The following is a 263412-nucleotide window of genomic DNA, read 5'->3' on the forward strand; positions in this document are numbered from 1 at the left end:
AATCGTAGCATGTAGTCATGTTGTTACATAACACGCATCTCTTGTTTATCATGTTTGCACCAGTATCATACATTCTTCATCCATTCACATCCCGTAATACCAAATTTGGTATAAGTGAAGGTAGCGAAATAGTTGCCAGTGCATCCTGAGCGTGGCATGTAGTCATGTTGTTACATGACACGCATTTCATTGTTATCATGTTTGCACCAGTCACATACCTTCGTCATCCATTCATGCAGCATAATACTAAATTCGGTATATGTGACGCTAGCGAAATGGTCGCGAGTGCACCATTAGTGTGGCATGTAGTCATGTTGTTGCGTGACACGCATGTCATAATTTTTATGTTAGGGTCTGTCGCTTGTGTTCGCCATGCAATCATGCCTTACCGTACCAGTTTTGCAACATGCCATGTGAACGAAACCACCGCAAGAGCTGCAGGATCATGAAATGTAAATCATGACATTCGTGACATACATGTCATGATTTTAATGTTATGACTAGCCAAATATGTTCTTCATACAGTCATGTTATGTCATACCAAGTTTGGTATCGATACCGTTATCGATGATTGATTGATATGTGGGGTTTAACGTCCCAAAACCATCATATGATTATGAGGGACGCCGTAGTGAAGGGCTCCGGAAATTTCGACCACCTGGGGTTCTTTAACGTGCACCCAAATCTGAGCACACGGGCCTCGACATTTCCGCCTCCATCGGAAATGTAGCCACTGCCGCTGGGATTTGAACCTGCGACCTGCGGGTCAGCAACCGAGTACCTTAGCCACTAGAGCACTACGGCGGGGCAATACCATTATCGAAACTGCTACGAGAGCTAAAAGTCGAAGGCGGATAGATAGATAGATAGATAGATAGATAGATAGATAGATAGATAAATAGATAGATAGATAGATAGATAGATAGATAGATAGATAGATAGATAGATAGATAGATAGATAGATAGATAGATAGATAGATAGATACGTTCAAAGTCGCCGAAGTTCGCTAAGAAATGCTTCGCATTTAAAATAGTACGCTCTCATCTGTGCGTTTAACCTGTAATTCTGCGCCGCTTCTTTATTTTTTACAGCGGTTCAGGCATATTGAAATTATAAGTTTTTGTTGCTGGCGAACGGGCTTTCACAGTGCTGACTTGCGTACCACACAGTTAAATCCTAGGGTTCCGTTTTATCCGAAAGTCGGAAAGTTTCTGAGGGCAATCAACATGGTTGTGCTGAAATACAACTGTTTCATAGCTGAAAATTAGCTCTGAAGATGTACGCCGTTGGCTCTTATCTTGCCATGAGCATTCCATGATATTTGCTCCTCACGGGACGGCTTTACACTCTCCCATAGTAGAGAACTTAGCACTCTAAATCGCTACCTTCACTTTCTAAACACGCAATCTTGGCGACGTGGCCTCACCGAGTGTGAGGCTCGCGGGACGGCTTTAAGCTCTCCCATAGTGGAGTACTAAATACTCAAAATCGTCAACAACCTTTTCTAAACACACGACGATAGAAATTAGTTGCCTTCTTGCCACTGGCACGGCTTAATGATCACGGGACGGCTTTTTGCTCTCCCATAGTAGACGACCAAGTACTCAAAATAATTAAACACTCTAAACATATGTGCGCGACCTCAAGTGTGATACCCATGGGACAGCTTTATGCTCTCCCATGATAGAGTGCTAAGTACTTTAAATTTTTAACCACTTACTTTAAGCGCTGAATGGTTTCCCATGATAGTACTATGACCTCCGAGATGGCGGGCGCGCGCGCGCGACTGGTTTCTCTCCGGCCGCCCAGATCGACGCGCTCCCCAGATAAACCAACGAGTATCGGTTCGTGCACCCGGCTACCGCGAGAGGGCACATTCAGTGTGGGTTGTGGTGGTGACGTAGACCGCGGCAGAAAGCAAAGCGCACGGGATTACAACGTGCGCGTGTTTTTTTTTTCGCGTACGAGCAAGGATCACCGCCAGAATTTATCGCTGCAGTGAAGACAAGCATTTTTTTGTTCTTACTGAATTTATTTTGCAACTAATGAATTTTCCTGATATACGTCATTTCAAGGAGGTATGAATTCGTGTGTGGCCGTATTAGTTTTTTTCATTACGGCCTCTTTTGTCTCGGTGCTAAATACCTCGATTTGAGATTTATAGATGCACTCTGGCATTCCTCCTTTGGGGAGGTGTGTATAGGTGAAAACTGGGCTCATTATTGTCGCTCAATCACAGTTCTATTCTATCATAGCACATCGTTTTACCATTTTATGACGTACGAATAATTATGTGGCGATCGACCGAAGCACAGTTACAATCTAAATAAAGGAGTGTCCTGGTTATATCAATGAAATAAGGTTATAAGAAATTTTACCGGAGTATTGCGGAAGGCTTCCATTAGCCGACCTTCATTTACTCCCACGTCTTTCACAGAGAAATTTCCTGAGTTGCCATCGTCTCCCTTTTTGTCCTGTGTGTTTTGATTCCGTTTTAGTAGCACAATGACAGTATCAGTATCATGTTCATTCACCGTACTCTCGACTGCATCAAAACATTAAGGATCCCACATGCGGCAGAAGGGTGTCTTTCCGAAGAAAACTAAATATTCGTGCAAGTGGACTACTGAAGAAAGAAAAAAGTGCGCAGTGCCACTGCTATGTAAAGCCGAGTGTTTCATACCAGATACACCAAAGTTTAACAAGCATGTCGATGTTCGTTGTTACTTTGTCCAGCATATCCACTGAACGCTGTAAAACTTACAGCGCAAGTGGGCGACTATTCACAATTTGACCACTGCACCGCCGTGAGAACATCAGTGCATCTGCAAGAATTCTCGAAACGGTATTATGAGAAACGAAGATGGCGACCCGGACCCGATCATCTAGCTGCGCTTAAGTGAAGGGATCAACTGAGCGAGCCAGCACCCCTGACTTATGCCCGTGCCCGCCGCCCCTCTTTTCTTTTTCAGGGGCGAAGCTCCTTAAAGCGGCAGCCATTCGTCTCTCGTAGTCGTAGTAGTAGTCGTAGTGTGTAACTAGTCTTACATTTTGACCTCCAAGGTGGTGCTGGTGAGAGATTTCTTCTGTGCGTTGTTGAACAATAAAAAAATCGCAGCGTGCGCGTTAACTAAAAGCTGAATTCTCCTGTCTCTCATTCCCCCTTAGCCATCGGCATGTACATTGAGCAGTATCTGACAAGAAGGGGTCGCTACGTTATACTCGCTGGGCATAACCTCCTTGGTTTTAGAAAGGTTTAGCGAGCGTTGGACCGCAGTGCCATGAATACAGTGAACTAGTATAAACCATGAAGGTGGTAAGTTGACACTAAGGTGGGAAGTAGACACTAAGCGCAAGCCGTAAGAAAGTGTGTGTGTGCCACCTCTCGTTTAGTCCTTGGAATGTCCGCTGGATGGCGACGCATATGCGGAATATATGATGAAAATATGCGAGATGGTGTTACTTGGAGTGTTGAATAGATGGACGAACGGACACACAGACAGATGCATGAACGGACTCACGGATGGCTGCACCGACGGATGGACTCATGGACGGACGCAGGGGCGGATGCATGGACGAACGCAGGGATGGACGCACAGATGGACGTGCGGACGCACGAACACACGCACGCACGGACGGTCGCACAGACGGACGCATGGACGGACGGAAGCAAGAACGAATGGACGCATGGATGCTTCGCCCCACTCTTCATCATTCACTCCGTGGATATGCTGCCATTTATGTGTAACACACTCCCATGGCCAGCAAAGTTGCGCGGGTTCGAAGAATGTTTTCAGTTAGTCTGCCAGGAGGTGTTACGCAGTGACGGATGGGTTTTGCCAATGACTGAGCTTGGGGAAGCGGTGGCTTGTCTTGCGGAGGAGATCGTTCATGCTCGCTGTAGTGTCTAGATGAATTCCTGTTCACGTTCTTTGCCACGTGCAGTTCATACTGGTGACTTTCGCACTTCTTGCGCCGCTTGTAGTAGGAAGAGTCAGCTTTCGGCCTGCTTTTGTAGACCCTGAAGGAGGCTTCCTAAAAATCACCGTCATCTTTGAGTTGTTGGCGTTTCATGTCAACCTCTGCAGGTGCTGGGGGAATATGCTCCGTTTGAGCACTTCAGGTGTCAGGTGGTCTTGATCATGTGCCAGGCTGGCAGGTGCTTCTGATCTGAATGAAGAATTCAAGGTCGATGACGATTTTTCTTCGTTTGACGAGGACCACGATGATATAAAAGGATTTTGGTTGCGTCGGGCAGTGACGAGGGCGGGAATCTCGGTCGCTTTCGAGGGCAGGAGAGGTTCGTCTACGTGCGCTGTTGCTGGTAGCACATTGTCAGTGTCTGTAACGGCATCGCGGATGATCGCGCGCAATGAGCTGGAGTTTACGAGTACGAGATTCTCAGCCATGGAGGCGTATTTGGTGGCATCACTGCAGGAGTCTCCCAATGGCTTGTCGATCACAGTGTGTCCCGCTTCGCGAGAGTCCTCGTTGCCGCCGGTTTTCTGCGCGATGCACATAACATAGTACTGCAGCTGTGCAGTGCGACAATCACTTATCCAGCGAACGTCTCTGGCGTCAGGTGCCATCTTCTTGTGATGATCGGCGGTGTCGCAAGTGGTACTGGTGTGCACGTACTTCACTGAATGTGGCTCGTAGTAGCACTCCTGCTTACCGTATCGATCGTTAACTTGCTTGGACTTAGAGCAAGATAGACGCGAGACCCTACCACCAGAATCGGGCTTGAGGCGCATGTAGGACGAGATGTGGGGCTCCGCGTGTTGTTCTCCATGAAGCTAGTCCTGGGGGTACATTGTGCCGCATGACGGATAGTACATGTAATTGTCCTTTAGGTCTGGGGAGTAGGAATGCTTTAGCAAGCTGTGGTTCAGGCCGTGAAAAACCATGTCTTTGTAGTCGATGCACTTGGTGCGCCCGGGGTTTCCCTTGGCCATCGAAATCTCCATGGCACACCTTCCGAACGAGTGCTTGCACTCAAGTACCGTGGATCTAGTGGACATTGACAGTTTTTTCCAGCGTGTCCCCGAAACTCTTCAACTGGTGGGGATGGGTTCGAGGTAAGTTGTCTGTAAGTTTGTGCGTGACAAACTGCGTAGCCTAGGTTAGTCCTATGCGAGATACTGGGGTTGCAGTCGGGAAGCTGTGAGAAGTTAATGTCGCGGTCCACTGAGACGACAAGACGAGAGGAGTCGTGAGGCCGTTGAACAGCGAACTTGCGGCCTGCTGCGACGTCAAAGAGAAAGGAGTTGACAGACCGGACGAAGGCGAAGATGCAGTCTGGTATGACGTAGAGACGAGAGGGGTCATGAGGGCGGTTGACTGTGGAGTCTCGGCTTGCTGCGACGTTGAAGTGAGAGGAGTCGGCAGACCAGATGAAGACGAAGTAGCTGCCTGCTTCGATGTCGTGGCGAGGGATGTCGAAGGCTGATCGAAGACGACGTCGCGGCGGGCGGCGATGTGTACGCGAGAGTCTTACCAAGTTGGGTGGATGTGACTGCGACAGATATGGGTTGGGTTGGTGGCCACAGCTTGGTTGCACGGCGAAGTCTTCCTTGAGCACACATGACTTTGTCCTCGAACTCACTGGTGGTGTTCAGGTCTGCTAACAACTCTTCATACTGAAGAGCAGCTTGGATATCCTTGTTCAAGTCCATGAGTTTAGCGTTCATCGCGACGATGAAGTCGAGTACATCTTCTTCTCAAGAGGGGTTGACGAGTCTTCCAGCAAATTATCGAGTGATAAGATGTGTTGCGTAATGGATTTTCGGACGAAGTGGTGCTTGGTGATTAGTTGATCTATGGGCGAGAGTCGAGGACCAGACGACGGTTGAGTTTCCGCACCAGAACGAAGTGAGAGCAGCGAAGACGGGGACCCGGACCCAATAGTCAGGCTGCGTTGAAGGTCAAGTGATCAACTCAGCGAGCCAGCGCTCCCGGCTCATGCCCGTGCCCGCCGCCCCTTCTTTCTCCTTTATTTGTAACAGGCATTAAAATGAAAATCAGTGCTAGTTTCATGCAAGGAAAGAAAAAAAGGACCCCACTTAGTCAAACTAGTGTAACTCGTGAGAGTAGTACACGGCACTCTTTGGACTTCCCTTACGAATCAGGCTGTCATTTTTTTTCTTCTTCTCCAGTGTCCTCAAAACTATACAGCCCGAACTTAGAAGTGTGGGAAGTTTCCAACACACGCGGATGCCTTGTAGAGGCATCGCCTTTATAAGTGCAGTGCAAGCCTACAGCAAGAAAAAGCTCATTTCAGAGTATATACGTCCCAGCATTGACTTGGCCTCTCGTATACCCTGACCCGACATTTCCAAACAAGCACGAGGTGATTTGTAAATGTCAGGTCTAGGTGTACCGAGGCAAAGTCAATGCTGAGACGTATAATCAAAACCGTGAAACCATTTTTTTTTACTCTCGCCACGTACAAACTACGCCAACAGCATGGAAGCCTTTACGATCCTTCTTGAGAGCGCCGTGGTGCGGAGAAAAGAGCGAGCCACGCCACCCTCCGCAAATACGCCTTCTCCCTGCGATTGGGACGGTCAGAGAGAAACACGCCGTGCACCCGCCATCTCAGAGGCCATGGTAGTACTTTGAATACACAGTACTTTATATTGTCAACCCTTTTTTCTAAACACTGCTATGATTTTGTAAGATGGTGGCCGAACGGCCTTCTGCTTTCTTATATTAGAGTAAGCAGTATTCTGCATTGCGTAGCTTGTATCAACTGACCTGTGCAGCTGCTGTTCATGGTTTTAAATGCGAAGCAGCAAACTTCGGTGACCTTGAGCGTATCTATCTATCTATCTATCTATCTATCTATCTATCTATCTATCTATCTATCTATCTATCTATCTATCTATCTATCTATCTATCTATCTATCTATCTATCTATCTATCTATTATCTATCTATCTATCTATCTATCTATCTATCTATCTATCTATCTATCTATCTATCTATCTATCTATCTATCTATCTATCTATCTATCTATCTATCTATCTACGACTTTTAGCTCTCCTGGCCGTTTCGATAATGGTATTGATACCAAACTTGGTATGGCATGACATGGCTGTATGATGCACATATTTGACAAATCATAACACGAAAACCATGACATAGATGTCATGAATGTGATGATTTACATTTCATGGTTCTGCAGCTCTTGCGGTGGTTTCGTTCACAAGGCATGTTGCAAAACTGGTATGGTATGACATGATTGTCTCATGACATGCGTGTCATGTAACAACATGACACACATGTCAGCTCATGATGTGCTCGCGGCCGTTTCGCTAGCGTCACATATACCAAATTAGGTATTACAGTACGTGAATGGATGACGAAGGAATGTGACTGGTGCACAGATAACAATCACGAGATGCGTGACATGTAACGACATGACTACATGCCACGCTCATGATGCGCTGGTGGCCGTTCCGCTAGCTTCGCTTTTACCAAATTTGGTATTACAGGACGTGAATAGACGAATGCATGATACTGGTGCAAACATGATAATCATGAGATGCGTGTCATGTGAGAACATGACTATTTGCCACAGTCAAGGTTCCAATACATTTCGACGTGACGCGGTGCGCGTGCTCGCCAGCGTGATTCCGTCGGGTCACGCCGGCGTTGCCACGCCAGGCACCAGTCCTGCCAAATAATCGCTGGCGTGCGCCGCACTGCTTTGCTGTGACACACGCGTGTTTCAGCGCGTCCGGCGCCCCTCCGTCACGAAACGAGGGAGACGCAGTGTTGTCTGGGTAACGCATGGGAGCGAAATGCAGCATGTCGCTTTCGCGCCGGTTGCCGTCGGGCCGCGCGGACGGACGCTGGTCGCGCTGGTAGCACCTGGCTTCAGACTAGAGAGTGGTCGCGTTTTGCTAACGTAGCGTCGCTGTGCCAATCGTGGTCACGCGTCAAGGCTACATTGGAGTATATTGGGCCCTTCACGATGCGCTCGCGGCCGTTTTGCTAGCTCCACATACACCAAATTTGGTGTTATGTGTCCTCAATGGATGACGAAATTATGGCTGGTGCAACATGATAATTCTGACACGCCTATCATGTAAGAACATGACAACATACCACGGATGACTGCGAGTTGGGCGTGTTGGTAAAGGTTCATGATGAAACAAGCGCTAAATATACACACACTCAGAGAGGACACAGACAGGCGCTTACTGGCAACTGAAAATTTTATTTCGAAGTGAACACTAATAAATACATCACACGCATGTACGTCATTCCCAACTTCCCCTGTCATCATCAACAACGTATATAACAAAATATGTACTCCCATAATCGATGGCATAGAACCGGAAACAAACACGTCTCAAGAACAAAGAAAAGAAAATGTAAAACAGAAAAAGAACAGAAAAAAAACGTAAAACGAAAAAAAAAAGCACAGGTTATGTGACGTCCAAAAAAGCGAATTCCGCTTTTGTTTGTAGAACTGACGCTTGACTGACGCAACTGTCTTCTCCTTTCCTTATTCTGTATGCTTCCATTATTTCCCTTGTCGTCCGCTTGTTGTGCCTGGCAATTATTCGAGTGTCTGGAAATTTCGGTTGGCAGGTGCACTCCTAGAAGGGCATCGCAAAGTGTGAGTAAGGGGCCCCCTTTAGCGAACTCTCATGTTCACGAAGGCGCGCATTTATGCACCGACCCGTCTGACCAACGTATTCGTTTCCACATGTGAAATGAGTTCCGTGAACATCTTTTTTGCACTCAACGTACCTCCTGCCATGTTTTATGCTACATCTGATCAATTCTCCAGTTTCTTTCTTGTTGACTAGCCTTTCTACTGCTGGGCAAATCTTTGATAATTTGTTTTCAGCTGAAAAAACTACCCGCACGCCAAACTTTAATGCAACTTTTTTCAACCGATGTGAAATATTGTGCAGATACGGGATACACGGTCCGCTCTTTTTCACCCTCAACTTGTCTCCTCTCTTCGCGTGTGTCAATCATTGCATTTTTTTCACTTCCCGACAATTCTTCTCACAGGCCAAAAGGATACAATCAACTTGGTAACCAGCTCCCCCCAAGCGCTTGATGTCCGCGGAAACACTCGGGCGCGGCTAACAGTTTACCTTTGAGGTGCCAAAGGAACGACGCATTCAATTTCAGGACCTAAAAATAATTTGTCTCCTTTTCACACGTGTTGAATGTATCACCCTAGATCGGAAAAACCATTGCTGAGCTATCATTCTCAGCACATTCGAAGATGGTAAAGAATGGGATCGCAACTTCTTGCTTCAAAGCTTCCCTCATGAAATCATGGGTACACTCAAGCAATGAGAGTGTTGAGAGACACCGACGATTCACAGACCGTGGCGTCTCGATTTCAGCGTCCTCCAGGACTCTCAGTCTACAGAAAAGTTGTCCGGTGAGTTACGCGCATCAGTAATTGGCACGGATATATAGCTGATAGGGATCGCCTCAAAGAACGGTGGTGTCACCATTGCAATGCGTCGGGCAGGGGACTTCGCGCCCGTGTGTCCAAAGAAGCTTCATTGTTAATCCAAAAAATACGCGTTGCCCACCGTGATCCCAGTCCTTCACCCGTTATGCGGGCATGGCAAGAGGAGCTCGTTGAACGATACCAACGTACTATGCCCACTTCTTCGCTCTCCGCTGCAGTTTGGCGCTGCACACGTGCACCGTTGCCGCACCCATAGGTGCTAAGGTACGCACGCAAAGTTCTGCTTCGTCCACCAGGCTCGCCTGCCAACTAGCTATACTCTACCACACCAGCTTCTGCGGGTACACGTGACTTTAAGGCGTTCACTCAACACTCTCAGACAATGGCTCAGTCTGGTGCTGGTGTCAGTTACCCCGGATCCCTTGCTTCGCATCTCCTGTAGAAAGACTTACCACATGATTCGAATATATACGACGTTCTGCTATCACTACCATCCGACGACGAAATAAAGGGTGCATTGGACACAATGAAAAAGGGATCGGCCCCCGGGCCTGACAGACTCCCTGCACAGTTTTAGTACATTTCTGGCCTATCATTGGTCCGTTCATGTCATGGGTCATTCGCAGGTGTTTCCGAGATATTACCGTTCTAACCTCTTTCCACGGAGGTTGTATAACACTAGTGCCCAAAAAAGACCAAATGTTCACGTGACCACAAGATCTGCGCCATATTACCTTCCCTAATGTAGATTACAAGCTCTTGTCCAACATTCTGGTGCGCCGAATCGTACCGTCTCTTGCACCATTAATCGCTCCCCACAGAGTATGTTCCTTTCCGGGCTGAGAAATGCACACCTATACATGGTTAACGTGAGATATCATTCAGTACACCACTAGCTGATGTGCACAAGGACTGTTCGTTTCCTTATATTAGGAGAAATGTTTTGTTTTCATAGAACATGGCTACTTACTAAATGTTTTACATGCATTGGGTTTTCCGGATAAGTTCATCGACCTAATACACGCGATGTACACTAAATCAGAGAGTAACCTTTACATAGATTTCCGTGAGAGTCACCCCTTTGAAGTAGCGCGTGGGGATTCAATCTGTCATTAGAGCCCTTCTTAGGAGCCGCTAAACGTGACCCTCATATTCGAGGCTTACCTCTTCCTGTAACACTCAGTAAAGGTCACTGCATATGCAGATGATATTACTCTATATGTTCATTATGAACAGTGCAGCATGCTCTTGATACTTTCTATCATTTCGGCATTATCTCCGGTGTTAGGTAAAATTTTTCTAAAAGCCAGTATTTTTTATTGGCAACTCCGACGGTGGTATCAACATCACGTCGTCTTTACAGTTGTCTCCTAACTTTACAGTACTAAGCGTTATTTTCCCTGCATTTCGTGTACAGGACATCATCTGGTCATCCATTGTACGAACTCTTCAAAGTGACGTAAAAGAAGCCAGAAACTTCAACTTCTCCCTCTTGGAAAGCCGGTACTTAGATCAAGTGGTTAACCTCGGATAATTTTGGTACCTTTGCCATTTTGTAAAACCACCAATCCACGTCTCCAAGAAAGTGCAAAGCTGCATAAGTTCAATTTTTGGTCTGGTGGCACTGCATTATTAACTCGTCCGGCGTTAGCTCAACCATGAGAACGAGGTGGTTTTGCATTCCCGTCACGTTTCCGTCACGGCTTCTACCTTGTGCCTCCGAACTTTACTGCGAGTACTGAGAAACGATGGTACGCCCGCTCAGACACAGGCTCACTACCATCTGGGGCCATTACTACGCGCCTTCCTGCTGGCTTGCCAAATTAACCAAGGTACCCAATCAACTGAACTGTCATCTTTGTATTGAGCCCTTCTGGCATTTCACCGATGGTTGGAGGCTACGGGCCCAGAGATAGATGTGGCCGAATCTAAAGTGGTGGACATGATGGCCGCCCTGCTACGGCCCTTGGTTCCCCAGCATCGTCAATCTATGATTACCCACCCTTGGAAACCAATAACTGCATCAGTGTTGCCAGGACATGTTCAGGACTTTATCTGACGGTTGGGCTGGGGCTTGTTACCAACTCGAGATCGACTGCAGCGATGGCGGGTGGTTCGCACTTCCATTTGCCCCAAGTGCGCCATGGTCGAGACCAATCGACATGGGACAATTGAATGTGTGGTCTTCCGCGGTTTTTTTTTTTGGCGTGCGGTCCATGCTGGTTTTCGGGGGCAGAGTGGGCGAATATTCGTGTCCAATGGCTGAATCCAGCGTGGGCGCTTCTCGGCTCTTTGAATAGTTGCGGGGCTGTTCAGCCTTTGGCGAAACCGATGCGAGACCGTGGCTGCGAATAGCCGTTGGCGTGCTTTATGGCCGATACTGAGCCGAATGAGACAGGAGATCCCCGCGTTTTTCTCTGAGGGGCTTTTCTTCCTCGGAGAGCACGAGTTTCTGCGGCATTGGTCGTGCCCTTTCGTCAATGTTGAACACGAGGGGGTAAAACTCCTTTTCCGACTGACACGGGGCTAAGCAGTGCCTGTTGAGTAGTCATTCATAAAATCGTTTGTGACCCATTGTGTTTGATTGCATCTATTGTATTTTTATCCCATTCATTGTATAATGACATTGCATGAGTTATTGTGTACATGTATACGCCAACATTGCCATAATTATTACAGCAATGTTGTCTTCATTGCAACGCAGTGATGTTTGTCGTGGTACATAGATGTGCCGAAGGGTATGTGCCCTATTGCTGGAATTTTATGATTCCATTGTTTTTGTACATAGCGTAAATAAACATTTTCTAAACGAGTGTCGACAGAAGAAGGTCATGAGCGGCCCGGCTACCATTCCCTTTGATACGTCGTGTGGCAGGAGCATGTTCTTACGCCTCACTTGTATTCAAACACTTTGCAGCTGCGACATCGGGAAGCTGTCATTCCACCTGATCGTGTTGGTGACACTGGCGGCCCCACTTTTCCTGGTGTGGAGCGCGTGGCGCCTGCTCACCGGCCTGCTGGCGCTGCCACACCACGTGTACCAGGTGGGAGACGACATGGTCTTCCACTTCTGCCAGAGGCTCATGATCGTGCTCATGGAGGGCGTTGTCGGCGTCAAGGTGCGGATCACATGGCGCGACAGACAGACAGACAGACAGACAGACAGACAGACAGACAGACAGACAGACAGACAGATAGATAGATAGATAGATAGATAGATAGATAGATAGATAGATAGATAGATAGATAGATAGATAGATAGATAGATAGATAGATAGATAGATAGATAGATAGATAGATAGATAGATAGATAGATAGATAGATAGATAGATGACTCATGCAATGTCATTATACAATGAATGTATAAAAATATAATAGATGCGATCAAACACAATGGGTTCCAAACGAATTTATGAATAACTACTCAACAGGCGCTGCTTAGCACCGCGTCGGTCGGAAAAGGAGTTTTACCCTTTCGTGTTCAACATTGACGAAAGGGCACGACCAATGCCGCAGAAACTCGTGCTCCCCGAGGAAGAAAAGCTCCTCAGAAAAAAACGCGAAGATCTCCTGTCTCATTCGGCCCACTATCAGCCATAAAGCACGCCGACGGCAATTCGCAGCCACGGTCTCGCATTGGTAATTCGCAGCCACGGTATCGCATCAACAACCACACTTGCCTGCTATGCTTATTAACAATCCTAAACAATTTTGGAATGTAATAAACAAGAAATACACCACCACATTGTTACTTACATCTACTGATGGTGTTGCAGTCCCGTCACACAAATGTGCTTCTGTTGTCAACAATGTTTTTGCGGCGGCTTTTTCTAAGGATGTTTCTTGCGATAATTTTAACTACCCTGTTTTTGAAGTTCCTCCTGTGGACCCAGTTATATTTGACGTATCCAGCATTCAGAAGATTATAGAAAATCTTAAAATTTCTTCTTCTTGTGGCATTGACAACATTAATTCGAAATTCTTGATTAATACAAAGTTGTATTGTTCTATAATTCTTAATAAGCTGATTGAACAATCCCTTGAAACAGGTTGTATTCCCAATTATTGGAAAGTTGGGAAGGTGATTCCTCTGCACAAGTCTGGAAATACACATTGCCCTGACAACTTTCGTCCCATTTCTCTCACTAGTATACCTTGTAAAATCATGGAGCACGTCATATACTCTCATCTCGTCTCTTTCTTAGAATCGAATTCTTTTTTCACAATAGCGCAGCACGGATTCCGTAAGTCATTTTCATGCGAAGCCTAACTCATATGTTTCACGCATGAACTTCATTGCATCCTCGATCACGGATCTCAGGCAGGCTGTATATATTTGGATTTTTTCGAAAGCCTTTGACAAAGTCTCTTATGAACTTCTATTTCTTAAACTACGTAATTTTAACATTGACCCTAATGTACTGGCATGGTTGATCTGTTTTCTTTCAAACCGCTCACAATTCATAACAGCAAACAACTTTGACTCACATCCTTTACCTGTCCGTTCTGGTGTACCTCAGGGGTCTGTTCTCGGGCCCCTTCTGTTTCTAATTTATATAAATGACTTACCGACTAATATTTCTTCTTCAATTATTCTTTTTGCAGATGGTTGTGTTATTTATCGCGAAAATAACGACAATAACGATGTCTCTTGCCTTCAATTCGGCATTAACAAGGTCATGGACTGGTGCAACACTTGGAACATGAAACTAAACATTAATAAGTGGAAGCACATGTACATTTCTCGAAATTCCAGCCCAGCTTCCACTTACCACATTAACAATGTCTTTCTTGAAACTGTACTCTCTTATAAGTACCTAGGTGTTCACATTTCTTCTAACCTGTCTTGGAAAACTTATATTCATTATGTCATAAATAACCCCGACCGCATGCTTGGGTATATTCGCAGGAACTTCTCTCATTCATACAGTTCAATAAAACTATTACTTTATAAAACACTGGTTCGCTCAAAATTAGAGTATTTTGCATCTGTCTGGAGCCCTGGCATTGAATCACTCATTTCCGATTTAGAAGCTGTGCAGAACCGTGCCTGCCGTTTTATACTCTCCAACTATCACCGAACAAGCAGCGTAACCACCATGAAATTAAATTTGTCCCTCCCTCCTCTTTTTCATCGCAAGTCAGTAGCTTCATTATGTCTTTTTCACAAAATTTATTACAACAGCTATCTGAAACAGAAATTATTAATAAGGCCTCACACATATCAGCTCGAATTTATCACCGCAATAAAGTTGGAGTTCCATCATGTCACACCAAATGTTTTCATGACTCATTCATACCCAGAACTTGAGTCGGTTGGAATGATCTTCCCCATGATATCGCTTATATAACTGATAAAAATATGTTTTGTAGAACTATTAATCTTCTCTAAATGTTTGTATATATATATATATATATATATATATATATATATATATATATATATATATATGTGTGTGTGTGTGTGTGTGTGTGTGTAGTACATATGTGTGTATATATAAGGTTATTATTGTTAGTATACGTTTTTCCTTATCAAATTGTTGTCACTTATGCCTACTTTATTTCACTTTGTTATGTGCTGTGAGCTTTTTTTTCTTGCTGTTTTACATTGTTTCCGTTATGTATATCTCCACTCCCCTCTGTAATGCCCTCGGGCCCTGAGGGTACAATAAATAGATAGATAGATAGATAGATAGATAGATAGATAGATAGATAGATAGATAGATAGATAGATAGATAGATAGATAGATAGATAGACAGACAGACAGACAGACAGACAGACAGACAGACAGACAGACAGACAGACAGACAGACAGACAGACAGACAGACAGACAGACAGACAGATAGATAGATAGATAGATAGATAGATAGATAGATAGATAGATAGATAGATAGATAGATAGATAGATAGATAGATAGATAGATAGATAGATAGATAGATAGATAGATAGATAGATAGATAGATAGATAGATAGATAGATAGATAGATAGATAGATAGATAGATAGATAGATAGATGTTATGACCGGCTGTGATGGAAGAACCATTGGACTGTTGAGTGGATAGATGACGCAGAACTTTTACTGCAAATTCAATCCGCATGTGTAACATTTCTGTGGATGTTTGAGAACAGTGATTTCCACTGTGCTTTGCCCGACTGGTTGCTATCCTCTGGTGGTCCTAATTAGAGGATGATAACATCAGTGTTTCTGATTGTTACCGCTTGTCAGGCTAATTGTCCGTTGTGTAACACTGAGATTTACTGTTCTCCGTCAGCTGTTCGTACGTACTATGCATGCATGCTTTTGCTTTGTTGCGTGTACAGGTCTTGTTCCACGGAGATATCGGCGACATTGTGCAGAAGAAAGAGCGGGCTTTCTACATCGTCAATCTTCAAAGCTCGTGTGAGTGTGCGGAAAGGTGCTACGACCAATGCCGATAGCTGCACAGTGCACCTGTACTGTCTGTGAGACGTAACTGCATAATTGCTATGTGCATGACTATGAGATTGTTGCGTTGCTTTGCTCCCGTTTAGAATGAAAATATCTTTTGAGCCCATCTAGGAAAACATTTTTAATAGTGTTCGCTCGAGGACTCAGAAGTTTCGGATTATACACTCAGAATTTAGGTGTGTCCCCATGGCCCCCAAGGCACGTTTCTATGCCAACATGTGCACTTTCTTTGTATGCCGTGATAATCATCTACAAACGGCATTTCTTTAGAAGTAATTCCAGTAATAATTGAAGAAGTTCAGTGCATAGAAGTGCAAAGAAGCAAGTGCGTAGCAACGAATGTGACAACAAGTAAAGTTATGCGACTTATATACGAAACAGGGTCAGCAGCTAGCATCTTGAGCACGAGACCGTGGGCAGCTCTACGAAACAGTGATGTCAGGGAACGCAGTCGCTGTAGCAAGCGACGCTATACCTTCGCACTTTCTGTCACGTCAATGCAAACTGAGCTGCAAGAATATAGCACGTACAAAAATATGAGTCATCCTTTTTAATTACGGCCAAAATGGGGGCATGCGACTTTGCCCACCCGATCAAAGTACGCAGTCACTGTTATACCCAATTCATGCCCTCTCTCGTTCTAACCAAACAAAGCTGCGAGAACACAGCACATGCAAAGGTATGAGCTGTCCGCTGATCTCTGTCGAAAAAGAGGACGCGATCGCCTAGGATCTGTTAAAGTACGCAGTTCCTGCAGCAGCCACGTAGCCCCTTCTCCTCCACAGGAACTCCCCCTTGGGTTTTCGCGCGATCAAGTTTTCTCGATATATTTATCTGTTGAGAGCCGGTCGCAGCAGCTCTCGCTCGCTTTCACTTGCACATAGTACGTGTGACGCGCGGCATGATGTTATCTCTCTTGGGCTCAATACGAAACCCGGCGGTGGCGGTGACAGTTCTCAACAAAATCGCTATCGCAATCAGAACTTCAGGCCTGCCAGAATCACTCTTTTCAAGCAGTAAACTGATCGTTTTTTTTTGCGTGATGTAGTCGACTGGATTGCCGTGAGCCTGCTGGCCGAACGGACAGGATGCACGGGTAACCTGCGCTTCATAGTCAAGAAGACCATACAGTCGGTTCCACTGCTCGGCTTCTACTTCCACCAGGTGGGACAAACGATGGCGCCAGAACATGAGCCGTCACAAAGAATATGTTACGTTTAGGAAAACAGCATGAAAATAAGGATATTTGGAGGTGACCTAATCATCCGGTTGGGTGTCTTGTTAGTGTCAGTAACACCTCGGCGTTCATGTGCCTCGTATGTTTTTGTAGCGTTAGCTACACTGGCCTCGCTGAGCCAATTTTGCGTGGCACTGGTCTGCGCATGTGCAATGATACTCCGCCGCCGCCGCGCGCGGCTCGCCGCGGGTGTGCGCGCAATTCGATGCGCTGTGCAGGCGATCAGTGGTGTCACGCACCGGAGCCGGCACCTCCCTCGCACTCGGCCGCGGCCGCGCGCGACTCGCCGCCGCCGGTGTGCGCTTTCCAGAGGAGTGCCGTCATAGCCTTGGTAGACATAAGGACGCCGACGCGCGCGCCATCCCTGTGCAGTCGCCATCTGACACTGCGCTGGAGCCGCTTGATAGCGCCTCTGACTGGCGTTTGCCACTGTGGTATAGCCATGTAGAAGGAGAGTGCAAATGCTGCTGAACGGTGCAGTAGAGCGGAGAAGCTTAACTCATCGGATCCCGAAGTAGTTGCCCGGCAAAATAAATATACATGTGCCACATAATACGTATACCGTGTGTGTGTCATTGGAACAGCTGTAAGCATGATATCTGGGAAGCTAAGAATATTCAGCTGAACCTTTGCTTGCGCTACGTATATCCTGGCATAGCTGAGCTAAGGCACTGCCATTTTTGAGGCAACGTTGTGTTTTGTCTCACTTCCAGGTCATGTAGAAAGAAAATAGTGGTAGAGATCTGCTCCATCAGGGGCCGCGACACTCGCAGGTTCTCTGCGGAGCTTCCATGTGCGCACATGAAGGTTCCTTTAGGGGCTTTCAAGAAACCCAGCTACTTTTCTAGTAGATTCATTCAACTAATTTTCTAAAAATAGTCTGACAATGGACTAGTACAAATCTCAATTCAAAGAGATCAACTTTGCACTTGATTTGTTTTTTTAGATGTCTTCTGAATATGTGCAAAACCGGAATGGCTAGAACGGAAATGCTGTGAAGTGAGCAAGAGTGTTACTCGTTTTTCGCGCCAGGAATAACTAGATGACAAAGTGGAAACAAGAAACGAAGAACACAGAATAAGGTAGCAAAATTAAGGCTCTCAGCTTTGCGATGGAAGTAAATATAAAGTTTTAATAAAAAAGTCTACACAAAATTCAAACTTTTAGCCATGCAGCGCCATGAAACGCAGACATATATAGGGACACATAGTTGTGTCTCCATATATCAGTTGTAAGTCAGTTGTAAGTCAGTGCCTGTCCTGTATACTAAGCGCATGTGTCCTTGTATTATAGAGCATTGCGCTCCAAAAAGATTGTTCAATATTCAATTCGCCCAAAATAAAGTTTTGATAGAATAAAATTCAAGCTGCGAACCTATAGTCTGGATCATTGAACCGGTAAAGAAAGACGACCGGGTTGTCTGTTTTGTAGCGACTTATTTGTGTATTAATAGGCTGAGTTTGCTTACAGTGATTCGCTGTTGCTCATCGTGAGGCAGTTACCATGCGCACGTTTCAATGTCGCACAAATCAGGCACGTCCAAGGCAAACAGAATTGGTTAAGCAGGCTTATCTGCACCACAGCCCTTGTTACGGTGAGGTCAGCTTGCAAGAAAAACCACACATTCAGTTTAGGCTGAAAAACTACTGTACAGGAATTTGGCTACTTTAATTTCAACATCACAGTTTCATCATACGCACATGTATGCACAGGATGATCGCAAACTAACTAGTGCCACAGTAGTCACTTTGCTGTGTTTGAAAAGCGCGCTTTTTTTTTCGCAAACGAAGAAGCTGCAGCAAGTGAAGTTCCATTCGTGCACCCGATAAGTACACCAAAATCGTTCTGATGCTCGCAACAGTTTAACAAAATCATACCGCGCACAATTCCGCTGCTCTGACGGGCCTGATTTTGCTGCCTCTACTCACTTAGCTGTCTGTTGTGGCGGTATACGGCCGAACCTCGTAAACTATACATTGCCGCGCGCCTATTGCTATTTTCAGGTGAAAGCTAGGAACGCCTCATGAAACCCTAAACATTATTATCGGTGCCATCGACGTCATACGCAATGTTTAAAAGAAATTGCACGATCGACGATGAATCGGCGATGACGTCATCATACCGTCACCATAACATGACATAGCATGAAGACGTCATGACATGACGTCGCTTTGGTCGAGAGTTGGCCGATTTCGTTGAAAATAAGAGGGTGCAACAAAATATAATGTTCACGGATCTCTAGGAGTGTGGGTGAAATATACAACGCGTTCGACTTAGATAGAAAATATTGCTTTCGGCGTCGAAGGAACCATTTCACCTTTTCTTAATGTCAACGTTGATTGACCACTTCAGTGGGTACTGTAACATATTGTTCTCTTTCGGCCTTTGGTTTTTAAACACATGTCCATAGTAAAGTTTCTGTGTTGTTTTTTATGTGCACCCGGACAGCATGGCTGTATCTACATCAACAGGCAGCAGCTAAACTACTTCAAGATGAAGCAAGGTCTCTACTACCTCCAGAATAAATCCATACAGGTGAGAGCTTTAAGCATGGTACGTACGCAGTGCAGGTTATCGCTACACGAGATAAGCAAGAACCGGCTGAACATTGGCGTAGAACGAACATAAGCCTTTGAACGAATAAACTAAACAGGAGGAACTGTACAAAGGCACCGTTTTCCTGTTGGATGCAACTGAATTACTCCAATAGTTACACAGGGAAAAACATGGGGGTCACCGATTGTTTGCTTTTACTGTTGCGTAATAATTGCGACGTAAAGTGAAATTGAAAAAAAAATCACCCTTTCCAATGATGGAATCTAAGCCTACAACCCTCGAACATTCGAAGGTTACGGGTTGAAATGAAACGCAACCTATGATTTGTTGACTTGAGCAAGGCATCTCGACAGAATTTCCTGTTTTTTCATTAAACCTCTTGAACGGCTCCAGCCAATATACTTTTCCTGGTGTGTAGAAACCAACTCGAGAACATTTTTTTTTAAATTTTATCCCTCAAGTGTCAACACTAGAGCGCTAATGCTAATTAGAAAACATGGCACCGACAGACTAGAGTTATGAGCTTGATTAAGAAATTATGAAATCCCGTCCAGCCTTCTAAGCCCATATTTGAAGCGTTGTTGGTCTCCGTGTTAACCTTTCGGCTTCCCTGCTCACTGTGCTTGTGTTTTTGTAGTTCTTCGTCTCCCAAGCGTTCGTCTTTGAAGGGGTGCGCAATGGTGTAACAATGAACAATGAATGAACTCGTCCAAGCAAATACTCGTATAAGTTGTTAGTTTATCTTACAGAAAGTTAGGCCTGATATTAAGAGCAACAGAAAAGGTTTGGAATTATCAACTGTCGTCTCTAATATTTTTTGTTCATTCGTTCGTAGAAACGTAGTGTTTTTTGTGTGCGACGAGGTTGATTTGACGAATATCACAAACACTAAACCGGTTACTGGATCTTAACACAAATTCTGTTGATTCCATCTTCGTACTTCTTGACCTTGTCTTGTCGTTATTGTTTTTGTTGTGTTTTCTTTCTTGGATGTGGGCAGTTTTCTTCGGTGGTTACGTTTGGTAATAACATCACAACTTACAAGTGATAATTGCTGTTGGGGTTTTAGGTACCGAAATACGGTGGAACTTAGAGTCACGCCGTATAGTGGAAGACTTCGGAAATTCCGTCCACCTGAGGTTCTTTACCTCGCACTTACATCACACAGTACATGACCATCGGGCATATCGCCTGCATAAATGCTACCGCCGTGGCCGGCATTTTATTCCACGACATTTGGGTCAGCAGCAGATTACAATAACCAGAAGACCACCCTGCGGCGGGTGTGGCCCTGCGAATGATCTAAGCGTTCTCTGGCACTGCGCTCTATCGATGTAACGGGGCTCCGATTGCAGCTCCTGCCACTTCATCACCGGCTATACTAGGGCAAAGCTGCAGAAGCGATGAGTCGACATTCGGGTGTACTGGTTCGTGATGCCGATAAGCTAATCGCCTCAGGGAACGAATCCTTAAGTGCTTCCGGCAATTCCGACGTCACGTTAAAGCTCATAGTCCCTATAGAGTGAGTTATGAGTCGATCGATAACGCAATCGGCACCCGGTCTCTACAGTGGAACGACCGCCCTCTTTCAGTCTGTTCGGCTGTTCCTTTAAAGTGCAGAATTAGTATGAAGACATGCCCTTGCTTCGCGTTTTGGAGAACTTCGCTGGTCCCTGCGGGAACAGGGGGAAGATATTCAGTAGAGGGGTGTCCGAGAAGGTATCGCTAGCAAAACCGTTTTAAAAGACGATATCTTTTCTTGTGATGCTTGAACGCAGGTATTTCAGCCTGTCTCTCTGTCCGCCCGTCCATCCGTCCGTCCGTCTGTCTGTTCAGCCTAAAAATGTTCAGCCTAAACAAAACTATTCGGCCACCCTGCCAAAGCTTGAGCACTGCATAATTCTAACGACCCTGCATAGTATTTCCAAGGCCGTGCTGAAAATGCGACGCCATGCACGAAAGAAAGCCGGCGGAAAATCGTCTATCGACGATGTTTGCAGTGAAGCACGCCGATAGGCGGCCAATCTTTTAATGCGAAATCCATAGATGCCTCATCGAATGCGAAAATTGGCCGTCAGCGTCAATGCGACTGATGAAAAGGGGTCATTATTCGACGACGTCATCATATGACATCATCATGACGTCACCACTGACAAAATTTGAGACATCGTCGCGACTCCACACATCGTGGGGTGACGTGATGACGCGATTCCCCGTCATCATCGCTTGGGCAAAACGGGGGGCTGATTTAAGAGTCACAACAAAACCACGTGATCTGAAGAAAACTCCCATATACGTACACGTCCCCGAACCAAGCAATGAACTTGAGGGACGCCGTATGAGTGGTCTTCGAAAATCTTGACGGGACGGTGTTCTTTGAACGTGCACCCAAATCTGATCACACGTACCTCAAGTGTTTCGCCTCCATCGAAATAAGGCCGCCACGGCCGGAGTTTGATTCCGCAGCCTTTGGGGCAGCATTCATGCACCATACACACTATACCACCATGGCAGGTTGCTTTCGCCTTCAGTTCTTCTCAGGCAAATGTTTAAGCATGCGCTTTGTTCTTTCATAATATTTGTCTAAGCATCGATATTATAGTGCAGAGGAACCTCGAACTAACCAAATATCTGCTATAGCGAAGTAAACGAAAAATTCTTGCCATTTCTGCAACGGTATACGAACGGTCGTTTATAACGAGTTTTCGTATATACCGAAACTACTTTACCATCACGGACGACTTCATTATAGCGAGTTTAGAGTATATAAAAAAACTGCTGTGGATTCCCCTGAGAAACTGTAATAGTATGCGAAAGCTTTTGTGTAGTGAGGCAGTGAAATTGTATTACACATGTGTCAATTTGTTCCATTGGTAAGAGTATCGCCGGTGCCCGCCACCACTAGCTAATGATGTCCGGTGCGGATAATATGCGAATATGCATGTCCGCCATCACGCAACACTATGCCCTTTTAGATCCTTACTATTTGTTCAAGGATATAATACAACATAAATATTGTTTTATATCAAGTCGAAAAGTGATGTCTATTAGAGAAATGCTTATGGAACCTACGTTTACTCCCCGTATAACAGTCTGCATTAAAGCTGTGTTATCGTAAGATGAAACCAGACTTTTAACACCGTATAGTGCACCTGCATTTCACTATCTTTTAGTGTAACCTAGTGTTGAACTTGCGAAACCAATATTACCTTTGAAAGATATTGATAGCTGGCAGTATTAACAAGAACTCAATAATATTGTGTCTTACAAAAAAAAACAAGCCCTAAAATTGCAGCTTTCTTCATTGATAGCTTTCAAGTCATAGTAAAGTCTTTTTTTTTCGTTTTTGTTTTTGACGAGATCACGTATTGTGTTACTTTGTCAGAAAGTAAATAAAGCGCTGTCAAACTATTTGATGAAAACTGCAATGCCCAGTTGATTATTTTTCTATGATGTGGGGAGTATCCACTAATACTCCATAATATTTGCATCTAGGTATTTTATAAATGTAGTCAAATTTGTATTTTTGTGGCAACCAGTGTAAATGAATTGCCCTGTCGCCTTTTTATTCCGTACAGTCAAGCGTGGTGCTCTTTCCGGAAGGCAACCGGTTCATTCCCGGCAAAATGGACGTCATCAAAAAAAGCACGGAGTTTGCTGTTAGCCAAGGTGGGTACACCTATCGATTTCCGAGGCGCTTCGGCTAATAGAGAATGCGTAAGTTGCACTTAAAGACACAATAAATGGCCACTTTTATCAAGGGACACTGAAAGGAAAAAACATTTTTAGAACGATATAGTTCAATCCAGTGGTGTACGGTGAGACTACCACCCTTAGTGGACCTGCACAACAGCTGGCCCAAGCAGAGCCTGAACGATCTCACGTGCTAGCGCGTTCCGGCCCGTGTAAGGGCTGGGTAGGACGCGGTGGTATCTCCCCGTTGCACTCCCTCAGCAATCATGCTATGCCATCGGCGAACGAGATTCTGCAGACGCACGATGAACTAACGCGTTGTATCCTAGTGAGAACGCGCTGGCATGCGCTAGCGCGTTCGGACTTCCTTAAGTGGCTGTGGCCTCTCTCCCTTACACTATCTCAGAAATCGCGTGACGGCATCGGGGAACGAGATTCTGCAGACGCGCGATGAATGCACGTGCTGCGGCGTGCTCCAACAAAAGTTCGGGACGAGTAACAACGACAGAAACTACAGCGAATTCGTGATGTGCTCCACTTGCAAGGATGCTTTCATTTCGGGCAAGGGTGCTCGTAATGAACCAAACTTTAAGTCGACCCACGCGCTGCTTCACATGCTACTCATGGTTTTTACTAGTGAAAGATGGTGTAATTTTTAAAGACGACAGTTTTTCTAGGGATTCTTCGACACAAAAATTTTAATCTGTAGACTTGTCTGTTTGTCGATCGAAACAGTTAAACGCCAACCACATTGGAAGCGCCCACCCATATTGATCTGGTTTCGGCGTTCATACTTGTGCGTATTGTCGACTAAAAAGAATATTGCGCGTATATTGCGCGGCACAACATAACACGCCAATATATGTGGCGTGTTAATTATTTTATATTAGGCATTTAAAACTAATTCTGAGGAACGTAGCGTTTAATACGCTGTGCTGGCAGTGCAACGCTATGTACAAAAAAGCAGGTGTTTCTGCAGCGCTTTGCTAAAACGATACGGTAGTAGCACCAACCCGTCGCCTTGCATTCTACAAATGATAGCCTCCGAGATAGCGCGCACATGCGACGCGCTCGCTATATCGGAAGCCATTCGTAAGTTTTACAAGGTTACTGCCAGGTATAAAGATCATGTATCGCGCAGTGCCTCCGTAATTCCATTCACAGATTTTCTCGCGCAGAACATCAAATAAATATTTTATTCACTCCCTCCATACGCAAGACTATCGTCTTTCGATGACATCATCAGCTCCACGGATGATATTTGCAGTGTAACGTGCAGAAATGGGGCCGTTTTTTTATATCTGTATTTCGCAGACGAACTCATCAGGCTTGACGCGATAAGAAGGCTCGTTAAGCAAGAAAGCGCGCGAAAAGAAAATGCGGGTGGTAGACGCCGCATTGAAGTAGCCGCAACGATCTAGCGACGTCGTAGGTTTAGTACCCTACGTAGTTTATGACCAGTCAATCTGAAGTTCGTTGTTCTCTGGGCGCGACAGAGACAGTATACTAAAGTGTAGATAGCTGGGCCCGTTGGTATGAATACTATGAACCCATCGCAGCAAATAGCGCGAAAAAAATAATAACACGGACTCACATGAAGAAGACAGAGACACAGCACTCGTTCTCATCAGTATTCCTTGTGTGTCCGTGTTTTTTTTTTTGGCACTGCTTGCAGCTATCGTTATCGTACCAAGTTTCAGAAAAGTTCCTTCAGCCATGGTGGCCAAATTACGATTAAAATGTAAAATAAACCTAGGCGGGGATATCTGCCCAGATCCCTCAGCAACACACCAGACTTTTTTAGGGGCGAAGCTCCTTAGGGCGTGGGCTGTGCGTCCCCTGTAGCCTGTATGTAGCCACCTCTAGTTTAGTTCTTGCAGTGTTCACTAGATGGCGGTACCGTCCCCAGTATGTAGCCACCTCTAGTTTAGTTCTTGCAGTGTTCACTAGATGGCGGTACCGTCTCCTGTATGTAGCCACCTCTCGTTTAGTTCTTGTAGTGTTTACTAGATGGTGGTACTTGTAGCTGATGATGAAAAGATGCAAGATGTTATAAACTAGAAAGCGGTACTTGTAGTTGATGAAAGACGCGAGATCTTATAAAATAGGAATGATGTCACATATGGCGCGTGTCATTGGTTGAAGGCAATCGTTCGATTTAGTGCGGCGACGTACGCTAGGGGGAGCGTTGTAATAAAATCCGTTCGCTGTTGGCGCGCGCTCGGAGTCGCCGGATGGATAAGGCTGCACAGCGGAGAGAGCGCAAGGCGGCAGCAGCGCGCGCTCGCAGACAGAATCCCGATGTGCGAGCGCGCGAGGCAAGGGACATCGCAAGCCATCCATCGTCTAAGAACAAATAAAAGTTGATTTGTGTATATACACACACAGCGTTTCTCACGTCTTTACATGATGATCGACTGGGCGAATTACACGGAAGATTCACAGTTTACCGATGAATCCTTCCGGAGCTTCGCCCATTCATCATCATTCACCCCGTGAATATGCCGTAATTTTTTTTAATGAATTTGCGTCTCTCTCTTTCTCACGAGCGACAATTTCGTCGCGAAGTTTAAAAATTTATCTTTGAGCTTGATTTTTCTCTTCTATTATTGACTATGATGGTGATATTAACGACTATAGAGCTTTCACAATATTTTTTCACCAGTGTAAACAGACTTAATGTTTCACTTTGGTGTCCCTTTAAGGCAAGAGCATTCTATGCCTCACCGAACGATAAAAATGACCATCGTCGTAGTCGTGCGCGCCCAGGCGAATGGTGCGAAAAATTGCATAACATCATACGAATCGCCGAGACGAGTGATACGAGACGCTAAAGTGTAACGCCGTCATGATGTCACCAATAGCTGATGATTTTTTTCCATGACCATAACTTACGCTAGCGCATTTAGGTTTTAAAAACAATGGCCAGCTGCATTACCCACGTCTTCATCTGAGCAACTCAGGGAGAGAAGTTATGATATAAAAAAATCTATGCAGAAAAGTGTACCCGTAACACTAGCAAGTTTCAAAAATCATACGCCACCTTATGGGTATGGGCAAGGCTACTTAAAAAAAAAAAGCTGATTAGCATTCAGACAAGAACGATCGAGGTTTATGATTCGGGTCACCGTATGTACCGAGTCATGTAGTGTTACCATTTTTTTAATAACAAAGAATTGTTTGTTTGGAACACTTCGAAACAGTTTGTACTGCAACATTTCTGCGCGGTGCACGAAAGGTGCTTGTGCATGAAGCATGGCCCGAGCATAACGGATGAGGCGACAGTCGTATTTGCTTAATTACCGCGGAGGTGACTGTGCGTTCTGAAAGTCTTTGCGATGGGAAGACGCAAGGAAGTAAATCAATCAATAAATCAATCAATCAACCAATCAATACCTTTAAATAATCTTTGCATCCCCACGCCGAGCGTCCCGTTGATTTGTCGTCGGAAAAAGAGTTCAGGGTTCGTGGCACGGGTGCATCGTCAGTTGGGTCACCGCACTAGCACGAAGGCCACTGGATCCGATGCTTTTCCCGTGTTTTCAAGCGGCTTGGTTTTTCAAAGAAAATGTTCATTCAGGATGTAACACACATCGGAAAACAGCCTATTCACTAAGCGCAAATTTCGTGCCACCAATATTCAGACACCACGCAAAGAAGCCAAACGTGACAGCACTTGAGGGGGCGTATACCATGTAGCGGATCCACGTTCTACAAGCTTGCTTTTCAGCAGTGGCCTATAGGCACCTCGCATTCCTTTACTTTTTTTTCAAGGGCGCTAGTAAAAATACAGCTTAATAGCAGTAAACTGAGAAGGCCGATGCATTATCTTCGTTTATCACATGTTTTTAAGACAGCATCGGATTAAGTTTTTACTACAATAAATTACGTCACCACCCTTATATCAAAAGAGATCTTTCTTCATGATAGTGCTTGTATTCTTCCCTCGCCTAGTCGCGCTTCAATCGCTAGTCCTAAAGCCCTTCTTGTGGGTGTCGCTCTCAGTTTGTTCTTTATATTCGGTCCGAATCCTCGCGACTATATCAATAAAACTTGCACGGGGTAAATAAGAAAGGGAAGGCAGGCGAGACAAATGCCACCGAGTGACAATTTTCCTCTTCCACACACCTCCGGTTGAGCATTTACTTCCCATTTTAACAATATGCATAGGAAAAAAACGCTTTATAAGATGTAAAAATTGGTGTGATTTCATGTTTCTGTTTTACCTTTAGATTCGCATTAGATGCGTATATTATTGGAGCATAAGGTTACGGTTAAGGTTAAAAGATATTTATGAACAGGGTGAGGTTGGTGGGCGGGTAATGATTGCGTCAGTATAATGCGTCAGCCCACGTTGTTTTTTTTTTCTTTTTCTTCTTTGCTCGACTCATACCCGTCGCAATATGTTCAGCTTGTTTCTCAAAACTATCCCAGGTGTCCGCTGTCATATCGTGCACTTTTCCGTCATTAAAGTAGAGGCTTGCGGCTATGCTGGTTTTAGACGTTAACAGCGTCCGAAGGCCCCTGATGTTGCACTCGAAAAATTGTTTACTTTTCCCCTTTACACCCAGAAAGCTGAGGACCAGTGACAGGGTTTTTTGAGATGCCAATCATCACTTTATTTTCAGCCCATTTTTTTTGCAACTGTTGTGGGGTTTTTTTTTTTACTCAGCCACTGAGGGTAGGCTCAGAGGTGAAAAGTCGATATCTAATAATAATATTATTATTAACTGAAGCTATACTTCACAAAACCATGATAGGGTTATGAGAGACGCCACAATGGAGGGTTTCGGAAATTTCGACCATCTGTGAAGTGCGCTGACACAGTACATGAGCCTCTGGCATATCACCTCTTTCGAACGCCCCCACCGGGATCAAACCCACGACCTTCTGGTCAGTATCCAAGCACCTTAGCCACTGGTCCAGCATGGCGGTCATCACACTTCGCCTTAATTAACACATGACTCATTCATCTTACTTAGCACAACATGACTCCTTTACCTTAATTAGCACATCATGACTCATCTTAAAACTCCTCGCACGTATTCTATTTAGTTCTTTCCGCATGTGTGAGATTCCAGTTGTTCTGTGGCCGTAATCAAAGAGGTTCAGTATTTTTAAACCTCCTTGGCTGTAATTAATTCAACATATCTGATTGCATTCAGCTTGAACCCACCGAGTTGTCGGCGCAGGTCTCCCGGTGCCCCGACACCAGCTGATGCCCCGTGCGCGGGGTTTCGTGCTCACCGTCGACGAGATGCGCCACAACCTGGACGCCGTGTACTGCGTCACCGTCATCTACGGCGGCACCAAGATGCCCCACGGGGGCCGCAGGGCCGCGCCCAACATTTGCGGTGAGTCACGGGTATACCGTGACAAGTCGGTTACGTGCGGTGCGACTGCGGCGAACACAATATAGACACGTACACACGAACTGCGTTCGATTGTGTCCGCGCGTGTTGAGTGCTACTGGGAAATTTCCCACATGTCGTGCTTTTGTAATTAGGAGTACGATGGTAGCAGCGTCATTAGAAATCACCGAATAATCTAAAAAGAAATCAAATCGACCTTTTTCAGAGTGGACATCATATACAGGCTAGAGCACTCATTCAGCGTGTTGTTTAATTTGCTGCTTCTCCCGTTTCCAGAACGGGCTCTTTATGGCTCCTCCAGACAAATCTTCAGACAGGACCTTTTTTTTTCGGATCCTGGCATTCATTGCTTTTAATGCAATATCTTAGGGTACCACAGTACCCCGAAAGCTATGGATGTTTTGTATGTGTGGGTAGCACGCGACACTCTTCCTTCGCGTCCTCGTGTGTGTGTGTGTGTGCGTGTGTGTGTGTGTACACGTTACCTAAATCACTTTCCCAGGTTAATGACGTTTTCTTAGATTCGCATGGATTATTTTTTTAATTTTTTATCAAGGCGAAGAAGTAAATACATGAGGAAAAAGATGAGGCATGACATGAAGTATGAGACCAGGCGTGTTTAAGAGCACTGAACGTACCTGCTTGCGCTTCCCTTTCGCATTTTGACACGCTTTATTCATTGCATTATTGTCGCATCCACACCTTGCAGTCTAATTTCCTCTTCGCGTACAACGAAAACGACATTGTTGCATTTGTGAAACATGCGCGTTAATGCATGGTGCAGACATGTTCACCGGCAAGTGCGGTGCGGTGCACATGCACATCAAACGGACGCCCATCGATCAGCTTCCCAGCGACGACAACGGACTCAAGAAGTTCCTCTTCGATGCCTTCTACGAGAAAGACAAGTGAGTGCGCCTCTTTCCGTATCACGCAAAACATCGTATCAACCCGCCCTCTGTCGTACTGTATCAACCAGAGTTGGGAGCGAACTTATCAGTGCTCTTTTCTTTGCGATTCGTCACTGGGCACTCTGCGATGTGTTCTATTGACGGTAACAATATTGCGTGGGGTTTAGGTGCCAGAACCACGGTATGGCTTTGAGGGTCGTCGTCTGGGAGGGCTGCAGAAATTTACACTACCTCTAGTTCTTCAACGTGCACCCAAATCTAAGCACTCTGACCTGAAGAATTTTTTCGCCTCCATTGAAAATGTGGCTATGCAGTGATGCAATGCCGACCTCATAGCAATGTATCAATGCAATTCATAAAGGCAGTGCCAAGTGAATTGTACAATGCGTAGTCACCATTGCGATTGAAGTATGTGTGACGTGTCGTGTTCTTGGTCGCGAGCGCACGCGGCATCCTGCGATCACTGTTAGCAGATACATGACATTCCACTCATTTGCTGGTTGCTGTAGGTACGTTCAGAGCCCCAAATTCTCCTACCCACGAATAGGGTAGGAAGAGCACGAAGTGCCGTTAGGCTCCTAACATTATCTTCATCTTCTCTCTCTCTCTCTCTCTCTCTCTCTCTCTCTCTCTCTCGAAGATATGCGATGCCTCAAATTACAAGCGTTCGTTAGTTCCTCATACCATACACGGGAAGAGTGCGAGTTTTAGGTTAGGTTAGGTTAGGTTAGGTTAGAGACATACAAAAATAATATTGTTCATGTATTTATGACTTATGGCACTTATCACAACGCAAACGTGCGATATCGCTTCAGAGCGCTGGCCATATACCTGTATATTCTCTTCGTATGTGATGTTCACGATTGAATTACGTTTACTATCGCAGTGTTATCAGAATTATGAATATTATCAGAACGCTTCCTCCCCTTTCCAACTAGCCCCGTTTACTACTTTAGTAAAAGGCGCAATGCCCTCAATATTTCTTGGTCGCGAAAAAAAAAAGAAGACGTAAGTCAATCTTTTATAACAATCGTAGCATCCTTTATTCTGGCCAAACGATAAACTGAAAAAATTACGCCATCGCCCGTTAAAGGGAACAGTGTGTAGATGCAAAGTAGCGGGCGCTAACGCTTACACTGGCGGTGACGTTGACGCTGGTGCTCATAGCGGCGTTGCGCAGGAGAGAATCTTGGGGAGGCGCAAAGCACGCAGTGATAGACCGGTGTTTCCTACTGAAGCATGCCAATCGCTGCTGATGGGGATTGAGAGACAAAAGAGTTCGATTAGCAGAGTTGTGACGGTTATCTTCCCTTATACTGGGACGGCTTTATGCCCTTCCATAGTAGAGTACGAAGCCCTCTAAGTCGTTGAACACTTTTTCTAAACACGGAGGACATAAATACCCACAGTCCGCTTTTAGTTTACGCGACGATGTGAATTTTTATTTTTCAACAACGCGCAGGAGAGATGTCTCACCGGCACTACCTTGGCCAGTGAACCGTTGCGCAGCACAGCAGTCGTTTTTTTTTTTTCAATGATGAAACTCGCTAGCAGACGCTGCCTGTGTCGGCGTTGAGAGGCAAGGGAGGGGGAGGGGCCGCGCATGCGCAATGGCAGTGTAACGCAGCGGGCAGGAATGCCTAGAGGAGAGGGAGGGAGCGAACCTAGGTTAGCAGACGCTCCATCGTCGGCGTTGCGAGGCGAGAGATGGGAGCGTAGGAGAGAAAAGAAGTTGCGCATGCGTAGTGTCAGTGCGGACGCCGACACCGCGGGATGCAAGCCCGAGCAAGAGATGCTTCGCATCTGAAAGTTGTTCCATCCTCCCCTCACCCAACCTCTAACCATATGCACATAGTACATAATTCATGCAGTATCGCAAAGAAACCACATGAACGGCGAAACAGCCACATGGAATGCAGAGCGGTTTTCCGATTAGTGTGGCTCTTTGCGCTATCGCGTGAATTACGTACGACCAACTAGGCCATCAGTCTGTCCTTCTGAGCATGTCCTACGCTCGCTCAAGCAGTCTTCTGGCGACGCAGGCTGCTCACCGCGTACTACGAATCCGACGAGACTCCGCCCGAGCTCCAGAACCCGGTGTTCGTTCCGTGTGAGCACGTGCACAGCAAGCTCGTGTCCGCGGCCGTGGTGTTCACCGTCAGCTATCTCCTGCTCACGCCTGGAGGCCGCGCCTGCGTCTGGATGACCTGGCTGTACGGCTCCATCTTCGGCTACTCCTGGCTCGGAATGAACTCGGTCGCGTGAGCCGCACGTTTGGCCACGCGCGCCGTCTCCGACTAATGCTCGATATCGGATTGGATTCGAGCCGTAGCTCCGGGACTGCAACTTATACGCGAGCTTCGCTCTGAAAACGTCCTCACCAGGCACAGTTCTTTTTGATGCGAAGCATCGATCTTGTCTCGATGTGCATGCATTTGTATTAGCGGGTGGGCATTTCATTTTATCTACATTGTCCAAAATCTGTAAAACAGGTAGATTTGTACGAGAATGTCAGTGTTCAATCGCAATCCTTCAATCTCTTGTTACTGCTGACTGTATGGCTAAATTAGTGCTAGTTCTACGTTATATTCATTAAAAGGTAACATAAAGTAATCATTTAGACGATGCCACAACGTCATCGATATAATATAGGTTCATTTTGATTGGTTTGATGTGTTTTATGTCTTTCAACTATAAGCCATTACGTACTGTACACAGGACCTCCGTTCTTCACATTTCTATTCAAGAAAGGGTCCTATTTGAGACACCGTAAGAAGAAAGTGAGGTATATATATATGGGTCCAGTGAAAATGGCTGTATTTTATATATATTTTACTCTGTTTGGAGTTGTAGTACTCGCCAGCGGAATATTGTGGCGAGCACAGTAACTTTTTGAAATGAAGTGAAATATGGGACCCTTTTGCTACAACCAAATTAATAATTATTCGTTTACTCCAAGTGAATAAATCAATAAAAAGGAGCCCACTAGGAATCATTTGACTTGAACGGGGCTCATGCAAATCATGTTGAAACATGACTACATTATCACTTGGTATCGATGAAATATATGGGCTTAATTGTGCCATGTTTGACTACTTTTTCATAGTTACTGTACTCACTGGCAGTGTATAATTACGAGCATAGGCAGAGTCGACGGATGCAGTTCTGAAACCGAATAGCTCCATAGAAAGAGTCAGACGTGGCACCATTTCGCTCACTTCAATGAACAGCTTCTCATACCCCGCATATTCTTAGCGGAGTATTCGGCTGACAATGGTGCAATTGCAAACCGTGCTGCAGTACGTTATCACGCCACTTGGCCAAGCACAAGGACACTGATGCACAGAACTATCAATAGTACAAAGTGGTTTTATTGTTCTACTGAGTGATCTTGGCAACGCTCTCTCGCGACGCCAACCTACGGCTCTGCGTAACACTTGCATTATATCCATATATTATACGCTTCCATTTTTTCATACCCTTCGTCACAATGTGTCACAGATGGAATAAAATGAACGGATCTGCACGTGTGTATTGAAATACATGTATCTATATATAAAGAGCTCGAACAAATCGACTAGAAGTAGCGTGAAGTATCATTGTAGTGTTCTCTGGAATGGCTTTGCATATACATCTGGATATACATCTAGATTCGTTTTCCGATACTTTGAAGAAACGAGTGCGGGTATTTGGACAATACGCGATGCGGTAAAAAGCGAGAGAATAAGCGGTCAGGTGAGGCTGTGTCGAATACTGCAATTTTTTGTCGTTACTGTCAGACAATCGCCATGCTGTTCGTTCTGATTGGCTCACCAGGTGGTTACGCTCTGTAAGAGTGGCTGAAGACCTGACAATGGTGGAACACATGGAGGAAAGAAACAGTCAGGGAGGAAGCACTGCGCCACGTGATTGAAGCCTACTGTGTAGGCTCGATGCATTATCAAAACATTAGTACTCCCGGTTTTCTTTCGTTTTGGAGCCCCCTATGGCAAAAAACTGCTGGGCATCGAGCCGTAAAGTCTCGGCAAGTGTAATTTCTCACGTGATCTTGATGCAAGAGCTCGAAGGATCCCTTAGGCAATAGCCTAAGACAGTAAGAAGGCACAACTCATCTTGTGTTTCTTCTCAATCTGTGTATTGATCCTACACCGACACCCTATAATAAAAGCTTTATGCAACTAACGTAGTTTTCCTCTGCCGACCATCTCGCCTGGTTTTGCACTGCCTCCTTCCTTGATCACCCTACCTTTGACCAAGCTACAATGTCATGAGACTACGTCATGACGCGTTACGTCACGTGACATCCCTGTTACATAGCGATGACGTCAATGACACTACCTTTGCCCATACGTGACATCGCCGCGTGGTGATAATTTTCCCGATTCGTAATGATGCCGCTGATGGCGGACGCCGATATGACGGACGCCCGGTTGAGTTTCGCGTTTGGGGAGACAGGTAAGGCTTTCGGTTAAAACGTTGCGTGTTCACTCGACATACCTTAATCACACAGAACGTTCGCATGCCAGGGCTGGTAACAATGCTTCCTCTTAATTCTTTTTTTCTTCCTCCATGGTGAAACGCGGTAGTTTCCGCATTCACTGACCTGTGCTCAACTGCGTCCGAGTGCTCAAGACAGTTTGAACTACACCGGGACCGTTTGGTGTAAGGATTCAGCTTTGGATTTTTCTTTGCGCACATCGTTAATACCGTATGCTGCGTACCTTCTACGCCATCACTACCATCAGCCAACCATCGGTGAATAATGTATGACAAGAAAGGAATGCAATCACGACGAAATAGTCATTACAGTATTCCGGCACAGCCTACCGATATACCCTAGAGTATTCGGGAATGTTCAGGACAGAGTAACTTATCTAAAGTGATCGTATTGATATGCTCAATGTTAAATGCAATGCTACCAGTAGGTCTTTTTTTTCAACAGGCTTCTTACTCTTACATTCCTAGGCGAAGAAATATAGAAACTCCCTTCTCATGAATATTTTCTGTTCTTAAACTCCGTTTCGATAGTCAATGTTTTAGGATAGGGGAAATACACTCCGAGTTGGAAAGATGGGACAAATTCGGTAAGAGCACCATTGCATACTAGCGAATTTCTCAAGTACCTCATTAACTACTTAATTAGACCGTTCTTCCCTTGTATGACAGGTATAGCTCGAGCTTGCAGCCACAAATGTACGCTGTTTTAGACGTTACCAATCTATGCATATCGGAAACTTTGCAACTTTCACCATCTGCACTTGATTAGACCATTGACTTCTTATTAATAATGTTTTTAATATTACTGTCCTTCTGTGGGAATACATTATAAATCTATAATGAATTTATATAAACGGTAAGTGCTTACCCTAGAAAAAGGAGTTTCGCTACACCGTTCTGGCAGGGTAGAAATTCAAGAATATATGTGCAGCTAATCATGATCGTCAGCATACAATAGGGGAGTATCGAAAACGATTGTCATTTCATGCTTTGTGGAAGATCGCTTCCACGAATAGTCCGCGCCATCGTCACTCATTCGTCGTAGCGAAGAAACGATACTAGCGAAATAGCGAAATGCTTACGTGTGTACGAAAGGCTTAGTGGTTTGTAAAGGAATTCATAAATGTCGCAGTTCACGGAGAGGAAATAAATAGTGCTGACTTCAGACCAGACATCACCGGTTTGACTGGAAACTGTAGATTTTTGTTCGAATGCGCTTTCTTTCACTCACTGAAAACGTATGATTTGATTAGCGCTTTTCTGAAGGTGGCAGGGGAGCGCCAGTTTGTCAGAATCACCACTTGTGTCGTCAATACATGGCTGTGGTTGAAGTTTGGACAGCTGACGTGCTCCTCCACGGTGCGCAACTTCTATGAAGCCTCAGAGAACAGAGGATGCTGTGATGACGTGAATATCGCAGCCTGGCTTCTATGATTGACCCGAAACGCTTCCTGACCTCTATGAAGTTCGGCTTCAAACGCGTGATATTGTTCGGGCGTTGACAACATTTAGCGCAAGACAGGCCTTTACAGAAGCTTTTCTCCTACACCTTGTCTTTAGAGGATATATCCCACAAACAACTTGTCTCCGAGAGCTTGATATAGAAGTATGCATAGTTTAAGGATTCACTCCTTGCAGGTTAATCAGATGACGTGACTTTGCACAGACCAGCTTGCAAACGCCAGCCCATAGAGGCCGTTTTCAATGACTTGCCTCCAAATTCTTGTTCATGGAGACGTAACTCTTGCAGGAGATTCTTTTTGTGGACATGGTAGAATATATGTCCTGACTGCAAAGGCTTGTCCTAAAAGGATGCGGACATTCAACGATATGACACCACTGAAGTGTCCTTGAAGGACGCATACCGTTAGCGACGGCTTCTTGCAGACATTTTATATCACTCTAAAAAGACGTGTTTCTCAAAGCAAGCATTCTCTAAATATACACCTCGACTTGTCTCCGAAAATGTGCCTTGAAGGCAAAAATCCTTCAAGGAATTGTTTCTTTTGGAAACCCTAAAAGAGGCTCTTCAAGCGGTCCGCGATCCACTAAACCAGCCTTCAGAGGACGTCTGCAATCAGGCTCGTCTTTGAAAGAAATCGCTCGTCGCCTAATTTTCTAGTAAATTTTTCCCACCCAAGCTAAGAGTCCACGTCCTTCAAGACCTTGTTCCTTCGAAAGCCTTTCTCTTCAGAGATTGCCTCTGCAGCTTCTCGTCTAGCAAAGCGTCTTTCTTGAAGAATGTAGCTCTCAGAGGTCACCATCTTGTAGACCTTCTCCCCTCTGGACATCAACGTAAAATGCATTCGCCTTGAGTACTTCTTCTACGAAGCCGTCGCTCGCGCTGGAATTTCGGCCCTGCTAGAGCCCACCGTCGTTTTGATAACGCTCGTACTCGATGGCGCATTCGCGCCTGCTTGAGTTGCATATCCCGTGGGTTGTCGCCGGGTGCCGGACTCCGCGGTATGCGGCCACAGTGACCGCGGCTCGTCTGGTTCCGTCGATCAGCCGTGCTTCCAGCGCGGCGGTTCGGTCGGCTGCGGCGGCACGAGCAAGGCAATGTCCGGCTGGTGGACAACGCTGGCCAGTCGTCGCCGTCGCTTCCTGCAATCGCAAACAGAAACATTGTAGTTAGCGCACGAAAGACATCATCTAAACGCCACTATCGGGGAGTATAGAGGACTGGGCTAGCAAGCTTCGCGGGGTTCTTACAAATCACCTGCTGCTTTTTTATTCGTAAAATAAAGGTTATAATTACTTGCATAGGTCGGCGAACTCAGTCGTGAGCTGACTCGCTCGGGCTCATTCACACTCATAGTGGGCTTGGGTGAGTAATATTTTGGTGAATTTGAGTCCGAGTGAGTCTGGCTCAGGAAATTCTCGGTGAGTGGGAGTCCGAGTCAGTCGAGAGCGCAAGATTTAATTTTTGGGGGAGTCTAAGTGAGTTCCACCATGTTTTGCCGACATACACTCACTTACAGCATAAACAGAAATGTCAGGTCCACGCACAGCCATCCCTGTCCTACCCACAAAAAATTTCCATAAATGCTTCAACCAAAAGAATCCGCTCATTACCTCATTACTGTGACGTCAAGCACTTCTTAAGAGTTTGATAGGTGACTTTCGCGTACAGGCACAAATTTGTGTCACGGGCTTTAAGGTCGGAAACGTCAGTGTCCTGGTAACTTTCATCAGGGACTCTGGCATCAATGCTCAGTAAAACGTAACATCTAGGTGGCAATGACAAACCACTAAATCTTCACATGCATAGAATTTCCATTATTCGAGAAAAAAGTATATTATGGTTCGAGCGCGAACCAGTTAGCATTTCACGGGTAAAGCTCTTTGGCACGCCATGGTTCTGTGGGCAGAGCTAGCAAATTTTATTGAGCTGTAACCGAATATTGTAGAGTTAGCAATACAGCGCACTTACACACTGCCAAGAGAAAGAGAGAAAGGCGGGAAAAGTAAAGTTGTTACACAGGCGGTAAATGAACGGGAAAAGGGGAAAAAACTCACTATTATAAAGCTGTAGGTATTTATCATCCCAAAACCTTGATATCAGTATGAGAGATGCAGTAGTGGAGGTCTCCGAAAATGTTGACCACTTGGGGTCCTTTAGCGTGCTTCTAAATCGTAGTATACGGGCCTCGAGCATTTTCACCTCCGTGCACCGTTAATGCGGCACCCGCGGCCGGGATTCGATCCCGCGACCTGCGGGTCACCATTTGAGCACCATAACCAGTAGCCCACCGTGGCGGGTCTGAAAGGTAACCATCTACATGCCGAACTGTCGTAAAGCGATCACACGGTTCATATTTCGCATATGGGCGGAAAGTAATCGAACAGGTTGGCATCACTCGAGCCAACGCTTGTTTCTACAGGGGGTCTTCGTCTTCTTCAGTTGCTGCACTGAAGACAAGTTCAAGGATCTTTCATCATTTTAAGCCCCACCTTCTCTCGAGCTTCCGCTTTATACTGGCGGGCACTCTGGAGTTGCAATAAAAAGCGATTAGTTTATAGGACTTCGATGTGTGAAAGCTGCTGAAAAATGAAATTACAAGTTAACTTCAAAGTAAAAATAACAATAAGAAACATACAAACGAGCCCACAACACACAGCACATACACAATAAGAAATTTCGTAGCCACTTGAAGAAGCGGTGTGATGCAATCTCTCTGCACATGCTGAAAAATGCAATGCTACGAAGTACTCAAAATCGTTGAACATGTTTTCTAACCCCCCCCCCCCCCCCGCTTTCCCATGAGGTCCACGGGACGGCTTGATGCTCTCCCATAGTCGAGTATTAAGTACTCAAAATCGTTAACCACTTTTTTCTAAACAAGCTGCGCTAGTCAATGCGTAGTCGGTTTCAAAACTCATGATATGTGAAGCCCACGGGACGGCTCCTTGCTCTTCCATAGTAGAGTAACAAGAACTCTAAATTGTTAACTACTTTTTTTTAATCACAGCTTCTTCAGTTATATAAGTGACAATAGTAGAGTACGTCGTGCTATGAATCATCGAAAGCTTGTTCTAAACAGTTTGCACAATGTCGCGCTGCATGGGGTTACGAGGAAGGGGCCCCTAACAGAGGTACAGAAGAACACAACCAGAGCAAAGAGCATGTTCGCGGAAGGTGTTCCACCAGTGCATAACAGGTTCAACTCTGGTAAAAAAAAATATCCTAGCTTATCCACGCAGTGAATGATGATGAGCGGGGCGAAGCGTCTATCAGTCCGTTGGTTCTTGCTTCCGTCCGTATGTGCGTCCGCCAGTATGCCTGTCTGTCCATTCGTCCGTACATCTAGCGAACACTCCAAGTACCACCATATCGCATCATTTATTCTTCATATACAAGTATCGACATTCAGCAGACATTTCAAGGACTAAACGAGAGGTGGCTGCCTACATACATACATACATACATACATACATACATACATACATACATACATACATACATACATACATACATACATACATACATACATACATACATACATACATACATACATACATACATACATACATACATACATACATACATACATACATACATACATACATACATACATACATACATACATACATACATACATACATACATACATACATACATACATACATACATACATACATACATACATACATACATACATACATTGCGGACGCATGACCCATGGCATAAGGAGCTTCACCCCTAAAACAGACGATACGCGTTCTATTCCTTTTTGCACGTTTGTTTAGGTCGTCTCTTCGGAAATCATGCGTAGGAGAATTATATGAAGTAAAAATGTTGAACGCACACACCTTATAGCGACCATAGGTGTCTCGTAAACAGCCATGGACATCATTTAGGATTACGCTAGCATTACGCGAAAACGCAAGGAGCTGATTTCAAGCACTGCTTTGTTGTTTTGTCTAAACTGCCTTGAGCCATCAGTTAGAAGGTCGAGCGAAAGACAACGGTGTGCGTCTTAATGGCCACCGAAACCTTACCAAGTTCAAAGGCGAGACAGTAGTTTGTTTCTCGCCTTTACCCCCCTTCTTTAAAGCGGTATCTCCTCCTCGCCACTTATTTCGTCATAAAACGCGTGGACAACGTTGATTGACTGTGGGTGCACGTTAAAGAACCCCAGGTGGTTGAAATTCCTGGAGCCCTCCACTACGGCGTTTCTCATAATCATATGGTGGTTGGGACGTTAAACCCCACATATCAATCAATCATTGTTGATTAATTGATATGTGGGTTTTAACGTCCCAAAACCACCATATTATTATGAGAGACGCCGTAGTGAAGGCACATTAATTGTTTGATATGTGGGGTTTAACGTTTCAAAACCACCTTATGATTATCAGAGACGCCGTAGTGGAGGGCTCCGGAAATTTCGACCACCTGGGGTTCTTTAACGTGCACCCAAATCTGAAAACACTGGCCTACAACATTTCCGCCACCATCGGAAATGCAGCCGCCGAAGCCGGGATTCGAACCCGCGACCTGCGAGTCCACAGCCGAGTACCTTAGCCACTAGACCACCGCGGCGGGACGTGGACAATGTCACCACTACGCGCTGCGCTAGTGAGGATTTCGCGATGGGTGACTACGCGCTGGTATCTTCACTTGCGCAGTCGCGAATGAGTGAAATCAGTTTATCGCGCAGGATGGTCATGCGCGACTAGAGAGAACGGGCATGTGACTGCGCGGAAAAACAGGTATAGGCGACTACTCACAACAGATGTCTTTCGTATATCAACCAATCGAGAGTTTATCTGATCCTGACGAAACCTGAACAAACAGCTCGCGTCACGAATTGTGCCGCGAAAAGGAGCAAACGGCGCGAAAGGATAATGTGCCTGTTTTTTTTGGTATTTTCAGAGATTGTTTGGGAACTTTTTCATTACATGTGCCCCAAAAATAAAACTGCACACGCAAGCTGCGCCCAAACGGGATGAAACTAGCGAAGCAGGGCGAAATCGCACGGAAGCGCACTTTATCAGCAGATGCTCTGCTTACAGCGAGAGTGCGTCGGTATACCGCCCCGCCGCGGTGGTCTTGTGGCTAAGGTACTCGGCTGCTGACCCGGAGGTCGCGGGTTCGAATCCCGGCTGCGTCGGCTGCATTTCCGATGGAGGCGGAAATGTTGTATGCCCGTGTACTCAGATTTGGGTGCACGTTAAAGAACCCCAGGTGGTCGAAATTTCCGGAGCCCTCCACTACGGCGTCTCTCATAATCAAATGGTGGTTTTGGGACGTTAAACCCCACATATCAATCGAGTGCATCGGTATATCCGGCTGACCCATCCCGACATTCTAATGATTGCCTTATCAATGGAAGAATCGAATGTCTCACTGCTGCCATTGTTACTCGTCAGGGGAGAAAGTGGTGGCGTCCGTGGCGATTAACATTGATTGATTTCTGGGGTTTAACGTCCTAAAACCACTATTTGATTATGAGAGACGCCGTAGTGGAGGGCTCCAGAAATTTTCGACCACCTGGGGTTCTTTAACGTGCACCCAAATCTGAGTACACGGGCCTACAACATTTCCGCCTCCATCGGAAATGCAGCCGCCACAGCCGGGATTTGATCCAGCGACCTACGGGTCAGCAGCCGAGTACCTTAGCCACTAGACCACCGTGGCGGTGCTTGGCGATTAACAAAACGCATGCCTCCGAACATTTCGTCACAACGCGGGCAAACAAATGCATAAAGCGTTGAAAGCATCCCCTGACGAACAGTCATGGTATAGCAGCAGAGCTGTTTCGCTCAAGCCGGCGATAAGGCGAGCGTCAGAATATCGGAATGGGTTAGCCGGATATACAACAAACTCTCACCATCTGCCGCAGATCTTCTGATAGAGCACGCTGGAATGCAGTTTCGCCCCGTTCGGCCACAGCTCGTGTACTTCGTTTTACTTTTGGGGCACCTGACTCTTCCTTTTCGGGCCTCTGCCAGCATTCTGCGGTGGTGGCTGACGCCCACCACGTGGTATAGGCATGCCAGCCTAATCCTTCTTTACCCTCGAACCCCAATCTAACCAGAAAGGACTGCGAGGCGGCCCTGCTAGGCTGCCAGGACCTGCCGGCCCAACAAGCCATGGTCCGGCGTGCCAGGACAGCGGCCACGAGCCATAGGGTCCCTGACTAGGGACTCCACATTGAACTGTAACGGGGCTGACCCACTAGAGGCTCGTTTTTCTTGCAATCTATCTGTTAGCTTAATAACTGTTTGCCAACACCTCCAACACCACTACGCACTTCCCGCCTTTGATTCATGGGTGCGGTACAGTTAGCGATGTGAACCAATCCTCCGGATAGCGGAAAGCTTTTAGCTCGTTAGCGTTGACATTCAGATGAGTGTTAAGAACGAGTGGGCTGCTTACTTTTTTAGTTTTAAGATGATGACAACGACGATGGCGTTTCCCAGCAGGAGGAACACCATGGCCAAGCAAGGCACCAGGACATCTGCGAAAAGAACAAGCCGTCGTTGAGACTAAGTAAGGTTGATTACGTAAGTCAGAATGCTTGTGAAAATAGGAATACATAATTATCAATTTGTTACATATGTGCGACACAGTGGACGCTATGCACTAAGTTTGTTCGGAAATATGAGTAGGTTCACGAAGTTCGTGACTGACCTTCGTGGTTACCTCTGGGTGCGCGCTGTTAAAGGTAATCGCTGAGGCTAAGCAAGAAAGAATAATAAATAAAAGCTAATCATTCCAAAAAATTCAATTTACGACAGTACAATTAATAGGGTTTACTAACTTATAAATCACAAAACACCAACATCTATTAGCCAAATAACAAAACAATTATAGGTGGTAAGTTTATTTAACTGATTGAACTAATTGAATTTTTTTGTTCGAATGTATCTGCCCCAAGGTCTACGTACCATCCACAGCGTTGCACCAGGGGTAAAAAAACGGAGTATACACAGCCGAAGAACGAGGAAGTACAACCTCCACACATTAAAGAAAAACCGCAAGCCTGCACACAACAAGCATCATGGTCACAGTGTTAGCTGGAGCGGCGACCTTCTAAGAGCCCTGTCTAAACTTGCCTACTTACTGCAAGTACAGCCGTATGGAACCCACTGTGTCATAATTCATAATCTCTTCGCGAAATGTCCATTATGCGCTTGCGGGGAGACACTTGCACTTACGCGGCTGCACATTTTGTTGGTGTTGATGTGGATGACAAGTTATGGCTGAGCTCTGTATAATGAGTCAACATATTTAAACCAATTATTGGTATGGAGGCTACCGGCGATCTCTGATCAAGACACTCCGACGCCCATACCGGAACTTTGGCGGTGAAAACTATGGGTGGAACCACTAACCCGCAACATGAACCCCGAGCTACATCCCGATCGTAGACATTAGCACGTTCTGTGGCCCTTCAGGCGCGACACTCGGACAACCCAGACGTTTTCTACGCAGACGTCTCGGGCCCCTCCCCCTCAGGTCACTTCATGGCCGCCGTGATCACAGAAGGAAAACACGTCGATGGCCTCTCCTTTAGAACGTAAGCGGATAGATAGATATATGACGTTGTAAAATACATACTAACATATACCAAAGAAAAAACGAGGTGGAAGAGTTCCGCAGCGGGACGTCGAACCCGCGACCTCGCGCTCCTCAGCGCGCGACGCTAACCACTAAGCCACAAAGCGACACGCTGCCGGGTTGTTGGCGGCAAACCATTTATATACACCGTGTACCGCTAGCGTTACTCAGAGCTCAGCTATACTTCATCGCGTTTCCGTCAAAGTGCGTGTGATTTTCTCTAGCGTGATTGCTCACTCGCGTATTCACTTGTGTGAGAATTTTCGCGCGTTCACTTCTTCGCTTCCACCGCTAGCTTGTTTTTGAAATTACAGTACTTAAATAGCGCGCGAAAGTCAGTTCGCTCGCTGCCGCGGCCGGGTTTAAGAAAGGAGCGTGCTGCTCAGAGACGAAGTAACAATAGTGACAGTTAAGGCGCGTAGTGTGTGTACCTGTGCATTAATTTATTGCTTCTTTCTGTCTAAGCAGGGCGCTTTAGGCGTCGAGCTGTAACAGTTGGTTGTCCGCGGCCGTCCTGTGTATGCTCATTTCGTTCGGGCTTGCTTCTTCAGGTGTGCGCTGCGTGTTTCCAGCTGCTTGCTATTTCTTCCCGCGGCATTTCAATTTGTTGCTGTAGCATTGATTCCGTCGACCTTGGGGCGAAATAATGCCCAATGAATGCTGAACAACCTCTGCGAGGGCACGGTTCATTTTCTAGTTATACCAACTCCTAAAATGAGAGATCAGTCATGTTTTCAAAGTAAAGGATGTTCTCATTGGACAAAACGAATTTTTTAAAGAATCCTATACAGCCATGTTCCTGTTGTTTTAGCACGCAGACTGTACGTCAAGGCACAAGGAAGGCCTATTTACGGCACATCTGAAGTGATATAGAAACGCATGTTTAACAAGAACTCGTCAATTAACTTTGAACTGATTGGAGGGTGGTTATTTACATGGGAAATTTCATATTTTATGGCATATCACTTTCTTCGACAATCACGAAACGTTCCGTACAGTTTTACATGTCTATATATATCCGATTTTTAACGGTGGTGTTAAATCTGACGGTGCGGGGCGCGGTATCTGATGCCAACCTCTTACGTCCGAAGTAAAGTTCCCGTCACCGGAAAAGTGACGCTCTTTGACTGCATGTGAGGGTGAATGCCAGTTCAGCCATTGTGCTCTTTAGGATGTGTAAACCCGCAATTACAGATGCGGCATTGCTTTTTTCTCGTGCATCTCCGCATACAACAGCCACGTGCTGCCTGTATAGGCTTGAAGGGACGCGCGAACGAACATGGGAACGGCGGCGGATATTAAGAACACCGCGTGACGGCCAAAGACAAAGGAAGTAGTCGTGAGAAAGAGATAGGGGGTCCGATAACAAAGGGGAGTTCTTAAGTTGACCCCTCTCCCATTCGCGGACGCCATGGATGCCGTGAGTCATCAACGGGACCCGTGTCGTCTCCTCGCACTGCTCTCGGCGCACGTAAACAAAGGCGGCCTCGGTTTCACTATAGTGAGCCATGGCTGGGAAATGGGAAACCGCCTCCGGTCTACGCGACTTCCGTTGGCACGGCGCCAAGTGTCTCCGCGCTTGCTCCGACAACTGAGACGACTCAGTCGGTGGCCGAGCCGCATACCTGCGTACCTTTGTCGCCGGTATTCGATGAGAAATGGCTCGTCCGCCACGATGGTGTAGTGGTTAAGGTGGTCGCCTGCTGAACCGAAGGACGCGGGTTCGATCCCCGCGACGGCGGTCGCATTTTGGTGGAGGCGAAATGGTACAGGCCCGCATACTGTGCGATGTCGGTGCCCAAATTGTCGAAATTTCCGGAGCCCTCCTATGCGGCGTTCCTCATAATCACATCGTCATTTCGGGACGCTAAACCCAGATAACGTATTGATGTTATTAAGGACGGCCAGCAGTAACGTCACTGACGCAGTCACGTTGGAGCGCCAATATGTTGGGGCGCGAAGTTTATGATGCCACGTTAGTCTTACCGTACTTCACATGCTGGTTCTTTCGATATTGATCCACAGATGCCCAATAGCGTTCCAGCGGCGTAGTTATCACACAGAAGCAGTTTAATCAGCACTTCATCATAGTGTATTTACGTCATACAATCCGCCACGTTGGGGCCATCACCCAGACCTAACGTCGCACACCTAACGTCGCAGACCTAACGTGGCCTTACAAGCACTATCAGACTTCTTGTAATCTACTAGCCGATCAGAACGACTTTGGGTGGAGCGACCTCATGTGTGTGTGTACGTGTGGCTGTGATTTTATTTCGTATTACTTTTCTTCTTTCTATTTGAACCCCTATTCCCCAACCCCAGTGCAGGGTAACATACCGGATACTACCTTCCGGTTTACCTTCTGCCTTCCCCACTCTCATATATAACTTATATAACTCATATATATATATATATATATATATATTATGATGAACGGCAGACGTGGCCTGGCTCATACGCTATGTTTATTCCATTCTGCACTTCTTCCTTCTCGGCCTCTCCCAACCATCGCTTCATCGCTTCATACGTCACACAATTCCCCCTCCCCCCGAAAGAAGGCATGAATTACGAACAAGAAAAAGTAAACAAGGAGAACTTGAAAAGTCACAAATGTCAAAATTCACAATTGGTTCTTTGCTCGAGATGAGTTCCGTAAACTTTCAAAAACTTCAGGAGAGAGTGCAGCAGTCCGGGTAACGCAGGAGTTCTGGTGGGCGAGGCTGACTGTGGCGTTCAGGAAAAGATAACCGCGTCCTGCACAACTGCACTGACCATGACATGGCTTCAGCAGTTGCAAAGAATGAACGAGGTTGGACGTCTTTGTAGCCTTTGAAGGTCGGACGTCGTAGGCGCCGAATTTTCTGTCGTGGGCGCTGTATTCTGTGTCGTGGCTGAGACAGAAGCATTGCTTCCAGCTTGCGTCTGCGAGAACCGAAGTTGATGAAACGATGTCTGTGTTCTTGCATTTTGCTAATGATAGCGTTCAGTCTGTTTCGTGGTTTTCTGTGGTGGTATCTCCGTCGGTAGGATTGTACATGATGCCTTGATATCTGGTACAGAAGACTTCCTTGACGTTTGCTTCTACGAATATGGCTCAGATGTTGACTTGGTCTTTCCTTTAGTTGTTGTCGTTCCTGATGGCCATCTTTAAGCCGCAAATCTTCTTGTGATCTTATTTTAGTTCGTCGTAGTGCTTGATGTAACTGCCGTGGTTTCTGGAGTTCTTTGAGTTCTTGATGACACCGCTGATGTTGCGGAACCCGACGAGGTGGTACTCCTTTAGTAACACGAGCCTGATTTTCTTTGATAGTTGGTGTGACCAATAAATAGTTGGTAGTCGTTGGGTTGTCGTGATTCTCAAAAAAAAAATGAAGGTGGTGCACTAGAATCGACAAAAAGGTCTTTGGAGGCTTCTTTTGCACTGTTCACTAAGAAGGACTCTTGCGCTTGGCAGCGTGCGATGTTCGATTCGTCTGAACCTTTTACTTTGTTTCGATTGTCTAATGTGTGTTCACCGCACGGTGATGAATGAACCCGTCCGGAAGGTGCATGGCTTGACAAGGTATTTTCGTGAAGCGTCAGGTCGTCTACCGTGGTCGCGGCGTCCTTATGAGGCAAATGGTAAGCGATAGGAGTGCTTGAAGAGCCGGGTGATGGAAAACCGCGTGGTGGACTTCGTATGCGAGGAGAAGAATTAAGAGCATCAGGTCGGTGAGCAACGCCTCGCGTCATATGCTCGAGCGAGGACTTTCGAAATGCTGACTTTCGTGTAGAAGGGAGGCGCGCTTGATGGTTAGGTTTTTCCCAAAACACGCATGGTCTTCTGAAAGTAAACTCCTGTGCAGCTTCGTCTTGTGACAGTTGTCGATTCGCGTTGGGCTTTCGAATGCTTGAGGACTGCTTAGGGAATTGACGATAGTGTGCGGTTTTCTCCAGACGGTCGGCAATAAGTAGGTCTTGTTCATAGTCTTTAAAACGAGTGAACATCTCTTCTTTGATGTTTTGCCATGACTCGTCATTTTCAAAGATGTGGGTGAGGTAAAACTTAAATGCCTCACCGGAGATGTAGTCAGTGAAGTTGATGATCATCTCCAGTTCCGACCAGGATGCAGCGGCGGCGTGCAGCTCGAATAGGTTGAACCAGTCCTGTACGGGTCCGTCGTCCGCTGACCCGGTGTACTTGGGGATGTTGGGGTCAGTCGATGGTTCTGTCATGGTGCTGGTCGTTGTCCTTCTAGGCGATGTTTCGGTAGTCAATGTATGGTCAGGGTGCCTTCTGGGGAACTGCGTCGATGATGAGTGACTGATGAAGGGGCAGGCAGGTCTCCATCCTGTCGACTCGTGTGACGCTATGATGAACGGCAGACGTGGCCTGGCTCATACGCTATGTTTATTCCATTCTGCACTTCTTCCTTCTCAGCCTCTCCCAACCATCGCTTCATCGCCTCATACGTCATATATATATATATATATATATATATATATATGCTCCACCTGTAAGACCTCAGTCTGCTTGTCATTAACTTCTCTAAAATTTCTCTCAAACAAACACATGGCCCGAACTTGTCGGTATATATGAACAAGTTGAAACACCCCTTCCACACACAGACGTGATTAACCTCAAGAATAAGCGAACGTAATTAACTGGAGCACCCAAAGCACGGGACGACGACGCCTGTAGGCCGAGCTTATATTTATTCTCAGGTTGTAATCGACTTATCTTCCATACTAGTGGAACTAGCGCGAATTTCAAGACGCGAACACGAGCAGAAACGAAAACGAGCGCTCCTGTTTTTTTTTTCTGGTTTCCATGCTTTATCACGCTGATTCCATCATTGACTATGTTGGCTCAACTTTTCCCACGACCAGTCACTCCAAGCTTGAAATCATCTCCCTTGTACTACCTGTTTTCAACATGTCCCAGCAGACTTCCTACTTGTTTATTCGCTCCTTCTGATGCCCTGCCATCCTGGAATGCCCAAACACAACACTCTAACCCCAGCCGTATTTGTATTAGTAAGTTACCGTGCGTTTCATGGTTCGTTTCTTTGGTAATGAAGTGTAAGACAAGCCGCACACTTCACCACATAGGTGCGCGTCACGCACTCCGAACGCGACCACATCGATCTACTTTTGTAGCGGAGAAGCTAAAGGGCAAGAGAAGCGCCGGTGGTCTCACCTGCGAGAAACTGTGCGGAGAGAAAACCAGCTCCGTCATCATCGTCACGCTCCTTGCGACCCTGAAGAAGCGGTTCCAACTCTTCCTCTTCCACAACGGTCTCGTTCCACGTCACGGGTAGGCGTGCTGCAGAACGAAGTGACAACCACCGTTCAATAAAATGACCCCAGCAATGGTACAATCCCCACAGCGTTATTTGGGTGTATGAACAGCGATTGTATTACTACCACATAATCTGTACCTACTTCATCTAAAGCTGTGAATACGGTTACCGTCTTGCTCATGAAGTTCTGAAAAATGAATTTGGGAAGTCATGAAAACTTTCGTTTACTGATCCTCGACATACCTTCAGCTGCTACATGCCTGTTTTCCCCTGGTTAATGATTTACGCCAGCAGCAGTGTCATGCCACCAGTCATATACTGTTCCCACAGTCTCCAAACCACTAGAGCGTATTCGTTAGTTAGCTTTGTTAGTTAGTTAGCTTTGTTGTTAGTTAGTTAGTTAGTTAGTTAGTTAGTTAGTTAGTTAGTTAGTTAGTTAGTTAGTTAGTTAGTTAGTTAGTTAGTTAGCGAGGTTTGTGAAGTGAATGGCAGAAGCTCGAGGAACCATCAATCTTCAACAAGCAGCGAGGTCGCTGGAGCTTACGCGTGCAGGTCTCTGGAACGCTGTCGTTCCACGTGTTCCCGCGGAGGCACAACAGAGTCCTGGTGTCCGCCTGCGTGTCGTTGAACATGTGGTCTTTGCAGCACTTGTAGAGCGCCGTCTCCTCGGCACGGTGCACCAGGTACCCCAGTCGGGGAGCCGCCGGCGTTGGGCAACCAATGACTGCGTGTGAACCATTAAAGGAGGAATGTCATTGTAAGCACGTTAATCTATCTATCTATCTATCTATCTATCTATCTATCTATCCATCTATCTACCTATCTATCTATCTAATCTATCTATCTATCTATCTATCTATCTATTCTATGTAATCTATCTATCTATCTATCTATCTGCGCGCTTGGTATGGGTTTGCGCTTATGTTGATTGATTGATATGTCGGGTTTAACGTCCCAAAACCACCATATGAAAGACACCATAGTGAAGGGCCGGCGATGGCGTAGTGATTAGAGCATCCGCCTCGCATGCACGAGGTCCGTGGTTCAAATCCCGGTGCCGCGCAGTTCCCAACCGGATTTAAAAAAAAATCCGCGTGTTGATGAAACTGCACTAAGAGGCCTGGGGTGCGGCCTCACCGGTAACCACCACCGGGAACGCACTCCCTCACCAGAGAAGGATTGGCCACCCTGGTGCAGTATCTGGCCACTACCTCCCACATGCATACTTCAAATAACTCACGGCCCTCAGTCCCCAGCAGCTGCGAAGCAACTGACCACGGCGGCGGTCAGATCTGCAACACAGCAGAGGGTGCTAAGAATCTCTGGATCCGGACAGGCCGCCATTGGAACCTGAACTTGGCAGCGTTTAACGCTAGAACCTTATCTAGTGAGGGAAGTCTAGCTGTACTATTCGAGGAGCTAGAGGGTGTTAAATGGGATATAATAGGGCTCAGTGAGGTTAGGAGGACAGATGAGGCCGATATGGTGCTACAGAATGGGCACGTCCTTTGCTATCGGGGCTTGGCAGACAGAAGAGAACTGGGAGTGGGGTTCCTAATTCACAGAAACATAGCTGGCAACATATAGGAATATTATAGCATTAATAAAGTCGCCGGGTGGTAGGTATCGTAATTAAACTGAATAAAATATACAAGATGAAGGTAGTGCAGGCTTACGCGCCTACATCCAGCCATGATGACGCTTCAGTTGAAAGCTTCTATGAAGACGTGGAATCGGCAATGAGTAAGGTAAAAACACAGTATACTGTAGTGATGGGCGACTTTAATGCAAAGATAGGAAAGAAGCAGGCTGGAGACCAGGCAGTAGGAGATTACGGCATCGGCACTAGAAACGCCAGAGGAGAGCTACTAGTAGAATTCGCAGAACGCAATAGTTTACGGATTTTGAATACCTTCTACCGAAAACGAGAAAACAGCAAGTGGACATGGAGGAGCCCTAATGGTGAAAATAAGAACGAAATAGACTTTATAATGAGTGCCCACCCAGGCATCGTGCAGGATGTGGAAGTGGTTGGCAAGGTACGATGCAGTGACCATAGAATGGTACGGTCTCGAATTCGCCTAGACTTGAAGAAGGAACGACAGAAACTGATACGCAAGAAGCCAATCAATGAGCTAGCACTGAGAGGGAAAGTACAGGAATTCAGAGTGTCGCTGCAGAACAGGTACTCGTCTCTTAGTGAGGAAACCAACCTTAGCGTAGATACAATGAATGATAATCTGACGAGTATCATTAAGGAGTGTGCAGTGGAAGTTGGAGGCAGGGTAGTTAGACAGGACACTGGCAAGCTTTCCCAGGAAACGAAGAACCTAATTAAGAAGCGTCAAATCATGAAAGTGTCAAGTACAACAGACAAAATAGAACTGGCAGAGCTTTCAAAGTTGATTAATAGGCGTAAGGCATGCGATGTAAGAAGGTATAACATGGAGAGAATTGAACACGCTCTGAAAAACGGAGGAAGCGTCAAAGCAGTGAAGAGGAAACTTGGGATAGGCAAAAGTCGGTTGTATGCACTAAGGGACAAAGAGGGCAAAATAACTATCAATATGGATAGGATAGTTAAAATAGCGGAGGAGTTTTACACAGATCTGTACAGTAGCCGAGACAACCACGACCTTAATACTATAAGAACTAGCAGTAACCCAGACGACACACCACCAGTAATGATAGAAGAAGTCAGAAAAGCTTTGGAGAGCATGCAAAGAGGCAAAGCTGCTGGTGAGGATCAGGTAACATCAGATCTGCTGAAAGATGGAGGACAGATTGTGTTAGAAAAACTAGCCACCCTGTTTACGAGGTGTCTCCTGACGGGAACAGTACCAGAGTCTTGGAAGAACGCTAACATCATCTTAATACAATGGTAATACAATACAATACGTAAAACAATGGGCACGGCAGCACCCGAAGCATGCAGAGCGCTAATCCCTTCTTGTATGTCGTACAGATCGGCACTTTCCTGCTGCTGATACCGGCGGGGCATGAAGAAGCGGGCAAACCGACGACAGTGTGAACAGCAAATCCAGGCCGTGATAAAGCCCGCCACGTGCAACACGCGCCGGTTGGTCTGGATGGTCGGCCCTACAAGTTGGACCCGTTGGGTTCAGCGACGTACTGCGCCGACGCCATCTTCAGCGCCCCCTCGGTACCTCATTTAACGTCGACAACCCTGGACATAAATACGGCCCCCCAAGCGACGGCAATTAATGGGCACGGCGGCACCCGAAGCATGCAGAGCGCTAATCCCTTCTTGTATGTCGTACAGATCGGCACTTTCCTGCTGCTGATACCGGCGGGGCATGAAGAAGCGGGCAAACCGACGACAGCGTGAACAGCAAATCCAGGCCGTGATAAAGCCCGCCACGTGCAACACGCGCCGGTTGGTCTGGATGGTCGGCCCTACAAGTTGGACCCGTTGGGTTCAGCGACGTACTGCGCCGACGCCATCTTCAGCGCCCCCTCGGTACCTCATTCAACGTCGACAACCCTGGACATAAATACGGCCCCCCAAGCGACGGCAATTAATGGGCACGGCGGCACCCGAAGCATGCAGAGCGCTAATCCCTTCTTGTATGTCGTACAGATCGGCACTTTCCTGCTGCTGATACCGGCGGGGCATGAAGAAGCGGGCAAACCGACGACAGCGTGAACAGCAAATCCAGGCCGTGATAAAGCCCGCCACGTGCAACACGCGCCGGTTGGTCTGGATGGTCGGCCCTACAAGTTGGACCCGTTGGGTTCAGCGACGTACTGCGCCGACGCCATCTTCAGCGCCCCCTCGGTACCTCATTCAACGTCGACAACCCTGGACATAAATACGGCCCCCCAAGCGACGGCAATTAATGGGCACGGCAGCACCCGAAGCATGCAGAGCGCTAATCCCTTCTTGTATGTCGTACAGATCGGCACTTTCCTGCTGCTGATACCGGCGGGGCATGAAGAAGCGGGCAAACCGACGACAGCGTGGACAGCAAATCCAGGCCGTGATAAAGCCCGCCACGTGCAACACGCGCCGGTTGGTCTGGATGGTCGGCCCTACAAGTTGGACCCGTTGGGTTCAGCGACGTACTGCGCCGACGCCATCTTCAGCGCCCCCTCGGTACCTCATTCAACGTCGACAATCCTGGACATAAATACGGCCCCCCAAGAGACGGCAATTAATGGGCACGGCGGCACCCGAAGCATGCAGAGCGCTAATCCCTTCTTGTATGTCGTACAGATCGGCACTTTCCTGCTGCTGATACCGGCGGGGCATGAAGGAGCGGGCAAACCGACGACAGCGTGAACAGCAAATCCAGGCCGTGATAAAGCCCGCCACGTGCAACACGCGCCGGTTGGTCTGGATGGTCGGCCCTACAAGTTGGACCCGTTGGGTTCAGCGACGTACTGCGCCGACGCCATCTTCAGCGCCCCCTCGGTACCTCATTCAACGTCGACAACCCTGGACATAAATACGGCCCCCCAAGCGACGGCAATTAATGGGCACGGCGGCACCCGAAGCATGCAGAGCGCTAATCCCTTCTTGTATGTCGTACAGATCGGCACTTTCCTGCTGCTGATACCGGCGGGGCATGAAGAAGCGGGCAAACCGACGACAGCGTGAACAGCAAATCCAGGCCGTGATAAAGCCCGCCACGTGCAACACGCGCCGGTTGGTCTGGATGGTCGGCCCTACAAGTTGGACCCGTTGGGTTCAGCGACGTACTGCGCCGACGCCATCTTCAGCGCCCCCTCGGTACCTCATTCAACGTCGACAACCCTGGACATAAATACGGCCCCCCAAGCGACGGCAATTAATGGGCACGGCGGCACCCGAAGCATGCAGAGCGCTAATCCCTTCTTGTATGTCGTACAGGTGAGAAAACGCTACGGCGAATGCATGCGTTCTGACTGCCTCTTCTTGATTGTGCTGCCGTGCCCAAGGTTGCTTTGTGATCCCTTGTGTAACTTGTCCTGCTATTTGAGGGACCTGTTATTACTAGCAGGTGACGTCGAGACAAACCCCGGGCCCGACCAAAAACAAATTTCTCAACAACTAACGCAAATTGCTGGTGATATTAAAGAAATTAAAGAAGAACGACTAACCGCTATTGAGTCCAAATTAGAAAAACTGGCTGCCTTAGATGAAAAAATACTGGACTGCACCACAAAAGTTTCCGCCTTAGAAAAAGTAGTATCAGGCCTAGAATTAAAGCTGGATGATTTAGAAAACCGGTCAAGAAGAAGTAACTTGATAGTGTATGGCATCCCTGAGGATGAAAAAGAAGATGAGGAATCACTAAAGCGAGTAATAAACAATACAGTTGCGAAAGGTGTTCTGAAAATTGAACCTGTTTCAATCGAAAGAATACATCGGCTCGGTAAACCAAGCGCGAACAAAACTAGACCAATAATTTTCAAACTCCTTGATGATCGAGACAAAACAAAGATTTTGAAAAACTGTCATGAACTAAAGGATACCGACATATCAATTAGCGAAGACTTTTCCCAGCGTGTGCGTAATATAAGGAAAAAATTGTGGGACTCGGCGAAACCAAATAAGGAATCCAGGCAAAAGGTACATCTTGTCTACGACAAAATTAGTATAGACCGTATTCTTTATCGCTGGGATGACACCGTAAACGATAAAGTGATGATTGGCGAGGCAAAAAATCCCTTAACTGGAAAACAAAACCTGCCAAGCGACGGGCCGGCGTCTCGCACTCGAAACCGCCCCAGTTGAGGTTTATAAATGTGAATTGCCGAAGCGTCTTAAACAAATTAGAATCCCTTGAATGCCTACTTCTCGACCTTGAGCCAGACTTTGTTGCTTTAACCGAAACCTGGTTAAATAATGACATTTTAGATAGTGAAGTAACGCCCCCAAACTACAATATAATACGGAAGGACAGACCGACACGAGGCGGTGGAGTAGCGTTAATGATAAAACGCGAAATACAATACACTGTGCTGCCAGAGGTTGAAGGCATAGAAGCTGTCTTTTTGAAACTAAAATTTAGCCTTCACACAACAATTGTGGGCTGCTGCTATCGCAGTCCTACTTCTGGCGAAGATAGCATGCAATCGCTCTACAACTACATTGAACAAAACATACAAAGCGCAAGATTCATCTTGTTGGGTGATTTTAACCTTCCTGATATCGACTGGCAATCCATGAAATTTCATTCCGCATGCTCAGATGTCGTTATCGACACAATGCTGCGATTTAATCTTCACCAAGTAGTCAACCAACCAACACGAGTCCAGGGAGAAACTTCAAATATTCTTGACCTTATATTCTTGAGTAACCACTTCCCAGCTGATGAAACGAAGATTGAAGTTATGGATGGCATATCTGATCACAAGCTCACTTTGTGCACTGTCCCCTTTCGTGATAAAATAGAACCAACGAACATAAAAATTACTTACCCGGATTTTAAATATGCTGACGACACCAGCATACTAAATTATCTAATTATAAAGTTTCCGTCCTTCGAAGAATTGTCGAATGATAGTTCCACGACCATCGAAATATTATGGTCTCAGTTAAAAGAAATTATGCACCACTGTATTAATACCTTTGTACCTATTAGAGTGAAAAAAATTAAGAAACACAACCCGTGGATAACACGTGAGTTAATACATGCGAAACGCAAAGTAAAGCGAATACGAAAGAGAATGAAACAAAAACCCGGAGCAGTAACAGTAAATAATTTGACTGCTGCTGTGAGTGACCTAAAAACAAAAATCAAAACAGCGAAGAGCAACTATTTCACTAGTGAGTAACAACTTTATTAATCGAAGGGGTGAGGGGTAAGGGAGGCTAAGCCACGAAGGCTGCCAGGCTGTGCTTCTCGATGACTTCTTCCGCTCGTTTCAGGACCCGTGTCTGGATGTCTATGTCGTTGCTGGAGAGAAGGGCCTCCCATTGTCCCTCGTTGGGGGGTGAGCAAAGGAGGTCGGCGGGCGGGGGATCCTCCGGGCAGCCCCAGAGGATGTGGTTCAACGAGGCAACGTTGCCGCACAGGCAGCAGCGTGGATCGATGGCACCTGGGTGCATGTATGAAAACACGAGGGGGCACGGGAAGGTGCGGGTCTGTAGGCGACGCCAGGCGATCTCGGACCGCTTGGGAAGGCTGCTGTGAGGATGTGAATAGAAATATCGCTCGAGGCGATAGTGCTGAGTGATGTCGTGGTAGGTGACCAGGGGCTCCGGCACCAGGGCGTCCGACTCTGAGTGGCCCACCGCTCGGTCGACGAATCCTCGAGCGCGTTGGTGAGCTGTCTCGTTGCCGGGGTGACCCGAGTGGGCGGGGACCCAGATCAGTTCTATGCGGCACTGCTCATCTTGCTGCAGTAGGGGCCGAAGTAGCCGTAAGGTGGTAGGCGAGACGAGACCTCGCGCGAAATTCGAGATGGCTTGTTTCGAGTCGCTGATTATGACGCTTGCGTCAGCCGAGGTCGCGGCCAAAGCAATGGCCACTTCCTCCGCCTCGACGACGTAAGGCGTTCTGACGGTACCAGCCGTGATGGTCGGCCCCAAAGGAGCTGAGGAGGGCGACACGGAAACGACTACGAAGGCGTCCCTGCGTGCATTGTATCGGGCCGCATCTACGTAGGCGACGGCCGGGTGGTCGGCGTACTTTGCTTGAAGCATGGCGGCACGGGCTTGGCGGCGAGCGTCGTGGTGGCCCGCCAGCATATTCTTAGGTAGCGGCTTGATGTAGAACGCCGCGCGAATAGCATGGGGTAATGAGACCAGATCCGGAGGGTGGGAGGAGGTGTCGTGGCCGATGGAGGAAAGGATGTGGCGACCGGTCGGCGAACGGTAAAGGCGTTGCACTTGAGCGGAGCGGTGAGCCTCAATCAACTCGTCGAGCGTGTTGTGTACACCCAAACGGAGAAGACGATCGGTGGACGTGTTGGGGGGAAGGCCGAGGGCAGTCTTGTATGCCCGGCGGATGAGGACGTCAATTTTATCGCGTTCCGATTTTAGGAGACGTGTATAAGGAAGGCCGTACGTGAGGCGGGAAACGACGAAAGCGTCGACAAGGCGAAGTAGATCGTGTTCTCGCATGCCTTCACGCCGCGCACGGACACGGGCGAGCATACGTGCGGTCTGCTGCACCGAGAGCGAGAGCTTGGCTATGGTGTGTGTATTATGGCGGTTGGACTGTAGGATCAGCCCGAGCACGCGGAGATGCGAAACGACGGGAACAGGAGTAGAGTTGGCATGAACCGTGATGGTGGGGTGGGGAGTTTTGTAGCGACGCCGGTCGGGAGGCCGCATGAGAAGAAGGGCCGATTTGGCCGCTGAGCAAGTAAGACCGGCCGCGTGCACGTGGGACGTGACGACGTCGGTTGCGCGTTGCAACGTCTGCTCGATATGGTCGTCAGAGCCCGACGTGACCCAGAGAGCAATATCGTCCGCGTACAGGGTGTGTTTAAGACCGGGGATACGGTCCAGCTTGCCAGGAAGCGAGCGGAGGACAAGATTGAATAGAAAAGGCGACAAGACGGCGCCCTGAGGGGTGCCACGAGGGCCAAGCTCGTACGTGGGAGACGGGAGGTCCCCTATGATGATTTCGGCCGTGCGGGCGGTGAGGAACGCGCGAATGTAGTTGTAGGTGCGGGTGCCGGGATTGAGGGCTGCGAGTTCGGCAAGGATAGCCGAATGGGAGACGTGGTCGAACGCCTTGTGAAGGTCCAGGCTAAGGAGAGCCTTTGTGTCTGAAAATGTGGGTGGGTCGAGGAGATCATGGTGGAGTTGTAAGAGGACATCTTGCGTGGATAGGTGGGGGCGGAAACCAAGCATGGTGTGGGGAAGGAGATGGTGTGCGTCCGTGTACGTTTGCAAGCGAGCGAGAACGACATGTTCTAGAAGCTTGCCGACGCACGAGGTGAGTGAAATGGGCCTGAGATTCTCGATTGTGAGTTTCTTGCCCGGCTTGGGGATGAAAGCCACGCGAGCGTGTTTCCATGATTGGGGGAGGTTGCCGGAGCGCCAGCACTCGTTGAGGAACGAAGTGAGGGTAGCAGCCGAAGGGGCGTCGAGGTTTCGGAGGAGCTTGTTGGGGATGCGATCTGGGCCGGGGGCGGAAGTGGTGCGGAGCTTCTGTAATGCCGCGTAGACCTCCGCTTCCGTGATATCGGCGTCCAGTACTGGGTTGGGGGCCCCAGAGTAGGACGCGAGAGGGGGAGGAGGTGTGCCAGGAGGCAGAAGCTGAAGGTATTTGGCGGACAGGTCTGCCATCAGCGACGGAGTGTCGCCGGGGTAAGCCCGGACCACTCGTTGTAACTGCTGCCGAGCGACCAACTTGGCAGAAGCAGGGTCGAGGAGGTGGCGGAGGAGATGCCAGGACTGTTTGCAGCCCAACTGACCAGAGAGACCCGAGCAGAGCTGCTCCCACTGTTGGCGGGCGAGCGCGGTGGTGTGTTGCTCGATCGTACGATCGAGGTGCGCAATGCGGCGGCGTAAGCGACGGTTGTGACGTTGCTTCTGCCAACGGTTGCAAAGGCCGGTGCGGGCGGCCCACAGGTGGGCAAGACGGGCGTCAGTTGCCGGATAGTCCTTCGTGGTGGGGATCGAGGCGGTGACTGCGTCGAGGTCCTCTAGCAGCTGGTCGGTCCACGTCGAGAGGTCCTCGATGTTGGAAGTGGCGGAGTGCAACCGGCGTTCTCGGAAAGCGTCCCAGTCTGTATAGCGGGCCGTGTGTGGGCGCGGCTTGCTGGGGGAGGTGAGAACTTGAATGGTGAGGACATAGTGGTCACTGCCGAGGGACTGATGCGTGTTATACCAGCGCGCGTCGGGCACGCTGCGGCAGAAGCTGAGGTCCGGGGTGGTATCGCGGCACACACTGTTGCCGATGCGCGTTGGTTGCGTGGGGTCGGTGAGCAGGGAAAGGTTGAGATCGTGAGCGAGCTGCCACAGCCTCCTTCCGGGGCCATCTGCCTTCGAGTAACCCCAGTCCGGATGCTTGACGTTGAAGTCGCCGAGAATAAGAAGGGGTGATTTGGCTGCTTTCGCTGCAGCGGCACGGAGCAAGGCTAGGAGAGACGCGTCTTCAGTGGAGCGAGGGGGGTTGTACACGTTGAGAATAAACAGAGAGGGCTGTTCACGTTGCTGAGGTAGTGTCTCGAGAAAGACGTGATGGACTGCAGGGAAGGGTAGATCGTGTCGATTGACAGCGAGCGTCCGCCGGGTGAGGACGGCCGTCACGGGATGGGGCAGAGGATGGTGAGTTACTTGGTTGTAGGCGACGTAGCCCGAGAGGGAGACGTCGGCGTGAGTTTCCTGTAGTACGATGATATCAGGCGCGTCCGAGGGGTCTAGTTGTTGTAGGTGGAGAAGGAGGTGGTTACGCTTGGGACGAAAACCACGGCAGTTCCACTGCCAAATGGTGACGATGGATCGGTCAGCCATTTTTAACAGCGGAAGATATTGCCTCGGCCGGTGTTTGCGAGGTTCGGGCGGCGCCGGAGGAGGTGGTGGTGCGGGCATGGAGGGGTAGCTTTGCTCGGATGCTTCCAAGCATGGCAGTTTGTAGGCTATCAACTGTTGACTGTAGAGATTGGAAGGACGCGGCGGGGGGGTAGGCGGCGAAGTCTGTGCGCAGGGAATTTAGAGCTTCGTGCTGTGCAGTGAGAAGCTGGTGGACGGAGTTGAAGCGGCTATCCAACCACTCTTCAAGATCCACCAAGGCCGTCTTGATGGATACCTGGACCTCTTCAGAAAAGTGAAGAGATTCAAGGGAAGTGTTGGGTCGACGGCGCTTGCCAGTGCATCCTTCGGGAGTCTGAACGTCCATGTCGGAGGAGGAGCAAATGGTAGAGGGCAGAGAGGATTTCACTGTGATGGCTGATTCCAGCTTCTCTTCAAGAGCTTGCAGTTTCGCTTGGAGGGAATCAATTTGGGTCTTCTGAGCTGCAATTTGAGCGCTTTGTGCAGTGACCTGCTGTCGGAGGGAGGCGTTTTCTTGCTGCAGTGCAACAACCTGCGGCTCCGAGGGCAAGCCGGGGGCGCCGCGGGGCCATGTCGAATTCATGGGCTGTGATGTGGGTTTAGGCACCGCTGGTACGGGGGGCGGAGAGGCAGTAACCGACTTGGGCGGTGGAGCTGGTGAGGGACCACTTGCTGCTTGCTGGGAAGAGCGCACTACCGCTGCGGGCGGAACAGGCTGTTGTGGCGGGGGGTGTGTGTCAGGTACCGGGGCCTTCTGGCGTTGAGGGCGCTGCACGTAGCGGTGTTTACAGTTGGAACTGTACGTGGAGTGATTCCCATTGCAGACGATGCAGCGGGGGTTGCAAGTGGGTGGCGATCCTTCGGGCGGTGTGGGGTGAGCAGCGCCGCACCGATGGCACCGCTCCTGCCGCGGCTTGGGGCACACGTCGGTCCGGTGGCCGATCGAGCGGCAATTGTAGCAGGCTTCCACCTTGTTGCGGAACGGAAGGAGGCGAAGCTGGACACCGTGGTAGAAGATCCACCGCGGTAGTTTCGGCTCCATGAGGGTGACCAAGATGTGAGGGGCCTTGCCCATGCGGCGGCCGCCCACAACAGAGAGGGTAGGATTGCTTGCCTGAAGGTCTTCAAGGATGGCTTGGTCCGTGAAGTCGTCGAAGGCGTGGTACAGTATGCCCCTGAGGGCATCGTCTGGCGGTGGGGCGTAAAGGTGGACGGTGAAAGTGTTGCCGGAAACCGTGAGGGAGGTGATGCGGAGGTATGCTTGTGCACGAGCCGAGTCCGCGACGCTGAGCGTAAAAGTGTTGTTGACGGGGTGGATCCGCACCGTGTCGCGAGATGCGGGCGGGAGGTCTTGCAGGAACGCTGCTTGCAGCAAGGCGGTGTACAAGTGCCAAGGCTGTAGCTTGGTGAGTTCTACGGGGCTTTTTGGGCGGCCGACGATGTGAATCGTGTCCGCCGGGAGACGAGGGAGCGGAGCGCGGCGGCGGTGCTGCGGAGGCGATGTATTTACCCGCTTCGACGAGGGCAGAGAAGCCGGCGTGGTGGTGGGCTTAGCTGCGGCGGTGGCAAGGCGCAAGGCTGCGCGGCGTTGCTCTTGGGCGCGGAGGCCTGGCGACTGCCAGGATTCGTCCGAGAGTTCCTCGGGGGACACGTCCTGTCCTTCGACAATATACTCCATAGCGGTGGACAGCTAGGAGATGGGCGGCGAGGCAGCGGCGGGCGGCCGGGCGGTCGCTCCGTCTGTCAGCTGATGTGCAGGCGGCCGCACTCGAGCTAGGCCTAAGAGGCCTAGGTCGGTGCACGGCGTGGTCGAAGGCTTTCGAAAGCTCTCCCGGGCCACCCCGGGCGAGTTTCGCAATAAAGTGGGTGTCGAAGAAATCCAGACAATGTGCTCCAGCCACCCGTGAAGAAATTATCCGGATAGGGTCGAAAGGACCGACGCGAGGGCCGAAAATTGGCGGAGCCGAAGTGAGGTGCGACTGCTCTCGACGGTGATCCGCCCCCTTTTTCTCAACTATTTCACTAAAACGTTGCCAAACTTTCTAAAAAATTCCCCTAGCAAGTTTTGGAGCTACCTAAAGCCTGCAAAAAGCAACAAAAGCAACACACCCCCGGAAAAAGATAACCCGATCACTGCAGACAAAATGAACAGCTATTTCAAGTCTGTATTCACTGTCGATGACGGAAACATTCCAGACTTCGACTCTAGTGCGGAAGGTACCCTGGAATCGATTGTTATCAATGAGGCCGGTGTCATAAATCTCTTGTTAAACTTAGACGCAAAAAAAGGAGCAGGGCCCGACAACATTCCTAACATCTTTCTTGTAAGATATGCAGAGTTGCTAGCTAAATATCTGTGCGTCATGTTTAACAAATCACTATCAACGTGCTCTTTACCTGTGGAGTGGAAAAAGGCCAAAGTTGTTCCTGTGCATAAAGGAGGAAGCGGAAATGATATATCTAACTTTAGACCTATATCCCTGACATGTACAATATGTAAAATCTTGGAGCACATAATTCTTAAACAAATAACTGTTTTCCTAGAAGAAAAACGTATATTATCTCCCTATCAGCATGGCTTTCGCCGAGGTCTTTCAACCATAACCCAATTAGTGGAATTAACACATGAGGTATCCCAGAGTATTGACAACCAAAAACAAACTGATCTAATCTTCCTCGACTTTGCCAAAGCATTCGACAAGGTATCACACAAGAAAGTACTTCAAAAACTTGAGGCCACCTTAGGAAATTTTACTGTTCTTAACTGGATCAAAAATTATCTTACTGATCGTACACAGTATGTGGATAAAGTGATGATAACGATGAAACCTCTGCTACCACCTCCGTCACATCTGGAGTTCCGCAGGGCTGTGTGCTGGCGCCAATTTTGTTTCTTCTCTTTATTAATGATTTGCCTACAAATATTAAGGAAAAAATCAAATTATTCGCGGATGACTGCGTCCTATATCGAGAAATAAACTCAACGGAGGACCATGTAGCTTTAAATAGTGCTTTACAAGATGTTTCCTGCTGGTGCCGTAAATGGCAGATGTCACTCAATGCAAACAAGTGTACAATTTTGTCAGTAAGTCGAAAAAAAAACTAGGTCAAATTTTCTTTACAATATCAATGACATTCCCATAACTAGAGTAAATCAGCATAAATATCTTGGAATTATTATAACTGATGATCTAAGAGGGGACGCACACATAAGTTACGTTACTTCAGCTGCACTACGCCGCTTGTTTGCACTCAGATACCGGCTTCGTCTGTCCCCGCCTTCTCTAAAACTGCTTGCATACACTTCCCTTGTGCGATCATTACTTGAATACGGTAATATTATTTGGTCACCATTCACAAAGCAGCAAATCACGAAACTGGAAGGAATACAAAGGAAAGCTATGAGGTTCATCTACAACAAGTACAGACATACAGATTCTCCGACTTAACTAATTAAAAAAGCTGGATTACTTACTTTAATGAATAGAACAAGGTTAGCACGTGCAAAATTCATGCATGAATTAATCCATGGTCATTTAAACATTGATGTATCCGCCTATCTTACGTTTGATCAAACTAGAACAACACGCCAAAAACACCCAATGAGACTTAACGAATACTCCTTCAACACAAACTGCTTTAAGTACTCATTCTTTCCGATAGCCACTAATGAATGGAATAAACTGGATCCGAGTATCTCCAGCACTACCGAATTAGCAAAATTTCTAACCCTTGTCGAAAATGAACTTTGTATTATGCAAACGGAATCACCTGGTTGATTTTAATATGGGTGTTCGTGTGAACATTGTACGAGCGAAGTATCATGTCATCATATTTTTTCTTTAAGCATTTTTTAATACTGAATCCAGGTGACGAGAAATCGCTCTGTTGATTCTTGAACATATTTCTGTTTTTCAGTGTGTATAAATTTGCCCTTCCTTGGAATACTTCGCCATATTGTAGGGTAGTTTCTTATTGCTGTGATTTCTTGTTGTGTTTCTCGATGCATATGCCAATATGTCAACCAATGTGTCACCTGTCGCTGCATTTATTTTCTTCTGACAACTTTTCTCTACACTAATGTTTTATGCCTTCTTTGATCTGAAATTGTTAAATGATCCGATTCTGTTAGTTTCATTCTGTACCTTATCGCGATGTATGTCTTTATTGTGTACTTATTCGAATTTTTATGTTCACGCCCTTCCTGCTAAAATCCCTGATGGGATTGGCAGTATGTCGAAATAAATAAATAAAATAAATAAATACATAAGAAAGGAGATGACAAGGAATTGAAGAATTACAGGCCGATCAGCTTGCTCTCTGTAGTATACAAGCTATTTACAAAGGTAATTGCTAACAGAGTAAAGAAAACATTAGAATTCAATCAACCAAAGGAACAAGCAGCATTTCGAACAGGCTACTCAACAATTGACCACATTCATACTATCAATCAGGTAATAGAGAAATGCTCAGAGTATAACCAACCACTATACATAGCCTTCATAGATTACGAGAAGGCGTTTGATTCAGTAGAAATATCAGCCGTCATGCAGACACTGCGGAATCAGGGCGTAGATGAAGTATATATAAACATTCTGGAAGAAATCTACAGGGGATCAACTGCTACCATAGTGCTTCATAAAGAAAGCAACAGAATACCAATCAAGAAGGGTGTAAGGCAGGGGGACACAATCTCCCCAATGCTATTTACCGCGTGCTTACAGGAGGTTTTCAGAAGCCTAGAATGGGAACAGTTAAGGATAAGAGTTAATGGAGAATACCTTAGTAACCTGCGCTTCGCCGATGACATTCATTGCTGAGTAACTCAGGGGACGAATTGCAACTCATGATTACGGAGTTAGACAAGGAGAGCAGAAAGGTGGGTCTTAAAATTAATCTGGAGAAAACGAAAGTAATGTACAACAACCTCGCAAAGGAGCAGCGCTTCGAGATAGGTAATAGTGCACTTGAAGTTGTAAAAGACTATGTCTACTTAGGGCAGGTAATAACCTCAGAGCCAAACCACGAGATTGAAGTAACTAGAAGAATAAGAATGGGGTGGAGCACATTCGGCAAGCACTCTCAAATTATGATAGGTAGATTGCCACTATCCCTCAAGAGGAAGGTATATAACAGCTGTATCTTGCCGGTACTTAGCTACGGAGCAGAAACCTGGAGACTTACAAAGAGGGTTCAGCTTAAATTGAGGACGACGCTGCGAGCAATGGAAAGAAAAATGGTAGGTGTAACCTTAAGAGACAAGAAGTGAGCAGAGTGGATTAGGGGACAAACAGGAGTTAAGGATATCATAGTTGAAATAAAGAAGAGGAAATGGACATGGGCCGGGCATGTAGCGCGTAGACAGGATAACCGCTGGTCATTAAGGGTAACTAACTGGATTCCCAGAGAAGGGAAGCGGGTTAGGGGAAGACAGAAGGTTAGGTGGGCAGATGAGATTAAGAAGTTTGCGGGTATAAATTGGCAGCAGCAAGCACAGGACCGGGTTAACTGGCGGAACATGGGAGAGGCCTTTGTCCTGCAGTGGACGTAGTCAGGCTGATGATGATGATGATGATGATGATGATGATGACGATGATGATAGTGAAGGGGTCTGCAAATTTCTACCACTTGGTGTTTTTTTAGCGCGCACCCAAATCTGAGGACTCGGGCCCACAGCATTTTCGCCTCCATCGAAAATGCAGCCGCAGCAGCCGGAATTATATCCCGCGACCTGCGGGTCAGCAGCCGAGTACTTTAGCCACTAGACCACCATGACGGGGCAGTTTGCACTTGTGTAGCATTGCTATAATATAAAGCGGGATGTACGACTTAACGCAGACGAGATGGACGGGAGAACAAAACCAACGCTAGTGAAAATACAGAAAGATATATAAGATAGAGGGACAGGTATGGAATACTGATGATGTTATGTGGAGCGTGGCTTGCTCACTCACACTTGTACTTGAGCAGAAATCCCCGGGCTGGCACGAAATTCCTGGTGCGTAAGCGGACCACCAGTCGGCGTCCTGTGGAGCGCAGGGTTCGAAGATTGAGCCGCGACTCCCCGCACGCGACGAGCAGAGGCCGGCCGGACTCGAGCACGCTCAGTGCATCCTCGGCGCAGTCGGACTCGCTCAGGGAGCCTAACAGAGGACCTGGTGCACCCGGCTGCAAGAATCGCAAAATTTGAACAGTTGAATACAGACGACAGAGATAGATACATCTTGCTGGAGAGGTAAGTATGCCTGGCGGATACGACCATACATGCTATATGTTCCTTTAGATGGATGAAGACTGAATACACACAGTGCAGGACTAAAAACTGAATCCGCAATACCCATCAACGTTAACTAAATTCAGGATGAAAAGGAGGGAGGGGGGGCTGAGATGGTCATTTGTATATTGCGTTTGTTCGTGCGTGCATTTATATTCCTACACGCACAATTCCAGCTCCTGAACAAATGGTAAAATTTCCGGAGGGAGGGTGCTTAAATCTCCCAGTCCTCCCCCCTCCTTTACTACGTCAGTGAAACCAGCACGGGCGTAACCCAGGGGGAGAGTATGGACCGAACTTTCAAGCCACCGCCTTCTCATATTTTCCGGTTGTTTACGTCCATATACTCGCGTACAGACAAACACAGGCGCGGACGCACATAAGGTGGGGTCGGGTGGAACACCGTCATTGCCCCCGGCTGCATTTACATTCAAAATTTAAAATCGTGCCGACGCTTCTGAACACAATTGTCTGCGCGTTTAACACCAGCGCGCGTTCACGTGTGATGTTCCTTTGTGTATAAATTAACGCTGCTATTCTAGACAGTTGTGATCCCGAAGAAAGTTCGAAAGTGCCTTTGTTGCCCGAACTACGCAGGCATGTAATAGAAGTACATAAAAGGCCTCGACATCTCTATCCTGTGTCTATAATATTAACTTCGATAACGATAACCATGATTCAAGGGGCGCGAATGACTAGCGATACATTACGCCAACGAAGTATTATAGTTCGATTGTGATATGTTTCATTTTTTCGACATAAGTTGTCTATTAGAAAAGAAGTTAGTGTGTTTTTTTTGGGGGGGAGGGGGGGACGCCGCAAGGAACCGGGCGGCTTTCGTCTTCGCAGACACGACGCCAAAAAAAAATTGGCACATCCCACGTACAGTGGGAATCGAAGATATGCGAAGCACGAATAAGAAAGCTTGATATGTTACTTTAAAATCACCACAACGTTACGAGTTGGAGGTAAGTGATGCCGTGCATGACTTCCGTGTCATGATTATCATGTTTGGATGTGTCGTTTGCTTTCGTCATCTATTCATGTCACGTGATACCAAATGTAGTAAAGTAGAGCTAGCGAAACGGCCGCGAGTACGCTATTGGAGTGGTATGTTGTCATGTTCTTACATGACACGCGTGTCAGGATTATCGTGTTTGCACCAGTCATATATTTCGTCACGCATTGACGTCACGTAATACCAAATTTGAGAAATGTGGAGCTGGCAAAAGAGCCGCGAGCGCATCATGAAGGGCCCAATATACTTCAATGCTGCGTTGACGCGCGCGCACGCTGGGCACAGCGACGATACGTTAACAAAAGGCGAGCACTCTAGAGTCTGATCCTAGGCGCGACCGACGCGACCAGCGTCCGTCGGCGCAGCCCGATGGCAACCGGCGTGAAATTCGCACCGATGCGTTACCCCGAACAACACTGCATCTCCCTCTTTTTGTGATGGAGGGACGCCGTACGCGCTGAAACGCGCATGCGTCAAAGCAACGCAGCTTGGCGCGCACCTGCGAGTATATGGCAGGGCCGGCGCCTGTCGTGGCAACCCCGGCGTGACGTGACAAAATGAACGCCAGCATGCACGCGCACCACGTCACGTCGAAATGTAATGGTGCCTTGACTGTGGCATGTTGTCATGTTCTCACAGATCACGCATCTCATCATTATCATGTTTGCACCAGTCGCATACCTTCGACATCTATTGACGCCACGTAACACCAAATTCGGCATATGTGAAGCTAGCGAAACGGCCGCGAGAGCATAATGAGTGTGGCATGCAGTCATGTTGTTACATGACATGCGTGTCGTGATTATTATGTTCTCACCAGTGTCATACTTTCGTCTTGCATTTACGTCTCGTAATGCAAAATTTGGTATAATTGAAGCTAGTGAAACGGCTGCCAGTGCATGTAGTCATGTTGATACATGACACGCATTTCATTATCTTGTTAGGGTATGTCACTTGTGTTCGCCATGCAATCATGTCATACTATGCCAGTTTCGCAACATTCCATGTGAATGAAACCACCGCAAGAGCTGCAGGACCATGAAATGTGTATCATGACATTCATGGCATACATATCATGGTTTTCATGTCAAGCCTAGACAAAAAATGGCAGCATATCCACGGAGTGAATGATGGAGAATGGGGCGAAGCATCCGTCCGTTCATTCGTTCTTGCTTCCGTCCGTCCATGCGTCCGTCTGTGTGACCGTCCGTGCGTCCATTCGCCCGTCCTTGCGTGCGTCTGTTCTTGCGTCCACACGTCCATCTGTGCGTCCGTCCCTGCGTTCGTCCATCCCCCGCCCCTGCGTCCGTCCATGCGTACATCAATCGGTGCAGCCATCCGTGAGTCCGTTCATGCATCTGTCTGTGTGTCCGTTCGTCCATCTATTCAACACTCCAAGTACCACCATCTCGCATCTTTTCATCATATATTCCCCATATAGAAGCACCACCATCCAGCGGACATTCTAAGGACTAAACGAGAGGTGGCACACGCACACTTTCTTACGGCTTGCGCTTCGGGTCTACTTCCCACCTTTAACCACCTCGAGTTCATGGTATATACTAGTTCACTGTATTCATGGCACTGCGGTCCAACGCTCGCTAAACCTTTCTAGAACCAAGGAGGTTATGCCCAGCGAGTATAACGTAGCAACCCTTTCTTTTCAGATAGTGCTCAATGTGCATGCCAATGGCTGCTAAGAGGGAATGAGAGAAAGGAGAATTCGGCTTTTAGTTAAGGCGCGCACTGCGAATTTTTTATTGTTCAACAACGCACAGAAGAAATTTCTCACCGGCACCACCTTGGAGGTCAAAATGTAAGACTGGTTACACACTACGACCTCTACTACGACTACAAGGGATAAACGGGTGCCGCTATAAGGACCTACTCCCCTAATATGTTCTTCATACAGTCATGTTATGACATACCAAGTTTGGTATCGATACCATTTCCGAAACGGCCTGGAGTGCTAAAAGTCGTAGGCGAATAGATAGATAGATAGATAGATAGATAGATAGATAGATAGATAGATAGATAGATAGATAGATAGATAGATAGATAGATAGATAGATAGATAGATAGATAGATACGCTCAAAGTCGCCGAAGCTCGCTAAGAAATGCTTCGCATTTAAAAACAGCGTAACGTTGTGGGTCTCGCCCTGACAGCCCCCGAATACCAAGGGATTCCGGTCGATGGCTATAGCAAGGGGGATCCGTCCCCCATAGAGTTTCCTAAAATTAACTAGAGGGTACTCTGGCACTGCGATCGTTCAGCGACCATGGGATTGATGGGTAGTACCAACATTTGCCTAGTCTTCGTACTTGTGGACAGCAAATTGTACTTGTGGCTTCAATTATTGCTGGTTATGGTTTCGTTTTAAAGAAAAGAACGAACCCTTTTGAACTTCGTGACCCAATTTGAAAAAAAGTATAACTTTAAAAAAATAAAGATGTGAAGCATGACCGCTGAACATATGCTGATTTTTGTTTTGTGAGAAAACAGCTCCAATCCACACGAACACACATGGAGGCAGAAGCAAGCCTGAAGTCAATGTAGGAATTATTACACCCGTCAATGTAGGAATCATTAGAAAATCATTCGTGATGAGACGTTGTTTCATTAAAGGAATTACGCCTTCTATCGCGTATACGCTTGTCGCTTTAAAGACATTTATGTACGGCGAGTGGTTTGAGCGAGTATTCCTAGAGAGTAGAGTGTGCCGCTAGTACATCTAATAGTGGTAATTAAAATGTAGCTTGGAACTGCCCTGGAATTGCGTTTTGGTTTGCAAAACCAATTTAACTTGTCTAGAAAGTCCTTTATAGATGTACCCTGTGCTCTAAATCGTTACCCCCTTTTTCTAACCCCTCCCCTTTATAGATGTTCCTACATCCTTATTTTCATCAACAAAAAATCAACGCTATTGGAATTCTGGGGCTTCATTATACTTCGGAACATCATCATCCATGTGGCCTCAAATACTCGAAAATGTCTAACGACGTGTCCGGAAAGCGCCTTTATTCGAAAGGTGGTACCTAGCTCAGACTGTATTGTGCGGCCGCATCAGCGTCACGTCGCCATCACAGTGGTCTCCTAGCATTACAATACTAGGCGTTACTTTCACTGCATTTGGTGTACAGGACAGCATCCGGTCGTACGTTGTAAAAACTCTTCAAAGTGACGTAAAAGAAGCCAGACATTTTGACTTTCTCTATTGGAACTCCGACACTTAGCTCAAATGGTTTACCTAGGAAAATTTCGGTACATTTGCCATTCTGTAATACCACCGCTCCACGTCTCCAAGAAAGTGCAAAGCTGCATCAGTTCATTTTTTGGTCTGGTGGCACAGAATTATTATCTCGTCCGGCGTTAGCTCAACCACGAGACCAAGTAGATTTTGCATTACCCGACGTTTCCGTCATGGCTTCTACCTTGTGCCTCCGCACTTTACTGCGAATACTAAGCAATGATGGCATGCCCGCACAGACACTGGCTCGCTACCATCTGGGGCCATCACTACGCGTCTGCCTGCCAGCTAGACAAATTAACCAAGGTCTCCAATCAACTGAACTGCCATCTTTGTATCAAGCCCTTCTGGCATTTCACCGACGGTTGGAGGCTACGTGCCCAGAGATGGAGGTGGCCGAATCTAAATTGGTGGACACAATGGCCGCCCTGCTACAGCCGTTGGTGCCCCAGCATCGTTAATCTATCATGTACCGCCCTTGGAAAGCAATAACTGCAGCAGTGTTGCCAGGGCATCTCCGGGACCTTATCTGGCGGTGGGGCTGGGGCTTGATTCAAACTCGAGATCGGTTGCAGCGATGGCAGGTGGTTTGCACTTCCATTTGCCCTAATTGCATCACGGTTGAGACCAATATATATATACACGTGACAATTGAATGTGTGGTCTCCCGCCTTTTTTCGGCGTGCGGTCCATGCTAGTTTTCGGGGGCAGGGTGTGCGAACATTCGTGGCCAACGGCCGATTCCCTTGCGGGCGCTTCTCGGCTCTTATAATTGTTGCGGGGCTGTTCAGCCTTTAGAGAAACCAATGCGAGGCCGTGACTGCCAACTGCCGCCGGCGTGCTTTGCGGCCGATACTTCGCCGAATGAGACGAGAGATCTTCGCGTTCCTCTCCGGAGAGCTTTTCTTCCTCGTGTATCACGAGTTTCTGCGGCATTGGTCGTGCCCTTTCGTCAATGTTGAACACGAAAGGGTAAAACTCATTTTTCGACCGACGTGGTGCTAAGGACATCCCATTGAGTAGTTATTCATGATTTCGTTTGTAACCAATTGTGTTTCATTGCATCTATTGTATTGTTATACCATTCATTGTATAATGATATCGTATGAGTGCTTGTGTATGCATATGCCAACATTGTCATGTGTATTGGAGCAATGATGTCTTCCTTGCAACGTAGTGGTGCTTGTCGTGGTACACATACGTGGCGAAGTGTATGTGCCCTATTACTGGAATATTATGAAATCTTTGTTTTTTGTACACAGTGTAAATAAACTATTTTCTAAACTGCCTCGTAGCCTGCACATTTTGCTCAGTATGGCATAATTTGAAAATGCCAATGTTTCTTAATCTGCTCCGCAGACGAATGAAGTCCTTAAATGAAGTCCCTACGTCCTTATTTTCGTCGACAAAAAAGCAACTCTAGTCGCATTTTAGGGCTTTAATAAACTTGGAATATCATCGTTCGTGTGGGCTCAAATACTCAAAGATGCCTAATGACGTCTCCAGGAAGCGCAAGAGTACAATGTACCTCTATTAGAAAGGCGGTACCTAGCACACACTTTATTGTGCGGCCGTGCATGGTACGTTTGTAATGTTGTACAACTGTCATTGCCATAAACTAGATAAATCGAATCTCTTCTTGGCTCGTTTTTCTAATCGGGCGGAACTGAGCTGGTTTCCCGTGCTGCACTGGTGCAACCATTCAAGAACGGTGGATTCGCTTTCCCATCTGTTCGCTGCTGGCTGCTTGCTCCACGATTCTTGCTTCACTTGTTACACGGGGATCAATGCCCTGCGCGCAATATGGCCAGCAACTTCTTAGGTACTAGTATACGCTATTTGTTACCAGAAGCACGACTTAATCCTGCGCCGCAGGTTCTTAACACACCTGCATTTTATTCGACGGCTGTACTATTTTGTCACCACGTACAGCCGGCTTGTCCCAATGTAGAGATACTATAGAGGAAGGAAGGATAATAGAAGGAAAAAAAAACGGCAGGGAGGTTAACCAGCCTATAGGCAGCCGGTTTGCTTCCCTGCGCATGGGAGGGGGATGGGGGAGATGAAAGATAGAGAGGACAGAATATATATATAGAAAACCGTGTTGTAGATATAACGGCGGCCACGCAGCTCCCTCTGGTTCCTCCAGCTCGTCTAGCACGCTCTACGCGTGTCTCGTGGAGCACTATAACGGCATCCTTTCTGCCCGGCCATCTCCGCGACTCTATGTGGCGCATGGGATGGCAAGTATACTCCCAACACGAGAAAGACTGGAGAAATGGGGCATGGCCCCATCTTCCGCTTGCTCTGATTGCCCGCTACATGCTCGAAAGTTATGTCCTTCCTCACTTCCTCAATATATATATATATATATATTTATATATATATATAAGCAGATTCCGGCGACGATCAGCACGAGGCAAGCGAGAGAAGCCCAGGACCCAGTACCCAAGTGGTGGCGATGTTGCTTGCCAACGACGCGTTTTCTTCTTCACAATTTTCCCCCGCCGAAAAAGAGCCATCCTGGCGACCTAAGAGTCTGGAGGTGGAGGGCTATGATATAGCTTGAGGCGGGCGACGTGGACGATGTCACGTCCACGCCGGCGCATGTCGTCAGATGAAGAAAGTGGCTCATTGAGAAAATTCACCGGCGAGGTTTGCTCCAAAACGCGGTAAGGACCCTCGTACTTCGGGACGAGTTTTGAGAAAAGGCCGGGGGTTTGGTGAGGAACAGCCAGCCGTACAAATGATCCCGGGGAATAGCTGTGGCTTCGTTAAGAGTCGGCGTTGCTTTTTTTCTGGCGCTGTTGATCTTGTGACGTAAAGGTGCGTGCGAGTTCACGGCATTATTCCGCTTTTCCGGTGTCACAGAACGAGCGCTCAAAAAGAGCGCGCCGCCAACTCTTCGCGACGAAACGCCGGAGTGACGCCGCGAGGTCAACGATAAAAAAAAGAGAAAACAAACATCCAGACTCCCCGGGCGCGACTCTCTCCCTCGGAAGCGTAGATTCGCCGACGAACCTCCTCACCCCACAACGGCGGCCGAGCAAGCACTCGAACTTTCTAGATGGAAAGGGGCGTGGTGAGGCTGGGTTGAGTCATCCATCGCGGACGGCCTTCGAGCCATCTCGTCCTCTCCCCAACCTTCGCTGCGTATCGCGCCGACGAAATGACGAGAACTTTCTGGAATCTCGCGCGGAGGGTATTTAATCGAGCAGCCGAGGTGAGAGATCAGGAGAAGACGGAAGTTAGCGCCAGAGCGCGTAGGGGTTCCGCCATGTAGTTGGCGAAGGTTTTGTCCGTGGAGACAAAGCAGGAGAAGAAGATGATTTCCACCTGAGGGGTGACGACTCGAGCTACAGGCAAGAGTGTGTGTTTACCGCTATCGAGCGAAGACGCGTGGCAACAGCTGCGTGTGTGAAGCCGACGTGTTTCCGGCGAAGAATTTTGAAGCTTGGAGAGTGGCCTATTGAAGACGTGAGGTTTCCTGGAAGAGAAACTTCGGGGGCCGCGGAACGACAACAACGCTGGACCTTGAGTGAGTGATTCTCGGAAGAGTATCATCTAGACTTTTGTTCCAAGAACTTTGGACTGAATAGGTTTTCTATCTCTTTAGTCTTTAAGTGTCTTGGTTGTTCAATGCATGCGACTGCATTGTAGTGCGTATTGTTGTCTGTGTCCGTTGTTTCGAGTGTGGCTGATTGTACTGTGTAGTACGTTGTTTGGTGTGTGACATATTGTATTCAACTATTGTGGAGTGTGCATACTTGTGTATTGTTTTTGATCTGCCATTATTGAGAATATAATTCTGTTTTGTTTATCAACTCTCGGCTCTGACTTGTTCTTTGGGCCACAGCCGGCGTCCGCTGGCGCGCCAAAAAGGACCACTTCTAAATTGTCCACGCTTTCGTGGTGCGGTTCGGGGGGCCGATACTTCGGCCCTTGGAATTAGCCCGGCGATCGCCTCCCGAATTAACGAGACCTGTGTGTCATCCGGCAGCTTCAGACACAGATGGGCATTCTGATGCGTCAGGACGGTATGGAAGGAGAGTGTCGATGGTGTGGGATGGTTCACGTCCATAAAGAAGAAAGAAAGCTGAAAATCCAGTGTTAGACTGTACCGCGGTGTTGTATGCGAACGTGATGAATGGAAGAATGTGATCCCAGTTAGTATGATCGGATGTCACATACATCGCGAGCATATCGCCGAGGAGGCGGTTAAATCTCTCCGTGAGCCCGTTAGTCTGCGGATGATATGCCGTGGTCTTGCGATGAACAACATGGCATTCAGAAATCAGAGCCGTGACGACTTCTAATAGGAAGGCTCGACCTCGGTCACTTAGTAGTTCTCGAGGTGCACCATGTCGTAGTATGAATCGATGGAGGACGAAGGACGCTGCGTTTCGCGCAGTGGCACTTGGAAGGGCGGCGGTCTCAGCGTAGCGTGCTAAATGGTCGACAGCGACTATGATCCACCGATTTTTATGTGATGTTGTCGGTAGAGGGCCATAGAGATGAATTCCGATCCGATCGAAAGGTTTGGCAGGGCACGGAAGCGGTTGAAGCGCACCGGACGAGTGGAAAGGCGGTGACTTGCGGCGTTGGCACTCAGGGCAGCCCATAACGAATTTTCGAACAAAATTATACATTCCGCGCCAGTAGAAGCGATGGCGAATGCGTTCGTAAGTTTTGAAAACTCCGGCATGACCACATTGGGGATCGTCGTGAAAGGAGGCGCAGATTTGTGATCGCAAGCTGCGCGGGACAACCAAGAGCCACTTACGACCTTCAGGGGCGTAGTTGCGTCGGTGTAGCAGCCGATCACGAATGGCGAAATGAGCAGCTTGACGTCGGAGAGATCGTGGTACCGCAGTGGTTGACGATCCAGAGAGGCAGTCAAAAAGGGAGGCGATCCACGGGTCCTTGTGTTGTTCATTGGCGAAGGAGTCGAGGTCGAGAGATGCGACGGAATTGGTACCAGTGGTTCCGCAGGCCGAGTCGGGAGGTAAAGGGGAACGGGACAGGGCGTCGGCGTCGGAATGCTTGCATCCGCTGTGATAGATGACGCGAATGTCGTACTCCTGGATTTGCAGTGCCCACCGAGCTAGGCAGCCAGAAGGATCTTTCAATGTGGCGAGCCAACAAAGTGTACGGTGGTCCGTTACCAGGTCGAATGGGCGACCGTACAAATAAGGGCGGAACTTGCGGAGCGCCCACACTAGCGCTAAGCACTCCTTTTCAGTGACACTGTAATTGGCCTCAGCTTTAGTGAGCGTGCGACTCGCATAAGCAACGACGTATTCGGAGTAGCCTGGCTTGCGTTGGGTGAGGACAGCGCCAAGACCAACCCCGGTAGCGTCTGTGTGAACTTCCGTTGCAGCTGTTGGGTCGAAATGCCGAAGAATGGAAGGAGATGTTAGCAGACTACGGAGCGTGGCAAACATGACGTCGCAGTCAGGAGACCAGGATGAAAGGTCTGCGTCACCGCTTAGGAGGTTGGTCAGTGGTGACATGATCGACGCAAAATTTCGAACGAAGCGCCGGACGTACGAGCATAGTCCGATGAAACTGCACAATTCTTTCAGTGTAGTAGGTTTCGAGAACTCGGCGACTGCTCGCAGTTTTGCAGGGTTGGGTAGAACACCATGCTTGGACACGATGTGCCCTAAGGTGGACAGCTCTCGCGCGGCGAAGCGGCGCTTTTTAAGGTTCAGTTCGAGCCCAGCGTTGGTTAAACACGTCAGAACCAGTTGGAGCCGAAGCAGATGTGTAGGAAAATCGGGAGAAAAAACGACAATGTCGTCGAGGTAGCATAGACACACAGACCACTTCAGTCCACGCAGCGTGTTGTCCATGAGTCGTTCAAACGTGGCAGGAGCATTACAAAGCCCGAAAGGCATTACGTTAAATTCATACAGGCCATCTGGTGTAATGAACGCAGTTTTCTGGCGATCAGCTTCTGCCATAGGAACCTGCCAGTATCTAGATCGTAAGTCTAAGGAGGAGAATTCGGCTCCTTGAAGGCTGTCAAGGGCGTCGTCGATGCGCGGTAATGGATAGACATCTTTCCGCGTCACCTCGTTTAATTGCCGGTAGCCGACGCAAAATCGAATCGATCCGTCCTTCTTTCGAACTAGAACGACAGGAGATGCCCAAGGACTGTGCGATGGTTGTATAACACGACGGCATAGCATCTCTTCGACCTGTTCGTTGATGACGTGGCGTTCTGCAGCAGAGACACGGTACGGTCTTTGACGCAATGGCTGGTGCGAACTGGTGTCTATGTAGGGGTGCACTGCGGAAGTACGACCCAATTGCGGCTGAGAAACGTCGAATGAATTCGCGAAGTGCTGGAGGAGATTAATAAGCTCGGCGCGTTCTTGAGCACTTAAGGTGTCGGCGATGGAACTCGAGAAGATGTCACTCGACGAGCATTCCAGTGGGGAAAGGGCATGAAGTTCGGTCGAGGTGCTACTGCACGATTCGTCTGGCATGTTAAGAAATAAAGAAGAATCAAGGTACTCCACTCGACCAAGACATTCGCCGGCAAGTAGCGTAAGCGGTGCAGAAAGGGGGTTGTGGACGAAAATATTGCTTCGGCCAGCAGTGACGTCAAGTGTAGCGAAAGGCAAAGAAACAGTTCGGCGGCTCACGAAAATGTCGGAAGGTGTAAACATTACCGTAGCATCATTATGGTGATTGCAGCAAGCAGAGACAACGGCAAGAGAGGCTGGCGGAATTTCAGTGTCCTCACGCACGACGAGTTTTGGCGACCGCTCGAGGGTTTCGTGCGAAGGTTCGTCACACAGGTGCAAAAATTGAACTTCCGCGCGTGCGCAGTCGATGACGGCATGATGATTTGACAGAAAGTCCCACCCGAGGATAACGTCATGCGAGCACACCAAAAGGACGATGAACTCGACAACGTACATAGAGCCTTGGATGAATATGCGGGCCGTACAGGTGCCGAGAGGTCGAACTGGTTGTGCGCTAGCCGTGCGAAGCGATAGTCCAGAGAGCGGCGGGGTCACTTGGCGTAGAGAGTGGCAGAGCTGGGCGGCTATAACAGAAACGGCAGCACCTGTGTCGACGAGGGCAAAGGTAGATACACCATCGACAGATATGACGACGACGTTAGCAGGTGAAGTGCGAGGACTTGAGCATTTCGACTACAGCGCAGTTCTTGCCTCTGGAACTACGGCGTTCAGTTTTCCCGGTTGGAAGAAGCTGGTCGGGGACGCATTGGGGACAGTGATCGCCTGCGAGGAGATGGAGAGCGGGGAGAGTGAGTCTGAGATGGGGGCTGGGGTGACCGAGACTCGAGAAGGTTAGTGTATCCATACTGCGGTGAGGGATAGGGAGCAGGTAGGTGCATGGGCTGTGGGTCATACGGTAACGGCCGAGTAGCGTCGTGGAGTGGTTGGAAGCGACAGCGACAAATCGTGTCACGTGTCCTGGAGTACCGCAGGCGTTCCAGATTGGTCAATTGTCAGGAGTGCGTCAGGAATGGCTGACTCACGGTGCAGCCCAAGGTGTCGAAAAAGGGGCGGAGTGGGGAGCAACTGAAGACATGGGTGGCAAATGTTGCTAGCGGGGTCTGCTGCGTACTCCCTGGGCATACGTAAGAGGCGCGGCCACAGGCTGGATAGCCGACGCATGAGCAACAGGCATGGCCACAGGCTGCTGGTGGGCAGCGACGGGAACAGCCTGAGCTACCTCTTCCGCAATAAGGTCGCGGAGTGGTGAGGGCAGACGAGATGATGGCGGCTGCTGCGTGAAGGGAATCAACGACAGTTGCCGAGCAACTTCTTCGCGCATAAAGTCTTTATTCTCTTGCAGGGTTGGTGAGTGATCGGGAACGGAAGTAAGACTGGAGAGCGAGTCGGCGTGTGAGAAAAATGGCCGAGTCAGGGCGCGCTGCTTCCTGAACTCGTCGAAACTTTGACACTAAGTGACAAGTTCCACAACGGTGGCAGGATTACGGGCCAGGAGCATCTGAAATGCGCCATCATTTATCCCTTTGAGGATGTGCGGAATCTTCTCCGACTCGGGCATGGTGGCGTTCACACGGTTGCAAAGAGCAATAATGTCTTCGATGTAGCTGGAGACCGATTCCGTTGGCTTCTGTGCGCGAGTCCGCAAGCGTTGTTCGGCTCTCGACTTGCGGACAGCGGGTCGGCCAAAAACGTCAGCAAACGACGTTTTGAAGATGAACCACGTCGTAATGTCATTTTTGTGGTTGTTATACCACATTTCGGCCACGTCAGCGAGGTAAAAGATGACGTTAGTCAACTTATCCGCGTCATCCCACTTGTTGTTCGCGCTCACCAGTTCGTAGTTAGTGAACTAGTCTTCCACGTCGGTCTCATCAGCTCCGCTAAAGACCTTCGGCTCTCACAAGTGAAGAACGCCGGGGTTGCTGGAGGATGGAGTGGAAGAGTCAGGTTGCGCGTTTTTGGTGGCAATGATGGGAGGTAGAGTTCGGTTGCGCAACTCCAGGTTTAGGCGACGGCGAATGGCAGCTTCCAGGTTCAAGCGACGGGGTAAGTCAGCACCCTCCACCAATTGAAAAGGGGTTTATTGGCGTGTGTTGCGGCGGTGGCCCTAAGATGAAAACACGATCGGGACAGAGAAAAGGTCAAGCAGATGCCGGCGACGATCAGCACGAGGCGAGCGAGAGAAGCCCAGGACCCAGTACCCAAGCGGTGACGATGTTGCTTGCCAACGATGCGTTTTCATCTTCACAATATATATATATATATATATATATATATATTGTAACGGGGTTTATTTGCAGCGCAGAACGCAGAAAGCGAAGCAGTCAGCAGCGTCCGGCCAAGCACAGCAAGCACGAGCGTATGCTGATGGCGATGCCCCTGATGCGCCGAGAAATGCCGCTGAAGCTCCTCTTCTTCACTACAATCGCCCTCCGCACAAAAAGACGCCATCCTGGCGGATTAGGGAGAACAAACGACTAATGGGTCGTAATATGGCTTGAGACGAGAGACGTGGACAGTGTCGCGGCCGCGGTAGCGTAAGTCTGTGGATGGGATGATGGGCTCCACGATATAATTGACGAGTGACGTTTGCTCTACAACGCGGTATGGCCCGATGTATTTGGGAAGAAGTTTTGCGGAGCGGCCAGGCGCGGTAGCAGGTGCCCGAAGCCATACCAATGAACCAGGTGGAAAGTTTGGAGCCGAACGGTCCCCAGTCTGGCGGGATTGCTGCTGCCACTGGTCCTCGGTAGAAAAAGAGCGGGCAAGCTGGCGGCATTCTTCAGCATGTCGGGCAGCTTCGGACAGAGTTGTACTTTCGAACTCATAAGGTTTATATGGAAGAATAGTGTCTACTGTATTTGAAGGTTCTCGTCCATGCAAAAGAAAGTATGGCGAAAACCCAGTAGTAGCTTGTACGGCAGTATTATACGCGTAGGTGACGAACGGGAGAACTTGTTCCCAATTTGAATGATCAGAGGCGACGTACATCGACAGCATACTGCCAAGAGTACGGTTGAAGCGCTCCGTCATGCCATTCGTCTGAGGGTGGTACGCTGTACTTGTGCGGTGCACGATTCGGCATACGTTGAGTAATGCCTTTAAGGCGTCAGAAAGGAAGGCACGGCCTCTGTCACTTAAGAGCTCGCGAGGGGCACCATGACGCAGAACGAAATGTTGCAACAGAAACGTTCCAACGTCACGGGCTGTGGCAGTCGGCAGCGCGGCTGTTTCGGCATAGCGTGTCAGATGGTCTATCGCAACAATAATCTAGCGATTACCAGCTATAGTTGATGGTAGTGGTCCGTAAATGTCAATGCCGACGCGATCAAAAGGTCGACTAGGACAAGGAAGAGGTTGTGACGGGTAGACTTGCCCGGGAGGTAACTTTTGTCGTTGGCACTGAGCACACGAGCGAATGAATTTCCGCACGTAGTTATACATGCCACGCCAATAAAATCTGAGTCGAAGCCTAGCGTATGTCTTGAAGAGGCCTGCGTGGGCGCACTGTGGGTCCGCGTGAAAAGCTTCGCAGATAGCAGCTCGAAGATGGCGGCGTATCACAAGGAGACACTTGCGACCGTCAGAAAGGTAGTTGCGTCGATAAAGAAGATCATCCCTTAGGCAAAAGTTGCTAGCCTGGCGGCGGAGAGCGCGAGACGGCGAAGGAGTGAGAGGATCAGAAATAATGCTTATGAGGCCACTGATCCAGGGATCCTTTCGTTGTTCCACCGTCATGTTGCGCAAGGCAGATGACGCAAGTGCAGGCTCGAGGGAAGAGAGGCAAACACCTTCATCCGATATGGGTGAGCGAGAAAGGGCGTCGGCGTCCGTGTGCTTACGACCAGATCTGTAAATAACGCGGATGTCGTATTCCTGAAGTTTGAGCGCCCAGCGAGCAAGTCGTCCGGAAGGGTCTTTAAGTGTGGATAGCCAACAAAGGGCGTGGTGGTCAGTGACGACGTCGAATGCGTGACCATACAGGTAGGGGCGAAACTTTCCAAGGGCCCAAATAATAGCTAAACACTCTTTCTCGGTCACGGAGTAGTTAGCCTCGGCTTTCGTTAAAGTTCGGCTTGCGTAGGCGACGACATATTCATCAAACCCTGCCTTTCGTTGCGCGAGCACAGCGCCAAGTCCAACACCGCTGGCATCAGTATGAACCTCCGTGGGAGCGGCAGGATCGTAGTGGTGGAGGATGGGTGGTGAAGTCAGCAGGTGGCGTAATTTGGTGAATGCATCGTCGCATGCTGGTGACCAGGTGGAAAGGTCCTTGTCGCCGCTAAGAAGGTTCGTAAGGGGCGCACATACAGAAGCAAAATTTCTAATAAAGCGTCGGAAGTATGACGACAAGCCGACAAAACTTCTAAGTTCCTTCAAGTTCTTTGACTTCGGAAAATCGGCGACTGCTCGAAGCTTGGCGGGGTCAGGAAGTATGCCGTCCCACGATACGACGTGGCCAAGAATGGTGCGCTGCCGGGCACCAAAACGACACTTCTTGAGGTTGAGTTGAAGGCCGGCGTTGGTGAGACGTGTGAGGACGTGCTCGAGACGATTTAAATGGGTGTCGAAATCGGTGGAAAAGACAACTACGTCATCGAGGTAGCATAAACATGTGTTCCACTTGAGGCCTCGTAAAATAGTGTCCATCATTCTTTCAAAAGTGGCTGGAGCGTTACAAATGCCGAAAGGCATAACGGTAAACTCGTATAACCCATCAGGTGTGACAAATGCTGTTTTCGGTCGGTCAGATGCTTCCATAGGAACTTGCCAGTATCCAGACCATAAATCCAGCGAAGAGAAGTATTCTGCTCCCTGCAAACAGTCAAGGGCGTCGTCTATTCGCGGTAACGGCTAAACGTCCTTGCGTGTGATCTTGTTTAAACGTCGATAGTCCACACAGAACCGAGTGGAGCCGTCCTTCTTCTTAACAAGAACGACCGGTGACGCCCAGGGACTGTTAGAAGGCTGTACAATACCCCGCTGGAGCATGTCAGCAACCTGGTCGTCAATAACACGGCTCTCCGACGCTGAGACTCGGTAGGGGCGCTGCCGTAGAGGCGTATGGCTTCCTGTGTCAATCTTGTGAGATATGTTCGATGTGCGACTGAGGCCAGAAGCGTGGCTTTCAAAAGAAGTACGAAACTTTTGCAGGAGGTTCACTAACTGGCTTCGTTCTGAAGAAGACGTTGCGACATCGATGGAGCGGTGGAAAGCGTCAAGGAGTGACTGGTCAACAACAGAGTCAGAAATGAGTGCGCTGAGGTCCGTAGAAAGTAAACTAGATGGAGCGTCAAAATGCGACGGGCGTCAATCGGATGCACGTGACCGAGACATTCACCATAGAATAAAGGTAAAGGCCCTTCTAGCGTATTGTACACGAGCGTCTTCGTGACGTCATGGTGGAGAGTAAGGAGAGCAATGGGCAGTGGAGAACATTTGCGTTGAATGAACAGGGCAGAGGGCGTAAATAAAACATCACCGTCGGAAATAGCGTCACACGACACAGTCACCAGCAGAGAAGAGCGCGGTGGTACGGTGGTGTCGTCGGAAACAAACAGTTTATAACACGGCAGGGAGGCTTCGACAGCGTCTACATCAGGAAGTGCAGATAGCTCAAGTTCAGCGCGACAGCAGTCAATGACGGCATTATTATTCGCAAGGAAGTCCCAGCCGAGTATCATGTCATGGGAACACGAGGGCAGCACTACGAATTCGACGATATACACAATGCCTTCGATGACGACTCGTGTGGTACAGGCTGCGAGAGGTGTTACACTTTGTGCGTTAGCCGTTCTAAGAGAGAGGCCGGACAATGGCGTCAGAACTTTGCGGAGTTCGCGGCACAGGTTGATGGAAACGACGGATAGAGCGGCTCCGGTGTCTACAAGCGCCATGACGACGATACCATCGACTGACACTTCAATGACGTTAGCTGGACAGGAGCGAAGACTTGTGCATGGCAACGGGGACGCATTTTGTGCCTCGGGAACTGTGGCCGTTAGTTTTCCTGGTCGGTGGGTCCGGAACGGCGACGCATAGGGGAAAGCGAACGTCGACGTGGAGATGGGGAGCGGCGGGTCGGGCCGTGTGGACGATCAGAAGGAAAGGAAGAGGAAGGAGGGCTTGAAGGCGTAGAAGAAAACTGAGGGTCGAAAGAGGGCATTCGTCGAATGTTCTGAGCAGTCTGGCGACGACGACAATAACGTGCCACGTGGCCAACACCACCACAAGCAAAACATATGGGACGGTTGTCGTAGGTCCGCCATTGGTCGGAGTAGACTCCGACTTGCGGCTGGGGGGCAGAAAACTGCGGCCGAGGTGGTATCGGCATAAGCGGCGGTGAATAGGTCGGCAGCGAAAAGGGCGGCGGCGAATACGTAGGCGCTGGCTGGAACGCAGGCTGTCGAGGTCGAGCAACAGCCTCGGCGTACGTGAGAGGTGCGGCGACTGGGGGCGGTTCACGGGCGGGAGGAAGAACTTGTGCGACCTGGTCTTGAATGAAGTCGCGGAGTGTAGATGTCAATCTGCGTGGTTGATCGGGTACGCAGGACATCAAAGAGAGCTGACGAGCGACCTCAGCGTGGATGAACTCTTGGATCTTGGAGAGCAGAGGGGCATGGTCTTCTCCTATGCCAAGGGTGGAAAGGCTGGACGAAGAGTCGTCGAGCACCGAGGGACGTCGGGTGGAAAGACGTTGCCTGCGCAACTCGTCAAAACTCTGGCATAACTCGGTCAGTTCTAGGACAGTGCGAGGACTCTTAGAAAGCAACATTTGGAAAGCGTCGTCCTCAATGCCCTTCATGATATGCTTGATCTTAAGCTCTTCGGACATCGACTCGTTGACTCGCTTGCAAAGGTCCAGAACGTCCTCAATATAGCTTGTGAAATTCTCACCAAGCTGCTGGGACCGAGTATGTAAGCGTTGTTCGGCACGGCGTTTGCGTACCTCAGGCCGTCCGAAAACTTGTGTGAGGCTCGTTTTGAAGACCGACTATGTAGGGAGTTCCGCTTCGTGGTTTATAAACCACAGCTTGGCCACGTCCGACAGGTAGAAGGAGACGTAGGCCAACTTGGCGGCGTCATCCCATTTGTTGTGAGTACTCACTCGCTCATACATTGAAATCCAGTCGTCAACATCCTTGTCTTCTGTGCCTGAGAAAACAGGGGGATCTCGCAGACGCAGAGAACAGGCGCAGAGAACAGTAGGCGGTGCCGGTGGAGGAGTTGGAGTGGCGCTTGCGTCGGTAGGCATAATGGATGGTAAAATGCGATTCCGAAGCTCCAGGGTGATCGAAACCCAGCAGAATCCACCACTTGTAACGGGGTTTATTTGCAGCGCAGAACGCAGAAAGCAAAGCAGTCAGCAGCGTCTGGCCAAGCACAGCAAGCACGAGCTTATGCTGATGGCGATGCCCCTGATGCGCCGAGAAATGCCGCTGAAGCTCCTCTTCTTCACTACAATATATATATATATATACATATATATATATATATATATATATATATATATATATATATATATATATATATATATATATATATATATATATATGCGCACTTTTCTGTGTGCATGCTTTCTTACCCGTTGGTTGTTGTCACAAAACGAGCGCTGAAAAAGGGCGCGCCGCCAAATTCTCGCCACAAAGCGCCGGAGTGACACGGCGAGGTCAACGATAAAAAAAAAAGAAAACAAGCATCCAAAGACATCCAGGGCGCGCGTCCCTCTCCCCTCTCGGAAGCATAGGTTCGCCGACGAACCTCCTCGCATCGGCAGCCGAGCAAGCCCTAGAAAGTTCTCGATGGTAAGGGGCGTGGTGATGCAGGGTTGCGTCATCTTTCGCGGACGGCCCTCGTACCGTCTCGTCCTTTTCCCCAGCCTTCGCTGCGCATCGCGCCGACAAAATGATGAGAATTTTCTGGAATCTCGCGCGGAAGGTATTTAACCGAGCAGCAGAGATGGGAGATCAGGGGAAGAAGGAAGTTAGCGCCAGTGTGCGTGGTGTTATACCGCCGCGTCTGTCGGTGAAGGTTTTGTCCGTAGTGACAAAGCAGGAGAACAAGAAAGTATGCGCCAGAGTGCGTAGGGTGTTCCGCTTTGTGGGCGAAGCCTTTTGTCTTCCGTGACAAAGGAGGAGAAGAATATGATTTCCACTTGAGGGGTGAAGACTCGAGCTACAGGCAAGAGTGTGTGTATACCGCTATCGAGCGAAGACGCGTGGCAACAGCTGCGTGTGTGAAGACGACGTGTTTCCGGCGAAGAAGTTTGAAGCTTGGAGAGCGGCCAAGTGAAGACGCGAGGTTTCCTGGAAGAGCAACTTCGGGGGCAGCGGAACGACAACAACGCTGGAGTTTGAGTGAGTGATTCTCGGAAGAGTATCATCCAGAATTTTGTTCCAAGAACTTTGGACTGAATAAGTTTTCTAACTCTTTAGTCTTTAAGTGTCTTGGTTGTTCGATGCATGCGACTGCATTGTAGTGCGTGTTGTTGTCTGTGTCCGTTGTTTCGAGTGTGGCTGATTGTACTGTGTAGCACATTGTTTGATTGGTGACATATTGTATTCAACTATTGTCGAGTGTGCACACTTGTGTATCGTTTTGATCTGCCATAACTGAGAACATAATTTTGTTTTGTTTATCAACTCTCGGCTCTGACTTGTTCTTTGGGCCACAGCCAGCGTCCGCTGGCGCGCCAAATAGGACCACTTCTAAATTGTCCACGCTTTCGTGGTGCACAATGAACTCTCCAACCGCCCCTCCCCGGGGATGCGTTCTACCGGTGAAGGGGATAACCGGGAAATTCTTACAACATATAACGAGCTCACTAAACATTTCTACCTGTCTAGAAGGATTTTCCCTCCACCTCACAGAAATCTAACCCGGCCCCAAGCACTTACATTAAGGCTTTTGCAAACGCGGATGTACCCTACTTTGAAAATGTTACACATCATGTACCCTGACCTATATCCAAGTAATCTTTGTCCACATTGTGGGGAAATAGCTTCATTAGAACACATGCTCTGGCAGTGCACCAAATTCGCTCATATATCGAACATCACCTCTGCCAGATGGGAGGCGGCAATCCGCAGCTCATCCTTGGCAGATCAGCTCTGGGCTGTCCACCAAGCCCGCGAGGTGGCTGAGGAGCTTGGCATCTCAGTCCCCACGTGGGAGCTGCCCGCAACACAGTGATCTGTGTTTTGGAGGACCAAATAAAAGTTTATCCAATCCAATCCAATCGTGGTGCGGTTCGGGGGGCTGATACTTCGGCCCTTGGAATTAGCCCGGCGATCGCCTCCCGAATTAACGGGACATGTGACAGTTGTATATAAAACGTTCGTGACATCACTATGCATTTATGTAAATAGCTTACGCCATATAATATATATATATTGTATATACGTCGTGAAGTAAATTATGTATAATAATATAAGTTAGTGTGTGTACGTCTTGGGCCATAGTAACACACGTTACGGACTTATTACGGAACTGGACATTTTTGTTTCAACATTTCATGTACTTTGTGCTCACTCGGTTGGGTGTATTGCTGTCCTTATTATTCGAACGCTGCTTCCTATAATTTGTTCTGTACCACGATGGAATAAAATTTTTCTAAACATGATAAAGGCTGTAAATTAACTGTATACACCTGCTCGCCTGGTTCAACGGGACAGCTCCCATAGTAGAGTACTTTGCACTCTAAATCACCAAACATTTCTTCTAAACCACGAGCGTGTCTTACTTGGCAGAGGACCGGTTTCCAAAGCGCACTTTCTCCTTCGGTTTTTTGTCGACAGGGCCTCATCCAGGGTGAGGCTCACGGGACGGCTTTGTGCTCTCCAATAGTAGAGTACCTAGTGCTCGAATTCGTTTCCCACTTTTTCTAAACATACGAACTTCCAGTGCAGCTGCAGAAGTCCGTAAACATAGCCTGCGAGATAAGCGGATAGTTGGTACGGCGCTTTGCTCTCCGGTAGCTGAGCGGCATATATATCTATATCATTAAACACCTTTTCTAAACACAAATGTTCAGCTAAGCGATTGCCTCTTGGAGATAGTCCGTGCTAGGGCTCAGAAATGATGCTCACTATTAAAGTGATAGCCGTCAATTCCTCACGCTCACGTCCATCCGTCCGTGCCCTGGCGTGGTGCCAGGCCTGTTGTGGTCTCTCCCCCTTCTCTCAGCAATCACGACGCACGTGGCCGCCGGAGCTCTCGTGCTTTCCTATCGAAACGTGGCTGTGTCAAGCGTGCTTGCTCAAGCAGGAAAGGAGACGCGCGCATCGCGTTCCATTCTGACCGACCACGTGGCGTTAAAGTGCTCCGACCACGTGGCGTTAAATTACGTGGCGTTAAAGTGCTCTACTCGCCACTGCAGAAAACGCTTCGTGAGCTGGAAAAACTGGTCGAAAAAACAAAGATGGCTGCGCCTAACAGGGTCAACGCGACAATGTCGCATGGCGCTGGGCTGAAATTTCTTGATTGGGGCGTCGGATCGCGTTGCTTCGTCGAAGGCGAAATGGTGCTGGCCGCAGACCACATCATTCTTATTGACATAAAAGATTTCACCTGCGGCTATACAGCGGAAATAGTTACGCTGTACGTAACTATTTACATCGAGCCTCTCCGACAACCCCATCAGGTTTACATCAAGTTGAAGGACCTGTCTATAGCGAGTGCGAGGTTGAAGTAGGCAACTGCTCATGCGTAACGTGCCTCTCTGAGCGGTGTTAGCACTTTTACGCTGCGTTGCTACACTGTTACAGGCAAGGCCTTAACAGTTTGCCAGGTAACTATACGCTGCGACGAATGCTGTCGATTGCATGTATCCGATTGAGTTCTGTCGTCCCGTCAAAAGCTGAACACGCATACTGTTCGCTTCATTAAAGAACAGAGCTGCGCCTGGGCATGTAGCGTGAGATACGGCAAATAGTAGTTTGGATTGTAATCGTAGTTTCTATTTTTTTTCTTTTTCTTTGCGATGCATGTTAAATTTCTAATGAATAAAGTCGGGTGCTTCCGAACAGTCGCTTGTTCTACTTGGCAGTAGTTTATATTCAAAACAGATATATGCATGCACACTACGCACGCAACGAATGCACGGACATGAGATACATGGACGCGAACATTCACACACGCGCGTGTTCGTGTATGTACAAACATTCGGACTCAAAACTGCTCGGGTGGAATGATTACAGCAGCTTAATGGATATAGTTTGCAACAATCTGCGAGGCGGCTTTCCTGTAAGGTTTGTTTTTCAACCAAAAACTCTCGTTCACAAAATGCTTTTCTCGCTCATTGTGCAGCGAACGAAGGCACGTGAGCACGCGAGTAGAACGAAATGAGCGAGAAAAGCAGTCTGTGAACAAGTTTTTAGTTGGAAAACAAGGCTTACAGGAAAGCCGACTTGCAGATTATTGCAAACTGTTCATTTGAGACTGGGTACGTAGCACTGAGACTTGCATAGAAAACAAGCATGCCCGAAAATTACTCACACGTAACGCAACAAACTTCCTAAAGCGCTTGCTTATATTAGCAAATTTATCCCTGCATAGGGAAACCCGATTAATGCTTTACTCACCAAGGAGAATGAAGTCGCTTGTCCGTCTCTCGGGTTTTTTTTTTTTTTTTCGTGCTAAAAGCTATACCGTAAGAATGAACCAACTCACCCAACAAGTCACTCTGCTGAAGGAAAATGAACTCGTCGTGACTGAGTTGATTAGAACAATGATAGAGTTTCCTACGTTTACTAGAGAAAACTATGGCGCTGCAGTCGCTGAGCCACAACGGGAATGATGAGCAGAACACGGATTTGCCTGATGGCGATGCTTGCGGCTTCAAACGTCCTTTTAGCTTTGCTTCTTGTTGTGCTTCGGTGTTTGTGTCAGACAAAAAAAAAAGAACACATTGTTGTGAGTTACGGGACGCAATTCGAATTAGCGAACCTAAATAGGTTAAGGTGGTAAGTAGAACTGCTGAACGTTTGCCGAACTTCGTATTGTGACAAAGTGCAAGTAGGCCACACGGAGCCAAACGGAGCCAAAGAACAAAGTTTATACGAATCCATGTACTACGCGTTATCCCTATACACTCGCTGAAGCGCTATGCCTTGCTGCTTCCTTAGACACTATAGCGCCAAATTTTTATGTGGTGTACCATTAGAAAACTAGGTACGACAAGAGCCGCTTCGCTGGCCGGAGGCCTGTTACAACCACGTGATCAACACGACCGTGCCCGCACGTCGCTGCAAGAAATGGTGGATAACTTCGAAAGATGACTGGGCTGTACGCAGCCGGCCCACTCACCCTTGGCGGCCTGATGGAGAGGTCGAGTATCCTGAGCGCGATGGTCTGTCCCGGAGACGCCTCCAGGAGCCAGGAGCAGTTGGACAGCGCAGGGTAGAAGTGCGGGAAGCCCGGAGACGACAGGTAGCCCTCGGTCGGGGAACGAACGTGCGCACCGCACTTTTGCATCAGCGAGCGCTCTGCGAAGACACGAGTTTTGAAAGGGACATCAACCAAATAGCGGTTTTCAGCGAGTAATATAGGGTCTGTTGTGCATGTACATACATGAAAAGGAAGTATTTCATTTCAAAGTGAGCATACATTTAGCCGGCTATAGGCCGCACCCACTACCAGAGAGCATTACTTTGCCATGGCGTGTGTGACGTCATGCGCGAATAGCGAATAATATAGGGCCTGTTGTGCATGTACGTACATGAAAAGGAAGTATTACATTTCAAAGTGAGCCGTACATGTAGCCGGCTATAGATCCCACCCACCATCAGAGAGCATTACTTTGCCATGACGTGTGTGACGTCATGCGCGAATAGCGAATAATATAGGGCCTGTTGTGCATGTACGTACATGAAAAGGAAGTATTTCATTTCAAAGTGAGCCGTACATGTAGCCGGCTATAGATCCCACCCACCACCAGAGACCACGACTTCGCAATGGCGTTTGTGACCTTATGCGCATCATGGGGTGGATCCGTCGTTTCAGCCACTTTATCGGAAATCAAAATTATCAAGCATCGCTCGAAGAACACGCCGCTCGGCCTTCACTTAGTGTGTCTAGATTGATATGCGGGTTTAGAAGCGTGGCGGTTCGGGCTATAGCTGGTATGACACGATGATTGTTATAGCACGAGAACAGAACTACGACAAAGGGACAAGAAGAAGACGAGCTCTCGTCTTCTCGTATAGTGGGGGGCTGCAGAAATTCAGACCACCTGGGGTTCTATAAAGTGCACCCAAATGTGAGAACACGGGCTTGTAGCATTTTCGCCTCTATCGGAAATGCAGCCGCAATAAAGAAAGCAAGAACATGAACAAACACGCTCATAGTACCAGGAAAAACTGCAGTTTGCTGTAAAGATTTAAATGGAAAGAAGGTGTTTTTTTTTGTCTTCATTATTCCACAAAGTTTTTTTACGAGTGCAAAGTTATAAAAAGAAATCACAGCGTATCGCGTAATTTCATTTCCGGGTATCCTTATACACGCCATAAGCTCTGTGCATTTACTCACAGCTGGCGGCACAGCTGCGCAGCGAGCGTTGATACGAGAAGGCAAATTGAAAGGGGGTGGGCAGATTGCGTGCGTCAGGTACACGTCGTGGCAGGTAAGCGTCTGCTGACCCTCACTCACGATGCGCTCGAGGATTTACACGAATATACGGCGAGTCTGCGACAGCCCGGCAGACTTGTCCAAACTCACGAATACGAGCGCGAGGTTTTGGTCACACTAGATTCTTTACAATTCTTCGACGCCCAAGTTCGGTAGCATGCTGTACGTTCTGCAACCCTTGGCGTAAGACTGTGGACTCACTGGTAACAGGGCAGCTCAAGAAGTTTGTAAAGCTTGGTGGCTCAAGAAGTTTACCTACTGTGATCACATTTCTTGCCATACATAACGGGCAACAGCGACAGTCGATGGGGAAAACACACACACACACACGCACACACACACACACACACACGCACACACACACACACACACACACACACACACACACACACATACATACATACATACATACATACATACATACATACATACATACATACATACATACATACATACATACATACATACATACATACATACATACATACATACATACATACATACATACATACATACATACATACATACATACATACATACATACATACATACATACATACATACATACATACATACATACATACATACATACATACATACACACATGTGACGCTATAATGAATGGGAGACGTGGCCTGGCTCATACGCCATGTTTATTCGCAAGCACTTCTTCTTCATCGGCTTCTACCATGCCTTCATACGTCACATGATTTCCCCTCCCCCCCCCCCCGAAAGAATGCGCGAGTTACAATCAACAAACCAACAAAAAGTATAAAGTGAAGAATGTCGAAATGCGCGGTAGTTCGATTTCAGGAGGGAGTTTCTTAACCCGCACAAAAGCTTCACAGTGTAGGGCAGCAGTCCGGTCATATCTAGGGTAGCTCTGGTGGACGAGGCTGGCTGTTGTGCCCTGGATAGCATAACCCTGCCCTGCACATCTCCACTGATGATGACACGACTTGAGGTCTTGTGAAGAACGAACAAGGCTTGAAATCTGTGTAGCATTGGATTGACGGATGTCTTTGGCATCGGATCCGGCGCCGTTGTGGCAATAGATGCTTTGCTTCTAGTCGGCGCGCGTGAGAACCGAGGATGATGGGACGATGTCTTTCTTTCTCCGTTGTATACGTAGTAGCTTCATGTCTCTTTCGTAACTTTCTGTGGCGTTCTCTCAGTTTGTTGGATCGCAGACATGGCTTTGAGAATTGGTGCAGAAAATTTTGTCGACGTTGCTTTCTGTGATGATGGCTTAGGCATCGACTTTGTCTTTGCTTCTTTAATTGATGTTGTCTCTGATGACCTTTCAGCCACAAGTGCACTCGTGAGGAGGTTTCACTTGATCGTCATTCTTGCTCGAGTAGCAGTTGCAGTTCTTGGAGTTCGTGGAGTTGCCTTTTTTGAAATTGCTCGTCTTGTTGCGAAAGTTCGCCAGATGGTCCTCTTTCAGGAACATGAGTCTGCTTTTCTTTAGATGGTGATGTGATCAGTATATTGTGGGTAGTCGACACTGTACTGCTAGGCTTGTCTTGCGATGAAAGCAGCGTGACAGGCTGATGAGAAAGCTCCCAAGATGGTTGTGAGTCATCCTTGATTGTAAATGCTTCTGTCAGTTGACAATGCACCGGCGTTGGTGGATTCGAAATTCCTGCAGTGCTTTGACTCCCATGTGTGTTATCACTCGACGATGAGAGCACAACAGACATGGCATCAGGTGGTTCTGATGGCGTATGTTTTTCTTTTTGCAGCGTAGTTAGGCTGACAATGTCTGTCGAACGACCCTGGTCCGGAACGTCAGGGTAGGGGCTGGTATTGTGAGGATTCACCAGCTCTTCACGCGTAAATTCCGTCGCACGCTCGAAACCATCTGGGCCTTGTGTGTACATACATACATACATACATACATACATACATACATACATACATACATACATACATACATACATACATACATACATACATACATACATACATACATACATACATACATACATACATACATACATACATACATACATACATACATACATACATACATACATACATACATACATACATACATACATACATACATACATACATACATACATACATACATACATACATACATACATACATACATACATACATACATCGGACATAATAATGTAATACTAGAGCGTACCCTGCTTGCTTCAGAATTCAATAAAGTGAGTACGTTCTCTACTACGTTAAAATTCTGTATGCGTACTAAATTGACAGCTGCTATAAAGATTGCTAGTGATGTACATGCCGCTAGACAAATCTGAATGTGCAGCGCGCCTCCCGCTAATCCGGTTGATCGAACAGCTAAGAACACTCCGGAGCGAAGAAGCTCCAACCTAATCCGGTTTCCAGATTGCTCACGGTTGGTATGAAGGATTAACGTGCGCGACGGCAAGAATGCCTGTGCCGTTGCGAAAGGGACGTGCAATCTTGATAGATCTACCGTTCCACGGCTGTTCTTCGCATTGCAATGAAGCGTGATGAAGAGAGAGAGAAAGAAAGAAAGAAAGAAAGAAAGAAAGAAGGAAAAAAGAAAGAAAAAAAGAAAGGAAGAAAGAAAGAAAGAAAGAAAGAAAGGAAGAAAGAAAGAAGGAAAGAAAGAAGGAAAGAAAGAAAGAAAGAAAGAAAGAAAGAAAGAAAGAAAGAAAGAAAGAAAGAAAGAAAGAAAGAAAGAAAGAAAGAAAGAAAGAAAGAAAGAAAGAAAGGAAATTTGACAGATTCCTTGTCACCTTAGGAATCGGGGCTAAGAGAAGCGTGCGGTTGCAAGGTGAATATGTTTTAATATTTAGGGGAGAAGCTCCTTATAGCATCACGTGGTCAGTCTTCGGTTGTCGTCACTCAACCCAGCGTACCACACCAGTAGCGTCTCCCTTATCATTCAATAAATGGCGCTGTCCCATAGAGATGCACACAAAGTGCAGTTGGGTGACGATATGCTACATCGCACCGTACGCATTCTATGTCTTCATCGCCATTTCTCGTCTAGTTAGGAGTCCTAGATGGCGCTGTCGCACAGAGATATGCAATATGTCTTTTTGAGTGAATGTACACTAGATGGCGTTGGAAGTGCAGCTGCTCTCCGATTGGCTGTTTCACGGGCTGCACGGGGCTGTGCGAGGTGCGAGCGCCATAAAAGGCCGCTCGCTTCCGTTGTCTGTCATTCTCCTGGATCGTCGCCGTACGTGGAGGAGTACGCTTGCCGGATCGTGTTTGGTGGGACGCATAGATGGACGCACGAACGGAAGCACAGACGGACGCTTCGCCCCACTTATCATCAATCACTCCGTGGTTATGCCATGATTTGTTATTGAACGAAACATTAGGAAGAGGTGCTATATATACGTACAAATTCACGCACACACGTGCGTTAAACAGCCGCATATGTTTTATATTAGCAGTTGTTCGTAGTTGCCTAACGGTGCCAACAGCAACACAGATATTAGCAACGCCAGAAGCAGTAAGCTGATATAAAGCGCTGGTGAAGCGCTAGATGGCGCCTAACTACCATTGACGTTAACCCAACATGACGGCTGTATCACAGGAATACATATGTCATGTTTATGAAAATTTGATAGCCAGTACTGCAGCCAGAATTTACGTTTCACTGTGATTGTGGTCTATTTTCAATGTATTTCCGAGACCTGGTGCGAGTCTGTGGTTGAATACTTGACCGCCACGTACACTCCTAGGGTTCGATTCCTGCTGGGACACTGGCGTTTATTCTTTGCATTTGTGCGGTCACCGCTGCCTGGCAGCTTTTTCGTAACGCACAAGCGTTAAAGTTACTCATGTGTGTTCTCGCCGTTCCTGTGTAGATATGAAATGCCTATCACTTGTGGCACATACCCGCATACTTGCAGACGCGCCCCCGGGTATGTGCCACTGTTCTTCGGAAAGTGTTTGACGACTTACGCGTTGAGATTGTTACATTATTCTTGTCATGACGAGCGCATCATGTTCGGCAAACCATCTTACATTCCCGTAATAATTTTGGTGTTAAAGGGGTGATCATGAGAGCACCCAGACGTAGGTAGGTAGGTAGGTAGGTAGGTAGGTAGGTAGGTAGGTAGGTAGGTAGGTAGGTAGGTAGGTAGGTAGGTAGGTAGGTAGGTAGGTAGGTAGGTAGGTAGATAGGTAGATAGATAGATAGATAGATAGATAGATAGATAGATAGATAGATAGATAGATAGATAGATAGATAGATAGATAGATAGATAGATAGATAGATAGATAGATAGATAGATAGATAGATAGATAGATAGATAGATAGATATAGACAGACAGACAGACAGACAGACAGACAGACAGACAGACAGACAGATAGAAAGATAGATAGATAGATAGATAGATAGATAGATAGATAGATAGATAGATAGATAGATAGATAGATAGATAGATAGATAGATAGATAGATAGATAGATAGATAGATAGATAGATTCAAAAGTGCCTCCGATACGCAAAGAAATGCTTCGTGTTTAAAACTACAGCATGATGCGTATTTTGCAATGGACAAATGCCGAAAGGCTACTTACGATTACAAGCGTGACGCAACCCTCGAGCAGCATACGGCGCAAAAGTACCGTGCAGCGACATTCACGCTTTTACAGCATTCCTCCACTGGCTTCAACACATGCTGTGGAATGTTTTCGCTATAGCTTGAACAACCCTGCATGAACGGCAACTCAACGTAACGTATACGCTCCACCGCAAAACTTGAAGGCAAAGGTTTCGCAGCAGTGTGATCGACAATAAATGTCAGGTGGGCTTGAATTTACAGCTTTTCTTTTATGTGAGCAGAAGACCTGCCATGCCCCGCCGCGGTGGTCTAGAGGCTAAGGTACTCGGCTGCTGACCCGCAGGTCGTGGGTTCGATTCCCGGCTGCGGCTGCATTTCCGATGGAGGCGGAAATGTTGTAGGCCCGTGTGCTCAGATTTAGGCGCACGTTAAAGAACCCCAGGGGGTCGAAATTTCCGGAGCCCTCCACTACGGCGTCTCTCATAATCATATGGTGCTTTTGGGACGTTAAACCCCACAAATCAATCAATCAGAAGACCTGCCACGAATTTGTGTACTTTCCTCATGGGGCGGTGTCGGTGCATTTAACCACGGCAGCATTACCTGCCGAGGCTGCACTCAACTTGCGGGCGTCGCAGATTTCGCAAGCGCGCGGTGGTCCATATACCTGCGCGCGTGGAAGCAACGACTATCTTAATCCAAGGTCGCATAAGCGTATTTATAACGACTCCGCAGCGCGTTGTATGTGTTCGCCATGTGTGCACACAGAATTTGGCTGGATACGGGCCTTGGATATATGATAGCACGCTATAGGCTATGGCTGATTAGCGGTGTTCGCTGATCCGTTCCACGCAGGCGAGACCGCTCGACGTCCACGATGTTCGTTCCGGGCTTATCGTGTTCTCTAATGAACGAGGCCGAAATCTGTGGCGCTGAAGAGGCTCGCGTTATCCCTAGAGCAAACTCCGCTCTACAAAACATTCCTGTCCCTTCGTCATGCAGTCTTGACTTTCTTAATTTCCTTTATTAATTTGGGAGACATGAGCATCCGTTAGAGTACATGAAATTGATGAGCCGTGAATTCTCAGATACGAAGCCGAGATAACAACTCGTGTGCCATCGAGGTAGACGTTCGCTACTGAAAGAATTTTCTTTCGTAGAGGAGTATATGGTTGCAGTTAAACTGCTCGGAGGATAAAACTGTATACCGATACGACGCCCATGACAAACATAATGTTCGAGACGGCTTCAAGAAACGTAAACTCAGCGTTCGAGTCCGCCACGGTGGATCAGTGGCTAAGGCACTCGGCTGTTGTCCTGCAGGTCGCGGGATCGAATCCCGGCTGCGGCGGTTGCAATATTTGATGGAGGCGAAAACGCTTAAGGCCCATGTGCTTAGGTGTTTGTGCACGTCAAATAACACGAGACGGTTAAAATTTCCGGAGCCTCCTACTACGAAGCCTCTCATGGTCATATGATGGTTTGGGTACGTTAAACCTCAACGATTATTATCATCACATTTACAGGTCAAATGACGTTATGAAACCAATTTGAAACGACTTTCTCTTGAAATCAAAATGTCCTCGATTCGTGATCTGTGAAGGAAAGTAGACAATAACCGACATTTCTTGAGTTTGATCATAACATCCGAATAAAAACGCCAGTGCTGCGCGGAAGACGCAGCACAGTCACAGCGAAAGCTAGAAGAGTATTCAGAAGAGAGAAGAGCATTAATAATAATCCTTAGGTAGTAGATCAGCATTTTCTATGCTATTTTTGGTCATTCTTCTCTGAAGCATTGTATCCGCTAAACACTTGCAAAGAATTTTGTGCCAATCGTTCATGCTGTGGCTGACGATGATGAGGAATTATGCCTGAAGCGGGTATGCGCGACAGTTAGTAGCTGGACAAAAACAAGCTTTTGTAATGGGTTGGAGCGTTGGACGACCCACTCGTATACGCTATTCGATCTGTGGGACGACTGCTTGTGCTTTAGCTGTTTTAAAACGATTTATAAGTCGTACTAATGCGATTCCTATCGCGGCATCAAGCCTGGCTAAGGCAAGTTTGCGAACAAGTCCCAAGCACCAGTGTAGCTCACATAACTGGGCTAGCACGCAGCTGACCCGGTTTTGAGCTGCATTGTATCTTTGGTAGTAGGTTTTTTTTTATTTCACGATAGCGGTTACGGACACCAGCGGCGGCGGACAACTACGGCTCCGTGCGTGATCCGAGTTTTGGTCTCATAACAGCTTTCGCTGCAAAAGCCATGGCTCAGCTATGTCAATAAGCCACTCAGCCTAGGTATGCGGAAAGCGAGAAAGTAATTATGTGCAAAACCCAAGACATCTATAAACTACGCAGACGCGCTGCAAAACTGAAATGCTAACTTTCTCAAGATAGAAGGCCGCCAACGGATGGAAAACATCTCGCTTTCTATTGTATTGCATTGAAATAGATTAGTCTGACTGGACAGAAATACTTCTATGACTGGAAACCTGAGATAAAGTTGCAATAATAGGAGATGTTGTAACAGATTCGTTACTATAATAACGGCAGCTTCATAAAAAAATTCGAAAAATGAACAAAAAAACATGACAAGCAGGGACAACAAAATGACGAAGATTATCAGATTACGATCGTTTTAATGACGATTTGTAGAAGGCTCTTTGGCATGTGTCATGGTGGTATGCTATCATCATCTCTAGGTGTTTATAGCATATGCCAAGCACTACTTAGCATGTACAGTACCCTCCACTGTTAAAGGGAACACTACAATGAGCACCATTCATATTGATTGATTGATATGTGGGGTTTAACGTCCCCACTATAACGCACGGCACTATAGTCTGTCAAAAAGAGCCAGAACCGTCAATCACTGGTAATTTGTTGTAAATATAAGGCACTATGCCTTTGCAAGAGAGTGAGATGCAAACACGCTGCACACGAACGTGTTCCATTTAACAGTGGACTCTACTGTACAGGCGCACCTACCATTCAGGCATCGATATCGCACCAGTAGCGAGCCCTCGCCTCTGCAACGCCGCTCGGCCTGGTCCCGGCTCAGGCTGAACAGGCAGTGCACCTCGCCTGAACACCTGCACGAAGAGGTATACCGTACATTATAAACACTTAGGCAACAGCTGCTTACTAAAGAACGGTTATTAATACAAATGGCGAAGCAGCAATAGCATCAGGCAACAGCTGTTGCAAACAGACTACGGGCATACTGTAGCAGTAAAATTAGCAGCAGTAGTTTACACAGCCAGTGAAACCAACATACTGTTAAACTCGTGAAAGTACAGGGTGCGATAGTTATTGTGCTCAATTGAAGGTTATGATTGTGACCCAAATTGAAAGGTGTTAAACTAGACAAAAAGAACCCCGTCTGTTGGCGGGATCCACACCCACAAATTTTAAATTACGCATCCCATGCTGCCCCCATGCGTGCCTTACCCCCGTATTCACAAACGATTCTCGACTCGAATTTCACCTTTCACTTGACAGAGTTGAGCACTGCGCCGCTGCTCGGCTGAAATTGACGTGGCGCTGCTCGAGAATCGCGCCACATTATCGCTGATATGCAGTGACTTGCCGTGCCTAGAGAGGGTGCTTCCACTGGCTTTCTCAAGTGAAGGTGAAGCGTTGAGTGAAGGGACACTTGGAATACGGGGTAATTAGTTTAACGTTCCTTTCACTTCATTGACTGTGTCGAACAAAAGCGAACCCTTCAAAAACTCACCATTTATTAATAATAATGTCTGGGTTTTCACGTCCTAAAAGCACCACATGATTATGAGAGACGCCGTAGTAAAGGTCTCCGGAATTTTTCACCACCTGGTGTTCTTTGACCTGCACTGGCATCGGACAGCACTCGAGGCTCGATTATTTCAGCTCCACCAAATTGCCACGGCCAGGATCGAACGTGTAGCTTTCGGGTCAACAGCGGAGCACCACAGCCACTAATCCAGCATGGCGGACTACTTTCCCATCATTAGCACAGTAGTAGTTGTAATTTTAGTAACACAAGAACTCCGGGCATCACTTTGACTTGGGAATAATAAAATATATTATCCTTAAATTCGTCACGTCATCTTCGAAATTGTGGTGGGAAACTTTGAATTGAAACTGTATACATTCGTTTTCTCGTCGTTTACTCGTTTCGTATAATCAATACCAAAGTAAACTTTTGGTATTGATTATAAGGACAGTAGAGCTTTCACGGTATAATTGATCAGTCTCAGTTAATTTACTGTTTTACATAAATGTCTTTTTCAACGAAAGATAAATAGAATATACAAACTACTTTACCAACCACTTCACACTAAGAAACGGATAGCTGTTTTTCCGAAAAGACACCTGGTATGTGCGAAAAAGCGTAAGAATAAAACCGATCACAACGCTACTTTAATATTTTACAACTTTCTGTGACATAACCGGTTTTGATGGCGTTTACTAGCTCCTATAGATGTAGAAAGATTTAGAATAACGTTTGGAGGTGTTGCGGACGTCACCGGTTTTGATGACGTCAACTAGCTCCTATATATATGTAGGGAGTTTTAAAATAACGTTTGCAGGTGTTGCGGGCGTTGCTTTAGTTTCGGGCGCCATATGAGCTTTACGATAGCGTTCTATCTATCTAGGGAAAAGTCTAGGGACTTTCGCCCCGACCGCAAACCCAAATGCACGGAAGCTACAGACAGCACTTCGCGGGCCTCGCGGGCCGCAATCGCCGTACGCTATTCCGGATTTCCTGCGGGCGTGCCACGAACGCGAACGGCGGTTCGCGTTACGACGCATGCGCAGTGGCAGCGAACGCACCGCAAGGGCTCACGGTGCGCTGTTCTAAAACTCCCTTGTATCTTGATCTGTCTTTATAACGAAGTACACTGTCCTCCGAGGAGACCATTGGCTTAATATATCAAGCTTGAGAAAGTTTATTTGAACTACTGTGCCCGAAATAGAAATTACAAAAATGAAAGAAAAAACATTTTTACATCTTTGACGTTACGCTGAAGTTCACGTGAAAAAATTAGGGCAAATTTTTTTTTTCAAATAAAACTTGACCTTTACTTTCTCGTCTATTAGTAAATTCATGATGAAAAAACTGTAATGAAGGCTACGTTTTCGTAGCATGATAAATTCGTTTAAACCGATTCCTTTAATAATTGCTCGGGTTTAATCTTTCTAAAGCACGACATGGTTATGAAAAATGCCGTAGTGGAGAGATCCGAAAAATTCGACCACCTGGGAATCATTAAGGTGCACCTAAATGTAAGCACAAGGGCCTAAAGCATTTTCGCCTCCATCGAAATTCCAACCGCCGCGTCCGGGATTAGATCCCGCGACATTCCGGTCATCAGTCGAGTATAACTCCCGTGGCGGGTAAATTGATTCGGCATTTACCTTTAGCATTCTTTTGAGACCTGTACAAGATTATGTTCGCCATATTCTTTTGGAGTGCGTTAAATACGCGAATGAAAGAGAAAAATTAAAGAACAAATTAGCAAGTTCGGACAGACGGCCCCTCACAATAAAAAAACTACTTGGACCATGGCCTGAGATGCATCTCCAGAAAAAGGCAATAATCTTCCTGACAAGACTTTTTAGTGGAGACCGGACTGGACAAGCGCCTATGACAGACAGCCAGAGATGGGTATATATAAAATGTGGTCATGTATATACTGACATTAGATTAGTAAGGTGTGCGTGTAAATAGTTTATGACTGTGTGAACTGCGTGAAGAAAACTGTGTATTGGCATGTTATTTGAACTGCTTTCAGTGTGCTATTATGTGTTTTTCTCTTTTTCGTATTGTTAATTTTTGGGTACCGTTCTGTATTATTTTATTTTTCGCTGCAGAACTTTGTGATATGGAGTAGCCGAGGCAATAGGCACCTCAACCTCTCCACAGCAAAACAGTTAAAACAGAACAGAACAGAACAGATTATGAGCTGAATAATACCTTGTACGAGTCACCAAGGGCACTGCTTCCACCGCAAGACCGGGCGCATTTTCCCTTCCTCGTGGGTACGCGCAAGACTTCACATGCAACATCAACAACAGCGGCAACGGATCGTCTCATCGACAAGTGTATCTAACCCGTCTGGAGAGGGTTGCGCACGGTTTCGGGGGAGGGCTATGCGACGGGAACTGTTCCGCGTACTGGGACGGCCGTTGTGAGAGCCGTTCCCGTCGCAGGTGGTGATTCATAAACAACGGTGATTTAAGAGTTCGTTCCACCCGGCAGCGGCACTTTAAGGAGAAATGCCGTGACCGCCACACCCCCTTCGGCGCGCGCACATCGCCGGCTATAGTCCTGCTTACTATACGGCGATAGCTGTTCAGGGGATGAGTTGGAGGTTGCGGACGTTTCGATTACACGCCCGCTATGCGCGGCATGCGCCCGACGTTCAGTTCTTGGTCTTCTTCTTGGCTCGGCTTACGCGAACCATCATCAGCCGCGGTAATGGGCGATGCCGTGAAATCGCGCCATCTAGATCGGCGTGAATGATAAGGATGGAGTGAGCGCTAGCCGAAGATGGATGACAAACGTTGACTGTGGGGCAATCAATGCGCACAAAACAGAGCGTTGCGATAGTTGCTTTATGAGTTGGTTTTACGTGTTATATAAAAGAGACATGTGGGTGGTTACACTCTAAAAAATGATTGCTTTTTGATCGGCAATGCGCACAGGTATGACCACGGGCACTAGACCAAGATCGGTGGGCGTTGATTTTATTGATATGTGGGGGTTTAACGTCCCAAAACCACCATTTGATTATGAAAGACGCCGTAGTGGAGGGCACAGGAAATTTCGACCACCTATGGTTGTTTAACGTGCACCCAAATCTGACCCCACGGGCCTACAGAATTTTCACCCCCATCGAAAAATGCAGCCGCCGCAGTCGCGATTCGATCCAGCGAGGTGGGCATTGAGGAAGCAGGATGAAGGAAGGAGGAAGGACAGGGAGGTTAGCCTCAGACCGGTTGACACAAACACACACTCGCACACACACACACACACACACACTCTCTCTCTCTCTCTCCCTTTCCCAGTGAACACGAGCTACGGCTTCGCGTACCACTGCCACATCGCCGTCTTCATTTTCTTCTCCTGAAGTCGGGTGCTTTCCGGTCTCGTTCACCGCCCAAAAGAGGGCGCTACAACGGCATCGTGCGTCAATACGTCACGCCAGTATTCCTGACAACATGATGATGATGACGTTATCACGTCCAGTCAGGTTTTTATCGTTTGTTCCTTACGCCGCGAGAGGTCATCGCCGGCGGTCAAACTTCCCGTTTAATGAGGCATCTAAGGCTCTCGACCTAATTATTTGAAGCTCAACCCACAGAACAGGGGTGCGCTTGTTTATCACCCATTGAAGAGAGTCGCATAAGCTTGGTTTTCTTTCTAACCATATGAGTGACATTTTCTGTGCTAGTACAAGATTAAAGCATTTCAAAAACTAAACGTTCGTCGTTCCTATACCTAAATTGTGACATTCGGCCAAGTTTTATGCCGGAATGTCTCATATAATTCGCCAGGGCATTCAAGTTTTCGTCTTCAAACCGGTGACACAAACATCTCTGTTTATAACAACAGATACCATGCTAAGCGTTCCACACTTCGTCCAATTTAAAAATCGTCAAGTGTTGTCTCTTTACGCTCTCCCATAGTAGAGTACCGAGTAATCTAAATCGTTACCCACTTTTTCTAAACACACAAGTTCTTTTCGCTGTATATAACAGCTTGGATTGTACATACGCATTGATCACCATTGTTCAATTTTTCTGTGTGCACATAAGCTATGTAAGATATATCCGGAAATAAAATTCTCGTAAATCAGTTTCAGCGCCTGACAAGGCCTGACAGACTCCCTGCAGAGTTTTATGTACAGTTCTGGACTATCATTGGTTCAATTATCTCATGCGTTATTCGAAAGTGTTTCCAAGATATTGCCCTTCCAACCTCTTTCCACAGAGGCCGTAGAACAATAGATCCAAAAAAAAAAAAACAAACCAATGTCCACGCGACCAGAAGATTGACGCCCTATTACCTTGCTTAATGTAGATTACAAGCTCTTGGCCAACATTCTGGTGCGTCGAATCAGATCGTCTCTTGCAACATTAATCGCTCCCCACCAAGTATGTTCTATTCCGGGCCGAGAAATACACACCCGTACGTGTTTGACGCGAGACATCATTCAGTACACCACTAGCCAATTTGCATGAGGATTGGTTGTTTCCTTAGATCAGGAGAAGGCTTGTGATTTCATAGAACTAGGCTACTTACTAAATCTTTTACATGCATTCGGATTCCCGGATAAGTTCATTGACCTCATCACGTGATGTACACTAATTCAGAAAGTACCCTTTACATAGATTCCCGTGAGAGTCACCCATTTAAGGTCACGCGTGGGGTCCGTCAAGGGTGTCCCCTCTCCCCAGTGTTATTTATCCTTGTATTAGAACCCTTATTAAGGGCCGTGGAACGTCACCCGCCGATTCGAAGCTTACCCCTATGTGGTAGCACTCAAGTAAAGGTCACTGCATATGCAGATGACATTACTACTCTACATGTACATAAAGAATAGTCGCTGCAGCATGCTCTTAATACATTCCATGGTTTAGGCATTATCTCTGGCGCAAGGTTAAACTTTTTCTAAAAGCCAGTATTTTTTGTGGGCAACCCCAGCAGTCGTATCAGCATCACGTCGCCTTTACAGTGTTCTCCTAACATTGCAATACTGGGAATTACTTTCACTGGATTTGGTGTACAGGAGAGCATCTGGTCATCCGTTGTTAAAACTCTTCAAAGATATACAAAAGCAGTCAGGCACTTCAAATTCCCCCTCCAGGAACGCCGATACTTATCTCAAACGGTGTACCTCGGAAAATTTTGGTACCTTTGCCATTCTATTATGCCACCACTCCACGTCTGCAGAAAAGTGCAAAGCTGCATCAGTTCATTTTTTTTTTGTCTGGTGGCACAGAATTGTTATCTCGTCCGGCGTTAGCTCAACCACGAGATCAAGGCGGTTTTGCATTCTCTGACGCTTCCGTCACGGCTTCTACATTGTGCTTCCGCACTCTATTGCAAATACTAAGCCGTACTCTATTGCGTATACTAAGCAATGATGACACGCCCGCTCAGACACTGGCTCGCTATTATCTGGGGCCATCACTGCGTGTATTCCTGCCGGCTATCCAAATTAACCAAGGTCCTCCATCAATCGAATTACCATCTTTGTATCGAGCCCTTCTGGCATTTCGCTGACGTTTGCAGGCTACGTTTCCAGAAATAGAGGTGGCTGATTCTAAAGTGGTGGACACAATGGCGGCCGTTCTACAGCCCTTGGTGCCCTAGCATCGTCAATCTGTAATGAACCGCCCTTGGAAACCAATCACTGCAGCAGTGTTGTCAGGGCATCTCCTGGACTTTGTCTGAGAGCTTGGCTGGGGCTTGCATCCCACTCGAGATCGGTTGCAGCGATGGCAGGTGGTTCGCACTTCCACTCGCCCTAACTGCGTCATGGTAGAGACCAATCGACATGCGACGATTGAATGTGTGGTCTCCCAGCGTTTTTTTTTTCTTTTTTTTTGAGCGGTCCATGGCGGTTTTCGGGGACAGGGTGTGTGAACACTCGTGACCAATGACCGATATCCGCACGGCCGCTTCTCCGCTCTAATAATAGTTGCGGGGCTGTTCAGCCTTTGGGGAAACCGATGCAAGGCCGTGGTTGCGAACTGCCGCCGGCGTGCTTTGTGGCCGATACTGGGCCGAATAAGAGGAGAAATCCTCGCGTTCCCCTCTGAAGAGCTTTTATTCCTCGGGTAGCACGAATTTCTGCGACATTGGTCGTGCCCTTTCGTCAATGTTGAACACGAAAGGGTAAAACTCGTTTTTCGACCGACGTAGTGCTAAGCAGTGCCCGTTGAGTAGGTATTCACGATGTCGTTTACAGCCAATTGTTTCATTACATCTATTGCATCGTTATACCCGTGTATCATGATTTTGCATTGAGTTCTTGTGTACATGCATGCCAACAGCGCCATGCAGACTAGATCAACCATGTCTTCATTGCAACGTAGTGATGTTTGTCGTGGCACATAGATGCGTCGAAGTGTATGTGCCCTATTACTGGAATGTTATGATCCCTTTGTTTTCTGTACATAGTGTAAATTTTTTTCCAAACAGTATGTGTTCATGCTGTCCCTTAGTAGAGTACCATGCGCTCTAAATTGTTAACTTTTTCTAAACACGCAGTGTTGTTCTCTAACTCGTTAGTCACTTTTTCTACACACTGCTAGGGACAGATTAACATTGTTCGGTAGAAGAGCAAGTTACACACTTGTATGAATGGCGAAAATCTGGTGCGGCAGCACTGCCAAGGCTACAGAGCCAAGTCACGCAGTTTCTTAGTACGCTGTGGCGCGTATATTGCAAACGCTAACTTTTGTAGACTACGTAGCCGAGAAGAAAAGATAAAGAGAAAGAAAACAACCATTATATATGCCCAGTCTGCACGAGATAGCCTATCTTGTGCAAACTGGGCTCCATCTTGTATGCCTGGATGTTTATTTTTAGTCAATATGTTTTTCAGACGCCTTTTCTCCGTAACAACATGTTTAGAATCGCTTGCGTTGTCAGAAAAAAGCTTATATCCTGGATTTTTTTTTCTGTCTTTATTTTTCTGGTGTCGATCTCACACTTTTCTGCCCCTCTGAACAACAGTGGCATCGCTCGGTTGTAGCAGGTGGACAATGAGGCTTGCCAGCGAGCTTGAGCGTGAGCGTGTGTTCGTTAAGTGATCTGTATTCACAGAGCCGATAGAAAAGCAGACAGTGGTGCGTTGTGCTATACTTTGCTGTGAAGGTCATAATAAAGAGTGCCTCCCACAGTGCAACTGCTTGGATCTGCTAAGAAACCTGGTACACGTTTGTACAACTTTTCGCGTTACTAAGTGTGACACAAGTTGTCATCATCAAATATTGCACATAGCGTAACAGGCTGCCAGTTTATTTGCTCTGGTGTGCAAAAAAGGGCTTATCTTCCAAATGGCCATCAACATTTGCTCAAAAGCCAGAGTAATGAAAGTTATCAGTGCACTATTCAAGGGCATCCACGCAATTAATCGCGCGGAGAACGATTCCGCAAAAGGGGGAAGAACCGTTTTAGAACTGGCAGGATTAGGTGATAGTGGGCCATGAGAAATTGGTTGGCAATGCCGGCGACTGGAAGCGCTCGGCGGATTTCGTGACTGGCGGTTGTCTCGTCCGCGATGTAATCTCTTCGACAACCACTCCCCGATCGGGGCCCCGTCCACGGACTTCTCTGGCCGGCTCGCAATCATTTAATTTTCTCTCAATATTTACACTTTCTCGCTCTATCTCTTTTAATCTCTCCTTACACCATTCCCTCGTGAGCTACTGCTGAGGTTGAGGTGTCGCACTCTGGTGCAGGCAGTTGCAGGGCTTACTTTTCATTTTTTCCTACTGAAAGTTCTCCCCACCACCCGGAAGGCTAGGACCTGAAATGTACTAATCAAGCTGTCTAGGAGATGGCATCTGTATAGAAGAATATTATGCGAAATCTCCAAAGGAGGAGGGGGGTAGCTGCCCCACTTCTCCTTCTCTGCGGACACCCATTGTACTAATAGTGTGCTGGTAATAGTAATATTCCGTCCATAAACAGTACTCTCTAAGGGACACGTGCGAACATTACTTCATTGCGCAATAAAACAGCAAACAAAAGGAGCAAGCGAGAGCGAGAAGGTTCATGCTGACTCGGATGCCTTTCAGGGTCATCCATCAACTACCGTGACACCCCAAGTCTTGCACATTGTCCTTACACAAAGAATGACAACTGGCTACGCGAGAGAAATGATGTCGGTTCCCTCTTACAAGTTCATGACACCAAGAACTGTATTTCAGTGTTCGCATGAGCCATCCACTGCGGCCCCCAAGATATTGTGGTGCTGATAAGTAACCCAGCTTAGAATAACAGACGGCTGGCCTAGTTAATAAGCATTCATTCTAAAGGTGAGGGCGTGCAACACGGACACAAGAACTAAATAAAAAACACCACAAACGCCGGCATTTGTGTGTCTTGACTTTTTTCTTGGGTCCATGTTTGGACGCCATGTCTACTATAATGAGTAAGTAACTCGGCGAGTTTTATCCAAAGCGTGACCCGGTTTCTTTGCATTGCCCAGTAAAAAGCACTCTCCCGCGTGTGCTTTTTGGTATTGTGGTGGGCATAGCTGTGCGCAAAGGAAGGGGGGGGGGGGGGTAGTTACCCAAGAGGGGGTGCAAAATCTGCCCCTTACCATGACTAAATAGGGAATGGGGATAAGGGGATGAACCATCACCCCTAGCACACGTTTAAAGGGGCCCTGCACCACTTTTTGAGCAGGGTCAGAAAACGTCGGCCATCAATAGTAGAGGCTCTTGACAACACGCGAGCCCAATGTAGTGCAGCACACAGCCTGGAATTCACAAGAAATCATCACAGTCAGCTCAAAAAATGCTTTCTCTTCTCTCGACAAATCACGGAATATACCCAAAAATCACGCGTAGCAAGCCCATCTATTAGCCATTGGCTGATTTGAACATGGCGCGCTCGCTCGTTAGAGGGATCACCGCGGGAGGCCGCTACCTGCCCACGCGTGCGCGCGCAACCACACTGAAAGAGCAGCACATTCGAAGAAAAAAAAAGAAAAAAAGTGCTCAAGGTCACAAGGCACGGGTGATGTTTTTCTGTGGCCCTGCCATCTCTCTCTGCTTAGCTTCCAGCGCTTTCGTCTGGACGAGAGAATAGAGAATGCAGCAAACCTTTGTAACTCCACTCGAACTGGACGGGTTCTTAAATATTTTGCGGCGTTAAATTTGTGAGGCAAACAAGCTCTTCCGGTGAATTCATTCCATGGTTACTTGAAAAAGTGTTTCAGGGCCGCTTCAAGGTGGAGAGGTTGACGAGGTTAGCGTATGACGCATGTGCAGTCACCGCAAACGCCAACTCTATCCTTTGTAAACGCTACTCTGAAGCTGACAGTTAAACAAGTATCTCGTGAGTACGTACCTAAGGATGTGGTTTATACTAGTCGCTTCTAAATACGCCGGCTCATAATTCACAAAAATAGTACAAGCACTTCTTGGAGATTATAGGACCTCGCAATATCCAGGGTTTAACGTCCCAAAACCACGATATGGTTATTATGGACGCTGTCAACTGAAGGTCTCTGGAAATTTCAACCATCTGAGGTTCTTTGACGTGCCCTCACATCGCACAGTACACGGGCATCTCACGATTCGCCTCTATTGAAAGATTTCAAGACCTAAAAGTCTTCGTTGCTACTCCGACTTCTGCCTCGACTCCGACCTTCATCAGTTCTTGATCGACGCAAAGCGTCGTTTCTCGGTCGGCTGTGGTTGGGAGTTGCCTTCACGAAGGGCGTACAACGTTAACTGAGATCACCGACAGTGACTGTGTTTCCTGCACCGAAGAAAACATCGAGCACTTGCTGCCCACTGTCCTCGATTTGCCTCAGAGAGACAAGTACTTTCCAAAGCATCGAGACGACAGGACGATCGGCCACTCTCCAGGCAGATGCTTCTAGAACACCGTTTCCATCTCTAGTTCAGCCCACAGGGCAATGAAAGTGGTCTTGCGCATCTTCGAGAACGATGGCATTGCGCGATCGCCTCTGACATATGCGGTACGTACCGCCCCGCAAGCATCAGTAAATTTACTGCTTTTTTTTTTCTTCCTCTCTTTCTCCCCTCCCTCTCAATAATTTTTTCTGTTCCCCTTTCCCAATATACTAGAACAAGCCTGCAAGGTAGCCTACGGCTAGCCTTCCTGGTCAACCACCCTGGCTTCTGGCTTTCGTTTTGCTTTCTTACCTTCGCTACGGCATTCGCAATGCGCCCGAAACGAGTTCGGAACGGAAAATCCTCAAATCGGGTCACTACGCATCGCCGGCCACCAGAGCGACCCGGGTTTACCGTACTAAGCGATCGCTTGTAAGCGCCTAATGACAAGGCGAACTTGTTTCGTGGTGATACATGTAACCTTCCTTCTCTTTTATTCCCTTCCCCCAGTTGGGGTAACAAACTCGAAGCGTGTCTGGTTGATCTCCCTGCTTTTCCTCCGCCTCCTCCCCCGGCTGAATGATCTTTCATCTCTTCGTGCCTCTCAGTTCTGCGGGACTTCTGCGTCATTCGAAACCATTTTCTGCAAACACTTCACCGCTTAGTGTAGCAAACGTAAGCATGCGAAATGGGGAGACGGGGGGACGTGAGCCACCTATGGGGTGCATAAAGTCTTTCCAGTTCTTTGACTTCGCAGGGGGAGGGGACGCAGCGACTAACTCTCCCGCCCCCTCCAAAGGAGAACCCTTAGCACACCTATGGTAGCAAACCGGATATTTGTTCTGGCTAACACCCTTGTCTATTTTTTTACATCTACCTTTCTTTCTCTTCCTTCTTTTCTGTCTCTCTAAGTGTGATGATCTAAGCCTAGTGTTTCGCGCGTATATTCTTGAGAGACCCCTTTTCTACGGCGCGGGCCAACCTCGTGCCATTCATCTCGCGCTGGGCGTGGTTGCGCCCGCGAAGCGGAACACTTCGACAAAAAAGGCTGGCGGCAGTAGAGGACTCGAAAAGCCCTGCCATCAAAGATGACCGCAGCCGCGATGTTCTTCTACACAATGCTCCAGGCTTCCGCGCCGCGCAGTGGATGCGGCTTGCGCAGCCTCGCATAGATCGTATAGGTGCCCGTTTTACCGCCGCCCTACGTGAAGCGACGTCGCATCGTAGCCGACACACGTTGTGCTTAGCAAACGCGGGGGCTGCATGGCTGCGTGCAGCCTTTCGTCTCGAAGCCCATGGCCGTGTTGCAGGTGGTCCATCACTCACGCTCGCGCGTGCTTACCCATCCACCGCTTCTCTCTTTGTCGCCGAGCGTAATAAACGCATGTCGCTCGTTCGCGACGTGGTCTGGCGTTTTCGTATATACCCTCGCGTTTTGTATATACTCGCTTTTTCGTATATGCTCTCAGTTTTTTTTTTTGTATAAACTCTTGCGTTTTTGTATATGATCTCGCCACGCTCTCGCTTCGTTGTATAAACTTTCGCATTTTTGTATATGTACTGGCATTCTGTATATACTCAAACGGGCCGAGGAAAAAAAGGGAAGTTGGAAAGCGGTGGGGATCTGCGCGTGTCGTGCGATCCACGCGTCGTCGCATTCGTGTCATTTGCTCACGAAAATGGGCGCAATTTCGTCCCGCTTAAAAGTGTCACGGAATAACGGAGTAGGGAAAAACAACAACAAAAAAAAACAAGACAATAAATTGAAAAATCGAGGAGTGTACGAAGAGATGCTTACGTTGTAGCGACAAAACGTGGTATTCCGGCAATAGTGGCGGATGTACAGTATATAGTCCCTTTTGCTCCATCAGGAAAAAAGAAGCATAGAGGAATCAAGCAACACGAAAAGGAAGCTTGCGGAGGTTCCTGGCTAGCCTGTGGCGTCGGGACGGGAGATGTGACGTGTCCGTTGCAAAAGGAGACAGTGGGGCGAAAACGCGTCGTCTGTAAAGAGAGAGAGAGAGAGAGAAAGAGAGAGAGCGGAAGTGCCTTTGCGGTGAGACCACGGTCCGGAAGTAGGGGAGACCGCCGGAACACGACTGTCGAGACTCCACGAGGAAGTGGGTTATTTGTGTCTCGTTTCCGTTTTGTACTGTGACCCGCGAGCCCGAAAGCAAACGGTATACAACTATAGATATTTGTTTTCTATTTTCTTTGTTTCTCTCTCTCCCTCTCTCTTGTTTTTCTTGCACGCGCTACATACAAGGCCTCTGTATGTCACGGTCGACTGGGAAGTGTCAGAACTTCCACGCGGTAACACCTCACCGATTTTACCTGCGCACGAGTAACTTGGGTGCCTCAACTTAGGGCACTATTAATGAATGAGTGAATTGCACGTATTCTGCGTAACAAACCTAACGTACGGACTTTTCTAAGTGGTGAGCGTTTTTAATGCGGGATCAGGTGCTGGTGATACCTGTTCAGCGCATTTGTATTCACATAAACGAAGAAAAGAAATGTAATGCGTGGAACGACATTGCATCTGAATGCACTGTATACCCGTCAATCCCCGCGTGCTTAACCTGTACGGCAGTTGACAGCACACTTCAACGGACCAACAGTTTAACTGCACAGTGGTTAGCAGGTTGAGGCGGAAAGGGAAAGTGGGAGGAAAAAGACAACAATAGGATGAAGAAAACTTCGAATACTATACGATTAGATCATACGCACCGAAAAGTAAATTACGTCTATGTTAAGCATCAAATTTTATGGCTCACTCGTATTGCCACTTCCGTACACAGGCTAGTGATAACGACCTCGTCCATTGACACTACTCAGTCCACGCCGAGCAGCTTGTCTTAGACGCTCGACTGTATGTGTATACGGTGTTGTATTGAAGTCATCGAGGCTGCCGTATTGTTATACATCCAGCATGGCGAGAATCTGCGCTTTTTATCTATCTGCTTGTCTGCGGAATCACGGTAAAAGTATCTGTGGAATCAGGGTAGAAGTAGCGAATTGGTTGACAATGTGGCTTATGTTCACATCACGTGGAAAGCCCTAGGAAACAGGTGACTTGTGCATGCGGCCCACGGAATATAACCTATCCTCTCGGCCTCACATGACTGTCTTCGTCCCATATCTTTTTTTGGGGAGTATTCTCATGAGCTACGCAGACATAACCAGTCTCAAACTTTATTTTTTATTTAAGCTTTAGTAAGGTATCCAGTGCAGTTACCATGTGTTGAACACAACCTTGAAACAAAACACACTATATCTTATAAAAAGACCCCCAAATTTTAGTAATTCTGTAGACAGATAACGATGCTGTTTGAATATTGATGCGAAACCAAGGACGTTGTGCGAAACCCCCTTTGAGAATGACTCGTATATGAAACATAAAAAAGCCTCCCTTCAAATGGCAACGTCATCCCACATTTCAATCAAGCACCGCACCCCCCTTTTTTACCCCATCTGGTTCTACCTCATCGCTCCGATTTTAACTGTTTCGCCCCTTTCGGGTTCAGATTCGGTCACTGCGAGAAGAGCTTGATACAGCTGCTATTGGGTAAAACGTCAGCGTTTTTTAAATCCAGCTTTCAGAGCACGGAACGGACCACGAGGTCGTGTAATACCCTTGTTATACAGGCAGCCTAAGCCGTGGTTAACGAAACCGCAGTTACGTGCCAGCTGCGGTTCGCCTATACGCGAAACGACGGTTATGTCGCCAACCGCGCTACTAGAAAATTGAGATGGGCAACCTTGGTTTAGCGGCGTTCTTGGAGGTGGCGTTAGCCACCTTAACTGAGGACCCTTTTTCACTATGCGGAATTGGTGAACCGGGGTTGGCGCTAACTGTGGTCTTAACCGTCGTTGGTTGTACCCGAAGTTAACTTGCGTGTGTAACAAGTGTAGAAGACCGCATCGTTTTTAAATATGACACATACCCACCAGCAGCACGCGTTATCTACATGAACACGCTCTACATCTCGATCACTAACCTGCTGTTAATTGCCAGGCGAAGGTCCTGCTCGCACGGGCTTGGCGCAGTGGATGCGACCGTGGCTCCGTCTTGCGTCGTCGCCGTCGTCTCGTAGATCGGCCCGCAGCCGGGTCTCGCCGGTGGCGCGTCAGGCGGCGGTTGGCTGGCGTACATTGCGTCGTGGATGGCCACCAGCTCGCCGTCGTCGCACCGCAGTCGCACCTCGTAGCGGCTGCAGACGTGCTTCGCCAACAGTGGCGCTTCCGTTTCGAGCTGCGCGGTCGCACTTTGCTCACCCGCCACTACTGCCGCTGCTGCTGCTGCCATTACTGCTCCTGCGCCACAATGAAGAGCGTACCATCAATGACAAATGCGAGAAAGCTGCACTAGCGTTAGGTTTAATTTATTTACCTCTAATTATATTGGTAACAAGCACAAGAAAACATTAGTCAATATTAGCCTGCATTTCACAATTAAATACGCTAAACTTCACAATTAATAGCGCACGCACTCTTCGCTACGGTGATTTTTCTAATGCTGTCACACTTAAACAGATCAACTTAAGTGCCTCAACCCGTAAGGTGGTCAGATTTGGGTGCACGTTAAAGAACCCCAGGTGGTCGAAGTTTCCGCGGAGCCCTCCACTATAGCGTCTCTCATAATCATATGATGGTTTTGGGACGTTAAACCCCACAATTCAATCATTATACAGCGGATAAGGAACTCTTCTGATGGTTCGCATGTTGCGGGATCGAATCCCGTCCACGACCACAACATTTTCGATGGAGGCGAAAATGCTTGAAGCCCGTGTTGGCCAAATTTCCGGGGCCTTCCACTACGGCGCCTCTCAAAATCATATAGCGGTTTTGAGACGTTAAACTAAAAAAAAAATGATACTTAAAAGCCCCACAACTGTTAAAAAGCAATGAGACTTGTTTGCATCACTCGCGTTTAAGAAGGTTAAGTGAAATACCTCAGCGCATTGCTTCCGGCAAGAACATTTTGAGAGATGCAAAAGCCTGACGATACCTTGGGAGACTTTGTCAGCGTCGACAGGAACGTGGCCGTAAAAAAATCTGAGAAAGAAAAGTCGGCCGAAAGTCGTGTGACACAAGAGTGAATGTACGTGTGCTGTCGGCGTACCAAAAGTCGTACGACCGCAATCTAAAATGACGCCACGTCACGGCGTAATGCCAAGATGATGCCGTACAATAGACTGGGAAGAAAATGATATCGCTGGAAAATGATATCGCTGGAGAGACCACGTGACTTTTCCGGCTGACTTCACACTTAGTGCATAGGTTGGTCAATTCACCAAGGCTGAAAGCAGCACGAGAGTTCGAGTTCTAATGAGCTCGGTGATGAGTAGTCTTGAAGTTTCTAAACGATAAGGCTGAGCAGAACATCGCTCTGTAGTGATCCGATTGTACACACCGATTGATTGATTGATATGTGGGGTTTAACGTCCCAAAACCACTCTATGATTATGAGAGACGCCGTAGTGGAGGTCTCCGGAAACTTCGACCACCTGGGGTTCTTTAACGTGCACCCAAATCTGAGCACACGGTCCTACAACATTTCCGCCTCCATCGGAAATGCAGCCGCCGCAGCCGGGATTCGAACCCGCGCCCTGCGGGTCAGCAGCCGAGTACCTTAGCCACTAGACCACCGCGGCGGGGCGATTGTATACACCGAGAGCAAGGACATACAACCATGCCCAGCAGCTGTCGTACAACACGCTTTAGAGTCTCTCATAGTGCGATACTTTATCTATACGGCGTGTAATAGATAAAAACGTATTGCTCCGCGTTGCATCAACATCGAGCGACAGTTCAGTAAATCGTGACACTTACCTCAGAAAACTATTCCTGCGGAAACCGCGAGAGATGACTACCGCGTAAGCGGCAGTCATCTCTGTAGTCATCGCTTAATACCTAACGAGTATCGGCAGACGATAGTCCTAACGCGTTATCACGATGTAGTCTGCCTCGGGGGTACAGCGGTTACAGTGCCAAGCTGCGGACCCGAAAGTCGCTGGTTCGATCCCGGCAGAGTTACTCGCGTTTCGATGGAGACAAGTTGTTAGATGCCTGTGTGTAGCGCGATCTCAGTGCGTGTTAGGGAACACCAAGTAGTCTGCATTTCCGGAGCTCTCCACTGAGGCGAGCCTCAAAACTCGTATCAAAATTGTAGCTCGTTAAACACCCAATTTTTACTATTATTAAATCTTAAGGTGTTTGACTAAGGCGGCACCAGTTGTACTCAGCATGCTACAAAAGGTATACACTAGCAAGGCTGAAAGAACCCTTCAACGCCGTCTCTTCTGTGCCCGGTCCGATTCTACACATTGCCGAAGGCGTTCACTTGGGAGGTGAGACGGAAGCTCTCACGAGCGTCGCCTCCATTTCGCGATCCGAAAACAAGAATAACCAACGAGAGAGAAAGAAGAAGAATGACTTCCGGAAGGTGTCGCCGCTGTCATCACACCCGGCCACGACGGAATCGTTCGGCCGGCTCGACAATAACGGCGACCCGTCTTACGTACACGCGGTCCCACGCCCAACTCAAGTCAAATGAAGGAGTGCCCGCGGCTTCCTTCTTTGCACAGACAACGCCCCTCGTCGCTCAGTTATAAGGCCAGCCTCGCACAGGCTCGCCGCGTCCCTTGACTCAGCTGCGTACGGCTAGGTCCACCCGTGCAGCAAGAATCAACGGCAGACCGGCATGGCGCCGCCTGGATTGTTCCACGCGTATAAAGCATACACGGGCGTTGCTATGGGAGGGCGGGGTCCGTGGAAAGGACATCTGAACGATTCCCCGAGAATGCCTCGAGATTACTTGAGGCGAGACGCCGCGGACGGGCCTGACAGGCAGCGGTCGTAACTGCGTGGAATAGCACGTTGTGGCACGTACCGGAGTCGAGAAGATGTGGGGAAAAGAGGAGGACGCGCGTCTGCAAAGTCTGCTTGTAAAGCGCGTCGACAATCGGTCTTCTCGACCGATTCCTGCGCCGCGTCTCCGACTTTCTCGGTTAATTCGTTTCGGATTGCGAGTGAACGCATGTTCCGAGACGAGGCGAACTCGATTTGTCACGCTGTGTGCCACAACACCGACGCCAGGACGAACAGAGCGACCAACAGGGAGCAAGCAACAACAACGTCGGACCGTTGCGTAGAAAACTCAGTATTATACGGTGCAATCTTTTCCATTGCAAACACGCGCCGGTTCCTTTATCGCTCGCCCTCATTCGCTTCCGCCACGCACTCCTAGTCGGCCGTGTATGTGATTTCCGGGCTGTCGTGAATCAGGAAACTTAGAAAAAAAAAAAAAATACGCACTCCATTTACGTTCTGAACACGCTGCTGGCTTCGATACCCCATTCACCCTTCCTTCTACATCGTGGAGCTTAAAGCTGTTTGTGTCTGATCCATTTCCCTTTCTGTCCTTCTCTGTCGTCAATAGCGTGCAGTGCTGCTAAAGCCGTAGCGCAGAATCGAAATACTTTGGTTTCAACGTTAGACTCGGAAAAATACAAACGTTAAAAGCCATGTCCTACGTGAAAGCCACAGATCGGCTAGACGATGCCTCGCTGTTGTCAACTGCATGCCCTATCCTATCCAAATGGGCGTCGGCAGGGGGGGGGGGGGGTGCAAAAGGGGCACTTGTCACCTACACAAGTTACACCAGGACCACTTCCTCCCAGAACCAAGATGCAACACAGGTTTGCACACCACAAGACAAAATCTTCCCGACGACGCATGCCGATCCAACCTTAATCCGGGAAAAAAAGTTCTGTTTTCAAGAACCTCTATTGAGATTTCACCACCCATATTCCATAGCTCTCGTTTCGCGACGAGTCTAAGTATCTCAAAGCCATGAGAGGTTCATATGCCTCTTATAACGCTGCACCGATGCCAAGACAGACCTCGAGGTCGCCTGGAAGTCTTGAGCTGTGCCTCCGCATTTGTTTACGTCTACGGGTCGCGCCGCACGCGGATGGCCCAGACAGAGGAGTGCATGCGTTTTTGTATGGACGGAACAGCGGGACGTATGAAACAGTTTTTTTTGCCTTCCGCTGTGCGAAACTGATTGCGTTCAGCGCCGCTGACGCGCGCGCATGTACGCGAGCACGCGACCGAATCCGAAGAGAAAGAGTCGCGGACGACGGCATCGTCGCGATTCGTCGACCTTCCCGATCGCTTGTTCGACGTCGTTGTCGTCCTCCTTGTCGATACGCGTGGCTTCACCCCAGGAATGGCGTCAGCCCCTGTACGCCTTAGTCGCAATCGCAAAGGCACCCCCCTCCCACCCCCTCCTTCGATACGCCGCCATACTGTACCTCGGGCCTTTCAACCGGACGCGCTCCATTGACTGCACCCCCCCCCCCCCTCGATCCTTTTCCTTACTTCCTATGTGTCCCCGCAGCCTTCGTCGTCTGCTCGTACAACCGTGTGCGGCATGTTTTGGAGGCGGCACACGCCCACACGAATCCCTTGTTGCTGTAGCTGTGTTTCGTTTGTGTTCACTTGTTTTTTTTTTTTTTTTTTTGCGGTCGCTGCGTTCCAACGATTTCGAGGAAGCGCATTCATAGGTGACCCTGAGAGCCATTGTGATTCATTCCACCTAATCCCAGCATTCGTTGATTCGTTTCCCCTCTCCACCTCTCCACCAACCCCCCCCCCCCCCTCCCTCCCGACCAAACAACTGCTCGGAGTGCCGTGGCTTCGTTGCGGTCGTGGTTCGTTGCGCTATATGCGGCGGCAGCGAAGTGGTTTTGTTGCGTCAATGGAGAACATGGCGGCAAACAGCCTAATGTGTTTAATGTACATATGTGTCTAGCGTTGGGTCCTTCAGCATTTCGCTTCGATCGAAATGGCCGGTATTCGATGCCGCGACCTTCGGCTCAGCAGTGAGTCACCGTAGGGCCGAGACCACCATGACCGGTACTTTGGGAGAAGAAATCCTGGAAATACCTCCCGCCCTACCCCATAGCCTCTGCAACTTTATCACTGGGTGATTCTCTACACAAAACCCTTGCCATGTGCGAGCCTTGTTTGCTCGCTGTCACACTGCACTTCTTGTTTCAACGGTTTACCCACCCACGTTCGCCCTAGTTTCCTCTTGTACACGTGCTCTAGTACAGTAAAGTTTCTACTACTGCAAAATCAATACATTAATTTCGGAAGAACAGATATATGATACTGTGTTAGTTCTAATGTGTGCGTCAGGGCGGGGCCTAAAAGAGAATGCTCCATTAGAAGGTTTATTAGTTCAGTGATTCTTTCTAATTATGAACTAGATGTTGAAAATAAGCAACCTCGGTCACTGACAAGAAAAAGTCGAATTCGCAACCTTTGACCTGCGCTCAAATGCGGTATCAAACACTGGAAACGAGGCGCATAATAATACGAGCAAATGATGCTACACCTCTTCGTTGTCTGGGTTCATATGCTCTGGTGCTTGGATTACTTAGTCATCGCGTTTCTGAGAAGCTTACCGATACTGCAGCGAAGTTACGCTACGCCTAACCCACCGAAACGCCGTCTCCCTTGATGCGAGCTTGGCAGCATGAACTTCGTGAACGCTTCCAGCAATCACCTGTTTTCATGACCACGCAGACACCACTTGCACAGCCGCTTCCTATAGAGTGATCGATCTCTCTTTTGTGATTAGAAAAAGTGTTTAACGATTTAGAGCACTCGGTACTCTCTTTTAGGGGGTGAAGCTCCTTGAAGCGGCACCCGTTCGTCCCTCGTCGTAGTACGTAAGATGTCTTACGCTTTGACCTGCAAGGTGGTGCCGGTGGGAAATTTCTCCTGTGCGTTGTTGAACAATAAAAAATTCGCAGCGTGCGCGTTAATCAAAAGCCGAACTCTCCTGTCTTTCATTCCCCATCAGCAGCCATTGGCAAGTACATTGAGAACTATCTGACAAGAATAAGTAGCTACGTTATACTCACTGGGTGTAACCTCATTGGTTTTAGAAAGGTTTAGCGAGCGTTGGGCCGCAGTGCTATGAATACAGTGAACTAGTATATACCAAGACCTCGAGGTGGTTAAAGGTGGGAAGTAGATACGAAGCGCAAGCCGTAAGAAAGTGTGCGTGTGCCACCTCTCGTTTAGTCCTTGGAATGTCCGCTGGATGGCGGTGCTTCTATATGTGGAATATATGATGAAAAGATGCGAGATGGTGGTACTTGGAGTTTTGAATAGATGAACGAAGGGACACACAGACAGATGCATGGACGGACGCACGGATGGCGGCACGGACGGACGGACGCATGGACGGACGCATGGGCGGATGCATGGACGAACGCAGGGATGGACGCACAGATGAACGTGCGGACGCACGAACAGACGCACGCACGGTCACACAGATGGACGCTTGGACGGACGGAAGCAAGAACGAATGGACGGACGGATGCTTCGCCCCACTCTCCATCATTCACTCCGTGGATATGCTGCCTTTTTTTCATTAAACAGAATAGCTTCTTATAGGATGGCTTTAAACATTACGCCTCGGGTGCTATATTGCACTTGAGCGCTGTTACGTTATCAAAACAGTTATTTTTTAAAAATAACAGTTTTGGTAACCCACAACACATTCAATTGAAACTGCATCACTGGCGTTGCTAATTAGAAAGTGAAGAGAGCATTTGCCGTAAACTCACAAACCTTCCCAGGGCAACTAACGAGGTTTTCAAGAAAATAAAAGTCCGGTTGCGCACTCTCGGTGGCATTTCGAAAGCAGAATAACTCTTCGCGTGACATCGTTGCCTTCGGGGCGGCTTACCGCTCTCCAATAGTAGAGTGACTAGTACTCTGCATAGCTATATCTCACCTATTTAAAACACACAAATGACGTAATCAGACTTGCGGGATCATAATGTTACACACGGTGGTGTGGGAAGGGTTATAAAAGCAGGTTAACTAGCAGGTTAACTTTTTGCTAGACTTCCTTGCCTTCGGGGCGGCTTAACACTCTCCAATAGTAGAGTATCTAGTACTCTGCATCGCTATATCTAACTTATTCAAAACACACAAATGATGTAATCAAAATTGCGGGAACATAATGTTACACACGATGGTGTGGGAAGGGTTTTCGCTTTAGACTGCAGCTACTTTAACTTCCAACTTGAGGATACTGAGTGCAACGTTTCTAGAATAAACTCAAATGGAAAGCTCCGCCGGAGGGGCGGGCCACATGGCGGTCACGAAAACTAGTGGTCCTGCCATACGATCTCGCTCTAGCGACACGGGGCGCGCGTGTTGGGATCGGCCGCGGCGACGTACGTCCAAGCGACTACCGCGAATAGTGCGCTGTATTCCCAGGTCACTTCGCGGACTGTTTTTGGCACTGCGTAGTTTTTTGTGTGAAAACGAGTTTGTCATGCATGGGGCGTAGCGAGGAGGAGTGGATTTGTCTACATTGAAGTACGCGGACTAGCTTTGCGCCAGGCTCCAACAGCAGCGACCGCAATGACGACTCCGCTTCACGCAACTTGTTCGTTTGTTTGTTCGTTCATTATTCATTTTCTGTGTAAGCACGGTTACACAGTGGCGTGGGCCAACCTAAAAGCTCCTATAAGTAGCTTGAGAACCTCATATATGTACCCTCCGAATTCTTTCGCCCAGCGGTGACGGGCCGGCAGACGAATGATCGTCAGCAAATTTGCTGTCCAGCCATGCACGTTACCCGGGAGAATTCATACTGTAGTGCAAATGAAAATTATATTTCTATTATTACTATTATTATTATTACATGCGGTAGCGATTGGCGCATATGTAAGTGCTGATGCCGTTGGGTATTATGCATATTCTGCGACAACAATTACACAACAGCCACAATCACAAAATTGCCAGATCCCACGTACAGTGGGAATTGATAATATGCGAAGCATGAATGAGAAAGGTTGATATGTCACTTTAAAATCAGCACGACGGTACGAAGTGGAGGTAAATGATGCCGTACATCACTTCCGTGTCATGATTATCATGTTTGAATGTGTCGTTTACCTTCGTCCTCTATATTCACGTTACGTGATACCAAATTTAGTATATGTGGAACTAGCGAAACGGCCACGAGCACGCTATGAGCGTGGTATGTTGTCATGTTCTTACATGACGCGCGTGTCAGGATTATCATGTTTGCACCAGTCATATACGTCATCCATTAACGTCACGTAACACCAAATTTGGTATACGTGGAGCTAGCGAAACGGCCGCGAACGCACCATGAAGGGCCCAATATATACCAACTTGGTATATATTGCGCGCGTCAACGCTACAGTGTAGCGTTGACGCGCGCGCACGCTGCGAACAGCGACGTTATACGTTAGCGAAGCGCGAGCACTCTATAGTCTAACGCCGGGCGCGACCAGCGTCCGTCGCCACGGCCCGACGGCAACCGGCGCGAAATGCAACATGCTGCATTTCGCGCCGATGCGTTACCCAGAAAACACTGCGTCTCCCTCTTTTCGTGACGGAGGGACGCCGGATGGCCTGAAACGCGCATGTTATAGGTGGAAAAAACGTTCTTTTTGAGCTGCCTTTTGTTTGTTTGTTTTGTTGTTTGCGTGCCTGCTTTCTTGCTTGCTTATTTTCTTCCTTACTTGTTTCTTTTTTTTCTTGTTTGCTCATATGCAGACGCCGAGGGTGCAGCCACCTTTCGTATATCAAGAGCAATAATCCCCCCCCCCCCCTTCCTGTACCTCTTATGCATTACTCGAGCGCACGCAAAATGACACAGTTCGTTCCAAGCTTTGCTAGACACGCTAATTGGTAACCGGCCAATCTTTGTGGTCTGCGTGGCCGAGCAACCAGACACAATGTGAACGGGGACCGCAGGACCAACCACGTCGATGTCGCGAAGTGCTCTTCGACGAGTTAATAGCATTATTGACGGTTGTTTTGGCTAAAGTGTACTCGTTATAGACGCCTGCGACGCAGGACCAAATAACTAAGCCAGGATCCATCGTGAACTTACTTACAGCGCAACACCATAAAAAATACAGGACAGGGAAGGAGCAAAAGAGAAAGAAAAGACGGCGCTGTCTTTTCTTTCTCTTTTGCTCCTTCCCCGTCCTGTACTTTTTATGGTGTTGCGCTGGAAGTAAATTCACGATGAATCCTAACCAACTGGCCCAACTTACCGTCTTAACCAAGCCAGGTTTTGTCGTGAAAGTAAGCGAACATTCGTCGAGCGGAGCAAAAAAAAAAAAAAAATAAGCAGTAAAGGGACGGCGGTTCGTTTACCGTGAATTGAGGTATACTTCGCATCGTGACGAGCGTTAAACAATTTTGAGCGCTGTACGGCTTCTAATGCTCTGGGTGGATGTGTGAGGCCCACGGGGCTGCTTTGTGCTTTCCCATAGTAGAGTACATAGTACTCAGAAACGTTAACCACCGTGCAAACTACAGGGAAAGCTTTATGCTCCCCACCCTCCCCAATACTCTGAATCGTTGAACATGCAGTTTTTTCTAAAAACACAATAGAATGTGAGTAGCATCGGTAACGCGTTTTTTTTTTTATGTGTGTATGTGGCCTCATTAGGTGTGATGCCGGCGGGACGGCTTTCAGTTCCCCCATAGTAAAGTGCCTAGTACTCTAAGCCGTTAACATATTTTTCTAAACACACTTTACGTGGGAAAAGCCTGGAAACTCAGAAGCACCATAGTGACGTTAAAAAACAAAAAAAAAAAACAAGTCGTCCTCATACTCACCATGCTGCTCGTCCTTCCCTCTATCCTTTTTCTCTCTTTCATCTCTCTTGAATTCTTTACAAGGTAAAAAATTTTTTTTCATAGTTTCGTAGCAAAGCGCAGTGTATTACTCCAGTATGTGTAAAATTGCTGCTATTGTTTGTATAAATTGCGCTGACGCGACTTCGAAGTGTTTAGCATATAAGTTCCTGTAGAGTTTACGTAGCTGGTTGAACAAACTTTCCTTTGACTACAGTACTCTCTCATCTAAATGAGGTAAGGTTCGACCAATATTCGACACGGAAAGCGCGGAATCAATGAATAAAACTCACAGGATTCATTATGCGTTCCTACAAGAAAACACGAAGGCATAAAGTTCACAAAAACACCCAGAGGGAAATCTGACATGCGAATTTCTTAAGCGGAGGAAGTGATGGTATATGTGTCTGCGATGGAGGTTTGAGTTGGCTGGTGTTGAGCGAGGATGCCGCTCAAAAGCGGATAAGACTGCGCAAAAAAAAAGTTTCCTTAAAACAAAGTTTTTATGAGCTGATCTCTTTCACGCGTATTTTAATAAATGTCCACTTACATTGACGACGGCGAAAGAAACAAACAAATGATATGAAGTGGCAAAAGGAACGCTCGCTTTGTCGTCTGCCTGCCAAATTTAGCGGTATATGGTTACTTCTTCTGCTTCGTAAAAGTGTACATCAACGCAGAAGTTTCCGGTATTAAATAAAACACACTTTTATGCGTTGACAAAACATAAACAGTATCTTAGATGCTTTTTTTTGTAAGTAATCGACCATTTGGATGCAGAAGACACGTTGAAGCCGGGCACGTCTTCGAGCCTTCCGGGCTTTCCCGAACAATACAAATACGAGTCCAGTGCGAGCCTCACGTATGCCGTCATTCGTTTACATCCAGCAGCTCACTAGCGCCAGATTTCCACTCTCGGTGTTTTTGTGAGAAATTCTATGCTCAAAGGCGAAAGCCATCTTTTTTTTCTCCTTCACCTTCCTCTCTGGTGAAGTATTGATCTACCCCACCACCCTTCAAAAGCTTTCTGCACCTAACACGGTTCTGCACTGCCTCCAAGATTGGAGGCTCCCGACCTGATTTTGCATTGCCTCTTTTATCGGACTACCTGTCACCAAACTACGTTAAGATACAAAGCCATCTCGTGACGTTCCGTCACGTGATGACGGACAACTAGAACTTTCGAACAACTAGGACAATTCCAACCTTTTGCTGTTCTCAGAGATATAATTCAAAAACGCCCACTTTTCTGCCAGTATGTTTTCTTGTTTTACGTCTGAACGAAAACATTGTTTGATCTTTGTTTTTCAGTGTTGAAATTCGCCATGCCTTAAATCTTTTCATATGTACGAGTTAAGGTCTATAGTACACTCTTTGTCGTTGCCCGCTTAAATTCCAACATATATCCAGGAAAACAGAACTTTTGGTATAGCCCTGGCTATAGCTGGCACTAAAGTTATTCAACTATTAAAAATTCGCTTTATTCGGGCACCTATTGAGTGTATATGCATAGTTAGAGCAACCACATAGTAACGGCAACTATTAAGAAAGGCTTGCTGGCAACCACCTGTTTACAAAGTCAAAATTCGTAAATATTTTCTTGAGGAAAAAATTGTATTTAAGAATTGCTTTAGAAATAAAAACGAAGCTTCCTTTCTGAGAAATACCAATTTCCTCCTGCATTAGTCCTAAAGTGACTCTCTGCGGCGTCGCCACAAGTGATGCAAAAATCATCACGTGATGACGTCTTCGTATGACAATCACGTGAACACATCACCGTATGACGTCATCATAAACAAACGGGTGGTTGTCAATTTCATTATATTAACCCTCCCGCCTCCTCACGGGAATCACCAGAACTAGTTTGCAGTAACGACAACCGTACAGCGTTATGTATACCGCTGACAAACAAAGAGGTACTACAGCAGTACGCAGCTGTCGCAGAAGCTGTGCCACATAAAACTGCATTCACTTCAGTCTGTATACCTCCGTTTTCGACAAGCGTTACAACAACAACAACAACAAAAAAGGCGTTGTGGATTAGAGATTGTTTGCCACAACGAATGCAGCACCCAACTGCGACAAGATAAAGCTCGACATCTCGATCGAAAGCACCTTTCACAAAATCTTATTTATTATTTTTTATTTTTATTTTTATGAATTTTTTTTCATATCCTCAAGTATCTCACGGGGCAACCAATCTTGTTTTAGACAAGAATCATTGTTAGACAGCCTGTCAATCATCGCGCGATGATTTCTCGGTGTGTTCGAAGACAACGACAAATTCAAAGTTGGCTAGCCTGGCAAAGCGAGAACATGTGACGCAGCAACTGTTTCCCGCTTACGTTTGTGGTTCTGTTAACTTGTACAACCCTCTTCAATTCATTTCACTATGTACTGTTTGGGCAGACAGACGAAAACACCCGCTGCCATATCCTTGTACTCAATTTGCCCCTTTAGAGTACGTCCGGCAAGCTTTTACAAGGCAATTTGTCGATTCGGCAACTTCCACCGCGGCCTGTCTCTTTTCGTCCACGTATAACCCGCTCTATTGGCAGCCGCGGCCGAAAGTAGAAAGTAGGACGCCCGCTGCGTAGTGTACTGCCACTGTGTGTAAAGCTGCGCTTCGTCAAATTGGAGGAGTGTCGAGATAAAGAGTAAAAAAAAAAGAAAAGAAAGAAGAATCGGGCCGAATTGCTGCAGCTGTTGTCTGGGCAGCATTTTTCTCTCCGTTCTAGTGTGCTCAAGCTCTATCTGGTGCAGCAGAACCAAACGCATAAAACGGTTCACAGATTGCGAACTTTCTCTGTGTTTACCTATGCCATTTTTTTTTCTATGCCTTTGTGTTTTGAACCCATCGCTAAACAATGGGCTCCCGATGAGCATGGTTGGGAGAGTTAGTTTGTGGTGTGTAAAGTCCGACAGCGGCTCAAGCAATGAAAATGCCTTGATTATCGAGTACACTAACTACACTTTGCCACAACATGTTGCACACACTTCAGTCCACTGTTAAGAAGGTAACTCAGCCGCTTTCAGTGGCTACATTTAGGGAAACGTGACGTCCCAAAGTGACTTATGCTATCATAAATGCCTTGACGAGTATGTCGACTACACCTTGTCACAGTTTGCTACAGGATGACGCACTCACTTTTATCCCCTGTTAGAAAAGTAATTGAGCAGCTTTAGATGGCTATTATGCAGAAGCCATTAGTTTTATTTATTTTTTCCGTGCTTCTGACAAAAATGACATATTGTTGGCACTTTGTGAGCAACATTATTCTGCTTCAAATAATTTCCCCCCATTCGTTTAGTAGCATAAAAATCGTTCCGATCAGGTGAACAGCGAAAGTGATAGAGCAGCTTACTAAAAACCAATATAGATACTTTTTTTTAATATTCTTTGCACAACAAGGCACCACGTGTGTGAGACTCGGTGGTACAGTGTTTACTGTGCTCGGCTGCAGACACAAAGGTTGCGGGTTAGACCTAGGCCGCGGTGGTTGCATTTCTATGAAGGCGAAGTGATGAAGGCCCGTCCGCTGTGCTCTGTCGACGCACGTTGAAAAACGCCAGACGGTGAAAATGTCCGGAGCCCTAGCACACCTCTACGGCGGCTCTTATAATCACATCGTGGTTTGGGGACGTCAAAACCAAGATAATATTACCGTTATCATAATGTCTCGACAACGTGTAGCAAATCTAGCAGTCACGTTTCAACTAGTTTGTGGTGTGTAAACGTAAATATCTGAGAATTAGTCGTAAGCATTTATCATTCACTATGCCTATCTATCTGCCCAAGAAGACAATACAGAACTCATTACAGAATTTTTTTTTTAAATTCATTTCAAAACAATCAGCGAATCTCTCAAGCATGTATATGATTTGGCAAAAATGACGGAAATGGGCAAAGTAACGTACCAAGCTAATTTTTTTAATATCCATAGACCTCAAAAAAAGAAGGAAAAAAACCACCAGAGTTGGTTTTTAACATGGCTTAGCACTGCCGCCGGGATCGGAAGCATCGCAGGCTTTCTGCACGTCACCTGTCAGTGCAAAAGCCTCCGTGGTCCCTCCACTTTCATTTAAGTGATGATTTCATGTGATAATGTTACCATGAGACGTCACAGTGACAGCTTATGCTGATACTTCGTCTAGCTTATTTTGACATGGCGGTACTAAACAAGGCACACAACGATGCACACACGAGGACACGTGTTCAGAGTCCCGTATCATGCATCCGGAGTAAAAAAAATTAGTTGAAGTCTAGCAATCATAGTGTGCGCATCTTTCTCTGTCCTCGTTTTATTCCTAAATAATATGTATTCAAGTTGCAGTGGCGTCGTGATGACGTCGTATTTTTGTCAATATGCAACCTCCTGATGATGTCACATAGTGACATCACCAGGAGGTTGCATATTGCACATTGCGACATCATCGCGTGATATTTTTGCACAGCTCATATTGACGACGCCGATGACCAATCCATGCCTTTGAGGGCGGGTTTTCGCTTTAAAGTAGTTCATGCATTCACTGCATATGTATAACCTTTTCACAAGCATTTTGTGTGTACCAGCTGCGCGCGGAACTATAGCCATGAATACGGCCACGGCTATCACTCGATGATGACCTGCCTCCCATCTTTCCTTTCTTTCTTCCATTATCGAAATAAATATTTCCACCTTTGGGCTGGCATCGTTCAACTTCACCGGTTCGGCGAATGGGCAACCGTGCGGAACTTTCACGCGACACGCTTCGCGAGGCTCGTGTGGATCATGCGATGATCCTATACGGTTACGCCAACGCCTGTAATCGTAGCTTCCTTTCGCCGCATTCGATGACAAAAAAAAAGTAAGAAAAACGAAGTCGAGACACCGGTCCTTGCATTCCGTGGAAAATGAGAACGGTTGCAGCAACTTCGTAGCAATGCGGGCAACGGCATTTGCCTCTTATTTATTTTATTTCTCCAACGACCGGCCTGTGCACGGCCTCAATGTCGGTTAACGTGCCGGCATTTGCATCTTTAGATGTCGGCCAGTGCACAGTTTGAACAGCTGTAACACGAGCAGCATGTCTCCGCCACATGGTTAAAAAGCCAGCGTACTCTTTATTCTTAGTGATTTTCAAAATTTTTAACAAAGCACGTTGCTCAGCTGTATTAATTTGCTTTCACTTAAGTAACAATATTATCTGAGGTTTTGCGTGCCATAACCGCGATATATCAAAGGAGGCATCGTAGAAAAGGGCACCGGAAATTTTGACCATCTGAAAATTTTGTACCATCTTTGATGTGCACTGAAAACGCACAGTACACGGGCCTCTGCTCTTTCGCCTCCTTCTTAATGCGATTGCCACGGCTGGGATCCAACTCGCGACATTCGGGTCAGCAGACTTTGATTAACAAAAACTTAACTTTATGTACTGTTCCGCAAAGTCGAATACGATAACATCAGCTGTCATACCGCTTCAGTGGGTTCATTTCTTGAACGGAATATGATGGCATATAGAAGAAGGAGGTAGAGGAGGCGAAAAAGAAGGAAAAAAAAAGAAGAACAGGAAAAGATGACGATTATGAAGATGATCCTAAAAAGGGCAGGCTATCCTTCGCTTCCCTCCCACCTTGCCGATCTGTGCCCACAACAGTTCAAAATAATATTAACAACGCACCTTACGCTTTCTTTGACTTCATTATCTGTGACTTCGTATGTTCTTGTTTAACGAGGTCGGGTAACTCGGTTTATGGAATGTGAAGTATTTCTTTGCGTGCTTCAAGCATTTTTGGCGTCCATCCATCCATCCATCCATTCATACATCCATCCATTCATACATCCATCCATCCATCCATTCATCGATCCATCCATCTATCCATCTATCCATATATTCATCTATCTATCTATCTATCTATCTATCTATCTATCTATCTATCTATCTATCTATCTATCTATCTATCTATCTATCTATCTATCTATCTATCTATCTATCTATCTATCTATCTATCTATCTATCTATCTATCTATCTATCTCTCTATCTATCTATCTATCTATCTATCTATCTATCTATCTATCTATCTATCTATCTATACATCTATCTATCTATCTATCTATCTATACATATATCTATCTATACATCTATCTATCTATCTATCTATCTATCTATCTATCTATCTATCTATCTATACATCTATCTATCTATCTATCTATCTATCTATCTATCTAGCTATCTATACATCTATCTATCCATCTATCTATCTATCCATCTATCTATATATCTATCTATATATCTATCTATAAATCTATCTATAAATATATAAATTTATCTATCTATCTATCTATCTATCTATCTGTCTATCTATCTATAAATCTATATACCTATATATAAATCTATCTATCTATCTATCCATCTATCTATCTATCTATAAATCTGTCTATCTATAAATCTATCTAACTATCTATTTATCTATCTATAAATCTATCTATCTATAAATCTATCTATCTATCTATCTATCTATCTATCTATCCGCCTACGCCTGGGTGCTCTTTTGATCACCCCATGAACTTGGGGTACATAAAACTAGTATGGGAGGGTAAGATGGTTTTACGAATGCGACCGTCGCTGGTCATGACATTAAATTAATAATGTCACAGCCTCATCGCGTACGTCATCAAACACTTTCCAAAATGCTGTGGCACATACCAGGGTTGGAAGATGACGATTATTCGAAATTCGAACTCTGAAATTCGGCGTGGCAATAAAGTATTCTACCACAAAGCCACGCCAGTCCTCGGATATACTTTTCAAGTAGACCCTAAGTTTTGTGTATTATCAATTGTGGTTGCAGTACTGGTTATACATTTGATAAGCATTACATACGTATCCCTATGACACAGCTGTCATGTCGGGCTAACGTAAATTGATAGTTGATACGTGTAGCAGCGTTGGCGTCTGGCGTCTACCATCCTCGCGCGCACCAGCGCAAACACCAGTGCTTTATATAGGCTCACCACTTCTGGTGTCGCTAATATCCTGGTTTGTGTTGGCGTTGTTACACAACTGTACACAACTGCTAACATAAAACATATGTGGCTGTTTAACGTATGTTTGTGCGTTCCTCTGGTCTGATCCCCGTTGTCAGTTCTTCTAACCACTGCCTACAGCAGGCACCTAAACCGAGCCAATAAACAACGCACATCACTGAGGTATGCTGTAACTTGCTTTCGATTCACACAAAAGTTTTCACGTGCGCCACCGCAGTTTAGATCAACAAATGATAACGTCGGCTGCCATTGCGCTTGAAGTATGGTCATTAGTTGAATAGATTATGATAAATAATAATGAGAATGATGATGTTATACGGTGCTAGAGTTGATTAACTAGTGATGGTGTAAGTAACGTTAGCGCAAACGTATATATACTCCCGCGTGCTTCGGCAATCAACCGCACCTGAATTTGTTGTCTTATTTTTCTCTATTACGGGCATGACAACGCTTGTTCATGTTTGTTTGTTTGCATGTGTTGTTTGCCTATTTTCGCACGCAGCTGTGGCCGAGTCACGAGAGACGCCACCAGCAACCACTACGCCCTCAATGGATCATCACACGCCCGCACGCTTCGCGCCCGACGCGACACCTAGCGATGGAAGGGGGCCACACAACGGTCGCGTTCCGCGAAACACACTTTACGTCATTCCGTGCGATGTAACGGCGCACAGTACAAAGGCGGTAGGGAACCGTTGTAATCCTCGCCAGACTACATAAGCACACCTGTCGCAACACGGCCGCCATTACCCAAACTACCACAGACGTTAGCTGCACGCTCTCGCACGCGCTGTCTTCCGCGGAAGAAAATAATTAGCTCTGCTCCCGTGTCCGGAACGGCGGGGGTCAAAGGTGACGGTTGGTGTGCGCGCCCGTCAGAGACCGCGCTGCCACTGCTTTTAATGACGCTGTTGACCGGCACAGAGTCGTCGTATACGCGCAATAAGCGGGCAGTCGAGAACGTGTCTCGCGAATACCGCGTACACCCATGCGTAAGGAGCACAACTTCTCACTACGAAATTGGAAAACAAGACAACGAAAGCAAGCGACGGTCACTGCCGTTTTCCTTACCGCCCTGTCCATTGAGTAGTTGCATTATGAAATGTCCAATTTTGGTCGATCTCTAACCTTAATAACATATGAACTTTAATATTGCCAGGACGCCATCTATTCATCCACGAACAGATAACACCCTGGCACGTTCTCTTCTGGAATGTGCGTGTCGTGCATGCGGCAGTATGTAATCGGAGAACACGAAGCAAGCATGACACACTAAAAGAAGTCAACCCAATCAAAACGTGGGAGGCCAAGCTTGTCCACGGCGTAGACCTGGAAGTCTAGCGACATTTTGTTACCGGCACTGAGAGGCCAACAGAGGGCGTGGAAGGAAGCTCCCAGAACACTCACTCCCAACTCCACTCCTGAACACACACCCCCATTCACCCACCTCAGGATGATTAGACGGTTACTTCTTTTTATGTCTAGAAATATTGGGTCGTATTGCGAGACTATAAATTTTAGAGATATCTACATGTATCATTGCCAGTGGACTCTGATATGCTTGTTGAAGACAGAAGAGCAAGTAGGAGTTGCTGCAGTCATCGGACCTACGAGATTCTGCGTCACGGGCAACATGACATTGTCGGCAAAAGTGTGCGACCGCCGACGATGGCGTCACCCTCCGCCACCAAAGTTTTTAAAATTTTGCGTGTTTAATATGCACGCTCACCTCCTACAAACACAAGCATGGACATACATAAAGCACACACCACCTCTCCATCCACCCTTTTCCTCCCCAAATGTTTATGGCTCCACCCTAGGTCTCAGAATACGGGCTTGACATGGCACCTACACGTCCATGGCGTATACTTGGGTGTGTTTTTATATTTTTGGGGGTCAAGAGTAAACGTTATATTTTCTGCAACCTCTTTTCTCCCCTTCATCCCTTCCCCAGTGCAGGGTAGCAAACCGGATGTGCGTCTGGTTAACCTCCCTGCCTTTCCTTGCATCTTTATCTCTCTGTCTTTTTGCGCTACAGCGTATTTGTTTTTGTTGTGTTTTTTACATAGACTCACATTTCTCATGTATTTGGTGCCAAATGCACGAAAACCGTTGTCCTATAAGTATATATCGCTTGGCATCAGTAAATAACAACTGCTCGTTTACCGGATACGCTATTCGCATTCACCACTAAATTGGACCTTACGTTTATTCTTTTCTTTCTTGCTAAAATAGAGGAGCTGAGAAGTTGCAGTTGTGACTCTTACACGAGTGAGGGTCTTACGCGAATGTACACGGTATTCGGACTTCTTTGAGGGCTCTGCTTTGCCGCCACCGGTATGTGTGTGCGCGCGCAACCGCTCTTCGTGGAACGCTTTGCGTCCTATATTTCGTAACGAGCGACAAGCCACGAACGTTCGAAGTCGTGCGTTTCGCGTTGCTATAGATAGATTTTTTTTTCACCGAATGACGTTGGTTGCTGTTTGCATCATACTTACAAAAGATGCAGAAAATATACTTAGCTATAAGCGTAAAACTGCTTCTACACGAGCAACAAAAGTATGTAGAGCTTCTTTTGACGTTTATCATCCTGTCTGTCACCAATTTTCCGCGAAAGGGCGGTCGTTCCGCTAGGAACGGAATGGGGGATAGGGTAAACAGCATAACATTTCGAAAGAACGACCGTTTTAAAGAAACAGACAAACCAGCTTGAAAGAGTTCGAAGTCGGAAACAGTTCGAGAAATATTATACATTAAAGTTTAACGTCCCAAACCAACGATACGTTAATGAAAGATGTTGTAGGAAAGGACTGCGGAAATTTCGTCCACCTGGAGTTCTCTAACATGCGCAAAATGTAAGCACACGGCCCCCAAGCATAGTCGTCTCCATCGAAAACGCGGCCGGGATTCAATCTCGCGACCTGCGGGTCAGCAGTCTCCCTTTTTTTCCCAAAGCACTGTGACCACTACACCGACGTGGCGAGGTTACAGAACAGTTCGAGAGAGCGAGAACTTGTTCCAACTGTTTAATGATTATCCCACGGTTATCTCTTTTCTCGACGCAAGGTTGCAAAGGGCCCCTAAACAACCACTGAAAATACAAAGAACAGGCGCATTACTCGCTCCTAACGTCTCTTGCCTTTCCAACGTATAACTAGTGATGTCAGAAGTCAGTTTACGCGGCGTCATGAGGAAATAGGCTCTCGAATGGTATACGTACGAGAGAGATCATCTGCGAACCGTCTCTTATCCTGCCTTGCCGTGCAGTCGCACGCCCATTCTGCCTTGTCTCGCATGACTATTGTGTGAGATCGAGTGATTTGACTTCGTTTTCTGCGTTTTTGACGAACCAAGTGGATATAACAGCGGGTAGCCGACAAGCGCGAAATCCTGATAAGCTCAAACCTTAGTGCTTACATTGTCCACGTCTTACATGCCCACGTGTACGAGTGTCGAGGAGGAAACAGCACCTGCAGGAAGGGCAGTGAAGGCGATAGGGAAACCACCCTCTCGCTCTGGAACTCGAAGTAGTTTAGGGTTCATTAAAATAATTTCTACTTCTTCCCTTTTGTTTTTTGTGTGGTATAGTGCCATTGGTCAGTGCGCCTGCGCATTGTTTTATAAATATGAGCTACAGATTCTCTGAATAAACGGTTGGTGGTCGAAGCAGTGTGGTATAGGGAGTGCGGCCTTGCACTTTGTGGTCTTGGGGGTGTGGTCTTGAGTGTTCGTGTGCGATTGCGTGTGCGATTATACACGTGAAAAGGTCAATACAACTTTACTTCTAATTACCTCACGGTGGCAAGTTACCACCTCAACCTACGGAAAGTTCTACAAGACCATTACCAAGGTCAAGATTTTTTTCTTCTTGGGCGCTGTACAGAATCACGCGTGTATGCCAAGACACACGAGAGACCAACGCCAAAGCAGCGAATAGTGCGAAAAAAGATGAAAAAAAGCAAGCAGACGCAAGAACCGACAAGGAAGACACGCGTTCAGTGGGACTCGCGATCGTGACCGCGCCCGACTCTGCGCAGAGCGCTAACGTGCCAGTCTGCTAGCAATATCAATTAGTTGGAGGCTGTCCAAGACGCAGATAGCATTAGAAGAAGAGCAAGCGAGGTGGACAGAAGAGCGTCTTATTAAGTGTATTCGCCTCTAAAGTGCCTTGAGGAGAGTTCTGTTTACAGCTTTGAATGGACACCAGTCCGGAAGGCAATGACGTAATAACGCCTGCGGTCTCGCATGCGCTGCCCCCGATAGGGTAATGAGGCATGCCGCAGTGCAGGGCTGCAGAAATAATGACCATTGAGTGTTGTTCAACCTGCACTGACATTGCACAGTATACGGCACTCTGGATATTTCACCTTCATCAAAATGCGACTGCCGTGGCCGAGACTGAAACCACCACCTTAGGGTCAGCAATCGCTCGAGCGCTGTACAGAATACAGCAACGTATAACATACATGTTAAGGAATTTCGCCTTTAAATTCATTCTTCTTCCTTCGCGAAGTACACACCTAATAGAACTACCCACCATCCAACGTCGTTTCTACATTTCCCTGGGGTAGCAAACTGGGCATGTGCCTGGTTAACCTCCCTGCCTTCTCTCTTGTTGTTTTTATCCTCCTAGGTGCGAATTACCTGATGTGCTCGCACTGTGAACGTCCCTTGCCGTCGTAATCCGTCACGGTGCGTCATGTGGTCACCCGTCACGGTGACGCAAGTTACAAATGAGACGGCGCGTTCGCTTAGGAAAAGCTCTGTTTCGGCCATGGCGCTGGTCGTGCTCTACGACGCCATCCGTAGCCATAATTGGACGCTGTAATTTCATTGATATCTAAGTATTCCTATAGTAATCCGCGGTGCTTCGCAGCTCCTCCAGTTTCACGTGTATACAGTTCTATCACATCTCCGGTCCGGTCTCCAGGACGTTTGTTGCTTTGCGCTGCCTTATAAACTAGGCCAAGCCTTCGGCCTTACAATATTGGGACATCCCACGGTTGACTACCTATACCGCTGAATCGGATAAAACAAGATACTATATGGTACGTACACATTGGGAAACGCCGAGCGCAAAACGCCTCCGCTTGTTGTTTCTGCTCTGTCGTCGAGATCACGTTCCGCATAACGGACGTCACGTGCGAGGCTTCCCGCTGGCTTCTGCGCGCAGCATGCGCGATGCCCGTCTGTCTCCTTTTTGTTCTTTACCCATTGCCGCAATACGTGAACGAAAAGTAAGTCAAGGTGGCCTATAGCCTTTCGCCCGTGGGATGGTAACGGTCGCGGCCGATGACTCCCACGTGTGCCGCCATATACCTGACCGCGAGTAGCAATTTTTAATGAGATGCATTGCGTGGGGAGTTGCTAATGTCGTTCCGCTCGGCTCTATTTCTGCTTATTTCCGCACGTTGTCCGTCACTGTCTTTTGAATAATAAAGAAAACGACGGGTGCCGCCTCAAAGGACAAGAAGAAAGGACAGTGCACTGAGTGCGTCCCGAGGACATCTTCGTCGATCATCGAGAAGAAGATATGGGCAGGGCTTGTAACGTGTAGGCAAGATAACCGTGAGCTGTTAATCGTAACAAGGTGGATTTCAAGAGAAGGCAAGCATGCGAAGATGAAGCAGGAAGTTAGGTGGGCAGATCAGATTAAGTTTGCGGGAATGACGTGGTAGCACCGAGCACTGGACCCCGTTAATGCGAGAACCATGGGAGAGGCGTTTGCCCTTCAGTGGGCGTGGTCAGGCTGACGATTGCAGCGACTGTGATTGTGAAGTTGAAGCGTAACGCTTAACTAGTACGCTTCAATCTGTATACGAAGAGGTTCTTGTTGTGAATGATGATGATGACCATGGTGATGATGATGCAGTGCATATGAACTGATAGTGATTGTATATCCGCCATGTTGCTTGGTGAAGGGCACTGCAGATACGAAATACGAAGAATTTAGATTGGGATACTGAATAAATTAATAGTAATAATTTAATCACTTGGCAAATACTATTAGGACACAGGTGATTAAGCCTCAAGTATATCTCCAGCTTTGAGCGTTTGGGTATACACATGTGTATAGCTGGCTGTACACTCAAAGTCGCACTTGTCTAGAGCGGTCGAGGACGCCGCGGTGGCTGGTGCCGCCATCGGCAGCTGCAAGCTGTCGTGTATACTTGAATTAGAGCACGAGAGCATATCATGTGGTGTGGCTGTGTTAAGTGTACCCACGGCGTCGATCTCTGTACATCTCTGCGAAATACGGTGGTGGAACAAGCCGACTGCCCGCTCAAGACTATAGTTGTCATTCAGACTGTATATACCGCACTTTACAAGGGGCCTTATAAAGGTTGCCGCCATCTTGACCATCGGTCTTTTGAGGTGGTTCAACCACCCGTGAAAAGCAGAAAGATAAGAGAGCACGCGAAAATTCAGTACCACCTTTGTGAAAGGTGCATCGTGGGACCCGCCCCAACTTCAAAAGTGCCGCATTCGATGGCGACGCCTCAGCAGGGGGGCCAACGCCCCACAGATTCTTCTGGACCGGTCAGGACAAAAGCTTCCTGAACCGAGTGGGCTTCCTAATTGGCTGCCGCCTCTTAACAACACTCCCGAGGCCACTTGTGCGAAAAAAACTAAAACAAAAACAGAACAAAGACCGACCAAAAACTAAAGAAGACACGAAACAAGAATGGTCACGAGCCAATGCCCTCGCGGTATTATGCTCTCTCAAGCAATGCAGACCTTATCTATAGACTGCTTTAATTACAAGTCCTCGCGTACCGCCTCCTTGGGCGGTTAACAGGACCGCATTTACCCCTCCCCTTCCTCCTTGATTACCGCATAACAAACGGTGTAGCGGTCTATAAGCACGTACGTTGCGGTCTAATTGGTTAGCGCATGCGGATAAGTCTGGACTTTAGTGTTTAGTGTATACACGTGAAGCGGCTAACCAGTAAGATGAATGATCGCATAAACTGAGCCCGAGTTTTCATTATGGCAGAGCCTCGTTCCCCCAGAGTAAAGTTGCTTATAAGATGCGTGGGTTTATGTGTATGAGTTCCGTAACAGTGATTAGGCTTTAAACGCTGGCGTAGTGCAGAAAGCAAGGAGTGGGTGGGTAGGGGGGTGGGTGGGGGGTTAACGTAATTTTTTTTTTGAATTGTGGTCAGTATATATAAATGCACACACGCACACGCACACACTAACATGCGTGAAGTATGAGTAAAAGAGCCCCAAGAACCCCCCCCCCTTTTTTTTTTCTTTTTAAGAAAAGATGTTTATGGCTAAACCCCTTAGTTTAAGCGTCCAGTATTGTATATTTAGAGTACACGTGAAGCTATACTTCGTCCAGTTAGACTAACGTCAGCATAAAGCGAGTGTATGCTTTGATTATGGCAGCACTCATGGCCTTTAATGGAAGTCGTTTATATTTCACGAACGTTTCTGCGTCTAAGTCCTTTATCTGAAATAGGCTTTAACTACTTGCTTAGTATAGATATTCTTAGGCACAATTTTTTGTTGTGAGCAACTACCAACAAAGCCTCATTTCAACACCACTGAACAGCAGCGCCAGTGAGATGAAGACGAATAAATGCGTTTATTGTAACAGCGAACGCAACTCCAAACTGTAGTTTGTAGGCTATCTAGGTCGTTTTTATATGGACTCTATTATCTGAAACAGGTTTGCATGCCTTCTTCACTGCTGCATTGAATAACGTCAGAACTGTCGACGATGAGTGTTTCTGAGGCTTGTGCTCATAAGTTAGATCAGTGCAGTGCGTGCACGTTGTTTAACAATAGCAATATGTTGGAACAACGATAGAGGAGCGCTGCATATTTATATTACGCGTGACTCGAGCGTACAAAGGCCTAGAGTGCAGTACACCTTGCGTCCGACTAAGTTCAAAGCGACATTTTAAGCTGATATGCTTGGCTTGAAAACTTTTGAGCTGGCGGAAGCAACATACAATTAAATCAACAGCAACAAAAGGTAGGCAGCCACGCTCTCGGACACACTTCCGAAGGTATACTAAGCAAGAAAAAGGCGCATTAATGATGAATCGAGATGGCACCTTCAGTGGACTTGATATTAGAATTGCCCATTATCCAGAGAGGGCAGCCACAGCTATTGCATCAGACTTAATGGGAAAAAAATATTATATCGCCAGGATCCACTCTATGTCGGGCTTGAAACTGTGGAACAGGCCAAAGCACAAAGGATGGCCGCACTTGGCAGCAACCTCAGGAGGCGCACATAAAGTCATCGAGAAGCACAGCCTGGCAGCCTTCGTGGCTTAGCCTCCCTTACCCCTCACCCCTTCGACTAATAAAGTTGTTACTCACTCACTCACTACAGTATATAGAGTATCAGCAAGGTGTGCCTTCTTGTGTACGAGGGCCTCTGATGAAATCTGTTCGGGAAAGAATGCGTGGAACACGGCGCACACTGCGTCCTCGAGGCTTCCTATATCGAAGCAATATCGGACCGGCCTTTGTCCATTCCTGCACTGACGACCCCGGCCCAGTCAGTTACCTAGGAGAGATTAGTGGGCAGAACACTCTAGTGCTAGTGTATTTAGGAGGTTCTCTAATATAGACATTGCGTCAGCGTAAGAATATGTAAAGCGCAGTGCATCGCTTCCTAAGCTTCGTCCTCCAGGATTGCAACACTTTTTTTATTTGACCGATTGATTTTTTCCAATAAGATATCGCGTTATATACGCGAAATTTTGCAATTATTACGCATGCGTGCTTATATTTATTGTCTCCACGCATTTAAAAGAAAGCCTATGACCATCTCTTACGAAATACATCGCGGTTAGGCATTTCGGCTACAACGTTTTGCGCTTCACTGTCTTCATTTAAGCTACTAATTTACCACTGCACATTTTGTATGCATTGTACAATAGTCCAAGCTTCATAGCTCTTTTTTATAAGTAGAGTGATTTTCATGAGAAATTCAATAGATACGCACAAGTCGATGCCGCCAGAATAAGTGAATTTATAAAGACTTCTAAGTGATACATACCACGTAGCGACTGTGTGTGACATGTTCAACGACTGTGACGTTGTGCCTGTGTTCCCCGGTGCTTGCTCTCACAGGTACTATCAGGAACTTTATACGCATGCCGAAAACACCATATGCTTATCAGGGACGCCGTAGTATAGAGGGCTCCCGAACTTTCGACCACCTGGTGTTCTTTAAAGGGGCCCTGAAACACTTTTGCAGCGTGGTCACAAAACGCTGCCGATCGGTAGCGAAGGCCCCCGAGAAGACACGAACCAAATATTAGAGCGCAGCACGTTGACTGTAAAGCACAATATTAATCAGTCAGCTAAAAATTGCTTTCTCTTCCTTTGACAAATAACGGAAGACGCTCAAAACTGACACGTAGAATGCCCATCTATCCGCCATTGGCTGATTTGAACTTGGCGCGCTTGGTCGTTACAGGTATCGCCGCGGGAAACCACAACTCGTTCACGTACGCGCGCGCGATCCCACCGGAAAAGCCGCTCATTCTAAGAAACAAATAAACAAAATGCTCAACATTACGAGGCGCGCGTGACGTTTTTTCTTTGCCCATGCCATTCTCTCCCGCTTAGCTTCCAGCGCTTTCGTCGGGACGAGAGAAGAGAGAATGCGATTGCAGCGCATGACAAATCTCTTTACCTCTGCTCGTACTCGACGAATTCTTAAAATTTTTGCTGCATTGAAATCGTGAGAGCAATGAGCTTTTTTAGTGAATCCATTTTATGGTTATTTGAACAAGTGTTTAAGAACCCCTTTATCGTGCACTGACATCGCACACACGGGCATTTAGTATTTCACCTATGTTGAAATGCGACCGCCACGGCCGGACTCGAACCCGCCACCTTAGCATCAGCAGCCGGGCACCGAAACCACTGCCTACCGCCGAGGCGGACCCTTCTCGCTAAAGTGCAGCGCAGTAGGCACAAGGAAACACGGGCAAGGGCACAGCCGTGGGCACCGCACTGGCAATCTTACGTAAGACGCATGGGCAATGCTAGTGGTGCAGCCAGGAGGTGGAACACCGGTTAAGTGCCACCGCCCCCTACTGATTTTTTCCCCATGAAATACAAAGCGAAAAATGACCATTTCAAAAAGGTCCCATGCCCCCAACCCACCAAAAAATATTTTCCCCGCGCCCCTTGGCAACGCCACTCTGGCCTGTTAAGCGAAATAACGTCACAGAAGGTTAAATGCACCAACAAAGCCATTTTTTCGAGTATGCGTCCATACCGTAGCACATACCGTAGCACCGTTCGTTCAGTACTTAAAGATTCGAAACACCTAAGCTAACAGCCCAGTATGCCGGCACCGACATCAACTCGTAAAATAGCCTACAGGCATGAGAAAACACTGCAGAGTCACGTTGACGGCGCGCACGTCTATAAAAGGAGCCGTACGGTCGGTCCCGTTGCGCAAGACCCGTCGCCTTCCCGGCGTCTCGGACGGCCACCACTTGGGGCGAGGCCGTCGGGAAACAAGTTTCTCCGACGCCACCAACCAAGCACTCATTCTTTCTTTTCTCTTTTTGTTCTGAGAGGTCGTCCATTCAGTTCCGCGAGCTAGAAGGCCGTGATTACGCAGGCTGCCGCCGGCCGACGCTGCCTGTAACAACTCGACGCTAGCCCGGGGCATCAGAGAACGCTGGCGTGACCGAAGTCTATGTGGTATAACGTAATGCCAGCGCGCCGCCCGCGCTTCTCACACAGGCATGGCACACAGGACTTCCCGTAGTGGCGGCTTTCCTGTCTTGGAAGCTGCGTGGTGGTCGCGCTGTGTACACAATTAACCGGTACGCGGAAATCGGGTGCTGCGATTTGTCCGTTCCTGTCACGCAATGAGAGCGCCATGCCCGCTCACGGAAGACTTCTTCTGTATCGGTGCATGCGGTACGCGCTCAGTTTTGCTCGCACTTGGAGTAAGGTGAAGGTTAGGAACGAAGCCCTCTCAGTCGTTAAACATGCAAATAAAAAAAAAACGTAAAGAGAAGGCAGGAAGACAGAGACAAAGTAAATGGCACGCGCGCTGACTTTGTAATGAAGGCTTTCTTGGGAAAACAATTGTTTCAAGAGGGACTGCAATTCAGACAAGACATATGTTCCAAGGAAAATGAAAGTCTTTTAAGTTATGAAAAATTATTGAACATAGTGCACAGGGAAGGAAACTGGAGCCAACGTTTTGAAAAGCGGAGTTATCTTTGTGAAGGGAAGCAACGGGGGGGGGGGGGGGGGATATTTGTTGTTGCCCAAACAGTTGCTGCCCAAACACAAATCATTTTCTCTGAGCATTGTGGACTAGACGTCTTTGGCAGAAGCAAGAAACTGCATCTCATCTCCGCAGACACACGCGTTTGCTTCACCAGTACAAAGAAGAACACGAATAGCTATTATTGAAGAACAGCCTGCACGTATGTACCAGAGCGCAAACCTCCTGTCTCATTGAGGAACAGCCCACGTCAGCTGCTTGAACGATTTAGGGTTATTTTCACTTTTGACACGAATAAGGTCTTTCATTCAAGTGCTCTTTACCCGTCCATTTTCGAACGAGTCCCCAGAGATAATATCCAAGCTCTTGATAATACGATTGGTGTTTGTAACGTTCCAAAACCACGATGCGATTACGAAGGAAGCCGTAGGGGGGGACTCCGGAAATTTCGACCAGTCGGGGTTCTTTGACGTGCTGCTAAATCGAAGTACATGGGCCTGGAACGTTTTCGCCTCCATCAAAAATGCGGCTGCCCCGGCCGGGATTCGATCCCGGGACATTCGGGTCACCGTTCGAGCACCATAACAGCTGGAAGACAGTGGCTGGTAATCCGTGCTGTTATAATAAACGTTCAACACTATCGCAAACAAGCTTGAGCGAAACTGAAGCGTCATTTAAAGTAAACTGCATCGCACAGCAGGAGTCCAGCACTGGCATATTTTATGCGGCTGTGTATATGCGTCCTTAGCCATAAGCTTGTCGATTTGGCAAAGGTAAGAAAATGGAAGCGCCGGCTTGAGAAACGGAGCAACGCGGGGCCATTGTTGCAAATTCCAGGTTCAAGCGTACGGAGAGCGCAAGAACAACGCGAATACAAATAAGCTCAACGTATTTTTCTACGTCAAAACTTGGCGCGTTGCACAGTTCACCGACGGGGTTACAAATTGCCTTCCTTCTGGTAGAGATACCGGATAGCACGAACGAACACGCCTACGAACACGTTCCGCGTGAGGCGTCCGACCTGCGGAGCACAGCGCGTGGGAAGTAGGGATGTTCATAACATCCTTGGAGAGCGCTGCAGATGATAGGGTAAGACGTGCCCGTGGTCCGAGCAACGATGTATATACTTACTTAAACCTGCTTGCGAGATCCTGATGTATCTCCGCACGCTTGCGCAACGGGTCGTATCAGCTCCTCTGCGAAATCGTATGTATTTTTTTCGTGCGTTCGCCGCTTATCTGAGCCGCGACAAACTAAACTACACAAAATGCACGTCCCTGTGTCTCTGACCTTCGACTTCACGACGCGGTGGTAAAGAACAAAAAAAGAACCTTATTCAGGTCGGCCGAAGGAGCTTTAGTCGCTTCCCTAACAAACAAACAAAAAATCACCGTAACTCACTGCGCAACGAAGCGGCTCTATATATAAGAATGTTGGTACGACCGTGTTTTGCAAGTGTGAAGCGCTAAGCAGGAAGCAAGGACGTCGTAAAACTACGTGTCGCAAACAAAGTGCGCTTCTTTTCCTCGTATGTGCATTTGCTGTGCGACACCAGTGTCTCCTGCAAAAGAGGGATATATATATATATATATATATATATATATATATATATATATATATATATATATATATATATATATATATATATCACCAAGGAGATATTTGCACGCACCGTATACGTTCCTTATACATGTCGACCCGACCTCCTGGACTACACGACGCTAGCTACCGTCTCACACTCGTCACGTACGCAAGAGCGATTTAAAAAACAAAAAACAAAAAAACGTACTCGATATCGCGACTGTACGCGTTCTTCCTGCTGGCACGAAGCGTGGGGACTTCGAGACAAGCTAAAGAAAGACGGGCCTCTTTGAGAAGGTGCACGGGCGACTTCTGTGACCCTTCGTAAGGGGGACATGTCTCCGACGACCGCAGTGACACCGCTACGGGGGACACTGCAAGTGCCAGTTCGGAGGAGTGGCCGCTGTCCTCGAGTAGACCAAGAAACTGTGTCTGTGGCCCTTTCTTTTTGGGCACTACTCTATGCAAAGGTGACTGGGTTCAAGCTATACTCGTCTCACGTTGCGCCCTCGATGTGTCTTCGAAAGTGTGCAAGGTCCACGAGAAACCCGAATCTCCACACAGACAAGTCTTGAGGCAAGAATAAAAGAACCAGTTTTTTTTTTTTTTTTTAGAGGCGAAGCTCCTTAAGGCGTGGGTCGTGCGTCTCCTGTACGTAGTAGCCACCTCTCGTTTTAGTCCTGAATTGTTCGCTGGATGGCTGTGCTTGTATATGATGAATACAAGATGAAAAGATGCAAGATACTTGGAGTGTTCACTATATGGACGGATGGATGGACACAAAAGACAGACATACATACAAACAGATGGACATGCGGACAGGCAGACGGACAGACAGATGGAAGGACTGATGGACGGACGTATGGACGCGGCCAGCGTATGATTCGCGGTTTGCCAATAAAACCCTGCGAATCTTCGTCCCACTCATCACCATTCACTCCGTGGATATGCTGTGATTTTTTTTTTGTCTTTGTACGCACACATACGAACTTATTTTATTTATCTGAACTAGTGCGTAACTGATGGCACAGGTCGGTAAGGTCACTCAAGAGTTGACTCACTCGCACTTACTCAAACTTATGTCGAGCCGCAACTCTGAGTTTGAGTTCGTGTGAGTCCGGCTAAAGATAAATTTCGTGATTTCGAGTTCGAGTTAATCCTATGCGCGAAGTATTTTATGCGCGAAGGGTGAGTCTGAGTGAACTTCTCAAGTTTTGCCGACCTATGACTATTAGCGATTCATGTGCTGCCGGATTGTACCAGACACGTAGCCAAAGGGGTCAAACGCGCCTGTTGTCGAACGCGCTTGTTCATCGTGTTCCGAGTGTGTCGAGAGAACTTTACCTATAATTCCCCACGTATGTTACATTTTATTGTCATAATATACGTCTAGTCGGCTGTGCGTGGTTGGGTTGAAGTAACTGCATGAAGAGAAATGGGAGCAAATGGTAAACGCGAACTACAGCATATTTATTGCCCTCTGACTTGACTAGTACGACATCTAAAAGACAATCATGTCGCGCTCAGTCACACATTTTGGAGGCATCACGTGTTGAATAGTTATTTACGCTGTCTCTCGCAACAACGACGCCTACTTTGCTGCACAGTCTGACACTCAAAGCAGAGACGTCATTTGCAGGTCGCCGTCGTAGTAGTAGTACAGTTGTAGTAGTCGTCGTCGTTGTAGTAATAGTAGTAGTAGTAGTAGTAGTAGTAGTAGTAGTAGTAGTAGTAGTAGTAGTAGTAGTAGTAGTAGTAGTAGTAGTAGTAGTTAGTGCACTTTTCGCGCTTGTTACGATGTCAACTCATGTGGCATCTTTCACTGACGCAATCTTCAGAGGGTATTTTCACAACAAACTCCGTGATTGACCATTTTCTACGCGCCGTCGATGCGAATCTCCAGCCGTGTTCACATAATGACTGGAAGATACACATTGTTTCGTGTGCGGAAACGTTTAGCGTTTTCCGCGGGTGGCTGGACAGGAAATGGGCGGACGCCAATGCGGATCATTCCTCTTATCTACCCCTTTCGTGCTTCGTGAGATAACATAAATAATGCAATGCAATATACAAGGTACGGTAGCTGGAAGGAAAGAAAAAAAAAAACGTCTAGAAATGGAGTAGGAAGGCGATGCATCGTTAAGAAGGCAATGCCAGTGATGATCGACTGTGGGAATGCCACATCGTGAGTCCACGCGCGTTTTCCCTCTGAATGCATCGTAGAGCATGCCACAGAGCGCGCAAGCGCCACACACTGGCGCCACCCTGCGGCGGCTGTTGACCTCCAAACGTGATGGAGTGCACTGCTGAGGCGTCATCTACACAACAGTGCACCACAGCGCCGCCTATATCCTCGTGTGTGGTCCCTGGTGTTATACCCTCTCTTTCTTTTTCTCTATGTACCAACAACTTTACGACGGACCCATTTCGTCGACCCCATTTTCCCGTTCTAAAGTGAACTCCGGACACCGCACACCAGGAGTTAAGCCCGTAAGTCGGCATTTTCAGTGGACGTCGAACGATTCTACAGCTCGACCTACATAGCTGTGTGAACGAAATAGCAAAAAATATACGCACAAATGAAAAACACCTAGCCAAGACACTAGTGAATGTGGCACGGCGTGAGCTTCTCTGTGCAGCCAGGTTAAGGCCCGCTCAATCAACGGAATGCGCTGGCCTGTCTTGTATATTTTTACATTTCGGTCGTAGTGCATTGTGCAGTGTGTCACGCACACGTATTGCGTGTGAAAAGAGGGGAGCTATACAGACCGTTTCGAGGCTACATTACAAATCGAGACTGTGCCAGTGAATTAGGTGACTGTTCTACTTACGATCAAGGCCTTGGCGCTGTGAGTCAGGCTATGTAGAAGATCATTTGATATCTAAAACATCTCTATCTTAAAAGGGAAAAAGGAGAAGGGGAATCGCTGAACTTCGTAGTTCGATAATAGTTAAACAAGAGATAGATTACGCGTAGATCCTCCTAAACTCGACTAAGTTCAGTAGTCCAGCCAAGTCGAGTGGCTTTCTATGCGAGAACAAAACAAAAACTTAACAAACCATTCAGGGAGCACGCGGTAAGCAACTGCAGTGCATCTAACATTTTCATTTAGAAGTAAAAAAAAAAACGTTCCAGAAGGTACGCTCCGTGAGGTAACTTCTACAGAAGAAAAGGGATGTCTATAGACCTTCTGATACAACTGGTTCTCCTATATACTGTAGTCAGGATAACTTGGCCGCTGCACTTACCCACCTAACTAACCCTTTATGTGGCGCACGATGCAGACAGCGTAACGCCTTTATCTCGTAGTTGAAACATTCCTCGAACTCGCAGACAGATAGTTGCTAAAGGAAACGGGGACATGTGAGGATTTTGAGAGTCTGAATGTGCCTTCTGCAAGCTCCAGTAGAGTTATGCGCCTTCTCAACGCTTCAACGAAACAAACAAGCAAGAAAAGCTTGTGGGACACATTAGAAGCAGCACCGCAAAGTCTAAAAGGTTTCCTTCTTAGACAAAACGTACAGAACTAAGAGAAAAATAAAAGGTTCTTGAGTTCAAGATCATGAGGAGACGTGGCGTGCTCAGCCTCGGCGCAATGAACGAACAAGAGGTGCTCGCAACCGTTAGTAATGTCCTATCTCCCAGAGCTAGACCATAGTAACTCTCTCATCATACTCTTTCTTCTTACTTGAAGGTGAAGGATAGAAAGAAAGAGAGAGAGAGAGAAATAAGTTAGCAACAGTTTGCAGTCCCGCGGATTGACCAAGTACCCTCACATCCGTAATGGCTATGAGGAGTGGCTCAACGAAGCAGCGTTTCGTGGTCGTTTCCTCCTGGAAAAACAATGTGAACTACGTGCATGGTGCACGTTAACGTCACAATGCAGGTCGCCGGACGACCCTTCATGCCCCTCTTTCAGAAGGGTATCCCACCGATAAAAAAACACCCCAGCACGGCCACACGCATGCCCTCAGCAGCGGGAGGTCCTCTTTGCTTGATAGTCCGGAGTTCCCATATGGTTACACTTAGCGGACGGCCCATACTTCCGCTAGAGAGTATATTTCTTGCTTCCTATTCCTCTTCTTCAGGCTTTCCCTCTATGTGCCACTCGAATCGGCCATTCGTATCTCCTTCTTCCGTAGTTTCTGCTTACTCTTTTTAACTTCTTTTTTCTTCTTCTTTTTAAACGCTTTTTCGGCAAGCGCCAAAGGCGCGTCCGTCGACTTGATGCGTTCAGCACGCATTCTTTCCAGCCATCCGGGCTAGCCCGGTTTCTTCGGTTCTCTCGCTCTTCGCGTCGATGCCCTTGAGAGAATAGTCTCGAGAGTGCATCCCCGTGCGTGAAGATGGTGCCAGTAGGAAGAAAGAAATAAAAAAATGAAGCAGCCGTGGGTGCCATGAAGTGCATTTGAGGTGGCCTTGGGGAGCCCTCGACTATCCCAGCTTGCCCGTAGGCATTCAACGGGACTGGAGATGAGATGCTGGGGATGATGTGCTCTTGAAAGTCGGCTAAATGGACGGGCACCCGAGTGAACGCTCGTGTTGTCTTATTGCCTCTTTTGTCTTGCTTTTTATTGTGCTTTGCTTTTGTTTCAGTACAGACGAAGACGGACGTGCTGAAGTACGAAGGGCTCGACTCTGTCTTGTAGCTTCATCGGGATCTGACAACGCTTATCAGCGAAACAAAGTAATCCGATCTTGCCCCGAGATGGCGAGAGGAAGGAGTGTCACGGATTAACGTTGCGCCAGATGCCAGAGGCGAATGGAGCCAAGAAAACTGCGTACAAATGTATGAATGACAGAATGATGAAAGACTAAGGCGTGACAAACATGGAACACAAGAGAGAAGTCAGGGCAACACAAACGCCTACGAAAGGGGAGTTAAGGAGTTTAGAATTATCAAGCTGGCTCAGTTGGGAAGTAAACATCAACACTTACTCATGCATGCCCAGGCAGGAGGCGACTCCTATCAGTCCCGATCGCATAAATGTCTACGTGAGATAAACGTTTGTGTTGGCGTGATTTCTTTCCTGAATGCACGTTTACACACCTACCGTCTGTTATCGTAAGTCCCAATGTAATAGAGATACGTATCTATATGAATAATGGCTTCAGAAAACAATTCGTGCACCATTGAGGGTGCATGAATTGTGTCTACGATTCCACGCGCAGGCGCTGTCGGATATATCTGGGGCATCATAGAGATAGCACGCTGAAATGCGCGTACCGAAAAAAAAACACACAGTTGTCCTAAAACGGGTGCCAGGAGAAATATCAGCGAGTGGCGCGACGGCCATAGCCCTAGGTGGGAACTGAGTGTAACTGGTGCGCATAAACAATCCATCGTGTAACTCCTGGCAGAGCAGGATACTTATCTTATCTTTGGAAATATTTGCATTGAAATGATTCATGTACGACGGCGGAGCGGGGGACATACTTTCCGCACTTACGTTGAGATTTTAGAGCTCACTGAAATGAAGACGACTGAACTGCGTGACCGGTTCTATCACTACGCGTTTGTATCACTTTCACTGTGTACTCGGTATTATAACATAGATTTTAGGCACCCGTTCTTGCGTTCAGCGGTGTCATCGTTACCGTTGCCGTCGGCGACGCAACGGAAAGAGAAAGAGAGAGAGAAGTAAAGAAAGACATGAAGGTTAACCAGAAGAAGGCTCCAGTCTGATACCCAGTGCTTGAGAAGGGGAAAGGGGTGCGAAGGAAAAGAAGAGTTGGTGACAGTAGAAAAATAAGATGATGTGACGGGAGCGCTATCCGACTACTATAGGGAAGCAATGCTGTCCGCGAACAGTCACCGTTTGTCTTCAAGTCCGGTTGCTTGCAGGAACCGCAGCAGCGCATTCATAGCAGCGAGTGATGCAGACCGGTAGGCCAGGAGCCCAGAATTTTGTTCTCTGTCAGGGGGGCGTCCAGCTGTCCTAGGGCGGCTGAGAGGGTTCGCTCTTTCGCAGTTGAAGCGCGTGACGTCACAGACAAGGTGCGCGACTGTTTCGCTTCATTTACATATTTCACACAACGGACTGTCCACCATTCCAATAAGAAACGAATAGGCGTTTGAGAATGCCACTCCAAACCACAAACTGGCCAGCAAGGTAGTGTCGTTTCTTGATAGGCTGAGTGGGAGACGTAGCTGCAGGCCAGTGTCCTAGGTACGCAGCCGTGCACTCATGAAAGTCGATGAATGCCATAAGTCGAACGTTAGACGACGGGCTACTAGCACACGGAGTTCCTTTTCTGCGTCCGTTGTTGCGACAGGAATGGCGACACTGCCAACACCGTCATGGGCGGATCAGGCAGCTGTGTACGCTTGGTCATTGCCCTGAATGCCACAGTGACTGTAGGCAGCCTCTGGAATATCATTTTGTGCACCTTTTAAACTATTTCATGGCGCACTCGTCTGATTTTCGCTACTAGCTGCTCATGAGAGCCATGACGTAAAGTGGATGGTAGACCGAAGTCTAACCGATATACGTGAAAGAATAACCGGTAGATTAGATTTGTGGGGTTTAACGTCCTAAAACCACCATATGATTATGAGAGACGCCGTAGTGGAGGGCTCCGGAAATTTCGACCACCTGGGGTTCTTTAACGTGCACCCAAATCTGAGTACACGGGCCTACAACATTTCCGCCTCCATCGGAAATGCAGCCGCCGCAGCCGGAATTTGAACCCGCGACCTGCGGGTCAGCAGCCGAGTACCTTAGCCACTAGACCACCGCGGCGGGGCGAATAACCGGTAGATATTACAAAGTAAAATGAGAAGAAAATACCCAGATTTAAATCGGGATTTGAATCCTGGCCCTCTGCGCCGCAGTCACGTATTATACCACAGAGCCACGCTGGTGCTTGGTACTCATTTGCAGAAAGACACTATACAGGCGTTTTGGCGGGCTATAGAAATAGCGATAGGTAATGAAATGTAGTGTGCAAAAACGTTAAAATAGTGACCAGCCATCACATAATGCTAACTGCGCAAATAAAGGAGGCGACCCCCCGCCTCGCCTCTGAAAAGAGATTCATGCCTACATCCTTGTGTTCAGTTCATAATTAATCGACCTCAGCCCACATGGGGCATCAACAAAGTGCGCACGATGTCTTACAGATGTGCAGCGGCGACCTCACTCCTCCGCATAAAGAAGAGTAATGGCGTAGTGGGTGCTTCAGCAAAATATTTTTTGTCGTAGTCATTACCTTGCGGAAAGCCAAAAGCTCAAACGCAGTTTGCCTTGCTTCAACACGAAGCTGTGCTCAGAATTAAGCAATATCGTACTCCCCAGTAATATATACGTTTTTTTGTTCTTCAAGGACTCCGCTGTCGTCATTCTGGGGAGGGTAGTAACCTCAACCAGCTACTCGCTGTATATATAGTGGCCTTCCGCGACCATATTTTGCATCGGTGAGAAATGACGCCCTGGACTGAATTGGGTGCTTTGGTAATAACTGCTCGGGAAAACATGGCGTCTTTTATTGGTACCAACTGTTTGAATCAGTTGCGGTGAAGTGCAACACTTGACACATGTCCATTTGCTGTAGCGGAAAACTATTCCTCCTCACTTTGTTACGTTTTCGCTGAAGCCGGTATGGTAGTACAGCTGACCCGACAGACGAGAGCTCAATCCACTGTTGCTGCGGTCGCATTTCAATTAAAGCGGAAATGCTGGAGACCCATTTAAGTGCACGTTGAAAAACCCCAGGTGCTCGAAATTTGTGGTTCCATCTACTGCACGGTGTGCCTCATAATGATGAGGTAGTTTCAGCCCGTAGTAGCCCGGATAATGTAATTCCTTACGATTTCCTCTGGGGTACCAAAAGCCATAGTTCTACGCCTTTAATTTTCTTTTCTACATTCGATGACCAGCCAGGGAGGTTATCGTCTTGCACGCACATATTTGTGTTTTATAGTATTATTTACCATCCAACTAACAAGACATTGCTTTTAAACAGTGGCATTGTCATGACTTAGTCGGGTCGTCGCAAACTCTCTCCTTCGCGTTTACTACTTTGCACAGCCTCTTTTGTTCCCCCAGTAAAGTGTAGCCAACAAGAGCCCTTCCTGTTTAAGCTCCGTGTCTCTCCTCTACCTTTCTCTCTTGCTCTTCAACCGGTTCATGAACATATCGGGGAGTGGTGCGATGCTTGGCTGATGGCATTAAACGTGTCTAAATGCGAACTAGACACTTTAGATTGCAAAGAACATAGCTTTAATTGCCTGTACAAAAAAAAAATAGGTAACATCATTAAGACACGTGTTCAGGACTACAACTGCCGGGGGATAAGCTTATCCCTTCTCGTCCAGCATAAATCTTTCTCTCTTGGTCCAACCAGTTCTCACTCCCCCATTGAGAAGACGCCTGCAGTTTGTTCAAAGCAGCGTGTTATTCCCCGGTTCACATAATGAAGCTTTCAAAAAGCCGCAGACATCCAACTTTATCACTCCACGTCGCACTCTGAAAAACTTCACACAGGAATAGGAGTGTCTTCACCTTTCCACGCCTGAAAAAAAAAATCGTGAACAAGGCTTACTCGTCGGTAACTTGAGCGAGCAGCGCGAGAACAAATCGACCCCGCCGCTTCGAACCGACGCGTTATTACGTGCGATCGGCGAGCGAAAAGTGAGTCCTCCGTCGGTTGTATCGATATTTAATGGGCTTTCCAGGGAGCCGCTTGCCATTCGCCCGTGCTGCCCGCGGGGTGCACCCTGAGCAGGACGGTTGGCAAACACGCCTACGTGCACGAGCGCAACAAGAAGGCGACGTCTTCTTCTTCTTCTTCAAGCAAGGCAGCCGAGGCAGGCAGCAACGGCGGCCAAGCGAGACTTCTTCCTCTAGCGAGGCGAACAGCCGACAAGCAGGACCCAAGCGGGAAACAAAAGCACCGGAACGGGTTCTCTCCTGCCCGGTCGTACAAGACGTGCCGGACGCGCGTATTTCTTGCCTGTTACCCCTCCGCCTTGAAGAACATCAAAGGGCGGCTCCTCTCGATCCTCACACAAAGGATACTGATGCCGTCAGCTTGCACTGCAGCGTTATATAACACCTGAATCCCTCGCGTTCTAAAAGGAGGGGCCCCTTCTCGAATCTCCCGCCTGTTCTCTTTTCGTTACGATCACCACTTTGCTTTTCTACACTCCGCAGTCCTCGGCGGAGCGTGCAGAAAACAAAAGGAAACGCACGTGCCGTGCCGCCGCTCTGCAGGCCGTCATAGCTGTCATCGCGGGCCTACCATGCGTGAAAACTTGTGTGCGCGTCCGCTATGACAAAACACAAGAAAACAGTAAAAAGAACAACTGCAGCCCACACAAAAAAGCACCCAAGAAAAGCCAAACTCGGCGGAAGCGAATTGGGTTTGTCGCGCGCCCCTGCTTAGAACAGCCACCGAAGCAGAGCTCCCGCTCCAAGCCAGCGCAGAGACAGGAAAAAAAAATTGCGATGCACTACACTTTTTTCCCGCCCCACTCTGACATCTGAAGAAACGCGCGATTCTGCCAGGTGCACAGGAACGACCCTAGTAAATCATGCAGATTGCGTCGCCTACATAAGCTGACATGGCCTGCGAAAAGGACAGGCCTGTCTTGCATGCTATATAAGGACCTATAGGTCCCTTTTGTTTCATGAGTAGGCCACGCTTAAACCCTCAGTTCCGTGTTCTGAATAGGGCTGGTATGCTATGCAAAGGGTAGCGGAGACGTTTTGGAGTTGGGCTTCCTTTCCCGCGTTGCGCGTGAACTATGTATGAATTCCCGAGTGGGTTGCAGACGGGCATCCACTTAAAGCACTGCACTCGAGCGCTCCTAATTTATCTCGTATGCGTAATCACAGTATATACTAACGCATGACATAAAACGATGAAGCTGCCACTTTTCAGTGGCGTGCGGTTTCAAAAGCAGCTTATGTGTTCACCACCGCCCCCACACTCCAACATCGAAATTTTAAATAGAGAATCGCTGGGGCGATAAAGCAGGACATGAAAGCTAACATATGAAAGTGAAATGAACATGAGGATCAATTAATTTCGAAGAATAATTCCAGATCTAAGTGTCACGAACCGTAAGGAGGTGAAAGAAAGCCCCCTAGACTAAGGAACTACACGCCATCTACTAAGTCCTACATCCCAGACCTAGGCCGTGATTCTCCTGCTCTCATCTAGACCTTACAGATTGGTGCGCTTCCCAACCTCGCTTCATCATCCTCCCCAGAAATCAAAATGCTGGAGAAAACGTTCCCTTGGATGCATAGTACCTGCATTCGTGTTTACTGACTCTAAAACTTTTGGGTAACTTGGTGGTTTAATGTTGGCTATACTGTTTGGTAACACTGGCTATAGCTATCTGTGGCTCAACAGTGACAGGGGAAAAAAATCAGCTCGAAGTTCTCTTAGGATAGAAGACGAAGAAGACAGCATAAAAGCACTGCTGTTGTGCCTTGTTCTTCCTGTGTCCTGTCACAATATCCCTCAGCTCCCCCCCCCCCCCCCCATTATTCGCATTAACCAATAGCCCAAGCCTCCGCCTTACGTTGATTATTATCACGGGTGCTTGGGCATGAGCGGCTGATGCTTAATATACACGGCAGTTCCACTTAAGAAATACTCGCTAGAGTATTTTCTTTTTTCTTTTTTTTGAAGCATCTGCGTACATATAGTGCATGCGTGTGTATGCAGTGTTGCAGCTGCTAAGCACTGTATGCGTTAACGTTTCACATACGTATACGAAGCAGCCGTTGTATCACAGAAGTCCCGTTCCCCATGAATGCCTCCCCGCCACGCTACGATCACTTTTATAGCTTCCGTTCGGTTATAAAGCCGGCGGCCAGGTATACTACAAAGCTACCATCCCCGACGGCCAGCTGTTGTCCTTTGCAACGCTCTTTTTCTTCGTCTCACCGTGTTTTTGCGACGAAGTGAAACCGTCTCGCTTGGCGGCTTCGAACAATGGAGTCGTCTTTGATGCGAAGGTCGAGCACGCCAAAGGCTACGTGCACCCACGGTCGAGAGGAAATTAAACATAGCGGCTTTGCGGAATCCTTGAGAGCCGCTCACACATCCCTAAGCCGCCTGCAGGATACGTGTATACTTTGCGACCGCATTGAACTCCGTAAAGTGCCTTTGTTTTTTTCTGATTTCCTATTCCTATCCGCATGGCCCTCGCGTGCTCAGAACAGTACAGCAGAGCGGACTGGTAAAAAAGGGTGGTGTACGATTAGGCAACTTGGTGATTCGAGATCCTGGTATACAGCACGAAGAAAATAAAAGGGACGACGAAAAGAAAACAAGCTCAGAAAGTCAACTGAAGGTTTACAATAAACGGATTATATGGATAAATTGTAATGACCTTCTATTTCAGGACTGAAGGAGGCCGCCAGCTGTGCGTATGGCTTTTTTCAACAACGTCGTCTAAATAAAAAAGTTTATACAACTAGTTATGTCGTCAATGTACCTCTGAAGGCCCTCAATGAGTGAAGAATATCAGTGTGACGGAGACATGAAGGAACAAGCGCGATCGTGAACAGTACGCGATTTATAAAGCACGGAAAGTGTTAGAAGAATAATTACTTTCCTCTTGCTTGGCATGTTTTAGCTGCAATTTCGGGATAGCAGGCTGTGCGGTAGCTAAACTGCCCCAACGTTGTCGCAATTAATAAATAAGAACCACCGTTTTCTTTCAGGTCATGCATCGTGTTAGTTTACTCGAGATGACGGTCAGTAACAAGGCAACTACTCGGTACACTTGACCAACATTTGAGACGCGCAGAAGCCAGCGTGCACCATTCATTCACAACTTGTATAATGCTGGCGCGGGATAAAGATTATGTGAAGTGAATATTGAAAAAGCAAAATATATTGGTTGACAGCGCGACAGAGATCCTAATTCGTGAATTACTCAAGACGGACGGATGGGTAGACGCAAAACATTGTTGAAGAATGACAAGGTGCGTGATTGACCAGGAAGAGTGCCGGTCCTACGTCGACACAGCCGGGCGAAGCCCGACAATCACACCGTGCACCCCAACAGTCCTCCGAGCCCCGGCATCGTTGCTGTTCATAGCAGACAGCCACTTCTCCTAATTGATTCAGTCCATGCCTCTATGACGAAAGGATATACCAGAGCGTATGGTCTGGACTAGCGGAATTTATATTAGCTGAACGCTTCAGCCACGTGCTCAAACCGATTAAGCATCCAGAAATGGGCACTAAACGATTCTCGCAGTTAGTAGCTTTTTGTGCACGTGACTCCTCTGGCAGCCCATAGCCCAGCCACACAGTAATTGTCATGCCGTTCGATGACGATGATATCAGCACTCCCCTTTGGAACGGGACGGCGACAGCCATATAACCCACTAGCGCTAATCAGGCTTTATTTCGCCGACGAAGTGTAGGATTACGGTGATCTGTTCCAGATATTCGTCAATTAACACTCCTTATTTCAGCGTTATACAGAGCTGCATTCTTTGCCCTCTCTCCACATCCTCGCAACAGCTTGCGGGTGAGCGGACGTCGCAATATACAACGACTGTGCACGAAACTTTGATACACATCGAACGAAACGGCTGTATTCCTGGGCATCGTGTATAACCGACTGTTGGTTCGGAAGATTGCAGGCATCTGACCCCGAGCTTCGCGATTGTACGCACGTTTACTTCAACGTTTCATTGTTCGGGCTTTACGTTTTTCGTGCGCGTGTTTACACATGTGTGCCCCCGCGCGCGCGTCATTCCGTTTCCCGTCTCGCTTGCCAGCCTAATCAGGCCCCTATTGATCGGTCCGGAACTGCATCGGTCGCGTTGTTAAGCGACAGCACGGAAAGGAGGGTGCAGGAGGCCGGGGGGAGGGAGGGTGGGATATGGTATGGCACGTTCGTTTCTAAAAGGTAACGGGCATGGCGAGCGGTGATCCTATATGTCGAGCTCGTAAACCCCGCGCGCTGTAGCACATAGCAGCCAACGCTATCTACAACGGCGGTCATGGTTCGAGACGAATCGCCGACCACCGGACCCCCCCCCCTCCCCCTATGCCAACGCAGAGCGTGTCAGTTGTCGTGGCACTCAGCCCTGGAAAGTACGGCAGGGGAGGGGGGAAGGCTACCCCCAACCCTATCATTGTGCTCTTCTGGTTGCCTTCCTAAATAGTAACAGGCACATCGCAACAAAGACAAAAGGAAACGTGAACAGAACTGTTGGTTTGCGCTTGTTAAGATGTACAAGTCAACCGCCAACCAAGATAAATTTCTAGGTTGAATAGTCTTCCTTCTTTTCTTTACAAACACAGGCCATGTCAGTTGCGGCGGTGGTGGTCCCGAACAGTGCAGATACTACATTGCCTGCTTTCTACTTCCCTTTACCAACCCCATCATCATCCTCTCTCAGCTACCTTCTCATTTATACCACGATCGTGTCTTTTGTGCTGGTGGATTCGGAACAGTACGGCACGACTGCAAAGGATAAGGGGTGGGGGGGGGGTGAGAGAAGACGGACTACCACGCCTCTTCTCTCTCCATTTTTCTCCTCCTCCTCGTTTCCATGTGGACAAGCACGGTCGCCGCGCCGCTGGCCGGAAGACGTGCGCCTGTCAAGGGCGACTCTCCTCCCGCGGTGTCACTGGCCTCGACGGCGGCAACGGGGCCACCGTTGCCGCCGGTCGGCTTCGACCGCACCGCCAGCGTTCCACTCGGCTTTTTCGGCCATGCCAGCACGCGTGCCGCCGTAGGTGTCCTGGCAACGGAGCCACATCGACCGGACAACGCACAGCGGACGGCTGGGAAAACGTTCACGATCGCATTGTACGAAGTTCCCGACGTGGCCGCGTTGGACAGCCACAGACCGCACGCGGCGGGACGTCCCGAACGTTTTTCCTCGTACGTGGGTTGCTCGCCAGCGGCGGCGAGTTTTCTTGGTTTCTTTTTTTTTTCCTATAGAGGAAAGGGGGCGGGGGTAGCTGTGGCTTTTACCTGTTTTTCTTTTCTTCATTATTACTATACTTAAATTAAATGCCAGTAATTATACCCCCCTCTGTCTTACTTCACTTCCTTGCGTTTGCTCCATTAGGTTGTGTCTACAAACAAAATGGACCACAGCTTTATTCCCGTTCTTTCGTTGGTTGTACTAATAGAATGAAACTCACAATGTTTGTACAGGGACTAGCGGTGGCTTGTGATGAGGCAAATGAAAAAAAAATGATAAAGCACGTCAGCTACAGGTGAAGATTGAATAAAAGTAGTGTCGCTGAAATGAGAAATATAACCAACGTTAACAATCTCATAGCCCACATTAGGTTGCCATTAGCCACCACGCAGCCCACATGACCGACTTATCTCGAACATAAAGCAGCGCTGGTGGACAGTACGAGAGCAAACACGCTAATTTATTTCAGTCCCGGATGCCATCAAATACTGTTATAGAAAGTGGACGGAAGGTGCCGTGGAGTACTTTGAAAACACCGTATAGCGGCATACAAAGTGGTACTTCGGCAAGTACGCCGACAAACTACGTTCTTGGGTGATGCTCGGCAGCTGAACCGAAGGTCACGGGGTCGATCCTGGCCGCAAAGATCCCATTTAGATGGAGCCGAAACGTCGTACGCCCGTGTACTGTGTGATGTCAGTACACGCAAGATTCCAGACGTCATCATGAAGATATGCGTGACCTTCCAGAAATCCACTGCCGAAGCAGTGACGTCAGGCTTAGTACTTTAGCGCAACAGCCTATAAAGGAAGTGCTCCCCCTCAACGATGTGGCGTGAGCCTCGTCTACGTAAACCAACGTCACGTTTCCTCACTAACTCGCACATTACGTTTCGTTTATACGATATAGAATGTAATAAGGGATAACTAAATAAGCGAAGCGCACGCAACCTTCTGCCAAGGTGTACCAGGATCCAACGCACCATGCGCGCACGCCACGCTATAGTTCCAAACACGTTATATATGACCATGGCCCAAAGGACAAGTAAGCACGCAAGGGGGCAACAACTCTGTTAGAACCAGCCGTCACCACCATTCTTCTTTTTTTCCTTTCTCTCTCTCTCTGTCTCATACACACACGAACGCTCGATACACTTGATGGTATCGCGGGCACTTATAAGAACACGCACCGGTCTGCTAAAAATACGCGTTCTCTTCGTAATAGCCTACTTACTATGGTATACTGCTGTCGCTCGTCTCGTGAGATGGGGCTGCTGTTGCTCTAATATCCGATTAACGACGACCACTGTTTTCAGTAGTTGGCAATGTCTTTGTTTGGTCGGTTCACCCGCTCTGCACTACACTTCCGGGTCACTGAATTATACTGTGCGGTCATTCGCTGGGGAGTAGGCTGGCTCACAGTTGTGCTATGGAATGAGTGCATACTTTCGAAACGGTCAGTCGTTGGGCTAGTTTGTTCGAGATCTTGGATATGGGAGCGCGGATCAGGATGGGAGGACAAAAAGCACGACAGAAAATATGCTCGCTTGCCACTGAGTTTGTTTGAAAAAGCTTCACACTTAGAAATCTGGTGCCCGAGCGCGTTCACAACAGACACTGTATAACAAAAAAATGGCCAAATTGCTGGAAAATCCAGTAACAATTCAAGATTGTCTAAAGTGAGGTAAATCGGTTAACTATCTCAGATAGCTGGGAGGGGGTACAGACGCCGTCACAAAAAAAAAAAAACTAAGATTGCCAAATAACGGAGAAATCCGGTAAGAATCTGTGATTGCTTGAAGCGGGGAAAATCCAGTAACAATCTGAGATATCTGGGAGATGGATGCAGACATTGTCACAAAAAATATCGCCTAATAACAGGGAAATCCGGTAAGAATCTAAGATTTCTTGAAGCACGGTAAATCTGGTAACAATCTAAGACAGCTGCTAGGGGGTACAGACAAAGTCACAAGAAATATTGTCGAGTAACTGAGAAATCCTGTTACAGCCTAAGATAACCTGAAACAGGGTAAATCCCGTGGCAACCTAAGATAGCTGTCATGGCGTACACACATTGTCACACACATACACAAAAAAAAGATTACCAAAAAACTGAGAAATCCGGTAACAATATAAGATTACTTCAAACAGGGTAAATCCGGTAACAACCTAAGATAGCTGGGATAGCGTACAGGCACTGTCATACAAAAAAAATACTATAACTATCGCCATGTCATACCAACTAGCCCAAGCTGCCACACTGCAAGAGTATACTTTCGCATAGACTGAATGCAACCGGTAGTAAAGCTGGGGAAACCGTGGGTTGGGTGATTAGCGTGTTCTTTCACATTGAAATGGTGCACTTAAATGAGAGAACGAAGACAACTCGTCGCAAAAAAACAACCTGTCAACAATGTCTTGATTCTGGTGAGTTGACACATAAAAACAAAAATACGCGTGCGACAGGCCAGGCGCTGTACTTCCAGCTAGCATTTATTTCTAACGAACAAGTTGAGGCACTTTTCATAAGTCAGTCAGAGGATAAGAGTGCCTGCCAGCTGTTCATCTTTGGTGTTACCAGAAAAATAAGTGGCGTTTACTTCAATGCATACATGGGCACCTGAATAGATCGATTTCATAACGTCATATGTTTGAGCATATGACTCACGCAACCTTTCGTATGATTATATCTGCCAGACGAGCTGAGCATATATGGTTTTTTCTTTGAGATAAACGCTGATGGGAAGTTGAGCGCCAGTTCTATTGTACGAATTTGTTTTGTCTTCGTCGTACACGAGGTTTTAGGTTAACCCCTAAATGCCCTGTCACAGGTGATACTTAACCAAGATGTTCCAAATAGTGCGTGCGATGCGCTACAATTTAGCTTCCACTGCTAAACAGTCAAGTTATACAAATATGCGAAGTACAAAATGAAAGTAACAAAAAAGAAATTATTTCAAAATCAGGACTCCACTTTCTTTCAGCTCCGGAGAAATCGGAAATAATATCTTAGATTTGCGAGCAGTTAGCATTATACCGCCGATCGTTGTTAGAACACTTTCACCGCCCGCTTTGTGCACCTCACTCGTTTGAATTTAGTGAACCGCGAACTTTACCGAACAATAGGCTTAGTGGACTATGATGCGGGTGTCATGCTGTATGCGGAATCTCTCGATGCCATACGGACCGAAGGCGACGTGTTTTGATTCAGCGTCGCTCACCACGTGATCGCCTGCATGTAAATACGTAGAGCGAACTGCGCCATATGCCGCACCCAGCGAAAATACAACCCTCCTCCCCTACACGCCCCCTCGCCACAGTATCTTTTTGCTTCAGCTGTGCTATGCGAAGATGTTCTTTTAGATTTACCTACAGGGAGCGTCATTCCAAGAGCCGGAAGTTCGATGAGATCGTGGAGCGGCCGTCCACTGACTCTGAGCTGGAACGTCGCGGTGATCGACTGGGTACACGCAATCAGCGGGTGCTACCGCGGGACGTCGCTTATAAGTACCAGCGTATGGCTCGTCAAATGGCCAGGTCGAGTCCCAAGCACAGTCGCAAAGCCACACGGAATGCCGCTGTTTCGCAAGATTTTATGCTCGCACTGCGTGTTTGCTTGTGTGTTGCGTGTGAGTGAGTGAGATGAAGTGAGTGAATGTGTCGAAGTGAGTGAAGTGAGTGGGTGAGTGAGTGAAGGAGTGAGCGAAGTGAAGTGAGTGAGCGAAGTGAGAGAGTGAAAGAGTGAGTCAAGTGGAGTGATGTTTGTGCTCAACACGTAGCAACTAACCCCTATTGCAGCCTACTGAGTGAAGAGTGAGTAAGTCAAGTGAAGTGAGTGAATGAAGCGAAGTGAACTGAGTGAGTGAACTGAGAGAGTGGCTGACTGAGTTAATTGGGGCGATGTGTGTGCTCAAGACGTAGCGATTCACTTCTATTGCAGCCTAGTGATGAATGAGTGAGTGAGTGAAGGAGTGAGCGAAGTGAAGTGAGTGAGCGAAGTGAGAGAGTGAGAGTGAGTCAAGTGGAGTGATGTTTGTGCTCAACACGTAGCAACTAACCCCTATTGCAGCCTACTGAGTGAAGAGTAAGTCAAGTGAAGCGAGTGAATGAAGCGAAGTGAACTGAGTGATTGAAGTGAGAGAGTGGCTGACTGAGTTAATTGGGGCGATGTGTGTGCTCAAGACGTAGCAATTCACTTCTATTGCAGCCTAGTGACGAATGAATGAGTGAGTGAGTGAAGTGAAGTGAGTGAATGAAGCGAAGTGAGTGAAGTTAACGAGTGAGTGAAGTGAGTGAACACTCGAGTCAAGTGGAGTGACGTCTGTGTTCATGGTGTCGCAACTAATCCCTATTGCAGCCGTATTAGCTTGTGTGTGCTTTCAGTGAGTGAGGGTTGTATGCGTGCTTGCGAGAGCGTACGCGTGTTTATGTAAACGCACGGGTCATTTCGAATACATTTATTCCGCGTTCGTTATGCGACCAGTGACCAGCCGGAACCGGCCGCGGAAATCGAAAGGACGTCGTGAGATGTCTGGCTTGGCGTGACGTGCATGCGAGAGTCGACTGGCCGTGCATACCTCCGAACAAATCATCAAGAAAAAAAAACGAAAAAAAAAGACAAGTCGCATCCTACGAAACCTGTCGTCGATCGCACCTGCGTATTTTCGTTGGCGTTCGAGGACGAGGTATGCGGTACGCATACATACATGCTGGGCATGATAATCAGTGCGCCTTGCGCGCAGCCTCCACCAGCAGAAGGGAAGATTGAGCATGCTATGCAGAAAAAAAGGAGCCTCCTAAACGGGGTAACTGCTTTGGAGAGTGTGGTCAACTTTGAGAGGAGAAGGCAGTGCTGTAGTTAAAGACGCTGCAACGGACCGCCTACTTGAGCTTGCCATGCGAGCGCAGAGAAAGGAACAGGTTGCAGTTTTTGCGTTTCTTTTTTTTTTTCTTTTGCTTACACCTGTTCGGTTCCTCCACATCACCTGCATATTCCACTAGAAGAGCAAGGATGAACTCCTTGCGAAGTAATGCTACGTAATTACAGTGCTCGACTCCATATTTTTCTTTTGACCACGCAGGGCGTGAATTCGAAGATCGCCCGCACTGTGACGTATACTAAAGGCTATGCCACGGTTCGTCGACCGAATTGCGGCGGGCCGTAATGGGCCGTAATTTTGGCACAAGCCATCTCTTGGCTCACGGCGTATTCGTTGGAAGTCGAAGGTTGTTGATTTATCGACCATTTGCTTAGTAAATAAGATGAAAAAATAAGGAGGGAGGAACTCTCAACCCTGTAGTTGATGAACGTGCTCGCGAAACGGTCGTTTTGGGCGACAGTGAGTGATAGGTTTGGGACACGATACAACTGGTCTCGGTCAATCGTTTTTTTTTTTAACACAGTTTGCTCTGAAGGCAAGAAACATTTGTTTTATTCGGAGAGTATAATAAAATGGAAATATGTCAGTAATAATTTTGTACAGTTGCATCGCTTTACGGATGGTGTAGCACATCAGCCACATTTGAAAAGAAATTCCTCATATCTGGTAGTGCAACTCAGAATGAGAAGAAAATTGTTAGATATTTTCACGTCATCATTAGTCATCATGAAAGACCTATTCGATTTGTAATGCTTAGAAGTAATGTCAAAATTATACAGGCTTGGACGTTTGCGAAGTGTATCGATAGGAAAAAATCTGAAGATGACCCTTCATATTTTTTTAGACGTAGACTATATGTGTTATCTCCTTCACAATAGACCTTGGCTTAAAGATTTTTGAACAGAATGATTTCTTGATGGTGTGTCTTAGAAATATCTGCGCTTACGACTATCGTGTCATGGACGAGTATCAGTTTCACCATGCCACATTCAGGTTAACCGTTAAGCTAGACATCAAGCTTATTTAGACCAAAAAATAAAAACTACATAAGTTAAGTGGGTCTTTTTTTTCAATTGTCGAAACCACAAATGACTATAAGGCATGCCATAGTGGTAAAATAAGGATTTAGTTTACTCACGTGAGATTTAACCACTTGCGGACACTTAATTATAAGTATACAAGTGCTGCGTTGGTTTCGTCGAAGAGAGACCACCGTAAAATGGAATCGAATCCTAGTCATGATGCCTATTAACGCAACAACAAATCCTTAGCTAAGCTGCCACAACAGCTTATTCCGGCGAGCAAGTCTGCATCGTGTGTACTATTACGTTTAATGTCACCCTTGCAAACGACTGAGCTTCATAATAACCGCAAAGCAGCGGACTAAGCGGCAGCCAACTTGACTATTTAGTTCTTGCTGCCAGGAACGTCGTATCACAGGAGAATAAAGACCGAAGCGGGCAGTCTGCGTGCTACAATGCTGTATGCGATGATGATATATACGGCGAAAGCGCCACGCGTCAAGAATACTGGTGCCCGGATAGTTGTGTGCATGTGCAGTCGTAGAAGCCAGTATCGGCAGCTGTAAGTCAATAATGCCCGGACAAAATGTTCGCGTAATCATGCCGTGGCTTTGGGATGTTATTAAACCTATCATATAAAAAAGTATAACCTGATAAAACACTCAATTTTCGAGAGAGATGTTGCAGGTAGGGAGAAGGCCACTTCGATGTGTTCACTTACTGATTCAGTCGAGCGCATCACTGGCAAGTATGAAAGTAAAGGGACAACACAGCTTCACACCTACACAAATAGCACACACGCAAGGCGGATGAAAGAGTGTGACTTTTTTGTCCCTCTCTTGGCCACAGCCACGTGCACACAACTCACGCCTTTACCATTCCTGCGTATCTCTAGGCTTGCACATTGACCGATCCGTTAACGCTTTTTTTTTCCTTTAAAACGCTAGTCTAAAACAAGATCGCCTATGCACCGAATGATTTTTATATCGAGCTCTGTGGTGCGCGATGTCTCCTATGGAAGGTCGTCACTTGTATGACGATGTGCGTAGAAGGTCCCGAGCACTTCATTATATAGAACTTTGACGCATCCCAAAAATACGGACGCCGGCCTGAACACGCCCTTTTTCGCGAGAGAGGCTATTCGATGGTTGTGACACATACTCTATACCTATCACCCCTTACAATACGAATCAATACGTAGCGAAACCTGTTATTTCCACTCTTCAGAACACACGTGATTATCTTCAGCGATGAATGTCCTGCCACGTTCATGCCCGTTTCGCGACGAACCGTAGCCAGTGTCAAGCTAAATTTACGCAGGGGCATGGTTATGTCAGATTCCAGTACAATGAAAAGTTGCATAATGAAAAGTGCCAGCCGGTGGCGTAGCCAGGCGGTGGCACATAGAGCCCGTTGCCCTCCACCCCACCCCTCCCCCCCCCCCCCACCCTTCTTCCCTTACCTTTTTTTCGTCATGGCATACGTAGCGTAAAATGGCGATTTGCCTGCCCGGCCCCCACTTTAGGTCGAAAAGGTGCTTCAGGTCGAAAAAATTCTGCCTAAGCCACTGGTACCCGCCAATTATGTCCGTTCATTTCATGTGATGCCAAGCGCTTTTGCATGTTTGTAAAACAGCTAATAGTGCCATACCGATGAATCATTCCTCGTCGTAGGTTTCGAATTGATAGCCTAAACGTCCTCGCTTTTCTTTTGTCATCCCATAAGCATAGACATCCACATTAGCAGAGTACAAACCCTCACGCCGGCACGACCCTCTCTCTCATCCTCTCTATCTCACCTTCTTTTACAGGAGGGGCACATGCACAGTGGTTTCAGCAGGGGAATGGGAAGAGTATTGGGTGAGGACCCGTACTCTATTTTTCATTCGCCGTAGAGTACAAACGTTCGTCGTCCCCACAATAGGAATGTATGTACATATAATTTTCCATTGGTTTTACTCCTCTCTCTGCTTTTCCACGCTGTGTCACTTCTTCGCCAACGACAACATCAACGAAAGAAGATGAACACATGCATAACTCATGAGTATTGTCCGTCGCTTGAGTAGTACAGCGAGGGAAACAAAACGATTAAATCGATTTGATTGATATGTGCCATTTAATGTCCCAAAAACACCATATGATTATGAGAGACGCCGTAGTGGAGGGGTCTGGAAATTTCGACCACCTGGGGTACGATTAAATCGGCTCAGCCAATATATATATATATATATATATATATATATATATATATATATATATATATATATATATATATATATATATATATATATATATATATACAGGACATGACGGCGACTGCAATGGCGACACAAAAACCACCTGAGAGTGTCCATACGACTGCTATCACAATAAAAAAAAAGAAGATGGATTTCACCTTGGGGTTGTCTCAGACGAATGCATGGGCGACCCTGTGAATTTCATGCACCGAACGTCTGCGACAAACTCATTTGCGCGAGTCGTGAGGAGTAAGCGCGAACGCTTTCGTAAGGGACATTTCCCGCCGCGTTCGCCCGCACGCCTGTATTACGAGAGACAATACACGGTCGCTATATTGCGAAGGTGCGCGTATTTATCCCCGGGACATGCGCAGACTCGATAGACTCGGCGTGCGCTCGCGTCAGAGGGGTCGCGTATAGAATAACAACGCGCGAGTCCCACGTATGACAGCAGCCGTTCCGAGTTGAGGAGCTGGAATAAAGAAAGGAGAGAAAAGAAAAGAAAAAAAAAACAACGCATCGCCCTTTTTGTACGAGGCATTGTGTTGTCGCACAATGGCGAGACCGGGTGCCTGTGTACGGCTTGGACAGTGCCGCTCGCACGGCATAGGCAAGCCCGGCATTCCTTCAGCCGCCTGCCCTTATGGTCGTCTATGGTTTCCAAAGCCGTTGCATAGCCGCAGTACCGATCCTTACCTTTTTTATGGTACCTATATCGCCAAGAGGTATGCGATCAGGACTGTGATGGAGAGGGAAAAAAAAGTGGCGTGTGGGGTGGTATAGAGCAGTAGATTTCTTTGGTGCGGGAAAGGAAAAGGAATGGGGGTGTCGTGGGCCGAGCTCGCAATGTATTGCGATGCATCGTTGGTTATTCTTTAATTTGTTGGGAAACGCGTGTCACTGTTACGTTAGTTTCTCGGTTCGACACTGTAGCAGAGATAAACGAGGGGTACTGGCAGAAGGTTAACCAAACCCTGCTACACACACTAGCAATGTGCAACAAATCAACAGTAATTGAATACATTTAAACTCAAATGACAAAAAAACCACTGAGGCGCCACTTTACCATTTTTCCAAGCCATGGGTAGAAAAGGAAGGGATCGGCAAGCCAATGTATCTGTGTAATGAGATGGGTTAATTGTTAATAATTAATAACTAGTTAATATAAATTAATTGTTAATAATAATCAACCACCATAAGATTATGAGAGACACCGTAGTGGTAGGCCCCGAAAATTTCGACCATCTGGGGTTCTTTTAAACCTAAGCACACGGTTCTCAAGCATAATTGCCTCCATCGAAAATGCGGCCGCCGCGGCTGGGACTCGATCCCGCAACCTGCGGATCAGCATCCGAGTGCTTCAGCCACTAGACCACCGTGTCGGGTTGTGTATTAGGACGGAGGCACGCAACATCCGTTATCATTGTTATCAGAACGGGAATAGCAATATTTATAGTGGCTAAGGTTTCACGCACCAAAATCAATGTATTATTATGAGAGGCGCAGTGCCGGAAGGCTCAGTAAATTCCTCACGGGGGGTTAATTATAGTGCACCTAAATCTAAGTACATGAGCCTTAACTATTTTGCCCCCTTTGAAAGTGCGGCCGGTATTCGACCTCACAACTTTCCGGTCAACAGTCGTGATCCGCAACCACTAGACCACCACTGCGGGTATCAAAATAGGTAGTTTATTAAAGCATTATACTTTCTATACCTGCCGGCTACATGCTCATTCAGCCGGTGACTGAAGATGTTCAACGATTCTTTTTACAAAGGAAACTGTTAGACATGTAAGCGGGAGATGCTGTGAGCGTCCCCTAACGGTAACGAGCAAAAATCTGCCTTCACTTGTCGTTAAAAACATTTTCTTGCGCGCGAACCAAGGAGGGTCATAAGAAACATCAGGGGGCAGATCATGCACTCTTGGCATGTCAATGCGTCCTGCGCAAGACTTTCAATGCGCAGAGTGAAGTCGCCAGACCAGAGAGGACTCTCAAACTTTCTCTTGCCACCCCAGGAGCCCCATTGAAGCCTAATATATCAGTCATCCCCATCGCACTTCGCGGCTTTTCAATCTCGCGAAAAAAAAAAAAAATAGCGCGCTGAAGACGACCTTGGCCTGTCTTCGTAGAGACAAAACCTTCGCTCTATGATACGACGAACAAAATAACCTTCGAGCCCCCACTTTAGCGTACTCTTCTCTTTGGTATCCTGCGTGCGCTTGTTCTGAACGCACAAATAAGCAAAACAAGAAAGACGAAAAGCGGGCCAATATGCGGGTCGCCTGCACCGCCAGCACCCATGAGTCAGCTTCGGCTCTCAAACGCGGTCAATCGCTATATCTTTTTGGGTTATATAAGCACGTACTACACGCTCACGAAACTTCAGGCAGCGCGCCTGTCAGCAAAACAATCCCCTATACCGGGGTTGCGTCTCGTCTATCTGCTTCCCTTCCTCCTACCCTCACATAGCCGAGTCTAGTCCGACGCGTGTCGTGAGACAACGAGGCGCGAGCTCACTACCACCGGAAGCACTGCGTTTGTTCCGCATTTTGCTCCCCGTGAGCGCCGACATAAGATTCGAGATGACAGCACGCGACGGGGGAAGCGTGGCTGTCGTCATCAGAGGGAAGCACTCGTCTTTCTCTGGGGCGCAATCGCATCCCACCAACCTTCGTCCCCTGGTTTTTTCTTTCCTCTCGTTTTGTCACCGCGCGTGCCGTATGTGATGCCCTGCCGTTTCGGCAAACGTCAGAGGTGGAGACGCTTCAAAATGTTGTCTGCAGGATCCCTGAAAGGGCCCCTAAAGAACGTCCAGAAATACTAAAAGCCCGAGCGTTATCCTCTCCCACCGTTTTGCCGTCAGTCATTACGGCCCAGTTAATGACGTCAGACAGTTGGTACACATGACGTCAGGGTGAAATAAGCTCTCGATTGGTCTATATGCGAGAGATATTTATTGTGAGCTGATTCATACCCTGCTATGGCTATCGTGCACGATAAGCTGATTCTACTTGATTTTCTGCGTTTGCGACTGCGCAAACGGAAGTCGAAAAGCTAGAAAGTTGTGACTATAGGTCAACGCTTAGTTCCGACATTTCGCAGGATTTGTGAAGAAAATAAGTGGCAAGAAGGAGATAGCGCTTGTAGGGAGGATAGTACAAGCGAGAAAAGAAACCACTATCTCGCCTTTCTGCTGATCGACAGATATGTGGGGTTTAACGTCCCAAAACCACCATATGATTATGAGAGACGCCGTAGTGGAGGGCTCCGCAAGTTTCGACCGCCTGAGGTTCTTAAACGTGCACCCATATCATAGCACACGGGCCTACAGCATTTTCACCTCCATCGACGCCTTTGTACTCGGTCTGGTTTAGGGGGGGGGGGGGGGGGCTTTAGCACCCACCGCACAGCGTGTTGTTTATATTCTGTGACCCTGGACTCGCGCGTCGTGAAAGTTCCCGGCACTTGACAACCCGCACACACGGCGCTCCAGCTATTTTCTGGGGAAAATCGACAGCACACGTATCGTAGCAAGCGGTTGATACTGTCGCAAAGCTTTCCTATAGTTCCTTTCGTCTGTAAACATGTGTCCAGTGGTAAACACCAATGTCAACACAAACCGATTAGCAATTAAAACTTTGTTTATTTGGTCGATAACATGCCTACGGGAAAGGCCAACACTCGCATAAATAGGTACAGATGTACCTATAGCTAGTTAAGCGAGCTTGCTTCCTTGTTCTTCTTTTGTGGCTCTTACCCACTAAGGGAACCAAGAAAGAATTGGTCACGAGGTCGACGGTGACTGTCATTAAACAAGTAAGGACTGAAGATGATCCATCGGACAGTTGAGTACCAAGTACTCTAAATCGTTGAAAATTTTTCTAAACACACAGCAGCGTTGCTGATACGAGCAGCTCGTCTCCATCTATCTTTCTGCCATCCTTTTCTTCGTCCTGTTGGTCGCGATGCCACTGCGGTGAATCAGGATGTTGTGGCCAGTTATTTTTCAATATTCTTCCATCCTCGTTATTATATTTTTTTTGCCCATTTGTATACATTCGCAATTAACGTAAAGAAACCCTTACAACGTAGCGTATTTACCACCTCCAACGGTAAGTCGTAGGGTAATGTGAGATGAGAGATTGGCTGCAAGAGTGGACAAATTATGAGGATAACGCACGACATAGCACTCACGAATGGGAGAAAAGCGGGTGAGGGAGAACAACCGATGGCGATCCTGAGAACTGGGGATCGAAAAGCCAAACCACCCCCCACCCCTTTCAGTTCCGCGAACGCACCACTTGCGCAACGAATTCACGAAAAAAAGAGTGCTCCATGATTTTTTTTTTTCCTTCGCGACGCTTGGATTCACCACGCGCTCTGAACTCACCTGGCTTCGACGACAGTCCTCTTAACCACGACGTTGACAAACACAGGGCGATGGCGAGCAGAGCTCCGAAGACGAGACGCATGCTCGCCTCACATGGTGTGCACCGGGGACCGCCGCGCTTGTCACGGGGCGTCCCACCACACGACAACACACGCGCACACGACGACGAAGGACGACGCGTCACCCAAGCAACAAGGGAACCAGCGCGGCCGGTCAATGCGCAGCCACACGCGCCGACCGCCGCGCGTATTGGCGTCGGCGAGAGCGACGCGGCCTGACGCGGCGTTCTCTCTCTCTCTCTCTCTCTCTTTTACGCTGAGCGCGGTCCAGACGCGTACGGCGCGCGCCGAGCGCGCGGGACACAGAGCGCCCTCTCCACGCGCGCGCCGGCGCGATGACGTCGACTACTACGGCTCTGTATCTCCCTCTCCCCTTCTTTGTTTCTCTTTCTTGTCGTGTGGCGCGCGCTCTCTCCGTTTCCAGGTGGCTTTTAAAGGGACTCGGGAGCGGACGCCATCTGCCGGAGAGGGAAACAGGCAGAGCCATTGGCGCGCCGTGTCATTTGGTTTCAGCAGTACCGTGCAGTGCACATCGGAAAAGGTGCCATTGAAGAGGAGCACATGCATGGCTGCTGACAACTGCATAGCCCCAATGTGAGAAGGGGGAGTGGGGGGGTTCCAATTTCTCCTCCCGAAGTTTGTCAATATATATATATATATATATATATATATATATATATATATATATGAGCAAGAACATACATAAAGTGCAGTTGAACCCTCCACCCCACACCAGCTCCAGGTGAAGAAATTCTGGCTTCGTTACAACTGGCTGCTGCTGATGATGTTGTCTGATTCCCTCTCCCTTCTAAGCAAGAGATGGACGGGTTATTCACGATCGGGCAAATAAGTGAAGAGGAGGGGACGACTGGCATTAGAAAAAAAATTATCAAAATGAGCCAGCCCTGTTCCTAAGAAGCGCAGACCCTCAGAGATATTTACAATATGGACAATTTTGATGGGTATCGACCAATTACAGGCTATTCTGATGTGCGTACGAGTTCGGTGGCTGCGTTAGCTCGAGGCAGAGCTAGAACCCCAGGCCCTGCATGGTACTGATGGTGCGGGATGGATTGGAGTAGGGGACTTGGCGGGAGGGCGGTTGCCGGGACAAAGCGGGGGATGCGAAAGCGAGCCGTATGAGAGGGAAAGGAAGTGAGAGTAAAGGAGAGCGGCGGTCTTTGCGCAACCCATAGAGCACAAGAGAAAATAGGTGACTTCAAAAGAGGTGGACGCGTTGCAGCAGTGGCTCGGTCCTTTGGTGTGGCTGCCGCTAATCGCGCGGTCATCAAACTCACTGAAGTCCTGCACGACGTGTCAGGGCCACTCAGGAAAACCACGGGGTGGTGCTTCTATCGCCGCTTCGTGCGACGTTAATGAATATGAATCGAAATGCGCACTCCGTGTATCGCACTCCGGCTTGCGCGTACTTGCCTAATTAATGACCAGGTTGACGCTGGTTGTGGTGCAGAGGATTGATTGATGCCCACGAGGAATGGAGTTGAAGCCACGTAAGCCGTCAGGGTGCCAGTGCAATTTGACGCTTGATCAGAAGTGGGCGTGTCGGTGGCTGGCATACGTGTTTGGGATGAAAAGCAATGCCTTTAGGCGCTGTGCCATGACATGGACTTATAAGCTAGTTTGGCATCAATCACTTTGGTCCTCTTCAGGCATGGACTCCTGAATGGTATATATTCGTGTTTGTACAAACAGAGCTGGTGCAGTCAGGGGGAAGACACACTTGGCAGGAGCCCAATGATGTGGTGTGGGAACTTCTAGGTGGACATTAATGTTATGCGAGAATATGTGTCCTTTGTGAACATTTCTGTAGAATGGACACGTTTTTACATTCAAGAACTGGGATCAAGTGTTTCAATGTTGGTCCAGTTTGTATAGTATTGTGCTTGCTCATTACTTGGCACCGTCGACTGTTGATAGGAGTAGCAGCCCACGCCACGCGTTGCCACTAGCTTCGCCTTATGTATACTTATTCATACAAAAAAGTATGGTGCATCAAAACAGACCAATCGTATTGGTCAAGCGAAGACTTTTCAGCCTTATCTTGTATAAACGTCACTACAGACAATGAACAATAAATTGTCCAGATTTTTGCATCTGTCTTGGCAAATATTTTGCTAAAACAGTTCTTGTCAAATTATTCACGGTCTTTCAGACGCGATACTTGTTAGCGTACAAGAAAAAGACCTTTTTTTGTAAAATTCCTTAAGTTCGAAAAGCTTTCCACTCGCTCACCGATAAGGACTCCTCGCAATAAAGAAGAAGTAAAACAGACCAGTTTAAGAAAATATCAGAAAATGGGGTACCACTTAGTTTTGAAGTATAGTGTCAGTCTGCGGCTTATAGCGCTATAGCGTTGTCATTTACACCCGTCACAGCTGTCAACATTTCCTCTTTACATAGCTGTCCTAGCAGCACTGAAAGGCCGTCACTCACCAACAGCTAAAGGACAAACTACAACTTCCCCGTAGTACCACAAAAAAAAGAGATTAGGAAGAAGTAATTCAATGCACACACAACTTCCCAGTGATATTAAAATTAGCATAGGTAATTACACGTACGAGATGCAAGTTTTCTGATGCACTCACTTCCTGACGCAGTGTGAAGTAACAAATGGTAAGACAAGTATTATGAAGGTACGGGAGTTAAAAACTCAATAAAATTTTTAGATGATGCGGTGAACTCCCACTATGGAATTTATGGCTCCTAATATTCTCAAAACAAATTTCTAATACACATAAATTTCTAAAACAAAATTTGTGGCTCGGTATAAAAGATGAAAAGGGCAGATCAGGCAGATTCACTTCGCTGGATACGTCGAGACGCCTAGTTAAACTTTCATCAAACACATGACACTCATCGCGCCATGTAACCACTACGTGAATTTATATACGCTTAATTTAATTTCCCGTAATTGCAAAGGGTCGTTTAACTTTGTCTAATTTGGAGTTAAAAGACCCCGAGCAATCAAACTGGCGATACTTCCTAGTCGAGTCTCTATAAGCAACGCCTGCCCAGTGATCCAAGTTTCTGTGACAGAACTGCTTCAGTCAATTAAATTTGGGAATTCTCTCCAATTAGTGCACACATTTACGGTGTGTCTACGGTGCCAGATAATCCGTGAAATTAATGTAGAAACCACGCCGTTTAGCGCTGATACGCTGATCGCGTAACGTGTCCTCACAGTTGCGTGTTTGAGGCGCGTTGATCTGAGGCAATAGACTCAGATATAGCTTCGGATAACTGTATTTTCACCTTGATGACGTCCCTCGAGGGAGCTTACGCCGACTCAAAAATGTCAAGGGTAACGCTCCTCTCATTAGCCGTTAATAAGTCCGCTCATTTGGGCATGTAACGGAGGTGACGTTGACGCACACTGGGAAGGCATTGTGCAATGTGTGAGGAGAAAAAGTGGGTAACGATTTTGGAGTACTTAAAACTCTACACTACGGGAGAGCTAAAAGCCGTCCTGTGACCTCTGTAGTGCTGCAAATGCCGCAGTCGTACTCGTATTGCACTGCGAGCGACGTGAAAACTTGAGGGTGCGCAACGCGAACGTCTAAACGCGCTAATCTAGGAGAAATAGCAACGCAGACGTTTTCATTTGGCGTACTGGTGAGTTGTGTCGGTCATAGCTGACTTTCTACTCATTATTTGTTAAATCACGTTAAAGGGCTGGCGTCGTATTATTGTCTGTTTAGTTGGTATTGGTTTTTAGTCCTGCGAAGCGGTAGTGGTTGGGGTGTACGACTCCTTTCCCGAAAGTGGCGAGTTCGATCCCGGAAGTGGTGGTCACATTTCAACACAGGCGAAATGACAGAGGCCACTATACTGTGCGATGTCAGTGCACCAGATGGTCGAAACTGCCGGAGAGAGAGAGAGAGAGAGAGAAGGAATGTAGGAAAGGTAGGAAGGTTAACTAGACTATGCGTCCAGTTTGCTACCCTCCACCTGGGGAAGGGGGAGAGGGGAGTAAAATAGAGAGAGAAGGATAGACACATGTCGCATCACACACACAATGCCGGAGCCCTCCACCGGGGTTTTGGGATGAAAAACCCCATACATTATTAATATCATTACTGGTTATCAGTCTAGAAATCAGACTTCTCGTTTCCGTCTTTCAACGTGACACTGATAAACCATAGTGCTTATGTGGCCTCCCGCGTACACGTCATCAAGGCCACAGACCTCCCATGCACGCGTGTTATCTGCATGGTGATCTGGCATCAGCAGCCCGATAACAAAATGCTTCGTTCTCGGGCTGCTGGCGTAATGGTCGTGTTACATAAAGTGTCCTTGATACTTGCCGCGTAATATCAGCCCAAAAAGATTGGTATCGCAGCTTTTGGAAGTCCCGATACTAACAACTAAGAAAGTGGGCGAGTTAAGGTAACGGTATTGCGATTTTGAGTGTGCAGTCACCTGAACACCCACAGGTTGATGGTGGATGATCAAATGTTATTGTCGCAAGTTGACCATGACAATAATGAAGGTGATTGTGTTTCAAATCGTTCTTTCGATGAAGGATCGGCCCAGAATAACGTAAAGAAACTGAATTAAAACTGTATATAATAACCACGATCTGAAAACACTTAACTAATAAAAAATTCAGAACAAATGAAAGTACCATTGCACTTATTAGAATATATAATGAATTCAACAAATGCATAATAATAATAATGATAATAATAACGAAATGTGATTGATCGGCATGAATATTTTGTTGCTTGCATCATCACTCGCAGAATCAACTACCCATCTATGACTAAAACAAAGTACAAAGACTCTGAATGAGAGGGGTAGGCTAACATTTGGAGTCAGAATAAACAAGACACAGGGGACCCTCAAGACACCATCAAATTCGTTCGTTTATTAAGCCTTCTTTTTCTAAATGTGTCCTAAATGTATATATTTCAAATAAACTTCAACTAACGCTACTGTGAGAGCTCAGCCAAGAAATAACACGCAGTTCTGAAGTAAAAGTCACTAATAAAACGGTTTTACAAACAAAGTAAGACTAAACTAGCGTAATCATTGGAGAAAGGTGTCTCAAATCAAATAGAGATTCTTCAACGACTGCGCAAGCATTTCATTTGACTTAAATATACCTCTCATTAGGAAAGGAAAGCTTCATTCCAATAGACGTGTGTTTCTACAATTTTTTTCTTGAACTAAAAGAAGAGGTACCGAAAATGTGGCACGTATATCATCGTCAGATGTGCTTTATAGAAAGGACACAGGTGCAGTGGCGTAGCCAAGAGGTGGCACACCGGGTCCGAGCCCCCCACCAACTCCAACATTTTTTTCTTTTCGCCATGGCATAGAGCCCGAAATGACACTCGATCCCATCTGCCTGGCCAGCACACACTTCAGATCAAATAAGATGCACTTCCCCCCACCCCGAAAAATATTTTCCTAGCCCCTGCACAACGGCGCCCGATTAGATTTACGAAGGACAAGTCTGGCGCCAATTCAGTAGAGAAGCTTGAGGACAAAAGTGGTATTCACTGCACATGAATGAACATGGTACAGCTGAAACCACTTCGAAGACTGGAGGCTAGATTATTGTCTGACAGATGTATTTGGTGGCACCTGTACAGCCTTGAAATACCCACGCACAACGGCAACAATAGACCGGCCTAGGGCAGAAAAGACAACGCATACAAATGTTCATTCGCAAGCTGACAAAATTTCTGCAAGCGAGTGTCCAAAAAAATGATGATGATGATGATGATGATGATGATGATGTGTGTGTGTGTGTGTGTGTGTGTGTGTGTGTGTGTGTGTGTGTGTGTGTGTGTGTGTGTGTGTGTGTGTGTGTGTGTGTGTGTGTGTGTGTGTGTGTGTGTGTGTGTGTGTGTGTGTGTGTGTGTGTGTGTGTGTGTGTGTGTGTGTGTGTGTGTGTGTGTGTGTGTGTGTGTGTGTGTGTGTGTGTGTGTGTGTGTGTGTGTGTGTGTGTGTGTGTGTGTGTGTGTGTGTGTGTGTTGGTGGCCCAAGGGTCAGACTTGGCCAAAGAGTGTCATAAGAGAGGATGGCAAGTTAGCAATGACCAATGATTTACACAGCCGTGCGCAGCGTTCCCATTCAGGGGGATGGGGGGCGAAGGTACGTCGCAGCACCCCCACCCTATCATTTTAATGCACGGGGCTGGCTTTTGCGGCTCCCTTCTTAAATGACTAGGGGGGCCGTCATCCCCCCCCCCTGCCTCCCTGTGCGCACACATATAGTGATTTACGATTATATATATTGTATGTGAACTATGATTATGTTGCGTGGCTAAGGAACACTTGATGCACATATATTGTACAGACTCGCAAAAGTCATTTCTCCAGGCAGGTTATATTGGACTTTCAAGTCGTCGCAGTAGCATCTGCCAAACTCCCACTGACCACTGCTAACATCGTTTAAGGCCAAGGGCACCCCGTGACCTTCGGTCTTTCAGAGAGCTGACTGACCTTTGGCGCTCACACTGGGTTCGTGTCGCATCGAGATCGCACCACCACCCCACTGCAACGTCTGTACAGCGCTAAGTCCCGAACAATTTGGTGCATTGTAGTGGAGCCTAGAAGTCGGACCCCACAATCAGTTTCGAGTGCCCCCTGTGTGTCGTATAGAGAAGGGAGGAAGCCACACCCATTGCACTCGTTTAACCTTATCGTGAAGCTTCATTTCCGTATGCTTCGCGGTTAGCTAGCATGGCTTGTAGCTCGTGCAGCGTTTCACGGTGTCGTCAAGGGCACAGACCCCGCGTGAGAGGATTGAGAGACAGCGGGGAGACAGAACAATGCACACCGAAAGTCGATACCGTTTAATCAACGAAAACAAAGGAGATCGCGTGGCGTGAAGGTCGCGGTTGCGTTGTGACAGCTCTCGACGGTGGTCACATTGCGGGTCCCCCGTGCTGCGTACTCCATTCGGTCGTGACGCCGCCCCCGGGAGTGTGACCGTGACATCTCCGCGCAGGGCTTGCGTGAAGGCTGCAGGTGCGTGGGTGCAGGTTCACAACCGTAGGCTGAAAGAGCTGCGAGTGCATGAAAAAAAAAAACAAGATAGCGGAACCAATTATTTATTTTGTTTATTCACTCGTTTATTCTGTCGTCAGGGCTTTACAGCATTGTTACAAGGAGGGGCGAAAAGACAGAAATGAAGATAAGAATTCCAACTATAAAGCGCTTTCTGGTTAGTAAGAATACACCAATACGCCAAAATATTAAAAAAAACACGAGGGACACTTTAACAAAGGGGCTTTTTTTTCACTTATTTGATTTGCATACACAGGTAAGGAAGGAGAGAGAGAAAAAAAAGAGAGAGAGAACAAGCTGGCATCTGCCACCTAGAGGGGCACAACACCTGATTACACTTTCGAGAGTAGGAAAGAGGAAAGAGAGATAGGAGGAGAGAAAGAGGAAAGAAGAGGGCGAAGCTAAGAAAGAAAATGACGAAGAAATGTACAAGCATAAACAAACACGAAAGAAAAACTATAAAACGGGTGCCCATGTTCATTAGGTGCATAAGATCTAGTAGTGCGCGATTGCCGTGGTCGCGTCGAGAAACTCGTAAACAACGTAATAATAGAAAATAAAATATAATGCGCAACGTGTGCGTCTTATGCTGTCATATTGACCGTTGTAACGCATTGCGCATTGTGTCAGGGTCAGCGAGGCCGACAGTCAAATGCAGACAGGTGATACCGGTCACAGAATATGACTGGAATCATTTGTTCGTCAGCAGGCTTCAACCGGTGCTACTGTCGACGACCGCGTTTGCGGTGGTATCCGCTTAATTTTTTACGCAAGTATTTTTTTTTTGTCTCAACAGGGAACGCTCGCGTCACGTGGGGTATTACGCGTGTGGACGCTCTCATGAAAGGGCACGAGCTCAGAGTGCAATGGAGAACACTGCACGCTTGATCTGTTGCGGATGAGAAAATGTTGATGATGATTAGTGGAGTTAATTGGCGCAAAGACCAGATATGGCCAAAGAGCGCCAGAGCGATGATAATGAACTGTACGATGTGCAGTGTGGATAAAAGAGATGTGACGTGGCGGTAAATGGGCCTATAAACAGTCGCTGTAGGTGCGTAAAAATATTATGAAGTCATAACAAAAAAATTATGAAGTCATAACAAACGCTTTAAGCTGTGTTGGGCGTGACCTACATGTTCCAAGCACCCAAAAGCTTCTCCACCGAGAAGGTTCGTCAGTCTGTCGACGATCTGTGAGGCAATCCAGTGTTGACTAAGGAGAGACCAGGAAACGCCACTACATATAGACAGCGGCTGAGTGTTGCATATACGTGACGATACCTTTGAAGGATTGGACAGAAGTGAAACCCTAACTGCAGTGTGTGTCACACGTCAGCGACTATTCGTCACATCCTGCGGATGAGAAGTTGATTGATTGATATGTGGGGTGTAACGTCTCAAAACCACCATATGATTATGAGAGACGCCGTAGTGGAGGGCTCCAGAAATTTCGATCACCTGGCGTTCTTTATCGTGCACTAAAATCTGAGCATGTGGATGAAAAGTTCTCGAACATGTTTCGCCGCAAGCCAACATTGCGGCGCTGCGCCCCCCGGAATTTCGAAAGTTAAGTGCGTTAAAGAACGCTACAAAAAAAGATAGCTTGGAGAGGCGAAGGTGCATGCAGATAAAGGGCATGTATGAAAGGGTGTTTCTATTCCACTAGCATGACACTTGACGAGGGTAGAAGCATTAACTGTGTGCCAGTGTTTCCCAAAGCACAATGGCTGCTAATGGCCAATCAGAGAAAGAAGAAAGGGCCGATAGCGGTAGCAGCAAGCCATAATGCTGTTTTGGGCAGTAACGACGTATTTTCTAAGTCGTAATATGCATAGTATAGAACAGTGGCGAATACGGAGATTGAAACAAATTTTGTGGAGCCTACCCTTTTATGATGGATCGGGACGACGACATGACACGCCGACAAGCTGAAACACCTCGCCTTCTCATTTATCGGCACCAAAAAAAAGCTAAGCTACAACAACAACAGTGCCTCTCAACCACGATTTCCACGCAAGATGCTTATCCAGAACGCCAGGAGGTGAAGCCTAGCGACACCCGCTCCCCCAGTCCCAGTCCAACCACGAAGCGTCGTGGCTCCCGCAGCCGATCAAAGCAGCGGCGCCGGAATCAGCCCCAGGAGCTCATATTGAGATCTGCGGCGCCCGAGGCTTCGGATGGTCCCTCCCCCCCCCCCCCCCCCTTCAGCAGCGGCAACCCGGTCTCACCCTCGCCACCCCTACGGTAAGCCGTAAGCCGTAGCAGTGCCTCCCAACCTGCTCCTATACATAATACAGCGCCTACAACTGCACACACGACCACACCTAATAAGGAAATCATGTTAAGTACTATCACACTGGAGCTGCGTTCACTCCGTATGTTAGTAAAAGAACTTCGCGTTGAAAAGATGAGAAGGTACACACAATCACGAGCACACTCGGGGAGCACACAGTCTACAGGCGGTCACTCAGGTTTGTTGACTTTAGGTAAAGTAGCAGTGCTTTAGTTGCTTTCTGCGCAACTGAGGCAGATGCCCAAGGTCCTAGTATCTTCTGCACACAAATCTTTTCTCCCCTTTATCCCTTCCCCAGTGCACACAACCTCTTTTCTCCCCTTTATCCCTTCCCCAGTGCAGGGTAGCAAACCGGATATGCGTCTGGTTAACCTCCCTGCCTTTCCTTGCATCTTTATCTCTCTCTCTCTCTCTCTCTCTCTCTCTCTCTCGTCGAAAACACTGCTCTTCGGAAACAACTTGCCCAGCAACCTCCGCCCTCTTCTCTGCTTCACTCCGCTAACCTCCACGCCAAACGAAGGGCTCCAGACAGAGAAGAACCAGCCACACCATCGTCGCAACCTCCGACCGCCTCAGCACCGACTTTGAGAGTCTGTACCGCAGAAGCAACTTTATGAGACGATTCAAACCGTACTTTAATGGCAGTTACCGCTAATCCTTGAACAAACCATTGCACAAACACTATAGCGATCCCTCGATTCAATCCGCACAGCAAAGTTAGAGCATCACCTTACCTTAATGCTCGACGGAAAGCTGGAAGCGTGAGCGGCAATTATCGAGAAAAACCTGGAAGCCTCACTTTCGAGTCTGCTCGCCAGCTACAATAGCAGAGTCACGGAGCTTGAGTGGTGTACACATCACTCTCACTCACACTCGCATCAGAAGCCTTATGGCCGCATTAACCAAGATGGTCATGCGTAATCTACACACTCAGTACAGCATCTGGCACTGGAAGTGCCGCGGCTACCACCGTAGGAGGAGCGTGCTACAATTTCTATTCACACTCAAAGAAACAGATACACCAGATATTATTGCTTTACAGGAATCGGGCGGGCAGGCTAATCTGGTCGGATACGCCTCCTTTACGACTGCTCAAATCCCTGACAGTCGCGAAGTCCTTACCATCCTCGTGAAACGAAATATCCCTGTTATTCAACACCCCTCGCTCTCTGATGCAGTGCCACACATTATATTGGAAATCCTCTCTTCATCTCGCCGGACACCCACCAGTATGTTCTTGGTCAATATTTACAGCAGCCCACGACAACCCCATCATTTCCACAAGCTCCTCTCCTATGTCAAGAAGTTGGCGAGAATTTCCCCCCTCCCCGTGGTAGGGGATTTTAACGCTCCATCACCCGCTTGGGGCTACATGTACGACACCATAAAAGGACGAATGCTGTGGCAAGACACCCACAATCTTGGCGACACCATTATCACCGACCCTGCCTTCCCTACGCGGTTGGGCAACAGTTTTGCGAGAGACACCACTCCTCACCTCACTTTCACTGCGAACATTACGCATGCAGAGTGGTTCAACCTTCATGAAGATCTAGGCAGCGACCACTATATAATACAAACGATCGTCAAGGCTGGGCCGCAGTGCAGGAAACCCAAACAACCTGCCCAGGTTCACTGGGATGTCTTCCGCGAATCGCGGGCAACGGCCTCTCCAGAATATGCCACCTCGATCGGCCAATGGACAGCTTCCTTACTACGAGACGTTAAGCGTGCTACCAAGACTCCCCCAGAAGACGGCGTAGGCGACACGGTAGACACCAAGCTGCTGCACATGTGGGAGGCCCTCGCTGGTCCGCTCAAGCGCTATAACTCCAACCGTGACTCCAACAAATTGAACCGCTCATTACGCAAACGCATTGCTATATTAACGCGTCAGATTGAAGATTACGCCCTTCAACTCTCCCGCCAGAACTGGCATAAGCTTTGCAACGTTACGGAACGCTCACCTAACGTGCCCAAAACGTGGAATATTTTTCGTCATATGATAGAACCAACATCGCCAAAAACTGCTCAGCGCCACTCCTTAATCACTGCTCTGCACAATTATCCACGTATTAATGAAGACCTTATCCAGGACCTATCTTGTCGGTAAATTGTCAGTGCTACTTCGGTTGATCTCCCATGCTACACTGGGGTGGACAATCCAGCCCTCGATTTCCAGACTACAAAAGCGGAAGTAAGGTCCGCAGTTCCACAACTAAGACCCCAATTAGCGCCTGGCCCGGATAAAGTTACAAATAAAATCTTACGAAACCTTGGCGAAGAATCACTTGAAACGCTCACATCTTATCTGCAAATGGTTTGGGAGTCTGGAGAAATACCAACAATATGGAAAACCACCACAGTCATTCTGATACCTAAACCAGAAAAACTACTCACTATCGAGAACCTACGGCCGATATCTCTTACATCTTGTGTCGGCAATGAACTCGAGCACGTTATTCACACTCGACTGCAAAGTTAAATGGAAACGCATGCCCTCTACCCACACACAATGTTCGGATTCCGCCCTAAACTTTCGACACAAGACGTAATGCTGCAACTGAAGAGTCACGTTATCGACGGTGAAGACGGCTCTCGGTATGGGACACATGCCATTCTGGGACTAGACGTCACCAAGGCATTTGACAATGCGTTACATTCATCCATCCTTGACGCTCTCGCCAAGCTCAACGTAGGCGCCCATATACTACTGCTACATCCACAACTGTTCAACGGACAGGACAGCCACCCTCTTGGTCAATGATTTGCCTGCACCTTCCATCACTCTCGGTGGGAAAGGGACACCACACGGGTCGGTCCTCTCTCCATTTCTTTTCAACCTGGCCATGCTTCACCTTCCGCCACTTCTAGAAGATATCCCCGACCTCCACCATAGCATATACGCGAACGATATCACTTTGTGGATTGCCAAAGGTAGCGATGGAGACATACAGGATGCACTTCAATTGGCTATTGATAGAATCACAACTTATGCTGAACAAAGAGAATTGTCCTGCTCACCCCAAAAGTCAGAGTTACTCGTATATCGACCTAGATCTCCCTACAACAGAGACCTTCCCACGATAAATCTGAATGTGCAACATCACCCTATATGAACAGTGCCTACCATTCACGTATTGGGCTTCTGAAAACAGAACGGCGGCAATTCCGAAACAATGCAACTACTGCACCATCGTGTCTATCAGACTAGTAGGCTCATCTCCTGCATCGCCAATAAACAGCACGGCATGAAAGATGCCAATCTCATACGACTGGTGACCGCCTTCTCCATAAGCAGAATCCGTTACGTTGCTCCATTTATGAAACTTACGCTCAACGACAAGAAAAAAACCAAACATGATGATCAGGCGCTGCTACAAGTGCGCGCTGCATCCCCCATGTCTACGCCCAATGCGAAACTCAATGACCTAGGACTTCACAATACTATAGACGAATTCATTGAAGCCCAACGTATATCGCACTACGAAAGATTAGGCCAAACTCCTACAAGACGTCATCTCATGTGCGCACTCGGCATACCTTACGTCTCCCAGTTTGGCCAGAAACTCCCAATTCCTTCGCACATTCGCGCCAGCTTCGTGATTCCTCCCATAACACGCAATATGAACTCTGAATATAACATGGAAAGACGAGTAGACCGCACCAAGCAGCTAGGTAGGCGCTACGCGAAAGCCACGCACGTGGCGTACGTAGACGTAGTGGAATATTCTACGCATCGGGCCAGGGCCCTCGCTATAGCCACCGGGCCGCAGTACATCATTACCGCAACTGGCACCTTTCGCACAAACAAACCCGAAGAAGGCGAAGAAGCAGCCATGGCTCTCGCCTACGCTTCAACCCAAGCATCCTGCATCATAAGCGACTCCAAGACTGCCATCCGCAACTTTACCAAAGGTTTGATCTCCCAACCGGCGCTCCGAATTCTCACAAGTACACCTCTGTTACGTCGCCGCCGCGTTTTGATCGTCTGTACTCCGGGCCACTCGGGGCTTGCGGGGAACGAACACGCTCATGACGCCGCCCGAGCTCTCGTCCACCGGGTGCGTCATCCAACAGAGCACCACCCCTCGCGACCTGACGCGGCTGAGCGGGAGATAATGGTCTTCCGTTTCGCGACATTGCGAGGGACAGAATGGTTACCTTTGGAGAAATCCTAATGTATTACCGCAAGTCCAGACTTGCGGTAATACACCACCACTAGACAAGTGCCTTAGTAAGCAGCAGTCCACTACCTGGTGTCTAATACAGACACGCACTTTCCCCTGTCCGTCACTGTGCAGCCGTATTCACCCCACTGTTCACACACCACGATGCAAAGTGTGCGGTGCACCTAACGCTTGATCGACCAATCATATGGGCCTGCCCAGCAGCCACTCACTCAGCTAAACATAGAACGAACCCTACATTCACAATCACCACGGCCGAGCAGTGGGAGGCTTTGCTGCGCAGCACGCTCCCGGAGGACCAGCTCTGGGCTGTCCGGCTGGCCGAAGACGCCGCCAAGATTTAAGGCCTGGCCGCGGACTGAGGAAGGAGTTTACAAGAGGGGCCAGTTTCCCGCTCCGCCGCCACCTCTGACCCCAGCAGGGACACTTCAATAAAGTTTCTTCTCTCTCTCTCTTACATTCAAGAAGAAGCCTTCTCCTCAGTGGTCGTCGACTGTGATTGCAGAGTCATCAGCTGCGCTACCATCCGCACTTCTAGTTCCAGCGTTGCAGAGCAGGTTGCCATTGCTCTTGCATTGACGGACGGTGTACATGACACAATTTATTCAGACTCCAAGGCCGCTATCAAGGCCTTCCAGATGGGCATGGTGGCTCCCCAGGTCCTACAGATTATTCAAAAAGTCAAAGACCTCAAAAATCACTCATTGCTCTGGTTTCCTGCGCATCTTGGAACCATTGAGGGTGCCTCGCTCAATCCCAACGAGGAGGCGCACTCGGCTGCACGAGGTTTGACTGACCGTGTGCCGGGTAACGCGTCATCTCCTGGGCGACCTGAGCCTCTCTGCTCCTACAACGAGATATGCAAGCACCACTATCTGTCAAGAAGACTGCTGCCTCTACCACACTCCTCGCTATGCAGGGCCCAAGCTGTTACTCTCCGACTGCTACAAACTAACACTTACCCGAGCCCTGCGGCACTGCACACAATGTACCCTGAACGGTTTCCAAGCCCGGACTGCCCCCTGTGTGGTGGTTATGCGGACTTCGAACATGTACTGTGGGGCTGCGCCTCTGCCGGTCCCCCTTTCACCCAAGAGGAAATGAAGCGACTCATCAAGGCCCAGGACCAGACCTCTCAAATCCTGGCCGTCCAGAGGGCCCGCGCGAGGGCCGTCAGGTTTAACCTGATGGTCCCCGAGTGGGCCTAGCCAGGTGACGCTGAGTTTACTCGCGTCTATTGTGGACCAAATAAAGTTGTTTCACTCACTCTCTCTCTCTCTCTCTCTCTCTTCATTCTTAGTATGGAAATTAGATTTCTATTTACGTGTACGGCACCACCACACTTCAGCTGATACAGGCAAGGAAGAAGGCCACGGCTTCGTATTCGGACAAGAATGAGATGTGACAACGCAAAATGAAAAGCGGTGCAATTAAAAGATTAGTATTTTATATCAATAACAACTGATCACGCATAAGCCCGTGATTGACAAAGAATCGATTATTGAAAAACAACGCACACCAGTACCCGTACGACAAGTGCATTTGTGAAGGCCGCATTGATGTACACTCATCAGCGCGGACATTTTGGCCTACAACGTTGCTATCAATACAAAAAATTCAAGATTTCTTGGCTGTTTTTACTGTCTTGTAATCGTTGAACATTGGTACAGAAAACAAGCAATAAAATACGTCGCAGGAAAAAAAAAACTCCCAAGTATTCCTCTGACGGTGCACACGGTTAAGTGCGAATGCACCGAGTGATGCTATGAGGGGGAGTAAAGTTAAAATCCGTTGGCATTCGCGAGTAAGTTAACGTAAACTCTTCCGTGTGATCGCATTGCGATTCCCAGGAACCATTAGACCCTCTCGGGAAATCTCGGTGAGCTTACGCGTATATGTGAGAGCAAATTCGCACTATAATGATGTTTATGTCCGTGGCCCGCTTCGCCCGCTTGCGCTCGGCATCACTGGCCTTTCGCCGCACTGCCTTGTCTTCAACCGGCGCGACATTTTCAACGACGCGTGCAATGCTCGCATTCGATTGCGTTGTACTCGTTGTTGGGGGTATCGCAGTCGAGGTTGATGCCTGTGATAGATCTATACTGTTATGCCAGCGAGTCCTCGTCAAACGACCGTGCCTCTGAAAAAGGCAATCTGGGTCAAGGCCAGCCCGCAGTCCACCTGACGGGAACAACCCGACGGCGTGAACACGCGCGGCGCTCCTCGGGCCCACGTGCAGTGAGTCAGTTGCGCACGTGACAGCGAGCCGGCGTCCTCGTGTCAGGTGGTCTGACGCATGGCGCGGCGGCCCCCATTGGCGGAATCTGCCCGGACGACCCGCGGCGCTTCTGATTGGACACTTTGGTTGGACCCGGTGCAAATAAAAGAAGCCCTGCGGCGTGTCGCGATCGGCGGTCCTACGAGAGAGAGGAGTCCCCGTGTCGGAGAGCCGACATGTGTGTGAGTCAGCGGTTTTAGGCGAAAGGCTGACCTATGTGTTAGAGAGAGGAGCTCGGCTCTTCGAGTCTCTGCCGGCCCCAGTGCCGAAATTGTAACGCCTCTGTATATATGCTGTACATAAACCTTGTTTAACTCACCGTCGTCTCGTCCGCTCGTCTCCTCAGCTCTGCGCAGAAGCAGTCGCGAGCTGAGAAACATACGCTACCAAACGGCTGGTGACCTTCCCGGCGGGGTCGAAAGCAGTGGCGCCTCCGGGACCGCGTCGGCGTCGCCGTCTTTCGCAACAGTGGTGGCTTCGGCGGGATCGGTCCGCCGTTTCTCAACAGTGGTTGGCAGCTGCGGGATCGGCCGGCGTCAGCGACATCGATGCGGTGAGTGCCTGATGTTTTCCCCTCAGTTCACCAGACTACTCTAGCTCAGGTTGTAGTAGTTTAGAGAAGGGCTGTGTGAAGCATTGAAGTGAGCTTTGATCGTTTCAAGCCAAGTCGAAGCGCTTTGAAACCAAAGTTAATGCGGAGGGGGTAAACACGGGAGTGTGAAAAATTGCTTGCGCGTCTTGCTAGTAGGCTTATAGTGGGTACGGCAAGTAGATTCTTAACAGGGGCAAACAGCAAGAGGCTAGTGTGAACGATGGAGAACCTTAAAGTGAAGGAACTCATCGAAATTTGTGAGGAACTCGGCATTACTTTGGGCCGTGCGAAACGAAAGCAAGCGATCCTTGAGATCATGAAGGATGAGGGAGTGTCGGCTGAGGAAGTCGATGAGGCCTGGGTGGATATCAAAGCACGCCGTGAGGAGGTTGAAAGGCGAGAAGTAGAAGCTCGCGAACGTGAGGAGGCTGAAAGGCGCGAAGCTCGCGAACGTGAAGAAAGGCGCGAAGCTCGCGAACGTGAAGAAAGGCAAGAAGCTCGCGAACGTGAAGAGGCTGAAAGGCGAGAAGCTCGCGAACGTGAAGAAGCTGAAAGGCGCGAACGTCGCGAGCGCGAGGAGGCCGAGAGACAAGAGCGCCTAGAGTTGAAACGACTAGAATTGGCAATCCTACAGTGTTCGCAGGCGCCTAGCGTAGCTTCTCCGACGAGTCAGGTCAGCGGTATTAGAATTCGGGATCAACTGCCACCGTTCGTAGTAGGCGAGGACATGGCGAAGTATCTCGTCAAGTTTGAACACGTCTGTGAGCGAAACGCTTTGGAGCGGTCTCTTTGGGCGCAGAACCTGTTAGCTCTTCTTCCCGGCGAAGTGTCCGACGCATTAACTTGCTTGTCTAGGGAAGCGTTTGAGAGCTATGACGAGGTTAAGGAAGTGCTCTTGAGACGTTATAAGTTGTCACCCGAGGCTTTCAGGCAAAGGTTCCGGTATGCTGAAAAGGGGAATGAGTCACACGTTGACTTCGCGTTTCGTCTTAAAGCCGATTTAATTGAATGGCTCAAGGGCGAAGGTGTTTATGATGATCGCGATAAAGTGGTGGAATGCGTGGCACTGGAGCAGTTCTACCGCTGCATCGAGGATAATGTCAGACTTTGGCTGCAGGACAGACTTAGTGAAGTACAGCTAAACAAGGCAGCAGAGTTAGCTGAGGAGTATTATACTCGCCGAAAGTTGCACAGCAGGGCAGTGCGCGTTGAAAAAGATGAGAGAAAAGAGGGCTTTTCAAGGAAACCTGATCAACGGAAACCCGTTCCGCACCGTAATTTCAAAAAGGACCCATCTCTTACTAAGGACAGTGTAGGGGAAGGGCAAGCAGAAGCGGAGAAATCGAGTGAGGTTTCTACCACACAGGCATTTGAATCGGAAAACAAACGGAAGCCGCTAATCTGCTACAACTGTAAAAAGGAAGGGCACATCGCGAGAAACTGTCAGGAAAAGTTTGCCTTCGCAACGATCCGAGAATCAGAGAAAAACATTCGGTTGTTGGAGCCGTATCTCCAAGAAATTAGGGTGAATAAGAAAACGTGCCGAGCACTTAGAGACTCAGCGGCAACCATGGACGTTGTCCATCCTTCATTGGTGTCTCCGGATGACTTCACAGGAGAATGCGCGTGGATCAGGCAAGTCGCCGAGGAGCAGAGTGTTCGCTTACCAATCGCCACGGTTGTCATTGAAGGCCCGTTCGGTAAGCTTCGCACCGAAGCGGCTGTGTCTGCCGCGCTGAACGATCGTTTTCCTTATCTTTTCTCCAACAACTCGGAGCAGCTTCTCAAAGAGCAGGGCAAATCGTTCTTCCCCAACTTAGCGTGCATGGCTCTCACGCGATCGCAAGCGCGGAAGCTATCGCGGCAGCTTGATCTGGTTCCATGCGGTGAACTCTCAAGTGACCTTGTCGGCGGGTCGACGGAACCCCAGAAAGGAAAGTTTCCGCATGAGTCATGGGAGCAGTCACGCGAGCGGCCCGTCGCCGACACGACCGGCGCGGTTTCCGGAGAAAGGGGAGACGACGTGGCGCCATTGAGTCAGAGCGAGAGGGTTGCAACGCTCTCGCCTGTAGCGGAAAGTTGGAGCGAGCTGCCGAGAGTTGATCGAGAGACGCTCATTGGAGAGCAACGTGAGGATTTCTCGATTGAAGCGCTAGTGGAAAGCCAAATTGAAGCGCGAGTGGAAAGCCAGAAAAACGCGGCAAAAGTGCTGTCGAAGGAGCACTACGAGAAATCGGGGAAGAAGCGCGCTTTTGAAGTTGATAATCAGGTAACGCTGCTGCAGCCGTCCAAGAGGAACCAGCTTGAGGTTGATTGGGAAGGGCCCGCAAAAGTAGTATCGAAGCTTTCTGATACCAATTGTGAAGAGAAATTAGGAAGGCGGCCGAACAAAATTTATCACAGTAACTTGAAAACAGTCGTAAATTTACTCTTAAATGCTTCAGAGGAAGAGGAAGCAGAAAGTTTGAGTTCTAGTGAGGTAATCGAAGGGGGATCGAAAGTAATCTGGGAGCAGTTGAACCTAGAGCCTAGCTTAAGTGAAGGAGGACCTGAGAAGGAGGACCTGAGAAAGATTGTTTCCGAGTTTGGGTATGTGTTATCGGACCGTCCCGGAGACACGACGGTGATCGAACCCGATATCGAGCTAAGCGGTGAGGAGTCAATCAGTAGCAAGCCGTATCGTTGTTCCCCTGTGCAACGTCGCAAGTGTGAGCCGCTCTTGGTGCCGCATAGATATCGTCGCCTAAAAGTGGCCGGTTACTGAGGTGGAGCATGTTGCTCCACAGCGCAACTTTGACGTTCGCTAAAGAAAAAAAAAGGGAAAGGTAAACGTTAATGCAGGTGCATTGAGCAGTGCGTTTAGTTAGTACCTTCTCAACCTTTCGGTTTCTGGCTGGCGATTCGGGGCAAAATTTTGACCTCATCACGACCTGGGCTGAGCGCTCTCGTTCAGAGTGATCTCAAGGGGCCAACTTTATGTGGTATTCTAATTCGTTGCGTTGTTGTAATTGTGAAAAATTCAAGTTCTTACTTTAGGAGTCTTGTGTCCCACATGTGCCTCTTGATGTAGAGGGAACAAAATTCCGATAGACACGTAGATAGGTATATGTTGTACTATAATTTGTCTGGTGTTCTGTCGGGTGACCGAGGGCACTTGCTTGTGTCGTGTGTTGTCTGTTGTCGAACCGTTCTTAGCAAGTTGCAGAACCATCGACAAGTGCTGAAACCGAAGATGGTCAGAAGAGACGAGCGAAGTTGGCCAGCAAGTTGTGGCGACAAGCCCATGGAGCTGGGATCCGTCGTCAAAATGGGATGTGTTCCCGGAACAGTCTGGAGCTGTAGTCTCCCCATGGCCCTGGAGGCGAACCTGGAGGGACCTGGCGAACGAGCGCACCTGCCATCCGAGCCCCGTGGAAGCAGCTCGTCTTTCCGGTGCATTGTCTGGCGGCGGGGGTGCTGTTATGCCAGCGAGTCCTCGTCAAACGACCGTGCCTCTGAAAAAGGCAATCTGGGTCAAGGCCAGCCCGCAGTCTGCCTGGCGCGATCACCTCGACGGCGTGAACACGCGCGGCGCTCCTCGGGCCCACGTGCAGTGAGTCAGTTGCGCACGTGACAGCGAGCCGGCGTCCTCGTGTCAGGTGGTCTGACGCATGGCGCGGCGGCCCCCATTGGCGGAATCTGCCCGGACGACCCGCGGCGCTTCTGATTGGACACTTTGGTTGGACCCGGTGCAAATAAAAGAAGCCCTGCGGCGTGTCGCGATCGGCGGTCCTACGAGAGAGAGGAGTCCCCGTGTCGGAGAGCCGACATGTGTGTGAGTCAGCGGTTTTAGGCGAAAGGCTGACCTATGTGTTAGAGAGAGGAGCTCGGCTCTTCGAGTCTCTGCCGGCCCCAGTGCCGAAATTGTAACGCCTCTGTATATATGCTGTACATAAACCTTGTTTAACTCACCGTCGTCTCGTCCGCTCGTCTCCTCAGCTCTGCGCAGAAGCAGTCGCGAGCTGAGAAACATACGCTACCAAACGGCTGGTGACCTTCCCGGCGGGGTCGAAAGCAGTGGCGCCTCCGGGACCGCGTCGGCGTCGCCGTCTTTCGCAACAGTGGTGGCTTCGGCGGGATCGGTCCGCCGTTTCTCAACAATACCTATGACGACCTGCCGATCTCGAGAAAGTCGTGGGGCGCGCGCAGCCACGGAGCGGAGGGTGGAGCGCGCGCAATCACGTGGTGTGTGACGTCACTGCGCCGTTGCTACAGACCCTCCTCTCCGCTCCTCGCACCGTTGCTAGAGGAGAGGAGGAGGCACACCGCGGACGGCGGATTCGGGGTCGCTTATAAGTACATTCGCACTTTAAAAAACAGGCCTGCGCAGAACGTGCAGCACTGTCACGGCGACAGCTGAAATGAGCGGCCTTCTTTGGGTATATAGCTGCAGCAAGCACACAATAGCTTGGTACCCCCTACGCTATAAATCAATTAGTAGTAGGCAGGCATTCGCTGTACGATCCTTCGTCATTCTTAGGAGAAGCATGGTTCCTGCTTCACACCCGCGAGGAATTTCGTGATTTTTTTTATGCTGTGGCTGACGATGATGAACAATTATATGCCAGAACCTTGTGTAATCCACGGACTCCCCAATAGTGGGTTTGCCCCCCCCCCCCAATAAATAGGTGAACAAGAAAAAGCTTTTGAAATGCGTCGGAGCATTCGACCAAAAAAAAAATCGAAAAGGATGCACATGAAAAAAATAGATAAAAGTTTTGGGTCCGAGTGAGCATCGAACCCGGGCTGTTTGCGTGGAATGCAGGTGTCCCATCACACAACCACGCATCTGCTTGGAAATACAGTGAAAATAAATTGCTATGCTTGGAATTACAGTGAAAATAACATTCATGCTTTACAAACACATGCATCCTGTATACAGGCTTTGCAATACAACATGCTGTAAAGCCGCGGTAATACTTCGTGGTACAAGCGTACATTGCCATCGGGCGTCAGAACATGGGATTATCATGACTGGAGGTTTTAGATTCGACCACCCGCTGCGAAAACACACGTTACTGTACGTTTCGCCAAAGACCACGTAGTGGGTGCATAACAAGTTCGACAACATCTCCACCGCGACACTTCCCTGCACATAGCAACTTTTATTGCGATAGCAATTATATGCACACTTTCGGCTGGATTTTGCCGTCGGCGTCGATGTCATGCATGCACCGTGTATGTATACGCATCTATATATATGAAAACGCAAGAAAGAAAAAAATCCAGAAAAGGCACTTCGGCACGCGTTATCGAACGTGGGACCTCTGCTTCGTGAAAGCGAGGCGTTAATCACTGAGCTACCCCGGAGCCCACCCTTCACCATTCAAACGGCAAGCTACTTATATCTACCACATGCCGCTGCTCACGACTATCTCGGAGCGAATGGTGTTTTCAGAATTACCAGCAAGATGGCGCAAAGAGCACGCGTCGCCACATCGCGTGGCAGCGCCTGCTCTAATCTCCTACGCGTACTTCGCCCAGCGAAATAAGGGTGCGTGAGGGAGACGCGCTCTTGTCTTGCGGCGGCGAGAAGGCGAAGGTCGTACGCCTTGGCTGGTCTCGGGCTTTACGTGGAATGATTCTGCTGTAGTTGCCTGGTGCACAAAGGTCACTGCAATCGTTGCAGTCTCCGTTTACGAAAAGCACGCGCCTTTCAGACACAGCAAAGTAACAAATTAGACGCTTATTCGCGTGCACCCGTACCTGTGAGTACGCTTTGTGCGTGAGGAACGCGGGGCATGTTTTGATCTGCTTTCAATTCTGCGCGTGACCTTTCAATTCGATGCTATCGCGTTCATTGCTTCACCTTTCCGGCAAAGCTGTGACCTTTTTAAACAGCGCGAAGATAGGGTTCGACACAATTTCACCAAGACGTAGAACTTCTTTGTAGTCTAAGCATAGAGAAAGAACCTTTTTTTTATTTCTCTATGGTCTAAGCGAAGAAGAAACGCCAAGCTGTGCGTCTGCCTGTGCAGAAGTTGTAAAAAGTAACAGCAGATGTAAAGGGGAAAGGACAGGCATCTCGTACAAATCGTCGAGTTCTTGGCATCCAAGAAACTTCGGTCCTTGGTGTCGGACAATGAAAGTTGTTTTTTTAATGCGAAGCATTTCTTTGCGAACTTCGGCGACCTTGAGCGTATCTATCTATCTATCTATCTATCTATCTATCTATCTATCTATCTATCTATCTATCTATCTATCTATCTATCTATCTATCTATCTATCTATCTATCTATCTATCTATCTATCTATCTATCTATCTAGCTAGCTAGCCGCCTACGACTTTTAGCTCTCCTGGCCGTTTCGATAATGGCATCAATACCAAACTTGCCATGGCATAACATGACTGTATGAAAAAACATATTTGACTAGTCATAACGTGAAAATCTAGACATGTATATTATGAATGTCATGATTTACATTCCGTGGTCCTGCAGATGTTGCGGTAGTTTCGTTCACATGGGTTGTTGCAAAACTGGTATGGTATTGATTTGATTTGCGGGGTTTTAACGTCCCAAAACCACTCACTATATGACTATGAGAGATGCCGTAGTGGAGGACTCCGGAAATTTCGACCACCTGGGGTTCTTTAACGTGCACCCAAATCTGAGTACACGGGCCTACAACACTTCCACCTCCATCGGAAATGCAGCCGCCACAGCCGGGACTGGTACGGTATGACATGATTGCATGGCGAACACTAGCGACAGAGCCTAACTTAAAAATCATGGCATGCGTGTCATGTAACAACATGACTACATGTGACGTTGATGATGCGCTTGCGGCCATTTCGACAGCGTCACATATACCAAATTAGGTATTACGATATATTAATGGATGACGAAGGTATGGGACTGGTGCATACATGATAATCATGAGATGCGTGTCATGCAACAACATGACTACATGCTACGCTCATGATGCACTTGCGGCCATTTCGCTAGCTTCACATATGCCAAATTTGGTATTACGGGACGCCAATGTATGACGAAGGTATGTGATTGGTGGAAACATGATAATCATGAAATGTATGTCATACGAGAAGATCACTAGATGCCACAGTCGAGGCGCCAATACATTTCGACGCGTCACGATGCGCGTGCTCGCCGGCGTTCATTTCGTCGCGTCAGGCCGGCGTTGCCACGCCAGGCGCCGGTCCTGCCATATACTCGCCGGCACAAGCCGTGCTGCGTTGCTTTGATGCATGCGCCTTTCAGCGCGTCCGGCGTCCCTTCGTGACGAAAAGAGAGAGAAGCAGTGTTGTCTGGGTAACGCATCGGCGCGAAATGCAACATGTCGCATTTCGCACAGGTTGCCGTCGGGCCGCGCCGATGGACGCTGGTCGCGTAGGTCACGCCTGGCGTCAGACTATGGAGTGCTCGCATTTTGCTAACGTAGCGTCGCTATGCCCAGCATGCGCGCGCGTCCACGCTACATTGAAGTGTATTGGGCCCTTCATGATGCACTCGCGGCCATTTCGCTAGTTCCACATATACTAAATTTGGTATCACGTGACGTGAATAGATGAAGAAGGTAAACGACACATCCAAACATGACAATCATGAGACGAAAGTCATGTACGGCATTATTTACCTCCACCTCGTGACGTTGTGCTGATTTTAAGGTGACATATCAACATTTCTCGTCCGTGCTTCGCATATCACCGATTCCCACTGTACGTAGGATCTGCCAATATTTTTCAGGGACATATTCTACGCAGCCAAAACACACAATGATAAATTGATTTGTGGGGTTTAACGTCCCAAAACTACGATACGATTATGAGAGATGCCGTAGTGGGGGGCTCCGGAAATTTCGACCACCTGGGGTTCTTAAACGCGCACCCAAATCTGAGCACACGGGCCTACAACATTTCCGCCTCCATCGGAAATGCAGCCGCCGCAGCCGACATTCGGTCCCGCGACATGCGGGTCAGCAGCCGAGTACCTTAGCCACTAGACCATCGCAGCGGGGCCCAAAACACACGTCTGATATGCCATTCAGAGCTATAGTGTCTGAGTGTGGCACCTGGCTTCAAGCGGTATCTGTTTACCTGCAAAGACACATAGAGTGTCTTATTATAAAAGATTCATTTCTTATACCAAATCCAGTGACTCTAGTGAACTATCTGGTGAATCATCATCAAGACAGCTTTTACTGCTGCATTTACTGTGGCATTTAATGTTGAATTTACTGTTGGAACAATACTGTTGCAACTGTAAATGCATTTACCGTTGACGTGAAAAATTTGTTCTGCTCGCTGCTGCAAGACGAGTTACTTGAAAAATGGGAATGAGTGTATGAAGATTGACAATAATGAGCAATGTTTCAGACAGAAAAGCGGGATCTTTGTGGAAGGTTTCCTTGAGCTTTTGGCGTCCTACCTTAAGTTCACCTTCATAGGGTGGGAAGGGGGCGGCTATGTACAGAAATCGGGCCAAAAGTGGTTCGGTTCTCAGCATTATCTTGGCCAAGGTTGACAGGCTTATTGAAGCTAACTTGAATGGGCTCACGAGAAAAGTTTACAGGTATGTTGACGGCTAAATCACTTTCGTAAATAAAAGAAACTTCACGGACAACGCTATTGACATTCTGAAGATGTTCAGAAGGAATGCGCTAAGCTAAGGATTTACACGTGAAACGCCGTAACAGGGTGCACTGAAATTTTTAGACCTAAGCTCATTCTTTCTTCATAAGCAATTATGCTGGCGTTACCACCCTCGTTATTATTAGACCTCGCTTTGCTTCGCTTCTGCTCATTCGAAAATTATCAAAAATGGTATTGTCTTTACCACCTTGAAGTCTGCAATAACCAAGTCATGCCCGCGAGCGTATACAATCACGAATCCTGGGGCTAAAAGAAGCTCATTATCTGGAAGGTGTTGTTTTGCTGGCATGCCATAAGCTTATGCGAAATTCGAAGTGACCTGAAAAGTAACACATCAGCAAAAAGAAAAGAAAAAGAAGAAGTTCGTCGTTTTACCTTACGTTCACCAACTGTCGCATAGGCTTAAGAACCTGTGTGCATGCACGTCATGAGATTGACGTGGTTTTCGCTGCCAAAAATGAGGTCGGCAATGTTTGCGCGGCGGTGCAAAAACTTGCCGAAAACGGCCCGCTGTTGAAGAATACATGCTCCATTAAGCACAAAAATATGTTTGTATACAATGTGTCATTGCAGTTGTGCACAGCATACCTTTCCCGCGCGGATGCGTTTATATTGTTCAGATGGGGTGACGTGTGAAGTCGAGACTGAGGGAGCACCGAAATTCCCTCCGGAGTATTGTGGACATGATACACTTAGCCATTAAATGCCGAGACTGTGGGTGCACTGCAGATTTTCCAGAACCAGGGTTCTTTTCCGCCGCAGTGACCAGCTGAGAAAGGAAATATTCGGAGCCCACACAATTCAAAAGGTAGGGCAAAGCTGCGTCAGTGAACCATCAATTGCTCGCAACGATAACGTTTTTAGATTATTCCCGCTAACATTGTTAGAACAAGATGCCTCGTGTCTACACAGAAGTGCTTTTTTTAGTTTCTTACGTTTGTTTGTTTGTTTGTTTGCTTATTTTCTTGCCGTTAGAGAGCATGTGCGAATAAATGTATGTGTTTTGTGTTTCTTCATTAAATTCCTCAGTCGAAAGTCAGCGCTTGTCTCGTGTCGTTCCTTTGCTCTATTTTCGTTGATTACACCGTTTACCTCGACCAGCTATGAATCGTCAGCAACTTCCTCAACTTACAATACTATTCGCCAGTATACCCACCTCTGAAGAAGCTGTGCGCTGGTAGTTTGTTTACCATCTCTTTGTCGCTTTTCCCAGCTTTAGTATTGTATTCCCTCCAATTGACCGTACCGCTTTGGTCACCCTGCCCATCGCCAACGCTATGCACTAACAATAACTTCTCCGACTGTACACTTACTAGATTGACGAGTGCATCTGTACTCTCTTCCTGCTCAATCGAAGATATCGCATTTGGCCTAAGCCGAGAAAAACCTTTCTTTACGGACGAGTCATCCTGGTTTTCGGCCATGGTTGGGATATCTCCGATGGGCGATGGAAGCTATACTTTCCAGCCAGCTCAGCGAAGCGTTCAATGTTTTTCGCACCCGGCCTGTGATTAATCCGGACACTTTCCCCGCACTTAACACTCGCACGCTTCATCTCTATGATCCGAAGCTCAAGCCGTAATCGCTCAAGCCCCCTCTCTTGAGCCGCAGCTTCTTCCTTACGCCTAGCGGTCTCACTGCCAAACGCAAGGCGCTTCCATTCCTCGTCTGTACATGCCTTATTTTTACTTTCCTGGATGAGATCCCAGCTCTCGAAAAGATCCTCCTCATCCGCGCCGTGATCCTTAATCGCCTGTGTCAAATGTGGCTTACCATGTATCGTCGCCACCTCTATTCCCGGCTTTACGTACAGGATGACCAAATCCGGTTTCCTCAATTTGTTCAGCTCTCCGGTTACCCCGTGGCTCGAAGTGCCGTGGAGGTGCCTCAAATGAACACAAGCCTTCCGAAAGCAGCAACAAATCTACCGCTTTGGATAAAGCGTAGAGAGAGATATAAAGATGCAAGGGAAGGCCGGGAGGTTAACCAGACGCACATCCATTTTGCTACCCTGCACTGGAGCAGGGATGAAGGGGAGAAAAGAGGTTGCAGAGAGATAAGAAGATACACACAATCACGAGCACACTCAGGGGCGTACACATAGTCTACAGGCGGTCGCTCAGGTTTGTCGTGTTCGAGTAAAGTAGGAGTGCTTTAGTCGCTTTCTGCGCAATTGAGGCAAACGCGCAAGGTTCCAGAACCTTCTGCACGCAGAATGGTCTAGAGTCAAGTTAGTTTCAAACCATTCGGAGCAGGCATCGCTGCGTGTCGTAGCAAGCGCAGCTGCACAGGACGTGTTCGATGGTCTCTTCAGCTCCGCAGGAGTCACATGTAGAGGCGTCTGTCATACCAATGTGAAAGGAGTACACCTTTGTGAATGCAACAACCAACCAAAGGTGGCATAACAGTGTCGCATCGGAGCGGGAAAGTTGTGATGGTAGCTGCACCTTGAGCGAAGGATCCATTTCATATAAGTGACACCTTTGGAAGCTGGTAGACGACCAGAACGTTCGTGTAAGATCTCGAGCCAGCAAGTAAAGTTGTCTTGCTGCATCAGTCCTTGATAGAGAAATCGGGACCACACGTGTTCCTTCATGGGCTGAGCGGGCTGCATCATCGGCTAATTGATTTCCAGTAATACCATCCCTCAACATAGAGGAGATAACTAAAGCACAATACACGATACTACGTGTACCCTCACCTGCTCTCCCAAAGTAACGGAATTTGACATCAAGCTAGAACGACTTCGAGCAATCCGACGGCGTGCTGAACGAAGATACCGACGCACGGAGGCAATAGAAGACTTACGGATTGCTTGACGTATCAAAAGAAGATTCAGCGCCGGATAAATAAACTCGAGTCACAACGTTGGACTGCTTTTTGTGAGTCACTTGACCCACGAAAACCTTTATCCCAATTGTGGAAGACAGTACGAGGTCTCCGCACAAAACCCACTCAGTGGTCACCATTCCGGGCTCTCGCACTTTCTGAACAGAGACGTGGCATTGACGTGGCAGAAGACTTCTGTGCTAGAGTATCTGGGCCACTCGCAGTGCCCAATAGCCTATTGCCCTCGACTAACAGTCCACAAACACTGGATTCTCGAATGGATATGCCTTTTTCCATCGTGGAGCTCAGAGCAGCACTAGCTTAGTGTGGACGCACGTCGGCACCAGGGCCCGATAGAATTTTTATAGGGCCTTGTGTCATCTGGGTGAACGCGCGAGAATCCTCCTTTTGGAGTTGTACAACAAATCCTGGCAAGATGGAACGCTCCCGACAAGCTGGAAGACAAGTCGCCTAATGATAGATTGATATGTGGGGTTTAACGTCCCAAAACCACTATATGATTATGAGAGACGCCGTAGTGGAGGGCTCCGGAAATTTAGACCACCTGGGGTTCTTTAACGTGCACCCAAATCTCAGCACACGGGCCTACAACATTTCCGCCTCCATCGGAAATGCAGCCGCCGCAGCCGGGATTCGAACCCGCGCCCTGCGGGTCAGCAGCCGAGTACCTTAGCCACTAGACCACCACGGCGGGGCGACAAGTCGCCTAGTTCCACTTATGAAGCCAGGCAAGTCACCGTTGGACCTGTCATCTTATCGTCCGATCACATTGGCCAGTTGTGTAGGCAAAGTTATGGAGAGGATGATCCTGGGACGCCTGCAGTGGTTTTTGGAGTGTAACATTATCTACCAAGAAGTCATGGCAGGATTTCGGCGTGGTCGAGCATCGATTGACAACGTAGTCGACCTGGTCACTTATGTCCAACACGAGAAAGGCCGTAAGCGTCTCTGCGCATCTTTGTTCCTAGACGTCAAAGGGGCGTATGACAACGTTACGCATGAAGCTGTTCTCACCGCTCTCGAAGATATGGGAGTAGGTGGTTGGATGTATCGCTGGATACATAGTTATTTGTAAATGCGATCCTTCTTTGTGAGCACTGAAGACGGTCCAACCTCTCCACATTACAGCCACCATGGCGTCCCTCAGGGTGGCGTACTCAGCCCTGTGCTGTTCAATCTTACGTTAATTGCTCTCACTGAGCATCTGCCAAGCACGGTCAGGCTTTCAATGTACGCAGATGATATTTGCGTTTGGGCATCGGCTGTTACACGCCTGCAGTTACGAGGGAGATTCAAAAAGCTGCCACTGAAACATTACGCACCTCCGAAATCGAGGCTTGGAAATTTCTTCCGAGAAACGCGCACTCGTAGCTTTTACACGAAAGCCGATGGATAAGTACACTATAAGCATCAATGGTCAAACTGTACCGTACGTTCGATCGCACAAGTTTTTGGGCGTCATAATTGACAGGAATCTATCATGGAGGGATCACGTTTCGTACATGAAGTGTCACAGAACGAGCGCTCAAAAGGGCGCGCCGCCAAATTCTCGCGACGAACCGCCGGAGTGACGCCGAGAGGTCAAAAGAAAAAGAAAAAAAGAAAAAAAGCTCCCTGGGCACGCTCCCTCTCCCCTCGGAAGCGTAGGCTCGCCGACGAACCTCCTCACCCCACAACGGCGCCGCCGAGCAAGCACTCGAATTTTCTAGATGGAAAGGGGCGTGGAGACGCCGGGTTGAGTCATCCGTCGCGGACGGCCCTCGTATCGTCTCGACCTTTCCCCCCCAGCCTTCGCTGTGCATCGCGCCGACGAAATGATGAGAACTTTCTGGAATCTCGCGCGGAAGGTATTTAATCGAGCAGCCGAGACGAAAGATCAGGAGAAGACGGAAGTTAGCGCCGGAGCGCGTAGGGATTCCGCCGTGTAGTCGGCGAAGGTTTTGTCCGTAGAGACAAAGCAGGAGACGAAGATGATTTCCACCTGAGGGGTGACGACTCGAGCTACAGGCAAGAGTGTGTGTGTTTACCGCTATCGAGCGAAGACGCGTGGCAACAGCTGCGTGTGTGAAGCCGACGGGTTTCCGGCGAAGAAGTTGAAGCTTGGAGAGTGGCCAATTGAAGACGCGAGGTTTCCTGGAAGAGAAACTTCGGCGAGGTTTCCTGGAAGAGAAACTTCGGGGGCAGCGGAACGACAACAACGCTGGACTTTGAGTGAGTGATTCTCGGAAGAGTATCATCCAGACTTTAAGTGTCTTGGTTGTTCAATGCATGCGACTGCATTGTAGTGCGTATTGTTGTCTGTGTCCGTTGTTTCGAGTGTGGCTAATTGTACTGTGTAGTACGTTGTTTGGTTGGTGACATATTGTATGCAACTATTGTGGAGTGTGCATACTTGTGTATTGTGTTTTTGATCTGCCATTATTGAGAATATAATTTTGTTTTGGTTATGAACTCTCGGCTCTGACTTGTTCTTTGGGCCACAGCCGGCGTCCGCTGGCGCGCCAAAAAGGACCACTTCTAAATTGTCCACGCTTTCGTGGTGCGGTTCGGGGGGCCGGTACTTCGGCCCTTGGAATTAGCCCGGCGATTGCCTCCCTAATTAACGGGACCCGTGACATGAAGAAACGATTAATGGACATCTGTAATATACTGAAGTTCTTTGCAGGGAAGACTTGGGAAATGTCTCCCAGTGCAATGCTAAAGCTGTACAGAGTACTTTTTTTGGTTTCCTGCGGTACAGTTTACCGGCTGATCAATGCAAGCAAAACAAGCCTTCTAACGCTACAGAGTGTTCAGTCCCAGGCACTCCGGATTTGCCTCGGCTTGCCTCGTAGTGCGTCAACAATGGCTGCTATAGCTATTGCCAATGACCGCCTCATCACGACACATATCGACGTTGAGGCACTCCGGACACATATAAGGTATATTGCTCGGACACCCTGCCACCACCTAGCCTCTTTACCAGCAGACAGACCACGTTCGTCTTTTTGCCAAATGGTCACCACATACAGCGATTTTTTGTCAACATGCTTCACACCCGCCGCCAGGCCTCCGACTCCTCCCTGGTGCCTGACTCAGGCTAATATCAGGCTAACTATACCTGGCAAAAAGAAAAAAGCAGATATGTCGTCACCTGCTCTTAGACAGCTTGCTCTGCTCTTGTTATACGAGACGTATCAAGGCTGTACACACGTATACACCGACGGCTCTGTTTTACAGAGGAGTTCAACGGCATCATTTGTTATACCGATAAATGACACGACAAGAAAATTCAAGAGCTTCGACCTTACGACATCAACGGAAGCAGAGCTCACAGCTCTTCGTGCCGCATTGCAATGCATCAACGACCAACAGCCACAAAAAATGGACAATTTTCAGTGACTCAAAGGCGGCACTGCAATCCCTTCTATCACCTTTACGCCACGGCCCGTACGAACAGCTGGTATTTGAGATTGCAGAAAAGACTCACCAATTCATTGAAGAAGGACATGAAATAGCCTTTCAATGGCTTCCAAGTCATTGTGGAATAATTGGCAATGAACGGGCCGATCGAGCTGCCCGTTCTGCCTATACTGAAAGCGATGAATTATCAATTCCGCTTTCCAGAACTGACGCTGCACGGAAACTCCGCATGATTTCTCGCAAGCGCACCACGTCACAATGGAACGAGTCACATTTCTTCCATACATGGTTAGGTACTTTAGACCCAACTCTCAGTTTTCGAATTCCTCCCTAATTACGCCGACGAGATGCTACTATGCTGTGCAGATTATGGTTGGGCGTCGCATTTACCAATGCGTACGCATTCCGCACAGGAATGGCTGACACTGCTGCATGCGACCATTGTGGCAGTGATGAAACAACTTGGCACATTCTGTGTGAATGCCCACAATACTGCTCGCAGAGACAGTCACTCTGCAATGCACTAGATGAACTGGACAACCAGCCTCTTTCGGAAGAAAGACTCCTGTGCTGCCGACAGGGCTTGATGTCGCAGAAGAAGGCTGTGAAGGCGCTCATGCGCTTCTCAAGTTCAACCGGCCTGTCCAAACGACTGTGGTCGGAACTCCCTGAATGTGTTCGCATGTGGTTTTTTTTCTAATTTATTTTATATCTCTCTATATCTATCCTCTTTCCGACTCTTTTCCCCACCCCCGTACAGGGTAGCAAACCAGTTCGTCTAGGTTAACCTCCCTGTCTCTTCCTTTTAATTATTTCTCTCTCTCTCTCCAGCAATACCGATATGCCCAGGCAGACATTAATATATAATATCATGCCCTCGTGCTAGAGCTTCATGATGGCAATGTCTTATTTCATGTACCAATCGTTCATGATTCCTCTTACGCATGGCAAACTGCAAACTGTGAAGTGCTGCCTTCGAATAACAGATTATGACCCCTTTTCCTGGACGCTCTCGAACGAGATATTGTAAAGTGGCTCTTATAGCAGCAAGCTCTGATGCCGTAGATTTAGTCATATGCGACAACTTAAATTCGATTGTCATTGCTGCAGCGGTATTACAGCGGCACCTGATGAGCTACTGGACGAGACTGACCCATCAGTGTATATCTGCGTTCGGTCCAAGTACAACTCAAATAATAATAGCAGTGTTGCTTGCTTCAATGCTACTCTGGAGTGATTGCTTTTCTTTTTGATACCTGGAAATTCTAGACGTACTTGCGGCTGGTTGAGGCACCACAAGGGACATGCTATTCTCGTAGCTGGCGTATATTCTGGTGGAATGCTGCTTGGGTGCTTGGCTATGACGTCTGAGAACGTAGCGCGTGGTCTTTCGGAGGGTAGAAGGGCAAATTGGCGGTCGGGGACATGGCTAGCATGCCGAATGTGCGCTCTGAGGCAATCCATAACTCTCTACGTCCTGACCATAAGTAGAAGCGCTTGAGGGCAATCCAAGGCAGATACGTAGCGCGTGATCCTGCAAACTTTACAATTAATGAGTATTGGATTTGCAAGTGTTCGTCAGTACCGGCAATCTGTAGCGCAGTAGACCCAGAAATAGGGCCCTGTACAACTGTATTATGGAGGCCACAGAAGTTTCCCATGCTTTCCCGCACATGAATTTCAATATATATGCACAATAGATAGCAGCCTCTTCTTCAAGTACGCACAATGCGGGCTCCATGAAAGACTTCTGTTGACTCTTATGCCCAGGAAACGATGTGTCCGTGCATATTTGACACTCTGCCCATTGATGTAAACAGGGTATGGCGTCATTGGTTTGCGTGAAAACGCAATCAACCCGCACATCACATTTTATATAGTTAGGCCTTGTTTCGGAAGTTAGGCTGTTGTGACGGTTGCTGGATAAAGCGTAGAGTTTCTTATAAGCACACAAGACGGAACTCCGCTGCTAGTGTGGAAGCTGCAACGCACGGCACTTCAACGAGTATGGGAATGATGGGTAGTGCAGAAATTTCTCTCATCTTCGTACTTTCGGCTCAATTTGCCTTCGTATGGCTTGCAGCTGCTTTGTCATAAAATGACAAACAGCAAATGTTCAGCAGTTGCACTTCACCACCTTAACCTTCCGGCTCACATTTTCAAATCGGGTCACGAAGTTCAAACTGATGGTCGGTCAGTTCTTTCATTCGAAACAAAACCAAAACAACATGAAGCCACAAGTGCGTTCAAAGCCCGCAAGCACGAAGACTAGGCAAGACTAGGCAAATTTGTGTACTACCCACCATTCCTACGGCGGCTGAACGATTTCAGCGCCAGAGTCTCCTCTAGTTAACTATAGGAAATTCTATGGTTTTTGCACTGCCTCCGTGATCAGTCCACCATTGAACAAGGTACGATGTCACGTCATGACGTGACGCGACGTCACTGTGATGTTATGATGACGCCAATTTTGGTGATATCTGGCGAAATGATGACGTCATATGTGAACTCATCACGTGATTTTTTTAATTTGTTTTTGCATCCTGGTGTTTAAACTGACGGGAGAGGCCGACATTGTAATAATAAGAAAGATGGTAAGGTGATAGCAATGCTACTATACTGGTTTCCTGTGGAAAAGAAAGTGGAGGGCAACTCGCTCTCTGGATTCCGTGCCGACCGGTTGTCCCCCCGCCATCTCCGACGACAGCGCAGCTCTGGCCGGCTGGCTCGCCCTGCGACTTCTCCTGCCACCGACAAGAGCTCTCGCCGAGTGGTGCCCCATCCTCGGACTCCTGCAACTGTGTCCATCTTTTCTATCTTCTCTTTACTTCCGTCGTTTTCTGTCGTTCGCTCTCCCTCCGCCGCGCTATCTTCTTCCTCTGTCTATTCACCTTTTAAGCCTATCCTTTTAATCCGTCCTTACCCTCATCTCTCGTGAGCTACTGTTGAGGTGTCGCACTCTGGTGCAGGCAGTTACGGGGCTCACTTTTCTGTTCTTTTCACTTTTAGAATAAAAAAAGGATAAGAAGAAGTGGAGAAGCTATCTGCACGGACGACTGCTGAAGTTGGGGTACGCGCTAGGAAATCACGCAAAAACACATGCTCCACCTTAGGGCCATCTGTAGAAGGCCAAAAACTGAAGAAATATGGCACATAGTGATGTGGAACGAGGCTCTCAGTACACGCGTCGATGTATGGGTGTCGTGCTGCCACAATTCGCTCAATTTTAGTTTGCTTTAAGTTCGGCGTACATTTAACGTGAGAGCGTTGAAGGGCTCGTTCTGCAGCGATAATTCCCCAAGAATCAGCAACATCTCAACGTGACGCCATCTCTCCGTGGCAGGAACGCAAGCCTGCCATAACTTAATAGGAAATCGGCGAGAAAAATAATCTCTCTTGAAGAAAGCTAGTTATCTAAAGCTACTCCCGCATATATGTAGCAGAGACCTGCTGGTACCTTTAGGTAAAATTGCAATATCACACTACAAAGCGTCTGGAAACCCAGGAAAGTGGAACACCACCCGTAGGAGCACGTGGGATACCATTGTTCAATGGACACTCTGGGTAGCCATGCGGTTTGTAGTGCGACACTGTAACTTTGCCAGACTGTTCAAATAAGTCTCTGCTTTATGGACAAGGAGTCGTTTTCGATAAGTAGCTTATTTTTTCAGACGTATTTTTTATTTTTTGCCATTCAGTTACGGTAGGCTGCCGTTTCGGCCGATGAGAGAAGGCACTACTTGCCGATGTCCGCAAATTCTGGTCATGTCCCGCATCGGTGTCAGTGTCGGCGTCATTGGTTGTGATCAAAAAGTTTGCCTGTCCACGACGGGAAAAATCTAGAAAGTTCCATAGAAAAATGTTTGGTTCAGAGTGAGAATCGAACCAAAGAAGTTTGGGAGTTGGTGGTTTACCACAGCGCCACGTCATTGCCTGAAACTACATGACGAATGTCATGTATTGGAATGAATCTCGATAACGCGTGTAATATTGCGGGGCAGAATCCTAGAATCCTAGAACAAGTGAGTTGAGCAAAAGTGGTGTTATGCTTCCCTTCTTAGAAAGAGTGCAGCTGCGAAAGTGCACATGCCACTTTACGGACTAAAAACTGGTACTTCGGTAATTATCAAAAGGAAGAACTGTGCTGCAGAGGGCACTTAAAAACTGTAATACATCCAGTACACATTCTAGGACAAGTTGAAACGGTCAATATTACGCAAACCTTCCTTTATTTCCGAATGGTTGAAGGCAATGCGCGCGAGGCCCTATTGTGCTATCGAGTTCTTGTCTTGAACGCAAAACTCAAGGGCCCTCGACGTGTTGCGCAACAAGTAGGATGCACGTGAGGTAGGCGTTTTGTTTCTTTTTGAGTAATTGTCTTCCCCCCATGATCATTTTCGTTTTTTTTTCTCGGGTTCCGGGAGCCGTACAGAATCAGGCCCGACTGTCGAAGCGAACAAGACTCGGGAGCTGCATTGTTACTGTAGCCTCCGCGAGATGCCGCCTCCTGCTAGCGCACTCACTTGCAATGAAACTGTAATCGGTTACAATTTTAGAAATCCACGGCACGCGGTATTTCATCTTCAAAGGCGGATGCACACACGTCTGCACCAATGGGCGTGCACTCCAGACTGAAGTCATGAGCAAGACAGCCGTTGAGCCCGCCTGAAGAGAAATTTGCCGGGAGCAAAGGCGGGACTATGTCTTTGATTGATTGATTGGTTGATTGATTGATTGAATTATTTATATGTGGAGTTTAACGTCCTAAAACCACCATATGATTATGAGAGATGCCGTAGTAGAAAGCTCCGGAAATTTCGACCACCTCCAGGGACTATTCCTGTTCATAAGAAATGGTTAACGATTTTGAGTACTTTGCACTCAACTATGGTAGAGCCGTGAGCCATCCCTAAGAGGAGTCATAGATAACAAAAGCCTTCTATTCAAGTACGCCGCACAAGATGGAATAAACAATAGGAAACTTTGTTTAGAAAACGTGTTTAACAATTTAGAGTACATTGTACTCTACTATTGGGAGAGCATAAAGCCATCCCGACGAAACTGCGATCAACGGCGCAATAGACGCAATAGGAAAGTGTGTGTTCAGAAAAAGTTTTTCACGATTTAGAGTACTTTGTACTCTACTATGGGAGAGCTAAAAGCCATCCTGTGGGCGTCTCATATCACGAGGCCGTGTTGCAAAGTGGGTTTAGAAAATGTTCTTAACGATTTACAGTGTTTCGTATATACTCCATTATGGGAGAGCAGAAAGCCGTCCCGACGAGCGAACCGTTTAGAAACAGTGGGTAACAATTTAGAGTACTAGATACTCTATGGCAGGGCGTAAGGCCGTCCCGCGGAGCTCAATCATTAACCTTGTCTAATCAATAAGTCCAAACAGTTTGCAAATAACACGTTACCTATATTCCCACTTGAAGAACCGTCAAAGTGTCTCAGCGTTACTGCAATATTTCTCCAACATAATTTCGTTAGCTGTGGCAGTGAAGAGTTAGTTAAAAAGTGATAACTAGGCATATATTTCATAAAATTGGTATGTTGATACAATTATGAATTGAAAAAAAAAACAAGAGGCAAAGCTTATATTATATACATATATATATACACACAGACAATTTTAAATGCTGAAGAACCAATGGCAAACAACAATATGCCGTATTGAAAATAGTTGATTCTCTTATTTCTTATGTGATATACCGGTATATATATATATATATTGTTACGGGGAAGATTTATTCACCGAGAGCTGGTCTTGCTAACGGCTTAAAGAGCGCACAGTGATGCAGGCCAACGGGGAAGCTCGAGAGTCCAACCCACTACAACCACGTCGTCGCCTTCTTCATTTGGGTGCCAATTCAGCTGTGTCGGGGTGAAAGTTTCATACACGTATCATCACCCCGGCCCATAAGGCACCGTCTCGGTGCCTGTTAAATGAGCGAGTCGGCGTTGTAGGGCTTGAGACGAGAAACGTGGACTACTTCCGTTCTGGGTGCAGCAGCTGATGAGTTTGTGGTAGCGGAAATCTCGTAGGTCACAGGTGTGACCTGACGAATGACTCGGTAGGGCCCGGCGTATCGCGATAGTAGTTTCTCGCAGAGGCCAACACGTCGAGATGGGAGCCACAAAAGAACAAGAGATCCCGCAGAGAAAACGGCATCTCTATGTCGACGGTCGTAAAGGGACTTCTGTGCTGTCTGCGACGACGATAACCGAGCGCGCGCTACCGCGCGTGCCGTGAGGGCCCGGGTGATCGCATCCTGAGCGTACGAAGTGGAGGATGGGTGGTCTGATGAAAGCAGTGTGTCGAAGGGCAGTAAGGGATGACGTCCGAAGAGTAGATAAAAAGGGGAGTAGCCCGCTGTTTCATGACGCGACGAGTTATAGGCGAAGGTTACGAACGGAAGAGCTATGTCCCAATCAGTGTGGTCGGTAGATACGTACATGGAAAGCATGTCCGTCAATGTGCGGTTTAGGCGCTCCGTAAGGCCGTTAGTCTGAGGGTGGTAAGATGTGGTGAAGTTGTGACGGGTAGCACAAGATCGGAGTAGGTCATCAACCACACGAGATAGAAAGTAGCGACCACGGTCTGTGAGCAGGTGAGTCGGAGCGCCATGCTGGAGAATAATGTCGTACAGCAGGAAGTCGGCAACGTCGGTTGCGCAGCTGGTTGGTAGCGCTCGAGTGATTGCATACCGATTGGCATAGTCTGTGGCCACTGCAATCCATTTATTTCCAGTTGTAGAAGTAGGAAAGGGACCTAGCAAGTCCAACCCCACTCGATAAAATGGCTCGGCTGGAACTTCAATAGGTTGAAGAAAACCGGCAGGGGGAGTCGTAGGCTTCTTTCGGCGCTGGCAGAGGTCACAAGATGTGACGTAACGGCGAACAGAGCGGTACAGACCCTTCCAGAATACTCGTCGTCGAATGCGGTCGTAAGTTCTGGAGACTCCTAGATGTCCAGAAGTTGGAGCGTCGTGGAATTGTCGCAGAACATCCTTTCGCAGGTGATGCGGTACGACGAGTAAAAGTTCCGCGCCGTCGGGGTGTAAGTTGCGGCGGTACAAAATGTTGTCTTGCAGCAGGTATCTGCTAAGAGAAGGGTCAGCATAACGCGATTGAAGGCGGTCAATGATGGTGAGCAACGATGGATCTCGGCGCTGTTCGTCAGCCACGTTGAAAAAGTCAGTGATGGCTAAAACGCAGGCATCGGATTCCAAATCAGTGGAGCTAGGTGGACCAACGGGGTGCCGGGATAAGCAGTCAGCATCGCTGTGCAGCTTTGCAGATTTGTAAACAACCGAGAACGTGTACTCCTGTAATCGAAGAGCCCATCGGCCGAGTCTTCCTGTAGGGTCCTTAAGCGTCGACAGCCAGCAAAGCGCATGATGGTCCGTGATGACTGCGAACGGACGTCCGTATAAGTACGGACGGAATTTCGCGATAGCCCAAACGAGGGCTAAGCATTCCCGCTCAGTTATAGAATAATTTTGTTCCGCTTGCGACAAAAGGCGGCTAGCGTAGGCTATCACACGGTTGGTGCCATTCTGTATCTGAGCGAGTATAGCACCAATGCCATGGCAGCTTGCATCGGTGCGAAGCTCTGTTCGAGCCGTTGGATCAAAATGAGCCAACACAGGTGGTGAGGTGAGGGCGGTAATTAGCGACGCGAAGGAATGTTCTTGGTCCCTTCCCCAAGAGAAGGCCACATTCTTTTTGAGGAGATCCGTGAGGGGCCTAGCAATATCCGCGAAGTTGAAGACAAAGCGGCGGAAGTATGAGCAGAGCCCAATAAAACTGCGAACTTCTTGTGTGGAACGCGGAACCGGGAATTCTCGGACTGCACGGACTTTGTCAGGGTCGGGTTGAACACCAGTGGCGTCAACAAGGTGGCCGAGTAGTTTAATCTGCCGACGTCCAAATGAACATTTCGACGAATTCAGTTGGAGACCAGCGCAACGAAAAACGTCAAGAATTGCCGAGAGACGAGACAGGTGGCTTTCGAAGGAGGGCGAGAAAACTATTACATCATCCAGATAGCAAAGGCAGGTCGACCATTTGAAACCGCGAAGAAGAGAGTCCATCATACGTTCAAACGTAGCCGGGGCATTGCACAACCCAAAAGGCATGACCTTTAATTGGTAAAGGCCGTCGGGTGTGATGAACGCTGTCTTCTCGCGGTCGTGGTCGTCGACCGAAATTTGCCAGTATCCGGATCGAAGGTCAATGGTCGAGAAATAGTTGGCGCCGTGGAGGCAGTCGAGCGCATCATCGATTCGGGGTAAAGGATAAACGTCCTTCTTGGTGATCCGATTCAGGTGGCGATAGTCGACGCAAAAGCGCCAGGTGTTGTCCTTCTTTTTAACTAAGACCACAGGGGAAGCCCAAGGACTCGATGAAGGCTCAATGACGTCTTTACTCAACATTTTCTCGACCTCCGTCTGCATAACTTGGCGCTCAGCATGTGACACGCGATAAGGACGTTTGTGGAGTGGACTGGCGTCGCCGGTGTCGATGCGGTGGGTTACGGCACTTGTGCGGCCCAGGGGACGATCGTCGACGTCAAAGATATCCAGGTAAGAAAACAGAACAGCCCGGATCGCCGCAATTTGGGAAAGTAAGAGGTCGCTGGATATCATTTTGTCGAGGAACGCCTTATTTTGCGACGTGATGAAGGGTTTCGCCATGGCCTTAGTGTCAGGTGTAAAAGAACAAATCGAACATTCATCAAGGGTCGAAAGATCAGCTAAAGTGATGCCTTGGGGAAGAACTTGGGTCGACGTAGAGAAGTTCAGAACTGGAAGTAGCACCGTGTTGTTAGCAACAATCACTATAGTATGTGGTAGTGCGATGTGGTGCGTAAGGGTCAAATCAATGAGGGGAGCTATCAGATAGTCTCCATCAAGAACGGACAGGAAGGGCGACAGAGGAACGTACATAGCAGCCTGGGGCGGTAGCCGTAGAGACTCCACGGATCGTAGCCGAGTGCGACTTGGAGGGGTGAAATCGGAGCGCAAAGGCAATTCGAGCCGTAAGATACCGGTAGAACAATCGATGAGGGCGGAGTGGGGGGTTAAGAAGTCAATTCCTAGGATGACGTCGTGTGGGAAAGCATCGAGGACTGCGAAGAGAACGGAAGTGTGGTGGCCAGCAACAGTAACGCGGGCAGTGCACATACCAAGTACCGATGTTCGACTTCCGTTAGCAACTCGAACAGTAGAAAACATAGCTGGTGTGAGAACTTTTTTCAGGCGAGATCGAAGTGTAGAACTCATAACAGATACTTGGGCACCAGTGTCAATTAGAGCAGTAACGGCGTGGCCATCAACGAACACCCGAAGTAAATTGCGTCTTGAAATTGTAGCCGGTTGAGGGTTTTCGTTCCGAGTCGTCAACGCAGCGCCACCTCCGGAGCTGCACTCGTCAGTTTCCCGGGGAATGGCCAGAATAAGCTGGTGACGGAGAGCGGCGGCGTTGAGGGGAGCGTGACGGCCGACCCTGAGGTGACGGCGAGCGGCTTGACCAGTTTCTTTGGGCAACGACGTCAGCGTAGGACGGTTCGGAGCGTGGAGATGATCGGCGAGCGGAAGAGTCCTGAATATGGTCATCCGAAAAACCGGGTTGCGAATAGTGTCCACGGTCCTGACGGCGGTCGACATTACGGAAGCTTGGCCGGAAATATCCCCTGTTGCGACAATGGCGGGAGATATGCCCAACTCGAGAGCAAGAAAAACAGATGGGTCGATCATCGTGCGTACGCCACTCAGATGGATTTCGGTAGCGTGGTGAAAACCGAGGAGCCGAAGCTGCCGCAGCGACAAGTGGGGAAGAGTGGTGGTCAGCGTTGTGGACAGGAGTGCTCATGGGCTGCGGCTGGGGAACCTGGACGCCCAGGTTAGCAAACTCCTGGCGTACGACGGCCTGAATGAGCGAGACTGTTGCCCAGTGGTCTTGCGCAGGGGGCTGATAGGAAGCGGGTGCAATGGCTTCCAGCTCCTGGCGAACAATCCTTGCGATATTGGCAGGAGGCGCAAGTGAACGGGGCGCTGCAGAATCCTCGCAAGGCGAAGTCGCAGCAGTGTTTGGTAGTCTCGCGATGTGGTGGGTGATTCGCCTGCTTTTTGCTTGTTCAAATCGTCGGCATTCGGATATGATGGAGTCGACAGTGGTGCAGTTCTTGCACATTAGTATGTTGAAAGCATCATCAGCAATGCCTTTCAACACGTTGCTGATCTTGTCCGCCTCGGACATGTTTTTGTCCGTCTTCCGGCACAGTGCCAGTACGTCTTGGATGTACGTGACGTACGACTCCGTCGATGATTGAACACGCGACGCGAGGTCCTGCCTGGCTGCCATCTGACGAGCAACTGACCGACCGAGCAAATCGCGAAGCTTTTGCTTGCATGTGTCCCAGCTGGTTAATTCTTCTTCATGCGTCTCATACCGGGCGCGTGCCGTACCCCTTAGGTAGAACAGAATATTTGCCAGCATAAGCGTTTCGTCCCACCTGTAGTGCTTGCTGACGCGCTCGAATAATGCGAGCCATTCTTCGACGTCCGTGCTGTCCGTCCCGGAAAACGTGCCAGGGTCGAGAATATGGGGGGGAATCACAGGTGATGGGGCCGGCGCGGATGGCGAGGCCTGAGTGCCAGTTTCAGGCATCGCGGCTGGAGAAAGCTGGCGTCCACTGCGGAGTTCCAGAGCCGGGTTGTGTGAAGAACCCGCACCTCCACCAAAAGATGTTACGGGGAAGATTTATTCACCGAGAGCTGGTCTTGCTAACGGCTTAAAGAGCGCACAGTCATGCAGGCCAACGGGGAAGCTCGAGAGTCCAACCCACTACAACCACGTTGTCGTCTTCTTCATTTGGGTGCCAATTCAGCTGTGTCGGGGTGACAGTTTCATACACGTATCAAAATATATATATATATATATATATATATATATATATATACGCTTTCACATAACTGTTTATTCAGCCGAAGTTTCGACGGGAGCCCAGTCTTATTCGAGGCATAATATGCGGCTCCCGTGAAAACATCGGCTGAACAAACAGTTATGTGAAAGTGCATCTACATTCATACTTATAACCTTGCGGCAACCGAAGTTATTCTACTGCATATAAGCCTTGATTGACTGATATGTGGGATTTAACGTCCCAAAACCACTATATGATTATGAGAGACGCCGTAGTGGAGGGCTCCGGAAATTTAGACCACCTGGGGTTCTTTAACGTGCACCCAAATCTGAGCACACGGGCCTACAACATTTCCGCCTCCATCGGAAATGCAGCCGCCGCTGCCGGGATTCGAACCCGCGCCTTGCGGGTCAGCAGCCGAGTACCTTAGCCACTAGACCACCGCGGCGGGGGTGCATATAAGCCTTGTGTATATATATATATGTGACGTAAGAAGGCAGGGATGGTTAGGAGAAGTAGATGAGGAAGAAGTCAGAGTAGAATAAACATGGCGTATGAGCCAGGCCACGTCTCCCAGTCATCATAGCGTCACACGAGTCGACAGGATGGAGACCTGCCTGCCCCTTCATCAGTCACTCATCATCGACGCAGTTCCCCAGAAGACGCCCTGACCGTACATTGACTACCGAATCATCGCCTAGGAGGACAACGACCAGCACCATGACAGAACCATCGGCTGACCTCGATATCCCCAAGTACACCGGATCAGCGGACGACGGACCCGTACAGGACTGGTTCAACCTGTTTGAACTCCATGCTACTGCTGCATCTTGGTCGGAAAGGGAGATGGTTACGAACTTCAGCGACTACGTCACCGGTGAGGCATTCAAATTTTACCTAATTCACATATTCGAGAACGACGAGTCATGGCAAAAAATCAAAGAGGAGATGATTACCCGTTTTAATGACTATGACCAAGACTTACTCATTGCCAACCATCTAGAGACAACTGCACACTATCGTCAATTTCCTAAGCAGTCATCAAGCATTCGAAAGTCCAGCGCGAATCGACAAATGCCTCAAGACGAAGTGGCACATGAGTTTACTTTCAGAAGACCATGCGTGTTTTGGGAAAAACCTAACCATCAAGCACGCCTCCCTTCTGCACGAAAGCCGGCATTTCGAAAGTCCTCACTCCAGCCTATGACGCGAGACGTTGCCCACCGACCTGATGCTCTTAATTTTTCGTCTCGCATACGCGGTCCACCACGCGGTTTTCCATCACATGGCTCTTCAAGCGCTCCTGACGCTCACCGTTTGCCTCATAAGGAAACCATGTTCACGATAGACGAGTTCACACACCAAGAAAATACCCAGTCGAGCCATGCTCCTTTCGCACGGGCTCATGCATCACCGTCCGGTGCACACACCCTCGACAGTCCAAACAAAACAGAACGCTCAGATGCATCGAACGTCGCACGCTACCAGGCGCAAGGACCACTCGCAGTGAACAGCAAAAAAGAAGCCCCTGAAGAGCTCCCTGTCATTTCTACGGCACCGCAGAATTGCCAAAATTTGCAGTTCAAACCTAGTATTGCCATGTCACCTGTGGTGCCCACATGCAGAGCTCAACAATTCATGAATCGAACAAATTCAGAAGTACATGATACATCAAACCTCGTACACAGTTGTCTTTCGGAAGCGTGCGTAATGAACCACGTCACCGAAGCCTCTGAAGAGCCTGCTAGCAATGATGATGCATTACCAACTATGCCCGACAAGCAAGACACCAATTCACCTAGCATCAGCTGTCGACAGGACACGTCAAACACCGAAGGAAATAAATGCCCCATTCCGGATGGGGCGCCACTACAGCCATCTCTTGAGCAGCCTCAGCAAGGCAAGCAAAGCCAAGTTCATAAACCCATGCTACAACGAGAGAAACTGCAACGAGGGCATCGACGAACGCGAAATTCAACGGAAGCGCACTCACCAATAAAAGAACATCGGAAAATAAGATCTCTAAACCAAAGACCGATTCAAGACGTCAGACAATTTCGCACAAAGAAAAGTCACCAGAAACACTCACTGCACCTGCTATTACATCGACTGCACCACCACAAAAAACGCCGAGAAAGACGCAAAAGCACTGCTTGCACACCGCAAGCACTCAGACACTTCATCACAGTCTGTCGAGAAGCATGCAAGCAAGAAGCATCAGGATTGCACCATTCACGGCGAAAAATACAACCCCGACGACATCCGACCTGCCAATGCAACAAGGCGTTCCAACCTTGGTCAGCCCGAACAAGAGTTCTAGCAGTACTGTCAGTATCCACGTGTATCCCTCTCTGTCCGGAACGCAACAGTCAGCCTCGCCCACCAGAATTGTTATAGAGTTCACCGGACTTCTCCCTTGGGCTTGAAGATTTAAAGAGACTGTGAAACTCCGTCGGGACGTGATACTGCGAATTTGGACATTGTCTGTTTATTGGCTTCTTCAATTTTTTGTAGGTTATAAACGGTGCCATCTTTCGGGGGGAGGGGGAATCGTGTGACGTAAGAAGGCAGGGATGGTTAGGAGAAGTAGATGAGGAAGAAGTCAGAGTAGAATAAACATGGCGTATGAGCCAGGCCACGTCTCCCAGTCATCATAGCGTCACATATATATATATATATATATATATATATATATATATATATATATATATATATATATATATATATATATATATATATATATATATATATATATATATATAACTTGAAGATAGCACATAAGAAAAGAATCGCATTTACTCACATAATACGATTCTTTTCTTATGTGCTATCTTCAAGTTAATTCAATATATATATATATATATATATATATATATATATATATATATATATATATATATATATATATATATATATATATATATATATATATATATATATATATGATCAGAGTTTCTTCCGGCTACCGTAAAAAAAGTTATAAACTTCGACAATAGTGCAGTATAGGAAACAAAACAATAAAATATTTATTTAATCCTAACAGTTTCGGCTGGTGGACCAGCCTTCTTGGGAGGATATAAGTGAAATGATACAAGTTCCCGTAGCAGAGGGTCACCCTCACAGTTTAAAGACCCTCCAAAAAAAAGAGACAAACGGGCGAACGAGGTAGCAACAGACAACAAGAAGCAGAGGAAGGAGAGGAACTAGAAATGAGCGACGGAGAGCCGCCGGAAACGAGCGGGTAATTCTGGCATCGTTACTGGGTATAGGTAAGACGCGCCGCCAGCGGAGGCGACGAAGAAGAACGGAAAAATGTGAAACATGTTGCCGCTTACTCGCATCCCACATATGGATCGAGTTTAAGTTCACGTGGTTCGGCGGCTGGCCCGTGGCATCGGGCCACACACACACACACACACACACACACACAAGAAGCATACGACCCGCTCCAGCTTTCGGGATATAATGGCCACGTTGGAAAGCTAACGTGCCCTCTCCCCCTCCCTCCACCTGCCCTCTCTTGCAGAAAAATGTACAACCAGTCATACTGAAAATAAATGAATGGGTATTCTTGTAAAGGATGAACAAACAAAAACGTAAACAAAAAATATATAAAAATAAATAATACTAAAGAAGTACTCAGAAATGAAAATAAAGTCTAATAATACTAACACACGCCGTTTGGTTCACGTAGCATCGAATTCGTTTAGTTTCACGCGCTATATTGACCAACTTGCGTGTGCGACTTCCCGTATGTATAAATAAATTAATTGAGTAATTCAATTTCTGTGTTTCACGAAACGTCGCGGAGGCACGTCAGTCGCCCAGGGCTCTCGTTGATTCCGTGGGTAAGTGATCTGAATTTCTTTATAAAGTATGACTCCCGCTGTTCACGCTCCCGTGTGTTCTGGAAGCCGGATTGTAGGAGTATGACACTTACGCATTCGAAAGAGTGACCAGGAAGATTGATATGTTTGGAGAACGGCAAATTGGGGAGGCCCTTTACGTGTGCCCTGTGGTTGTTGAAACGCAAACGGAACGCGGTTTCCGTGTGTCCAATATATTGCTGTTTGCACACCTCACAGCGAATTTTGTATACCACATTGGCTGAGTCACAGTTAAGGTCGTCTTTAATTTTGTACACATAGGCTGAACAGGAGGCTTCGGCCGTATCTGTGGTCACCATGTGTGTGCACCCCCCGCAGCGAGGTTTCCCGCACGGTCTACAGCCCTGATGGTGGTCGGATTTGTGTGTTTTATATATATATATATATATATATATATATATATATATATATATATATATATATATATATATCATAAAAGAGAATCAACTATTTTCGATACGGCATATTGTTGTTTGGCATTGGTTCTTCAGCATTTAAAATTGAAACATTTGGCATTTGTGGTAGTCGGAGAGCATCTTCTTTGAAATATTATTCAAGTAGACTAGCCGCTGGTCACATTATCAACGGCTACTTATAGCATCTGGTGAGATAAAACAATATGAGTATAATAAAATACTTTCAATTGCAGCATCATGGCGTTTGTCAGTTTGTGCGCGCACATCTCTGAGCTCGTCCGGTAACGATTTAGAGCACTAGGTACTCTACTATGGGAGAGCGTACAGCCATCCTGTGAGGAGCAGAAATAATGAAAGCATTCTAAAGCTTAAGTGTTTAGAGAAAGTTGTTAACGATTTAGAGTACGAAGTACTCTACTATTAAGGTTGATTCAGACGCATTACTGCTTATTGACTCTCATGTGTTTAGGTAAAGTAGTTAACGATTTAGAACACTAGGGGCTCTACTATGGGAAAGCTGTGTGCCGTCCCTCTCAGAAGTTACAAGCTAGACAAGGAACAACGGCGTACATCTTCTGAGCGAATTTGCAGCTATGAAACAGTTGTGGTATTTCAGCACAACCATAAAGATTGCTCTAGGAAACTTTGCGACTTTCGGATAAAACGAAACACTATAATTTGAACTGTGTGGTACGCAAGTCGTCTCTGCAAGAGACCGTACGCCTGCAACAGAAACTTATAAGTTCAATATGCCTGAACCGCTGTAAAAAATAAAGTAGCGGCACAGAATTACAAGTGTTAAATGCACAGATGAGAGCGTACTTTTTTTAAATGCAAAGCATTTCTTAGCGAACTTCGGCGACTTTGAACGTATCTATCTATCTATCTATCTATCTATCTATCTATCTATCTATCTATCTATCTATCTATCTATCTATCTATCTATCTATCTATCTATCTATCTATCTATTCGCCTTCGACTTTCAGCTCTCGTAGCAGTTTCGATAATGGTATCGATACCAAACTTGGTATGACATAACATGACTGTATGAAGAACATGTTTGACTAGTCATAACATGAAAATCAAGACATATATGTCATGAAAGTCGTGATTTACATTTCATAATCCTGCAGCTCTTGCGGTGGTTTCGTTCGCATGGCATGTTGCAAAACTGGCACGGTAAGCATGATTGCATGGCGAACACAAGCGACAGACCCTAACACTAGGAGACGCCGCAGGCGCCGAACAGTGAGGAAGGAGAATATCGGCTCCCGCTCTCAGCATCTGTTTCCGCCAGTTAATCAATGTGTGTCATTGAATGGATTACATCGTTCGACGCATAACATCGAGGAGAACAGGGCTACATCAATTTTCTGTGGTGGGTGAACTTTTCGTCATTTTACGCGACTTTTTGTGCCGACGACGCCGTGCTTGAGGTAGGCCTATACCGAGCCGGGTCAACGCCACACGGACGCGCGCCAAGTGGCGTTCGTCTGGTCGAGTGGCCGCGCGTTCGACATGCAAGTAATGATGGACGGGCAGAGCATATCTCCCGATGAGTGTACCGAAAAGCACGGGTGGCAAGCAGCAGTTTCCAAACGAATGTCGACCAAATATGCTGCTAGCGGGGACTCGGCCGGAGCTGAGTCTAACACGGACGCGGCGTCTAGAACATTTGAGAAAGGCAATCAGGTCAAGAACAGAGTCACAAGGGCATCCCGCATGCCCTACATGCCTAAGGATCACTTCAAGATTATCCTACGACTACGTGGCGGCATCAATATTAGCAAGACGGGTTCCACCAAGGTAGGCAAAGCCATCGTAGAAACTGCAGGGTTGGGCTCGGATTAGACGGCGTCAGACGTTATCTGCCCCAACGTAAGTGAGAACATAATGGTGGCGAGTACACCAGAGCGGGAAAATGCTGAGAGGTACGTGAGAATAAGATCAATAGACCTGGGCGGTTGCAATTATGAGACCAACGCCTGTGAGGCTACACCAGACGATACGTGCAAAGGAGTGATAAGAAACATCGACATCGCCGACGGGCCGGCGGAGCTTGAGAGAAATATTGTCAACCCAAGAAACCCCTTGGCACTCGCGGCTTAAAGAATTAATAATACCGGCACGGTGATCATCGCCTTCGACGGTTACAAGGTTCCAAATTTGGTCAGGTATGGTGCGATCCTAGTGAAGTGTTCACTCTACAAGAAAAATATCGATATATGTTATGCTTGTGGCCAGCTCTGTCACAGAGCTGACGTGTGCTCCACCACGGAAGGGACCGTGTGTAGAGGATGTGGCGTTATAAACGTGATTAAAGAACACAAGTGCCAACCCAGATGTGAACTTTGCAGTGGTCCACACCCCACGGTGGAAAAGATGTGCAGACAGCGTTACACAATTCCATATGTTGTCAGAAGAAGTGAAAGCGCAATGGCAGCCAACGCTGAAAAGGAACAAGTCGACAATCCGTTGAACCTGTAAACATCTGAGCTAAACTCCACAGCATCAGCTTCAATGGACGACTCGAAGCCAACAGCAGCATCTCGCGCCAGGTCCAGGTCTGGAAATCGCCCCCGATTCAGAGGAAGGAGAGTATCTATATCGAGAAGAAGGAGTGCATCCAGGTCCAAATCGGTGGTTAGGTCTGGGAATTGGAGTCCATTGATCAACCCAGAATCCGATGGAGGCATTGGTTCCACTTGGGCCGACAAAGTCAACGGATTCGCAATGGCGGACAAGACGCCAACTACCAGAAGACAATCTTCCGACAACAGACGACTTGCCTGGGCCGATGGTGCGCGAACCGAATCGGTAAGTGTCATGCTTTGCGACCCACCCCCAGAGCAAAGTAGGGAAATAGAGAGGCTCAAAAAAGAAAATGGAGAACTAAGGGAAATGAACAAAAATGTGCTTACAGAATTAGCAGCAATTATAAAACTTTTAAGTGAAACCAAGCAGACCGAGAACAAAACACGCCAAAGGAAACGCCAGTTCTCGCGCCTGTGGGTGATGGGGCCATGTCGGCCAAGCGCAGAGCCGTCGAAATTTGTAAGCTCAAGAATACTGAAGCGCACATTGAGGAAATGAAACAAACACTAGCCTCATTTGCAGATAAAATGAAAATGATCTTGGACAGCGTCTCACAGTTGATGAGTGTGGGACAAATGCAGAGTACATTAAATGATCCTAGGGAAGGGCTTAAGGCATTAAGCGAAAGAGTGAAAGCTCTTGAAATAATGAGTATGTCCGGCAACGACAGAGCGCAGTGTGGACCATCGTTCCACACAGCCCCCATTATTCCCCAGCCAAGGGATACGAATATCCGATATGGCCCACACTAAAAGAGAATTTCGAGTGTGGTAATGGAATTGCGGGGGGTACAACAACAAACGTGCCACATTCCAGCAATATCTCTGATCACTACAATCTAAGCCGGATATAATAGCACTCCAAGAAGCTGGGTATGGATACGTCATGCTCACTGGGTATAGAGCTATAGAGTGCGAAAACTATGGTAGAGGCTTATATGTGTTTGTAAATAGGCAGCTGAAACACATCTCTCACGATCTGGGCATTCGGGACAAGAATTTAGAGTATCTCATGGTGGATGATATGTGAGGTTTAACGTCCCAAAACCACTATATGATTATGAGAGACGCCGTAGTGGAGGGCTCCGGAAATTTAGACCACCTGGGGTTCTTTAACGTGCACCCAAATCTGAGCACACGGGCCTACATTTCCGCCTCCATCGGAAATGCAGCCGCCGCAGCCGGGATACGAACCCGCGCCCTGCGGTTCAGCAGCCGAGTACCTTAGCCACTAGACCACCGCGGCGGAGCATCTCATGGTGGAGGTATTAGTGCCAGTCGCATACAAAAATCAGAGATGCAACAGCTTATTTGTCCTCAACATTTACAGTAACCCGAAGCACTAAAAGCAACAGTTCAAGATAATTTTCGAGAAAGCTACGAAACTCGGGGAAGATATGCCTCTAATCATATTAGAAGACTTCAACGCTGCTCGTGAACTCTGGGGATATACTGCGACAAACCCCAAAGGCAGGAATCTATGGCATCATGCTGACGAGCAAGACCTGGTATTGATTACGGATAAAGGGTATCCCACAAGAATCGGTGATTCTGTCTGTAGAGACACCACACCCGACCTAACCTTTGTCAAGAACGTAGAGCATCTCATATGGACAAATACCGGTCATAACTTCGGCAGTGATCACTATGTTCTAGAGGTCAGGCTGGAGGTTGAGAAAGGCCGCACTCGAGAATTTGATGTTGTTGATTGGGATGTCTTTCGCAGAATTAGAACGCAAAGCGAACCAAATGCTACCAAACCAAGCCTTAAAGAGTGGTGCGAATCCATCAGGAATGATATCAAATCAGCCACCAGAAAGCTTCTCACTGACGCTAACGTGGAGGCCATGGATTCTAAACTAGCCCACTTAATTGAAGCAAAGCAGGCCATTACTGAAAAATGGCGGACTTAAAGACTGAATCGTAAACTAAGGAAGAAAATAGCAGCACTGAATAAACAAATCGAACTGAACTGCACCAACCTATGTAAGCAGCAGTGGGATGAATTTTGTGAAACGATTGATGGGCAGATCAGGAACGGCAAAGCTTGGAAACTCATTAAGTACCTCCTAGACGAGCAAGGCACCAGGTACAACCAGAGACACTGTCTTGCCCGGGCCATACAAACAGCCCTTAAAAATCAAGACATTGAAACAGTTACTAAACAACTTATAGACAAATACCTACCAGTCGCTAAAGAGCCAGAACGATTTGCATGATCGGAATACCGGGGAGCCCCTCAGCCGGAGCTGGATCGACCCTTCACTTTATCTGAAATCAGAAGGGTGTTGAGTGAGTTAAACAGAAAGTCTGCCCCTGGCCCAGATGGCGTCACCAACAAATCACTCAGGAATCTCGAAGAACCCTCTATTGAATCACTGACTGATTTTATTAACGAAGCATGGAATTCGGGTGAAGTTCCAGATGAATGGAAACTTTCTCAAGTCATACTAATACCGAAACCGGGTAAACCTCCAAGTCTGGAAAACTTGCGACCAATATCGCTAACATCATGTGTAGGGAAAGTTGCCGAGCATGCAATCCTCAACAGGCTTAATGATTTCTTGGAGGACAATAACATATACACCAACAATATGTTAGGCTTCAGATCCTCACTATCTACTCAGTATGCTATGAAGCAGACTAAACACCACATTCTAGACGGATACTCTAGAGATACCAAAGCCATCCTCGGACGACTGGACATGGAGAAAGCATTCTACAACATTAGGCACAAATACATCCTTCAAACGATTGAGGAAATTGGACTTGGATCGAAAATGTAAAATTACATATATTCTTTTTTGGGGGCGCGTACGGCGAGGTCAAGAGTAGGAGACACCAACTCAGACGTGGTTAAATTCGGTGATCGTGGAACCCCTCAAGTAGTCTCTCCCGTCCTCTTCAACCTGTGCATGATCAGCCTGTCCAGGAAACTGAGCAATGTCAGCAACATTCACCACACCATCTATGCTGATGACCTTACCATATGGTGTGCTAGTGGTAGTGAAGGGCAGGCACAAGATGCACTCACAGAAACGGTGCAGACAGTAGAGGAATACTTGAGGCCCACTGGTCTCAGGTGCTCCCCACAGAAATCGGAGTTATTACTTTACAGAAAAGAAAAATGGGGGAGACCCAAGGGCTGGAAGCCCCTGTCCGAAAGTGACATACATATATTGACTGAAAACGGGGTAAATATACCCAGAGTCGACACATTGAGGGTACTGGGCTTTTTTATAGATGCAAATGGTAGAAATTACATAGTGCTCAAGAAAATTATCTTCAAGACACAGAATGCATACCGGATGATAAGACGACTTGCAGGGAGACAAAAAGGCATGAAAGAGGACAATCTTATCAGGTTGATCAACTCTTTCGTGCTATGTCATATTTCATATGCGGCTTCTATGTATAACTGGACACAAACCCAACTAAAGAAGCTGGACGCGGTGATCAAGAAAGTGATCAAGAGTTCACTGGGTCTCCCGCTTCGCACCAGCACTCAAAAATTGCTCAATTTAGGAGTACACAACACAACTAGAGAAATTGCGGGGGCTCAAGAAAAATCACAAAGAGCAAGACTCTCTACAACTTGCACGGGGAGATTGATCCTCAATAGAATCATGATCAACTGTCATCGACCAGGAGACGTACACCAAGATACCACAGGACTTTGCTGAGAGCATCATCGTTGCCCCGTTGCCAAGAAATATGCACCAAACCTTCAACGTCGCCAGAAGGGTAGCCAGGGCTAAGGCTTTATTGAAGAAGTAGGATAAAGGAGGTAGGGGGGCTTTCTTTGTCGACTCAGCCTCATATAAAGACCGAAATAAGTTCGCCGCGGTAGCAGTTGACCACCAGGGCAGGTGTACCAACTGCGCCACAGTTTACACTTCCAAACCGGAAGTCGCTGAACAGGTTGCTATCGCGTGGGCCCTGACGGATGATCGATACACCGAGATATACAGTGACCCAAAACCAGCCATCAGAGTTTTCAGCAGGGGCAGGATCACACCACAAACAGTTCGAATTATTAATAGTAAACAGGCCATTGATACACATTACATATATTGGTTTCCAGCGCACATTGGATCACTCGATGACATTCTTATGAATCCAAATGAATCGGCCAACAGCATTGCCCGCGAACTTACGGACCGGGACGCTTTTACACATGGCCTTGATTCTGCTGGATTCGAAAATCTACAACGGGATACACCCATGACATATAATGAAATTACTAAACATTACTACCTGGGGAGGTAAGAGTTTGCACCCCCTCACAGTAGACTAAACAGAGCACAAGCGGTCACACTTTGACAATTACAGACAGTCTTATTACTCACCGGCACAGGTAAAAAAATGGTACGATATAAAAGATATGGATGTTGTTTGCAAGGCATGTAAGAAAGAAGTATGCACGCTTGAGCATATGCTCTGGTAATGTGGGTCGCTTAGCCGTGGCATTTCCCGGGAATGGTTTACAGGAATGATAAAGTTTCACGACCATATCCCCCCCAAGTCCTGGCTGTCCAGTACGCCCATGACAGGGCTACGAGGCTTGACCTCCCAGTCCCAACGTGGGATTAGCCAGGCAGGTGGCTACACCCTGTACAGGACGTATAAATAAAGTTATTTCCATCCATACATCCATCCTGTCATCCAGGGTCTGTGTTTTGAAAACAGTGAAAGGGTCTATATGCCTCGTCAACCTGCGAAACAGCGTAGATAAGAAACACGATCGGTGAAAAAAATTCACAGCATATCCACGGAGTGAATGATGATGAGTGGGGCGAAACGTCTCTCCATCCGTCCGTCAGTCAAGTCCAGTCAGTCCAGTTCAGTCCAGTTCAGTCCAGTCGAGTCCAGTTCAGTCCAGTCGAGTCCAGTGAGTCCAGTCGAGTCCAGTCGAGTCCAGTGAGTCCAGTGAGTCCAGTGAGTCCAGTGAGTCCAGTGAGTCCAGTGAGTCCAGTGAGTCCAGTGAGTCCAGTGAGTCCAGTGAGTCCAGTGAGTCCAGTGAGTCCAGTTCAGTCCAGTTCAGTCCAGTTCAGTCCAGTTCAGTCCAGTTCAGTCCAGTGAGTCCAGTGAGTCAGTCAGTCTGTCTGTGTGATACAGAGAAGGCTGTGTAATATAGTGCACGCTTAACACCAGCAGGTGTTCCTACCATACCGCAGGGGATGCCAGAATAACAGCGCCCGGAAGTCGCCACCGGTAGTAAAGCGGGCGTCCACCGAGCGCGAGCAAGGTCACCTCAGCGAGAAAAAGAGAGGAAAGAAGAACAACAAAAGGGCACTTGTTCGTGAAACGCGTTGACGAATTACGCATTGTGAGGCGTGAGTACACACCGCTGCGCTTTTTTCACGGTGCAGGGGAGCGCTCGGTTCCACGCTTCAGTAACATATACGTGTGCGGATATTGTAAAATGTTTAGGGTCGCACTTGTCGACATGTGCAAAAAGCTGCACTGCTTTTCATGGTATATGAAGCCGGAAGGTGTACTGAAGATCTGTGCATGCGCATGACATGTAAGTGTATACATGTCTTGTACGTATATTGGACTTTTCTTTAATTATTCCTGAGCTACTTTTGACGAGTATAATAAACACAGAGTTGTATGAAAAGACGGGCGCTGACTTTAAGTATGTTTACTCAAACCAGGCAGATCAGACGTCATAACAAATGAAGGCCGTCCACGCATGTACTATCATAAGACATTATTCTCGCCTTACTGCACAAACAGCGCAGCAATCAACTCTTATTGTTATTCTAAATGCGGAGCCACGCAAGAACAAAGATTTGCTGACGCACGATCCGCCTTTTCGCACAGAAAAATATTTCCAATAGTTCTCGAGCTATCCGCTTGCTTGCTCTTTTGGTTCTCATTTCCTTAAATAATAATAATAATAATAATAATAATAGGTGGTTTACGTCCTAACACCATGATAATTATAGCGCGAGAACAGAACGATGACACAGCGGCAAGGACACGAAGGACACTTGCGCTCATGTCTTTCGCGTCCTTCTTGTCTCTGTGTCGTCGTTTTGTTCTCGCGTTATAACTATGGTCATGTGTTACCAACTAGCCCAAGCTGCCACACTTCCAAAACCACGATATGGTTATGCGAAACGTCGTAGTGGAGGGCTCCGGAAATTATGAACAGCTGAGGTTGTTCAATGTCCACCTTAACCTAAGTACACCAGCCTCTGGCATTTCGCCTACATCTAAATGTGGCCGCTTCGACAAGTGTTCGATCCCGTTACCTTTGCGGCCACTAGTACAGCACCAAAATCACTGAACCCACATCACGGGTTATTTGCTAAAGTCAAGGCTTAATTATTCAGCAAGTGCTGTAACGGGCGGGTATAAGTTTTGCAGCGATGCTGCACAATCCGTGGTAGGTTTTCTGCGAGATCTTATCTTAACGTGCACGATGTGCGTACGTTAGTGTCTACTGAGTGGGTGCAAAGTGTTTCATTTTACGATGTAACTGCCTCGGCTCCTCCGTTGTGTGTGAAGCATCTCAAAAAGCCCGCTACAGAGGGGGCGGACAAATCGTAACTTACCCCTGGGACAAAATAAAATAAGGAAGCAGGTAATGAACATAACAAAAAATAATTGTGAAAAGACAACGCCGAAATAACAAAGAAATGGCGCAACTTCCATCAGCGGTGCAATAATCGAAAAGCAAACAGGGGAGTTAGGTGGCCTGCCTTGTTTCTCATTTCCCTTTTCTCGGTTTTCATTTCTGATTTTTGTCTCTTGTTATTATCTTCTCTCTGTCTCTTTCTCTCCTATTCTCTCTTTGCCTTAGTCTTTTTTCTTTATTACCCTTCTTTCTTTTCCTCTATTTCCAATTATTCTACTTTTCTACCTCTTTCCCTCTCTCGCTTTCTATATTTTATTCTCTCTCTGTTCGCTAACTTAGTTTTCATCTTTCGTTCTGTCTTGACGCTCTGTTACTTTCTGTCTTTTTCCTGTCTGTTTCTTTTTGCCTCTTTCTCACTCTGTCGACACCTTTCTGTGTCTATATTTTCTCCATAACCTTTATTTTTCTCTCTCTCTCTCTCTCTCTCTCTCTCTGTGTGTGTGTGCACTGATTCTCTCGTTTGTCCGAGTTGTACGTGTTCGGGATGCAAAAAGGACGAAGAGAAAGCGCGCGCCGGCATGGCGATGATACTTTTTGCGAAGGCGTATCGGGGGTTTTCCCGACCTTGATCAGCTCCACTGTTAAAGCAATAACACAGGACAATAACACAAGCAATAACACAGCAATAACACAGCAATAACACAGGACACAGGACGGATCACGGAAGTTATGGAAAGACGAAAGACGTCTCGACGCACCTCGCGAAGTCGGGGTTCTTGAGCATGCAGTGCTGGAACTCCATGAGCGACATGTGGCCACTCCGGTCGAGGTCGGCCTCGGCGAGAACCTGCTCGATGAGTCGCTGCACGTCGGGCGTCTCCATTCGGCACCCGGAGTCCCACGACGTCAGCCGCTTGATGACCTCCGCGAGGTCGTCTTCACCCAGGACGCCGTCATCATCCATATCTGCGCACGCGTGTCGCGGGCGACATGAGAACGCCCACACGCTGACCATAACAGCGCCAGTGAATGTGTGAACTGGTTCTATACATGTAGCATTGACATGCGAATCAATCTTACAGAGACTTGCGAATCAATTCTACAGAGGGATCAGCCACATTTTTTTTTTCTTTTTACGGGTGGACAGCTTTCCAATAAGCTGCTGTGTACTACTATTTGTAAAGTTATTCGTTGATCGAGGCTCACACTGGCCTGTGATGCCGAGTCTGTATAGAGTGTGGCTGGGTAGCACTTGTTTGAGGCCGAGCGGGCCAGTTTAAGCGGCATTCCGGTAAGAGTACGAGTAGCTTATGCATGACGTCACGGACGCCGGTTTTTAATGTACTGGTACACCGTAATGGCGGCTAACCTGCTTCGATGCAATAGCGACCAACGCTGGAACGTTTCTCCGTGGCGTCTGCGAATAAAGAACGAAGAAACTTGCGCATGATGTTCTGATAATATTGACTGGACATCGTAGGCTTTGCTTCCCATAATGTTGATAACCCAACATGTTGATTTTAGTGGCGTCCGATTCCTAAGCCAAATAAGTGTTATGGGGGCGAGTGCAAAAAATCGACAGAACGCAAGATGAAAAAAAAGTCACAGCATGTTCACGGAAAGAGAGAGAGAAATAACATTTATTTATACATCCGGCGTGTAGGAAGTCCCCGGCATCGCAGGGCGTGGATGTTCCCTATCTTAAGATTACGGCGATTATAGTCCGATAATCTCAGAGCCTAGAGCTCGAGGACGTTGTGCTCCGACTAGGTGACAGTTACTCGGGTGCCTCGCGCCCGTTAGACGGGTCGTCAGCTCATTTTCTCCGTTGCTTCGCCAAAGCCTCCTCAAGCCGCTAGATGGCCTTTGCATATTCACGGAGTGAATGATGATGAGTAGGGCAAAGAGTCGGAGGGTTTTATCAGTAAACCGTAAATCGTCTGTCCGTCCAGACAGGCCGAGTGACGAATGGACGTCCGTCCGTTTGTCTGTCTGCCTCCTTGGAACGTACGGACGCACGGACGCACGCTTCGCCCCACTCCTCATTCACTCCATGGATATGCTGTGAAAACCACTAGTGTCATCTAGTTATACCACTCCCAAGAGCATAAACACACAACGCCATCTATAAAGCAACTCAAACTATAGAGGTGGTTACATACTCCTACTACCGAGGAGGGAACGAACCCCGGCGTAAGGAGCTTCGTCCCTAAAACCCACAATAAGAGCGATGTCGCTACAGGCGGCGTGAGTCTGGCAGACGTGGCAGGGAATGCTGCCATTGGGAGCTTAGGTGAGCGCCGATTAGCAGGTGTCGGGCAGTTCGAGTGTGGGCACATATGGACGTGCGACGTTCGCTCACCGAATATCTGGAAGGCGTACTCGGCCTTGACGTCGATGGGTGCGTCTTCGCAAAGCACGCTCAGGAGGTCCAGGAAGTCCTCGAAGGACATGCGCTCGTCCTTGCACGATGAAAACACCCGCAGTAACCGGTCCCGGAAAGGATTGCACTGCGCATACGCGTAGAATGACGAATGCATTCATCCGTTATTACGTGTAACACAATTCACGGTTTCACAGACGTATTGAAAGGCACAAATCTGGCCCAATAGTGTGCCGTGTGCGGCTATTATTTGTGCGGCGCAGCAATGGTAAACGAGATATTACTATAGAATAGAGTCGCGCACGCAATTTTTTCTTGGGGGTTTTTAAAGTTTGAGACAAACTGAGATCTGGTAGAGTTGACAATAGTTGAAGTTTTACTTGTATTTAACAAATTTAATAACTTCACATTTTAATCAACAGCTTGAATGGTAATTTCTGTTAGTTTGTGCCTGAATGAAACCATTTTACAGTGCTTGTAACTTCAACGGTGAGAAATACTTGAAATAGAAGAAAAAGTCCATTTTGTCGCAAGGGTGAAGCAATGAACGCCATGGCAACAAACTAGAACGTTATATGAAGTAAGGCTAGCATATAACTCATTTAGGATCCCACCTGGCGTAAGTGTACAAAAACTGGCGTAGGGAACACAGCCGCTGCAGCGAGTGAAAGTACCTCCACGCTGTCTATCGCTTCAACGCTGAGCAAATGTTGAGACTAACGTCCACGCCAAGGCAGGAGCCATCTGCTGATCTCTATCGAGATAGTACGCGCGCGACCGCCGCTTGATAAGTTCGCATTTGCAACCAGAGCGACGCAGCTTCCCACTCCTACTTTCGGAGACCCTCCACGCGCCTTCGCGCGACTGATAGGGCCGGCGCGTTTCATCTGTGTCTGAACCGCGTCCGGCCGCAAGACTCGTGTGATTTTACTCGCACTAACGAAATTGGCCGCGAGGGCTTTCACTACATAGGCCAGCGCTGTGTGTTTAGAAAAAAAAATGTTTAACGATTTTGAGTACTTGGTGCTCAAATATGGGAGAGCAGTAAGCCGTCCCTAGATTCGTGATCAACACTGGCATCGTTTTGACGTCACATATAGGATATTAGTTGTGTAATATGGCAGCTTTCCTTTAGCGACACCACTTGCATCGTCCCCCATGGCTGCACTGGTTTTTAGTCGCAATTTTACGATGTAAATTAGACGCGAGAGTGCCACCAGGGGCACCAATTCGTAGTTTGTTTGCCCGTATTACCAGGTCTTAACGCTTCTTTAAGCACTAAGCTTCAAAACAAAAGGATTGATTGATATGTGGGGTTTAACGTCCCAAAACCCCTATATGATTATGAGAGACGCTCAAAACAAAAGGAAGCACGGACGGTGTTCACAGCAAAAGCGTAGAAAATGCGGTGTTCTAGCAGACAACACAAGCCTGCATCCTATGAGTGCACCCTATGGTGGACAAAACCAGATGTGATCAAGGGTCTGTGTTTGTAAAGAGTGGATTCTATACGGAAAGTCACGATGACGAAAAAAAAAACGCCACGAATGTCCTTCATTTCTAAATAAACAGACATGTTCAATGAACGTTGAAGCGTAAACTAGACACTTTTAGCGTCATTCATACGACGGAGTGCTTGTGAACTCGTCACGAACGGTAAACAAAATCACTGGATGAAGACAATCAGCGGCGAGCTGAACGTTTCTCGACTCTAATGACGCTCTCTCGTCTGATTCGATGGTCAGTTGGCGCGCACGTAACAAAATGGTCGGTGAAATTTCATGCGCACTGTCGTTGCCATAAAATCGGAGCATACAGCAATCTGCACGACCCACTATTTCTGCAATAAAATGGATGTACAAAATTTGCTTCGACCGTGTCGTGGATGACAACTGCAGCTAAAGGCAAACGTCTTCTAAATAGACTCTTCAGTGGACATATAATTCGACAAATGTTTGTGATAAAGCACTCACGTGTGAAGTGATATGTTATGGTTTCAAATGAGGATACAACTTGAACAAAAGTGCCTGTTCGTGAACTTTTAAGTGAAATGTGGACCTTCGTTAGGGAACTCCGTATTGACATCTGCCATTTTTGTATGTATTCGTTTACTTTAGGCGCCGTTATTTCTTTGCTATTACTGCTTCTGATGCAGCGCCCAAATTATAGTAACTTGCGAGCTCTTTACTGATTCTCTCCACTAGCAGGCCACATTATAACAGAACAACTGTAGTGCCACGTATTATTCGTATGACGATTGCACGAAACAGCTTGGGACGAGTCTCGTTTGACAATTTACCGTTGAGGCAAGAGATAGTAATGAGTGAAAAGTAACGAAAAGAAATCTTGATAGAACTGGACGAGTGCGTGAATACGTTGCGGCTATTTTCACAGTGTACAGACCACCCATCAGTGGCGTAGTCAGGAGATGGCACACAGAGTTTTTGCTTTCCACCCCCCTCCTTCCTCCCCCCCAAATTGTTTTGTCGCGACATACAGAGCGAAAAAATAAAAAGTGACCATTTCAAAGAAGTGCCCCCTTCCCCCGAATCAAAAAGTGCCCCCACCCGGAAAAAAGTTTTGCCTACGCCTTGACATCCCTCCATGGCTTATTTATCTCATATATAGATTGTCAACTTCCCCTGTGCTCTTTTTGAAAATGCCACAATGCGTAGGCACGTGATCTCGTCAATGCATTATTAACCTGAAATAACGACAGAGTGGCTAGGCTAGCTAAAAAGCAATGAACCGATGGTTGAAAGGACAATAACGTTTTCGCTTTGGTTTTTCACTAATCACGACTATTGACTACGAAGTCCGTCCGGATGTTTCGTTTACGAAGTTTTACGACAGCTTTTACGGGATGAATGGCGAGGTTATTTCGCGCGCTTTGGCACTGTCGGTCGTATAGTGTCATTGCGCATGACCAAGCACATGAAGTCGCCACCATTCGAAGCTCGCATTAATTGCTATGGATCACTTAAGTTTACGTGTTGCTTGCGCTGCACAATGGAGCAGGAAATGAAGGGAATTACAGGTGCATTCCGTGCTGAGCGATATACGTAAGCGGTTCGACTGTACGAGGAAACGATCGGTAATTTCGCGCTCATGACGTAACTGACTCTATAACAACCTCTATACACAAAAAGGCACAGCAGGAAACGTTTTATAATGACTCTCCTTAGAACGCTCCACGAAGCGAGAAATTGGGAGCCAGCGAAGGCACCGCATTCGCGCGCGTTTAAGACGCACACTATTCGTCCGATACCGTGACTGAGGCAATGTTTTGACATCAGTCTGCCGTAAAGTTGTTAGCGCGCACTATACTTTCGGTGTAGTGTGTACTGTGTCTACTTTGAGCGAGAGAAAGAGAGACCTCTTGATTGAAAAGCAGAGAATTCAGCCGGCATAAATAAATCTCTGACTTGCTGTTTTGCGTGGGCATTAAAATGAAATCGCTGATCGCTCATTGCAAAGCACTCTGTTCAATAACATTTCCTGTCACTTTCAGCGAAGTAAGAGATGGGTTAACTGCAATATCCGAAGTAATCATATTCTTTCATTAAATGTGTGTAAGGTGGTGGTGGCGCCAAGCAGAAGTGCCGCGAGCTCCTTTGCTGCAAGCGCAATACAAAGAGCACTCTGGGAACCGCAAAGCATTAAAGCACTAAGCAATAAAGGGTTACGTGGGTGCTGCAAGCTATAGCTGCAAGATTTGAATTTGCAAGACAGGACACCCAAAATAAGAAACACAGTGCATGTAAAAAGAAAAGAAAGAAATACAGTTAGAACATGACAATATGCTCTGCACTATAATAAGGGAGCATACAGTAGACGTACACAGCTATATACATGCACAAACTTCAAGATTAGTGTATGCGCCGAGTTTGTAGACTTGTTGCAGTACTCTGATGTTCGCCTGAACGAACTTGCGATGGGCGTAATAATCTGATATCTTTCATAACTCACACGGGATCACGAATGATTTCCTGCAAGGTAATAATGTGCTCATCCGTGTCATTCCCATTGGCGTTGTTGTCTCCTGAATAAGTTGCATTCTCTCCGTATTACTATGAACAAGTAGCTTCGTTCGAATAAAGTTAAATCGAAGGAATTAGTTTGCGTAGTTCTGGTGGTGAACCTTCTCGGACTTCAATTCACCTAAACAGCGAACTGACTACGTTATCTGTCGAGACCATGGGTTGACAAACTCCCCAGGATGTTCACTCATTCACACTCGCTCAGACTTAGATGAAGACATGACTATGAGTGAGTCGGGACGAGTAATGTTTTTGGGAAGCTTGGGTCCGATTGAGTTTGGTTGAGAAAAAGTTTAGTGAGCGTGAGTCGTAGCGAGTCCGGTAACGTCAAAAAATTTTGGTGAGCCGGAGTCTGAGAGGACTTTAAGGGCAAAATATATTTTATGAGCGAGTCTGAGTGGGCTCCACATATTTTTGCGACCTATGATTGTGGCCATGGTGTACGCGAGGTTTTGTTTAAATCAACTAACTGAAATACTGATATCAGTAGTGGTGTACGTAGCCCTTATCCACACCCCCAAATACAATTTCTGACCAGCGCTCGGACACACTGTGGGGGGGGGGGGGGATATGGGGTTTAACGTTTCGAAACCACCATATGATTATGAGAGACACCGTAGTGGAGAGCTCCGGGAATTCCGACTACCTGGGGCTCTTCAACGTGCACCCAAATCTGAGAACACAGGTCTATACAGCATCTTCGTCTCCATAGAAAATGCAGCCACTGCAGCCGGGATTCGAACCCGCGACCTGCGGGTCAGCAGCCGAGTACCTTAGCCACAAGACCACTGCGGCAGGGTGGAGCTTTAGGGGGCGGGGGCTTGTGCGAGTAAATGCGGCACACGCAAGCGTGCGACGCGAGAATTTCTCAGAGCACGCTCAATTTTCTCTCGAACCAAGCGCGCCGCCGGTTTGCGTGCAACTTGCACGGCTTCCGTTTAAGAACATCAAAAGCGCCGCTCTTGACGGCTCCGACGGTGTACCGCAATCCGGACAAAAGGCGCGCTGTTTCAACGTATTTCCTTTTCTCGCGAATTATTTCGAGGCGTAATGCTGAGCGCGCTGTTCACACCAACGTCTCGGGAAGAAAACAACAAAAAAAGCTCACGAAAGAAAGGTCAGAAAGGTTAGAACTTCATAACGGAACCTCGCACACGTGGTAGGAAATAAACTACACCGTCCGGGGGGACACTTAAAACGGACGCTCCGTCAAATGCTTCCCTGAAGTGCTTCCCTGAAGAACACCCAAGCCGACGACGAACCGTGGGATAGGTACACCATAAACCCTATCTACAGTTGCGCTTGCGCAATCTTCGTGGAAGTCCGTGGCTGAGATAATCACCCGCGTTTCGTAACACTGCGGCACTTGCACACGGCCGACAAGAAATGTTTACGGGCCCGCTCTGCGTAACTTATGTGAGTGGCTGCGGTGTCCATATGTATATGGAAGCATGTACAAAGTTAGCGATGTGGGAACACACGGCGTTTCTAATGTATACTCGCCCAGCACGGTGGCTTAGAGCCTTGGTTTCTGCAACAGCGTTCTGCAGGCCCCTTCTCGCGGTTCCGCGGGGAGCCACTAAAAAGCTTTTCCTGGTTCCGCACTCGCCAAGTCACTGAGATTACGAAGTCAATGTGCGGACGTTCTAAGGAATACCAGGGAGGTGATGGTGATAAAAACGAATGAGGTCTCTTATACGCACCTTGAATTCCGGCATCTGTTCGATGTACTTGACGGGAATTCTGGCGTGTTTGTCGGCTAGCACCTCCCCAACGGCGATGCCCTTAAATCGCTTGAAGGCGCTGCGCGCGTACAAAATGTCGGTAAGGAGATTGGTAAGAGTACTAAAGCCTTAACTACCCTCCAGTATATATACATTGGGACGTGTCGCTTCTATGAAATTACTGCATGCACTCTATAGTAGAACCACGAAAATCTTGAAACTAGAAAGCACCTGAAATAAGATGTCTGCACGCTGTTCAACAAGAACCAATCATGGCAAATTGAGACGTGGCCCATGTTTCTTGCTCAAACATTACAAAAAAAGGAACTGACGACAGCGATGAAAGACGTACAGAACACATCGCTGTCATCAGTTTTTTTTTTTTGTAAAGTTTGCAAAAGAAACATTATGTTTATCCAACTAGCTCTTTGTTAAATGCATACGACATTTTTTCAACGCTATTTGTTATGTGCGAGTGGTTCTATATGTCCGAAACCTTGACCAGTACGAATGTTTCTTCAAATTACAAAGTTTTCATTCTCAGGAACTCGCATGAAGCATCACTAGCAGTGCAATTCTTTGAAGCGGTAAATACGAAATATTTACTTGGCGACATAATTAAACCGAACTCCAAAGGTCCGTCAAGAAGCGTAATAGGTTACAACGTAATATGAGTTAGTTTGTGCGTGTTCTTGACGAAGAACGAAGCAAGGAACATGAGAGATCAGAAAGGAGGGGACGTTAAGCAGTCAATACAAGAAAACTGCTATGCTACCCTTCACTGGAGAGATGGGTGGGGTAGTATTAAAGATCGAGATAGAGATAAAAGAGAGAGAGAGAGGGAAGGAACACACGCACTAAGTTACACGCTTCGAAGTCATGAAAGCGCCATTAGGCCACAACCGCCGCCGCAAGTGACGTCTTCAAGAATTTGAGCAACGCTTCCTTCACCATCACCTGCGACGACCTCTTAGGGCAGCATTCCGAAATGGTTTCTGCCATCGCCGGTCTGTGATTTATGCGAGCTAGAGCGACCGCTGGCGGCGATTGTCTCTGCGCAATGTGGCGAGTATGTAAAGCGCAGCATTAGCTTCGACACTTCGATGGTGATCGTTGTATTGAACACGACAGCATCAGTCACGTGGAGACATCAGCCGTCGCCGCGATATGTGGAGTCGTGTCAACTCGTATATATACACGTATACTAAACAATCGAATCGTCCCAGTCGGAACTGCTATTTCAGGGCGAAGGCACGCTGACGAGCAATCCTGTCTATATATATGTACATACTTTGGTTGTGTCAATACAGATAAATCGAAAAATAGAGTTTTTACGCGCAGAAAATGTTTGCTGTCGTTATCATACATTCGTTCTGACGATAATAATTCCTTACTGGTGCCAACTATAGCACAAGATAAGCGCAATTTGACGGTTTTGCTGTTTACTACCCCTAAGCGCGTTTCTTTTTTATTAAATAACATGAAGTGCGTTTTAAAATTAGGTTATAATTAGTGCAAAGTAGGATAGGAATCAGACGGGAAGACAACGCATGCGCACGTTTTGTGTCCTCTCTTCTCATCCTCCTGTTTCTTTGGGCTAAGTATTGGCTATAGGTTCTTACCAGCAAGAGCACATTTCTCTCTTTGTACGCTTCAAAAAGTAAAATGAAAACCGTTTAGAATACTTACTGCAGGATTTCTTTTTTCGTAAGGAACGTCAGCTCCTGCAAAGACACCCAGTATGCTCCATGGTCAGAAGGTTTCGCTATGTTAGCTCGCAAAATTCAAAAGCGTGTAAACTTAGGCTCGTTAGTAACATACATATTCATAGCAGAAAACAGCGCGATACCACGGAGATAAGAAAGACAAAACAAGACTACCGCTGAGTACCAAAAACTGCATTTATTGTTGCTATGCAAATATAAAAGCATATACTTGAAAGGGTACAGACGGGGTAATGTGATAGGAAAGTTTTTCTCTTTAATCCTCCTTGGTAGTATCACGTAGCCACCGGTGGTACATGCCCACTCTAGGAAGGAGGGAGGAAGGAAGGAAGCAACAAAAGGGTTGAGCGGGTATGTGCCCCCTTTTGTTGCTTCCATCTCGCATCCCTTGTGGCACATACCCGCTCTATAGTACCGCCATTTCCAATCTCGCATCCCTTGTGGCACATGCCCGCTCTAGAGTTGAAAACGAATGAGGTTTCTTATACGCACCTTGAATTCCGGCATCTGTTCGATGTACTTGACGGGAATTCTGGCGTGTTTGTCGGCTAGCACCTCCCCTACGGCGATGCCCTTGGATCGTTTGAATCTCGCATCCCTTGTGGCACATACCCGCTCTAGAGCGGGTATGTGCCACAAGGGATGCGAGATGGGGAATGGCGGTACTTGCAGGGTTCAGGGCGGGCTGACAGACGCTTCGCCTCAATCATCATTCACTCCGTGGATATGCTGCGATTTTTTTTTGTCTCTCATCCGTCTCTCCCCCCCTTTCCGTAATGTGACTGATTATATATTTGTAAAGCAAAAATTTAGCGCAGTTGTTCATAGTCAGCGCTAGTCCTGCTTGGTCTATATAGTTGTTCTTCATTCACGCTGTTTTCTACTATATGAATAGCTCGTGAAAAATAGAACATGCATTCACTGTACTTTATGCGATGGCGATACGAGATGAATGTTCGTTGTATACTGCACAATAAAGCGCAAAAGTACAAAATGAGCACACGCTGGAGACACCTGCGTGTCTTTAATCATGCGGCCATGGAAGATCAGATTCGGAATGTCTCTTTTCTTTGGGGAACGGGATATGGCCCTCTTAGTTGTTAAACCGGAGAGGGAACATAAGCCCAGTTTATGATAAGGTGCATAATTTGTGAAAATTGTTAATTTGTGGGAAGAAGTGTATATGTGTGCTGAGACTCAATGTGTATAAATAAATTGAAAAAGTTGAAGGAGCGGTATGGTGGGTTTCCTGTGACTCTGATTAGCACAATTTTTCCCCGGACAGTTTCCTATACGTATTTTCTTTCACTTTGCGCACCTACATAACTTACACGACGCACACATAACCAAGATGCACACACAGCTATCAAATGTCGAGCTGCAAAATAAATTATCTTCTAATAATTGCATTATAAACAAGTTACACTAATTTCACAAGTATCAAAACGTTTTACGACATGCTTTGCACCTGTTGTGTGCCACAACCTAGCCGCTACTTATATTGATGCATTAATTCATGCAAGGTAGCAGCCTGATCACTCGGCCGATGAATCCGACGTGACCGTATAAATAGTTAATATACCGTGCGAACATATACACTGGAATATACTAAGTATATAACAATATTTAACTACAGTTTCATGTATAACTAGGACCGTCCTTCACAGCCCCTTAATAATACTGTTCCTTAGCTCTTCTTTGGCATGTTTACTCGCGAACGGCGATGTTATTCGTTGGTCATCGAGATCAGCAATACGGCGGGGACGAAACTAAAGGACGGCTCTATACAAAAGCACGACCGCTTGATAGAAGTAAATTGTTTTTTTAAAAAGTCAGTTTTTTTTCTTATCTTAATCAAGAGGTTGTGACATTGTTAAAACTTAAAAAATTTTCTACATACTGGTTTTCTGTAGTTTACTGAGAATTTCGAAAGGACATGCTAATTTTAGACTCGTGCAACAGTAATGGGAGTAAGTGCAATATTAGCAAAACGTATATACAGCAAAGCTAGTTTACAATATCACTGAGAGCAAAAAAAAAAAAATGACGTGGCACATCAAACCTTACACTCACGACCAGGGTGTCGGAACGAAATATTTTCATTTCCGTTTTAGTTTCGTTCCACTGCAAAAAGTTCTGTTCTGTTTCTATTCCGGAACAAAAACAAATGTTCCGCAGTGGTTCGTAAGGTTGTTTATTTGCATAAAAAATTAGGTGTTAAAAAGCAACAATGAATAAATATTGGATTTCTCACACAGTTGCGTACGCGCCTGCTAAAGTGGCCGTGCAACACTTTTTCAAGTAACCATGGAATGGATTCAATAAAAGAGCCTCATAAATTCAACACCGCAAAAAAATTAAGAATTCGTCCAGTATACGGGTGGAGTTTCAAAGATTTGTCGCACGCTGCAATTGCATTCTCTCTTGTTTTGCCCCGACGAACGCGCTGGAAGCTAAGTAGGGTAGGATAACGGGGGAAAGAAAACACGTCACGCACGCCTCGTGACCTTGAGCCTTTTTTTATTTTTTTAAACAAATACGCGGTCTTTAGTGTGATCGCGCACGCACGCGTAGACAACTCACGGCCTCCCGCGGCGACACCAGTAACAATCTAGCGCGCCCTGTTCAAATCAGCCAATGGCTGACAGAACGTCCTTTGACGGGGGATTTTTGAGCTTGCATCATCGTTCGTAGAGTGAAGAGAAAGCAATATTCAACTGATTTTGAAAATGTATTGTGAATTCCAGGTCGCGTGCTGCGCTATGATATTTGGCTTGCCTATTCTCGGGAGCTTCGACTACCGATCAGCAGAGTTTTCTGACCATGTTCAAAAAGTGTTGCAGGGCCCCTTTAAGAAAGTGGGGCGAGGGTATAACACCTTCTCACACTAACTGTACCTAACACTAACGCAACGCTCAACTGTACCTCGAATTCCTACAAATAAGTGGAAACCAGCGGCCTTCTATGTTGTAGTAGACTTTGTCAAAAGTGAATTTCTTTACAGTAAATGCAGATTTCATTGTTTTACGTCAAGGGTGTGAGCATGATCTCAAGGGCAGCCCGTCATCGAGCATATCTTTGATATGCGAGACCGCAGTTTTTATAAAACAACTTGCCGCGTTGAGAATGCCCTCCCCATGCTGGCCTGGTTCAGGCGTACACGAAGGTTTACTTAATATAAAGCTCCCTGGTTGCCACTGTTTTTGCTTTTCTGTTTTTCGCACAATTTCCACACTGCTTTACCTTGGAATGCTTGCATGGGATAAGCGCTAGTAGTGTACTGTGAGAGGGGCATTACTGCTCACATTGCATGACCTCGGTTATTTCGGATAGCCAAGTTTCCGCGTCGACCAAAAACAATTGAAAAATTTTGTTTTCACTCCGGAACAAAAATACCTGATAACGTCTTGGTTACGTTTTCGTTTCGATCAAAAATATAATTGTATGTCATTTTTTTTTTCGACACAATGCACTCGACACCCATTACTTTCTACTGCTCAGGTCCCAATGACGTCATGGAATATATATACAGTTCGCAAATTCCCATGTGTTAATTGAGAACACGAGCTACAAGAAAACTAACGAAATGAATGATTACCGAGAGGATATCACATAAGAAAAAGGGGGTGGCTTGCGCTAGTGAACGTTCTGTCAGTCTGTACTCGAATAACTTTGATACATCGATGCATATGCCAGTTAGCTATTCTACTGTGACATATATATATACTTAACCTGGTATTTTAACGCATCTGCGTATGAGCTCACTTGTTATCCATATTTCATAAAAACATTCTGTGATGAAATATAGTATCTTGTGTAACGTTTCATGCCATATAATTTTTTTTCGTTCAGTAATATTGCCGATATGCACTAAGCCCTCTATAAGTCATCTTGCAGCAAGTTTCATTTCATTTCATTTATTGATACTGTCAGTCCTTTTTGTAGGGGCTATTACAGGAATGGAAACACATTATATTTAAACACAGATGTGTGTAATAAAAACAAGAAAAAATCTATGTTACTGAAGCACATATCGTTGAACGGCACGAATCGAAATTCAGATACTAAAAGCATTGTGATTTCAACCTCATCAGTAAATGAAAGAAAGCAAATATCACTGCTGAAACATATATTATACAACTTATCAAAACACACGATAAAAATCATAGTTTAATTACAAGTCACGTAATTTAGACATGCCACCTCAAACCTACTGAATAGAACCAGAGAACACTATAGAGCTTATCGCTTTTAAAAACTCGGTAAGGTATATAGTTAATCTGTAGTCAGATGCGGTCTGCTCTAATTACGTACCCTGTAGTCTCGCAGCTCTTCAGCTGTCAGCTGGCTTTGACTGGATCCCATGTCCGGCCTTGTAAGTGCATGCGCCCAGTCACCTGACGATGTGACGAAACACATATACGGTCCACTCCATCATATCTATTTACCACATCAGCCCAACGGGGCGATTTTGCAAACCGTAAGTGTACTTCAAACCACGATATGCATAATCCTTTAAAAGAACCTATGGGTTTCAAGGACAAAGCGGCAAGGGCAAATATACAACGATGCATGTTCAAGCGCACCAAATATCACAAGAGCAAAGACATTTTGTCTGTTGGCACCATAAGTTAACATGAAATGGAAACAGACTTCTCACATGAACAAAAACTGATAGAAATATTTCGTCGCCCCACTGAACATTAAAGGGAACAAGGCTCTAGGGGTAAAAGTAAGAAGGACAATGTTGTGGAAGTCGACCAGACAAACACTGAGGTAGCTACCCTACATTGAAAGAGCGTATCATAGATTTTACACTGATATATATACAACGATAGTGCCTGAAATTTCTGCTCCATGGAGACTGCTACACTCAAGCACATGCTCTAGGAATGCGAGGCGAATACTAAAGGTAATAATCCCGACGTTTTTCTTTGGTGATTTGGACCGACGTCCTGAACAGTTCAGAGCTCGCTGACCAAACGTCGACCGTCCAGAAGGCTCAGGAAGCGGCGACTAGGCAAGGCCTGGACGTCCCGACGTGGGACAACCGAGTCCAAGTGATCTAATTGCAAGACCAGTTCATGTATGAACTAGGTCCATGAGTTCCGGTGTCAACGCGTCGAGAATACAAAAATAAATCATTCAGCTGCTGAAAAAGACCCTCGTTCTGCTTCGAATAGGTGAGCCTCTAAAGCTTTGAATTTGGGACTGGATACTGAAATGGTCTCTTCTATGTCATCAGTAAATTCCGGTCTTCTCCTTCTAAAAACTTTACATGTATGTGCAGTTATTGGACTCTTAGAACCGCTCGCAGACGAACAAGGATATTTTCAACCGCGTGGTCTCGCCTTTATTAAGGACAATAAGTGCACAACCAAGTGGGCAGAATTACTGGACTTCCTTGCTTCCCAGTGACGCGAAACGGACATTATTCCCAAAAAGAGAGACAAAGACAAAGAAAAAAATTGTAATGTATAAAATATAAAAATGACATCTCACGTTTCACGATTGCCATTTGATCTGTGTGCCTCTTGTAATGGAGGACTGGGGCCTAATTTCAACTTTTAAACCACGTGGATTTCGCTACCACATGACCACAGACTTGCGCACACTGGATCTCTCCGTGCTGACTCTTTGCAAGCGGGCGACCATGATGCTACAAAGCGAACCCTTGGCCTCCTTCCCACTGCGAAAGGGCGTCACAATATGCTTCTCCGCGGCAGGGCTCCCCCATATGCGTTTCCGTGGCGGACACGACACTAAGTATGCAACCATCGCGCGTCCGTGCATACACGCATTAGCAGTCTGTGGAAAATCCGGAAAGAAAAAAAGAAAGGGGGTCTCGGTTATTTCGAAGGTGTCGAACATAACAAAGTGCATAGCGAGTGCTACGCTGTGGACAAATGAGCTGCGAATCGGCGTGAACAAGCACACGTGTGACTCGTGTGGTAAGACGTCTTTCGAAACTCTCATCACTTCGCGATGCAAGCGGCTGCAGAAAGGTAACACACACGCGATGACACCAATAAAACAAAAACAAATGTTCCGCAACACCTTATAGCAATAAACAAGTTTTCATACGCCGCGAAAGCTGCCAGGTAGCGAAAGTACTGCCCCTCTCGTTCAGTCCCTTTAAGTTTGTACTTTTGTCTTGTCCCGTCACTGTCAAGTCAATGCTTTGTTGTTTATTTAAGCAAAGTTATCTCTTTAGTTGCAGTCGACGACTCTGGACGGCGTGGGTCCCCCTAGACCATAGGTCGGCAATTAAAGGTGGAACTCACTCAGACTCACTCAAGAAATATATTTTGTGCTAAGGGCCTACTCTCACTCATACTCATCGATATTTTCCTCGGCGTCACTCACTCGGCCTCAGAGTCACTAAACATTTTCCACAGCCATCCTCGCTCAGACTCGAACTCTCCAAAATATTGCTCACCCAAGCTCACTCAAACTCACAATCCAATCTGAGTCGGAGAGAGCGTAAGTGAATCAACTCATGAGTGAGATTGCCGACCTTTGCTCCAGAGTCCAGATTCTCCTCTCATTTTGCTAAGTCTTTCACTGTCACCTCCAATCTACCAACAGCCATTCCAGAGCAACAGATCCTCTCTCAACATACTGTTTAAATTACCCGCCTTGCGTAAGCTGCATCCCGTGAGCCCACTTTCGGATCACGCTGAATGACACGCCTTACATTAGCTTTATCACGTGGTCTCCGTTTCGTTTTCTCTCTTTCCTCTCTACGAACCCCCTCTACATCTTGGTCACGTGACATTTTGGCGTTATCACGTTGACAATGCCGACGACACAGGGTCCGGATAAACGGCCTCGTGGTAAATAATATTCAGCAATGCCCCGGCGAAGCGGTGCCCGTCACAATGCCACATCACTTTCGCAGTCCCACTCTTCTCATTGTACACGCATGGTCGCCCAAATCTTTAACTATATCGTGCTTATAAGCGGCTTCTCCATTTGTCCGCGCCATATATGATGGAACGAAGTAGCAAAAGAAAAAAAGTTTTGCGGGCATATGCTTTATGGTCATGCCCTTGCCATCACCATTTTGGGAACTTGGTTCAGTTATATGGAAATGATACACAAAAGAACCGGCCACTCTTGCACGATATCTAAATATTTGGACGATTTTACATCGTACTTGTTTGACCACCAAACGCAGGGAACTTCATATTCCCAAAGCGTGCACTGCACGGAGGCACCATCGATACCAAACATCAAAGCTCGAACTAACGTGCTTATAAATATAAGAAAACACAAAGTCGCAACTTCTGAATCTTTTTCTGCAATTTACGGCCGATCCATCCCTCTAAAAGTTGCTCCAGGATTCGCTGAGGGTACTGTGGTGAGCAATATGAGATGGAATTCACGGTTCATAATTATTCAACGATTACTTAGTTGTGCACTGGTGTGAATGCCAGAAACACCCTCTCGGTTGCGCATTAAGTGTCATGCTTTGCGAATACCAACTACGTTAAGCCGCTAAGACATTTAGGAAGTTATTGCAGTGTTCCAGCGGATATTGCTCCCTATACTATCGGTGTAGTTTCAAGAACAAAAGCTCCGCATTGCTTGTTAATCTTATCAGCCAGTGTCTCCGTGAACGATGTATTAGTAACTGATGTCTGCGCCCATTTCTACTTATAGAAGTCATTTTTTGTTTAGTTTCAAAGGAGCCTGATGCCAAAACGCTTTTGCATATTGAAATATTAACATAATCTACATTCACTTTGAAAGCGCTAAGGTGTTGCCGTCATGCAGTGTAAGTGAAAATGACAATATTTTGATTAATGAACTTGTTTGTCGTCGCAGAATACGCAAAGCACTGCGAATCACGTTTCCAGCGCGACAATACGAGATAAAAGTATTGATTTTTTCACATAAACCAGACCTACATATAAATCAGGCAATTCGTTTAAACTCTAACCCCTTCACCTTTTTTATAGCAAGCATACGTAACCTTGACTCCAGTTATAACTATAAGCATCTGCAAGGTTACCCTTCAAGGGGATGCAAAGGTTCATGGCAGCGCCCCTCCCTCTATATTAGTTCAATGTATGCAGCAAACTCTGCGCCCCCCTCTTCTGGGGTAATGGGCAGGAGGGGGGCTTCCCCCTTCCCCGTGAACACGCCTGTGGTTATAAACCGCAGTCACGACAACCATTGTGACTGTGTATTTGTGACGTCACAACTGATGGCAAGACAACATTAGTGGCCAACACTCAATATTGTGTTGGTAATTAGTAACTGGTCCTTGGGTGAATTGTCTTCGATGTTTTTGCGTAAGCGCGGCAAAGATATTCAGTTGAGTCAAAGATTCTAGCTTGAAGTAAATAAAAAGTTCAAGGATTTTCAACCGTAAGTGTTTTAGAAGACAGGCTTATTCGAAGAATGGTTGACGTATGAGGCACGCGCAGTTGCGACAATTCAAAGCGATCGCTCACGCAAACTTTTGGGTGTCTTATTCTAATATTTCATAGCGAGCCAGACCTTTCAGGAAACGATGGGAACTTGAAGATACTAAAAATTCGTGATAACCGTTATGTCGCTCGACCCGTTTCAACAAGCGATCTTGTCATTCTCCAAGTGGCTGCAAACTTGAATCCGACAAGACCGCTGGTCGAAGCATTAGGAACGACCGTGTACATGAATTTTTTCGTCCCTAACATAAGTATTTCGCCTAATTCCGTCCGCCTCGGATGGGACAGTGGTTGCGGTGCTCTGTTTCTGACCCTATATGGTCGCGGTTTCGATCGAATGTTGGTTGTGGTGGAATAGTTGAGGTCCGTGTACTTCTCGTTGAAGAACACCAGGTGGTCGAAATTTCCAGAACCCTCCTCGAAGCCATCTCTCATAACCATATCGTGACTTTGCAACATTATAATCCTAATTACGTTCATTCGTTCCAGCTGATTGATTGATTTGTGGGGTTTAACGTCCCAAAACCACTATATGATTATGAGAGACGCCGTAGTGGAGGGCTCCGGAAATTTCGACCACCTGGGGTTTTTTAACGTGCACCCAAATCTGAGTACACGGGCCTACAACATTTCCGCCTCCATCGGAAATGCAGCCGCCGCAGCCGGGATTTGAACCCGCACCCTGCGGGTCAGCAGCCGAGTACCTTAGCCACTAGACCACCGCGGCGGGGCACATAAGTATTTCGCCTAATTCCGTCCGCCTCGGATGGGACAGTGGTTGCGATGCTCTGTTGCTGACCCTATATGGTCGCGGGTTCGATTGAAATTCAGTTGTGGCGAAATGGTTGAGGCCCGTGTACTGCCCGTTGAAGAACGGCCAGATGGTTTACATTGCCAGAGCCCTCCACTACGGCATCTTTCATAACCATATTGTGGTTTCGCAATGTTATTATCCTAATTACGTTCATTCATTCCACCTGTTCCTGTAGTGACTGGCCTAATATCAAAACCGAGTCGCTATACAGCTGATGCTTCGCTGGAACATTAATGCTTCAATCCGCATAAGCTGCAATCCTCCTTGCACGACTTACCAGAGTCGCGTCTTTCCTTCCTCGCAGTCAGTCTTTTGACGCAGCTGCAGCGTTGCAATCTCCCGTTGCGTCCAATACGTGCGTCTGTGCAACGAAGCTGTGCAGCAGCGCACGCAGCTGTCCGCGGCTCTCTTTTGTTTTTGCTGAGCGGTCGTCTCGAGAAACGTGGCTCGCGGGAAAAAAAAGAAGCCACGGAACCAACAATGGATGGACCGCAGCCTCTCGCCATTCGTCATCTGCTATAGCGGGGGCGTATATATGCGATCGCGGCGAGACGCCAAGCCGAGCGCACGTGCACTTGGCCGGATTACTCGCGCGATCGGCGCGTCAGCGCGTTGACACATGTCATTCGAGATCGTGTTGAATAATTACGAAGAGTGCGCACGCCGCAGAAGTCGCCTTTGTCAGTTATACGGCACGAAAAAAAAACACAGAGACGGAGAAAGATGCGACGCACACATGCGCTATAAAACTTCCGTATGACGTACCAAACCGCCCCAAAACGCTACGTTATTAAACTTCAGTTATATGGATTGTCATAACTATTCCACAACACGTAAACGATGGCGCGACTAACAGATTCAGAATAGCTAGCGTGCCTAGCAAGGGCTTAGCCAAAAAAATTGTTTTTTCGGGAAGGCCACTTCCTAAGATGGTCATTTTTCGCTCTGTGTGCCATGGCGAAAAAAATTCCGGGGAGGGGGGCACAAGCCAGGTCTGCTGCACCCTGGCTACGCCCCAGACATTTCTGTGCGCAGACAACATCGTATGTGGCCAGCCCGTATGCATCATACGCCAACCACTCCTTTGGTCAGTGCTCCGGCCTCTATTTTTTGATAACGTGCGTAGCCAAGCCACGACAGAGGCTCGTTGGCATGGAATTCACTACTTCTGTGTGCAATTTTTCATCAATTAATTATTCCGAAACTCCTTAGGAGCGTTGAATGACATTCGTTTGTTATCCTGTAACCTTCACTCGTTTCTCTCTTTCTCTCTCTCTCTCTCTCAGTGTGTGTGTGTGTGTGTGTGTGTGTGTGTGTGTCGTTTTATGGTTCTTTTTTATATCAAGTTCAATTTTCAATTTCTATTCACTACTGGCTTCAATTTTCTATATTCACTACTGTAGGAGGTCCCGATTCGGTAAGCCTGCAAAACCTACTCTTGTATGCACAAATTCTGCAATTCATTTAATGCCTAAATAAAACTGCTTCTGACTCTGACTCCCTCAGACTCGTGATTATCTTGGAGAGTTTTGTTTTTTTTTTTAATGAAGAACTGTGCGCCAACCCGACGGACACAAGACATGGGTACCAACGTGTACTATTTATTTTATAATTATATTAGGTTAACGCCGGTCGGGTTAGCACTGCACACAACACACAGGAATGCAAGACAACAAGACAGCTCAGACCCAGTTTGACAACAAAGTTGTCGTCTTCACCCGATCGGTGTTCTTTCGGTGGCCGTGGCAGAGGTGCCTTTCTATAACCGTATCTACATGAATGTTTCCTGCATAAACCTAGGCGCTCGCTTGAAAGACGAGCAGCGCCACCAACCCCATTCCAGGGCGCATCAACAGAGATGTCGAAGTGTAACGTAGTGGGGGCATATTCGCGATTGATATCACTTCCGGAGCTCATTGGGTGGCACTACGTGTGAGAAGTTGATAAGCCCAAGGAATGACATAACCTCGAACAGCATTATCTTCCCGCCGTGCTAGACAGTTCAACAGTGCTTTGACCGGGTTACTTTCTGTCTAGCTAGATAGCCGGGGGTGCTTTGGTATCACGCACAAATGAAGCTATTCCGAATACATCTTCGCAATATTCCATGTAGTACACGCCTTATAGAATCTAGACATGATTCGATGAACTGTGTCACATTTCCTTCGGAAGGATGAACTGTAACATTCAAATCAAAAAACCATTTCATATGATAATTCTAGGCCAGCAGTGGGCCCTTAAGGAACACTGGCTTCATGATGAAGCCAGCGTTACTTGTCTTTTACAGGACTCCTTGGAGAAGACAAGCCTGCATGACAAACCATTGACTCCAGCGACAAGACCTCTTCACTCGATTGCTCAAATGTTAATCGCGTCGACGTTACGTGGTGTCAAGCTGACTTTTAAACTCATTCAGAGCACTAGCCACCACATCAAGCCAAATACTTGCACGTTACTTGCTACCAGCCACGGAGACTTAGCGACTCAAGTTTCGCCGCTAATCACGAGGATGTCGGTTTGATTCGCAGACACAAAAAAACTGCCTTTCGGTAGACGTTCGAATATGACGACGCACTGTATGCCTAGTTTTGCGCTCGTGTTAATCAACCTCGGGTGGCCAGAATGAATCCCGTTCAGCGCTGTGCTTCAAAAATCGCATCGCGACTTCTAATTAGCTTGAAGGTTCACTTGATCCCACCAACGCTAGATCTGCACTTGAAACACGCAACTCTAGTGACAAGGGAGCCCGTGGCTTTTACGTAACACATCAGGACGAGACGGTCGCGTCGAAGTATACTCGATGCCAACTCACGTCCCATCCACCGGTCTACACACAAAACATTAGCGAAACACATGTAACACAGCTCACCGGTTTCGCAGAGCTCGGCGGATGTCACACTGCCGGTCGTCGTTCCGCGTAGCGGCTGGCTGCACTCCCGTTTATCGCTTCGGGGTTATCTTTATCGGCTCTGAGCTGCTATCGCCGTCCCCGCACTCAAGAAAGGCCCGCCCCTCCGTATCGACGGAGCGCATTATGATAGATGCGTTCGCTCGCTGTTACAATAGCGTTGGGGGATGGGGGGGGGGGGGGGGGGGATGACGTATCAGTAATATCGTGCAGTGCCGTTTCACACCGCGTAATTGCACGTATGACTGCGCGGGCCGCCACTGCGGCGCTAGCGGCTGGCGAAGTTCTGTGGTTATAAATGGAAAGTGCGAAGCAGTAAAGGTCAGTCGGAAAGAAGGCGCTCGCAGTTGCCGCTGAAGGCTGCGCCCGGCACGGCCTTATGTCAGTTCTCCCTGTGCGTTGACACTTATCGCGAAAGTACGGGAGCGTACAAATACGTAACCGATCGTTGCGCAGAAAGAAGGATTCGAGTCCGCAACGGTTAACGCGGGCAAGAAGCCGTGTACCGTAATGCTAGACGGCCTCGCTGAGTCTATAGAGATCTTTGTTTTCTTGTTTGACATGCGAAGTATATACAGCTGTTCGTTCAACAGAGAAAGCTGTTACGACATCGTAACAGCTGCTTTCGGCGCCGTAATTGTCCGCCGCCGCCGCCAGCGTTTGCAACCGCTATTGTGCAAAATAAGAAAAAACGAAATCAATAAAAAATATCCAGTATGTCTAGGATAGAACGGGATTCGAACCAGAAACTGTGGCGTAGCAGCCCAGCATTCCACTACCAAGCCATGCCGGAGCTTGAAACTCTTTTGCAGACAATCGCTATGCAAGCTTAATGTCGGGGAATGAATTATGTTAACAAGTTAACAGAGCATTTTAGAACATCAAAGGAACGAACACACAATGTGAACCGCCACACAATGTGAACTGCGCAACGAGTGAGTCGTCGAATGCTCCAAGCTGGTTGGTTGGACCAAATAGTAATGGCTCAACACACTATGGAAGATAGGCCATGAATCGCGCGTCAGTGGGAGTTTGATATGTGGGGTTTAACATGCCAGAACCACCATATGGTCATGAGAGACGCCGTAGAGGAGAACTCCGGAAATTTCGACCACCTGGGGTTCTTTATCGTGCACCCAAATCTGAGCACATGGGCCTACAGCATTTTCGCTTCATTCGAAAATGCAGCCGCCCACAGCCGGGAGTCGAACCCGCGACCTGCGGGTCAGCAGCTGAGTACCTTAGCCACTAGACCACCGCGGCGGGGGTGGGATTTCGGCTCATTACAAGAGTTTCCGGCACAATTCTTCATCGCCGTCAGCCACAGCATCCGAAAACTGCGCAAAAATTTTTTGCAAGTCTGTAGCGGGTACCACGCTTACTTCTACGAAGGATGATGAACGATGGCTCAGCCAAAAAAGAGTACTCGGGAAGTCATTTTAAAATGTGACAGAATATAAAGCGTACATTCCAAATTAATTGGGTTAGGTAAAGTCAGCTGTCTGGTCGTCTCCAAAATCAATTAGTGTTACTGTAATAACGCTCATTTCCTTTACTTTCTTTTTGTTTTCCCTTTCTTGCTCTTTGTATTCTTTTCTCTTTTTTACATTGTTTTTGTTGGCACGCAATAGTGCAGTTACCATCCATAGGTTATTAGATGTTTTCTTGGCCAATCTCCCGGAGTTGGTATGTGCTACAGTATTCAGGCTACAAACAAAGAAATAAACTAATGCTTCCCTACTACGGCAAAATTATATTTACGACTTAGGTTAGGTCTAACTGTTCTCATGTACTAGCGGCTCGCGGTTTCACTTTCAGCCGTGGCACTTCTCCTCCAGATTCTTGAGTAAAGTTCTTTGCACCATATGGCTTCGTGGCTATCCAGCAACTCTGCTTGTAGCAGTTACCCATAGTGTGTAAAAAAGAAAAGTCTCTGAAGGGCTGCTTCAGCGTTTGCTGTGACTGCTGCGCGTTTCGCACATGTCTGGTGTTTTTTTTTCTAATCATTTAGCCCAACATTGCGTTGCACCAGGGCTTTTCCTCGCATTTCAAAAAATAGAAAAAAAGAACGCCGGACGCAGCGCAACGTTGGAATGCCTAAAACAACAGAAGGGAAAATCACGAGAGCCCGTTTTTCTGTTTGGACACCACTTTTAATGAAAACCAACGCATAATGAAGCCAAGCAAGGTGTAGGGGACCATAACTGAAATGTTTTAATCGTATTCTAGTATTTGTGGTGTGGATGTGACGACTCCAAAATGAACGAAGAGACAACTTGCCCTCAGCATGGACAGAATGAATGAAAGGTTGCGGGTTCGGTACCTGGAGGGGGCTACTTGTCTTTTCGTCCACTTCGCTGTCTTTACATCCATATCACAACTACTGCAGTACACTTGAAGCAGTCCAATTAACGTCCCCTATACCTTGCCTTGCTTTACTAGCAGCTGTCTTTCATCGATGTTGTGTACGGCGTTCTTCATTGTGAGGAAAAAGATAAAGCGTCAGCCCACTCCAGAAGATTATAGCAGGCACTGTTGTGTATGACAAGAGAGACAGATGAAAATTAAAGGTATGGATAATATTAATTTCTGGGGTTGTACGCACCAAAACCAACAGATGCTTCTGGGGCACGCCGTATAGTGGAAGGCTGCGGGGATGTCGACCATCCACTGTTGTTTAACGTGCACTCGTATCGCACAGTACACGGGCCCCTACCGTTTCGCATCCATCGAAGTGCTATGGCAAGCGGCGAGGATAGACCTCTCGACTTTCGTGGCATACCGCAGTAAGTGAGACGGACAGGAAAGGCATCGCGGTAGAAGCTTGTTACGCTAGCGCGAGTCGTAAGTCACAGCGTGTGACTCACACATGTAGCGTCTGTAGTTATACATCGGTCACGTAGACGAAGGCCACTAATTATGGCAAGGACGATGATGATGATGATGATGATGATGATGATTAGGAAGGGCGGGAGACTTTGGTGCTTTAAAGGCTCTTATAAACCACATCGAGTTCAAAAGCAAAAAAAAATGGCAATGGCTTAGCTCAGCAATGCCAGGATATACATAGCGTTAGCAAAGGTTCAGCTGGTTATTCTTAGCTTTTCAGATATCATGCTTACAGCTGTTCCAATGACACACACACACGGTATACGTATTATGTGGAACATGTACATTTATTTTACCGGGCAACTACTTCGGGATCCGATGGGTTAAGCTTCTCCGCTCTTCTGCGCCGTTGAGCAGCATTTGCACTCTCTTTCTCCATGGCTATACCACAGTGGCAAACGCCAGTCAGAGGCGCTATCAAGCGGCTCCAGCGCAGTGTCAGATGGCGACTGCACAGGGAAGGCGCGCGCGTCGGCGTCCATATGTCTACCAAGGCTATGACGGCACTCCTCTGGAAAGCGCACACTGGCGGCGGCGAGTCGCGCACGGCCGCGGCTGAGTGCGAGGGAGGTGCCGGCTCCGGTGCGTCACACCACTGATCGTGTGCGCAGCGCATCGAATTGCGGGCACACCTGCGGCGAGCCGCGCGCGGTGGCGGCGGAGTATCATTGCGCATGCCACGCAAAATTGGTTCAGCGAGGCCAGTGTAGCTAACGCTACAAAAACTATTTATTTCTCGCTTTGGCTGCCCTTCCTAGAAGCGCCAAGCGCTATCTGCTGCTCGCCGCTTATTTCCTCATAAAACAGGTGGATTGTCAGCATTATAGGCGCTGAGCCAGTCAGGATTTCGCGCTTTTCGACTACACGCCTATCGCCGCTTGCGCAGTCGCAAATGCGGAAAACCAAGTAAAACCAGTTCATCGCGCGCGATATAGTCGTATATACGAGACAGGTCAGAACGCGAACGTGTGAAAAAGCACGAGACAGTTCACGACAGGCATCTCTCGTATAATTGACCAGTCGGTAGCTAACGTGATCATGACGTCATGTGAGCAAACTTCTGGCGCCACAAATTGTGCCGCAAAGACCGGAAACGATAAAAGATGATAGCGCGCTCGTTTTTTTTTTCATTTTTTTGTATTTTAGAGGCTGTTTAGGGGCCCTCTATGCAAGGACCACATATCGCTAAGATGTATACGATTGTTTTGAAAATGTGTGTGCTACAGATATGTTTTGCAGATAAGTACAGTGCTCTAAGGTTGAAACGCGGCAGTCCAGGGCTAATCAATGCATGTACTTCCGCTTCTACCGTATTTAGTCCGTGTCATATCGGCGCCATTTCGACTTCAACAAATCAGAACGAACAATACATCTATCAGCCAGACTTCGTAGCGATTTCCGGTGGGTATATCAAACAGTTGTGCACATCAGTCGTAACATTATATGTTTTCATGTCACGTCTCGTGTGCACTGTACACATCTAAGCTTATGAACAGTGTCATAGCGGTATGTACAAGAGACGGGGATGTCAAAAGTTCCCAGGCCCCAATCCTGTGTGTTTGACCAAACTTTTGACCAGGGTTGTACGTACAGTCGCCACTGAACACAATTAGCACAAGTGACTCGTGGCCTGAGCGGCAAAATTGCGATATGCGGTGCTGCTGCCAACAAGGTGCACTCGAACGTCATCCCAGCAGCAACAGAATGCATAGCGCAGTGAGTGTAAGAAGCATAAATAGCTGAGTTGGTGCGATCCTTGACGTTGCACTCCTTGGCAAGAAGCAAGAATGTCCGTCACTTGAGAAAGAGAGAGACAGATGGTATGAAGGAAGGCAGGGAATTAAGTTAACCGGAAAGCAAATGTCTGGTTTGCTACCCTGCACTGGAGGAGGGGAAATAGGAGACGGAAAGTAAGAAAAACAGAATGAGAGAAAGAGAGCGGGAGGGAAGCGAAAACACACACACACACACAAAGCAGTGGTAGTCGGGGGAAGGCATGGCAACAAACAGCTAGTATTTAAAAGGATAGCTTATCCGCCGCTTACCGGTACTATCGTGCACCAAACGTTGCTGCGAGCGTTGCTGCCCCTGTCTGCCGATAAGGAATGCACAAAGCGTTTTTTTTTTCAGAGGTGAAGCAGTGCTTTGAATAGCCTGTGTAACGTTGTCCGTCCGCGTCTACGTGCCAACGCGCACACCGCGCTCCCTTCGCCGCAGGTGTTGGGGTGGTGCCAAGTAGGTGACGCCTTCACTCACAGTGCGTGGTGATGTCACTCTCTCCCTCTCCTGCCCCACGCTCAGCACGTGTCACCTTTCTCTCTCACTTCACCCACTCCACCGCTCGCAACGTTCGAGCACGCATCAAGTGACCACTCTTTCGGCTCGTTTATCTGCGATAAAGAGGACGCCGTATAGCGAAGCTGCTTTGCTTTCCGATGATGATGAAGCTCTGGTCAAACCAGTCTATGCCACGCTGAGTAGCGTTCATGTTAACCGTGCTGAACAGGACTGTAGCTGAACTGGTACATTAGCAGACCGAGTACAAGCAGACCGAGTAATTGCCCACAACAGATCTTGGAAACGACAACCACGCATGTATGCGATATCTGCACATCATGAGCGTTCCTTACCGTGGTTCCGCATGCGCGAACTTTCACCCCCCCCCCCCCCTCAAAGGGTCGGGACGACCTTGGCTGCGTGTGCAGAGCAAATGAAGGCGACGCAAACTTGGAACGTGATCAAACTTCCCGTTCCACCGCTTCGCGGATATGCGCGGCATATTAATATACGGTAGATTGCCACTGACGCCGTAAGTATGATAGGCGTATAGCCGTAAATGCCAACCAGGCGCCTGCTATGCTGTTTTTCTACTGTTTTTCTTTCTCTACTTTGTCGAGAGCAAGTCTGAAAAAGCACAGGCACACCCATGTCCTCGAAATACGGACCCGTCATTTGGTCCCGGGCACATCATCTGTGCAAGAATTAAATTAAAAAGGACATCACGTCTAGGGTATTAACATATGCGGGCGCAGGGTTGCCCTTCATAATATTATCATCCATGGGTTTGACGCTCCAAAACCACGATATGGTTAGTAGAGACGCCGTAGCAGAGGGCTCCGGAAATTCACACCAACTGGTATTTGTTAACGTGCACCTAAATATAAGAAATAGACGCCTCCAACATATTCGCCTCCACCGAAAATACAGCCGCCGCAGCCGGCATTCGATCCCGCGACCTTCGAGTTAGCAGTGGAGTGCCGTAACCACCAGACCACAGCGGCGGGGCAAGGTTCCTCTTCAAGGGAGATGAAGGGTCGTCGCAGCGCCTTCCCCACCCCCTTCACTATTATATGAATGTATGGGGCTAGTACTGCGCCCCTCCCTCTCGCCAACACCCCCCGCCGTGCGTACGACTGCGGGTATTACCAAACAGAACAACGAGGGTAACTAACGCCACTTAATTTTACAGCTTGTGGTTCAATGACGGGTATCCAAAACTATGTAGAGGCACGTCATTTTGGTTGAACAGTAGGGCTGTCGTTGTTTAAGCAGATTATCAGTGTGTGCAGAGCAAGAAATTCACTTCATCATGATCATCTTGAACGAGCTAGCGCACTCTTCCCATTCTCCCTCCTCGTCGTTCTCGTCCTCTTTGCACTGTTTCGCTCCCAGAACACGTGCTTGGATTTGTCCGGTATGGGATGCAATAACTGTGATTTGCGAGGGAACGAGTACGAAAAGGAAGACGGAGAGATAAAGGTAGCAATATAACAAAAGAAAAATTAAGAGAGAGAGAAAGAGAAGGAATTAGGAGAAATATAGACTGAAAGAGAAAGGAGTGGGCAGAGAAAGAAATGCCCAACTGAAATAAGCAGAGACAAAAAAATGCGAAATAAAAAGGGGAGGGAAAGAACGAAAAGAAGAATGAAAGATGAAGAAAAAGCAGGCATACTTCCGTCAGGCTTGGCGCGACTAGTGCGAAGCTGTCTAGATTTTTTTTTTCATTTTTGTTCATCAAAATGCACCATCCTGGTACGGGGATGGAAAGCGGATTCGATTCATGGAGTCATCATGGAGAAGTCACGGCAGTCTTTTGCAGAACTCGAGTTGACGCTGACGGTCACTTAACTGGCATTTCACGAGACATCTAAGGATTTTGCCTTCAAAATAACATATCAGACAGACATACAGAATGTTTCGGTAGGTTAGGTGCATAAGAGAGAAGAAAATATGTATGTATGTATGTATGTATGTATGTATGTATGTATGTATGTATGTATGTATGTATGTATGTATGTATGTATGTATGTATTGGTGTGTGTGTGTGTGTGTGTGTGTGTGTGTGTGTGTGTGTGTGTGTGTGTGTGTGTGTGTGTGTGTGTGTGTGTGTGTGTGTGTGTGTGTGTGTGTGTTCATGCTCAGTGTCAATATATGCTCTAGAGTGCCCTGCAATTCTCGCACGCACTACAAAAACGCGGCACAGTATGAAGAATGTTCCCACAGTATACCTCACTTTTCGTGGTCCAATTATCACCGCAGCTCCTTGCTTTCTCAACGACCATTGGCGTGGCCCGCTGATGACGTCGCATTTTCGGTGGGCGTTCTCGGGATCACCTTGTTAGCGAACACAGTGGCTAAGTGAACTATACAACAGCGTATATCATCGTGATGCAGTGCCTGTTATCGAGGTTTCTTTGTATCCCGAGGAGCTGGACGTGTACGATCGCCTGATTAGAGACACGTTTTTCTCTTCGATATACATTCAGTAACGGCCCACTGGGACACGAAAGATGAAATATGGTATGCACGGAGACAAGCTCATAGTAATGACACGCTGCTAAGATCCGAATGTGGGTCAGGGAAGAAGAGCGCGTTGATGACATCGTAGTCGAAATCAAGCAGATGGAACAAGCATGGACAGGACGTGTAACGAGACACCAAGATAATCTACGGTCGTTTAGGGTGACAAGCCTGACTCGAAGAGGAAGGACAGGGCACGTTGGAGTGGCTGAAGGATGTCAGGTGGCCAGATGACACGAAGTTTGCGGGAATGACTTGGCCCCGGGTAACACAGAAGTGGATTATTTTGGCGAAACGTGGGAGACGCGTTTTCCCTGCAATGGGGGGAGTCAGGATTATGACGATGATGATGATGATGGTGATGATGTTATCTGGCAGTCTACTACAATTCTGGCTGGTGGATGTCTACTTGCAAGTTGCCACTCTTAATTGCGCTTTAGCGGGCTGAAATCCCGGCTTTGGCGGCTACAATTCCGATGGAGGCGGAAAAGATATAGGCCCATGTGTTCAGATTTGGGTGCACGTTAAAGAACCCCAGGTGGTCGAAATTTCCGGAGCCCTCCATTACGGCGTCTCTCATAATCATGTGGTGCTTTTGGGACGTTAAACCCCACATATCAATTGCGCTTTAGAACAACGAGAAACACCCTTACGAAGAGAAACTATGCATGCCAATTTTGATACACGTTAACAAGTACAACAAAAAGAATGAAAAAGTACAGAATTTTAGAAACATATATATACGTGATGAAATATAAAAAGAATTAGAGTATCACGAAAACACAGCTTTGCGATCAGCACCATTGCTGCTTACCTGTACGGACAACGAACCCAGAGAAGGCCTCACTTTTTCCGTGCCCAGCGTCCTTACACCACTGTCGATATCAGCGCCGATTCCAGTCATGAATCAGCCATAGATGTAGTCAGTGCGCCTGTCACGAAGCTATTGCTGTTCGACATGTCTTCGACGGAAGATGTTACCTCCTTCACGTAATCCAGGATACTTGCGATGGTCCCCTTGTCCTTCTGACGAGCTTCGAACGGCTCCTTGGAAAACGTATACGTCGCGCCTGTCACGGCGTACGCGACAGAGCGACGTCCGTGTTCTAAACCACGACGTGGCCGGAGCGCGCGATGGCAGGTGGATTCAGTCGCACACATGCACACAATGGTCTCGAACTTGGCATGCACGACGTTTTCACGATGCGACGTGACCTCGTTTACCACGATGCTCAGGAAATGCGCGTGTACGACGGCTGGTATGGCGTCGTAGCACCGGCGGGGCGCTTTTGCAGTTACATCAAAAGCTCCGCGCCGTGGCACGCACGTGCCTCGCTTCCGCTGCCACGCACGTCACGTATGCACTCGTAGTTGCTTCCTTTTTTTTTTCCTTTGTTTCTTACGGGCCGCGAGGCGGATAACGAGTCGCCTTGGAACGTCGCAGAGCAACTCTCGGTGCCTCCATCGTGCACTCGCTGAAGGAAGTCCGCTGGAGACATTTCGTGGAGAGGGTTGATTACGCTGGCTCAACTGTTATGACGCAGCGAGCAGTGGAAAGAAAAAAAATGGTAGGTGTAACCTTATGAGACAAGAAGAGAGCACAGTGGATTATGGAACAAACGGGGGTCAAGGATTTCATAGTTGAAATCAAGAAGAGGAAATGGACATGGGCCGGGCATGTAGCGAGTAGACAGGATAACCGCCAGTCACTAAGTGTAACTAACTGGATTCCCAGAGAAGGCAAGCGTGTTAGGGGGAGACAAAAGGTTAGGTGGGCAGATGAAATTAATAAGTTTGCGGGTATACATTGGCAGCACCAAGCACAGGACTGAGTTGAGTGGCGGAACATGGGAGAGGCCTTTGTCCTGCAGTAGACGTAGTCAGGATTATTATAAGGATGATGATGATGACGATGATGATGACTGTTATGACAGGCATTCTTGGAATCGCCAGCCGTGCTCTCCTTCCGGCTGACTAATTGAAAGTATATGCGCCGGTAGCGGAAGTCGTGTCCAGTGTAAAAAAAAAAGGGGGGGGGGGCTGGTGTCATCCATATGTGTCCGCTATTGAGCATTACTAGAACATTTACGCCACCATGAGTCTAATAAGAGTTCGTATTAAAACTTTGTCACATGAAAATGACCACAGGCGCGCGCACCTTGGGAGATGGGAACAGTCCTCACCCTTAATCCGTAATAGGATATATGGGTCAAGTCCGCCCCGTACCTTTACCCAGTTGGTCCTCTTTCGCCATTGGTATGGCCATGCAGGCTTCTGCCAATAATACGGTGGCCGATATCCGGCCTTTCGGGAACTTACCTCCCACCCTTACTATTGAAAGCCCAGGGACCAGAAACAGGCCGCAGTAAGAATTACTTCATTGTTTCATCGATTACTTCTTTCGGAGTCAACCAATTCGAATAAGGGAGCGGTGGGGGCAGTGACACTTACCCCCCCCCCCCCCCCCAATTCACCTTATGGAACCTGGACACGCCTATGTGTACGTTGAAATACGCAAGACGGAACGAAGTGGTGACTTCAAAACAGATAGCTTTAATAAAAAACAAGTAAAGAACCTTGCATATACATACACCATGCAAGCGCGTCGACTCACCGCTAGGTGTACAATGGTGCAGGGACGCAATCTTAAACGATGCCTGCGTTTTTTGCGCTTGCCTCAAGAAATGAAGTTCTTCGCTTCAAAAATTCGATCGATAAAGCGTTTATGTCCGCGTTTACCACTGTGGCAATTCGCTTGGCTTCGATATTTTCTGTCGTAGGCATCCTGTGGCGTTCGCCTAAATGACCAGCTGTATGATGGCTTGTCGTTTGTTACAATGCTCTCCGACTTCACGCGTCTGCCGACGTATACTTTTTGCCACAAGAAAATCAAGAAAAGGTACGTCGATCGCTCTTCTGTTTCGAGGAACCGCGCGTGTGGTTGTTATGTTTTGCTTCGCACGCTTTTTTTTTTTGGCATATTTGTAGTTCACCCAAATTACGAATCAATTTTTAGGGTGCTGGTAATATGACTTGAAAGTTCGAGGTGCTTGCAGTTTTCTCTCGTGGGCGTTCAGCACTGGTACACAGGCTACGTGAGCAAGTCTCCATTAACGTATTCAACTCTGCAAACCTTCCTATTAGAAATGTAGCTTTCAGGCGAGTGATGATACTAAGGCATATTTGTACAGGTTTGGGAGCGACGCAAGGGTACGGCGGGACTCCGTGCCCCTGTTTTTTCTTGAAACAGCCGATTTCTACCTTTTTGGCGTCACGACTACGTGACCATCAATATTCGCAATTAAAGATCTTCGTGTGTTAGTCAGGCCAGCGCGGAGAGGGCATTCTCTGTGCTGAGGTTTCTTTCATTATAACAGCGGTCTCGAACATCAGGGAATGCCATAAATGACATTCGGCGGAAGTCATTCTCACTAGAACACTGCACGGGCCGATTTTTTTTTCGGTCCATGCCCGGCCATGCCCGAAAACTTCATGCTCCGGCCCGCCCGAGCCTGGCTCGGTGTTTTTAAATACGGAAAGTATTTAACCCGAACCCGGAAGGTTTGGGTCCGGCCGGGTCCGTTTCGGTTAGTTATGCCTTTAACATAAACGAAGAACTGTTCACTCTTTGGCTATTGCAAAGATACCTGCCTCACGCAAGATATATTCTAATGGGAGTTTTGGAACTTCTTTCCGTGCAACGACTTTCACTGGTATACTCTGCGTACATTTGGTTAATTACGCCCGTAATCCTTCTTGCGAAAAAATTGCAGAGTAAGATAAAATCGAATTGTAGTCATAGCTGGCTGTCTCATGTAGGCAGTGCTAACCACATAATCAAACTTTTGTATTTAAAATAACGACTACAAAATATCCCATGAAGGGGAAAAAATGGTCATGGCTCTGTCAAAGCGAGTGACAATGATTACCAAGTGAGGCGCCGCCCTCGTTGTTCCCTGAAGATACCACCTCGTCGTCTTCTTGAGATGGCCTTCAATATTTGAGAGTGTTATATCTCTGTGGGAAAATGTCTGAAGCCTTTATACGCATTAGGCGCAGTGCCCTTCCTGACATGGCGTATATTCAAACAGTCCAAGAACCAACAAGCCTCTACCCCACTACCCTTCTTAGCCTCTTCATTCCGTGTCGCGCACAATTTTCGGCAGTCTTACAACGAAATCGCACTCAGGGTTTGCAATATTAAAGCGCCGAAGTGGACTACCCGGCGGCTTTTTTAGCACTCCCATTCGAACACGGACGCATGCATGGACAGACAGACGGACGGACGCATGGACGGACAGAAGCACAGACGGAAGCACAAATATACGGATAGATGGACGGACGGGCGGACGCTTCGCCCCATTCATCATTATGCACTCCTTGGATATGCTGTGATTTTTTTTTTTTTTCAGTATACTGCAGTCATAACGAACCATGCAGTTGGGATATTATACAGTTGCAAGTTTACGAGCACAAATGAAGCCATGGAGCCATAGGGAACACAAGTTCAAAGAAAAGGAACAAAGCAAACCTATCGGCATAAATACAGGTATCACGAAAACAAAAATATTCGGCAGATCCCACGCACCTGGTAATCGACGTTATGCGAAGCATGCGGAGGGAAGGTGAGCGTGTTGCAATTTTTTTTTATTGAGAACACGTGATGAAATGACGCTAAGTATATGTACAAATGTTGCACATACAGACATATGTTGAAGAGTTGCAGATGTTTATATAACCAGTAGTTTGCACTTGCACAACGATGCCAACTGGAACATGCGTATTAGCACCACCAGAAGCTGATATGAAGCGCTGATGCCCGCGAGGATGCTGGCCCTGGACACTGCGACATAAATCAACTTCAGGTCACGGCAATTAACCACAATTGAAGTTAACGTTACGTAACAGCTGTATCAAAGGAGTACGAATGTGATGTTCATAAAATTGGGCAGGCAGCACTGCAACCACTATTGATGTTTGACGAAGATTAGCGTCTACTTGCAAAGTAGTTCCAAGACCTGGCGTAGCTCAGTGGTAAAATGCTTCATTGCCACGCAGAATGCTTGGGTTTGATTCCAGCTGGGACCCCGACATTTATTCTTTGCATTCGTCGGGTCGACGCCACCGATGTCGGGTATTTCTTAACGCTCGCGCGTTAAAATTGCCCATGTGTCCTCTCGTCGTTACTGAGTAGATACTAAGTGTCAATCACCTGTGGCACATAGCCGCACACCAGCGGCACATACCCGCCCGTGGGTATGTGCCATTGTCTGGTGGGAAGTGTTTGACGACGTACGCGACGGGATTGTGACATTATGCATGTCTTGACCAGTGCGTCATATTCATCAAACCATCTTACCCTCTTATGCTAATTTTGGTTTCACGCTAAGTTGAGGGGGTGACCATGAGAGCACCCAAACGTAAGCGGCTAGATAGATAGATAGATAGATAGATAGATAGATAGATAGATAGATAGATAGATAGATAGATAGATAGATAGATAGATAGATAGATAGATAGATAGATAGATAGATAGATAGATAGATAGATAGATAGATAGACAGATGGATGGATAGATGGATAGATGGATGGATAGATGGATAGATGGATAAATAGATAGATACGTACGCTCAAAATCACCGAAGTTTGCTAAGAAATGCTTCGCATTTAAAAGCCAGCGCAACGTGACCTGACAACGAATTGTGTACTATACGCGATATTGACCCATACATTTCATTAAAAAGCCCATCCGCACCCTTCCGCTCCTAATACTCCCAAAATCAAGCGCGAAACATATAATAGTTATTTCATATGAGTTTTTCTTGATTTTTGGTGAATTTTTGAGATAAACTCTTCATTATTAGAGGCGAGGTAGCTCGAGGCTGTGTCCGTCCCTCCCTCCCGTCCCGCGGCGTCCACCCCGGCCCCCTTGCGAATCACATCTTCCCCTCTTTCTCTCATCTCCTACGCTCTCTCACCCATCCCGTGACGTGCACACCTCCGCAGAGCATGCGCGGCCCCTCCTCCTCTCTCTCTTCCTACGCTCCCCCTTTTTCTTCTCTAGGACTCCTCCGCTCTACGGAGCGGAGCGCACGACAGGTGCATAGTGCCACAGCTGCATACTCCGCTGGCAGCGCCACCATAGTTCCGCGGTATAAAGTCGGGAAGCCCGCACGCCTCCATCTCTCCTGCGCAACACAGCAAAGAGCGCCAGCGTCGACGCCAGTGTCAGCGTCAGCGCCAGCGCAAGCTCTCAAGAACCATCTTCCTCTCAAGTGAACAACCTCCCCGCTGCTTCGCATCCACACACGGTTCCCTTTAGCGGGAGATGGTTTAACTTTTTTTTGTAGTTTGTACTATTTTAGATTTAGTTTATTTTGGACTGATATTTTGAGCAATGTCAGTCTTGTTTTAGCCCTGTATTGATTACCGCGTCATCATGCTACAGGATATCAGTGGATGGACGACAACCCAGGCCGCTCAACCATTTCGTATTAAAAATGTCATTTATGCGACCCAAGATTGAGATCGCAGCACTCGACGGGGATGGGACGAATGCCTTTCCATTCATTCTAGGTATCTCTCATTCACTTGAACCTAATCAGACATCATCGAACTGAAACAGAAAATCAGAGAGGTGAGATATAATTCACCTGAATTCATAAAAGTTTCTCTCTCTCTTTCTCGGTCACCTTTGTTCCGTATGTTACACAGTTTCGGTCATCCACCTTCACAGAGTGGAATAGCCCATCAATTTCTTTGTAGTGTGTATCATTGTGATGAACATTATGCTTGCGTATTTTGCTGCAAAAGCTTTCTCGCGAGCTTTCCCGATCCTTGGACTATTCGCGGTTACAGACGCGTGCTTTCCAAATTGTGACAGCCTTTGTCGCATAGCATAAAGATGTGGGCAAATTTTAAGACGCCGTCCACTACAATGAAAATTTGATTTATCTCGCATTCGATACAGAGCCTCGGTGCCTCACCATTCGCCGTGGGAAGGAAATTTTTTTCTTGTGCTAACAATCAAAACTCTCTTGGCAGATTTTTTTTTTCCCAGCCGGGATCGCCGTGCAGTTCTGTATATAAAACTCGCAATTTCGGAAGATTTATCTAAAGCACACACCCGGGTTTCGAACCTGCGACCACTCGCTGCGCAACACGATGCGTTAAATAACTCCGCGACGCCGCATACGTCCCCCCACAGTGATGCAGAGTTCGTTCTCTACCCCGTTTATCGCTGCGGTACCATTGCTCTGAGGCCCTTCAGCGCGGGATGGCCTTCCACCCCCGGGATGGGGTTGGAAGGCTATCCCATACTACCACAGAACACCTATACTACTTTAACGGTAGTCGCCCCGGTCATCTTTCGCCGGAGTAGGGATGCGCGCCTTCGCCCTGCAGGGCGTGGTCACTCGTGCTCACGCGCTTATCCCATGAGGGGGGAGGCTCGTACGTGTTTGCCGCGGCCGCTTGACATCGCTTTCGTTAGAGCAGGTTTTGTGGCGCAGACTTCAAACGGCCACAGGCACGACTCCTTTCCTTCTCTCCCTTTTTACGCATGGCGAAACCTCACCTCATTGCAACTTACGTCCTAGCACCAGAGCCGACTTCAATCACGTATTTCTGAATTGCCCGAACATGCCCAAGCCCGAATGGCAATGGTTAGTACACCAGGAGCGATGGAAGACTGCTCTCCGCCGCTCGCAACCGGGGTTACAGCTCCGGACAGTGAGATGGGCCAGAGGGTGTCGCTGAAGTACAGAGGTGTCCGCGGCTACCTAGAGCAGCCCGAGGGCCCGTCGTCATATCCTGCTTCCCCTTCCCCACCCACACACCCCCTCAAAATATTCTTTCACGGATCAATAAAGTTGGTTACCTACCTTACGTTGAAACTAGATGCATGAAAGTCACTGAATTCACTCGCTGCAGCGGTCATGTTTGCGATAGGATTAAGCTGTCAGTTAGAAGAGCTTAAGTATAGGCTAGTTGGTTTAAAGCAGTCGACACTTACATTAATTAGCTCATACACAAAATTGATTGATATGTGGGGTTTAACGTCCCAAAACCACCATATGATTATGAGAGACGCCGTAGTGGAGGGCTCCGGAAGTTTTGACTACCTGGGGTTCTTCAACGTGCACCAAAATCTGAGCACACGGGCCTATAGCATTTCCGCCTCCATCGGAAATGCAGCCGTCCAGCCGGGATTCGATCCCGCGATCTGCGGGTCAGCAGCCAAGTACCTTAGCCCCTAGATGCTGATACACAAAAGACGCACGAGAAGCACACACTACACAAAGGACCGCCACGAACACTTGTCACGGTTGTTTGCGCTCGTCCTGAGTTCAACAGCGTGTTCTCATTGCGTGTCCGTCTTTTTGTGAGCCAGCCCCTGCAAGTGTCGAGCTGCTAGACTTTCTGCGTATCATGACATTCCAATAGCTGCTTTTGAATCCACTGTTTCGTCCTTTGGGTGATACTGTGAGTTTACTTATGCGATAGCAATTATATTGCCACCTTCCTTTCCTCAAGTTTTGTTATCGACCCGTTATATTACGTTCAGCGCAAAACGCGCCTACGATGTTCGGCAAGCTTCGAGGCTGTAGTAGATCGTTTTGTTGAGATTACGTTCACTTTGTGAACATTGCACATTATTCAGGAACATACGTCGCCGCTAGCAATAACGCTAGAATATTCGGTGGCAAAGGTATAAATGCCGACGCGCTTCGCCGCTTGTCAGTTTATCGACGACCGACGTTCTGTTCGCAGCTATCACTGCCAGTGTCTTGCTTTCCTTTTACGTAACCACAGGTTCGGCCCAATTAAAGTTTATTGTTTGACCTGCAGTCTGCTGCTTTCGTCCACGTCACGACCCCGTGGCAATATGGACAATTCAGTCCCAATTTTGCCGTCGGTGTCGCCATGACGTTCTGTATAAAGTCAAAATGGATAACAACGCCCCGCACCACCCGCCGCGGTGGTAAAGTTGCTAAGGTACTCGGCTGCTGACTTGCAGGTAGCGGGATTGTATCCCGGCTGCGGCGGCTGCATTTCCGATGGAGGCGGAAATGTTGTAGGCCCGTGTGCTCAGATTTGGGTGCACGTTAAAGAACCCCAGGTGGTCAAAATTTCCGGAGCCCTCCACTACGGCGTCTCTCATAATCATATGGCGGTTTTGGAACGTTAAGCCCCACATATCAATCAATCAACATCAGCCCGCACTACGTACGTTTTGAACGCGAGTGAAAGAGCACGCGCTTGCTGCCGTCGAACTTGGCTCAAGCAGAGAAGCCGACCGTCTCCGACACCCGAAATGCTCTCGGTGGGGTGCCGTAGAAAGGGCTACTTTACTCCAGCAGGAAATGCGTAGTTTCGTCAGCCAGGAGTGGTCGCCCACAGCATCCCTTTACAAGAGATCAGCTGGCGGTTCGTTCCTTTTATGTATGCACAGTTTGCGTTGAGGCCATAAAAAAACACTAAGACCGCTTCGTTCGCTGTATTGTTCGCTGTACTCGGCCCGTTTCCTAGCACACGCGTTTCGAGCTGCACCTGGCCTCATCCTAAAGGAGTTAGGCGCTAGCTTTACTATGTATAACATACCAACTTGTTGCTATCGTTATCATTACAACGCACTTGCAGCAAAATTGACATTTATTTCATTACCAACGGCAGCATGTGGGTCTTGTCTCCCCCTTCACATTTCAGTTCTCAAATGTTAACATTCCTATGGCGATTTACAGGCAAAAGTGCATTATGATTACATACCAATGTGTAGCAGCAAAACTGCACATTAACTATGACTGCATGGGGAAGTGGCGAATTGACAAATAGTTTCATGGGGGAGCACTGGAGATGCAGTTCATATTCTTGGTAAATTTGTGTCATGTCATCTTGAGCTGCATGTGCCCAAGTACAAGTTGAGGCCACTGAAGTACAGATATTCATAATAAGCAGTGTTTTACAAGTGCCTATGGCACTAGGCAATCTTCACTTTGTATGTCTTGTTCTCTTCTCACAGCCATACCTTCTAACAGCCAGTAAATTACAAAGCTTTAAAAGAATGAAAAAGTCTTGAACAGGGGTGTCACTAGAGTCAACATTTCGACAAGCAGACTTTTC

The 263412-nt window shown here is 47.5% G+C and overlaps 3 protein-coding genes across 4 annotated transcripts; 1 reads left to right on the forward strand and 2 right to left on the reverse strand.

The window, feature by feature from the left end:
* The first annotated feature begins 12377 nt into the window (after nt 1-12377).
* On the forward strand, nt 12378-31975 carry LOC119164811 (1-acyl-sn-glycerol-3-phosphate acyltransferase epsilon-like). Its single transcript, XM_075873699.1, has 8 exons — nt 12378-12571; nt 15778-15856; nt 16953-17068; nt 19590-19676; nt 23276-23366; nt 28583-28744; nt 29547-29670; nt 31716-31975. The coding sequence occupies exons 1-8, from the start codon at nt 12509-12511 to the stop codon at nt 31936-31938; spliced, it is 945 nt and encodes a 314-aa protein (XP_075729814.1). The 5' UTR covers nt 12378-12508; the 3' UTR covers nt 31939-31975.
* Nucleotides 31976-33022: 1047 nt separating this feature from the next.
* On the reverse strand, nt 33023-168059 carry LOC119163309 (uncharacterized). 2 transcript variants are annotated; one of them, XM_075873698.1, is made up of 10 exons: nt 167795-168059; nt 164468-164518; nt 111784-112099; nt 97181-97284; nt 88329-88507; nt 64939-65152; nt 49070-49249; nt 48423-48548; nt 42056-42137; nt 33023-36774 (listed from the first exon to the last, which is right to left on the reverse strand). In XM_075873698.1, the coding sequence occupies exons 1-10, from the start codon at nt 167874-167876 to the stop codon at nt 36675-36677; spliced, it is 1434 nt and encodes a 477-aa protein (XP_075729813.1). In that variant the 5' UTR covers nt 167877-168059; the 3' UTR covers nt 33023-36674. The 2 variants fall into 2 exon arrangements, with proteins under 2 accessions (XP_075729813.1, XP_037271170.2); XM_037415273.2 differs by lacking the exon at nt 164468-164518 and having other exon boundaries at nt 167795-168056.
* A 6597-nt stretch (nt 168060-174656) lies between these two features.
* Nucleotides 174657-243123, reverse strand: LOC119163307 (calcium and integrin-binding protein 1). Its single transcript, XM_037415270.2, has 7 exons — nt 242971-243123; nt 237756-237838; nt 233407-233441; nt 231697-231796; nt 225933-226080; nt 224329-224536; nt 174657-174892 (listed from the first exon to the last, which is right to left on the reverse strand). The coding sequence occupies exons 2-7, from the start codon at nt 237804-237806 to the stop codon at nt 174871-174873; spliced, it is 564 nt and encodes a 187-aa protein (XP_037271167.1). The 5' UTR covers nt 237807-237838; nt 242971-243123; the 3' UTR covers nt 174657-174870.
* Nucleotides 243124-263412: the final 20289 nt, after the last annotated feature.

Source organism: Rhipicephalus microplus, chromosome 9 (assembly GCF_043290135.1).
Source record: "Rhipicephalus microplus isolate Deutch F79 chromosome 9, USDA_Rmic, whole genome shotgun sequence".
In the NCBI taxonomy this organism is placed as follows: domain Eukaryota; kingdom Metazoa; phylum Arthropoda; class Arachnida; order Ixodida; family Ixodidae; genus Rhipicephalus; species Rhipicephalus microplus.

Bases quoted from the DNA above. Each gene is read 5' to 3' on its own strand.
- LOC119164811 (XM_075873699.1), top strand. From the start codon at position 12,509: ATGGTCTTCCACTTCTGCCAGAGGCTCATGATCGTGCTCATGGAGGGC. The intron at 17,069-19,589 runs GTGGGACAAACG...GCACCCGGACAG, and splicing joins TCGGCTTCTACTTCCACCAG to CATGGCTGTATCTACATCAA. The intron at 29,671-31,715 runs GTGAGTGCGCCT...CTGGCGACGCAG, and splicing joins GCCTTCTACGAGAAAGACAA to GCTGCTCACCGCGTACTACG.
- LOC119163309 (XM_075873698.1), bottom strand. From the start codon at position 167,876: ATGCGTCTCGTCTTCGGAGCTCTGCTCGCCATCGCCCTGTGTTTGTCA. The intron at 42,138-48,422 runs GTGAGACCACCG...TTCTTTTCGCAG, and splicing joins CTCCGCACAGTTTCTCGCAG to ATGTCCTGGTGCCTTGCTTG. The intron at 36,775-42,055 runs GTAAGCAGCCCA...TTGCGATTGCAG, and splicing joins ATCATCTTAAAACTAAAAAA to GAAGCGACGGCGACGACTGG.
- LOC119163307 (XM_037415270.2), bottom strand. From the start codon at position 237,806: ATGGGATCCAGTCAAAGCCAGCTGACAGCTGAAGAGCTGCGAGACTAC. The intron at 233,442-237,755 runs GTACGTAATTAG...GTGTCTTTGCAG, and splicing joins AAGAGCTGCGAGACTACAGG to GAGCTGACGTTCCTTACGAA. The intron at 174,893-224,328 runs GTGCGTCGAGAC...ATGCACTCGCAG, and splicing joins AAGAACCCCGACTTCGCGAG to CTCTTTCAGCCTACGGTTGT.